Source organism: Sphaeramia orbicularis, chromosome 7 (assembly GCF_902148855.1).
Source record: "Sphaeramia orbicularis chromosome 7, fSphaOr1.1, whole genome shotgun sequence".
In the NCBI taxonomy this organism is placed as follows: Eukaryota; Metazoa; Chordata; class Actinopteri; order Kurtiformes; family Apogonidae; genus Sphaeramia; species Sphaeramia orbicularis.
Genome location: NC_043963.1, coordinates 6,989,052 through 7,244,051, shown reverse-complemented (window position 1 = coordinate 7,244,051; position 255,000 = coordinate 6,989,052). Strand labels below are relative to the sequence as shown.

The window sequence follows — 255,000 nt, the reverse complement described above, 5'->3', positions numbered from 1 at the left end:
TGTTTTTATTTTATTTTATTTTTTGTAGGTGCGGGGGGGTAGCAGTTATATACGTGTGTATACAAATCACAATACTAGGATCATGATACGATATATCACAATATATCATGATACTGTAAAAAAAAAAAGGCACATTTTTAATTGATTTTGTTTGTTTTTGTAAAAGATTATCTCCTGGAAGAATTGAATTACACTGAAAATCTGCACAAATACTAAACCCATTTTTATTTGATCACAACAGGATCTAATGTTGTATCACAAAATGTTCCTGTGTTCAAAATGAAATTACGTTTTACGGACATTACAGTTTAGGATCCAGCTCAAATGTTCATATTCTATTAGTTCAGAACTAACATCACAACATCAAATATAAACAAAATAGGAAAAGAAAAAACAAAAATGAACTCCCACAATATCTGCATTTGAATAAATACCTAAAAATATCCGTACAGTACTTTTTAATATCGATACAGTATTGTGAAATGAAATATCGCGATATGTTGCAGAACCCATATTTTCCAACAGCCCTATCCATAACTAACATAACTAATGCTGGCGTTGAAACAAAAGTGAAACTTTACATACTTTCAACAACGTCCGACTTCCAGGGGTTCTATTCCTCTATTATAAAGCGGATCTTACACGAAATTTTCACATCTTCTAAACTAAGTTATCCTACATGTCCCAACCCAATAGAAAAACACAGTAAAACTGCAGAAGGTTCTGTTGTTAATGTCGTATACATTAGTTGATTCAGTGATTGTCTTCATCCTCAGCGTCTGGTGGCCATGAACATGCCTCTGAACGCTGATGGGATGGTCACCTTCAACGCCACCCTCTTCGCTCTGGTCCGGACCGCCCTCAAGATCAAGACTGAAGGTATCTGACTGGTTCACACCGGAAGTGGAATGTAGCCACGTACTTTTTCAGTTGTACCTACTCATCGATGTAGAGCTGTGAACATTTCGTGCAGTTCTTTTTTCATTGGGGGGTTCGGCACGAAGGCCAAATACTGAGTCTGTCCTCCATCAACACATTAGTTTAAGGACTTTGAAGAGAGTCTGCACACGTTTGGGTTTGTTGTAAGAACCGAACTGATTTGTACCATATTTCCTCTTTTGTGGAAGAGAAACTGATGAAGTGTTCAGCTGTAGGACTACCAGTGGAAACACCAGAGAAGTAAACACGGAGGGTTTGTGTTTCTGAACGAACTGTGGGGATTCTACTGGGAGTTCTGGAGTCCAGTCCAACAGAAGGGAGAGCTGCTGCTTCGCTTGTTGCCTTCGCTGTAAAACTGGAAACTGTTGAATTTTCAAAATATACGAATAAAATATACTTTATTCTCGTTAAATAATGAGTTTTTTAAAACTACGACTTTATTCTCGTTAAATAATGAGTTTATTCTCATTAATTAACGACTTTATTCTCATTAAGTAACAACTTTATTCTCATTAAATAATGGGTTTTTTAAAACTACGACTTTATTTTCGTTAAATAATGAGTTTATGAGAATATACATAAGAATATACATAAAATATACATAAAAGTATGACTTTATTCATGTTAATTAACGACTTTATTCTCGTTAATTAGCGACTTTATTCTCGTTAAATAATGAGTTTTTTAAAACTACGACTTTATTTTCGTTAAATAATGAGTTTATGAGAATATACATAAGAATATACATAAAATATACATAAAAGTATGACTTTATTCATGTTAATTAACGACTTTATTCTCGTTAATTAGCGACTTTATTCTCGTTAAATAATGAGTTTTTTAAAACTACGACTTTATTCTTGTTACCTCCGCCAAGGAGGTTATGTTTTTGCCAGGGTTTGTCTGTCTGTCTGTTAGTCTGTCCGTTAGTGTGCAACATAACTCAAAAAGTTATGGACAGATTTGGATGAAATTTTCAGGGTTTGTTGGAAATGGGATAAGGAAGAAATGATTAAATTTTGGTGGTGATCGGGGGTGGGGGGGGCCCACGGGGGGGCCACTGATCAGCCTTGGTGGAGGTCTGCGCTCTCCGAGTGCTTCTAGTTAAATAATGAGTTTATTCTCATTAATTAACGACTTTATTCTCGTTAATTAATGACTTTATTCTCGTTAAATAATGAGTTTTTTTAAAACTACAACTTTATTCTCGTTAAATGACTGTATTCTCATTAATTAACGACTTTATTCTCGTTAAATAATGACTTTATTCTCATTAATTAACAACTCTATTCTTGTTAAATAATGAGTTTTTTAAAACTACGACTTTATTCTTGTTAAATAACGACTTTATTCTCATTAAATAACGACTTTATTCTTGTAGTGACAAGTGTTTTTTTTTCTTATGTGGCCCTAATACGCTGTCGTATTTTCCTACCCTAACCTTCCATAAGTGGGTCAAAAGCACCAGCATTCATTTTTAAAAGAATTGAATCTCAACCCAACAGTGAGCTAACATTGTTGACATGTTCTATTGTTGTTATATACTATATGTTATATATATACTACATACTTTGCTATTAAAATGTTCAGAATATTTAAAAATAAATGAATAAATAAAATTGATAAAAATGTAAAAAAAAAAAAAAAAAAAAAAAAAAAAAAAAAGTCACAAATATTTTAAACATTAAATAATTTTTATAGACCAAAATATAATTCAAATTATTTTTTTAACATGACAAAATGACAAAAATGGCAGAAAAACAGGAAACAGAAGCGTTTAGGGTCCAGACACTCGTGTATCGAAGGGTTAAACGTGTCCAGCAGTAGAATACGACATACATATGAATTCAGCTGTTCAGGGCAGTGGGTTTTGATGTCTCCACCCACTGTATCCTGTTGCTAGGTAACCCCGAGCAGGAGAACGAGGAGCTGAGGGTGATCATCAAAAAGATCTGGAAGAGAATGAAACCCAAACTGTTGGATGAGGTCATACCGCCGCACGAAGGTAAAGGTACGGCACGTTTAATTACAATACTACAAATACTACAAATGTGAGTAGAGGGAGGGCTGGATGGTTCAGAGAATACACACTGTGTATTTAGTATCACAGACATGAAGTACAGATGACATCACAGTTTAATCAGGAAAAATATTTGAGTATTTGTACAGAGAAGTTCAGTGATAGTTAATGTCAGCCTCTAGTGGACGTCAGTGGTATTACTGTTTAGACTAAATACAGCAGGTGTTGTTCTCTGCCCCCCCCCCCCCCGTATTACCAATATTATGACATAGAATATAGACACTGAAAATACTACTACAAGTACTGTAACTACTCCAAATACTCATGGTTTTAGGAAGAATACTAGTCTCTTCTTGCATCCTCATTTCCTCTCCTCTCGTCTCTTTTTCTTCTCCCCTCCTTTTCTCTTGTTTATCTTTTCTCCTCATTTCCTACGTCTTCTCATCTTGTCTCCTCTTTTCATCACCTTGTCTTCTCTCCTTGTTTCCTCACCTCTTGTCTCCTCATCTTCTCTCATCATTTCCTCTCTTCTTGTCTCCTCATCTTCTCTCCTTGTTTCCTTTCCTCCTCTCTTCATCTCCTTGTCTTCTCTCCTCATTTCCTTGCCTCTTGTCTTCTCATCCTTTCTCTTCATCTCCTTATCTCCTTCTCTTGTGTCCTCTCTTCACCTCCTCACTTTCTCTCCTTGTTTCCTCTCTTCATCTCCTCGTTTCCTCTCTATGTTTCCTCTCTTCATCTCCTCATCTCCTCTCCTTGTTTCCTCTCTTCATCTCCTCATTTCCTCTCTTTGTTTCCTCTCTTCATGTCCTCATCTCCTCATCTCTCTCCTTGTTTCTTCTCTTCATCTACTCATTTCCTCTCCTTGTTTCCTCTCTTCATGTCCTCATCTCCTCATCTCTCTCCTCATTTCCTCTCTTCTTGTCTCCTCATCTTCTCTCGTTTCCTTTCTTCATCTCCTCATCTCCTTGTCTTCTCTCCTCATTTCCTCTCTTCTTGTCTTCTCATCCTTTCTCTTCATTTCCTCATCTCCTCATCTCTTTCCTCATTTCCTCACTTCTCTTGTCTCCTCATTCTTTCTCTTCATCTCCTTGTCTTCTCTCCTCATTTCCTCTCTTCTTGTCTGCTCATCTTCTGTTCTTGTTTCCTTTCTTCCTCTCCTCATCTCCTCTCCTTGTTTCCTTTCTTCCTCTCCTCATCTCCTCTCCTCTCCGTCTTTCTACAGAGGAGGAGGTGACGGTCGGGAAGTTTTACGCCACTTTCCTGATCCAGGATTACTTCAGGAAATTCAGGAAAAGGAAGGAGAAAGGAGGTCTGAGCGTGGAGGCCGACAACACCAACCCATCTGCGGTTCAGGTCAGAGTGGGTTCATCTGTGTTCACGTATTTGTGTGTCTGTTTGTGTGTCTTTTTATAATAATAATAATAATAATAATAATAATAATAATAATAATAATATAACAAAATAATAATAATAATAATAATATAACATAATAATAATAATAATAATAATAATAATAATAATAATATAACAAAATAATAATAATAATAATAATAATAATAATAATAATAATATAACAAATAATAATAATAATAATAATAATAATAATAATAATAATAATAATAATAATAATAATAATAATAATAATATAACAAAATAATAATAATAATAATAATAATAATAATAATAATAATAATAATAATAATAATAATATAACAAAATAATAATAATAATAATATAACAAAATAATAATAATAATAATAATAATAATAATAATAATAATAATAATAACAGTAATAATAATAATAGCTTTATTTATTTAGCACCTTTAAAAACAAAGTTTACAAAGTGCTTTGACAGACAAAGCAGAAGGCACAACAGCAGGATACAAGATGCAAGTAAAGACACTAAAACAGAAGCAACACAATAAAAGACATGGACAGCAAATACAAAAACATGACACTTTGAATAAATTAAGTGAATCGGAGTAAAGAGGGCAGGGAGAACATGATGCTCTCAAATCAATGTAAAAATGAAGGAGTGAGATAAAACAGCATCATGTATGAGAATAGAAATTAATAAATGAACAGGATAAAATTCAAATTTAAACAATTAAAATTAAAAAAGGGACAGACATCACATAAAGGCAAGTCTAAAAAAATGTGTTTAAAGAAGCGATTCAATTTAAAAAACGTCCCAGTCTGACTGCTGGGACTTTTTTTTTTTCTCCTTATGCAAGAGGTCCAGAATGTTGGTGATATGACCAAAATGATCAACATAAATTGGTTTGAGTCTTTGTTTTTTTTTTTGGGGGGGTTTTGTTTGTCTGTGCGTAAATATGGATGTATTTGTGGGGATGCCACCTGGATGGGGGGGGGGCAAGTTTAAGAATTGCATAAGATATGCCTTAAAGATGTAATTGTAATAGAAAAATGATAAATAAAGGTGTTAAAAAAAAAAAAAAAAAGAAGCGATTTAAAAGACGTTACTAATTCCGCAAGCCTTTTTGTGTGTCTTTGATCACTGTTGTGTGTGTGTGTTTGCAGCTGTGTAAAGCCGGTCTGAAGACTCTGCAGGATCTGGGTCCAGAGATGCGTTTGGCTCTGAATGAGGATCTGGAGGAGGAGGAGGAGGCCATGATGGAGGAGGAGGAGCTGGAGGACAACGCCCAGTACAAGGTCACACACACACACACACACACACACACACACACACACACACTAAAAACACTTAAATAGGCTTTTAAGGTGGTCAGACTCAGAATACTTTATTAACCCTCCGGTATCCAGGTGCACCTTTTAGGCACACTTTGCACTTCATGTTAAAAAAACATCATATTATTTTTCACAATTTAAATAAGGTTAGAATTTAAAAGTTGTTCATTTTTGCATGGTCTTTAAAATTCTTTCCACCAGCTAAAATTTGCACATTGTAAACAAAAGAAAATTACCAGACTAGCATCTGTCTGCCAAGTGTGCCTAAAACGCACTATTTCTTCCATTTGATCTGTATGATTAAGGCTGACCTGGATTTACAAAAATAAAATCAAATTAGAGCAGAAAAATAAATCAATATATAATATTTAATAGTTTGATTTATAGGTGTGCATTTTTGGCACACTTGGTGACAGATGCTAGTATTTTTGAACATTTGACCTAGCACCAAAAATAATAATGCAAATTAACCGATGTTGGAGTCAATCATTGACATATGCCAGGAGGAAAAAATCAAATAATATGTGATCCACTTTTTATGTAGTATACTGAAAAAAAATTTTTTTGTTTGTTTTTTGCATCCAAAAAAACGGTTTGTTTACATTACAAACACGGCATTTAAAGGGTTAAAAAATGTGACAGTTATTGAGTATTTGGTATTTTTATTTACGGCTCAAGTTGATGAAATAGAAAAAAGTATAAAAGAATTAAAAACAAACTGTATAAAATGTTTTTGACATTATTCCACAAGTGTGCCAAAAAGGCACACTTGGTGCTTAGTAAGGGCCTTGCTGGACGGGATACCGGAGGGTTAATCTTAGGGGTTAAATGACTGATAATTATTGTGCTGTTAATAAGGTCAAAGGTCAGTGTATTGTGATGTTTTGACAGTTTTTATGTTTTTTGTTGCAGAACGAAGACCGACGAGGCTCCATGTTGGGAACCCCCACAGGTAAACACACACCTGTCCGACATCAGGGATGGGAGCAAATAATGGTTTTAGTGTGAGAAGATTCAAGAAGTGTTGAAGTCACAGCTCTGATAAAAGATGGTTAAGAGGGAAAAATGAGCTCAAATTATTGTTTGACTTCTTTTTCTTATAACTGTTCACATCATCCATTTGTTTTGCTGTTTTTGTCGTCTTATATAAGGGACAGGATCTTTTTTTCATCATGAAATGTACAAAAAATGTCATATTTTGACTGATTTACTTTATTTTCTTGTTAGATTTGTTTATTACAATGAGTAGAACAAATAAAATAATATGATTATTAGATTGTGTTTCATTCAGAATTATCGTCCAGGTGGAGTGTGTGATTTAAGCCCCTCCCCCTCTGCCTGCAGGTCCTGGCGGTGTCGTGGGCGATGGCGGTGTGTCTAACGGCGGCCTGATCCATCGCGTCGGTTCTCTCACTAAGATGCCGAACGGCAGCGAACACGACGACTTGCGCCGCGGATCTGTCGGTCATCAAAACCACCGCCGGCCGTCGGTGAGGAACGGCCTGTTAGACCACGGACACAAGAGGCCGTCCTACTACAAATATGGACGGTAAGAGAACGCCGTCCTCCAGATGACCCTTTAACCCCTGAGACATTATTTCTGCTGTGAATCTGCATCTGCCTCAGGTTCAGAAAAGCTGCTGTGAGTCTGTGCTGGTGTTCCTTTCCTTTAGTGGTTTGGTTTTACTGTGTGCCGCCAAATGCGGCCCGCCAAAGGTTCCAATCCGGCCTGAGGGATGTTTTTGCCAAGTGCAAAAATTCCACAGTCTTGAACTGAATTAAGCAAAAAATAATTTAGCTTGAATTAAGGAAAAAAATGTTAAATTAAGCCAAAAAAAAAAAAATCTTCAATTAAGGAAAAAAATCTTGAATTAAGCCAAAAAAAAAAAAATCTTCAATTAAGTAAAAAAAAAACTTGAATTAAGCCAAAAATAAAAAATCTCAAATTTAGCAAAAAATCTTGAATGAAGCCCAAAAAAAATCTTCAATTAAGTAAAAAAAATCTTAAATTAAGCCAAAAATTTTTTCAATTAAGTAAAAAAAATATTGAATTAAGCCAAAAAAAATTTTCAATGAAGTGAAAAAAATCTGGAATTAAGCAAAAATAAATCTTCAATTAAGTAAAAAAAAATCTGGAATTAAGACAAAAAAAAAATCTGAAATTTAGCAAAAAATCTTGAATTAAGCCAAAAAAAATCTTCAATAAAGTAAAAAAATTTTAAATTAAGCAAAAAAAAAATTTCAATTAAGTAAAAAAAATCTTGAATTAAGCCAAACAAATCTTCAATTAAGTAAAAAAAATCTTGAATTAAGCCAAAAGAAATCTCAAGTTTAGCAAAAAATCTTGAATTAAGACAAAAAAAAAAAAAAATCTTCAATTAAGTAAAAAAAATCTTCAATTAAGCAAAAATAAATAAATCTTCAATTAAGTATAAGAAATCTTCAATTAAGCCAAAAAAAAAAAAATTTCAACAAGGTAAAAAAAAAAAAATCTTGAATTACGCCCCAAAAAATCTAGAATTAACAACTTCAATTTTTTTTCCTCTGTTTTAGTGCAAAAAATAAGATTAAATTATGAAAATATTTACATTTACAAACTATCCTGTATCACTAAAATGTGAATAACCTGAACAAAAATGAACAACCTGAAATATCTAAAGAAAATTAAGCAACATTTAACAATTTTCTGCCTGTTCCTCAGTGTTTAGTGTCTTTGTAGATCTGATCCATAATGCACATGTAGAAATGATAAGTTGTGGCGTAATATTGTTAAAGTTGCACTAAATTTTCTTATGTTTTTTTAATTTAAATTTCAGTTTTTTCATTTTTTTTTTCATTTTTTTTCGATAGTTTAAAAAAGTAAGTATTTTCATCATTTAATGGGGTTTTTTTAACACTAAAATAAAGACAAAAATTTGGAGCTGTCATTATTTATAGGTTATTATGTTATTATTTTACTGCAGATCATATTGGGGTGGATGTGGCCCCTGAACTAAAATGACTTTGACACCCCTGGGTTAGAGGGTTAGAGATCTGGGGAGCTGGATTTGATTGACAGGTGTCTGAGCCAATCACACTGTCCTGTTGTTGTTCAGGCGGGACTCGAGGGACAGATACTGGAGGAACGGCGACATGGAGGTGTATGGAGAGCAGGGATACTACAGCAGAGAAGAAGACAACGAGAGCATCGCCTCCAGAGACAGGTAACCACGGAAACGGAGAGGACGCCAGATAAAACTCTGTAAATCCTCATGTTGTTTTATTCATTTCTGTTTCCGTGCGTTTTCAGACATTACCCCGACGAGCCTCCAATGTACAGAGACCACTATGATGGCCACGCCCCCTACAACGCTAACTACGGCAACGGCTACAGTGATGGCAGGAGGACGACCCGCAGACGCCTCCTTCCTGCCACGCCCACAGGTGAGGAAGTGTCCGAGGATGTTTCAGGGCGGTCTTCATCTCCGACCGCTGACGTTTGTTTGGTCTTCGTGTTTCAGGTCGAAAGCCGTCGTTTAACATCCAGTGTCTGCGGCGTCAGGGCAGCAGCGACGACCTGCCCATCCCCGGAACGTACCACCCCACGTCCCCCCCACGCCGCGCCCACGGAGAGGTATCACACACAACGACACGCTAACACTCCACCAACCACAGCCCCCTGCCCGTCATCAGTTTAACCCCTCCTCTTCCTCCTCTTCCTCTTCCTGGTCTTCCAGCAGCAGACGTACGGGGGTTACGAGTCTCACCACGCCTCCGGACACTCGTCGATGGCGTCCTCAGCGTCGTGGGCTAACCCGTGTCCTCGCCGCGGTCGCCTCCTTTACGCTCCTCTGATCCTGGTGGAGGAGGAGGGCAGTCCACCGTGGGGAGGGGGAGGAGTCGACGGCAAGAAGGGAGGAGCAGGAAGAGGTGAGGAGACTGCTAGAGTGGTAACAAACAAACAAACAAACAAACAAACAAACAAATGGAACCAAAAACACTACCCCTTGCCTCCCCTTGGAGGGGGCAGGGTAATTACTTATCATTACTACTTTTACTGTTTATTACTACTTGTATTTTTAATGTGCATTTACCATTGTTTACCACTGTTTTAACTGTTATTATTATTTTCTTTTTTTTATCTTCTAATTCTTATGTGTATACATGCAATATTGTGCTGCGACTAGAACCTTAATTCTACCCAAGAGATCAATAAAATACTATCAGATCAATCAATTAGATTTGATCTAATCTAATTTAATATAATGTAAGGTAATATAATCTAATCTAATCCAGTCTAATCTAATCGAATCCAGTCTAGTGTAATCTAATCTAATTTAAACTAATTTAACCTAATCTAAGGTAATCTAATAAATCCAGTCTAGTGTAATTTAATCTAATCTAACCTAATCTAATCTAATTTAATCTAATCTAAAGTAATCTAATCTAATCCAGTCTAGTGTAATCTAATCTAATCTAATTTAATCTAATCTAAAGTAATCTAATCCAGTTTAGTGTAATCTAATCCAGTCTAGTCTAATCTAATCTAATCTAATCTAATCAAGTCCAATCTAATCTAATCTAATCCAGTCTAATCTAATCTAATCCAGTCTAATATAATCTAATCTAATCCAGTCTAATCTAATCTAATCTAATCTAATTGAATCTAGTATAATCTAATTTATTCTATTATAATCTACTGTAATCTAATCTAATGTAACATTGACATAATCTGTTTGCTAATCAAAAAAAGCTAAATCTAGTCTAAATTTGTTTAGATTATCCATTAGAATCTAAAATGACCCTGAAACATAAACGTGTGTTTAAACGTCTTAATAAACACCACTGACTCACCTCGTCGTCGTTTCAGGTGTGAGTGTGACGGGCGCCGCCCCCAGACCGGCCTGGTACGGCGGCCCTGGAGGGACAGCAGGTAGGAAACTCAACAACATCCTCTGACACACTTTAAATTCAATTCAATTCAATTCAATGAACCTGAGTAGAACATGACGGCGTCAGTGTGTGTGATACATGTGACTTGTGTGTCGTAGCTCCGCCCCCCTACAGAGCGTACACCACCCTCAGAGTCCCGTCGCAGCTCGGCGCTCAGTTCACAGAGAAGAGAGGTTCGGCCGACAGTCTGGTGGAGGCGGTGAGTGTATGCACCACTGGCAACCTGTAAACTCACTTTGGTTAAATTCAACCAACAGTTTTGCTGCTAAAATGTTAACAAACAAACAAACAAACAAACAAACTGAACCAAAAAAAATATCACTTACTTCCCTTGGGGGGGGGGATAGATAAATAAATAAATAAATAACTGACATCGACTTTTTTTTCTTCTGCAGGTTCTCATCTCTGAAGGTCTCGGCCTTTACGCTCGGGATCCGAAGTTCGTGGCGTTCGCAAAGCGTGAGATCGCAGATGCGTGTCACATGACGGTGGACGAGATGGAGTCGGCGGCCAGCGACCTGCTCGGAACAGGAAGCCACGCTTTCCTCAGCAACGCCTCGGACCCGGCGGCGCTCTACAGCGACGAGGAGCCGATCAGGACGGGACGCGACGAAGACGAACTGGCCGACGAGATGACCTGTGTGACGTCATTCTGACCGACACTAGGGACCAATCAGAGACTGTGGAGGCGGGACATCAGTGTTTGACCGACAGGGTGTTTGACCAATCGGAGTGTGGTCGAACAAATGACATGATTTTAGAAAGAAGACACACAGATGATGAACTTTTAAAAAGCAGACAAAGAAAATGATGAATGATGAAACTAAAGATGTCCGCCCTCAGACTGTGACTGTGTCGTCATGGTGACACATCTCATTAACAAGATGGATGCTGGGATTTTTATTTTGGACGCTGTTGACCTGAGTCAGTGCGAGGTCTGATTTGAAACTGAACTGATGGATCCATCACAGACCGAGGAGAACACATCAGCTCTTTAAAGAACTGTCCAACATTTAGTCTGATCTAAATGTTTAGCTGGAACCGGGGATATGCGGGAAATATTTGCTTTAACTTAATCACTTAATTAATTGATTATCAGATTAGTTTTTTTTGTCTCTGCTGTTTTTTTATTGAACACAGGAAACCGTGTGTCTGTGCAGATTTTCTTTTATAAGTGTTTGATATTTTTTATTTGTGCACATGAGGATGACGCATCGGTTTGTCCACTTCTCTGTTGGTGTTTTCGTCTCATCACATTTCTGTATTTCTGTCTTCTGTTTGTGTCCCAGCAGATAATGTTAAGGGCTTATTTTCAACTTCATGCCTGGATTCCCCCAGAATCCTCCTCAGACGTTTCATCTGCAGCGTTCAGCTGAGAAACAGCTCTGAACCCTCGTTTACCTCCAATAAAGACTGAAAACCTGCCCATGTTGAACACTGTCTTTAAATCCATGTTAACACTATGTAACACGATGTCGTGAATACTAGAAAAAAAACACAATATACCAGCGTGTTGAATCACATGTCATACTATAGACTTCTGACAATTCCATTTAGAGCCACTGAGCGGCCATCTAAAAAAGATATTAAAACAACCTGAAAAACCTCAGGGAACACTCATTATGAACTTAGGAAGGTCCGAAGTCACGTTTTACGTACCTTTGAAAAATATGTTCAAAATGACCATTTTTGGACGTCATACTATAACCTTACGAAAATTCCATTTTCAGCCTCTCGGTGACCATCTGAAAAAGGCATTGAAAAAACCTGAAAAATTTAAGGGAGTGTTTATTATGAACTTAGGAAGGCCCTAAGTCAATTTTTAAGTACTTTTGAAAATATCTCTGAAATGACCATATTTGGACGTCATACTAAAGCCTCATTAAAATTCCATTTTCAGCCTCTCGGTGACCATCTGAAAAAGGCATTGAAAAAACCTGAAACATCTCCGGGAGTGTTCATTGATGTCTTAGAAACGCCCTAAAACACTTTTTGCGCCTTTATGAAAATATGTTCGAAATGACCATTTTTGGACGTCATACTATAGCCTTATAAACATTACAATTTTGAGCCTCTTGGTGACCATCTGGAAAAAGTGTTGAAACAACCTGAAAAACCTCAGGGCGTGTTTATTGATCCTTAGGAATGCCCTAAAACACTTTTTGAGCATTTATGAAAATATGTTTGACATGACCATTTTTGGACGTCCTACTATACCCTTATGAAATTCCAATTTTGAGCGTCTTGGTGACCATCTGGAAAAAGTGTTGCAACAACCTGAAACATGTCCGGGAGTGTTTATTGATGTCTTAGAAACGGCCTAAAAAACTTTGTGAGCCTTTATGAAAATGTGTTTGAAATGACCATTTTTGGACATCATACTATAGTCTTATGAAAATTCCATTTTCAGCCTCTCGATGACCATCTAAAAAAGGCGTTGAAACAACCTGAAAAATTTCAGGGAGTGTTTATTATGAACTTAGGAAGGCCCAAAGTCAATTTTTAAGTACCTTTGAAAATATCTCCAAAATGACCATTTTTGGACATCATACTATAGCCTTATGAAAATTAAAATTTTGAGCCTCTTGGTGACCATCTGAAAAAACTGTTGAAACAACCTGAAACACCTCATTGCGTATTTATTGATACCTTAGGAATGCCCTTAAACACTTTTTGAGCATTTATGAAAATATGATCGAAATGACCATTTTTGGAAATCATACTATAACCTTATGAAAATTCCCATTGAAAAAACCTGAAACACCATTTGGCGACCATCTGAAAAAAAGTGTTTACACAACCTGAAACATCTCAGGGAGTGTTCATTGACACCTTAGGAATGCCCTAAAAAACTTTTTGAGCCTTTATGAAAATAAGTTCGAAATGACCATTTTTGGCCTTATGAAAATTACAGTTTTGAGCCTTTTGGTGACCATCTGAAAAAAGTGTTGAAACAACGTGAAACATCTCCGGGAGTGTTTATTGATGTCTTAGAAACGCCCTAAAACACTTTTTAAGCATTTATGAAAATATGTTCGAAATTACCATTTTTGGACGTCATACTATAGCTTTATGAAAATTACAATTTTGAGCCTTTTTGTGACCATCTGAAAAAAGTGTTGAAACAACATGAAACATCTCCGGGAGTGTTTATTGATGTCTTAGAAACACCCTAAAACACATTTTGAGCTTTTATTAAAATATGTTCGAAATGACCATTTTTGGACGTCATACTATAACCTTATGAAAATCTCATTTTCAGTCTCTCGGTGACCATCTGAAAAAGGTTTTTAAAACACCTAAAACATTTCAGGGAGTGTTTATTATGAGCTTAGGAAGGCCCTAAAACACTTTTTGAGCATTTTGAAAATATGTTTGAAATGACCATTTTTGGACGTCATACTATAGCCTTATGAAAATTAAAATTTTGAGCCTTTTGGTGACCATCTGAAAAAAGTGTTGAAACAACGTGAAACATCTCCGGGAGTGTTTATTGATGTCTTAGAAACGCCCTAAAACACTTTTTGAGCATTTATGAAAATATGTTCGAAATGACCATTTTTGGACGTCATACTATAGCCTTATGAAAATTCCATTTTCAGCCTCTCGATGACCATCTGAAAAAGGCGTTGAAACAACCTGAAACATTTGAGGGAGGGTTTATTATGAACTTAGGAAGGCCCGAAAACAATTTTTAAGTACCTTATAAAATATCTCCAAAATGACCATTTTTGGACGTCATACTATAGCCTTATGAAAATTTAAATTTTGAGCCTTTTGGTGACCATCTGAAAAAAGTGTTGAAACAACATGAAACATCTCCGGGAGTGTTTATTGATGTCTTAGAAACGCCCTAAAACACTTTTTGAGCATTTATGAAAATATGTTCGAAATGACCATTTTTGGACGTCATACTATAGCCTTATGAAAATTCCATTTTCAGCCTCTCGGTGAGCATCTGACAAAGGCGTTGAAACAACCTGAAACATTTCAGGGAGTGTTTATTATGAGCTTAGGAAGGCCCTAAGTCAATTTTTAAGTACCTTTGAATATATCTCCAAAATGACCATTTTTGGACGTCATACTATAGCCTTATGAAAATTGCAAAATTGAGCCTTTTTGTGACCATCTAAAAAAAGTGTTGAAACAACATGAAACATCTCCGGGAGTGTTTATTGATGTCTTAGAAATGCCCTAAAACACTTTTTGAGCATTTATGAAAATATGTTCGAAATGACCATTTTTGGACGTCATACTATAGCCTTATGAAAATTCCATTTTCAACCTCTCGGTGACCATCTGAAAAAGGTGTTGAAACAACCTGAAACATTTCAGGGAGTGTATATTATGAGCTTAGGAAGGCCCAAAGTCAATTTTTAAGTACCTTATAAAATATCTCCAAAATGACCATTTTTGGACGTCATACTAAAGCCTTATGAAAATTGCAATTTTGAGCTTCTTGGTGACCATCTGGAAAAAGTGTTGAAACAACCTGAAACATCTCAGAGCGTGTTTATTGATTCCTTAGGAATGCCCTAAAACACTTTTTGAGCATTTATGAAAATATGTTCGAAATGACCATTTTTGGACGTCATACTATAGCCTTATGAAAATTACAATTTTGAGCCTTTTGGTGACCATCTGAAAAAAGTGTTGAAACAACACGAAACATCTCCGGGAATGTTTATTGATGTCTTAGAAACGCCCTAAAACACTTTTTGAGCCTTTATGAAAATATGTTTGAAATGACCATTTTTGGACGTCATACTATAGCCTTATGAAAATTCCATTTTCAGCCTCTCGATGACCATCTGAAAAAGGTGTTGAAACAACCTGAAACATTTCAGAGACTGTTTTTTATGAGCTTAGGAAGGCCCAAAGTCAATTTTTAAGTACCTTATAAAATTCCTCCAAAATGACCATTTTTGGATGTCATACTATAGCCTTATGACAATAGCAATTTTGAGCCTCTTGGTGACCATCTGGAAAAAGTGTTGAAAAAACCTGAAACACCTCACGGCGTGTTTCTTGATTCCTTAGGAATGCCCTAAAACACTTTTTGAGCCTTTATGAAAATATGTTCGAAATGACCATTTTTGGACGTCATACTATAGCCTTTTGAAAATTACAATTTTGAGCCTTTTTGTGACCATCTGGAAAAAGTGTTGAAACAACATTAAACATCTCCGGGAGTGTTTATTGATGTCTTAGAAACGCCCTAAAACACTTTTTGAGCATTAATGAAAATATGTTCGAAATGACCATTTTTGGACATCATACTATAGCCTTATGAAAATTCTATGTTCAGTCTCTCAGTGACCATCTGAAAAAGGCATTGAAACAACCTGAAACATTTCAGAGAGTGTTTATCATGAGCTTAGGAAGGCCCAAAGTCAATTTTTAAGTACCTTATAAAATATCTCCAAAATGACCATTTTTGGACGTCATACTATAGCCTTATGAAAATTGAAATTTTGAGCCTCTTGGTGACCATCTGGAAAAAGTGTTGAAACAACCTGAAACACCTCAGGGCGTGTTTATTGATTCCTTAGGAATGCCCTAAAACAATTTTTGAGCATTTATGAAAATATGTTCGAAATGACCCTTTTTGGACGTCATACTATAGCCTTATGAAAATTACAATTTTGAGCCTTTTGGTGACCATCTGAAAAAAGTATTGAAACAACATGAAACATCTCCGGCAGTGTATATTGATGTCTTAGAAACACCATAAAACACTTTTTGAGCCTTTATGAAAATATGTTCGAAATGACCATTTTTGGACGTCATGCGATAGCCTTATGAAAATTCCATTTCCAGCCTCTCGATGACCATCTGAAAAAGGTGTTGAAACAACCTGAATAATTTCAGAGAGTGTTTATAATGAGCTTAGGAAGGCCAAAAGTCAATTTTTAAGTACCTTATAAAATATCTCCAAAATGACCATTTTTGGACGTCAAACTAAACATCTCCAGGAGTGTTTATTGATGTCTTAGAAACACCCTAAAACACTTTTTGAGCCTTTATGAAAATATGTTCGAAATTACCATTTTTGGACGTCATACTATAGCCTTATGAAAATTACAATTTTGATCCTTTTGGTGACCATCTGAAAAAAGTGTTGAAACAACCTGAAACATTTCAGGGAGTGTTTATTATGAACTTAGGAAGCCCCTAAGTCAATTTTAAAGTACCTTATAAAATATCTCCAAAATGACCATTTTTGGACGTCATACTATATAGCCTTATGAAAATTGTAATTTTGAGCCTCTTGGTGACCATCTGGAAAAAGTGTTGAAACAACCTGAAACACCTCAGGGTGTGTTTATTGATTCCTTAGGATTGCCCTAAAACACTTTTTGAGCATTTATTAAAATATGTTCGAAATGACCATTTTGGACGTCATACTATAGCCTTATGAAAATTCCATTTTCAGTCTCTCGGTGACCATCTGAAAAAGGTGTTGAAACAACCTGAAACATTTCAGGGAGTGTTTATTATGAGCTTAGGAAGGCCCTAAGTCAATTTTTTAAGTATCTTTCAAAATATCTCTAAAATGACCATTTTTGGACGTCATACTATAGCCTTATGAAAATTGCAATTTTGAGCCTCTTGGTGACCATGTGGAAAAAGTGTTGAAACAACCTGAAACACCTCAGGGCGTGTATATTGATTCCTTAGAAACACCCTAAAACACTTTTTGAGCATTTATGAAAATATGTTCGAAATGACCATTTTTGGACATCATACTATAGCCTTATGAAAATTGCAATTTTGAGCCTCTTGGTGACCATCTGGAAAAAGTGTTGAAACAACCTGAAACACCTCAGGGAGTGTTCATTGACACCTTAGGAATGCCCTAAAACACTTTTTGAGCCTTTATGAAAATATGTTCGAAATGACCATTTTTGGACGTCATTCTATAGCCTTATAAAATTGCAAAATTGAGCCTTTTTGTGTCCATCTGAAAAAAGTGTTGAAACAACATGAAACATCTCCGGGAGTGTTTATTGATGTCTTAGAAACGCCTTAAAAGAAGTTTTGAGCATTTATGAAAAATATGTTCGAAATGACCATTTTTGGACGTCATACTATAGCCTTATGAAAATTCCATTTTCAGCCTCTTAGTGATCATCTGAAAAAGGCGTTGAAACAACCTGAAACATTTCAGAGAGTGTTCATTATGAGCTTAGGAAGGCCAAAAGTCAATTTTTAAGTACCTTATAAAATATCTCCAAAATGACCATTTTTGGACGTCATACTATAGCCTTATAGAAATTGCAATTTTGAGCCTCTTGGTGACCATCTGGAAAAAGTGTTGAAACAACATGAAACACCTCAGGGCGTGTTCATTGACACCTTAGGAATGCCGTAAAACACTTTTTGAGCCTATGTGAAAATATGTTCGAAATGACCATTTTTGACATCATACTATAGCCTTATGAAAATTCCATTTTCAGTCTCTCAGTGACCATCTGAAAAAGGTGTTGAAACAACCTGAAACATTTCAGGGAGTGTTTATTATGAACTTAGGAAGGCCCAAAGTCAATTTTTAAGTATCTTTGAAAATATCTCTAAAATGACCATTTTTGGACGTCATACTATAGCCTTATGAAAATTGCTAAATTGAGCCTTTTTTTGACCATCTGAAAAAAGTGTTGAAACAACATGAAACATCTCCGGGAGTGTTTATTGATGTCTTAGAAATGCCCTAAAACACTTTTTGAGCATTTATGAAAATATGTTCGAAATGACCATGTTTTAACGTCATACTATAGCCTTATGAAAATTCAATTTTCAGCCTCTTAGTGATCATCTGAAAAAGGTGTTGAAACAACCTGAAACATTTCAGAGAGTGTTTATTATGAGCTTAGGAAGGCCCAAAGTCAATTTTTAAGTACCTTATAAAATATCTCCAAAATGACCATTTTTGGACGTCATACTATAGCCTTATGAAAATTGCAATTTTGAGCCTCTTGGTGACCATCTGGAAAAAGTGTTGAAACAACCTGAAACACCTCAGGGTGTGTTTATTGATTCCTTAGGATTGCCCTAAAACACTTTTTGAGAATTTATTAAAATATGTTCGAAATGACCATTTTTGGACGTCATACTATAGCCTTATGAAAATTCCATTTTCAGTCTCTCGGTGACCATCTGAAAAAGGTGTTGAAACAACCTGAAACATTTCAGGGAGTGTTTATTATGAACTTAGGAAGGCCCTAAGTCAATTTTTTAAGTATCTTTCAAAATATCTCTAAAATGACCATTTTTGGACGTCATACTCTAGCCTTATGAAAATTGCAATTTTGAGCTTCTTGGCGACCATCTGGAAAAAGTGTTGAAACAACCTGAAACACCTCAGGGAGTGTTCATTGACACCTTAGGAATGCCCTAAAACACTTTTTGAGCCTTTATGAAAATATGGTCGAAATGACCATTTTTGGACGTCATTCTATAGCCTTATGAAAATTGCAAAATTGAGCCTTTTTGTGTCCATCTGAAAAAAGTTTTCAAACGACATGAAACATCTCCGGGAGTGTTTATTGATGTCTTAGAAACGCCCTAAAAGACTTTTTGAGCATTTATGAAAATATGTTCGAAATGACCATTTTTGGACGTCATACTATAGCCTTATGAAAATTCCATTTTCAGCCTCTTAGTGATCATCTGAAAAAGGTGTTGAAACAACCTGAAACATTTCAGGGAGTGTTTATTATGAACTTAGGAAGGCCCTAAGTCAATTTTTTAAGTATCTTTCAAAATATCTCTAAAATGACCATTTTTGGACGTCATACTCTAACCTTATGAAAATTGCAATCTTGAGCCTCTTGGCGACCATCTGAAAAAAGTGTTGAGACAACCTGAAACACCTCAGGGAGTGTTCATTGACACCTTAGGAATGCCCTAAAAAACTTTTTGAGCCTTTATGAAAATATGTTCAAAATGACCATTTTTGGACGTCATTCTATAGCCTTATTGATAAAGCACTTTGTGACTCTGTCTGTGAAAAGTGCTCTATAAATAAAATTTACTTTACTTTACTTTACTTTATGAAAATATCAACATTGAGCCTTTTTGTGTCCATCTGAAAAAAGTGTTGAAACAACATGAAACATCTCCGGGAGTGTTTATTGATGTCTTAGAAACGCCCTAAAAGACTTTTTGAGCATTTATGAAAATATGTTCGAAATGACCATTTTTGGACGTCATACTATAGCCTAATGAAAATTCCATTTTCAGCCTCTTAGTAATCATCTGAAAAAGGCGTTGAAACAACCTGAAACATTTCAGAGAGTGTTCATTATGAGCTTAGGAAGGCCCAAAGTCAATTTTTAAGTACCTTATAAAACATCTCCAAAATGACCATTTTTGGACGTCATACTATAGCCTTATAAAAATTGCAATTTTGAGCCTCTTGGTGACCATCTGGAAAAAGTGTTGAAACAACCTGAAACACCTCAGGGCGTGTTCATTGACACCTTAGGAATGCCCTAAAACACTTTTTGAGCCTTTGTGAAAATATGTTCGAAAAGACCATTTTTGGACATCATACTATAGCCTTATGACAATTCCATTTTCAGTCTCTCAGTGACCATCTGAAAAAGGTGTTGAAACAACCTGAAACATTTCAGGGAGTGTTTATTATGATCTTAGGAAGGCCCTAAGTCAATTTTTAAGTATCTTTGAAAATATCTCTAAAATGACCATTTTTGGACGTCATACTATAGCCTTATGAAAATTGCAAAATTGAGCCTTTTTGTGACCATCTGAAAAAAGTGTTGAAACAACATGAAATATCTCCGGGAGTGTTTATTGATGTCTTAGAAACGCCCTAAATCACTTTTTGAGCATTTATGAAAATATGTTCGAAATTACCATTTTTGGACGTCATACTATAGCCTTTTGACAATTCCATTTTCAGCCTCTCGGTGACCATCTGAAAAAGGTGTTGAACAACCTGAAACATTTCAGAGAGTGTTTATTATGAGCTGAGGAAGGCACAAAGTCAATTTTTAAGTACCTTATAAAATATCTCCAAAATGACCATTTTTGGACGTCATACTATAGCCTTATGAAAATTCCATTTTCAGCCTCTCGATGACCATTTGAAAAAGGCGTTGAAATGACCTGAAACATTTCAGACAGTGTTTATTATGAGCTTAGGAAGGCCCAAAGTCAATTTTTCAGTACCTTATAAAATATCTCCAAAATGACCATTTTTGGACATCAAACTAAACGTCTCTGGGAGTGTTTTTTGATGTCTTAGAAACACCCTAAAACACTTTTTGAGCCTTTATGAAAATATGTTCGAAATTACCATTTTTGGACGTCATACTATAGCCTTATGACAATTCCATTTTCAGCCTCTCGGTGACCATCTGAAAAAGGTGTTGAAACAACCTGAAACATTTCAGGGAGTGTTTATTATGAGTTTAGGAACACCCAAAGTCAATTTTTAAGTACCTTCTAAAATATATCCAAAATGACCATTTTTGGACGTCATACTAATGCCTTATGAAAATTGCAATTTTGAGCCTCTTGGCGACCATCTGGAAAAAGCGTTGAAACAACCTGAAACACCTCAGGGAGTGTTCATTGACACCTTAGGAATGCCCTAAAACACTTTTTGAGCCTTTATGAAAATATGTTCGAAATTACCATTTTTGGACATCATACTATAGCCTTATGAAAATTCCATTTTCAGCCTCTCGATGACCATCTGAAAAAGGCATTGAAACAACCTGAAACATTTCAGGGAGTGTTTATTATGAACTTAGGAAGGCCCTAAGTCAATTTTTAAGTACCTTTGAAAATATCTCTAAAATGACCATTTTTGGACATCATACTCTAGCCTTATGAAAATTGCAATTTTGAGCCTCTTGGCGACCATCTGAAAAAAGCGTTGAAACAACCTGAAACACCTCAGGGAGTGTTCATTGACACCTTAGGAATGCCCTAAAACACTTTTTGAGCCTTTATGAAAATATGTTCGAAATGACCATTTTTGGACGTCATACTAAAGCCTTATGAAAATTGCAATTTTGAGCCTCTTGGTGACCATCTGGAAAAAGTGTTGAAACAACATGAAACACCTCAGGGCGTGTTCAATGACACCTTAGGAATGCCCTAAAACACTTTTTGAGCCTTTGTGAAAATATTTTCGAAATGACCATTTTTGGACGTCATACTATAGCCTTATGAAAATATCAAAATGTAGCCTTTTTGTGACCATCTGAAAAAAGTGTTGAAACAACATGAAACACCTCAGGGCGTGTTCATTGACACCTTAGGAATGCCCTAAAACACTTTTTGAGCCTTTGTGAAAATATGTTCGAAATGACCATTTTTGGACGTCATACTATAGCCTTATGAAAATATCAAAATGTAGCCTTTTTGTGTCCATCTGAAAAAAGTGTTGAAACAACATGAAACATCTCCGGGAGTGTTTATTGATGTCTTAGAAACGCCCTAAAACACTTTTTGAGCATTTATGAAAATATGTTCGAAATGACCATTTTTGGACGCCATACTTTAGCCTTATGAAAATTCCATTTTCAGCCTCTCGGTGACCATCTGAAAAAGGTGTTGAAACAACCTGAAACTTTTCAGGGAGTGTTTATTATGAGCTTAGGAACGCCCTAAGTCAATTTTTAAGTACCTTATAAAATATCTCCAAAATGACCATTTTTGGACGTCATACTATAGCCTTATGAAATTGCAATTTTGAGCCTCTTGGCGACCATCTGGAAAAAGTGTTGAAACAACCTGAAACACATCAGGGAGTGTTCATTGACACCTTAGGAATGCCCTAAAACACTTTTTGAGCCTTTGTGAAAATATGTTCGAAATGACCATTTTTGGACATCATACTATAGCCTTATGAAAATTCCATTTTCAGCCTCTCGGTGACCATCTGAAAAAGGTGTTGAAACAACCTGAAACATTTCAGGGAGTGTTTATTATGAGCTTAGGAAGGCCCAAAGTCAATTTTTAAGTAACTTTGAAAATATCTCCAAAATGACCATTTTTGGACGTCATACTAATGCCTTATGATAATTGCAATTTTACGCCTCCTGGTGACCATCTGACAAAAGATTTGAAACAACCTGAACCACGTCAGGGAGTGTTTATTCTGAACTTCGAAGGTCCTATATCCTCTTTCAGATCCTCTGCTCCAGCTCTACTCTTCCTTCTCCACAGACTGAAGTGGAAACACCTGCAGGTGAATCTGACTCAGTTTTCCATGTTCCACTCTTTCTTCTGTTTCCAGTTCTTCAGTGTACAGTCCAGTCCTCTTCTTTTTCTGTCGTCCATCAGTCTATGACATCAGTCTGTTTTCTGACACATCATCCAAAACCCTGACACATGGCCTGAACCATGACACTGTGTATGTCCGTATATGTGTCCTACAGCCCAGTGAACCAGACTGGACCCAGTTTAATGAGACTCCACACCAGTCTGTTCTACCAGCTGTGACACTGGAAAATGGACCAGAACCTTTTCTAGTCCCAGGACTGAAACACGTACTTTAGTTCCAATCTAATATGAAATCCCATTAATATACACACCACCTTTAATTACATGTTATCTGAAAGTATTATAAGCTTTACACATGCAGGGTTAGGGTTATCAACATGGTAAGTGTTAATAACATGTTTATTACACGTTTATTATGTGTTACTATCAGTCAGTTTGAAGCCTTTCATGCACAGTGGTCCCTCCAGTGGACAGTTCTTCTGCAGCTGTTCTCTCTTACATTCATGAGGTTTTTTTTTTTGGTTTATTTGTGTTTCAGCCGACACAGTGGACGCTCATGCATCCTCCTGTACACAAACATTCAGACCAGTACTGGAACTGTGCTGTTCTAGATAAACCTGATCTGCACTAGCATGTTTTGTTTTGTTTTTTTCTTACTATAAATCAATTGCTAATTGTTATTCGATTATAACAGGTTTTTTTTGCATATTATCTCCATGAAATGAATAATAACGAGTGTTAGAGTGTGTTCAATCGTGAGAAAACATCTGATTAGCAGCATTACAAATGTTTTTATTGCATAGTTTTCCATATCACTTTCTGATATTAGATTTCAGATCCATGTTTCTTTGCTTCAAAAAGTAAATACATGGAGTGGCCATTTTTCTAACTTAAAAAAAAAAAAAAAAAAAACTTGATTGCATTGTTTTTTCACACCTGAAAAGGAATAAAAACACTTGTGAAAACTATATTGGCTGAGGACGTCATACTTCATGCATGAAAGGGTTAAAACCCCTCGTGCTGCTTAAACAGGCCTGTTGACAGAATATTGAGTGGATGAAAACAGATGAAAAGTGAGAAACTCCTTCTTCTGCCGTTGACCCTGTTGTCCTGCTCTGAAATGGAACACAGCAGACGTTTCATCCAAACACACACGTGTGCATTCGGTCCAGTCAGACGGTGGATGGACGCGTCGTTCTGAAGCTGATTCACCGTTGGTCATCGTCCTGGAGTCCACTCATCATCCCAGCTCTGACTCTGGTCCACATGTGGAGCCTCAGACCCACATGGACTTGGGTTTCTGGGCTCACATCGCCCTCTGCTGTCTGTAGACCGCCCCTGCATCTGCTCAGGTTCCAGCAATTAGACCTGACTCATTTTAACATCTTATTTATCATTTTGTCAGTGTTTTATTCATTTTTATTCATTTTATTCATTACATTGGCTGTTTCTGATCATTTCGTTTCTTTTTCAGTCTTTTTTTTTTTTTTTTACTTCATTTTAGTCAATTATTTGCTTATTTTTTTCCATATTATTCATTATTTTGTAAGTGTTTTATTCATTTTATTTATTACATTGGCTGTTTCTGATCATTTTATTGCTTATTTATGTCTTTTTTTATTTTTTAGACTTCATTTTAGTCAATTATTTGCTCATTTTTCCATATTATTTATCATTTTGTCAATGTTTTATTCATTTTTCTTCAGTTTATTTAATACATTGGCTGTTTCTGATCATTCTGGTGCTTATTTTACGTTTTTCTTTTTTAACTTAATTTTAGTCAATTATTTGCTTATTTTTTCCATATTATTCATTATTTTGAAAGTGTTTTATTCATTTTATTTATTACATTGGCTGTTTCTGATCATTTCATTGCTTATTTAAGTCCTTTTTTTTATTTCTTAGACTTCATTTTAGTCAATTATTTGCTCATTTTTCCATATGATTTATCATTTTTTCAGTTTTATTCATTTTATTTATTACATTGGCTGTTTCTGATCATTTCATTGCCTATTTCAGTCTCTTTTTTTTTTTACTTCATTTTAGTCAATTATTTGCTATTTTTTCCATATCATTTATTATTTTGTAAGTGTTTTATTCATTTTTATTCATTTTATTTGTTACATTGGCTGTTTCTAATCATTTCGTTGCTTATTTATGTCTTTTTTTTTTTTTTTACTTCATTTTAGTCAATTATTTGCTAATTTTTCCATATTATTTATCATTTTGTCAATGTTTTATTCATTTTATTTATTACATTGGCTGTTTCTGATCATTTTGTTGCTTATTTTGGTCTTTTTTTTCTTTTTTTTTTTAACTTCATTTTAGTTAATTATTTGCTTTTTTCCATATTATTCATTATTTTGTAAGTGTTTTATTCATTTTTATTCATTTTTATTCATTTTATTTGTTTCATTGGCTGTTTCTAATCATTTTGTTGCTTATTTCAGTCTTTTTTTCTTTTTTTTTTACTTCATTTTAGTCAATTATTTGCTAATTTTTCCATATTATTTATCAGTTTGTCAAAGTTTTATTCATTTTATTTATTACTTGGCTGTTTCTGATCATTCTGGTGCTTATTTTAGTTTTTTAGTTTTTTTTTTAACTTAATTTTAGTCAATTATTTGCTTATTTTTTCCATATTATTCATTATTTTGAAAGTGTTTTATTCAATTTATTTATTACATTGGCTGTTTCTGATCATTTTATTGCTTATTTATGTCTTTTTTTATTTTTTAGACTTCATTTTAGTCAATTATTTGCTCATTTTTCCATATTATTTATCATTTTGTCAATGTTTTATTCATTTTTCTTCAGTTTATTTAATACATTGGCTGTTTCTGATCATTCTGGTGCTTATTTTAGTTTTTTCTTTTTTAACTTAATTTTAGTCAATTATTTGCTTATTTTTTCCATATTATTCATTATTTTGAAAGTGTTTTATTCATTTTATTTATTACATTGGCTGTTTCTGATCATTTCATTGCTTATTTAAGTCCTTTTTTTTATTTCTTAGACTTCATTTTAGTCAATTATTTGCTCATTTTTCCATATGATTTATCATTTTTTCAGTTTTATTCATTTTATTTATTACATTGGCTGTTTCTGATCATTTCATTGCCTATTTCAGTCTCTTTTTTTTTTTTTTACTTCATTTTAGTCAATTATTTGCTATTTTTTCCATATCATTTATTATTTTGTAAGTGTTTTATTCATTTTATTCATTTTATTTGTTACATTGGCTGTTTCTGATCATTTCGTTGCTTATTTATGTCTTTTTTTATTTTTTAGACTTCATTTTAGTCAATTATTTGCTAATTTTTCCATATTATTTATCATTTTGTCAATGTTTTATTCATTTTATTTATTACATTGGCTGTTTCTGATCATTTTGTTGCTTATTTTGGTCTTTTTTTCTTTTTTTTAAACTTCATTTTAGTTAATTATTTGCTTTTTTTTCCATATTATTCATTATTTTGTAAGTGTTTTATTCATTTTTATTCATTTTTATTCTTTTTGTTTGTTTCATTGGCTGTTTCTAATCATTTCGTTGCTTATTTCAGTCTTTTTTTTTTTTTTTTTTTACTTCATTTTAGTCAATTATTTGCTAATTTTTCCATATTATTTATCAGTTTGTCAAAGTTTTATTCATTTTATTTATTACTTGGCTGTTTCTGATCATTCTGGTGCTTATTTTAGTTTTTTAGTTTTTTTTTTAACTTAATTTTAGTCAATTGTTTGCTTATTTTTTCCATATTATTCATTATTTTGAAAGTGTTTTATTCATTTTATTTATTACATTGGCTGTTTCTGATCATTTTATTGCTTATTTATGTCTTTTTTTATTTTTTAGACTTCATTTTAGTCAATTATTTGCTCATTTTTCCATATTATTTATCATTTTGTCAATGTTTTATTCATTTTTCTTCAGTTTATTTAATACATTGGCTGTTTCTGATCATTCTGGTGCTTATTTTAGTTTTTTTCTTTTTTAACTTAATTTTAGTCAATTATTTGCTTATTTTTTCCATATTATTCATTATTTTGAAAGTGTTTTATTCATTTTATTTATTACATTGGCTGTTTCTGATCATTTCATTGCTTATTTAAGTCCTTTTTTTTATTTCTTAGACTTCATTTTAGTCAATTATTTGCTCATTTTTCCATATGATTTATCATTTTTTCAGTTTTATTCATTTTATTTATTACATTGGCTGTTTCTGATCATTTCATTGCCTATTTCAGTCTCTTTTTTTTTTTTTTTACTTCATTTTAGTCAATTATTTGCTATTTTTTCCATATCATTTATTATTTTGTAAGTGTTTTATTCATTTTTATTCATTTTATTTGTTACATTGGCTGTTTCTGATCATTTCGTTGCTTATTTATGTCTTTTTTTATTTTTTAGACTTCATTTTAGTCAATTATTTGCTCATTTTTCCATATTATTTATCATTTTGTCAATGTTTTATTCATTTTATTTATTACATTGGCTGTTTCTGATCATTTTGTTGCTTATTTTGGTCTTTTTTTCTTTTTTTTAAAACTTCATTTTAGTTAATTATTTGCTTTTTTTTCCATATTATTCATTATTTTGTAAGTGTTTTATTCATTTTTATTCATTTTTATTCATTTTATTTGTTTCATTGGCTGTTTCTAATCATTTCGTTGCTTATTTCAGTCTTTTTTTTTTTTTTTTTTTTCTTCATTTTAGTCAATTATTTGCTAATTTTTCCATATTATTTATCAGTTTGTCAAAGTTTTATTCATTTTATTTATTACTTGGCTGTTTCTGATCATTCTGGTGCTTATTTTAGTTTTTTAGTTTTTTTTTTAACTTAATTTTAGTCAATTGTTTGCTTATTTTTTCCATATTATTCATTATTTTGAAAGTGTTTTATTCATTTTATTTATTACATTGGCTGTTTCTGATCATTTTATTGCTTATTTATGTCTTTTTTTATTTTTTAGACTTCATTTTAGTCAATTATTTGCTCATTTTTCCATATTATTTATCATTTTGTCAATGTTTTATTCATTTTATTTATTACATTGGCTGTTTCTGATCATTTTGTTGCTTATTTTGGTCTTTTTTTCTTTTTTTTTTAACTTCATTTTAGTTAATTATTTGCTTTTTTTTCCATATTATTCATTATTTTGTAAGTGTTTTATTCATTTTTATTCATTTTATTTGTTTCATTGGCTGTTTCTAATCATTTCGTTGCTTATTTCAGTCTTTTTTTTTTTTTTTTTTTTTACTTCATTTTAGTCAATTATTTGCTAATTTTTCCATATTATTTATCAGTTTGTCAAAGTTTTATTCATTTTATTTATTACTTGGCTGTTTCTGATCATTCTGGTGCTTATTTTAGTTTTTTAGTTTTTTTTTTAACTTAATTTTAGTCAATTATTTGCTTATTTTTTCCATATTATTCATTATTTTGAAAGTGTTTTATTCATTTTATTTATTACATTGGCTGTTTCTGATCATTTTATTGCTTATTTATGTCTTTTTTTATTTTTTAGACTTCATTTTAGTCAATTATTTGCTCATTTTTCCATATTATTTATCATTTTGTCAATGTTTTATTCATTTTATTTATTACATTGGCTGTTTCTGATCATTTTGTTGCTTATTTTGGTCTTTTTTTCTTTTTTTTTTAACTTCATTTTAGTTAATTATTTGCTTTTTTTCCATATTATTCATTATTTTGTAAGTGTTTTATTCATTTTTATTCATTTTTATTCATTTTATTTGTTTCATTGGCTGTTTCTAATCATTTCGTTGCTTATTTCAGTCTTTTTTTTTTTTTTTTTTTACTTCATTTTAGTCAATTATTTGCTAATTTTTCCATATTATTTATCAGTTTGTCAAAGTTTTATTCATTTTATTTATTACTTGGCTGTTTCTGATCATTTTGTTGCTTATTTTGGTCTTTTTTTCTTTTTTTTTTAACTTCATTTTAGTTAATTATTTCCTTTTTTCCATATTATTCATTATTTTGTAAGTGTTTTATTCATTTTTGTTGATTTTATTCATTATCATATCTAAAGACAAGTGTCACAGAAGATGTCGGCGTTTCCACGGTAACCAGGAAGCTTCTGAATGCCATATCTGACGTTCCAGTGTTCCATTAATTAGACCTCCAACATCTGGATGAAGTGTTCACATCTGGACATCCGCCTGCAGCCACAACCCTGCGTCATGTGACCGTGACTGTAATTCAGTTTCTAAACGCAGAATAAATGTGATGTGTCAGCTCCGATCGCACGCAGTGAATCATTTCTGCTGGTGATTCATTTATTTATGATCTGATTTCATTATTACATAAAAACCCAAAGACCAAAAGCATCTACTGAGTTAAAATGTTGATCTTCTGAACCATTAATTCTATCAACACATGTAAATAATTAGTGTAAAATACAGTTGGTCGTCTTTTCATGGTCATCAGATATGACATTCAGAGGCTTTCTGGTTACCGTGGAAACACCGACATCTTCTGTGACACTTGTGTTTAGATATGATAATTAACAAAATGAACAAAAATGAATAAAACACAAAATAATGAATAATATGGAAGAAATAAGCAAATAATTGATTAAAATACAGTAAAAAATAAAAATAATAATAATAAAGACTAAAATAAGCAACAAAATGATCAGAAACAGCCAATGTAAAAAATGAAATTAATAAAAATGAATAAAACACCTTTTAAATCAGGATTTCAAGTTGTTATCTAAAATACTGGCACTACGGTTGGAGAAGGTTTTGCCGTACATCATTAAAGAAGACCAAACAGGATTTATAAAAGGCCGAAATTCCAGTCACAATGTTAGAAGGCTTCTGAATATTATCAATCTCTGCCATACACAAAATATTGATAGTATTGTTATTTCATTAGACGCGGAGAAGGCCTTTGACCGTGTTGAGTGGCCATATATGTTTTATGTTTTGCGTAAATTTGGTCTGGGAGACAACTTTATTAAATGGGTCAAACTCTTATACACCAACCCTTCAGCATCTGTCATTACTAATGGCTTAAGATCAAGCACCTTTCAACTCCACCGCTCAACACGGCAAGGCTGCCCCTTAAGTCCCTCTCTTTTCGCTCTCGTCGTGGAACCCTTAGCAGAAACCATTAGACAGGACCTAGCAATTAAGGGTATTGTTATAGGGGAAGTGCAACATAAAATTTCCCTTTATGCTGATGATATTTTATTATATATATCAGAACCTCTCATCTCTGTTCCACATATTGTTAATGTAATAACCCACTTTGGAACTTTCTCAGGTTATAAAATTAATTTCTCTAAATCTTTAGCTATGCCTCTGGGAAGCCTCAGAGACAATATCAGCTCCCTAACGCCTTTCCCATTCCGTTGGTCGTTATCAGGTTTTGTATATTTGGGTATTCATATCACCCCAATGTTTCATCAAATGTTCAAAGCGAACTTTAACCCTCTCCTAGAAACTATTAAGAAAGACCTAGAAAGATGGGCTTCACTTCCCCTCTCTTTGCTTGGGAGAATTTCTATAATTAAGATGAGTGTTATGTCAAAATTGCTATACCCCCTGCAAATGATTCCTTTGCTTATATCAAATAAGGTGCAAAAATTACTCAATAGCTGGTTAAGTGATTTTATATGGAACAAAAGAAAACCAAGGTTAAAAATATCAAAATTGCAACTCTCTAGTTCAGATGGAGGTTTGGATGTTCCTAATATTAAATGGTATCAACTGGCAGCCCAATTAAGATTTGTATCAGAATGGATCAAGGATGACCCTACCTCTGTATGGTTGAGTCTGGAGAAGTCTGAAACAACTGGCTCCTTATTGGGTCTTCTGTCTTGTAAGGATTTAAAATCAGCCAGGAGTCTTTGTAACAATAACCCTATAATCTGTAATACATTAAAGGCATGGTTCATGACACGAAAATATGAGGGAAGATCCAATTTAACCTCTATGCTAATCCCGATTCAAGGTAACCCTTATTTTCCTCCAGGATTATCAGATGAAGGATACAATGTTTGGACACTTAAGGGGATAAAGAAAATGCATGATTTATATGAAGGTTCTAACTTGCTATCCTTTGAACAAATACAAAAGAAATACAATCTTCCTAAACATCACTTTTTCAGATATCTTCAGATTCGTGACTTCATAACTAAAAAAACTACTTTCAATACTAACAGCACAATATCATCAGTGGAGCAGTTACTTCTCCAGGGCCCAGTCAAGAAAACCATATCCCGTTTCTATAATGTGTTGAATCAGACCGATGGGTTGAACATAAACACTCATAGTGTAGCACAGGTGTGGCAAAATGAACTTGGTGTAGACATCAGTAAAGAGGAATGGGATACAATCTGGAACCATACAAAAAAAATATCGGTATGTAACCGTGCAAGGCTGTTGCAATTCAAAATTCTGCACCGTGTGCAAATTTCTCCTAATAAAAGACACCAGATGAATCACCAACTTTCACCTCTGTGTTTGAAGTGCAGGTCTACTGTAGGAACCTATATACACTGTGTCTGGTCATGTCTAAAAATTCAATCCTACTGGGTAGATATTTTACAAGATATGGAAAAGATCCTCGGAGTGTCTTTGAAACTGGACCCTTTATCTCTACTCTTGGGACATCCAAGTGGGGACATTATGGACATCAGCTTGAAAAGACTGTATGATATCCTCGCATATGCTGCAAGGAAAAATATCTTCATGTCTTGGATAAATGACAAACCTCCCACTAAAACGACTTGGCATAAAATCCTTATGGAATGCATTCCTATGGACTATTTGACCTGTTTACTTCATTCTTCAAAGGGACAATTTATGAAAATTTGGACTCCATACCTCCGTTTCACAAACTCATCAGTCACTTCTCTGCTTTCAGACCTCATCAATGACTGAAAATCTTTGGTGCCTGTTTACAATTAGATCACTACTGATCTCACCTGTCACTGCTTGATTGTCTGATCTTTGTTTTATCTTCACTATAACTCCAGACTGTGGACTAATTGCTTTATCTTGGTTTAGTGTACTTTTTTTTTTTTTTTTAATTTTCTTATAGACCGGGTGTTGTACTGAGCCATTTGTTGCAAAAAAAATTTAATAAAATCTAATAAAGATAATTGAAAAAAAAAAAAAAATGAATAAAACACGAACAAAATAATGAATAATATGGAAAAAATAAGCAAATAATTGACTAAAATACAGTAAAAAATAAAAATAAAAATAAAAAAGACTAAAATAAGCAACAAAATGATCAGAAACAGCCAATGTAAAAAATGAAATTAATAAAAATGAATAAAACACGAACAAAATAATGAATAATATGGAAAAAAAAAAAAAAGCAAATAATTGACTAAAACAAAGTTTAAAAAATAAATAAATAAATAAAAAAGACTAAAATAAACAACAAAATGATCAGAAACAGCTATTGTAATAAATAACACGAATAAAAATGAGTAAAACACTTAGAAAATAATGAATAATATGGGAAAAAAAGTAAATAATTGACTAAAACAAAGTAAAAATAAATAAATAAATAAATAAATAAATAAATAAATAAATATGAGATTAAAATAAGCAACAAAATGATCAGAAACAGCCAATGTAATAAATCAAATGAAAAAAATGTGAAATAAATCAATTAAATAATGAGTATCCTGAACAAAATAAGGTGGAATCTAAAGGAAATTGAAGAAAAAAATGTCAAAAAAGGGCAACTAAATGAATACAAACAAGTAAAAATATAAATGAAATGAACAAAAGCGAATAAGAAAATTTACAAAATAATAAATCATGTGGAAAACTGAACAAATAATTGACTAAACTGAAGTAAAAAAAAAAGACTGAAATAAGTAACGAAATTATCAGAACCAGCCAATGTAATAAATAAAATGAATAAACATGCAAAATAAATTAAGTAAATAATGCGTATCCTGAACAAAATGAGCCGGAATCTGAAGGAAACTGAAGAAAACAAGAAAAGCACTCGGAGAGCGCAGACCTCCGCCAAGACACATCTGTGCCCCCCCCCCCCCCCATCACCACCAAAATTTCATCATTTCTTCCTTGTGCCAGTATCGACATTTCCTGAAAATTTCCTGAAAATCCATCCACAACTTTTTGAGTTATCCTGCTAACAAACAAACACACAAATAAACAAACAAACACACAAACAAACACACAAATAAACAAACAAACACACAAATAAACAAACAAACACACAAAGCAAAGCGATCCCAGTAGCTCCTGGCAGAGGTCAAAATAATCAGTATGAACACTTCTCTTGTCAGTGGTGTGAATGTTATAGCTGTTCGATGCATAATAACTATATACAAAACTAAAACTGGGAAGTGCACTAACTAAGTGTACTATAAAAAAGGATTAGCTCGTTATTAATACTAATATCTGGGACTGAAGTTAGTAAATGCATCGTTCCTGTTTTTAACTTCATTTCCCATCATGCAGCAGGGTACTGCGCTTCTGGTCTACTGACATGAGCAACACAACATGATTGTAAGGTTATTTTAATCCCAAATTACTGTTTCACAAAACACTGTTCCTATTAAGTTACTGAGATATTTAACCCTGTACAGCCTGAACCAGTAAATGAGTGACAGAAAATTCTACTTCTTTGAAACTGGAGCCTTTGTTGGTCCTTCTGAACAACCAAAGAAAAGTTTTTTCAAATATCAGTTTCCATGTATGAGTTTCAATTCTGTATAATTTTTTATACATCGGGTCTCAATGTTCAAATATCATTATTTTTGAACAAACAAAAACATAATATAACACTAAAAGCACTCGTAGAGTGCAGACCTCCGTCAAGGCAGATCAGTGCCCCCATCCCCCCACCCCCACCCCTGATCACCACCAAAATTTGTTCCTTGTGTCAGTATCAACATTTCCTGAAATTTTTATCCAAATCCATCCATAACTTTTGGAGTTATCGTGCACACAAACAGACAAACAGACAAACCAATGCCGACAAAAACATAACCTCCTTGGCGGAGGTAATAAATTAAAAAAATAATCCTTTAAGACCTCAAACTGTTTTCATTGCAAGACGATTACGGCCACTGAGAAAAAGAAAAAAAAAAAAAAAAAATATATATATATATATATATATATATATATATATATATATATATATATATATATATATATATATATATATATGTATATATATACACACGCCCACACGCATACATACATACATATACATTTATTTATTTATTTATTTATTATGAGAAAAAAGTCTGAATTCTGACTTTTTTGGAATAATAATAAAAAAAAATATCAGACCTTGATTATAATTTTTTCCCCACTGGTCCTAATCCTCTTCCGTAGTTTTCTGTGGTGACTTCCTAATCAGTTTTTCTCTACATTTAGTGATTTATCAACATTTATTATGTTATACTTTGCATTTTTCAGACATTTTCCTATTTTTAATTTACTGATCATGTAGAACGTCAAAGTAAATCCATAGGTTATTTTATCAAAACATAAAAACACTGAGGCAAAATTGATTTTTTTTTTTCTGCAAAATATATCATTAACTGAACATAAAAATAAGCATGTAGAACCACTGTCATTCATTTAATCCTTTAAAACCTGGTACCATGTAATGACTTCTGTGAATTCCAAACTAATCTGTTCTCTACATGGATCCTTTCCAAAGTCATTTTTGTCTAAATTTATCTGTCAATCACATCAAACATCAGAGCTTCTATTTGTCCTAAAGTCTTATTAACAAAGGAGTAATTAACAGAAGGATCCCACTGTTATTAGAGTTTACAAATAAAGAGAATGAGCCCATTCATAGATTTACTATTTGAAACAACGCAATACAACTTTATTTATATAACACCTTTCATACACAAGATAATTCACAGTGTTTTACAAAGACATAAAATTCCACTAACACATAAAGACCCACTGGTACTTTTGTAGCAGTTCCCAAATACATTTTTCTCTAATTTTAATCTTTCATAAAGGATTTATCTCCATTTATTTTAATTTTGTGCTCTATATTTTGCATTTTTGTGTGAAAATGTAGTAGTTTTGTATATTTAATTCACTGATCATGTAGATGTTCATAAAAGCTCAGATTACAGTTGAGGGTTATTATGTTAAAAAACAAAGAAAACTGGAGAAAAAGCGAATTTTCAGTCAAATCCATCAAAAAATGGATAGATATCAGCTCTGAAATCAAACTCTTATGAGTTATTTTTGTTGTTATCATCATATTTGTCCAAACAAATAAAAGCACAGTTTTTGTCAGTACAATGTCATCGCTATTGGTATAAGAACTTAACCCATAAAGACCCAGTGCGAATTTGCAACACTTCCCAAATTAATTTTTCTCTCTATTTAACTTTTCTCAAGTGATTTATCACCATTTATTATAATATTATCCACTGTATTTTGCATTTCTTCAATAAAAATCAGGTATTTTCCCATGTTTCATTTACTGATTGAGTAGATGTTCATAAAAGCTCAGATTAAAGTTAACTGTCGTAATATCAGAAACAGAGAAAAATTCAGAAAACTTAATAAATAACACAATGAACAAAAATTAAGAAACAATCAACATGGAAAAAAATTTGCAAAAAAAAAGGAAAAAAATAAATAAATAAACAAATGAATAAATAAATAACTGACAATAATGAACCAAAAATGGGTAAAATAACCAACAAAATGAACAAAAATATAGAAACAATCGACAACATGGACAAAAATTAATTAAAGGATCAATTAAATGAATAAAATATTCAACCTAAAGGACAAGGATGAGGAAATTGATCCAAAAAATTTAACAAAATTAGCAAAAATAATTAGGAAAAAGAACAAATATAAAGAAAATAATCAACAAAATGGACAAAAATCAACAAAATTATTGATAAACTGAATAAAAATTGTAGGTTAATATAATCTGTAGTATACGTTGTGGACCCAGTTGTTGGTTTGGAGGTCCACCTCTGTACTTCCAGGACTTCATGGACCTGCTGGAAGGTCTTGGTCCAGATACCACACACACCTGCAGTGGTCTGGTGGAGTCCAGGCCTCAGATCAGAGCTGTTTTAGTGGAAAAAGAACGACAGTGGCCGACCAGTCAGAGGCTCAGAGCCACAGCTTTTACTGTGATACTACAAAGAGCCACATTATGCACATGGGCACACATGACCCGGCCCAGACCCTTCCCCTCACTCTCACTCTCTCTTACACACAGACCTCTGCTCTGCCAGATTTACTGTAAATGTCACACATCAACATGATTACACTGGTCTACAATGTTTTAGAAATGACTTGCTTCAGAGATTAAATGTGCTAAATGTTACGTATTTTAATAAGGTTAATTGGAAAATAAATGACAAAAGTGCCAGTTTGCTGATGTTTTCAAGGTATATGATTAAGTGTTATTACACATATATATTGGTTTATGTACATTTATATAATAGTTTTATAAATCTTTCACTAAATAGAACCTGTAAAGTGAATGTATTCTAATGTGCAGACAGTGTTTTGAAGTAGATCTTGTAGCTCTGAGACAAATATTCTTTTTTTTTTATATATATATTTTTATTTCACACAAGAGAATCCTCCAGATACAGTATAAACATAGTCATACTGGGTCTCACTTTTTACAATTTTCCTTTGTGCATTCTTCCCACCTCCCATCCCTAAAGAAATAAATCAACTAAACACACACAAAAGTGACAGGCCAAAAATATACATGTCTAAAGAAAAAAACAAAACAAAACATTATAATAAAATAAAAATAATAATAATAAAAAAAAAAAAAAAAAAAAATCATCATCATCATCATTCTCACAATAACATTAATAAGGGTAACAACATAAGCATGAGCATAATTATGCATGCTGTAACATAAATAGCAATAATAGGGCAATATTCATGATCTACAAACTCAAACTTTCTCCATACCCGAAAGTAAAGGCAACCAAAATTCATTAAAGAGATGGCCCCGATTGTATTTATCCAAAGTATTTATCCAAAGTACAAATATTCCTTTGGAGTCAAACCCATTCTCTCGTTAATTCCTGAATTTCACATTTTGACCCAAGGCTGTATCTTGGAAAGTTCAGCCAACCAGCATTTTTGACTTGATTTTTCTTTATCAGTGACTCTCATGTGGTAAAATGTCATTACTTTTATTCTGGAAGCATTTTCCTTGTAGACCAGTGTAATGACAAAAACTGATTCCCACAGAACTAAGAGCACAGGCCAGTCATTTTCAACAATCAACACTTTGTGCACTGTCTCACAAACAAACTCTCAGTTCGATGTTCAGCTCATCTCTACAGACAAAAATGTAATAATTTACAATAGCGTTTTTCTTCTTACCATGCATGTTGCTCAGTGGGACTTCTGCCAGTCCTTGCCCTCAACAATCCTTTTCAAATCTGGTTTATAGTCAGTTGTTGCCACTCGAAGCAATTCCCTCACACGTGTGTCTGTCAGAACAGATCAATGCTTTGATTCCACATGTTTCAGGGTAGAAAACAGACTCTCGCAGATGTATGTTGACCCAAACACTGACAGTATCTTCAGCACAGCCCGTTTGGCATTTGGGTACTTTTCCATTGGCACACTTTTCCAGAATTCAACAGTCCCTTCTCTCAAAGCAGGTTTCAGTTGGTCCTCTTCACAAAGATCTAACATCTCCAACTCAGCCGCAGCCTCATCTGTGACCAGTGGGGGTTGCAAACAGCCCGTCTCCGCATTAAACGGGTTGACAAGGAACGTAATCTGTGGCCTTTTCAGTTGAAGATCACAGAACCGGGTCACAAAGCTTTCGTGCAGGTTTTCAACCATTGTTGCATATCTGGCTGTTTGTTTATTTGTTTATTCAGGACGGTGCCGGTGACGTGCCCGCTGGCTTTTAGCAGAGTGGGAAAATGTGTTAAATCTCTCTTCTGAATATGCATCTTGAACAGTTTCAATTTGTTGGCAAACGCAAACACACTTTGCACCAGGTCCGGCAGTATTTTAGACTTACTCTGCAGGGTCAGGTTCGGTCTGTCCAAGTGGCACAGCATGTCGACCAAAAAAGCCAGATCCATAATCCACTTGAGGTCTGAGAGTTCGGGATAGTGCTTGTCCTTCTCTTCCGTGAACAGTTTCACAGCATCCAAAAGCTCAAAGAGGCGACAAAGTACCTTTCCTTTAGACAGCCACCTCACAGTGCAGCGGCAGCTCACCTGGAAGGGACTGGTCCAGCTCAGCCATGAGATTTTTTAAAGTGCATGTGTGCGGATGTAGTTGACAACTTCCATCACAGGTGTTAGAAAAATGTAGTATTAGACTATTAGACTATATCCTGTAAATACCAGGTGTCCACAGCACGAGTCACAGATGGGTTACGATGACATATTTTGCAGGAATGCCCGGACGTACCCACTCAGGATATGTCGACCATTTCTTTGCTATCTACTTGTTGTCCATCCAGTTTGGGACCAGAGCGAGCTGCTGCTTTTGAGGAGATCAGGCCATAGTGTTATAGTGTAGGTGGGAGAAGAGTCCAAACGCGGTCACTGAGCCCATGCATCACCGTGTTTTGAATACCTAAGCCAATGGTGAACTAGATCGTCATAATATACTGAACAACAAAAGAAACGCAAGTTTTGGTCGTTAATTTAGGCAAGAGTTCAGCTGTCCTGTTGAGTTGTCAACTGAGATACACATTACAATAAGTGAGTTGTAACCATTGGAGCGTGTGTTTGCAGGCAAACACGACCACGCGTGGTGTTGAGCACGTGTACAAAGTATCGGAGGTGCGGTACGTTTTGAGTGATATGGTAGTGGGAGCAACAAGTGGGAGTGGCAATTCCCTTTGTTTATCCGGGGGCTGTAAAAAGAAATGGTACAATTCAAAAGTTACTGCATTACCACGATGCCTCGCCTTAGCGATAATCTGAGAGAACGCGCCATTGGTATGCTTGATGCTGGTTTAACGGTTCGCAACGTTGCCAGACGTCTGCAAGTGCACGAGTCCACCATCAGTAGGCTGAGGACATGATTCTGTGACACAGGGACCACTCGGGACAGACCAAGATCCGGAAGACCATGTGTGACCACCCGTAATCAGGGTCGCCATATTCGCTTGGCCCATCTCCGTGACCGTCAACTCAGTGCAACAAGGACAGCAAGAGAGTCCCACTGGAAATTTCACAGCTGGATATAAATATCTCATATGAAACCAACAGTCATAATAAAACTCCCATATAAACCAATACCGAAACATACTTGCATTTCTTTTGTTCAGTATATTTGTACACTTGGTCCAGTGGTTGTAATACTCATGTTCTTTCATAAGATCTTAAACTTCCTGTTGTTAGTCAGTCAGCTGCTGCATCTCACTTTATGTACTTGACTCCTTGCAAGTAAAATGTTCTGATTCCAGAATCCAGTGACTCTGTCTTTTGTCTCAGCGTGTATTACAGAATTTTTCTATCAACAGGCTTCATGACGTTGTCTAAATTCAATGATTTAGACACGAGTTGCTCCATGTGGATGATGCAGTGGAAATTCCAAAACTCTGGAAAAGTTGGGTCAGCTTTGGCACAGCCCCACAAGCCCGTTCACAGATCCGATCATGGCTGGCGCTCCATCCGTGGTTATCGCAGTTAGTTTCGATATGGGCAGATTTGCTTTTACAAATGCAGCCATCATTGGTTCTTTCACATCTGTGCCACGGGTTCTGTCATTTAATGGCACAATATCAACGAGTTCTTCTTTGATCGCACAATCTTTCGACACAGACTGTGCAAATATTGCCAGCTGAGGCTTGTCTTGTATGTCACAACACTCATCCAATGCGACACTAAAATACTCACAGGCTTGAAGGTCGGAGTGCATCTGTGATTCAATAGCCATGTTAATGTCCGATATTCTATGTTCAACGGTGTGGTGGGACGGTTGGATGTCTGAGACCATTTGTTTTAGTTTGTCGTTTTCAGGAGACAAGATTTCAACAATGTCACTGAGGCGTGTTTTAACGAACTCCCCTTCATTGTATCCCAGATAGCAAGTATTTTGGAGTATTATGGCATACATTTGGCATTTTTGGCTTTCTTTTGGCATGATGAAAACCTTTAGGCTTAACTGTGGTACGATTAAGGTTATCCATAATAGATATGGAGGAACCAGCAATATATGGCTGAGTTCTGGCATATGTCTGGTTAACCAAAGAGCAGGATCAAGTATAGGGATGGTATGGCATGTTTATGGCAAGCCAGAAGATTGACTAAAGAGCAGCAACATTTTATTCCATATATGGATGTTTTTTGGTTGTGTTTTGGCATATTTCAGTAAAGCCAAAACACTGCACCAAGAGTGGGAATTTCTACCCAGAAGAAAACCCACTTCATTTTAAAAACATGATCAACACAAATTTTGGGTGAATTTTGGCCTCTTTTTGGACTTTCTTTGGGTCAGTTTTGGCTACTTTTTGGCTGGATTAAGGGGATTTGGGGCTTTTCTGGGACAATTATGGCTATATTTTGGAAGTCCGCAATTAGTTTTGGGTGAATTTGGCTTCCTTCTGGTTTGATTTTGGCTTTCCTATTTTGGGCCATTTAGGGCCCATACATCCGCCCAGAACTTTGCCAAAATGGCATGCCAGTTTTGGGCCAGATTTAAGCCATAATCATTTTGCTATCTGGGATGGCTTTTTAGCCCATGCAATGTTCCAAGCAAGTTTATATGATGTGAGCGTTATGGTGTCTGAGTGATTCATACATTTTTGGAACAGCTGTATCTGCTTTTCTGCCTCATCTTTCAAAGTGATCAACTTGTGCTTGTGAAGTTCAGTCCCCTTTGGAAATTCCTGGTCGACGTCAGGATGGAGTGAACTGAAGTGCCGCTGAAGATTTGAAGCCTTGAAATGCACTAATGATACCTGACATATAAGGCAGAATGGCTTACCATTGCGTTCCACACAAAAAAAAAAAACTCTCCCACTCTGTTAAAAACGTCCTGTGTTCCTCTTCATATTTTCGTTTTGCGGTGCCTTTTTTCCCTGCCATTGTAAGAGTGAACTTGGTAGGCCTACACTACTCAACGATTTTCCCTCCAAGTCATTTGCGTCAACGCTCATGTGCGTGATATGCACGTACTGTAAAAAACACACAAACACAAAATTCGACATGAACGTAAGAGTCGCATGAAACAGGGCAAAGAGCCACATGTGGCTCGAGCGCCGCGGGTTGGCCAGGCCTGACCTACACAGTATTAGGCAGATGGAATACTGTTCTGCTCCTGTAGGTGCGGACTGGTTGAGATCCACTTGTTGTTCTTTAGATACTTTTGGTCAGTTCTAAATACTTTAGGAACCACTTTAGGATTGAACAACAAGATGTGGAAATGTTCTGACCCACTGATCTCATCACAGTCGATCTGTTTGTCAAAGCTGATCAGATCCTACTATTGAACAATTTGTTGTTTTTAACACATCATCGTCCAGGTTTACATGTTTACATACTGTCTAATAATGTCCACCCACTGACATGAAGGAAATAATCAATATTAGGTTAATTTATTATTATTATTATTATTATTATTATTATTATTATTATTATTATTATTATTATTATTATTTTCTATTTTATTCATTGTGTGGACTATTAGCTATTCTTTATTTGTTATATTTATATTTATTTGTTGGTTAGTTTTACAGTTTTTGCTTATTTTTGGTCCCTTTTTTTTTTTTTAACACTTTTTTTATTATTCTTATTTTTCTGTGAATTTTCTTGTACATTTTGTTCATTGTTTGTCCATTTTGTTGACTATCATCATCTTTTGCATTCATTTTAGAACATATCCACTGGCAGGTCCCATTGGAATGAAATAATCAACATTAATACCACTTCATCTGTCAGTGTCATAATGTTATATCTGACTGGAACATTTCCACATAAGAAATGCTTCATAATTTACCTTTTTAAGTTTGGTTATTGATCTTTCTAGTGTGTAAGCCATTGACAAAACCTGTATTTAATTATTATTAGCCTACTACTACTACTACTACTGCTACTACTATTATATTTAAAAAAATAAAAATCTCATTCTCAAAAAATAAATGAATAAAAATACCCAGAATCTCATTAAAATAACATATTAAAATAACCTTAATAATAGTAGTAGGAAAAGTATTACTGTTATTTTTACACTTTATTATTATTTTAATGAGTAAGTTAAAGCCTTGAAAGCACATATTCCACTCATTTTCTACAACCCCTAAAATAAATAAATCCACCTGTATGTATTATTTTACAGTAGATTTTTTAAGGCATCATCATCATCACCTACGTCATCGTATGTCAACGCCTCCTACAGCCGTGATGACGCAAGCACGTCCACCCACTTTATAATATTTTCTGAAATGACAGGGAAAAAAAAGTTTTAGTCTCATATTTATAGGAGTTTTAGTTTTTCTGTATTATCACAAATCATTTTATTTTCACTTTATTTACAACAATAGCTACATATTATTATTTATTATTAGGCCTATGATTATAATTATTACTACTACTACTACTACTATTATTATTATTATTATTATTATTATTATTATTATTATTATTGTCTATTTGATTCATTGTGTGGACTATTAGCTATTCTTTATTTGTTATATTTGTTATATTTAGATTTATTTGTTAATTAGTTTTAGAGTTTTTGCTTATTTTTTGTCACTTTTGGTTTTATTTTTTATTTTTACACATTTTTCTATTAATTATTATTAGCCTACTACTACTTTCACTACAAAAAAAAAAAAAAAAAAAATCTCAATCTCAAAAAATTAATAAATTAAAATACCCCCAATCTCATTAAAATAATAACATATTAAAATAACCTTAATAATAGTAGTTGTATAAGTATTGCTGTTATTTTAACACAGACAGTTAAAACCTTGAAAGCATATATTCCACTCATCTCCTACAAACCCTAAAAAAAAAAAATCCGCCTGTATGTATTATTTTACAGTAGATATTTTTAAGTCACCACAATCATCACCTACGTCATCGTACGTCAACGCCTCCTACCGTGCTGACGCAAGCACGTCCACCCACTTTATGTTATTTTCTGAAATGATAGGAAAAAAAAAAAACTTTTAGTCTGATATTTTATTTTATTTTATATCACAAATCATTTTATTTTCGCTTCATTCACATCAATAATATTATTTATTATTAGACCTATTATTATATATATTATTATTACTATTATTATTATTATTATTATTAATAATAATAATAATAATAATAATAATAATAATAATAATAATAATAATAACAACAACAACTCATTTTCCTCTTTTTTTCTGCGTCTTTCTTGTCTAATCAGCTACAACCGTCGCGTGAGGCTGTGAATATAAATGACTATAATAAATAATAAATAAATGACGTGTTCTGTGAGGCAGCCTCCTCTTCCTCCTCCTCTTCCTCCTCCTCCTCCCTCCATCTCCTCTCTCTCCTCTCGACAGGCGGCAGGATGGACGTCGTAAATCAGGTACAAACCCCAAACATTCATTTATTCCTTTTATTTAATTCCTCTTCATTTTGCATCTTTTCGGCCTCTTTGTGCGCATGTCGGGGGTGCGTTTGGTGTGTTTCCCCGGGACGCACCGCTGGCTGTTGTGTTGTTTTTCTGCCATCTGTGTTATTTGTGTGTGTCCTGGTGCTGCTGTGGTGTTGGTGGAGGCATCTGTGGGTCGGGCCGCAGCATCACAGCACGGAGGATGCGAGAAAACAGCACGAATAAGAACAGAAATAAAGATAGAAGGAAAAAAAAAGGATGCAGAAATGAGCCTGGGATGGTCCGGGTTATTCTGGACTGGTTCTAGGGCCGCTGCGTCCAGGATGAATCCGCCTTTTCCTGCGACAAAAACAGCCCTGAATACATCAACAGGATGGGTTTCATGTCTTTTCTCGGGTTCAAGTGCAGATCTGTGCGCGTTTTTGTGCGTGTGTGGCGCACAAAGCCTGGGTGTGCGCCTGTGGGGGTTTATGCCCCCATCTGTGTCTGCAAGGAGAGACTGGAAGAAAAGACTGTTTTGAGGCGGTGGGTCTGTGTTCACATGAGGAAAGGATGCTCTGTGTGCTGCTGCTGGTGGTGGTGGTAGGATAAAATGGCAGCCAGTGGAGGAGGAGGTGATGGAGGAGGAGGGGGTTTCCTCTCCTCCTCCTCATCTTCTTCCTCCTCTTCCTCCTCCGTCGGGATGCTGATGTTGTTGCGGGTCTAACCGGCTCTGGTGTCTGTGTTCCCACCGCCTCCCGGGTCAATCTACACTGTAAAAAAAAATCCTGTTTTTACAGAAAAAAAACTGGCAGCTGTGGTTTCCAGAACAATACTGTAAAAAACACATCCAACTGTAAACATATTTACGGAGTACCATGTAGATTTAACATTTTAAACATGTAGATTTAACATTGGATTTAAATGGAAAATGCACTGTAAAAAATGACTGTAGAATTAACACAAAAAAAACTGTAAGTGACAATACAATGCAAAGTTGTTAATTTGAAAAGATTTTTGGGTTAACGATTCAATCAAATATAGGTGTAGTTTTTACAGGAAGAGTATGTGAACAAAACCAGATTTGTATGTAGAAATGATGGATTTCTATTGTTTTTAGAAAATAAAACTGGAAATTGAAAAACAATGTGGTGCCGTTTAAATTGCAAAGACCATGATGTTGAAATAACAGCATATTTGCTTTATATATATATATATATATATATATATATATATATATATATATATATATATATATATATATATGTATATAAAGTTATATAAAAAGTAAACGTTTAACAATGTAACATTTTTAATTTGTAAATTAACACCATGAAGGTGGATAAAATGTGCTAAATAAGTGTAGTCCACACTGTAAAAAAAAAAAAAAATCCTGTTGTTTTTACAGAAAAAAACTGGCAGCTGTGGTTTCCAGAACAACACTGTAAAAAAACACATCCAACTGTGAACATGAAAGTAACATGTAGATTTAACATTTTAAACATGTAGATTTTACATTTTAAAAATCTAGATTCAACATTTTAAACATGTAGATTTAACATTGGATTTAAATGGTAAATGGTCTGCACTTATTCAGCACATTTTCTCCACCTTCGTGGTGTCCACAGCTCTTTCCAAATCCAGCAGGTCCAACTGGGACCAGTTTAGGGTTCAGTGTCTTCCATGGACACTTTGACATGGACAGTTGGAGCCAGGATTTGAACCACCAACCCTTTGGTTATTGGACGAGCCGCTCTACCAACTCTACCAACCCATTCATTTACAAATTAAAATGTTACATTGTTAGATGTTTACTTTTTAAATAACTTATATATGTATATATGTATATATATATATATATATATATATATATATATATATATACATATATATACATATATACATATATATATATATATATATATATATATATATATATATATATATATATATAAAAAACAGATATGCTGTTATTTCAACATCATGGTCTTTGCAATTTAAACGGCACCACATTGTTTTTCAATTTCCAGTTTTATTTTCTAAAAACAATAGAAATCCATCATTTCTACATACAAATCTGGTTTTGTTCACATACTCTTCCTGTAAAAACTACACCTATATTTGATTTAATCATTAACACAAAAATCTTTTCAAATTAACATCTATGCGTTGTATTGTCACTCATGTTTTTTTATGTTGCAATTTTACAACTTTTTGGCGTTAATTCTACAGTCATTTTTTACAGTGTAACCCGGGTACATCCGCTCCTCCTCCCCCTCCTCCTCCCCCTCCTCCTCCACCCGGATGCAAATTATTTCACATTTTTCCATCTTCATCCTTCATTTAATCATCATCATCATCATCAAACATCTTCCACACTTAAAGCCATGTACAAATGGAATCACACTTTTAAATAGACCTGTGTTATTTTCAGCACTGATTCATCTATTTGTTTTTGTTTTTGTCCATAAAATGTCAGAAAATGGTGATAAATGTCAGTCAGGGTCTTTAAAAACCCAAACATGTCGACCTTAAATGACTTATTTGACCTAAAACCCAAAGATATTCAGTTTAGTGAAGGAGAGAAACAAGATTTATGATTGTGGAATCAGAGAATATTGTTTTTTTCTTCAAATATTACTCAAAAGAAGCAGTAATAGCCAATATGTACACTGTAATAAATAGGATATATGAGTCATTCCACTAAATTAGATGTTTAAGTATTAAATTAACAATAAAATGCATCTTATTATAAGTGTTCTGCTCATTGACCAAAGTACAAAATTAAGATAAATGATTTAAAACATGAATAAAAACTACCCAGAATGCTTAAAAATAGCATATGTGGTTATCCCCACTTTCCAAAGCTATACCATAAAATATAATAATGATTAAAATCCCACAGAAATCTTCTTTTTAGTGTTGTGTGACTATATCCCTATTATACACACCTAATATTTTAATTAAAATACATATTTTAATGATGTCCTGAGGTTTTTGCTCAGTCCTTCAACCTGAATTACGTCTTAAATCAAAGTAGTTTATCTTAAAAATGCTATATTTTTTTGTAAATCATTAAAATATTTGCTATTTGTATAAATGCAATGTGTGTATATTTCATGTATTTACTAATTTTGTGCTAAAAACTGCGTCCTGTTACTTATAAAAGGTAACAGAAGTATATACAGTAGCTTCATGTACTTTATTTATTTATTTATTAGAGTTAGAATTTATGATACTATTGTGCTTTTGCCTGAGGTTTTTTTTTTAAATTATTATTCCAGTTGGACTTACTTACATTGACAATTACTATTAGTTAATATCAATAATGTGAAAATATGTGATGTTTTTTTAGCTGTGACGTAGACGCACTGTCTTGTCACATGAATTATCTCTTAAGTTAACATGTTTACTTTTATTAATACACTTTTATTTGTAAATTACCAAAAAAGTTCACCATTAGCATGAATGTCACGTGCATATTTAACATATTTGCTAATTTTATGCTAAAAAAAATCAGCCCAAAAAGTAAGAGGACTGAGTAACAGAAGTGAAAAGCTTCATGTAGTTTATTGGTTTATTAGAATTTATTAGAATTTGAAGTATTTCAGTTGATATTAGTTAAGTGGGTAATTAATATCAGTTTAACAATATGAATATTATTATGATTATATTTATATTGTACCGCCATCACTAATATAAGTGTCTGCATAAGCAACTATTACAACTATTTCATAAGTATTTCTAATTAGGGATGTAACGATTACCGGTATAATGATAAACCGCGATAAAATTCCTGATGGTTAGTATTACCGTTTAAATTCTAATTATCATGATAACCGTGTTTGATTACTGCACTTTGAAAGAGAGAGAGAGACCTGGTCCAAGCGCACAAAGAGAGAGAGAGAGAGAGAGAGACTATCTATCTATGAAAAAGAAATGAAAACAACTCAAACTTAATATGGAAAATGGTCAAACAATGGCCATAAGGTGCCATCTTTAGTGCAAATTTGTATGTTTGATGTTTACATGTTAATATTTGAATGTTTCTGCCAACAGAAAGTGCAGTGTGCCGATTTTATTATTACTATTATTTTTTTTTTTTTTTTTTTTTTTTTTTTTCAAAATACAACGTGGTTAAATATTTCAGTGTGTGTATAAGTACTTTTTTAACGTTTTGAGCACATTTCAACAAAACCACGTGTTGTGACTTTATTTGGGGAAAGAGTAAAAGTGAAAAGTACAAGTAATTTGTGTTTGGATTTATTATAATTTCACGATACATATGCAATTTCATGTTAATTTATTTCAGAGTGAAAATACGCAGTATATTTCATTTGTGATTTATGTTACAAGTTGAGCTGAAATAAGCCACAGTGAATGCTAAGATTAAGATAACTACATTTCCCATGAGGCTTAGCATTACCCAAGAAGCATAGGAAATTTTCACGGAAGTAGAACTATGTATGCCACGAGTTGTGAAAAGTTGTGTTTTCAAGTTGCCGCACGCAGTAAAATGAATGCGTATTTTTAAGCCGAGAGTCTCGCTTTGTTATTTTTGGATGTAATTTGGATAATTACAACACTGCGAAAATAGTGATAACTGTGATAATTTTAGTCACAATAACCGTGATATGAAATGTGCATATCGTTACATCCCTATTTCTAATAAAGGAACTTGTTGACATGCTGTTAATTATACTTTTTAAATGACACATGAGTTATAGTAACAGGACTGACAGTTGAGGAAAAAATTATTAGACCATCCAAAGTCATCAAAAACAATGGTTATGCAATCCAGTCCTAACTCCTGTGTGTGTCATGTGACTAAAACAGACAGAAAAGAAAACATGGAGTGTCTAAAAGCACTGTTTTTGTCAGTACAATGACATAGATACTGATGGAAGAACTGAAGTGATTTTGGTTTTTATTAAGAAAACATGTTAAATGGATAGATATCAGCTCTGAAATTAAACTATGAGCTGTTTTTGTTGTTATTGTTATATTTGTCCAAACAAATGGACCTTTAAAATGAACAAGAAATGGAAGAAAACAATAATTTAGAACGATAGATAGATAGATAGATAGATAGATAGATAGATAGATAGATAGATAGATAGATAGATAGATAGATAGATAGATAGATAGATAGATAGATAGATAGATAGATAGATAGATAAATTTTTGCTTAATTCAAGATTTTTTTTGTTGAATTCAAGATTTCTTTTTGCTTAATTCAAGATATTTTTGCTAATTCAAGATTTTTTTTTTTTACTTAATTCAAGATTTTTTTGCTTAATTCAAGATATTTTGCATAATTAAAACATTTTTCTTGCTCAGTTCAAGAGTTTGTTTTGTTTTGTTTTTTTGCTAAATTTCTGCTTAAGTCAAGATTTTTTTTTTTTTTTTTGCTGGTCAAGATTTTTTTTTTTTTGCTTAATTCAAGATTGTTTTTTTACTCAATTCAAGATTTTTTTTTGCTTGATTCAAGATTTTTTTTTTTTTCTTAATTCAAGATTTTTTTTGCTTAACTCAAGATTTTTTTTCTTAATTCAATCCAAAAAATTCGATTTTTTTCCAGTGTAGATCACAGGTGTCAGGTGGCAGACTGGTTTGGACCCAGGGGCTGTATGTTTGACACCCCTCATCTACATCATCAGTGAATAAAATACAGGAGAATACATGATTTTCACTAACATGTAAAATGTAGAGGATGTTATTGATAGATAGATAGATAGATAGATAGATAGATAGATAGATAGATAGATAGATAGATAGATAGATAGATAGATAGATAGATAGATAGAATCGTGGAAAAAATTATTAGCTCATCAAAAGTCATCAAAAACAATGGTTATGTAATCCAGTACTAACTCCTGTGTGGATCATGTGACTAAAATTTGAGTAATATTTGCCAAATTTCACATAGTTACATGATTACGTGATTAATTGTCCACAGATTTGTTTTTAGGGACCAAACAATACCTCTGTTCTCATGATAAAATGGTTATATTGTTACAATCATGGAGCCGACACGATGGACCGAACTCATATGAGTCATCTGGAGTCAGAAAGTTCCAGCCTGCACTGAAAAACAAAGTCACGACTGAAAATGACAAACACATGATTAGTTTACAGGATGAACAGTAAAGTAAGCCTAAAACCCATTGTTATTATTATTATTATTATTATTATTATTATTATTATTATTATTATTATTATTATTATAATAATTATTATTATTATTATATTTTCTTCTTTTATTTAATAGCCGTTAACCCTATAACACCAAATGTATCATATTTGATCCATGACTTTTGAAGTCCTCTACATGATCAGCGTGATATTTTTTTTCTTGATAAACCTGATGTATACAATTAGATACATGCAATACACAGATAATCCACCAGGGGGAGGAATTCATTCACCAGAGGCCTTTCCAGTGGCACTACAAGACTGTCATTAATAGATAGATAGATAGATAGATAGATAGATAGATAGATAGATAGATAGATAGATAGATAGATAGATACTTTATTAATCCTGAGGGAAATTGAAGTATTCAGCAGCTTTGCATACAGCACAAGAAGACAAAAACAAAACAAAACAAAACAGTGGGTTAGTAACCAGGATGACATTAAGGTTAGTGTATCTACTCTAAAAGACACTAGCTAAAGAAATTCCTCTAAAAGATTTTGTGATTTAAGTGTAAGAGTGATTTAAGTGTTACAGTGATTTAAGTGTAAGAGTGATTTAAGTGTTACAGTGATTTAAGTGTAAGAGTGATATAAGTGTTACAGTGATTTAAGTGTCAGAGTAATTTAAGTGTAAAAGTGATTTAAGTGAAACAGTGATTTAAATGTAGGAGTGATTTAAGTGTTACAGTGATTTAAGAATAGAGAGTGATTTAAGTGTAAGAGTGATTTAAGTGAAACAGTGATTTAAATGTAAGAGTGATTTAAGTGTAAGAGTGATTTAAGTGTTACAGTGATTTAAGTGTAAGTGATTTAAGTGGTACAGTGATTTAAATGTAAGAGTGATTTAAGTGTAACAGTGATTTAAGTGAAACAGTGATTTAAGTGTAAGAGTGATTTAAGTGTAACAGTGATTTAAGTGTAACAGTGATTTAAGAATAGAGAGTGATTTAAGTGTAACAGTGATTCAAGTGTAACAGTGATGTAAGAATAGAGAGTGATTTAAGTGTAACAGTGATGTAAGAATAGAGAGTGATTTAAGTGTAACAGTGATTTAAGAATAGAGAGTGATTTAAGTGCAACAGTGATTTAAGAATAGAGAGTGATTTAGGTGTTACACTGATTTAAGTGTAAGTTATTTAAATGTAAGAGTGATTTAGGTGTAACAGTGATTTAAGTGAAACAGTGATTTAAGTGTAAGAGTGATTTAAGTGTAAGAGTGATTTAAGTGTAACAGTGATTTAAGAATAGAGAGTGATTTAAGTGTAAGGGTGATTTAAGAATAGAGAGTGATTTAAGTGTAAGAGTGATTTAAGTGTAACAGTGATGTAAGAATAGAGAGTGATTTAAGTGTAAGAGTGATTTAAGTGTAACAGTGATGTAAGAACAGAGAGTGATTTAAGTGTAAGAGTGATTTAAGTGTAAGTGATTTAAGAATAGAGAGTGATTTAAGTGTAACAGTGATTTAAGTGTAAGAGTGATTTAAGTGTAAGTGATTTAAGAATAGAGAGTGATTTAAGTGTAACAGTGATTTAAGTGTAAGAGTGATTTAAGTGTAAGAGTGGTTAAAACACATAAAACACTCAGTTTTAATGTGTGTGCTGTGGTGTTCAGACGCTGCAGTTACTCATCTGTAACCTGAATATTAAATACGATGTATCAGCGACAACACTCTGAAATCTGAGGACTAAATCGATGTGTTTGTCGGAGCAGAGGACGTCTGTTTTATCTGTAACACTGGTTTTATTTTGAGGACGCGACCTTTTGTTTTTATTTCACCAGCTCACACACAGATCACACTACGCTGCTTTGTTTTCCTTCGACTTCAACTGAAAAAATAAGTGATTTTGTAGTTTTGTTTTGTTTTTTTATACATGTATTTATAGAGATTTTTTTCTTTTAACCACTAAAACAAGGCACATAGAGAGTATATACAAAATTATTAGACCACCCCTTGTTTTCTTCAATTTCTTGTTCATTTTAAAACCTGGTACAACTAAAGGTATTTTAATTTAGATAGTAAAGTTGTAAGATGAATTGTTTTATTATTTAGTAGTTATTGTTTTAACACAGAGCTGCTTTGTTTTCCTTCTACTTCAAGTCAAAAACAAGTGATTTTGTAGTTTTATTTTTTTAAAACATGTGTTTGTTGAGATTTTTTTCTTTTAACCAATACAAGAAGTTACAAACAAACAACAAGGCACATGGAGAGTATATACAGTAACGGAAAAAATTATTAGACCACCCTTGTTTTCTTCGATTTCTTGTTCATTATTTTAATTTAGATATTAAAGTTTTCGGATGAATTATTTTTTTATGTAGTAGTTATTGTTTTAACACAGAGCTGCTTTGTTTTCCTTCTACTTCAAGTGAAAAAACAAGCGATTTGTAGTTTGTTTTTTTAACCTCCTAAGACTCAGCTATGGGTTTCACAACTTGGGTTTCACAAAAACAAGAGTTTCACAACTTTATACAAAAAAAAGAAAACTGTCCACCACAAAGGACATTCCATAAAAATTTTCAAAACTGCATCTGAAAAAACTGTTGCATCATGATGTTTCCAATATAGACACTTATTTAATAAAAAAACAAAAAAAAGCTTGTACTTTGCTGACATTTCCTGGGTCTTAGGAGGTTAAACATGTATTTATTGAGATTTTTTCTTTTAACAAATACAAGTTAATAACAAACAAGGCACATGGAGAGTATAAACAAAATTATTAGACCACCCCTTGTTTTCTTCAATTTCTTGTTCATTTTAAAGCCTGGTCCAACTAAAGATATTTTAGTTTAGATATTAAAGTTTTAGGATGAATTGTTTTATTATTTAGTAGTTCTTGTTTTAACATAGGATTCATTTGTTTAATCTGTTTTATTTTAATAATGTTAATAGTGAGTTCTTTGTGACCAGGATTGATGTAGTACTCTGTTAGTTTAAATATTTTGTCTGTATGTTAAGCTTGTTACCTCCACCAGGAGGTATTATGATCACTTTGCTTTGTGTGTTTGTTTGTTTGTTTGCGTGTTTGTTTGTTAGCAACTTTAACTATTCCAACCAGCTTTACCAAATCTTCCCCACAGATAGGCCTAGGCCCTGGGACCAACCCATTAAATTTTGGGCCTAGTAGGCCAAAGTTCAAGGTTACAACAAGGTCACAAAATCTACAACTTTCCTATCTGTCATCATTGAGCAATTTTTGAAAATTCATTAAAAAAATTCAAAACGACTCCAAATAGCCCCCAATTTGATCCACCTGTAGCTTAGAACATTATCTTGTATCTGGCACAAAATTGTCCACATCCACTGTGGAATGTGGACTCTGTGGACATTTACATTTAACATTGAAAATCCTATTTATGACACATTTTTCATTCTAACTCAACAAATATTGATTGGAATTGAATCTAATTTGGCATACACATGACTGGTACCAAGCTTCAACTTTTTCTGCTGTATGGAACAACCTGGAAACTGTTGAATTTAAAAAGAAATAGTCGATCCACACATGCACACTGTTCGGGATGCTTGGCGGAGGTTTGCGTTCTCTGAACACTTGTTAAAATAGGAAACATCTGTCTGCGCAAGATTTAAGTATGTTTGTTCTGTTCTTCCTCTAGATACACATCTAAACACACACATATTCACATACATAGGGTTGTCAAACACAGGTGATGAGAAGTAAACTTATTGTTGGCATAAGTTTACTTAGAGTTGAGGCCTCACATCTGTTTGACCTTTGTTAGATAACGCTCAGTTAAAGACCAACCCATGTGTACGGCTGAGTCTGCCCATAGAATAATAAATAAATGTACAGTTCATCTGGTGTTAGGGGCTCATTGTTGTTTGAGTCCTCAGCGCTGAGTATCCATCTTATTTGTGATCGGAATAAATTTTGTCAACGTTGAGACCAATCTGAATCCAGACTCATCCCTGGAGCTTTCAATAAAAGTACATGTTAACAGTACATTTGTTTGGACAAATATAATTATAACTACAAAAATAGCTCATAGTAGTTTAATTTCAGAGCTGATATCTATCCATTTAACATGTTTTCTAAAATCACTTCAGTTCTTACATCAATATCTATGGCATTGTACTGACAAAAACAGTGCTTTTAGACATTCCATGTTTTCTTTTCTGTCTGGTTTAGTCACATGATCCACACAGGAGTTAGGACTGGATTACATAACCATTGTTTCTGATAACGTTTGATGGTCTAACCCAGTGGTTCCCAACCTTTTTTGGCTCATGACCCCATTTTAACGTCACAAATTTCTGGCGACCCCAGACATTCAAACCAGAGACTTTTTTTTTTGGCTAAAATTAATTTGTTAATAAATGTTAATTTTAGAGGACATTTAGTCTATATAATGTATATTATTCTGGACGGAGGCAGTAAATCCAGGTGTAGATTACTGCACAAAGGGAGAATTGGATTTTCCTTGGTCAGGATATGTACAGTCAGTCCAGTTTGGATTTACAAGGCTGACAATTAATACTGAACAAACAAGAACTCAAACTATGAATTATGAAAGAGCTGCAGCATCTGAAACTGACCACAGTGAACATTTGACAGATAAACAGAACCACAGTGCTGCAGTTTCACACTCACAGTGTGTCATGTCTTTCATGTATTGTGATTGTCTCTCTCAACTCACCATATATTTTTATTAGCAAGTTTTAATTTTTATTTTTATCAATTACTATAAATTTCAGATGACTCCATTTGCGTTCCTGGCGACCCCACATGGGGTCCCGACCCCAAGGTTGAAAAACAGTGGTCTAATATTTTTTTTTACACGACTGTATATATATTTAATTTATTTAACTTAACTTTTATATATTTTATGTAATTGTAGTCTTTGTATTACTTCCATATTTGGGTCAAAATGACCCACTTTTATTTACAATGGAATTAGATCTGAACCTTTAAATTCATTCAACAGTAAAACCAAAGGACTCACTCACTAAATGGATGTTGACATTGTTCTATTGCTGTTATAAACTGTATATTATATACTTTTATAATCAGTAACCTGTGTTTAGGTGATTGTGTGTGAGTAACTCCATGTTGTGTCCTGTGTTTACAGCTGGTGGCCCAGGGTCAGTTCAGGATTCTGAAGGTTCCTCTGGGCTTCATTAAGGTCTTACAATGGGTGAGTTCACCAGACACGACCAAAACATCCCCCGTTTGTTTTCTACAGATCATATGTTCACTTAAGAAAAGGGAAGTGGACTCTATGTGTGTGTCTCAGGTATCACACTAAATCTGTACACAGCTGACTGCTGCAGTTTGTCATACTTATGTAGTTTACATCAAGGAACAGACTAGTAAAAACAGCAAGTTGACAGGACCAATATTTTGGGAGATATTAGTAATTTTGGAATACAATAGCCTTATAATTATGTTGCTATGCCCAGAATCATAGAATCATCATTGAAGGGGGTTACCTAGCAACAGATAGACAACAGGGCCACGTTGCCATGGTGTCAGATTTCATGTGCAGAAACAGACATGTCAGCTGAGAGGTTATTCAACTGAAAACACCAGTGGAATTTACCGAGAAATTAAAGAAAGTAAAGGAATGAACTGGATCAGAGGATCTAGAACCCGTGGGTCCCCAACAGGTCAGCACACTAGTTTAATAGAAAAATCAGCGCCAAATATTCTAACATGAAAATAAAGACTTGCTCCTCCTCCGTCAGTAATGATAATGTTTAGGTTGTTAAATAAACTGTTTCCGATCAGTCAGTTTCATGTAGGTAGGAGGGGTTAAATGTGTGATTGACAGTTGTATTTACCAATAGCTGTTCAGATGACGTGTATGTAGCTCCAGATTTACACCAAATGGACAAAAGTATGTGGACATTTTGAATTCGGGTGTTTGTGGTCTAATGCCGCGTTTCCACTATGTGGTATCGGCTCGACTTGACTCGACTCAACTTGACTCAACTCGGCCTTTTTGCGTTTCCATTACTAAAAAGGGCCTGGAATCTGGTACCCAGTACTAGTTTTTTGGTATCACCTCCGCTGAGGTTCCAGGACTGGGGACCAGATACTAAAATGTGATGTGTACACACTGCAGACCACTGATTGGTCAGACAGTCATCTCTGTGACCTGCCGTTTTACAAAAACAGATGCAGAAGTTGACAGTAAATACAGCGGTAGGTTCATCCACATGATGACAGCCTGGAAAACTACACCATGGTTTGTCGAGGAGGTTCAGACGTAAAAATTCAGTATGAGCTTGACGAGACAACACGCAACGAGCGAGTTTATCAGCAACTCTGAGCAGACGACATGGAAGTAACGCGCTGCATCGCTATGACGACCAGGTACTGTAAAGTCTGTAGTATCCTGTAATGGAAACGGTCTCCACGAATAGGACCTGGTACCAGAGTCGAGTCGAGCCGAGCCGAGTCGAGTCGAGCCAGTTCCACGTAGTGGAAATGCGGCATAACAGGAGTCTGGGATACAAAACAATGACTAATGTCATATATAGTGTTATATTGGGATAAATATCATTGCATTGCTTAGTTCGGTTTAAATTGTTATCTTTGTTTCCAAAATGCCTTTACTCTATTTACTACGCAATTATTTATTACATATCGTCGGCTTCCTGATAAAACCTGTTATGTGACTTTTGGCAAATTTTACAGGAGAAACAAAAAACTGTTTATATAACAGGAAACTGTGAAATATGACAATAAAATATCTGTTCCTTTAATGTTAGTACTTATGATGGAATGCAAACAACTTTCACAGGAGACTGAAATTTGAAGCTATAATAGTGGAGATAGCAGGTTTTTATTCCCAACCAAAAATGTCACTTAGCAGGTTTTATCAGGAAGCCGACGATATCATATAGTTATCTATTATACATAACTCATACACTATTATACAGGGTGGGGAAGCAAAATTTACAATGAACATTTAGTTGTTTTTTCTCAGCAGGCACTGCGTCAATTGTTTTGAAACCAAACATATATTGATGTCATAATCATACCTAACACTATTATCCATACCTTTTCAGAAACTTTTGCCCATATGAGTAATCAGGAAAGCAAACGTCAAAGAGTGTGTGATTTGCTGAATGCACTCGTCACACCAAAGGAGATTTCAAAAATAGTTGGAGTGTCCATAAAGACTGTTTATAATGGAAAGAAGAGAATGACTATGAGCAAAACTATTACGAGAAAGTCTGGAAGATACTATTAAAGAAGAATGGGAGAAGTTGTCACCCCAATATTTGAGGAACACTTGCGCAAGTTTCAGGAAGCGTGTGAAGGCAGTTATTGAGAAAGAAGGAGGACACATAGAATAAAAACATTTTCTATTATGTACATTTTCTTGTGGCAAATAAATTCTCATGACTTTCAATAAACTAATTGGTCATACACTGTCTTTCAATCCCTGCCTCAAAATATTGTACATTTTGCTTCCCCACCCTGCATAGTACATGGAATATGTGTAACACACTTCAACACAATCCCATCCTCCCAACAACACCTTTAAGTTTGCAGTCTGATTTTATAGATTATATGACCTGCCAAAATACTTTTGTTTGAGCATTTGTGGCCGTTTTTATATTGGTGGTCATGTCGACAGAATTAAAAACAAAAACCGGAGGAGGTAAAAATCCATGTGAGTGTGGACAGGATCAGAAATGAGGACAGTCCTCATTCTAAACAAACAGCCCTTTGTATAAAATAAACTGCATTTCCATCATATTCAACGTAACATTTCGCTCTGATTCCATGCGGCTTATATCATCAGAACGACGGCTGAGATGTGATGTTCATTTCACTTGACAAGTCACCTCTAATAATTTTGTTCTTTCTGTCGTCTACAGCACAGTGAATGGTTTCTATGGCAACAGCATGTTAATGTGTGTCTGTGTGTGTGTGTTTGTGTCGTTGCAGACATAATCTGTGGCTCATATGTGTAAATCTGACCATAATAGGAGTGTAACGGTTCTGTTTGGGAGCGGGATTTTGGTGTGTTTTTGCTTCAGCAGAAAAAGAAAGAACATTTAAAACCGTAGTCATGGATTTAAAAAAAAAAATCTATGTTCAAATAAATTAAGTCAGAACCATCTCTGAGGCATTTTGGAAGCAAAGATAACAATTTAAACCAAACTAACCAATGCAATGATATTCATCACAATATAAAACTATATTATGACCTTTGTCCCAATACTTTTGTCCATATAACGTATATGTTAATTCTTCTGTCAGAAGTCGCTTTTGTTGCTTATATTCAACATTTTTATTAAGTTTGTTTACATCTATCTATCTATCTATCTATCTATCTATCTATCTATCGTTCTATCGTTCTATCGTTCTATCGTTCTATCTATCTGTCTGTCTGTCTATCTATCTATCTATCTATCTATCTATCTATCTATCGTTCTATCGTTCTATCTGTCTATCTATCTATCTATCTATCTATCTATCTATCTATCTATCGTTCTATCGTTCTATCTATCGTTCTATCTGTCTGTCTGTCTGTCTGTCTGTCTATCTATCTATCTATCTATCTATCGTTCTATCTATCTGTCTGTCTGTCTGTCTATCGTTCTATCGTTCTATCTATCTATCAATCGTTCTATCGTTCTATCGTTCTATCTATCGTTCTATCTATCTATCATTCTACCTATGTTTATGGAGTGCCTTCTTGTGTCATGTTACGATAATAAATAAATCATCGCATTTGTGATTCAATGGACAAATCAACATTACGCGCTTCTGTTTTTTCGACATATAGTAAATTTCGGTAAAGTTTTACGCAGATGTCCAATGGAGAAGCGACTACCGTTGGAGAACACCAATGGCAGCTCACTGATAGTGAAGCGCTAAATGCTAATTCTTGTGCTAATGCTAAGTGCTGTACCTTTTAGAATGGGTAAATAAAATACAGAAACTCCAACTTCCTACAGGGATAATAAAATGGGTTGACCTTTAACCTTTCAACCATGATGAGGTCCGATAGGAAGGTCTTAGCTGAGCAGATGTTAGTGATGTGGTGAAAATACAACATCCTGAAAATGGATTACACCAAAGCTATAAACAATGAAAAACAAGGATTAATTTCCATGGTTGGATTAGAAATAAATAGTGGAGTATAAGATACAGTCATTCAGCCTCCACAGACATGAGTGAATGTGAATCAGTATCAGTCTATGACAGTGAGTATATATATGTATGTATTATGAACTACAGACAGACTACTAATGTACATATAATCACTGTTAAAAACATCATCTGCCTGCATTTATAATAAGATTTTAACTTATAAATCTACTCATTCTCAGACACTGATTTAGTTGAGTTTAATAGTTTCTGGAGAGAAAATCTAGCCCACGATTGGTTGTTACAGCTGTCAATCACCTGTTTTTATAATGTTATATAACTTTTTAATTGCAAAATAAATCTACCTTGAGAGATTGAAATCACCCATGGGAAAAATGTACTTTACATGTACAGGGTGGGGAAGCAAAATTTACAATATTTTGAGGCAGGGATTGAAAGACAGTGTATGACCAATTAGTTTATTGAAAGTCATGAGAATTTATTTGCCACAAGAAAATGTACATAATAGAAAATGTTTTTATTCTGTGTCCTCCTTCTTTCTCAATAACTGCCTTCACACGCTTCCTGAAACTTGTGCAAGTGTTCCTCAAATATTCAGGTGACAACTTCTCCCATTCTTCTTTAATAGTATCTTCCAGACTTTCTGGTAATAGTTTTGCTCATAGTCATTCTCTTCTTTCCATTATAAACAGTCTTTATGGACACTCCAGCTATTTTTGAAATCTCCTTTGGTGTGACGAGTGCATTCAGCAAATCACACACTCTTTGACGTTTGCTTTCCTGATTACTCATATGGGCAAAAGTTTCTGAAAAGGTATGGATAATAGTGTTAGGTATGATTATGACATCAATATATGTTTGGTTTCAAAACAACTGACGTAGTGCCTGCTGAGAAAAAACAACTAAATGTTCATTGTAAATTTTGCTTCCCCACCCTGTACTGAGTTTTTATTTTTATTGAATAAGAAGGATAGATTGGATTTATGAGTGATACTGCAGACGGCCACTAGGGGGAGATCAATACAATTCACTTTTGCTTTTGGGGAGCCTTCTGTGTGTCCATCTTCAGACAGTTTTAGTAGATTTCCAGTAGCGTTACTGAAAGCTGGCATCTGGAACAAAAGTTGTTGCTATGGAAACCATCTCCTTTGCTCTGATTGGTGTGAATTGGCAGGTTTTGGGTGTGTTTTAGGCCAGCGCTTTGCAAATACTTACAAGTTTTTAACACAATTTAGGGTTTTAAAAAGAGTCGGTGTCACATCTTTAGGTTTTGGACCATCGATTGGTGTGACAATGCCACTTTGGGACTTTTTTTCTTTTTTTTTTTTTTTACTTTATTTATAGAACTTCTCAACATTTAAAGAACTTTTCAACATTTAATAAATATAACACTTAAGCCAGCGCTTTGCAAATACTTACAAGTTTTTAACACGACTTGAGGCTTTAAAAAGAGTCAGTGTAACATCTTTAGGTTTTGGACCGTCGATTGGTGTGAAAATGTTGCTTTGGGACTATTCTTTTTACTTTATTTATAGAGCTTTTCAACATTGAACAAATATAAGTTTATATTTTTAAGTAATGTGTTCATGATACAAAAGTAGACCCTGGACATGATAACATGGATAGATTTATGGATTCATGAGCGATACTGCAGACAGCCACTAGGGGGAGATCAATACAATTCACTTTTGCTTTTGGGGAGCCATCTGTGTGTCCGTCTTCATACAGTTTTAGTAGCTTTCCATTAGTGTTACTGAAAGCCGGCATCTGGAACAAAAGTTGTTGCTATGGAAACCGTCTCCTTTACTCTGATTGGTGTGAACTGGCAGGTTTTGGGTGTGTTTTAGGCCAGTGCTTTGCAAATACTTGGAAGTTTTCAGCACGATTTAGGGTTTTTAAAAGAGTCAGTGTAACATCTTTAGGTTTTGGACCGTGGATTGGTGTGAAAATGTCGCTTTGGGACTTTTTATCTTATTTATTTTTTACTTATTTATAGAGCTTTTCAATATTTGAAGAATTTTCAACATTAAACAAATATAACACTTACAATTTTAAGTAATGTGTTCATGATACAAAGGTAGACTCGGTGCAACATCTTTAGGTTTAGGACCGTCGATTGGTGTGAAAATGTCACTTTGGGACTTTGTTTTGTTTTTACTTTATAGAGCATTTCAACATTTAACAAATATAACACTTATAATTTCAAGTAATGTGTTCATGATACAAAGATTGACCCCGGTCATGATAAACAAACAGCTCCCTTAGGGGGGGGGGAAGGCAATACAAATAAAACAGATAATATACTTTGTATTGCACAGATCACTGTTGTTTATTTATTTATTAAGTGGGGACTGCAAAATGAAAATGAGCACTGATGCTAACTCTGGCATATTTACATGTTTATACTGAAATGGAATGTATAAATGTGTTTAGTAATGTGCACTGTCCCACCTAAATAAAGATATAATAATAATAATAATAATAATAATAATAATAATAATAATAACAAGACAGTCAAGACATTGCATTCTGGTATATTTAAGGAAATAAAATAAATCAGTCAATAAATAAACAAACAGGTCAATCACAAGATAAACTAGAAGCACTCGGAGAGCGCAGACCTCCGCCAAGGCTGATCAGTGCCCCCCCCCGTGGGCCCCCCCACCCCCGATCACCACCAAAATTTAATCATTTCTTCCTTATCCCATTTCCAACAAACCCTGAAAATTTCATCCAAATCTGTCCATAACTTTTTGAGTTATGTTGCACACTAACGGACAGACAAACAAACGGACAAACAGACAGACAGACAGACAAACCCTGGCAAAAACATAACCTCCTTGGCGGAGGTAACATTTAAAATGCCACCTCTGGGCCCCACAGACTGAGGACGCTTTCAAAAACGGTCCGAAAACCTTTTTTATTCAGGAAAGCATATCCATAATCTCCCCATGTCTGTGCATGCTTCACCTGTTTTAACATTTTTTTTTTTTACAGTTTTTATCTCTTATTTGGTTTCTATTTTTATTTTCTGACTTCCCTTTTAATTGTATTTATTTTACCCTGCCTGTAGCACTTTGACGTTTTTAGATAAAAATGTAAAGTGCATTACAAATAAAATGTATTACTATTATCATTATTATTGTTATTATTATTATTATTATTATTAGGGATGTCTGATAATATCGGCCCACCGATATTATCGGCCCGATATTGGCATAAAAATGTAATATCAGTGAATATCGTCATCGTTTTTTTTTGCCTATCATTAAAACCGATAAAATAATGCCTTGATTTCACCAGCATTTACCGACACATAAATGAAGCATTGTTTGTAGCTGAAAGAGATGTGCAGTTTTCAAAACTGTACAGTAGAGTTGCCACACTGTAATAGACTCATGGAGGGAGGGAGAGAAAATACATAAATATGGCATTTTTTCCACAACTTAAGTTGAAGTATGTATTCTTTGTACAGACAGTGTTTACATTTTGAAAGCCTTGTTGCATTTGAGAATGCATCCAATGGGGCATCACAATAAAATTAGGCATGATGTGTTAATTCCATGACAGGAGATATGTGATGTTACCTAAAATTAGTTTAATATCCCACATATATCGGCAGCAGTATTGGTAGATATTGGAATCGGAAATTAAGCGTTGGATAATATCAGCATATTGGTTTTTGGCAAAAAAGCCAATATCGGACATCCCTAATTATTATTATTATTATTGTTATTATTATTATTATTATTATTATTATTTTTTTTTTTTTTTTATTAAATGTATTCACAGTTCAAGGCCAGGTAACATTCACATAGTGTAAAACAGGCGCTCATATTTGGTTAAATTTGTTGACAGTTATTTAGGGTGCATCTAATTTTTTCCAACTTTATATTAAACATGATGTTTCTGATCCTTTTTTAGGCTTTTTCAGTGTTTTATCTTAAATATAAGCAACCTTTAATTAATAAAGAGAATAGTGGTTCTTTGCAGGCCTTTATCTCACCCAGCGAGCAGATGGCCACCGTTAGTCTGCATCCAGCCCAGTTTCAGAGTGTGTGGGTTTGTGCTTGTGCCAGCTGCTCCGTGATGATGATGATGATGATGGTGATGATGATGATGATGATGGTGATGATGGTGATGATGGTGGTGGTGGTTATAATAGCCTGTACCCCTGTCAGGTTGCTGGTTTGATTCTCGTACTCTCCGTGACTCATTGCGTCTATAAACAGAGTGATGAGTCATCGTCCTGCAGGAGGTTTGTTCTTCATCCTCACAGCTCGAAGGAAGACAAAAAAAAATACCACTAACACGTCCTCCACAGAGCTGCAGTTAAAAAAAAAACGGGTGGAAACGTGCATTCGCTGCAGTGACCGGGATCCGAAAACAAAAATACCGAACCGCACTCAGCTTCTCATTAGTGATAATATATTGAATATCTGTGCATGTTGGACAGAAATACAACCAAAGATGGTGGTTTAGACTAAGATTACAATCACTTTTGAACTTAAAATAATCAATATTTGTCAGATTTTATACAAAAAATCTGTGATGAGCTCAAAAAACATAATATATTCTTAAATGTCCTGGAACACTCTGTAAAGGCTACTGACATGGAGTATTTTTACCATCACAGTGTTTCTTTTAGTGTTAGTATCTGTTATTAGTATTTATATTATGTACATTGCATTTGGACTTTTAGTTTTTTTATGGGTTTGTACTGATACTTTTACTGTAACTGTGTATTTTTACTGCAGAGTATTGTTACTACTTCTGTTATAACTTTGTATTGTATTTTATATTATCATATGTATGTACATATATTATAGTCTAGTATTAGTACTTTTACTTAACAGTGTTTTTATATGACCATCATAAGCATCACAGAGTATTTTAACAGTGTATTTGTACTTTTAGGATTTTTATGGGTTTGCATTGGTACTTTTACTGTAATCATGTATTTTTATAGCAGAGTATTGGTACTTTTATGGAACAGAAACAGTATTTTCATTTGAAGTTCTTTAGCATTTAGTATTTTAAAAGTGTATTTGGACTTTTAGGAGGTTATACTGGTACTTTTACTGTAACCATGGTTTTTTATAGTCTTGTATTGGTACTTTTATGGAACAGAAACAGTATTTTCATGACTGTCTTCAGTATCACACAAGTATTTTAACAAAGCTCCATTTCATTTATCGTTCATATCTACTAATATTTTTTAAGTTTTTATGATGTACAACGGATTTGGACTCTGAGTATTTCTATTGGTCAATATTGTACTTTCATAGCACAGTACTGTTGGTACTTTTTCCATAATAGTACATTTATTACCTCCGCCATAAGGTATTGTGATCACTTGCTTTGTGTGTTTGTGTGCGTGCATGCGTGTGTGTTTGTTAGCAAGATAACTCAAAAAGTTATGGACGGATTTTCATGAAATTCTCAGGAAATGTTGATACTGGCACAAGGAAGAAATGATTAAATGTTGGTGGTGATCGGGGGGTGGGGGCGGGGCTCTGTCTTGGTGGAAGTCTGTGCTCTCAGAGTGCTTTTCTTGTTACCTCTGCCAGGAGGTATTGTGATCACTTTGCTTTGTGTGTGTGTGTGTTTGTTTGTTTGTTTGTTAGCAAGATAACTCAAAAGTTATGGACAGATTTTCATTAATTTTCAGGAAATGTTGATACTGGCACAAGGAGCAAATGATTAAATGTTGGTGGTGATCGAGGGTGGGGGGGGTGGCGGGGAGGGCTTGTTTCCTGAAAATTTCATGAAAATCCATCCATAACTTTTTGAATTATATTGCTAACAAACAAACAAACAAACACACACACACGGGAGGCAGATCTGTCTTGGCGGAGGTCTGCGCTCTCCGAGTGCTTCTAGTTTATCTATGTATTTAGTGTTTCTATTACAACTAGTATTATTGCATTGTCATTATTACTCATTTCTTTTTACTCTTTATGTGATTGAAATAAATGATATTTATAGATATATAACCAGCATTTCCAGATAAGCGGAAGATAATGGATGGATGGATGGATGACCGGCATTTCTTTTACTTTTATGTCATTTTTATTTATCCCTCTACTTCAAATACACAACTGACATTCTTTTATTTTGTTTAAAGTACAGTTAAGTCAAGGTGAGGTGATTCTGTAAGCCTTTTGGGTTTCCGACCTCACCTGCACATTTCTCTCCCTTCTCTCTATCAAGAGATATTTACATGCATTTGTCTTATTTTATCCTGTATGTGCAAATAAATAAATAAAATAACTGAGTACGCAATGTAGTATTTGCACTTTTCTGGTGCAGTATTTCTGGTATGCTTAGTGCAACAGTGTATTTGTACTCTTACTTTTCCTCAAACAGAGTACTGTCAGTGTATTTGTACTCTTACTTTTCCTCAAACAGAGTACTGTCAGTGTATTTGTACTCTTACTTTTCCTCAAACAGAGTACTGTCAGTGTATTTGTACTCTTAAATGAACAGTACTTCCTCCACCCCTGCTGCTGATGTTTGGTGGAGGTGGAAACGCTTCCTCACTCTTTTATTTTTCCTTGACTGCTGCCTCATTCACAGCTCCATGTGGGAGTTTCTATTTTGGTTTCCATTCTATATTTTACTCATGATCATCTGTTGGTGTAAGTCTTTGTCTTATTACTCACCGTTTCCTCGGTGTCTCCTCCTCCTCCTCCTCCTCCTCCTCCTCCTCAGTTCTTCGCCATCTTTGCCTTCTCCACCTGTGGCAGTTATTCGGGGATGTTCCGGATGTCGGTGGAGTGTAAGAACCGGACGGAGAGCAACCTGGCCATAGAGGTGGACTTTGAGTATCCCTTCAGGTCAGTTCAAAACACTCTGATCCTGACGTAAACCTGGACAGGAGCCGGTTTCATGAAGGTCTTTAGAGTCCGTAGTGTCCAGTCTCAGATCTGGTCTTAGAATATGTTCACACTGGAGCCAAAAGTTGCTCAAATCTCGTCTTTTCACTCATTTACACTGTAAAAAAAAAAAAAAAAGAAAAAGAAAAAAAAAAACAACAGTATTTTTCCAGCAGCAGGGGTGCCGAAAAAATACTGTAAAATAATAGAAAATAACCATCTCATAAAAATACGATAGTGCTTAGTGTATATATTGGCTATTACAGCTTCTTTTGAGTAATATTTTAAGAAAAAACAACAATATTCTTTGATTTCACAATCATAAATCTTGTTTTTCTTCTCACTAAACTGAATATCTTTGGGTTTTAGATCAAATAAGTCATTTAAGGTCGACATGTTGGGTTTTTTAAAGACCCTGACTGCACTGTAAAAAAAAAATAAAATTAAAAAAAAAAAGTAAAAAAACAGTAATATTCCGGCAGCCGGGGTGCCAAAAAAATACTGGAAAATAATGGAAAATAACCATCTCATAAAAATATGGTAATCTTCCATAATTAAAATACAGTTTTTTGCCCTAACTTTGCATGAGATTTTGCTCTTTTTTTTTTTGACTTTTTAATATTTAATAAAGAATATTTACATGTATTAAAACAATCAAATTACCTATAAATAGAGACTAAGTTGTGCAATCCTCTGATAAAAACTGTATTTTGACAGTTTATCAGTGCTTATACATGTTATACATTCACAAAAATACATTTATTCAACATTTTTGTTGTGAAACCTCCTGTAATTGCACAAGATATTTGTCAATTAACAAACAAGTCTTGTTAAACTTACAGAACAAATACTTCTTTAATGGTTAATTGTCAGTAATTTTATCTGTTTTTTTTTTACAGTATTAAACTTTAAATTTACAGTTTAATCTCATAAATAGAAAAGAAATATTTGTGAAATTATGATACATTTGCAAATGTATTTTAACTGTATTTTTCTGTGAAAAAGGACAAAATTACTTTTAACAAATTTAAATTTTATAGTTATTCACAGTTACAGTTTTTTCATGTTATTTTACATTTGACGTGTAAAATCACAGTCTGTTTTTGTCATTTCATTGGTATTTTCCTGTATCTTAAAAATACTGGAAAAATCTGCAAAATAAACAGTGAAAATTCTATTAAATTACAGATTTTTTTTACAGTGTACAGTCGTGTAGTTGTGCTGAAATCCGTAGAACAAAAAGAAGATACTTTGACAACACAATCCAACACCTTTAACTTGGCTGTCTGATTTTACAGATATTAATCAAACAGTTTTTCTGAGCATTTGTGGTTGTTTTTGTATTGGGTCAGGCTGACAGAAGGTAAATGTTCATGTTAATGTGGACAGGACGAGAAATGAAGAGAGAAACCTGCTGGAAAATAACAGGAATGAGGAGATTTAAGTGTTTATTACAAGCACTACACTTGGGTTTTTTAAGGCAAATATATTCTTTTATTTTCCTGACAGTAAAGGTTTTCTATTAAGAGTTGTGTTTATTAGTTTTAGGATTTATGCAGAATTCAAAACCAACTAATCCTGTTTAACTCCACATTAAATATAATATCTTACATTTTCATTCACATCAGAACGTCTGTAAGTAGCTTTAATGTTAAGTAAGTAAAAAGGATGAGAACCGGAGACTAAATTAAGTGGACTGTAAATAGAATAAATGACGGACTTCCCTGTATTTGAACAAAACTGGATAAATCTGAAGTAATTAAAGTACAGTAACATACAAATCATAGGCCTAAATATTAGTAATATAGTTTACCCACCATAAGTTTTACCCTCCATTTTGCCTCCTCATTTCTATGTATTGCAATTTCTCTTTGATCTATTTGTTTACGTCTTTGTATTTTATGCATTGTCTGTTTTATCCTCTGCTGTACAGTGTCCTTGGGTGTCCTGAAAGGCGCCTATAAATAAAATGTATTATTATTATTATTATCATTATTATTATTGTTGTTGTTGTTGTTGTTGTTGTTGTTGTTGTTGTTGTTGTTGTTGTTGTTGTTGTTGTTGTTGTTGTTGTTGTTGTTGTTGGTGGTGGTGGTGGTGGTGGTGGTGGTGGTGGTGGTGGTGGTGGTGGTGGTATTATTATTATTATTATTATTATGCCACAAATTTAATGCCCATGTCCAAAAAAATCTTGAATTAAGCAAAAAAAATCTTGAATTAAGCAAAAAAATCTTGAATTAAGGCAAAAAAAAAATCTTGAATTATGCAAAAAAATCTTGAATTAAGGCAAAAAAAATTCTTGAATTAAGCAAAAAAAAATGTTAAGCAAAAAATCTTGAATTAAGGAAAAAAAAATCTTGAATTGGGCAAAAAAATATCTTGAATTAAAGCAAAAAAAATCTTGAATTAAGACAAAAAAAATTCTTGAATTAAGGCAAAAAAAAAATCTTGAATTACCCCCCCAAAATTTTGAATTAAGCAAAAAATATCTTGAATTAAGCAAAAAAAAAATCTTGAATTAAGGGGGAAAAATTCTTGAATTAAGGCAAAAAAATGTCTTGAATTACCCCCCAAAAATCTTGAATTAAGCAAAAAAATATCTTGAATTAAGCAAAAAAATCTTAAATGAAGGCAAAAAAAAAATTCTTGAATTAAGGCACAAAAAAGCTTGAATTACCCCCCAAAAATTCTGAATTAAGCAAAAAAAATCTTGAATTATGATGATGACTATTATTATTATTATTATTATTATTATTATATAAAAAGTACATTCTGTGCATTGAAAATCAGTGTGGACTTTGGTGTCACTGTAGGAACAAAAAACAGGATTTTAAAATTAGAAAAAAATAGGTTCATCCTTGCAAAAATTATATGTTCAGAGTCCTACCATTGGAAAAAACCAACAGGGTCTTTTAAAGGCGGTAAAAATATGAGTGTAATCCAAAAACATCTGAATAAAACAAGACGTGAGCGGAGCCAACAACACTAACTGAAGGAGACAAAAGGAGGACACATGTACCGACTGATCCAACCAGTGAAGACAAATGGGGGGGGGTAGACCACTGACAGTCACTACAAGTCAATGTAAACAAACCCAGACCCCCCACCACCACCACCACCGCCATAAAGAAGGAAGTGGACCGGTCCCTGTCCCAGTTCCAAGTCTGTCTACAGGTTCTGGTCCATGTTTGACCTCATCAGGGTGAACATCCACAGAACTGAAAGACAAACAAATGAATGAATGAACGGGAAGGAATTAAAGCAAAAGGTTCAGAAAATGAAAGTATGAATATAAATAAAACTGTTATGTAAGGATTAAGTGACCTTTGACCTTTAGCTGCAGTTGTTTTTGTCAACACTTACAGATCTAGGACTGTTCAGGGGGTGGCGTCCAAATGATTTTCCCCCTGCGTCTATACCAGGGTTTCTGCAGGAATCAGCAAAGCTAATGTAATGCCCTTTTTTAAAAATGTACTTTTTATTTTTGTTGTTGAGAAAAACGTAACACAAATACTTAGAATAACCGAACAAACAGACAGCAGGGGGAGAGTGCAACATTAAAGCAGCATCTCGTCCACACATACGTCACTATACTCGTATATCCATAGTAGTTTTTTCCTTTACAGTAAAGTTTGAGGGTCCATTGAAATCATACAAAGTTCGGCCTCACAGTTAACACAGAAGTGAGCCACTTTGACCCATTTTCAGTAAAAATGTCAGGTTTACATCTCAGTTTAAATGTGATTCTCTCCATAACATGTACACTGTACACTACATCAGTCCAGTCATTTATAGCAGGTATGTCTCTTTTCAGTCATTTTCTGGTCAGGTTTTAATGCCCCTTTTAATGCCACTTTAAACATATTTAACCCTTTCATGCACGAATTATGAGAAACTTCCTCAAATTTTTTTTCCTGAGTGTTTTTATTCCTCTTTAGGCATGAAAAAAACAATGCAATTGAAAATTTTCTTCTGAAAAAATAAATAAATAAATAAATAAAAGTAATAAAATAAAAACAATTTAAAAAAATACATAAAAAATAATAATGAAAAAAAGAAATTCTTATGAACCTATTTTTCATGAAGTTGCAAGAATGTCCACTCAGCTGGACACCACACGTTTAATTTTTGACACACAGAAACATGTATTTACTGATTAATTGTGTGAAAACTATGGAGAGGGCTTGTGATTCTGAGGGTTTATGCTCAGGAGGGATCTACATAATGTTACCTATTCATGTCAGAAAAGATATGTAGTGTCTTAAAACTTTAATAAAGATACGTATTAAAAAAAAACAAAAACAACGAAAAGAACAACAAAATCCATGAATATACAAGAGAACAGCTGTAGAATAGCTGTCCACTGTAGTGACCAGTGTGCATGAAAGGGTTAATGTCCATGTCCAAAAAATCTTGAATTGAGCCAAAAATCTTGAATTAAACAAAAATATCTTGAATTACACAAAAAATTCTTGAATTAATAAAAAAAAAAAGTATCTTGAATCAAGCAAAAAAATATCTTGAATTAAGCAAAAAAAATCTTGAATTAAGCAAAAAAAAAAAAAAATCTTGAATTAAGCCAAAAAAAATTAACTTAGCAAAAAATCTTGAATTAAGCAAAAAAAAAATTGAATCAAGGAAAAAAATCTTGAATTAAGCCAAAAAAAAAATTTAATTTAGCAAAAAATCTTGAATCAAGCAAAAAAATATCTCGAATTAAGCAAAAAAAAAAACAAACAAAAAAACAAACAAACTTGAATTAAGCAAAAAAAATCTGCCAGTGGAACAAGTGAAAATTATCGTGGTAAGATTTCTTGAATCAGATTTTTCGGATCTATTGTCTGTAAATCAGTTCTTATATCTCACTGAAAAGTTCCTCTTTTGGTGATTATGTCTGTGTGTGATGAGATATTTGGACTAGAAATGAGAAAAATACACTTGGTAATATTTAAATTTTTTCCAGTGTATGTGTTTTATTGCTACTGTAGAAGTTCAATATAACTTTATCAGCACAACGACAGTGACATTTTTTGTTCCTATGTGTAACACCTGTACCTTATCGTAAAGTTCCTGACCTTCAGAGCCGTGGGTGGTCCTGTGTGTCCAGTGGTTGATGTTCCACCTGTGTGTGCTCTGCCTCAGACTCCACCAGGTGTACTTCGACGCCCCCACCTGTAAGGACAGGAGCACGGACCGCTACTTCCTGGTTGGAGATTACTCCTCCTCCGCCGAGTTCTTCGTCACCATCGGTGTCTTCGCCTTCCTCTACTCCACGGCCGCTCTCAGCATCTACATCTTCTTCTTCGAGAAGTACAAGGAGAACAACAAGGGCCCGCTGGTCGTAAGTACACACAGCTGACTGAGGGGCTGACAGGTGCATTCTGGGATATGAAGTCCAGAGAAGGGCTGTTATACTGGAGCTGTGGAAATATAATAGTTTTTATTTTTTTATTTAGACTTTTAGTTTTTGATTTCGGGTTATTTCCATCAAGACATAACTGTTTAGACAGGCTTTTTATGGCCCACCATGACGCCTTGTTTTATTTGCTTTGTTTTTTACTCTTAATATAGAATTTCTTTTTTTTTATTGGACTATCTTCTCTCTCTGTAGCACTTTGAGATTCCACCGAATGAAAAGTGCTTTATAAATGCAATTTTTTTACTATTATTATTATTATTATTATTATTATTATTATTATTATTATTATTAGGTATTTTACTTCAAAAAATATTTCTGGGACTAATAAAGTATGTAGATTCTGATTTTATTCTGTTTTATGTTTTTTTTTTTAATTTTATTTCATTCATTTATTGTTAAGATTTATTTTTGGCAATTTTTTTCCTTTATTTATTTTCATTTTCCTTATTTTAAACTAGAATTTTAGCTTTTGATTTCAGGTTGATTCTAATTATTCATGTATTATTTGTAAGACTTATTTTGGGCAGTTTTTTCCTTTATTTTATTTTGTTTATTTTATTTCAGTAATTTATTCTTAAGATTTATGTTTGCCTTTTTTTTTTAAAAATTTATTCCTTTTTTTATTTTTATTTTTTTAGTAAGACTTCGGTTTTTCTTTTCTGGTTAGTTCTATTTATTTATGTATTTGTGTATGTATGCATGCTTGCATTTATTTATTTATTTATTATAAGAATTATTTTTGGCCTCTTCTTTTCCTTTACTTATTCTGATTTTTATTTAGACTTTTAGCTTTTGATTTCAGGTTAACTTTATACATGTATGTATGTATTCATTTATTATAAGACTTATTTTTGGCCATTTTTTTCATTTGTTGTATTTTCTTTAATCACTTCTTTTTTTTCAAAGAGTTTTCCTCATCATGAACCATCAGCGTTCAAGGACAAAGAACAACATTTTCCTGTTTTCTTTCCATTTGTGTTGCTTTGTTTAATAGCTGTTTTTAATTTTCATGTTTTTGTAAAATGTTGGTGTAACGTTGCTGTTTTCAGGACCTGGGTGTGACTGGAGTGTTCGCCTTCATGTGGTTGGTAAGTTCGGCGGCCTGGGCCAAAGGTCTGTCTGACGTGAAGGCGGCGACCGACCCCGACAACGTCATCACGATGATTGACGCCTGCGACGTCGAAGGGAATCGCTGCCGTGAGGTTCACGACGCCGTCATGTCTGGACTCAACACTTCTGTGGTACGACTCCACCAATCCCAACGACTAAGAAAGATAAATGTTTAACTCACAAAGGGACGATCAATGAGCCCGTTTACATTCATACCAATACTCCGATCATTATCTGATTACACTGGTCTACAAGGAAAATGCTTCCAGAATAAAAGTAATGAAATTTTACCACATGAGAGTCACTGATAAAGACAAATCAAGTCAAAAATGCTGGTTGGCTGAACTTTCCAAGATACAGCCTTGGGTCAAAATGTGAAATTCAAGAATTAACGAGAGAATGGGTTTGACTCAAAAGGAATATTTGTCTCAGAGCTACAAGATCTACTTCAAAACACTGTCTGCACATTAGAATACATTCACTTTACAGGTTCTATTTAGTGGAAGATTTATAAAACTATTATATAAATGTACATAAACCAATAAATATGTGTAATAACACTTAATCATATACCTTGAAAACATCAGCAAACCGGCACTTTTGTCATTTATTTTCCAATTAATCTACGTAACATTTAGCACATTTAATCCTGAAGCAAATCATTTCTAAAAAATTGTAGACCAGTGTTATTATTGACCATATAAACCAGTGTTTTTCAACCTTGGGGTCGGGACCCCACGTGAGGTCACCTGGAATTCAAATGGGGTCACCTGAAATTTCTAGTAAATGATAAAAATAAAAAATATATGGTGAGTTGACAGAGACAATCCCAACACATAAGACATGACAAACTGAGTCTGAAACTGCAGCGCTGTGGTTCTGTTTATCTGTCAAATGTTCATTGTGGTCAGTTTCAGATGCTGCAGCTCTTTCATAATTCATAGTTTGAGTTCTTGTTTGTTCAGTATTAATTGTCAGCCTTGTAAATCCAAGCTGAACTGACTGTACATATCCTGACCAAGGAAAATCAAATTCTCCCTTTGTGCAGTAATCTACACCTGGATTTACTGCCTCCGTCTATAATAATATACATTATATAGACTAAATGTCATCTAACATTAACGTTTATTATAACATAATATACATACTAACCCTTACATGATCAAAAACAAATGAATTTTAGCAAAAAAAATTGTCTCTGTTTTTGAATGTCTGGGGTCGCCAGAAATTTGTGACGCTAAGATGGGATCGGGGTAAAAAAAGGTTGGGAACCACTGATATAAACAGTATATAATCTGATCTGATTCATCAGAAAACAGCAGTAATCTGATTATAGGAAATCAGATTAAAACACCTGGATTTCTCCCCAATGCTCCAGTGTCTTTGTACATGTATATGCATTATCAATCAATCAGTCAAATTTGATTTATATTGCGCCAAATCATAACAAAAGTTCTCTCATGACACTTTACATATAGAGTTGGTCAAAACCAGACTCTAAGCCAATTTACAGAAACCCAACAGAATCGTCCAGGAGCAAACACTTGTGACTGGTGACAGTGGAAGGAAAAACTTCCCTTTAACAGCAGAAACCTGGAGCAGACCCAGACTCCTGGAGGATGGACGTCTGCCTAGACCAGCTGGGGTTAAAGAGAGAGAGTAAAGGAAGAGAAAAGAGAGAGCGATAGAGATAGAGAGAGATTGGGGGAGAGGGGGAGAAGGAAATATTGATGTTTTTATCTCTAATCATCATGAACAGGACATCTTACAACTGTAGATATGATGTGTCCCAATTCTTTTGTCCATATAGTTTATAAACATCAATATTTCCTTAAAGTTTAATGGTAGATTTTTTATTCTAAGTGAAATATGAAGAAAATAACTGGTTAGTTGTGGTAGAAAATGATTATTTACAGTCAGAGTATGAATAGGAGTCTGTTACTGTGGTTCAGAGCCAGAACCTGATCCAAACCAGCTCCAACAATCATTATTATGACCAACAGGACCAACTAAACCTGGATACCAGTGTAGAGCAGACATGTGCAGACTACTATGGAAAACTCCTTCGAAAATATTTTTCATGTGCTGGCTGTAAATAATAATTTTATCTTCTGTTAAACTTTAAGAAAATATTGATGTTTTTATCTCAAATCATCATGAACAGGACATCTTACAGCTGTAGACATGATGTGTCCCAATATTTTTGTCCATATAGTTTATAAACATCAATATTTCCTTTAAGTTTAATGGTAGATTTTTCTTCCTCAGTGTGATGTGAAGAAAGTAGATGGTTAGTTGTGGTAGAAAATTATTATTTACAGTCAGAGCAGGAAAAATATTTTGGAAATTTAGAGTTAGAACATTTAAAATCATAGTGATGGATATAAAAAAAAAATCAATGTTGAGAGAAATATAGTTTATAGACATCAATATTTTCTTAAAGTTTAATGGGATATTTTTTTTTCTAAGTGAAACATGAAGAAAGTAGATGGTTAGTTGTGGTAGAAAATTTTACGAAGTTTTTCGTAATCTGTTTGTAAATATTATTTTTTGCCAACTATTCATCGTTAAATGTGTCTGTTATTTGTGTTTTAATGGTGTAATCTTGTAACTGTGTTTTGTTTTTGCATGAACAGGACATCTTACAGCTGTAGACATGATGTGTCCCAATACTTTTGTCCATATAGTTTAGAAACATCAATATTTCCTTAAAGCTTACTAGGATATTTTTTTTTTTCTAAGTGAAATATGAAGAAAGTAGATGGTTAGTTGTGGTAGAAAATTATTACGTACAATCAAAGCATGAAAAATATTTTAGAAATTTAGAGGAAGAACATTTAAAATCATTGTCATGGATTAAAAAAAATCAATATTGAGAGAAATATAGTTTATAAACATCAATATTCTCTTAAAGTTTAATGGGAGATGTTTTTTTTCCTCTAAGTGAAATATGAAGAAAGTAGATGGTTAGTTGTGGTAGAAAATTTTATGAAGTTTTTCGTAATCTGTAAATATTATTTTTTGCCAACTATTCATCGTTAAATGTGTCTGTTATTTGTGTTTTAATGGTGTAATCTTGTAACTGTGTTTTGTTTTTGCATGAACAGGACATCTTACAGCTGTAGACATGATGTGTTCCAATACTTTTGTCCATATAGTTTAGAAACATCAATATTTCCTTAAAGCTTACTAGGATATTTTTTTTTCTAAGTGAAATATGAAGAAAGTAGATGGTTAGTTGTGGTAGAAAATTATTACGTACAATCAAAGCATGAAAAATATTTTAGAAATTTAGAGGAAGAACATTTAAAATCATTGTCATGGATTAAAAAAAATCAATATTGAGAGAAATATAGTTTATAAACGTCAATATTTTCTTAAAGTTTAATAGGAGATTTTTTTTCTAAGTGAAATATGAAGAAAGTAGATGGTTAGTTGAGGTAGAAAATTATTATGTACAATCAAAGCATGAAAAATATTTTAGTAATTTAGAAGAAGAACATTTAAAATCATTGTCATGGATAAAAAAAAAATCAATATTGAGAGAAATATAGTTCATAAGTATCAATATTTTCTTAAAATTTAATGGGATATTTTCCTTTTTCTTCAGACCTCTGTTAGAGAAGAAACACCTGAATTCAACGTGTCCCAATACTTTTGTCCATATAGTGTCTGTTGGAAAAGGCTTCAGTTCTGGGAAACACTAGACCTGAACCTGAACTCTGTTTGTCAAACTACTGACTCCTTCGTCGTCTCCTTTTCCAGGCGTTTGGTTTCATAAACTTGGTCCTGTGGGTGGGAAACCTGTGGTTCGTCTTTAAGGAGACCGGCATCATCGCCCCCTTCATGCGAGCTCCGCCTCCTCAGGGGAAACCGGCTGCGCCCGACGCCTACGGCCAGCAGGGGGGGTACGAACAGGACCCGTACGCCAGCAACCAGGGGGGATACCAACCCGACTACAGCCAGCAGGGATACAACCAGGTGACCCACACACACCTGCACCAGGACAGGGGCTCTGATTGGCCGGCTGGGACGTCAGTTATTAAAGGGGCAGTCTGATAAAAATACTACAAAGACCCGACCAGGAAGTAAACAGGGTTGGACAGTTTGTAGTTCTGTCCTGTGTGTCAATACATAATTTCCGGAGGGTTCTACTCAAAGGATTAATAAAGTTCTAGCTAATCTATATCTAAACTATGAATAGTGACTCTAAATTTTCTTCTTGGTTTAATTTTTTTTTTTTCAATTATGTTAAATTATGCCTCTAAATAATGACAACTCCAGGTTTTTCTCTTTCTTTAAATGCAAAAAAAAAAAAGAAAAAGAAAATATCTACATTTACAAACTATCCATTAACAAAAAATATGAATAACCTGAACAAATATGAACAACCTGAAATGAATAAAGAAAATTAAGAGCAATTTTAACTATATTCTGTCTGTTACTAAATGGTTTGTGCCTTTGTAGATCTGATCTGTAATACACATGTATAAATGATAAGTTGAGGCAGAATATTGTGAATTTTCTTAAATTTAAGTTTTTTTCAGGTTATTCACTTCTTTTTTTGTTTGGATAGTTTGAAATTTTTATTTTATTTTTAAATTTTATTCTTAAAGGAGAGTTTGTCAATGTAAATATTTTCATAATTTAATATAATTTCAGTGGTTATTTTTTGCACTCAAACAACAAGAAAAGTTTGGAGTTGTCATTATTTATGAGTTATTATTTTACTGGTCTGACCCACTTGAAATCAAATGGCCTGAATGTGGAACCTGAACTAAAATGTGTTTGACGCCCCTGCTCTACATTGAACATTATTAGTATATTAAATGTAAAATCTGCAGCGTTTTGTTCTGTATATAATAGGGGTGGGCAATTCATTTTCTTATGGGGCCACATGAGAAACTTTGACAGTTGTTAAAGGTCGGATCAATTCACCTGCAGCTTTGCTCTCTCTCTCTCTCTCTCTCTCTCTCTCTCTCTGTATATATATATATATATATACAGTACAGGCCAAAAGTTTGGACACACCTTCTCATTCTTCGCATTTTCTTTATTTTCATGACTATTTACATTGTAGATTCTCACTGAAGGCATCAAAACTATGAATGAACACATGTGGAATTATGTACTTAACAAAAAAGTGTGAAATAACTGAAAACATCTCTTATATTCTAGTTTCTTCAAAGTAGCCACCCTTAGCTCTGATGGCTGCCTTGCACACCCTTGGCATTTTCTTGATGAGCATCAAGAGGTAGTCACCTGAAATGGTTTCCACTTCATAGCTGTGCCTTGTCAGGGTTACTTAGTGGAATTTCTTGCCTTATTGATGGGGTTGGGACCATCAGTTGTGTTGTGCAGAAGTCAGGTTGATGCACAGCTGACAGCCCTATTGGACAACTGTTAGAATGCATATTATGGCGAGAACCAATCAGTTAAGTAAAGACAAACGAGTGGCCATCATTACTTTAAGAAATGAAGGTCAGTCAGTCTAGAAAATTTCAAAAACTTTGAATGTGTCCCCAAGTGCAGTCGCAAAAAACCATCAAGCGCTCCAACGAAACTGGCTCACATGAGGACCACCCCAGGAAAGGAAGACCAAGAGTCACCTCTGATGCTGAAGATAAGTTCATCTGAGTCACCAGCCTCAGAAATCGCAAATTAACAGCAGCTCAGATTAGAGACCAGATGAATACCACACAGAGCTCTAGCAGCAGACACATCTCTACAACAACTGTTAAGAGGAGACTGCGTGAATCAGGCCTTCATGGTCAAATAGCTGCTAGGAAACCACTGCTCAGGAGAGGCAACAAACAGAAGAGATTTATTTGGGCCAAGAAACCCAAGGAATGGACATTAGACCAGTGGAAATCTGTGCTTTGGTCTGATGAGTCCAAATTTGAGATCTTTGGATCCAACCGCCGTGTCTTTGTGCGACGCAGAAAAGGTGAACGGATGGATGCTACATGCCTGGTTCCCACCGTGAAGCATGGAGGGGGAGGTGTGATGGTGTGGGGGTGCTTTGCTGGTGACACTGTTGGGGATTTATTCAAGATTGAAGGCAACCTGAATCAGCATGGCTACCACAGCATCCTGAAGTGACATGCCATTCCATCCGGTCTGCATTTAGTTGGACCATCATTTATGTTTCAACAGGACAATGACCCCAAACACACCTCCAGGCTGTGTGAGGGATATTTGACCAAGAAGGAGAGTGATGGAGTGCTGCACCAGATGACCTGGCCTCCACAGTCACCGGACCTGAACCCAATCGAGATGGTTTGGGGTGAGCTGGACCGCAGAGTGAAGGCAAAAGGGCCAACAAGTGCTAAGCATCTGTGGGAACTTCTTCAAGACTGTTAGGAAACCATTTCAGGTGACGACCTCTGGAAGCTCATCAAGAGAATGCCAAGAGTGTGCAAAACAGTCATCAGAGCTAAGGGTGGCTACTTTGAAGAAACTAGAATATAAGAGATGTTTTCAGTTATTTCACACTTTTTTGTTAAGTACATAATTCCACATGTGTTCATTCATAGTTTTGATGCCTTCAGTGAGAATCTACAATGTAAATAGTCATGAAAATAAAGAAAATGCAAAGAATGAGAAGGTGTGTCCAAACTTTTGGCCTGTACTGTATATATATATATATATATATGTATATATATATATGTATGTATATATACAGTAAATGAAACAATACAATGATACAATTAAAATGTGGTGCATTGAATACAACTATTTACTGAATAGTCACAAAACATTTTTGAAAATGTGCAAAAAACTATCCCCAGATTAACTTTACATGAATAACAATAAATGCATCCAGCTTTGTTTGTTTGCATATCTCAGTTCTTTTTTTTTCATTGCCTCTGACTTCAGTGAACAAATACTTAGAAGTCCATGTCTCGTTAAAAACTCTGCATTCTGAATCAGTCTTTTTTTTGGGTGTTAACTGACATCTTCATGGGCTGAAACTGACCAACAAACCAAACCATCAGTACATAAGCCTTATGCTAAGTGCAGGAAGTATGTGCAAAAAACATTAATTTACCAGATCCTTCAAAATAAAAGCAGGGCTATTATATTAGTTGCATCTATTATGATGATATATATATTTGCATTGACTTTTATTTTGCCAATGGCCTTATGCGGGCCAGTCAGGGTCAGCTATCGGCTCGCATGTGTGCCCTCGGTCTGGTCTAAGGTTTTGTCTCTTTCTCTGTGGTGTTTCCTGCAGGATGCCGATTACGGTCAGGGCTACAGCCAGCAGGGGGCGCCCACCTCCTTCTCCAATCAGATGTAAACTGAGGTTTAAAGACGCAGGTGAGAAACAGGAAACACATGGAGATCTGGATGATGTTAAGTGTAAACACAGATCTGAGGTTAAACAAAGGTGTTTAGTTTTAATACTTCATTTCTCTTAATATGTCTGACAGAAGGATTATTTGTCTGATCTAAGTGACCATAATGTATTTGTAAATTTAAAAAAAAAGGATCAAACCTGATTTCAATGCAAATATGGCTGGTGATTGATTATAAAACTAACGAATTTAACAGAAATTAGCTGTGCTTTTATTATTATTATTATTATTATAGAAATAATAGTTGACAACTAATTGATTAATTCCAATATTGAACTTATATATATCTGAAATATTAAGGTTTTTATTGTGAAAGTGTGAACAAGAAGTGCTAGTTATAACACATGTACTTTCTTTTCTGTTTCCGTTACAGAAAGCGTCGGAGTGAACCTACAGTGGGTCGCCTGCAACCTACCCACAATGCAACACTCCTGTTTGTCTGCGAGGTTACCGGGTGGGGTGGGTGGGAGGATGGGGGAGGGAGGGGGAGGGGGAGGGAGAAAGAGAGAGAGGGAAAGGTTTAGATGTTCACTATTATAATGAATTGATGTGTAAATGACAAAGTTATAAATGACAAATCCACAACTTGAACCAAACACCAAAACAACAACAACAACAAACAACAACCAACAACAATAACAATAACAGCTGATGACTAGCGAACCAGTGATGATGTTGATAATAATACATAATCTGTGGAGAGAATGTATGTTTGTGTTGTATAGATATCACTTTGAACAGATATATAATATAGACTGAACTGTTTATTCATGTTTCCTATTGAACCTGATGATATGCCCCGCCCTCATGGTCTGCCCTGCCCCCCGCCCCTCCCCCTCCTGAACAGCAGACCGGATTCACACCGGTCAGCCATGAAGCGGTCCACACTGGGTTCACACCAGACCTGAAGCAAACCAGATCCAAACTGACCCCCCCCCCCCCCCCCCCAACCCCTCCCACCTGCGTCCGCCAACTAAACATGACTTCCCGGCTGTTCGCTGTTTGTCTTGCTGCATGTAAATATCCAAAACAGGAAGTGATGTCATTCCAGAGACGCAGCGAACCCGGTCTGGACTGGAGCTTCATGGTGGCGCCGGGGTGGAAACTGGATCCAAAATGGCTCCCGGTCTTACGGTTTTGCACTGTCTGTGTTTCAGTGATAAGCTCAGCTGTCTGTTACATTCCTGCTGGTCCAATCAGAGGACGGCGTGCTGCACACATGTCCGTCTGAACGTTGCATCAGCTGTTCGCGTAACAATATATGCAATTTCTTCTAAGGTTTATCTAAGATCTCAAACAGAATTAACGAGAATCAAAGCGAAACTACGAGGTTCTGCTTCAGTCGTAAGGTTTGTTTTTGCGCAAATTGAAAATCCAGCTCCCCCTACTGGTAATGTGAGGAACTTATTAATATATTATTAATATTAATGTTTTGGAGATCGAAAACAGAACTAGATGTCCCAAGGTTAATAAATTACACATTTGTTCTCACAATCATAAACATATTTCAACAATATTCTGACTTTCTCTGATATCTAGTGTTTCATACGGTAGCCCAGAGGTGCAACAGCCCAAAAAATTATCCACTATAAGAAAAAAAAAGAGAACAGCCCAAAAAAGTATCCACTATAAGAAAAAAAGAGAAGAGCCCAAAAAATTTTCCACTATAAGAAAAAAAGAGAAGAGCCCAAAAAATTTTCCACTCTAAGAAAAAAAAGAGAACAGCCCAAAAAATTTTCCACTATAAGAAAAAAAAGAGAACAGCCCTAAAAATTGCCATTATAAGAAAAAAAGAGAACAGCCCAAAAAAGTATCCACTATAAGAAAAAAAAAACCCAAAACATCATCCACCTTTTCAATTAAGGGGGCAATGTTTACCCGAAAGGTCTCTTGCTTTAAAATTAAGGCCACCAGAAAAAATAAAAGCATAGGCTGAAAATTTTTAAGGCCTTCAGCTAATGTGGCTAATGCTAACAAAGTAACCCACTGGAAGGGAGGTCAGTGTGCTAAAAATAAAGTTATTTTAAAAATATATAGTGGATAATTTTTTGGACTGTTCTCTTTTTTTTCTTATAGTGGATAATTTTTTGGGCTGTCCTCTTTTTTTCTTATAGTGGATAATTTTTTAGGCTGTTCTTTTTTTTCTTATAGTGGATAATTTTTGGGGCTGTTGTCTTTTGTTTCTTATAGTGGATAATATTTTGAGCTGTTCTCTTATTTCTTTTCGTGAATAATTTTTTTGGGCTGTTCTCTTTTTTTCTTATATTGGATAATTTTTTGGGCTGTTGCACCTCTGGGCCACCGTAGTTTCGGCATAAAAAAGCAACGACTTTAATGTTAAGGGGTTTAATGTTAATACTCCAGCTACTGCAGATATTGTAGAACAGAAGTGAAGCTAGAAGTCTATGTTCCAACAGGTAAAAAACATTACACTTAGAGTAAAAATTACAGCTTAGTTTCAAAACCCAATTCAACCAAATGACAACTGTGCTGGACTACAATTCCCAAGATGCACTGCAGCAGCAACAAACATCTAATAAGAGCTTTACATTCTGTTGTTTCTGCTCACTTTATGTATAAACCTTACTGCATTAGAAACAGTTGTAGTTGTAGTTCTGTGTAGCACTGACCGCTAAGGCTCATGGGTAATGTGAGGAACTTATTAATATTTATTAATATTAATGTTTTAGAGATTGAAAACAGAACTAGATGCCCAAAGATTAATAAATTACGCATTTGTTCTCACATTTTTAGTAGAAAAAAAAAATTATTGTGTAATTTTATTGAGCAAATCGTAAAAATATTTCAACAATATTCTGACTCTTTCTCCGATATCTAGTGTTTCGGCATAAAACACAACAACTTTAATGTTAAGGAGTTTAATGTTAATACCTTAGCTACTGCAGATATTGTAGAACAGAAGTGAAAGTAGAAGTGTATGTTCCAACAGGTAAAAAACATTACACTTAGAGTAAAAATTACAGCTTAGTTTCAAAACCCAATTCAACCAAATGACAACTGGGCTGGACTACAATTCCCAAGATGCACTGCAGCAGCAACAAACATCTATTAAGAGCTTTACATTCTGTTGTTTCTACTCATGTTATGTACAAAACTTACTGCATTAGAAATAGTTGTAGTTCTCTGTAGCAGTGACCGCTAAGGCTCATGGGTAATGTAGTATCTAGAGTCTATTCATGAACCAGACATTTTTAACGGTTTTGCATAATTTTATTGTTTCTTTTCATTTTTTTTTTCCGCAAACCTAAAAGAAACAGTGAGACGTTCCCGCCCCTTCTGGTCACGTGACAAATTTACGACAAATTCCAGAACATTCAACGCAAGAAGCGAAAATACCAGCAGCCTGAACAGTCGATCAAAACGTTCAGACGGATATTTCTGTCAGTGAAACTAAAGAGTGTTGCTGTTTTATGTTTTTTTATTTTAATTTTTTTTATTTTTTTATTTTTTTATTTTGTTAGTCGTCTCCTCAGCTCGCAGCCGATAAACAACAGGGTTTTTTTCCTCTTCTGGGTCTGATTAAAAAAGTAAAAAAAAAAAAAAAAAAAAAAACAAATAGATGCTTCTTCTTCTTCGGTTGTTTTTTTGGAAAGTGAAAGCTGTTTTTAGCGTCGGTATCTTCCTTCGCATGGTGACGTGTTTCTGCTCGTGTTGTACAGTAAATGATGATCAGTGTGATTCTACTTCCTGTTCTCCTGTACAGACTGAGTGTATGTGTGAGTGTGTGATCATTACCTGTCCATATGTTAGTACTTATTCACTACTTTGTCCTTTTTAACTTGTTTTGTCCATGTTTGTTTTTTTTTTTTTTTTTTCATTTTGTTGGTGTTAGATTGGATCAGCCGGAGGGATGCTCTGCTGTGATTGGCTGTTAAATCGGACTTTTTCCACAGACACTATTTCAATAATCATGTAAAGCAGCCTGAATATGTTGCTATAGTGTTTGTATATACAGCTAATAATGCTAACTGTAGCTAACCTCAGTTTAAATAGAATACAATCATTATATTGGGCTTCTTATTAGCAAAAAAAAGTGAAAAAACCTTAAATAGGCAGCGGAGGCCTTTAGCCGCATGGTTTCTTGATGACTTCTTCGAACAAGTGATCATATTTGGACGAAATATTGGAGCAGGGGGAATACGAGGAATGATGGGTGAGCTAATGCTCAATGCTAACTCAGGCTGCATAATTAATCACAATGGCAACATCAGCCTGTGTTATTATACAATCACAAAAGGTAGCAATTTAAATTTACGGGGATTTAGCATGATCTATTTGCAGAAATCGGAAGAAAAATAAATATAACCTGTGTGGATTCATGGATAGGGGTGTGTATTGGCAAGAATCTGGTGATACGATACAAATCACAATATTAGGATCATGATACGATATATCATGATACGGTTAAAAAGGCAATTTTTTTGTTTATTTTTTTTAATGATTATTTCCTTGATGAATACAATTATATCAGAAATACGCACAAATACTAAACACATTTTTATTTGATCAGAACAGGATCTAATGCTATATCACAACATTTTTCTGTGTTAAAACTTTAATTATGTTTTACAGACATTACAGTTTAAGATCCTGTTCAAATGTTCATATTCTAAAAGTTCATAACTAACGTCATAACATTATTTTTGTGCAATCCAAACAAAGGAACTAACATTATTTTTAAAAAGTAAATAAGTAGTAAGTAAATAATAATAAATAAAATGTAAACAAAAAAGAACCTCCACAATCTCTGCATTTGAATAAATACCTAAAAATATCGATACAGTACTTTTTAATATCGATACAGTATTGTGAAATGAAAAATCGCGATATATTGCTGAACTAATATTTTCTTACACCCCTATTTATGGAGCAAGGAAAGACACTTTTTTATGCTAGTTTATGTTTGAGTTGAAGAAAAAAAAATACTGAGTGATCTATATTTTTCTGGATAACCAAGAGAAATGGATTTTTAATCATAAAATTGCTCACAATATTTGTTTTTTTTTAAACAAATCATACATTCCTTATACTAACACAGTAAACTGATAAACTCGATCAATCATTTCCATAATAAAATCATTTGATAGTCTTCATAGTGGATTTTCTTAACTATAGTTGAGTTAACTGTGCGAAAAAATGTTTTATTCAATAAACAGAAGCTCTAAAAGTCAGATCCAGCAGATATTAAAGCGATCAAATTGTAATCAGTGGAGGAGTAATTTAAATATGGACCGGAACTTTTTTATTAAATAAAACAAACGACGCCAGAGTGACTCCTGCAAAACCATTAACTGACCTAAAATTGGACAAAAAGATGATGAAAAGAAGTTCAGTGTAAGTCTATGGGAGCTTTTTGGAGCGGCATCTAGTGGCTGTTACTGGTATTACACTTTAACAAACATAGGCACTAGCTATCATCTGAAGTTACAGCTGAATCGACCAATCAGAGCAGAGTATTGTTCGACTGATCCGATCTATCGCCAAACGTTTCCTTCCTCTTTTTTTTTATTTTTAAATCTTCCTTCTCGTTCTTCTCGTCGTTCTTCTTGTGACTCGCCTCCGGCTCTGTGATGTAACTTCCTGTGTAAGAATATCCTACTCAGCATCAGTAACCATGGCGACGGTGTTGACAGTGATATGATGACAATGACGATGATGATGTGCGTGTGTGAATTGTTGCTATGGAGACACCCCCCTCCCCCTCCCTGCTGTGTTTATTCAGTGGAAAGTTTCAATAAACAACAAAGTCGTCTGATTCGGTCTCAGTGTGTGTTTATGACGGAATGAAGGGGTGAATGAGTGAATGAACGTGTGAATGAACTGAATATGATGATCAAATCACAGTAAAGTGATGAATGAATAAATAAAATGAATGAATGAGGGAATAAGATAAATCTATAAATAAACAGTGAATAAATTAATAAAAAAAAGTGATTAAAAGATGAATGAATCTGAACAAATTGATAAATGTGCAAGTAAATGAATGAATGAACAGTAGTGAAAAATGAATGGATGAATTAAGGAATGAATTCCATAGATAGATGGTTTCAAGAATTAACAGAGAAGTGATAAATTGATGAAAGAATGACCAAAATCTAACAAGTAAATGAGTAAATGAATCAATCTACGAATGACCGAATGAATGATCTAAATATGCAACTAATGAAGTTATGAATTAATTAAATCTATGAATAAGCAAATGAATGAGTGAATGAATTTATCTATGTAGAAATTAAAGAATATAATGAACAACAAAATGGATGAGAAAAATAAGAGAACAAATTAGTGAATGAACAAATGAGTACATAAAGGAAATCTATGAATGAATGAAATAATTTCCATTGATGGGAAAACTAAAGAGCGAATAAATTCTATGGACAAATGAATGAGTGATTGGATGGATTAGTTGGAAAGCGATGAATGGATGAATCATTGAACAAAAATGTGACAAATGAGTGAAAGCGCAAATTGCAGAACACAGTGTATAAATGAATAATACGAATAAATAATATTCAATAACATGAATAAATGAATATTTATGAAGAGAGTGAATGAATGAATTCTATGAACAAATAAGTGAATGACTGGATGGATTAGTAGAAAAGTGATGAATGGATGAATCACTGAACAAAATCCTATGAACAAATGATATAAATGAGTGAATGAGCCAGTAACAGAACAAAATTAATAAATGAATGAATGAATAGAACTATCCATGAACAGAACAGTGATGGATGAACTGATGAACAAACAAATTCTCTGGATAAATGAGTGAGTGATTGGATGGATTGGTAGAAAAGTAATGAATGGATGAATCACTGAACAAAAAACTATGAACAAATTATGTGAATGAGTCAGTTAAGAATAAGATGAATGAATGAATGAATGCAATGAATGAACAAATTAATAAACAGACAAATTCTCTAGATAAAAGAGTGAGTGATGGAGTGGTTGAAAAGTAATGAGTGGATGAATCACTGAATAAAAACCTATGAACAAATGATATGAATGAGTCAGTTATAAAGCAAACTGAATGACTGAATGAATGAATGAATGAATGAACAGACAAATTCTATGGACAAATGAATGAGTGATGGATTGGTAGAAAAGTGAATGAATGAAGTAGATGAATTGCTGAACAAAAACCTATGAACAAATGAAGTGAATGGGTCAGTTATAGAGCAAAATGAATGAATGAATTAATTAATGAACAGACAAATTCTCGAGATAAAAGAGTGAGTGATGGATGGAGTGGTTGAAAAGTAGTCAATGGATGAATCGCTGAAGAAAAACCTATGAACAAATGATATGAATGAGTCAGTTATAAAGCAAAATGAATAAATGAATGAATGCAGTAAACTATCTATGAATAGATGAATGAATACAGAACAGTGATAGACAAGCTGATGAACAAACACATTTTAGGGACAAATTAATGAATGAACAGGTGAATGGATGAAACCCCTGAATAAATGTATGAACACATGAATGAGCAAATATAAACACTAAGTAATAGAAAGATGATAAAAGAATCAATGAACAGAACGATAAATGAATAGAATGTAAACAAATGAATGAGCAAATACAGGTGTATGTTCTATATGTGAACAAAATCTGTGAATGGATGAACGCTCTCCTCTGTTCTTCATCTTTTCTCCTTCTTCTGACTCCTCCTCTTCCTCCTCCTCCTCCTTCCTCATCTCTTTCCTCCTTCCTTTCCTGTTCCCTTCTATTCCTCCTCTATCCCTCCCTCCCTCGTCTGTTTGTTTCCTCCTCCTATTCCTCCTCCTTCCTCATCTCTTTCCTCCTTCCTTCCCTGTTTCCTTCTATTCTTCCTCTATCCCTCCCTCCCTCATCTGTCTGCGCTTCCTCCTCTTCTTCCTCCTCCTGACTCCTCCCCTCGCTCCTCCTCTTCCTCCTCCTCCTCCTGCCCTGTTATCTGATCGGTCGATGCAGATCTAGAGTCAGTGTGTGTTTGTCAGCAGAATGGCATCTCTCAGCCTCCTGCTGCTCAGCGCCGCTCTGATTCACATCGCACAGGTAAGAACACACACACACAAACACACACACAAACACACACACAAACACACACTTCACATGCGTGCTAATTTATCGCCTGGATGCTGTATCGTCATGGTAACCCAATAAGAACACATGTCGGTGCTGTTTATCTGCCTGTTACATCACACATATACAGTAAAAGGCTGTGACTGTGTGAATATATTTTTATACTAATTAATTATATATTGATTAATCGATGTGGTTAACAGATACATCCAGACAGTATTTGTGTGTGTGTGCACGTGTGTGTGTGTGTGTGTGTGTGTGTGTGTGTGTGTGTGCGGGCAGTCTAGAGCTACAACAGGGGGAGCAATTAGTTTCAGCTCCTGTCACCATAGAGACAGGAGACGGTAACCCACGGCAACAGAGCCATTATGTGTTACACAGATTAGAGCAGGTCCCCTGACATCTGACTCTTGTTTTCAGCGTGCGTTTGTTCTGTTTTTGTGATGAGTATCTGAGAGTTTTAGACGATCAGAGCGGGGACATGTTGGTCATTTCTTCAAAGGGCACAACGATGATTCATTTCTGCGGTGGTGGAAGGAGTATTCACATCTTTTAGTTCAGTAAAAGTACTCAAATTCTGCACTACAAGTAAAAGTTCTGCACTGAAGCCTTATTTTAGTAAAAGTAGTTCAAGTATAATCTGTATGAAACACCAGCGGTGTATTAACTCTTTCATGAATGAATTATTAGAACTGTACCCAAGATTTTTTTTCCTGAATATTTTTATTCCACTTTAGGCATGAAAAAAACCCAATGCAATTGATTTTTTTTTTCATTAAGCGATTTTTCATGAAGTTACAAAAATGTCCACTCAGCTGGACACCATGCTTTTAATTTTAGAAGCAAAGAAATATGCATTACTGATATTCTGTGTGAAAACTATGAAATAAAAACATTTTAACGCTGCTAATCTGATGTTTTCCCACATTTTAACATACTCTAATACTAGTAATTACTCATCTCATGGAGATAATTTGCAAAAAACAACAACTTTCTGTTTAGAAAACCAAAAAAACCTGTTAATAACTACAGTCTAATAACAATTAGCAACTTTTTTACACTCAAACATGTTACTGCAGATCAGGTTTATTTAGAACAGCAAAGTTACAGTAATGGTACGAATTGCAGTGTATGGGATGATGCATAAACATCCACTGTGTTGGCTGATACAATAATAATAATAATAATAATAATGATAATAATAATAATAATAATAATAATAATAATAATAATACATCCGTTTTATATAGCCTTTTTTTTTAAGTACTCAAGGATGCTTTACAATAAGCAGCCAAGGGACGAACACACAACAAACGGGTAAAACAGATACAGAGTTGATACTAAAGGGCAAACAAAGAACAAATACTCAAGCAAAAAGGTAGAGAAAGATACGGAAAGAAAACACATGAGAGAAGGTAGATGAGGGTGGTCAGTTTTTGTATGATGATCTGAAGCCTGAACTAAAACAACAAACTCCATGAATACATAAGAGAAGACCTCTGAACAGCTGTCCACTATAATGACCACTATGCATGAAAGAGTTAAAACAGTCCCTGCCAGTGTTTTACTATTATATATTATGACTATTTTTGACAAATTTTACTGCTGCATATGTTTAAGGTTGATCTACTTCATAAACTGTTGGTAGTTTAAACTTAGTAATAGATCATATTCTTTAACCCTTAAAGACCTAGATCTATTTTGAAGCGACTTCAAATTTAACCATTCTTAAGTGATTTATCACCATTTATTATAATATTATCATCTACATTTTGCCTTTTACAGTGTAAGTCATGTAGCTGTTTACAAAAGCTCAGAGTACATACAAAGGTCATTACATCAGAACAGAGAAAACTGAAGAAAAAGTGAGTTATTCAGCAAAATATTCAATTAACTAAACATAAAAATAAGTGTGTCCATCCACTGTTATTAATCAAACTCCATGGGTTTTACTGGTGAATCAATGTTGTAGAAGATGATGGTGTTTCCATGGTAACTACGGAGCCTCTGAACGTCCAAATGGGTCATATCTGATGACCATGAAAAGATGACAAACTGCATTTTACACCAATTATTTACATGTACTGACAGGATTAGTGGATCAACAGGTATTAAATATTTTAGATCTGTAGATGTTTTTGGTTGATAGTGGATGTTTGGGTCTTTGAGGGTTCACATCATTAAATGTTTGTTCTATCGCTATCCTGTTAGAACCATATAATCTATAAAAGTCAACTTTTTATGAGCTCAGAAGAACAGGCTTGTTTTCAGCTTTGTGATGATGCATTTTCAGGCTAATTACCTCTGTCAAGGAAGGGCAGAGGTTAAGTTTTCATCGGGGTTTGTCTGTCTGTTAGCACGATAACTCCAAAAGTTATGGATGGATCTGGATGAAATTTTCAGGAAATGTTGATACTGGCACAAGGAACAAATGATTAAATTTTGGTTTTCTAGTTGTTGTTTTTTTACTTTTTAACTTTTACTTAACCAGGAAAGCCTCATTAAGATTAAAAATCCCTTTTGCAAAACTTCAGCTGCAGCGTAAATTACATGTCAGTTACAATCAGTCTCAAACCAAACATACAATCAATACAGATCAAGTCAAAAATGTAAAATATACACTGTCGATGTTCAGTTTACAAATAACTTACATAAAATAACTATGCATCAGAACAAGCAAAAAATATGATTAACCCTTTCATGCATAGTGGTCACCACAGTGGACAGTTATTCTACAGCTGTTCTCTTATATATTCATGGGTTTTGTTGGTTTAGTTCCATACCAGCCAAAACAGTGGACGCTCATGCATCATCCCATACACTGACATTCATACCATTACTGTAACTTTGCTGTTCTGGATAAACCTGATCTGCAGTAACATGTTTGAGTGTAAATAAATTGCTATAAAAATTGGAAATATGATAAAATGTGAGAAAACATCAGATTCACTGCATTGAAAATGTTTTTATTTCATAGTTTTCACACAGTATATCACCTTCTGATCTTGCGTTTTAAATACATGTTTCTTTGCTTCAAAAATTAAACATATGGTGTCCAGCTGAGAGGACATTTTTGGAACACCATGAAAAATAGGTTCATAAAAAAATTCAACTGCATTGTTATTTCATGCCTAAAAAGGAATAAAAACACTCAGGAAAAAAATCTTGACTAAGTTTCTCATAATTTATGCATGAAACGGTTAAATAAAGGAATGCTTCATCCTTCACATGGTTCATATTATTACATGAAATAACTGAGAAACTACCATTTAAAAAAGTAATTAAAGCTGTCAGACAATAGAATAGCTATAATACTCGAAATTAAGTGAACGTGGACCAATGTGAGTGGGTGTGGTGGGGTGGACTACTTTGACCCTTTTTTTTTTTTAGTTTAAGTTTTTGTTTGTCGTTAGTTGGTTTTCGGAAAACTGGACATGCTTATACCTGTGCTGAGAGGATATATATACTGAAAATGTGTCCTAATACAAAGCTTATTAAAAAATAATAATAATAACAATAAAAAGCTGTCAGACAAATGTAGTGGAATAAAGTTGGTGAGAATAATAGTGGAGTAGAAGGATATTGCTGCAGAAAATAAAAAACACAAGTAGCCTATAAATTAGAGTATATAAATTAGCACTGCAGTAAAAGTATCCTATACTGCAGTAAAAGTACTCTATATTTTTGATGACGATAAAGTTACAAACTGCAGGAGTCACTTTGTATTAAATATTTTTCAGTAGTCTGTACATGTCTGCTCTACACTGGTATCCAGTTTTAGTTGTTCCTGTTGGTCATAATAATGATTGAAGCTGTTCTTGGAGATGTGTGGAGCTGGACTGGATCAGGTTCTGGCTCTGAACCAGAGTAACAGACTCCTATTCATCCTCTGACTGGAAATAATTTTGTACTCTACAACCAACCATCTACTTTCTTCACATCTCACTGAGGAAGAAAAATCTCCCATTAAACTTGAAGGAAATATTGATGTTTATAAACTATATGGACAAAAAATATTAGGACACATCATGTCTACAGCTGTAAGATGTCCTGTTCATGATGATTTGTGATAAAAACATCAGTATTTCCTTAAAGTTTAATGGGAGATTTTTCTTCCTAAGTGAGATGTGAAGAAAGGAAATCCTTAGCGGTGGTAGAAATTTATTATTTACAGTCAAAATATTTTTGGAAATTTAGAAGTAGAACCATAGTCATGGATAAGAGAAAAATCTCATATTGTCTGAATTAAAGGGTTAAAGACATTCTAGGTGCACTAAATATGTCCACTTTGGTTATAGAAGCTGTTTTTAACCTGAAACTTTAGTTTGTGCATAAGAAATCAATATAAGTGAATCCCCAACGGAACTTTGTGTTGGTAAATGCAAGTTCTGCAAATGTACAGGATTTCAGTTCAGTTCAACATGTTGATGCTCATATGAACTATGTTTTCAGCTCAAAAATGTCCAATTTCATCACAATTAATGCTATATTTTCATGTCACAAATGGCCAAGTTCTATTTGAACTGAATTTACCTGAAAAACAAATATTCTGTTCTTTTAGATTCCCCAGTTTTTCTTACCAGATTCTCTCCTACATATCACATGTTTTATTTTTACAGGTTCAATCTTGAGTATGGTGCTGATCCATCCTGCTTATGTTCCACCAATACATACATGAAGAATGTCACACGTCACTTTTTAAATCAACGGTTTTCTAATAAAAAGCATTTTTATAAAGAAAGAACAATTCTATATTGTTATTTCCTCTTTAGTATGATAATAAACTATACAATAAAAAATTCTGATCCTAGTTTTTGCACAGGGATCATTAGTGTAAATGGTGACACGGCTGCAGAGCATCAGTCTGATGGGATCCACAACAACCATGTCACATCCGTCCACTGACACATTTTGTGTTTTTGTGTCAGCTGTTATTGTTTTAGATCCACAATACTAACATTTATGAAGAAGAGGAGAATTAGCAATTGTAAGTCTATAAGTTTATTGCTAATAAAGTACTGGTACTGACCAGAGCATCATGGGTAATGTCACGTCCGTCCATTAGCAAAAGTTTTCACATACACGTGCTATTCAAAATCCAATATTTCTGAAAATAGAGCTTCCACTGACAAATAATATCAGTAGTCTGTGCACAAATGCATTAGCATTATTTCAACACAGTTCTATGCATTTCTTACAACTTTTTTCTTTGACAGAAATGGCCACTCATTTGACCCCCTAAGGAAATTTTAGCCGAAATAAGAATAATAGAAAAGAAAGACTTGAATTCAACGTGTCCACATACTTTTGTCCGTATAGTGTAGATTAGTTCTGTGGATATAAAATGGTCTGATGTGGACTACGAGACTCATGTTCACAGTATCTGAAACAAAAGTGAAATCTGAAATGTGTCATCACCTGTGAACTCCATAATCCCTCCCTCTTCAGTCAGAAACACCTCAAACCAAAGTGCAGCTTCATTTCTGCAGATTAACCCTGAATCATGGAGGAGACAGAGTGATGCTCCTCAGAGGACTCATTACCTCCTCCTGCTCCTCCTCCTCCTCTTCATCACCTCGGGCTGCCTCTGCCTGGTTATAATCACACAGACTCACGGTACAAACGTCTGCTTCATAAATCTGACCTGCAGTCTGAGAGATATTACCGACATAAATCAGAGTGTGTGTGCGGCTTCAGGCTGACAAACACAAACAATCCATCAGGAAATTAAAGCAGCTTGGTTTTCCGCCTCAGTGAGTCTGAAGGTAATATGTGACATGGAAGGACGACGGAGCGGCTCTGGTTAATAATTAACACTTACTGAGGAGCGCCGTCGTCATTAGAGTTATTAAATTCTGCTTTCCATTTGATTGTGTTCAATGTTTTCTTTCATTTCTCTGTCATATGCTCGGACTCTGAGTTTTGGCCTCTGCAGATTTGATCAAAAATCTAATATGGCCTCTTTGCTGACTCACAGATTGCGTTGGCCTGTTTTTCATAATGCTTACTCACAGTTCAACCTGATGAGTCACTGTGCAGACAGGAGAGCTCCAGGCGTCACAACGCTCCATTTGTTCATGCGACATGTTGGAAGAAAAGCAAAACAACAAGATAAATGCAGCTAGTCTGGATTTCAGGTCATTAAGAACACAAAGCACACTTTAATCTAAGAGACACTTGAGGCTATTCTGCAAAATTTAGCTTTGAAAACCAAGACTGAACAAAAAGTACTGGTCCAACATTCTGTTTGTTGGTTTAGTAAAGTTCTAACGTCCATGTATATGTCTGTATTTAGATCCAATCTGGTATATGTGAAGTATGAACAGCAGGAAAAACTACAGTTTCAGGATAAAAACAGCTTCTATAAATAAACCAAAGTGATATAATGTCAGTTTTCAAAGTTATCACAAAGTTAAGCTAATGTTAGCTCATTTAGCACGCAGATGTTAGCAAACAGAGATAGTTAAAGATGTTTTTAGGGATAGGGGTTAATTTATCCATGTTTTCTTTAAAACAGTTGTGTATGATTCAAGGCTGAATAAATACTGTAACTATGCAAAGGAAACACAACTAAGACTGATTAAAGAAAAATTGTTTTGAGTTTGCTGACAACAGCGTGCTAAACTAGCTAATGTTAGCTAATATCGGACCTTAAAACAAATAAAGGAGGTTTATTCATATTCATAAAGGTCAGATTATTAAAGTAGCTCTACGTACATACTGTGGTCCTTACCTTGATGATATTTCTTACTATTATTAAATAAATTTAACATTAATTCCTTGTGAATACCTGACCTACAGTTCTGTGTAAAAGTCTTAGTCCAACATTCTGTTTGTTGGTTTATTACAGTTCTAATCTCCACACATATGCATTTGTCTGAGTATTTAGATCCAAGCTGATATATGTGAAGTATGAACAGCAGGAAAAAACTACAGTTTCAGGGTAAAAACAGCTTCTATAAACCAAAATGGCATTATGGTGTTTTTAACTGTTATCACACAGTTAAGCTAACGTTAGCTCATTTAGCACGCAAATGTTAGGAAAGACAGTTTAACATGTTTTTAGGGATAGGAGTTAATTTATTCATGTTTCTTTTAAAACAGGTTGTGTATGATTCAAAGCTGAATAAATACTGTAACTAACTAAAGGAAACACAATTAAGACGGTTTCAGACATATTTTTCATAGTTTGCTGACAAGAGTGTGCTACCCTAGCTAATGTTAGCTAATATCAGACTCTAGAACAAATTGAGTTTTTATTTATTAATATTCATTAATGTCAGATTATTAAAGTAGCTCTAAATACATACTGTGATCCTTACCTTAATGATATTTCTTACAATTATTACATAAATTTAATGTTAATTCCTTGTAAATACCTGATCTACAGTTCTGTGTAAAAGTCTTAGTCCAACATTCTGTTTGTTGGTTTATTACAGTTCTAATCTCCACACATATGCATTTGTCTGTGTATTTAGATCCAATCTCATATATATGAAGTATGAACAGCAGGAAAAAACTACAGTTTCAGGGAAAAAACGGCGTCTATACAGCAAAGTGATATGATGGTGTTTTTAAATGTTATCACAAAGGTAAGCTAATGTTAGCTCCTTTAGCGTGCAGATGTTAGCAAAGATAGTTCGTGTTTTTAGGGATAGGAGTTAATTTATTTTTTTGTTCCCTTTGAAACAGGTTGTGTATGATTCAAGGCAGAATAAATACTGTAACTACATAAAGGAACTAAAACTGGTTTCAGACATATTTTTCATAGTTTGCTGACAACAGTGTGCTATGCTAGCTCATGCTAGCTAATGCTGGGCTTTAGAACAAATGGAGTTCTTATTAATTAATATTCATTATGGTCATATTATTAAAGTAGCTCTAAATACATACTATGGTCCTTACCTTAATGATATGTGAAACTACTATTACATAAATTTCATATTAATTCCTTGTATACACCTGATCTACAGTTCTGTGTAAAAGTCTTAGACCAACATTCTGTTTGTTGATTTAGTAAAGTTCTAACGTCCACACATATGCATTTGTCTGTGTATTTAGATGTAATAAAACCAAGATAAATGCAGCTAGTCTGGATTTCAGGTCATTAATAACACAAAGCACACTTTAATCTAAGAGACACTTGAGGCTATTCTGCAAAATTTAGCTTTGAAAACCAGGACTGAATAAAAAGTACTGGTCCAACATTCTGTTTGTTGGTTTATTACAGTTCTAATGTCCACACATATGCATTTGTCTGTGTATTTAGATCCAATCTGATATATGTGAAATATGAACAGCAGGAAAAACTACAGTTTAAGGATAAAAACAGCTTCAATAAACTAAAGTGGTCGTATTTAGTGTGACCCTTTGTATTTAAAATGTCTTTAACCCTTTTGTTCAGACAATATGAGATTTATGGCTTTAACTTTCTTATGTTTTGTACCAGGTTTCATTCAACACATGTCAGATGTTTCTAATTGTTTGTGCTGTTTTTTGTCATGGGGTCAGAGGTCAAACTAAATAGGTCTAAATAGATCAATACTAAACAGTTTTGTGTGTGTTTTAAAGCTGTGCACATGTTTTCTTGTATCTGAAGAAAATACAATGACCAATAAATAAGTATAATCATTTTAACCCTGATAAAATAACAAAAATAAAGATGGAATAAGAGTTTTGCACAGTACTGTTCCCTCAGTAAAATAACCTCTAGTCATATCAATATGGTTTTTTTTTTAAGTTTTATGTGGACATGCAGAGGCTCTGCAACACATATGTTTGTCTGTTTGCATTAGTTTAACTGATAATATATATTTAAAATTATTCAACCACCCCTTGTTTTTTTCAATTTCTTGTTCATTTTAATGCCTGGTCCAACTAAAGGTACATTTGTTTGAATAAATATAATTCTAACAACAAAAAAAACTCAGTAGTTTAATTTCAGAGCTGATATCTATCCTTTTTCCATGTATTTTTGATAATAACCAAAATCACTTCAGTTCTTCCATCAATATCTATGGCATTGTACTGACAAAAACAGTGCTTTTAGACATTCCATGTTTTCTTTTCTGTTTGTTTTAGTCACATGACACACACAGGAGTTAGGACTGGATTGCATAACCATTGTTTTTGATGACTTTTGATGGTCTAATAATTTTTTCTGCAACTGTATAAGGGTCTTACATGAAGGGCCTTAAGAAAAGATAAGATAAGATAAGATAAGATACACTTTATTGTCCCTGTAGGGAATTTTTTCCTGGACTCCTTTCAGCTGCAGTTTGCAGGTGGACAGAATAAAAAAGAGCCAACAGAATGAAAAAGAGAATAAAGAAGAACCAAATAAATATGTACATTTTCACCTAATATATATATATACATGTAAATAAAGAAGTTATTGCACAGATATGTATTGCTTGCACAGTAAAGGTTAGATGCTTCATCTATAAGCTGAAAACTGACTTTCTTCGGCTTTAACTGTAAAATCATAGTTTATAGCTATAATTTCAGTAAAGTGATCCATTCTCAGACAAAAAAAATTATAAAATCTGGACTTTAAAAGGACCAGATGAAACTTTGGCTTTGTCTAAATTAAAGAAAACTGATGCAGACCGATTGAATAATAATAGAAAAACAGAATAAATACAGGAGGCAGAGGTCTGGAACTGTGCTCTAGTCCTTTGAGGGTGAAACATCAGTAATCCTTAAAAGCCTTAAGGTGTAGTATTAAGTATTAAAGTATTAGATTGAAACTGAAACCTCAGGAGGATCCTTCATTTACAGCCAAGACCTGAGTAGAACATATGTAATGTAACTACATATTTATGACTTTATCACATTCGTACAGTGGCAATAATCACACCACGTAGACACAGAATCTGCAAAACTAGTTAAAAACAGATGCAACTTTTCAAGCCTGTTCATGTATTATCACCTTGATACTACTTTCAGACATGTGTGGGCAGACTTTCCCTGCTCCAAACCAAAATTATTACATCAGCCTTTTCAAATCCACGGTAGACTGGACCTGTTCAAACTAAATCTAATGAGGATGAACAGATGCATCTGAACTCCTCCTCTGCAGACTCTGAGTCTAACTCCAGCCGTTGTAGATTCAGAACAAGTGCGGCAACGTCACGAAGCATCACAGAGGAGGTGATGAAGGGTGTGAACGTCCGGTGTGGATGTGAGATACGAGTAGTTCAGGGACATCAGGGAAATCCACGAAAACGACCGAACGCAGAACATGTGAGGCTCTAAAAGGCTTCGATTTTCTACTGTTTTACTTGTTTACCTACGAAAAAAAAACCACTGCAAAAAGAAATCAATATCACCTCAAATGTTTGTGCTATATTTAGAATACACCGTATGGACAAAAGTATTGGGACACGTTGAATTCAGAAGTTTCTTTTCTAACAGAGGCCTGGGATACAAAACAATAATGACAAATGCCATAATATAGTTTTATATTGGGATAAATAACATTGCATTGGTTATTACCTCCACCAAGGAGGTTATGCTTTTGCCACCGTTGGTTTGTCTGTCTGTCTGTCTGTGTGAAAGATAACTCAAAAAGTTGTGGATGGATTTGGATGAAAATTTCAGGAAATGTTGACACTGGCTCTGCCTTGGTGGAGGTCTGTGCTCTCTGAGTACTTTTCTAGTTTTTGTTGAAATTTTTATTGTTTCTTCCAAAATGTCTCAGAAGTGGTTTTTACTTTATTCCTCTCAACACTGATTTTTTAAATTTTATCCATGACTATGATTTTAAATGTCCTACCTCTAAATTTATCTACCTTTAAAGGGGTCATATTTTGCTAAACCCACTTTATTAGTCTTTGGTTTGGTTATTTGTGTATTCAGACCTTAATTGTGAGACTGATCTCATGAAATCTCGTTGTATGTGACGCCAGTTTATTGCATTTGGCGTGCTATACATACGCATTTTCATCCTTTTGCATCTTATTTAACGCCATTTGATGCCATGTCAATACGCGAGCCACTAATCCCACTAATCGCTAACCCTAACCACTAATCGTGCTAGCTGCTAATCGCTAACCCTAACTGCTAATTGCATTAATGGCATGCTATTTTAGGTGATGTAAATACACACGCTGAAAGCTTATAATGCGTACAGATAACACGCCAATTAAAAGTGGCGTGTTATCTGTACGCAATTCATGATATCACGTGGCTAATAGTTCATACAGTTTGAATTTGAACCCTCCAGCTGCTGCAAAACTATCTTTATATTCATTTTGACAAAAATCCAGTGGATTTCTACAACCTGTTTTAATTCCTGCTTAATTTGTTACATTTTTTAACTAGTTCTGTCACAACATTTGCACATATAAGGTCAAGACTTCCTACGAACATTTCTCCATGACATAATTGTTTGTCAGCAGCAGTGGTTGTAGTCCAGACTGAAAATATGTCCAAACTTTGAGCCCATTACCTAAAATGTTCAGTTGTTGGTTGAACGGGACAGAGCAGCACAGCCAACAACCTGGAAGGGGTGGGGTCTAAAGTGGCTCATTTGCATTTAAAGGGCCAACGCTCCAAACCACCTTTCTGGTGTCATTACTGAGAAATAGGGTTGAAGATGGGACCTGTAGAGTTGAATGAATGAAGAATTCAGACCCAAGCAGAGCATTTACAGTTTATGGAGACCACAGGGAAATGTTGGAAAATGAAGAATTCCCATTTAAAAAGGAAAATATCACTCCTTTAAATAAACATGATAATTAGAGAAATCTATATAAAGGAATGAGCTAAAATTGTTTCATTGAAATTTTGTGGTTACATATGAATATGTAATATATATTATATGTGAATAAGCTAAACAACCACTAATAGCCTGAAATTTCTTTTAAAAAATTAAGTGGAATTTTGACAATATTCCGCCTGTTCCTAAATGTTTTGTATATTTGTAAATCCCCTGTGATCTACAGTCGCAGAAAAAAATTGTTAGACCACCCCTTGTTTTCCTCAATTTCTTGTTCATTTTAATGCCTGGTCCAACTAAAGGTACATTTGTTTGAACAAATATAATGAGAACAACAAAAATAGCTCATAGTAGTTTAATTTCAGAGCTGATATCTATCCATTTAACATGTTTTCTTGATAATAACCAAAATCACTTCAGTTCTTACATCAATATCTATAACATTGTACTGACAAAAACAGTTCTTTAGACATTCCATATTTTTTTTCTGTCTGTTTTTGTCACATGATTTTTTTTTTTTTTTTTTTTTTTTAAATCGAGCAATGAACAATTGAACAGTATATATGCATAATAGTATACATCAAAATAGGATAAAAAAATTCACATTTCACAATATATTTTACATTTCCAATAATATAGACACAAATGTAAGTAAAAATAAAATAAAATAAAAATAAATTTTAAAAAAAGATCAAGGTATAAAATAGAAATTACATAAATTAAATAAGATTATATATTTGACATAGTTTTTTTTTTTTTTTTTTTTTTTTTTTTTAACCTCAAATAAAGATTATATTTAACATATATCCTTAGTGTCCAGCCAAGGTCAAAGTGCAATATATATTTTCTATACTGTTTCTTGGTTGGTGACATGCTTGCTTTTATTCTGTATATATGTTTACACTTTTCTTTTCTTTCTTTTAACTGTTTTACACTACGCACCCACTAGAGAATTGTCTCTTATTCGTTGTACATATGTATAATGACAATAAAGGCATTCTATTCTATTCTATTCTATTCTATTCTATTCTATTCTATTCTATTTTATTCTATTCTATTTATTTTATTTGCTTTAGAGCTTTTAATGTTCTTTAAATTGTCTAAATAACTGGAAAAAAGGGCCTTAAAAACAATGATGTTTTGAAGCTGGTGTGCAAATTTGGTGCAATGAATGTGAAATTTGGCAAATATTACTAAAATTTTAGTCACATGATACACACAGGAGTTAGTACTTGATTGCATAACCATTGTTTTTGATGACTTTCGATGGTCTAATAACACTGGGTTACAAAAAAGTGTTTTTTGGAAGTTGTCTAGGTTTTTTCAACTGAATTAGGACCATTTTGCACCGCTAAATCCAAAAATGACATCCGTTTTTCTCAATCAGGTCAGGTTTTTTTGCTAATTTGATTTTGAAAAATTTGATCTTCTCACAAAATTGATTACATTTTTGTGACTTTATCAGTTGATCTTTTATATAGTTCTCACCCAAAATAGGTTTTAAGAGAAAAAAAAATCATTTGATCACTTGATTCCTGTTAGGTACAATGGTGTATTCAGCGCAGATGTAGCAGAATACGTCAGGCTTATTTTTGCAAGATCTTCTTGTCGAAGCCATTTCATTCACCTGTAATATTAAAAAAAACATTAATCATAAATTGGCAAAAGTAAAATCTTCAGAACTCATTTATTGCAAGAAATATGAAAGAATTTTGTATCATATGATGTGAAAATGCCCATAAATGTAAGCAAAAATGTTTAAAAAAAAACCCCAATATGTAGCATAGTTCAGAAAGTTGACCTGATTGAGCAAAATTAACGTGGATTTTTGGATTCAGCACACCAAAATTATCCTAAATCAGCTCAAAAAACTTAAACAATAAATTGTTGTTGACCAGTGTAATTTTTTCCATGACTGTATAAGTTATAATGCACAAGTGATAAACTGAGGCATAATATGTTTAAAATTGCACTTTTTGTTTTTTTGCATGAAATCAAAGGGACATTTTGGAGTTATTATTTATAGTTTATGATGCTATTATGTACATGTGACCCCTGAACTGTAATGAGTTTGACACCCTCAGTCTAAACCTTCAAAAACAATAGAAAACATGCTCCATTTACAAGACCTGAGAAGAAACGTGACTCAGATCATGATTGTACCTCTAAAGGTCATTGTGTGATCTTTTGTTCGGATCGCCCAGCCCTGCGGTGTTTTCTAAAATTAACCGCTGATGTTAATCCAGAAGGTCGGCTCACACAGTCGCCGCTGCCTCTGAACCACATTTCCAGGGATCCTCGAAGATGCTGCTGAGCTTTGAGTCGCATCAAAATCTAACCTCAGCTCTGTGGCGCGAACGTACGGCTGCGAACACACGCTTCTCTGAACATGTCAGAGGCAGCGTAACATCTGTCCACCATGTTGGAGAGCAGCAGGATGACAGCCAGTGGTGTTGTAGGTACCAGATGTGTTCATGGTCCTGTGTGGAGAACATCTGGGCCTGAACACTACTGTGTATCAGGTGTATCTATTTACTCACCGGTGTCTCTGTTTATTCTGTCAATACTCTGGGATTGATTACAGATGGGATTCACCCTGGTGTGACTTACAGCTGAGGGACATTTCATACACTACATGGACAAAAGTATGTGGACGTGTTGAATTCAGGTGTTTCTTCTCTAACAGGGAAATCACTCACTACTACAGTGGTTTCCAACCTTTTCTGTCTCGTGACTCCATTTTAACCCTTTCATGCATGAATTATGTGAACCTCAGTCAAAAAAATTTTTTGAGTGTTTTTATTCCTCCTGAAAAAAAAAAGACAATGCGATTGACGTTTTTTTTTATAGTTTTATATTGGGATAAATATCATTGCATTGGTTAGTTTGGTTTAAATTGTTATCTTTGCTTCCAAAGTAAATCAGAAATGGTTTTTACTTCATTTATTTCAACATTGATTTTGTTTTTTATTATCCATGACTATAATTTAAATGTTCTACCTCTAAATTCTATAATATTTTCATGTTCTGACTGTAAATAATAATTTTCTACCACAACTAACCATCTACTTGCTTTACCTCTCACTTAAAAAGAAAAATCTCCCATTAAACTTAAAGGAAATAATGATGTTTATAAACTATGTGGACAAAAGTATTGGGACACATCATGTCTACAGCTGTAAGATGTCCTCTTCATGATGATTTGAGATAAAAACATCAATATTTTCTCAACCCATAAAGACCCAGTGCTACTTTTGTGTCAGTTCCCAACCTTTCCTAAGTGATTTATAACCATTTATTCTTATACTGTCCTCTATATTTTGCATTTTTCCAATGTAAATCATGTATTTTCCTATAATCAATTTACTGGTTATGTAGATGTTCATAAAAGTTCAGATTAAAGTGAAGGGTTATTATATAACAAACAGTGAAAACTGAAGAAAAAGTGACTATTTGGTAAAATCTCTCATTAACTGAACATAAACCCAGTGTGTCCATCCACTGTCATTGATCCAACTCCATGGGTTTTACTGGTGAATTAATGTTGTAGAAGATGACAGTGTTTCCACAGTAACTATGGAGCCTCTGAACGTCCAAATAGGTCATATCTCATGACCATGAAAAGATGACAAACTGTATTTTACACCAATTGTTTACCGTGTATTGATAGGATTAATGGATCAACAGGTATTAAACAGTTTATATCAGAAGGCGGTTTCGGTCGCTAGTGGCTGTTTTGTATGTGCGATGTGAAGACAGTAGATGGTTAGCTGTGGTAGAAATTACTATTTACAGTCAGAGCATGAAAAATATTTTAGAAATTTAGAGGTAGAACATTTAAAATCATAGTTATGGATTTCAAAAAAAAAAATCAGTGTTGAGAGAAATTAAGTCAAAACCATGTCTGAGTCGTTTTGGGAAACAAAGATAACAATTTAAACCAAACTAACCCTGCAATGGTATATATCCTAATATAAAACAATATTCTGACATTAGTCATTATTGTTTGTATCCCAGACCCCTGTTAGAAAAGAAACACCTGAATCCAACGTATCCACATACTTTTGTCCACATAGTGTCTGACAAGAATACAACAGAGGCATAAAATACTTAAGTTAAATGTTTTAAATCTCTTTTTTTTTTCAGGTAGTTTTTCCACCTAAAATCAGATTGTTTGTTGCCTAGTCAGTAAATATAAGCATATTTTAATGGTGTGTGTGTGTGTGTGTGTGTGTGTGTGTGTGTGTGTGTGTGTGAAAAACATGTCACATGTTGTGTATTTTGTGTGTTTTACTGCAGACAAACAGTGTTGTTCTGTTGCATTTAGAAAAACACAACAAAAACGATACATCTATTGTCTGTTGTGTAATGCACTGACATGTGACATTTTAATATTTGGATTTATATGAAGGTTAAAAAATATAACACTAATCATATCTAGTATTTATCCCATAGTATAAAACTATATTCTGACATTAGTCATTATTGTTTTGTATTCCAGACCCTTGTTAGAAAAGAAACACCTGAATCCAACGTGTCCACATACTTTTGTCCACATAGTGTATTTACTCACTAGTGTCTCTGTTTATTCTGTAAATACTCCAGGACTGATTACATACTGGATTCACCCTGGTGTTTCTTACAGCTGAGGGACATTCAATCGCTGGTCCTAAAGATCAGCTGTTTGTTTGTGTATACGAGGGCAGACGGAGGCTCTGACGACTGAAAAAGCTTCCTGATAAGATCGATAAACCTGATCAACCCCGAGCTTTATTCGGACCAGATCAATAACTCTGTTCGTTCTTATCGGATCCTTTCTCTCCTTCACACAGACTCCTTTATCTACTGTTTATTTACACACACACATACACACACAGACGACCAATCGCATTAGCGGAGGCAGGGACAGAACGGCCCTCACGCTGCCATGGCAACAGCACGGCTCCATGGAGACAAATAGCATTCTCACGACACAAACATTAACGTGATGATGATTTAGCTGCTTCATGTTTTCTGCTCGGGGCTGCATACAGATCTGTTGCTAAGGTTCATGGGAGTTGTAGTTGCTAATGTGATTTGTAGATTCTTGAATTTTCCAGAGCAGTTTTCATTATATTTCTGATTGATTATCTGTCAGGGGCCATTTTTATCAACATGAGGATGTAACTGCAGGACTCCAAGAACAGACGAGGAAATGTTAAAACACTAACATGGTTTTTAGGGATTCTGTTCAAAACCAACCAAACTCAACCAAAACAATCACAAAAAACATTAATTCCTGCACATTACAGACTTTCAGCATCTGTTATTATCTTTTACATTAAAAGCTCTAAACATCCAGCATCTAAATAATTACTGAACAATTTTCAGTCACATTGTGGATCATGACTCATAATATGATCTTTTGGCCATCCCTAACTGCACTGGTAACAGGTTAATTAGTAACACCTAACATTGGATATTACATTTCAAAGGTTAGCAGCACAGTACTGAAGTAAAATCACTCCAAAAATAAATAAATAAATAAAATTAAATAAATAGGAGCAGTGTCCCTGTATCTCACCATCATGTTCTATCAAGAATCAATCCCCAGTTGAATGTGTGAGGTTGTCAGGTTCTGTTCTGTTAGAGTCCTGTGGTCTGGACGCAGGAGATCAATCATCCCAATAGAAGTGGGCGGGACTTTCACTGGTGGAGAACTCAACTAATTAAATGAAAGTCCGTAAATGACTTCTATCAGTGATCAATAGGAACTATATTCATATCGTAACCATTTCCATGTTATAAACTATCAAAATATGGACCATCATAAGGAAAGGCAATTTTTTTATATTTCAAAAATACGTCAAAAATTTAAAAATCTACATTTCGCAAAACTGAACAGACTTTGTAGACATGGTTCCAAGGAAGATACATAAAAATTTGAAATATATCTGACGAGTAGTTTTGGAGAAGATTGTTGAAATCTAGACATTGGTGACCTTGAGTTTGACCCTTCAAGGTCACTAAAGGTCAAAGATCATGGACCCACATGAAAGTCCATATATGACTTCCTATCAGTGATCAATAGTAACTATATTAATATCTGTAATAATTTACATTTTATAAACCATCAAAATATAGATGAGTAAGTAAGCAAAGGCAAATTTTTTTTATATTTCAAAAATTCATCAAAAAAAAAAACAAAAACATACATATATATATATATATATATATATATATATGTATATATATATGTATATATATATGTGTATATATATATATATATGTGTGTGTGTGTGTGTGTATATACATATATATATATACGAGGGCTGTTCAATAAGTTCATGGCCTCACCCAGAACAGAACAACACAGACTGATAATTTATATTTTATTTTTCAACATAATCTCCATTTACAGCAATGCACTTGGTCCATCGATGTTCAAGCATCACTATCCCATCACGAAAGAATGTAACATCCTGTATTATAACAACCAGTATTTCTGGGTGAGGCCATGAACTTATTGATGGCCCTCATATACATATATATATATATATATAAATTTTGCAAAACTGAACAGACTTTGTAGACATAGTCTCAAGGGAGCTACATAAAAATTTGAAATGAATCTGACTGTTTGTTTTGGAGAAGACTGTTGAAATCTAGACATTGGTGACCTTGAGTTTGACCCTTCAAGGTCACTAAAGGTCAAAGGTCATGGACTCAAATTAAAGTCCATACATGACTTCCTATCAGTGCTCAATAGTAACTATATTAACTTTAACCATTTCCACGTTATAAACCATCAAAATATGGACCATTAGAAGTAAAGGCAGTTTTTTATATTTAAAAAAATTCCTCAAATAATTCAAAAATCTAAATTTCTCAAAACTTTGTTCAAAGGAAGTTACATAAAAAATTTGAAATGAATCTGATCAATAGTTTGGACAGAGAAGATGTTTGAAGAAATTGCTAACGAAGATGACACCTTCACAATCCAATCCATTTTTATTTATCAAGCACAAATTTAAACAAACACAAAGGTTTCCAAAGAGCTGTGCAGTAAAATAAATGCAATAAAAACACAATAAAAAGATTAAATCCTAAGATAAAAACACAATGAAACATAATAAATAAATAAATAAATAAATAAACTGTCCACCCCAGAAAAAAATATCCGTGCGCATAAAATCAACATCCTACGTGGTGTGAAAAGCCAAAGAAAAGAGGTGGGTTTTAAGAAGAGTTTTACAATTAGACAGCAAGGAGGCCAGTCTAATGTGCAATAGCTCATGTCTATCAGCAGATGACCTAAACAGTGCAAAAAAAAAAAAAAAAAGTCACAACAGCAAAAAAATATATACCATTAAAAAACAAAACAGTGCTCATTTGTTCACTGGTCTGGTTTTGTATCTCATGTCCATCAGTCACCAACAAGAATTCATATTTAGTTACTGCACTGAGCACAGTAGACGGAAATAATCAATAGTCATTCAATCAATATTTTGTCGTCAATATTGTGTATAGATTTTAAGGGGTGAATAAAACGACATAAATTCAGATTCAGTCCAAACCCTGGGTGAACCCGTTAACCTATAGACGACGCAGATCAATGCTGTGTTGGCAGTAAATTTCCACAGGAGAGTGTGTGATCGATTAAAACTGTCTGGCCACAATGAAAACCGATACCATGGCTCAGCAAAAACCAGACTCCATAAATACTGAACTAATGGACTGAAGGAGGAGACGCTGGAGGTGGACACACTTATCTACAGTAGACAGACCACAGTCCCACTAAACGTCACCACAGCTGAGAAACACTGCAACAAACTGAGGGAAGGAACACAGTCCATCACTGAGTCCAACGACAAAACCATCCATCTACAACACAGGTGTCAAACATGTGGCCCGTGGGCCAAATCCGGCCCGCCAAAGGGTCCAGTCCGGCCCTTGGGATGAATTTGTGAAATGCAAAAACTACACTAAGATATTAACAATCCTTTTAGTTCAGGTTCCACATTCAGACCAATTCAATCTGAAGTGGACAAGATTCAATAAAATATGATCATAATATATAAATAATGACAACTCCAAATTTTTCTCTTTGTGAATGTAAATATTTTCATGTACAGGGTGGGGAAGCAAAATTTATAATGAACATTTAGTTGTTTTTTCTCAGCAGGCACTACGTCAATTGTTTTGAAACCAAACATATATTGATGTCATAATCATACCTAACACTATTATCCATACCTTTTCAGAAACTTTTGCCCATATGAGTAATCAGGAAAGCAAACGTCAAAGAGTGTGTGATTTGCTGAATGCACTCGTCACACCAAAGGAGATTTCAAAAATAGTTGGAGTGTCCATAAAGACTGTTTATAATGGAAAGAAGAGAATGACTATAAGCAAAACTATTACCAGAAAGTCTGGAAGATACTATTAAAGAAGAATGAGAGAAGTTGTCACCTGAATATTTGAGGAACACTTGCGCAAGTTTCAGGAAGCGTGTGAAGGCAGTTATTGAGAAGAAGGAGGACACATAGAATAAAAACATTTTCTATTATGTACATTTTCTTGTGGCAAATAAATTCTCATGACTTTCAATAAACTAATTGGTCATACACTGTCTTTCAATCCCTGCCTCAAAATATTGTAAATTTTGCTTCCCCACCCTGTAGCTATGCTAAAACAAAGCAACATTTTGCAAAAAAAAAAAAAAAGTGAATCACCTGAACAAATATGAACCACCTTTAATGTCTTAAGAGAAATAAATACAATTTTAACAAGATTCTATCTATAACTAAATGTTTTGTGTATTTGTAGACCCACTGTGATCTGTAAGTTACAATGTACATGTGTAAATGATAAAATGAGGCAGAATATAGTTAAAATTACACTTATTTTTTCAGTTTGTTCATGTTATTCACATCTTTTGAAAGGATAGTTTGTAGATGTAAACCTTTTCATAATGTAAATTTACTTTTTTCATTCTAAAACATAGAGAAAAGTTTGGAGTTGACATTATTTCTATATTATTATGTTATTATTTTACTGGTTCGGCCCACTGCAGATCAAATTTAGCTGAATGTGGCCCCTGAACAAAAAGGAGTTTGACACCCCTGATCTACAAGGTTTATTTTAAAGTGAAAATCCAGGATCTGGACACTGGTGTAAAGGTCAGACATCTCATAAGGTGTCCAGATATGTCTTCGCATTTTTACAACTGAGGGTCCGGAGCCAAAACAGGAAGAAATGATATGATACGTAAATTAGTTTTCCTAATTACAGCAGAAGAGTGTTCTCTAATAGAGTTTATTAAGGTTAATCTCCCCAAAGGTAGAGGTGAAGACTCAATCACAAACAGGAAACAAGATGAAACGATATAAAGATGCAATAAGATGAAAACCAGAAGATTTAAAATGTGTAGAAGACGCAACAACAAAATATGACAAAACTTAAATGATGAAAATATTTAAAACTTAAGTAAAATGATGTAACTAGAGGAATATGACATAAAAGATGTAATGAAATAATGGTATAATAATAAATAAGAGATGCAACCAGATTTTCTTTTCTCTTCTAGCGCCATCTTGTGGTTCACAGGCTGCTAAATAACACAAAGCACCACTCCAACGCAGACATCGTATAGAATTTAGGTGAAAATATATAAGTAATTTCATTTATGCTCTGGAGACAAATTATGGTGGCCATACTGAATACTAGAAGGATGTTTCTGGAATAATTCACTGTCATCAATATCATATATTGCATTTGGCCATATGTGAATAAAATATTATCCATCCATCCATTCTCTTCCGCTTATCCGGGGCCGGGTCGCGGGGGTAACAGTCTAAGCAGGGATGCCCAGACTTCCCTCTCCCCAGACTCCTCCTCCAGCTCTTCCGGGGGATCCCGAGGCGTTCCCAGGCCAGCCGAGAGACATAGTCTCTCCAACGTGTCCTGGGTCTTCCCCGAGGTCTCCTCCCGGTGGGACATGCCCGGAACACCTCCCCAGGGAGGCGTCCAGGAGGCATCCGAAACAGATGCCCGAGCCACCTCAGCTGGCCCCTCTCGACGCGGAGGAGCAGCGGCTCTACTCCGAGCTCCTCCCTGGTGACTGAGCTCCTCACCCTATCCCTAAGGGTGCGCCCAGCCACCCTGCGGAGGAAACTCATTTCGACCGCTTGTATCCGGGATCTGGTCCTTTCGGTCATGACCCAAAGCTCATGACCATAGGTGAGGGTAGGAACGTAGATTGACCGGTAAATTGAGAGCTTCGCCTCTCGGCTCAGCTCCTTCTTTACCACAACCGACCGGTACAGCGACTGCATCACTGCAGACGCTGCACCGATCCGTCTGTCAATCTCACGCTCCATCCTTCCCTCACTCGTGAACAAGACCCCGAGATACTTAAACTCCTCCACTTGGGGCAAAGACTCCCCACCGACCCGGAGAGGGCAAACCACCTTTTTCCGGTCGAGAACCATGGCCTCGGATTTGGAGGTGCTGATCCTCATCCCGCTCGCTTCACACTCGGCTGCAAACCACCCCAGTGCACGCTGAAGGTCCAGGTTCGATGAGGCCAACAGGACAACATCATCTGCAAAAAGCAGAGATGAAATCCTTTGGTCCCCAAACCGGACCCCCTTCGGCCCTTGGCTGCGCCTAGAAATTCTGTCCATAAAAATTATGAACAGAACCGGTGACAAAGGGCAGCCCTGCCGGAGACCAACATGCACCTGGAACAGGTCTGACTTACTGCCGGCAATGCGAACCAGGCTCCTGCTTCGGTCATACAAGGACCGGACTGCCCTGAGCAAAGGGCCCCGGACCCCATACTCCCGAAGCACCTCCCACAAGATACCACGAGGGACACGGTCGAACGCCTTCTCCAGATCCACAAAACACATGTGGACTGGTTGGGCGAACTCCCATGAACCCTCGAGCACCCGATGGAGAGTATAGAGCTGGTCCAGCGTTCCACGACCAGGACGAAAACCGCATTGTTCCTCCTGGATCCGAGGTTCGACTATCGGTCGGATCCTCCTCTCCAGTACCCTGGAATAGACTTTCCCCGGGAGGCTGAGGAGTGTGATCCCCCTATAGTTGAGCACATCCTCCGGTCCCCTTTCTTAAAAAGGGGAACCACCACCCCGGTCTGCCAATCCAGAGGTACTGTCCCCGACCGCCACGCGATGTTACAGAGACGTGTCAACCAAGACAGTCCCTGCACATCCAGAGACTTAAGGTACTCAGGGCGAATCTCATCCACCCCCGGTGCCCTGCCACCGAGGAGCTTGCCAACCACCTCGGTGACTTCAGCTTGGGTGATGGACGAGTCCACCTCTGAGACCTCAGCCTCTGCTTCTTCTATGGAAGACGTGGCAGTGGGATTGAGGAGATCCTCGAAGTATTCCTTCCACCGCCCGACAACATCCCCATCCCCATAAAATATTATCTAAGGATGAATTTTCACCATTTTTAACATGTTTAAATGGATGGTCAGATGGACATTAAAACAAGACAACAGTTTGACTATAAACTCATTCATTCAGTATTTCTGCTGTTTAGTGGACATTTATAATAATTTTAAAAAAACAACAACTTTTGTCTGTTAAAAAATAAACATCGATTCATATGCCTCAGATTATATCCACCACATTATGTTGTGAATTCAGTAAAAAAAAAAAAAAAGTGTCAGCCTAACCAAACTGCTGTGTTTAACTAAAATAATTGTAAAATAATGTAGAAAACCTTTTAAATCATTATCACTCAGTGCTAAATTTCAGTGGGATATCCGACCATATTTCAAAGTAAAAGAACGTATTACAAACCGTTGGACAACCGCTAACGTTAGCTTTGTGCTACTTCCTGGCTAATGTCACCATGCAAAAACAGTACAAAAGGTGTAAAATAATTCTGAAATATCTGACTATACTGATGTTTTACCACCCAATGTTTGAATTTTTTTGTTGTTGTTGTTGGATGTATCTGTATGAACAGGACACAGAAATATTTGCTGCAGTTAGCATAATATGACATAAGATAACCGTTAACATTTCTGTACACCAGTGCTTTCCTAAGTGGAATTAAAATATTGTACATTCACAGATTAATTACAAAATGGTGTGTTGTACTACCACATTTAAGGAGTATGTTGATATTTCAGAATTAAATTACTCTTTCGTATCGGGTCACAGTATGAGATTACAGTAAACTAAGAAATGGCTAAATGCTAATGCTAGCTATTGTACAGTAGTAACAAAACATGCTTTATTTTGAAAAATGGTCCAATAATCATTTGGATTCTCACTATCCATTGTCCTATCAGTTTGTAATCCACAAGGAAATGGTGACTTAATGACAGTTCGTTGATTTTCCATGTTTTTATGGCATGAAAAACACTTTATGCTGTTATTTTTTGCTAACAGTGTTTAAGCCTTTACATTATTTAAGTTGTTTGAGTGTGATGTTCGAGTAAATGGCCGTTGTGTGAATACATTCTGTTTTTTTCGAAGTTACTCAAGGTGGATTGGATGTGGCGTCACCTTACTCACCTCCATCTTCATTTCAGTCTCTTCCTGCTGGTCGTGGGAGGGGGCGTGGCCTGGATGTCTCAGTGGGCGGAGCCACACGTCAGCGCAGAGATGTTCACAACATGCTGCCATATGAGGACCACATGATGTCATACCGGGCCACACAGGAGGGAGGCGGAGCTAACGACCTGTACTACCAGACCAACGACTGGAGGGGGCGGGGCTTGGACCAGGCCCTGCAGCGATTGGTGGAGAGGGACCAGAGGCGGGAACAGGAAGAGGAGCAGCGAGCAGGTGGGAAATACACTTTAGAGGCGTGGACCAGTTCTGTTTGAAAAAGGCATCAACCAATCACATGTCTCCACAGCGTACCTGGCCGCTTTGCTCCGCCTACTGACTGAGGCCGAGCGCGTGGGATTGGTCGGTCCTGAGGATGTGGAGGTGGTGGAGGAGGAGGATGAAGAGGAGGACGATCAGGGGCCTCAGAGGGACTTCCAGGGACCAGCTCCTCCAGATTATGACGAGACGGGGCGGGGCCTCAGCATGGGGAGGCCCCGGGCCGCCTGGTGGGGCCTCATGGAGCCCCAGCTGGCTCAGGCCCTGCTGGACAGGTGAGGATGACCACTTCCTGTTTCAATATGTGTGGTCTTAAAGTGGCTAAAGCTGACTGTGACCTTTGACCTCTGGGGGCAGAATGGAGCCGCAGCTCGCCCAGGTGCTGGTGGAGAGAGCGAGGCAGGAGAGACTTCAGCAGACGGGACGGGTTCCACCAGGACTGAACCGAGACGGAGACCAGGACACCCTGAGGTGGAAACAGAATGAATGAGTGAATGAGTGAGTGAGTGAGTGAATGGACGAGTGAGTGAGTGAATGAACAAGTGAGTGAGTGAATGAATGAGTGAGTGAGTGAATGAATGAATGAATGAGTGTGTGAATGAATGAATGAGTGAATGAGAGAGTGAGTGAATGAATGACAGAACAAGTGAATGAATGAGTGAGTGAGTGAGTGAATGAATGAGTGAGTGAGTGAATGAATGAATGAATGAATGAGTGTGTGAATGAATGAATGAGTGAATGAGAGAGTGAGTGAATGAATGACAGAACAAGTGAGTGAGTGAGTGAGTGAGTGAGTGAATGAATGAATGAATGAATGAATGAGTGTGTGAATGAATGAATGAATGAATGAATGAATGAATGAATGAATGAATGAATGAGTGTGTGAATGAGTGAGTGAATGAATGAATGAATGAGGGAGTGAGTGAATGAATGAATGAGTGATTGAGGGAGTGAGTGAATGAATGAACGAGGGAGTGAGTGAGTGAGTGAATGAATGAACGAGTGAGTGAACGAGTGAGTGAATGGGTGAGTGAGTGAGTGAGTGAATGTACGAGTGAGTGAGTGAGTGAATAAATGAATGAATGAGGGAGTGAGTGAATGAATGAATGAGTGAATGAGGGAGTGAGTGAATGAGGGAGTGAGTGAGTGAATGAATGACTGAATGAGTGAATGAGTGAATGAGTGAATGAGTGAATGAATGAGTGAGTGAGTGAGTGAATGAGTGAGTGAATGAATGAGTGAATGAATGATAATACATAATAATAAACAAAGATAAAGACAAGATTAAAATATTAAAAAGCCAAATAAATAGTGAAAATATATGATATAAATAAGATTAAATTTACATATAAAATAAAAGTGTTTAAAAGGTATAAAGATACAATTATTTTGGCAAATATGACAGGAAAAAAAATCAGGAAAAAATCATTCTAAAGACTTGCTTGGAAAAATTGATTTGCAATTTAATCAAAAACTAGGTAAAAATTTACCAAAAATATTTTTCATTTCAGAAGAACTTATGTAATAATTCAAGAAAGCTGTAAGAATCTCAAGAGGAACTCACATTGGATTTAGAAAGACAGTTAAAACAACACCACCATCTATCAAAAAAGAAGATTTTTCAGCATTTAGAAATAATTTTAAAAGTTTTAAATCTTTTTTTTTACTCAGTATATTTATTCTGTATGTTCTGACTTGTTTGTCTTTTATCAAAGTCAGGAACGGGAATAGGAAGACAAGTTCATCATCTCAAGAAAATGAAATAATCATTTTTGTGGGAAAAGAAATGGATAAAATACTTACGAAGAGTAAAGTTAAATACATAAATTAACCTACAATGACAGTGAGTTTTGCTATTGAGATCAAATAATTATAATGAGAAAACAAGACAAAGAATCTGTTATAATGTGAAAATGAGAAACTGAGGAAAAAGAAAAGAAAAAAGAAAATTAGACAAATAAACTCCTTACAATAATAAAACATAATTTATCTTGGGGTAGTCCACTTCTGTATAGTTTCTATTAATATGATTTATGAGTGTTATGATGTTGTTTTGGAGTCTATATTTTGGGGAAGATGGGAAATGTAGTTATGAACACTTACTCTTTACCCTTCCATCCTCAGACGTCTGGTTGCTAGGATACTGTCGAGCATCGGCCCTAACAACGCCGCGGTGATGACGTCTGGTCGCAGAATGAGGAGGGACCTGTCCGTTGCCGCACCTGAACCTGCGAGCTCCGCCCACAGGAGAACCCGCCGTTCCCTTGACGACCTGGCTCCGCCTTCACCTAGCAACGACCCCCCTCTGCTTAGGGTGAAGAGGCTTGAGGATGAGGAGGAGGCGGAGTTAGAGGAGGAGAAGCTCCACCCACAGGTGGGGCTGCAGAGGATGAAACGAATCGATACGGAAGAGGAACTGAATCATGGGAGTCGTAGGCGCAGGAGGAGAGCTGCCCTGAACTACGACCCCCAAGTACTCATAGATCAGATGTTAGAGTACATGAGGGAGTAAGGAGAGAGGAGAGGAGGCAAGGGGAGGAGTCAAGGGGAGGAGACAAGGGGAGGAGACAAGGGAGGAGTCAAGGAGAGCAGAAGTGTATCTGTTGTGTCTTTTCAGGGTTTCTTTCTGTTTTTGCTGCTTTTTGGTGAAAATGTACCAGATCAGTCATTTGTTGTTAAAAAGAAGTGATGGAGGAGACGTGAGCGGACCAGAAACACTTTCATTTAAATTCCTCAGAAGATCTTTAGTAGTTTTAATTTTGGAAAGTATGAAAGTAAAAAAGCTGCATTTCCATCCCAAGTACAAACATTTAGTCTCAGAAATCCAGTACTATAAACTAAAAGGTTCTTTAAGGTTCTTTTTAGGGATCTTTGGTCCAGACTTTACAGGTTGTTCCAAACCAACAGCCAGTCTTTGGTCTAGTCTGGATCAAACTGAATCATCATTTACACCAGTGGTTTCCAACCTTTTTTTTTTTTTTTTTATCCGTGACCTCATTTTAACATCATAAATTTCTGGCAACCCCAAACATTCAAAACAGAGACTTTTTTTTTGTTTTTGTTAAAATTAATTTGTTTTTGATCATGTAATAGTTTGCTATACTATGTTGCAAATAAACATTAATTTTAGAGGACATTTAGTCTACATAATGTATATTATTGTGACCCCATTTTAACATCAGTGATGTTAGTGATGGAGGAGACGTGAGCGGACCAGAAACACTTTCATTTAAATTCCTCAGAAGATCTTTAGTAGTTTTAATTTTGGAATGTATGAAAGTAAAAAAGCTGCATTCCCATCCCAAGTACAAACATTTAGTCTCAGAAATCCAGTCCTATGAATTAAAAGGTTGTTTAAGGTTCTTTTTAGGGATCTTTGGTCCAGACTTAAACCATCAGACAGTCTTTGGTTTAGTCTGGATCAAACTGAACCATGGTTGAGTTCAGGTACACCAGTGGTTCCCAACCTGTTTTGTCTCCTGATCCCATTTTAACGCCATAAATTTCTGGCGACCCTAGACATTCAAAACAGAGGCCTTTTTTTTATTGCTAATATTAATTTGTTTTTGATCATGTAATAGTTTGCTATACTATGTTGCAAATAAATGTTAATTTTAGACAACATTTAGTCTATATAATGTATATTATTATGGAGGGAGGCAGTAAATCCAGGTGTAGATTACTGCACAAAGTGAGAATTTGACTTTCCTTGGTCAGGATATGTACAGTCAGTCCAGCTGTGATTTACAAGGCTGCAAATTAAAATTGAAAAAACCATAACTCAAACTCTGAATTATGAAAGAGCTGCAGCATCTGAAACTGACCACAATGAACATTTGACAGATAAACAGAACCACAGTGCTGCAGTTTCAGACTCAGTTTGTCATGTCTGTTATGGATTGGGATTGTCTCTGTCAACTCACCATAGATTTTCTATTTCTAAGTTTTATTTTTAGCAATTACTAGAAATTTCAGGTGACCCCACATTTGAAAAACACCGGTTTACAGTGTTATGGTTCAAACCATTTATGGAAAACCATTGTTAATAAGCAATGAAAGAAAATTAAAAATGAGTTGAATTAACATAATGAGGATTCCTGTTTATACACCAGCGAACATTAAATAAAGGCAGATGCAGCTCATGTAGATGATGACGAAAACAACTAAAACAGTTATGTTGGTTTGGGTGTTCTGGAAAAGCTGCAAAAGATTAAACCAAGTGAAAGCAGAAAAGGGTGCAAAGAGAAATATGTGAAAATCAAGTGAAAAAGGAACAGCGGTCATTAAATATTATTAAATATCATTTCTGAGTTCATAGATTTCAACACTGCTCCATCTTCAGGGACTTTCTGGTGTTGAACTAAACCCTAGACCTGGTACCTGCACTGGGGTCAGTTCTTGTGGTGGAAATGTGGCTTAACATTTCATGCTGAGTTCGTTTACTCCTGTTTAATTTCATTCGTGGTGTAATCTCTAGTTCTCTGTTGTATTGTTATGGAAAATCTGTTCAGCTCCAAACTGGATCAAAATTAAAACACTCACACTCTGATCCTAAAATCTCATTCTAAGCTCAAATCTCACTGTAAAAGATCAATATCTACGCTCATAGTTCAGCACAAACGTGGTCAGTTTTATCAACATGGGAAACAGAACTAAGTAACATGTTCACCAAGATATGATTGAAATAGGAACTACTTTTCCTTCCGCCTGTGTAGTCATAACACAATGTGTGGCTCTATAAACTGTCTTCACTTTGTGTTTATACAAGAAAATAATAAATAAATAATGAAATAATAGTTCTGTAAAGATCAGATCAGTTTGAAGTAAGATTTTGGTCTCATTTCGATCAAATATTTCAATTTTTTTTTTAATTTTTTTTTCAAGCTTCTGAACCTGAACTGTTTCTTTTATTCTCTCGTTATTGCCAACACTCTGTATATTTCAATAACACTTATATATTGATGAACTTCTACCAGTACTACCAGCATGGATTTGACTTAATATCAGATTTTGAAGGAGTCGTATCACACATTTTTAACAACAGGTCGCAGATATAAAGTCTCATTTGAAGTGTTCCTGTTTGTCTCAAACAAAAAAGTAAGAAAAATGTGTTTGGGACTATTTTCAGTGGCGGATGAATCCACGTCTGATGCTGTTTAAGGTGAACATTGGAGCTCAAATCAGTAACTGAATCAACTCTTAGAAATTTGTATAAAGCTCCATCTATAAAAAAAAAAAAAATCCAATAATTTTATAAATCTAAATCAAGATAGTATAACAGGTAATTTTGGAAAAAGATTGGAACAACAGCTGACAGATGTAAAGTCTCATTTGAAGTGTTCCTATTTGTCTCAAACAAAAAAGTAAGAAAAATGTGTTTGGGACTATTTTCAGTGGCGGATGGATACAAGTCTGTTGCTGTTTCAGGTGAATGTTGGAGCTCAAATCACTAAACTTTAATAAACTGTTAGAAATCTGTATAAAGCTCCATCTGTGAACAAAAACATCCACTAATTTCGATCAATTTAAACCAAGATAATATAACAGGTAATTTTGAGAAAAATATTTAAATGTATCTGAAGGAAAATACAAAAATTTCAAACATAAGTCCATCTGAGAATTAATTCAAAACTGATAAATATTTACTTGAGGTGACAGTTTAATAAAATCATCAATACCTTAAGCTTTAAAACTGTCAGACATCTTTGTTTATACGATTACAACCAAATATTATTAGTTCTTTGCAGAAAACCTTCAGATATATATCGCACATTTACTCGGTTTTGTCTGTGTAGTGGCTTCAAATACTACATTACCCATGAGCCTCAGCAGCTGTTGCTATGGAGAAGAACTGTAGCACATTCTCCATTTCACAGCTGCTGAACTGATCCCAAATCAACATAAAACCCCAAAAAGTGAACATGTTTAAATCAGTAATTACCTGCTGACAGCGTACGGAGCTCTCTGATTGGCCGGTGACAGCATACGGAACTCTCTGATTGGCTGATTCTGGTGTTTTTGGAACTCGCTCTACTTCTCCATCTCGACACTTAAAGCTTTACTGTAAAAAAACAGAAACTTCTTCACACTGACTCTAGATTCCTCCATCAGTGTGGATCTGTTAAAACACACAGTGGGATGATGGGCGTGGAAGGGGGGTAACCGTGGCGACGGCTCATCTGCTCTGTGACTGGTTAATTCCTGCTGTGTTCATGTGTTTTCAGCTTGTGTGCAGCAGCTGTGTCGGTGTGATCACCTTTCTGTCCGTCTGTCTGTCTGCGGTGAAATAAACTGTGGTTTTCTTTCATCACGGAAATAAAGTCAGTATACCACCACGTCTAGTCACCGCTTCTTCTTCTTCTTCTCTGCTGCAAAAAAAACAGTACAACTCATGAGAGGATCAAAACATAATTAGTCCATTATCAGTGTCTGAAGTTAATACACTGGAAAAAATGAAAATCTTACAAAGTGAATTTTTCTCATTTCTTGGCCAAATATCTCATCACACTTTAAAATAAGACATAATCAGCTAAAGAGGAACTTTTCAGTGAGATATAAGAACATTTTTTTTTACAATAAATCTGGAAAATCTTATTTCAAGAAATCTTACCGAGATAATTTTCACTTGTTCCATTGGCAGATTTTTTTTTTGCTTAATTCAAGATATTTTTTGCTCAATTCAAGATTTTTTTTTTTGCTTAATTTAAGATTTTTTGCTTAATTCAAGATATTTTTTGCTCAATTCAAGATTTTTTTTTTTTTGCTTAATTTAAGATTTTTTGCTTAATTCAAGATATTTTTTTTCCTTAATTCAAGATATTTTTTGCTCAATTCAAGATTTTTTTTTTTTGCTTAATTTAAGATTTTTTGCTTAATTCAAGATATTTTTTGCTCAATTCAAGATTTTTTTTTTTTGCTTAATTTAAGATTTTTTGCTTAATTCAAGATATTTTTTGCTTAATTCAAGATATTTTTTGCTCAGTTCAAGATTTTTTTTTTTTTTGCTTAATTTAAGATTTTTTGCTTAATTCAAGATATTTTTTGCTTAATTCAAGATATTTTTTGCTCAATTCAAGATATTTTTTTTTTGCTTAATTTAAGATTTTTTGCTTAATTCAAGATATTTTTGCTTAATTCAAGAAATTTTTTTGCTCGATTCAAGATTTTTTTTTTTTTTTTTTCTTAATTCAAGATATTTTTTGCTCGATTCCAGATTTATTTGGCTTAATTTAAGATTTTTTGCTTAATTCAAGATATTTTTGCTTAATTCAAGACTTTTTTGCGCGATTCAAGATTTTTTGTTTTTGCTAAATTTAAGATTTTTTCTTATATTGTTCTGGAAAAATCTTATTTCAAGAAATCTTACCAAGATCATTTTCAGTTGTTCCATTGGCAGATTTTTTTGCGTAATTCAAGATTTTTTTCTGTCTTTCTTTTTTTTTTTTTTTTTGCTTAATTAAACATATTTTTTGCTCAATTCAAGATTTTTTTTTTTATTTTGCTTAATTGAAGATTTTTTGCTTAATTGAAGATATTTTTTGCTTAATTGAAGATATTTTTTGCTAAGTTCAAGATTTCTTTGCTCGATTCAAGATTTTTTTTTTTTTTAATTTATTTTTATTTATTTATTTATTGCTTAATTTAAGATCTTTTGCTTATGTAGTTCTGGAAAAATCTTATTTGAAGAAATCTTACCAAGATCATTTTCAGTTGTTCCACTGGCAGATTTATTTATTTTATTTTATTTATTTATTTATTTATTTAAATTATAATTTTTTTTTTTTTTTTTTTTTTTTTTTTTTTTTTTTGGCGTTATTCAAGCAAAAAATATCTTGTGATAATTTTTTTTTTAAACTTGTTTTCTTTTTCCAGTGTATCCTAACAAGTTTGATGTTTACCAACCAAACTGGCTCCATATTGGTTTTAGTTTAGTAATTAGTTAAAATCGGCAACAAATCTGCATGAGGATCTAAAGATTTTTAACAGAAAATCTCTCGTAGAAATTAATAGGATGTTTGTTTTGTTTTGTTTTAGCCTCTACTGAGTCAAAAAAAATTGTACACAACAAAATCAGCCTACTAGAATTAACACTGACAGAGTTCATTTCAACACTTTTAACCCATAAAGGCCCAAACAGCCACCAGTGACCAAAACCATCCACTGATTTAAACTATTTAATACCTGTTGATCCACTAATCCTATCAATACATGTAAATAATTGGTGCAAAATAAAGTTTATCATCTTTTTGTGGTCATCAGATATGACCCATTTGGGTGTTCAGAGGCTCCGTAGTTACCATGGAAACACTGTCATCTTCTACAACGTTGATTCACCAGTAAAACCCATGGAGTTGGATCAATGACAGTGGATGGACACACTGGGTTTATGTTCAGTTAATTCTATATTTTGTTGAAAAAGTCATGTTTTCTTCAGTTTTTGATATAATAATCCTCAACTTTAATCTGAGTTTTTATGAACATCTGCATGATCAGTGAATTAAATATAAGAAAATACATGATTTTTGTTGGAAAAAATGCAAAATACAGAAGATATATGATAAATGGTGATAAATACCTTAACCCTAAACAACAAACGTATCAAATTTGATACATGAGTTTTGAAGCCCTCTACATGATCAGTGTGATATTTATTTTTTTCTTGAAAAACCGGATGTATACAATTAGATACATGCAATACACAGATAATCCACCAGGGGGAGGAGTTCATTCACCAGAGGCCTTTCCAGTAACACTACAAGACTGTCATTAATGAGGAAGGAGGAAGAACTGTGATAATTTAGAAAAGGAATTAACAGTTTGTTCGACATGTTTCTGTTATATTATGTTTTTGTTTGTTCAAAAATAATATTTGAGCACTGAGACCCGATGTATCAAATATGATACAAAATTGAACTCATACATGGAAACTGATATTTGAAATAAAAATTTTTTGGTTGTACAGAAGGACCAAAAAAGGCTCCAGTTTCAAAGAACTGGAATTTTCTGTCAATGATTTAATGGTTCAGGCTTTACAGGGTTAAGAAAGGTTAAATATAGAGAGAAAAAAAAATGTATCTGGGAACTGACACAAAAGTACCACTGGGACTTTGAGGGTTAAAGTGTCTATATAGTCCATGCCATAAAGTGCTGATTACACACTTTAAAACAGAGTAAACATTGACCTCAATACAGGAGGTCCTCGGGTTACGAACGAGTTCCGTTCCTACACTGGCGACGTAACCCGAATTTCCGTGTAAGTTGGAATTAACCCTTTAATACCCCCTGTCCTTAATAGTGGTCGCCACGGTCGACCGACTGAAGCCTAAGGCTTTACCGATGTTCGTCGGCGTCTCGCCTTTCTCCGACCTTTTGATGATATCCAGCTTCGTTTCCATCGTAATGGCTTTCCTCTTGGCTGGACCAGCATCGCTAGAAGATCCTGCTTTGTTTTTTGGGGCCATGATGTGAAAAAGGAGGGTGAAAAAGGTGAGGATACCGAGAAAATTACGGAGCACAAACACAGACATTCTACACTATGGGGCTGGAGACAAAACGGCGGACGAGACGCAGGAGTCTTAAAGTCGAAACAGCGTAGGTCGAGTACCACGTAACCCGAGGACCTCCTGTATATGATACAAGTGTGGACACAAAACTTTTAGAATCCGCAAAAGAAAAATACCACAAGCATTGTCGTCTGGACGTATCCTAAATGTGTGGCTTAAGACACATTTGTTTGAAGCAGCTAATATTTAACACTCCTCAAGGCTAACCAGTGAGAACAGTGTCTTATTTTTTTTTGTTTGTTTTGTTTTTGGTTTTTTTGTTTTTTTGTTTTGTTTTTTTTTTTAGGGGGGGAGGGGTCTTATCATATTTTTACTCAGAAATTTCAGATTTTAATCTAGAACAAAAAATGTGGTTCAACAAAACTCCAAACAAAGACAGTAGAATATCAAGGAGAGCCTCATATTCTTTATGAAGTTTCCCTTAGCAAAGCAAATTTGTTCAGCACCAAAAGGAGCCAGACTACCATTCTGCTGTAGGATGCTGGACTATGGAAGTAAATCTGTCTCATCAGAGTTTGCATTATAAAAGCTATTGAATTTCTAGCACTGAATTTTTTTGCATTGAAATTAAGAATCTGATTTTTTTTTTTTTTTTTTGCACTGGCATTAAGTATCTGAATTTTTTGTCTCTCAATTCAACTATGTTCATAAATTCAGAATTTAAAAAATTCAGATGTAAAAAATTCAGATCACACATTCGCACGGACCATCTTCCTGCATCGGTGTCACATGACCAACCTAAAGTAACTCATTTGGCTGGTTTATCCTTGGTGTCCCGGATGTGTGATCTGAATTTTTTGCTTCTGAATTTTTTTATTCTAAATTTATGACAATAGTAAAATTGAGAGACAAAAAATCCAGACACTTTATTTCAGTGCAAAAAAAATTCAGATATTTAATTTCAGTGAAAAAAATTTCAGATACTTAACTTCAGTGCAAAAAATATTCAGATACTTAATTTAAGTGAAAAAAAAAATTCACATACTTAATTTCAGTGCAAAAAAAAAAAAATCCAGATACTTAATTTCAGTGCAAAAAAAATCCAGATACTTAATTTCAGTGCAAAAAAATTCAGATACTTAATTTAAGAGCAAAAAAAAAAAAAAAATTTAAAAAATCCAGATACTTAATTTCAGTGCAAAAAAAATTCAGATACTTAATTTCAGTGCAAAAAAAAATCCAGATACTTAATTTCAGTGCAAAAAAATTCAGATACTTAATTTCAGTGCAAAGAAAAAAATCCAGATCCTTAATTTAAGTGCAAAAAAAATTCAGTGCTAGAAATTCAGTGACTTTTATAATTTAAAATCTGATGAGACAGATTTACTTCCGTACTGGACAAGTTAAAAAAAAAAAAATCTAGAATGATTTCCAAAATACCACCAAATATGGAAGTATTTCCCCCTTATTTGAACCGACGACCCTATAGTGATATTGTGTGTATGTGATGTTTAAAATCTATGCTATGTTTGCCTCTTTTCACAAATGACCAGAAAATGTGTTTAGATCAGTAGAACTAGTTTAGTTTAACAGTTTAATGTCATTACACAGTCATCAGGTAAGATCATTGGAGGAGCTGTTCTTCCTTCTCTGTCTCTGATTGGCTGATAACAGATGACATCATAAGTCTGTATCATTCTGCTAAAATCTGTTATTTATTGACACATGCTAAAAAACACACACAAAAATACAGAATACTGTTAATGTTTAGTTTGATAGACACCAGATCGATACGTACTCTGCTATCAGACATGCACAGTACATTTTGTAAATACAAACAACAAATAAACATTTACTACAGAATGAGCTGATCTGATGAAATATCCTTCTACGGAGAGACATTAGGGACAATTTTAACCCACTGAGTTTTACTTCAGATTACGTCTTTCTACTACATTGCTTTTCTAGAAGACGAGGTCACAGTTTAACATATTTATATCCCGGTCACAAATAAACATGAAGCACATTTTTATTGACGTTTATGATGTAGACTCATATTTGGCACTTAATAAATGAAACCCAGCTCAGTCGAACTGTTACTTATTCAGCCAAGAACGAAAACTATGAATTGGTTTTATTATAAATTCCACCGGCTTGTTTTCATTTCCTAGCGATACATTTACTTTCATCTTACGAACTTGATAATGTAGATCACAGGTGTCAAACATGCGGCCCGGGGGCCAAAACCGGCTCGCCAAAAGTTCCAGTCCGGCCCGCGGGATGACTTTGCAAAGCACAAAAATTACACTTGAGATATTAACAATCAAGGATGTCGAAGTCGTTTTAGTTCAGGTTCCACATACAGACCAATGTGATCTCAACTAAAATAATAGTAATAACCTATAAATAATGACTCCAGATGTTCTTAGTTTAACCCTTTCATGCATGAATTACCAGAACCTTAGTAAAGATTTTTTTCTTGAGTGTTTTTTTCCCTCCTTACACATGAGAAAAAAAAACAATGCGATCATTTTTTTTTTCATGGAGTTACAAAAATGTCCATGCATTTAATTTTTGAAGTAAAGAAATGTGTGTTTAAAACCCAATATCAGAAAGTACGGAAGAGGATTAGGGCCACTGGAAAAAAAATACAATAAACTAAGGTCCAATATGTATTTCTTCTTATTATTATTATTATTACGAGAAAAAAAAAGTCAGAATTTAGAGAAAAAAGTCAGAATTTGGAGAGAAAAGTTAGAATTCTGAGATTAATGTCAAAATTCTGAGTTTAAAGTCAGAATTCTGAGGGAAAAAAACAGAATTCTGAGTTTAAAGTTAGAATTCTGAGTTTAAAGTCAGAATTATGAGGGGAAAAAAAGCAGAATTCTGAGTTTAAATTTAGAATTCTGAGTTTAAAATCAGAATTCTGAGGACAAAAAGTCAGAATTCTGAGTTGAAAGTCAGAATTCTGAGGGAAAAAAAAGTCAGAATTCTAAGGGGGAAAAAAAGCAGAATTCTGAGATTAAAGTCCAGTGGCCCTAATCCTGTTCTGTAAGAAAGTAATATGAAAACAATGAAATAAAAACATTTTTAATGCTGCAAATCTGATGTTTTCTCACATTTTAACATATTCTAGTCCTAGTTATTACGTCATGAAAGAGCATGCAAAAAAAAAAAAAACCTTTGTGTCTAACAAATAACAGGTGATTTACACTCAAACATGTTAGTGCAGATCAGGTTTATGAAGAACAGCAAAGTGACAGGAATGGTCTGAATATCAGTGAATGGGATGGTGGGTAAACAACCACTGTGTTGGCTGATATGGAACTAAACCAACAAAACCCATGAATATACAAGAGAACAGCTGGAGAATAACTGTCCACTGGAGTGACCACTATGCATGAAAGGGTTAATGTGAAAACATAGTATTACATTACATCTATAAATAAATAATGACAACTCCAAATTTTTCTCTTTGTTTTAGTGTAAAAACTTACAGTAAATGATGAAAATATTAACATTTACAAACTATCCTTTAACAATAAAATGTGGAAAAACCTGAAATTTTGAAAGTGAAATTTTAACATTATTCTTCCTGTTATTAAATATTTTGTGCTTTTGTGGATCCAATCTGTAATATGCGTGTGTAAATGATAAGTTGAGGTGTAATATTGTTAAAATTGCACTTATTTTTCTCAAGAAATTTCAATTTTTTTCAGGTTATTCACATCATTTTTGTTTGGATAGTTTGCAAATTGACATATTTTTATAATTTAATTTTGATTGCACTTAAACAAAGAGAAAAATTTGGAGTTGTCATTATTTACAGGTTATTATGTTATTATTTTACTGGTCCAGTATGGAATTAAATCTGTCTCATCAGATTTTGAATTATAAAAGCCACTGAATTTCTAGCACTGATGTTTTTTGCACTCAAATTAAGTATCTGAAATTTTTTTTTTTTTTTTTGCACTGAAATTAAGTATCTGGATTTTTTTTTTTTGCACTTAAATTAAGTATTGAGATTTTTTTGCACTGAAATTAAGTATCTGGATTTTTTTTTTGCACTTAAATTAAGATTCTGAATTTTTTTTTTGCACTTAAATTAAGATTCTGAATTTTTTTTTTGCACTTAAATTAAGTATCTGAATTTTTTTTGCACTGAAATTAAGTATTGGGATTTTTTTTGCACTGAAATTAAGTGTCTGGATTTTTTGTCTCTCAATTTTACTATGTTCATAAATTTAGAATAAAAAAATTCAGATGCAAAAAATTCAGATCATACATCCGGGACACCAAGGATAAGCCAGCCAAATGAGTTACTTTAGGTTGGTCATGTAACACAGATGCAGGAAGACAGTCAGCGCAGATGTGTGATCTGAATTTTTTGCATCTGAATTTTTTAAACTCTGAATTTATGAACATAGTTGAATTGAGAGACAAAAAATTCAGATTCTTCATTTCAATGCAAAAAAATTCAGTGCTAGAAATTCAATGGCTTTTATAATTCAAAATCTGATGAGACAGATTTACTTCCATAGTCCGGCCCACTGGAAATCAATTTGGGTTTAATATGGTCCCTGAACTAAAATGAGTTTGACACCCCTGATGTAGATAAAGTACATATGTTTACATGCACTAATATTCCCATAGTATTCTGAATATGTTCATTTATTGTGGGTCACATAAACAGCTTACACTGAATAGGTTTTATGTAGAAAACATGTTTGATATTCTGATAATATTCTGGTTTTCATATTATTTTAACACACGTACAGTGCTAGAACTGGAATATTTTATGCATGTGAACATTAACACTCTTACAGCTTAATCTGCCCTCCAAGTTTTACTTTTTTTTTTTTTACAAAAGTATGAAATGTACAGATTGTAAAATGCTATGTTTGGATAAAATCACATCTCTATACAGAAATAAATGTTTCTATACATGCTCTGGGAATAAAAGTTGGAATATTTCTAACAGATGAACTCGGAAGGAAAAGTCACAATTCAAGGCAATGTCGTCTAAAACACAACAGACAGATAAAGTGTTCAGCCTGGAAGACAAACTGCAGGGAAAACTGCATTTAATACGGATTTGAATGTGCTTCAAAAGGTCAAAGGTCATGCTTAGAAGTATAACTGTTAAGAGACCCTTTTCACAGCAAACATTTTGGCTAAAACAAGCAGATAAAACACAAACGTTACGGAAAACATAATGACTGAATAAATAGTTTTCATCCATTTCCTACAATAATGCAAAAGTGAATCCAAACGCTCAGCCCTACCACAGGGTGTGTTGGACAAATTGTCACTTTGCAATTGAAGTAAACACATTTAGACCTGGATCAAAGTCCCAAACAAAGCGAAAAATTATCACTTTGTAAAATATTCCTATCAAAGTGCAGAGGGTTCGACAAATCTAAATAAGATCCATCCATTTTAATGATATCTGTGTCTTTGTAAAGTCATGAGTCAAAATGTCTGCTATGAAAAACATCTATTATAGTCTTTTGTTCAGGAGTTTTAGATACAAATCAGGTCCATCTGTGATTGTCCAGGACTGGCTTAGCCTTACGTGGAATCAGGAGGAAACTACTAGCTTAGCTCAACCAAAAAAAAAAAAATTAAAATGAAAAAATCCATCTTTAAAGTGTTCATTGCTCTAATGTTGTGTGATACCAGCTCAACATTCAAAACTATTAGGACTTTGACCAATTTTCTGTCCACACTTTGGCGATTTTGCTTTAAAAGTTTCTTCTGACAGTGGCTGTTAAGCTAATTCCTAGCTAACAGATACTAAGCTAATATTAAGCTAACTAAACCTAAAAACTGACTCCAAGTGTAATGAAAACTACAGCTAATGTAGCGTTAAGCTAGCTGTTCCTTCAGGCTATGTATATAAACTAAACTTAACATTGTGTGATACCAGCTCAACATTCAAAACTATTAGAACTTTGACCAATTTTCTGTCCGCACTTTGTCTATTTCGCTTTTTAAGTTTCTACTGACAGTGGCTGTTAAGCTAATTCCTAGCTAACAGATACTAAGCTAATATTAAACTAACTAAACCTAAAAACTGACTCCAAGTGTAATGAAAACTACAGCTAATGTAGCACTGTTCTTTTAGGCTATGTATATAAACTAAACTTAACGTTGTGTGATACCAGCTCAACATTCAAAATTATTAGAACTTTGACCAATTTTCTGTCCGCACTTTGTCTATTTCGCTTTTAAAGTTTCTTCTGACAGTGGCTGTTAAGCTAATTCCTAGCTAACACATACTAAGCTAATATCAAGCTAACTAAACCTAAAAACTGACTCCAAGTGTAATGAAAACTACAGCTAATGTAGAATTAAGCTAGCTGTTCCTTTAGGCTATGTATATCAACTAAACATTGTGTGATACCAGCTCAACATTCAAAACTATTAGAACTTTGACCAATTTTCTGTCCGTACTTTGTCTATTTCGCTTTTAAAGTTTCTACTGACAGTGGCTGTTAAACTAATCCCTAGCTAACAGATACTAAGCTAATATTAAACTAACTAAACCTAAAAACTGACTCCCCAGTGTAATGACAACTACAACTAATGTAGCACTGTTCTTTTAGGCTATGTATATAAACTAAACTTAACGTTGTGTGATACCAGCTCAACATTCAAAATTATTAGAACTTTGACCAATTTTCTGTCCGCACTTTGTCTATTTCGCTTTTAAAGTTTCTTCTGACAGTGGCTGTTAAGCTAATTCCTAGCTAACAGATACTAAGCTAATATTAAGCTAACTAAACCTAAAAACTGACTCCCCAGTGTAATGAAAACTACAGCTAATGTAGCATTAAGCTAGCTGTTCCTTTAGGTTATGTATAAACTAAACTATCTGCATGCTAACTTTAAAGAAAATAAACTTACATAAAAAATAATAATAATAATTACATATTGGCTTTCAATACGCTTAGTTGTAACGGTACTGCTAACAGTTTTTAATGGAAAGTAACTCAAGCACCAAAAAGCTGCTAAATGCCACCAGATAACTACTTTAAGTGTGTATAGTGTCACTACAGCTAAATCTATGCTAACTCTAAAATAACTAACTAGTTACTTTCCAGTCTATATACTAGCTATGATAAGTTAGCTAGAAATTGACGCAACACAAGAGATCAAGCTTAACATCAGGTAAAAACATCTATAATGTAGACGCAATAACCTCAGCTATCGGAACAGTTGTAAAGGTAGGTGTAAGTAGCTATGATAACAAACTACACTGACTGATGTGATAAATAATAAACATTACAGAGAAATTAAGCCAACAGTGAAGACAAATATATATTTCAGAGTTGACAGTGACGTGTTTTACGTCATAAAGTTGAAGAAAAAAACAAACATGTTGTGCTTCTGTTTTAAAATCACCAACGTGTGACTTGGATTTCTAACGTTATCCTTTGAGGCTGAGGAAGGATGGAGAAATCAGAAGGAGGAGAAATAGAGATTGAGTTCCCTGGAGAGGAAGAGAAAGAGTTATAGGTGTGTTAAAAGTTAAAAGAGAAGGAACAGCAGTAGAAGAAGAACAATAACAAGACGACAACACCAACAAAGAACGAGAAAAACAAGAAGATGACGACAAAGAAGATGACAGAGGAAGAAGAAGACAAGGAAGAGGAAGAACAACAACATGAAGAAGAAGAAAAAGAAGAACAACAAGAAAAACAAGAAGGTGATGACAAAGAAGGTAACAAAGAGGAAGAAGAAAAGGAAGAGGAGGAAGAACAACAACAACATGAAGAAGAAGAAAAAGAAGACGATGAAGAAGAGGAAGAAGAAAAAGGACAACAAGAAAAACAACAAGATGACAACGACGATGAAGAACAAAAAAACAAGAAGATAACGACAAAGAAGGTAACAAAGAAGAAGAACAACAACAACATGAAGAAGAAGACGAAAAAAACGACGAGGAAGAAGAAGAGGAAGAAGAACAAGAACATGAAGAAGACGAAGATGATGAGGAGAAAGACGAAGAGGAAGAAGAGGAAGAAGAACAACAACATGAAGAAGACAGACGATGATGACGAGAAAGACGAAGAAAAGGAAGAAGAGGAAGAAGAAAATGAAGAAGAAGGAGAAGAGGAAGAAGAAGAACAACATGAAGAAGAAGAAGACGATGACAAAGATGAGACAGAAGAAGAAAAGGAAGAAGAAAACGAAGAGGATGAAGAACAACATGAAGAAGAAGACCATGACAATGACGATGACGAGAAAGAAGAGGATGAAGAAGAAAAAGAACAAAAAAACAAGAAGAAAAAGAAGACAATGATGATGACAAGGAAGAACAAGAACAAGATGTAGAGGACTCACCTGGTGACTCTACGCTGACATCAGTAAACCTGTAGTAACTGATAAAACACACTTTCATTAGTAAACAGTCGGATTGCAGGGGTTTTCTGTGTGGTTCATGTCCAGCCCCCTCCTCACCGTCCTTGGCGTCCGGCGGCAGCAGAGCATCCTGTCTGTTGGCGAGGACGAAGGCCAGCGTGGCCAAGATGGCGGCATCCAGGACTCCCAGTATGGCCAGGATGTACGCCCAGTGGACCGAGCAGTTACCTGGAGAGAAGCTGCCCACCTGAGGACCGACGCAGAACCAGACAGAACAATACAGAACCAGACAGAACAATACAGAACCAGACAGAACAATACAGAACCAGACAGAACAATACAGAACCAGACAGAACAATACAAGCTCAATAAGACCAGTCAGATTCAGATGGACGGACATAAAAAGAATGAAGAAGGAAGTTTAGACTAAACCACACAGAGACAAAAACAGAAAAGACCCACTGATGTAACAAGACAAAAGATTAAAAAGATGAAAATGACTCAAAGAAGAAACTTTCAGACACTGTTTTAGTAGAATGATAGAATAGAATAGAATAGAATAGAATAGAATAGAATAGAATAGAATAGAATAGAATAGAATAGAATAGAATACAGGGGTTGGACAAAATAATGGAAACACCTTCACCTCAAGATGATAATGCCCCAATCCATACAGCTAGAATTGTTAAAGAATGGCATGAGGAACATTCTAATGAAGTTGAACATCTCGTATGGCCGGCACAGTCCCCAGACCTCAACATTATTGAGCATTTATGGTCAGTTTTAGAGATTCAAGTAAGACGTCGATTTCCACCGCCATCGTCTCTAAAAGAGTTGGAGGGTATTCTAACTGAAGAATGGCTTAAAATTCCTTTGGAAACAATTCACAAGTTGTATGAATCAATACCTCGGAGAATTGAGGCTGTAATTGCCGCAAAAGGCGAACCTACACCATATTAAATTATATTTTGTTGATTTTTTAAGGTGTTTCCATTATTTTGTCCAACCCGTGTAGAATAGAATAGAATAGAATAGATGTAATATTGAATTTGTTTGTTTATTTTTGCAAACTGAAATTTAAAGTCAATAAAAACAGCTGGAAAAAAAATGATCAGTGCAAAAACAGAATGTATGCTGGAGTGGGAGTGATGGGTTTCTGCTTTTTTTTTTTTTTTTTTTACCTACGCAAAAACTATTTAGGTTTAGGTTTTATATATGATGTACCTATTGGATGGCACCTTTAATTTTGTCGTACTTGTTACAATGACAATAAATATGGAAGCAAATGTGTGCCATCAGATATGGAATATTTGTATTTCGCAAGAATTTTTTTATAATAAAGATATTGTATTGTATCGTATCTTATCGTATCATACTGTATTGTATTGTATTGTATTGTATTCATTGAACTCACCGAGTCTCCACACAGAGCTCTCATCTCTGGACTCTCCCATGAGTCTGGAAACAGAAGACAGGCCAAAGCCAGACAGAAACCTGACAGACAGACAGACAGACAGAAGGACAGACAGACAGACGGAAGGACAGACAGAAGGACAGACAGAAGGATAGACAGACAGACAGACGGAAGGACAGACAGAAGGACAGACAGAAGGATAGACAGACAGACAGACGGAAGGATAGACAGACAGACAGACGGAAGAACAGACAGACAGACACACAGACAGACAGACAGAAGGATAGACAGACAGACAGACAGACGGAAGGATAGACAGACAGACAGACAGACAGAAGGACAGACAGACAGACAGACAGAAGGATAGACAGACAGACAGACGGAAGGATAGACAGACAGACAGACAGAAGGACAGACAGACAGACAGACAGAAGGACAGACAGACAGACGGAAGAACAGACAGACAGACAGACGGAAGAACAGACAGAAGGACAGACAGAAGGATAGACAGACAGACAGACGGAAGGATTGACAGACAGACAGACGGAAGAACAGACAGACAGACACACAGACAGAAGGACAGACAGACAGAAGGATAGACAGACAGACAGACAGACAGACGGAAGGATAGACAGACAGACAGACGGAAGAACAGACAGACAGACACACAGACAGAGGGACAGACAGACAGACAGACAGAAGGATAGACAGACAGACAGACAGACAGACAGACGGAAGGATAGACAGACAGACAGAAGGACAGACAGACAGACAGAAGAACAGACAGACAGACAGACGGAAGAACAGACAGACAGACAGACAGAAGGACAGACAGACAGATAGACAGACAGACAGAAGGACAGACAGACAAACAGACAGACAGACAGAAGGACAGACAGACACACAGACAGAAGGACAGACAGACAGAAGGACAGACAGACAGACACAGACAGACAGACAGACACACAGACAGACAGACAGACAGAAGGACAGACGGAAGGACAGACAGACAGACAGACAGAAGGACAGACAGACAGACAGAAGGACAGACAGACAGACAGACAGACAGAGATGACATCATTAAAAGCCCTTGGCTCAAACAGTTGTGTCTGTCGTGTCGGTTGCGTCCTGTGTGTCCTACCTGCCGTCAGCTGCAGCCAGGCGCAGATCTTGTAGACGGTGGCGGCGCTGCAGAACCTGAACAGGCAGAGACACAGGACGCTGGTCCACACCGCCCACAGGGACACGCCCACCAGGACCGCCACCGACTGGAAGGACGGCAGAGGAGACAGACTGGACAGACTGCCACGGCAGTCCGGGACCGGCCAGTCCGACTCCACACACACCTGACACAGGGAGGACAGAGGTTAAAGGTCAACCAACTGAAATGACCTGTGGACATGAACAGGTAGGACAGAGGAACATCTATGTTCAAGTTAAAAGCCAGAAAGTTGAGTTCCTTTAAATTTGGTCCACTTTAACATATTATATTTTTATTTATGTGGGTTTAATGTTTATTGAGGTGTCACATTTTCCCCATTTCTTAACTAAATAAATAATGTTTTAACATAGCCACAGCTGAATGAGAATATTTTATAACCTCCACCCTTTTTTGAGTCCCCAAATAAATCTAAATTATTTTTTTTTAAATGTTCTATTAGTTTTATTTATTAGTAAATCATTTAAACTGGAAAATTTTGCCAAACTAGATAAAGTGTTTTACTGAAACTTCACAGTTTAAAGTTTAACTTTTTGTGGCAATTTTAAAAAGATTTTTTTTCTCTCATTCTCATTTAACCTTTCCAAAGTGACTTAACACCAGTTACTTTAGTGTTATCCTCAGCATTTTGCATTTTTCAGTGAGCATAATGTGTTTTTCTGTATTTAATTTATTGATGGTGTGGATTTTCAAATAAATTCAGAGTAAATTCTAAGGTTATTACATCACAACTGTTGAAAAAAATGATGTTTTCAGCTATACATGTCATTAACTGAACATAAAAACTGGATTAATAATTACAAGTTTTTACACTTACCATTCATTTTCACAGAAAACATTTCCTAACTTATCCGTGACAGAAACCTAGTACATACATATGTACATACAACACCAAATAAATGAACAATAATGGATTTGAATCCAAACTAAAGAACAACCTTGCTCACTCTGTAATTATGTGTCATTTACTCTACAAATACTCAAAAACTATTAGGCTGTTAGCTCAATAGCCGATCAATAAAATGAGCAAAAAATTAAGAAAATAAAACAGTCAAAATTAAAATTAGTCAAATAAACAAAATAATCAATAAAAAACACATTTTTTTACATAGCCAATGGAATAATATCTGCATTAGTTTGAACAATGAAAGAAAATAAAAAATAAAAAGCCATATTTAACTCTGCATCTGTCTTTTTTTCTGTCTCTGTCTCTCTTTTGTCATCTGTCTGTCGTTTTTCTATCTGTCTTTTTTCTGTCTGTCTTTTTTTTCCGTCTCTTTTTTTCCGTCTGTCTTTTTTCTGTCTGTCTTTTTTCTGTCTGTCTTTTTTCTGTCTGTCTGTCTTTTTTCTGTCTGTCTGTCTTTTTTTCCATCTGTCTTTTTTCTGTCTGTGTCTTTTTTTCTGTCTGTCCTTTTTTCTCTCTGTCTCTTTTTTTCTGTCCGTCTGTCTGTCTGCCTGTCTGTCTTTTTTTTCTGTCTGTCTGTCTTTTTTTCCGTCTGTCTGTCTGCCTGTCTGTCTTTTTTTCTGTCTGTCTGTCTTTTTTCTGTCTGTCTGTCTTTTTTTCTGTCTGTCTGTCTTTTTTCTGTCTGTCTGTCTTTTTTCTGTCTGTCTGTCTTTTTTTCTGTCTGTCTGTCTTTTTTCTGTCTGTCTGTCTTTTTTCTGTCTGTCTGTCTTTTTTTCCATCTGTCTTTTTTCTGTCTGTGTCTTTTTTCTGTCTGTCCTTTTTTCTCTCTGTCTCTTTTTTTCTGTCCGTCTGTCTGTCTGCCTGTCTGTCTTTTTTTTCTGTCTGTCTGTCTTTTTTTCCGTCTGTCTGTCTGCCTGTCTGTCTTTTTTTCTGTCTGTCTGTCTTTTTTCTGTCTGTCTGTCTTTTTTTCTGTCTGTCTGTCTTTTTTCTGTCTGTCTGTCTTTTTTCTGTCTGTCTGTCTTTTTTTCTGTCTGTCTGTCTTTTTTCTGTCTGTCTGGCTTTTTTTCTGTCTGTCTGGCTTTTTTTCTGTCTGTCTGGCTTTTTTCTGTCTGTCTGTCTTTTTTTCTGTCTGTCTGTCTTTTTTTCCTGTCTGTCTGTCTTTTTTCTGACTGTCTGTCTTTTTTTCTGTCTGTCTGGCTTTTTTCTGTCTGTCTGGCTTTTTTTCTGTCTGTCTTTTTTCTGTCTGTCTTTTTTTCTGTCCGTCTGTCTGTCTGCCTGTCTGTCTTTTTTTCTGTCTGTCTGTCTTTTTTCTGTCTGTCTGTCTTTTTTCTGTCTGTCTTTTTTCTGTCTGTCTGTCTTTTTTTCTGTCTGTCTGGCTTTTTTTTTTCTGTCTGTCTGGCTTTTTTCTGTCTGTCTGGCTTTTTTTCTGTCTGTCTGGCTTTTTTCTGTCTGTCTGTCTTTTTTTCTGTCTGTCTGTCTTTTTTCTGTCTGTCTGGCTTTTTTCTGTCCATCTGGCTTTTTTTCCGTCCGTCTTTTTTCTGTCTGTCTCTTTTTTCTGTCCGTCTGTCTGTCTGCCTGTCTGTCTTTTTTCTGTCTGTCTGTCTGCCTGTCTGTCTTTTTTTCTGTCTGTCTGTCTTTTTTCTGTCTGTCTGTCTGCCTGTCTGTCTTTTTTCTGTCTGTCTGTCTTTTTTTCCGTCTGTCTGTCTGCCTGTCTGTCTTTTTTTCTGTCTGTCTGTCTTTTTTCTGTCTGTCTGTCTGTCTGCCTGTCTGTCTTTTTTCTGTCTGTCTGTCTGCCTGTCTGTCTTTTTTCTGTCTGTCTGTCTTTTTTTCTGTCTGTCTGTCTTTTTTTCTGTCTGTCTGTCTTTTTTCTGTCCGTCTGTCTGTCTGTCTGTCTGTCTGTCTGTCTGTCTGTCTCACCTCAAACAGTCCAAGGGTGCCGCTGGGCGGGGCCGGCCCCACCCCCTGGTGGTGGCTGCCGGCGGTACCGATCCAGGAGGGCTGCACCAGAACCACCACCTGGATGATGGCGAAGCAGAGCGTACAGACGGCCCAGAGGACGCCGACCGCACGAGCACTACGGACAAACTCTGTCTGATAGAGACGAGACAGATCTGAGAGAGGAGGAGACGCAGACATGACTGAGATGGAGAGAGGGGGGGGGGGAGAGGGGAGAGACAGAGAGAGAGAGGGAGAGAGACAGAGAGGGGGGGAGAGAGAGAGAGAAGGGAAGAGAGAGAGAGACAGAGAGAGAGAGGGAGAGAGAGAGAGAGGGAGAAGGGGAGAGAGAGAGAGAGAGAGGGGATGGAGAGGGGGTGGAGAGAGAGAGAGAGGGAGGGAGAGAGAGAGAAGGGGAGGGAGAGAGAGAGAGGGAGAGAGAGGGAGAGAGAGGGAGAGAGGGGAGAAGGGGAGAGAGAGAGAGAGAAAGAGAGAGAGGGAGAAGGGGAGAGAGAGAGAAAAAGAGAGGGGGGAGAGGGGGTGGAGAGAGAGAGAGAGAGAGAGAGAGAGGGGAGGGAGAGAGGAGGAGAGAGAGAAGGGGGAGGGAGAGAGAGAGAGGGAGAGGAGAGGGGGAGAGAGGGAGAGAGGGAGAGAGAGAGAGGAGAGAAAGAGAGAGAGGGAGAAGGGGAGAGAGAGAGAAAAAGAGAGGATGGAGAGGGGGTGGAGAGAGAGAGAGAGAGGGAGGGAGAGAGAGAGAGAGAAGGGGAGGGAGAGAGGGAGAGGGAGAAGGAGGAGAGAGAGAGAGTGAGAGAGAGAGAGAAGGGGAGAGAGAGAGAGAGAAGGGGAGAGAGAGAGAGAGAGAAGGGGATGGAGAGAGAGAGAGAGAGGGAGGGAGAGAGAGAGAGAGAGAAGGGGAGGGAGAGAGGGAGAGGGGGGAGGGAGAGAGGAAGAAGGAGAGAGACAGAGTGAGAGAGAGAGAGAAGGGGAGAGAGAGAGAGAGAGAGAAGGGGATGGAGAGAGAGAGGGAGAGACAGACAGAAGGGGATGAGAGAGAGAGAGAAAGAGAGAGAGGCAGGGAGAAGGGGAGGGGGGGGTGGGGATGAGAGAGAGAGAGACAGGGATGGGAAGAGAGAGACAGGGATAGAGAGAGAGAGAGAGAGACAGATGGAAACAGACAGGAACAGAAACAGTTTGATTTGATTGTGATTTGGTCAAAAACTCAGATAAATATTAAGTCAAACATAAATAAAACCACATTCAAACATAAACTCAGACTTTTACTGTTTTACTGTGAATCTGTGTCTAAACCTAAAATATGATCACTTATCCTCAAAGGTGATATTTGTTTATTTTTTCACCTAAATCTGCTCCTTTAAATGTGTCTGATCCTCCGTCTGCTCAGGCTGACGGTGACCAGGACCAGACTCATGTCACTGCAGAACAACAAGCTCTTCTAGAACTACAGAAAACCCCTCACATCCCCCAGAGCCAACACTTGGCAAAACAAGACCTTTAACGGAAGAAAAACGTCCGGCAGAAGTGACTCAGGGTGGGCGACCATCTGCCTCCACCAGGACCAGTGGACGAGTGGACGAGTGGACGAGTGGACGAGTGGACGGAGGAGAGACAAGTAAAAACACAACCACACTGAACCCTGAGGACGATTATTATTATTATTATTATTATTATTATTATTATTATTATTATTATTACTATTATTATTATTATTATTACTATTATTATTACTATTATTATTATTACTATTACTATTATTACTATTATTATTATTATTATTATTATTACTATTATTATTATTATTATTATTACTATTATTATTATTATTATTACTATTACTATTATTATTACTATTACTATTACTATTATTATTATTATTACTATTACTATTATTATTATTATTATTATTATTATTATTATTATTATTATTATTACTATTATTATTATTACTATTATTATTATTATGATGTTCTGTTTCATTGATGTCACTGTTTAAATGTGTTCATAGTCAGTGTTTGTTTCATCTGGATTCCCTTGTTTTTACAGAAAACATTTACAGACTTTTTTCAGTATGTCATTTTCATCATTGTTCTCAACCTAGTATATACACATTTCCATATATATACATTATAATTCAATGCATTAAAACTAAAGAGTAAAATTTGTCAGTCTCTAATTGTGCTATTTTCACCTTTACTTCAAATACTCTGGAAAACTATAAAGCAAAAATGAAGAAAATAATCAATAAAATGAGGAAAAATAAAGAATATAATCAAAACAAATGAGCAAAAATAAAGAATATGAGCGACAATTTGAGTAAAAATGAAAAAAATAAGTCACAACATAAACAAAAAGCTTCATAAAAATGGAGAAAAATAAACGATTTTGAACTGAATTCACAAAATCAGCAACAAAATAAACTAAAATATTGGCGTGTTTCAATGAAGACTGAATGTTTTTTCCCCCCACTACTGGTTTATAGTAAATTTACCAATAATTAACAAAATTATGAACAAAACAACCAAAAAATTAAGAAAAATATAGAGTATAATCAACACAATGAGCAAGAGTAAAGAATACGATCAACAATTTGAGCTAAAAGAACCAAAATAATCAACAAAAAGAGCAAAAATTAACAAAATAAGTCACAAAATAAACAAAAACCTTCATAAAAATGTAGAAACATGAACAATTTTAATAAACAATAAATTCAAAAAAACTAAAATATTGGCGTGTTTCACATAAGACTGAATGGGTTTTTTTCTCCCACTACTGATTTATTGTAAATTTACCAATAATGAACAAAATGATAAACAAAACCAGCAGAAAAGGCCAAAAATAAGCAAAATAATAAACAAAATAAGCAGCAAAATCAACAAAACAGACAAAAATAAACTAATTAATCTCCTTTTAGATCAGCATCTCGAGTTTTACGTTTATTATCAAATAAAAATATACAATTGTTTTGCTGTTTTTCCTCAAAATTCAGTTCAAATTTGACAGACGTGGATGGAAATCTGATAATTTTTTTTTTCTCTGAATAAATTGAGGACAATAAAGTACATTTTTGCCTCTTTTCTTGCAGTTTTGGTGCATTTTCTAAGGTCTATTTGCACATTTCCACGTTCATTTGTCATTTATTTACATTTTGCTGATCCACATGTTTATTATTAGATCAGAAACTGGAGTTTTATGTTTATTATCCTCTTAAATACTTCAGACACAAACAAAAATATACGATTGTTTTGCTGTTTTTCCTCAAAATTCAGTTCAAATTTGACAGACGTGGATGGAAATCTGATAAAAAAAAATTTCTCTGAATAAATTAAGGACAATAAAGTACATTTTTCATCTTTTCTTGCAGTTTTTGTTCATTTTCTAAGGTCTACTTGCAGATTTCCATGTTCACTTGTCATTTATTTACATTTTGCTGATCCACATGTTTATTATTAGATCGGCAACTGGAGTTTTATGTTTATTATCCTCTTAAATACTTCAGACACAAACAAAAACATACTATTGTTTTGCTGTTTTTCCACAAAATTCAGTTATAATTTGACAGACGTGGATGGAAATCTGATTTTAACCTGATAACTTCTTCTTTCTTTGAATAAATTATGAACAATAAAGTACATTTTTGCAAATTTTCTTGCAGTTTTGGTGCATTTTCTAAGGCCTAGTTGCACATTACCACGTTCATTTGTCATTTATTTACATTTTGCTGGTGCATATGTTTATTATTAGATCAGCAACTGGAGTTTTATGTTATTATCCTCTTAAATACTTCAGACACAAACAAAAATATACAATTGTTTTGCTGTTTTTCCTCAAAATTCAGTTCAAATTTGACAGACGTGGATGGAAATCTGATAAAAAAAAATTTCTCTAAATAAATTAAGGACAATAAAGTACATTTTTGCCTCTTTTCTTGCAGTTTTGGTGCATTTTCTAAGGTCTATTTGCACATTTCCACGTTCTCTTGTCATTTATTTACATTTTGCTGGTGCATATGTTTATTATTAGATCAGAAACTGGAGTTTTATGTTTATTATCCTCTTAAATACTTCAGACACAAACAAAAATATACGATTGTTTTGCTGTTTTTCCTCAAAATTCAGTTCAAATTTGACAGACGTGGATGTAAATCTGATCATTTTTTTTTTCTCTGAATAAATTGAGGACAATAAAGTACATTTTTCATCTTTTCTTGCAGTTTTGGTGCATTTTCTAAGGTCTATTTGCACATTTCCACGTTCATTTGTCATTTATTTACATTTTCCTGATCCACATGTTTATTATTAGATCAGCAACTGGAGTTTTATGCTTGTTATCCTCTTAAATACTTCAGACACAAATAAAAATATACAATTGTTGTGCTGTTTTTCCTCAAAATTCAGTTCAAATTTGACAGACGTGGATGGAAATCTGATTTTAACCTGATAATTTGTTTTTTCTTTGAATAAATTAAGACAATAAAGTACATTTTTGCTTCTTTTCTTGCAGTTATTGTGCATTTTCTAAGGTCTACTTGCAGATTTCCATGTTCAAGTATCATTTATTTACATTTTGCTGGTGCATATGTTTATTATTAGATCAGAAACTGGAGTTTTATGTTTATTATCCTCTTAAATACTTCAGACACAAACAAAAACATACTATTGTTTTGCTGTTTTTCCACAAAATTCAGTTATAATTTGACAGACGTGGATGGAAATCTGATAAAAAAAAAAAAAAAAAAATTCTCTAAATAAATTAAGGACAATAAAGTACATTTTTCATCTTTTCTTGCAGTTTTTGTTCATTTTCTAAGGTCTACTTGCAGATTTCCATGTTCACTTGTCATTTATTTACATTTTGCTGGTGCATCTGTTTATTATTAGATCAGCAACTGGAGTTTTATGTTATTATCCTCTTAAATACTTCAGACACAAACAAAAACATACTATTGTTTTGCTGTTTTTCCACAAAATTCAGTTATAATTTGACAGACGTGGATGGAAATCTGATTTTAACCTGATAACTTCTTCTTTCTTTGAATAAATTATGAACAATAAACTACATTTTTGCCTCTTTTCTTGCAGTTTTGGTGCATTTTCTAAGGTCTACTTGCAGATTTCCATGTTCAAGTATCATTTATTTACATTTTGCTGGTGCATATGTTTATTATTAGATCAGCAACTGGAGTTTTATGTTATTATCCTCTTAAATACTTCAGACACAAATAAAAATATACAATCGTTTTGCTGTTTTTCCTCAAAATTCAGTTCAAATTTGACAGACGTGGATGGAAATCTGATAATTTTTTTTTCCTCTAAATTAAGGACAATAAAGTACATTTTTCATCTTTTCTTGCAGTTTTGGTGCATTTTCTAAGGTCTACTTGCAGATTTCCATGTTCACTTGTCATTTATTTACATTTTCCTGATCCATATGTTTATTATTAGATCAGCAACTGGAGTTTTATGTTTATTATCCTCTTAAATACTTCAGACACAAACAAAAATATACAATCGTTGTGCTGTTTTTCCTCAAAATTCAGTTCAAATTTGACAGACGTGGATGGAAATCTGATAGTTTTTTTTTTTTCTCTGAATAAATTAAGGACAATAAAGTACATTTTTCATCTTTTCTTGCAGTTTTGGTGCATTTTCTAAGGTCTACTTGCAGATTTCCATGTTCACTTGTCATTTATTTACATTTTCCTGATCCATATGTTTATTATTAGATCAGCAACTGGAGTTTTATGCTTGTTATCCTCTTAAATACTTCAGACACAAACAAAAATATACAATCGTTGTGCTGTTTTTCCTCAAAATTCAGTTCAAATTTGACAGACGTGGATGTAAATCTGATAGTTTTTTTTTTTTCTCTGAATAAATTAAGGACAATAAAGTACATTTTTCATCTTTTCTTGCAGTTTTGGTGCATTTTCTAAGGTCTACTTGCAGATTTCCAGGTTCACTTGTCATTTATTTACATTTTGCTGGTGCATCTGTTTATTATTTCACATATTTCCTTCAGATTATTGTTGTTGTGAGCTGCAGATGCAGGTCCAGGTCCGGATCACATCACACACAAACAGAACTTTGTCCAAATTCCTGTCAAACGTCCTGTGTTCAGCTCAGATTAACGCAAAAACAAACACGCAGAAGTTTGAGGAAAACGCACAGAGCGGTTACATCACCTTCATCCTCCATCCTCCTCATCACCCATCACCCCGCGGTCCGGATCCACCAGGACCCGGACCAGAACCACGACCAGAACCGGAGACACGTACCTGCGGCTGGCGGAGCTCCACCGGTCCGTGTCCGTCCTCCGGTCTGTCTGTGCAGGATGAGAACCGGACCGACGGGGCCGACGGGAGGCCGGGGACGGTGGGTCGGATGCGGGAGGATGCAGCCGCAGGCCCGGATGTAGAGCTGCGCCGATGACGACCACGCATGCGCAGATAAGAACATAGGGACGGAGAGGACTACAAATATGGCGGTGAATTGTAGTCCGTGAGAGTGAGAAGAAAGGATGTAAATAAAGGATTAAATAGAAGCAGAGGAGCAGACTGGTGAAATAAAACTGTTCTGAAGGCTGGAAAACATCTGTGTCCTTCATCCACAGATGAGAAAACATCAGATGCATCATCCAAAGTTTAGAAAATCTGACAAAATGTGTGGGAAATGATCAACTAATGAACAATAAGATGAAGAGAATGAATGAAATAAGCAAAAAGAAACAGAAACTAAAGAAAACAAAAAAAAGAAAAAGAAAATGAACAAACTAAGCAACAATATCAACAACATAATTAGAAAATGAGCAAAATTCAAACAAAAAAACAGAAAATAAACAAAATGAATTTAAAAAAAGAAAAAAAAAAAGAAAATGAGCACACAAAAGGAACAGAATGAGCAAAAAATAATTACGTAAATTAACAAAAAGTGAAGAAAACAGAAAAAAATGAACACACTAAGCAACAAAATTGTTAAAATAAAAAAACAAAATGAAAAAAAAAAAATTAAATAAACAAGATCAACTACACTCAAGCAAAACTATCAAAAAAAGGTAATAAAATAATCAACAATATAATTGATGTGAAGAAAAATGAACAAACTGCGCAACAATATCAAAATAATTGAGAAAATGACCAAAACTCAACCCAAAAAAAACAGAAAATAAACAAAATGAATAAAAAATAATAATAATAGAATCAAGAAAATGAACACACAAAAGGAACAGAATGAGCAAAATGAACAAAATTACATAAATTAACAAAAACTGAAGAAAACAGAAAAAAAGGAACACACAAAGCAACAAAATTGTGAAAAGGAAAAAAAAAAAAAAAAATCAACAAGATCAACTACACCAAAGCAAAATTATTAAGAAAACTGACAACAGATAACAAAATAATCAACAATATAATAATTGATGTGAAGAAAAATGAACAAACTAAGCAACAATATGAGAATGCCCAAAACTCAACCCAAAAAAACCCCTAAAAAATAAACAAAATGAATAAAAAAGAACAATAGAATTAAGAAAATTAACACAATAATAAACAAAAGGAACAGAATAATGAGCAAAATGAACAAAACAATTACGTAAATTAACAAAAACTAAAGAAAACAAATAAATGAACAAACTAAACAAAAAAATTGTGAAAATAAACAAAAAATAAAATGGAAAAAAAATTAACAAGATGAACAAAAACAAAGGACTATCAAGAAAATTAACAACAGGTAACAAAATAATCAACAATATAATAATTGATGTGAAGAAAAATTAACAAACTAAGCAACAATATCAAAATAATTGAGAAAATCACCAAAATTTGACCAAAGAAACAGAAAATGAACAAAAAGAATAAAAAAAACAATAGAATTAAGAAAAAGAACAAACCAATAAATGACAGGAACAGAATAAAGAGTAAAATTAACAAAATAATTATGTAAATTAACAAAAACTGAATTTAAAAAAAAAAAAAAAAAAAAAAAGAACAAACTAAGAAACACAATTGTGAAAATAAACCAAAAATAAAATGGGAAAAATAAATAAATAAATAAAATCAACAAGATCAACTAAACCCAAACAAAACTATCAACAAAATTAACAGGTAACAAAATAATCACTATAATAATTGACATGAAGAAAAATGAACAAATTAAGCAACAACATAAAAAGATCAACAAAACAAAAATGAACAAAATAAGTAAATAAAAATAAACAGGAAACTGACAATATGATTAACAATATAAAAAAATAACCAACAAAACACAAAATAATTAAGAATATGAACAAAATTACCAAAAAAAGAACAAAAACTCAAGAAAATACGCAACAAAATAATCAGTGAAACAAACCAAAAAATTGAGACTTTTTTTTTCCAAATATTTTAGTTAAATATGTGATTCTGTATTTGAATGTAAACCTGACTTTAATCCGTTCTGCTTATCGTCTTCTCTTCAGACCCAGATGTTGGACATTGTCTCAACATGTGGACGAAGGAGTAAACGGACGTAGATGAAGTGATGTCGTGAACAAACCTGGTTAAATCTGGTCAAAAAACAAACAGGTTTAGTTCGATGAGTGAAGATAAAGAAACTGAGCTGCAACAAAAAACTCAGACCAGGGTTTTTTTTTACAGACTTTAATCACTGTAAAACTGTAAATAAAAGTTACAGAAGAGAAAATACAACCAGAGGAAAAACAACTGAATATTGCACAACATAAAAAAAAAAGGCCTCAACTCAAAAACGCTACATTCACTGCTCTCACACAAAGTCTGTAAATTTACAGAAAAGGATTAGGGCCACTGGAAAAAAACACACAAACATTAAGGTCCTGTATATATATATATATATATATATATATATATATATATATATATATATATATATATATATATATATATATATATATATATATACACACACACACATATATATATATATATACATATATATATTTCTTTATTCTTATTATTCTGAGAAAAAGTCAGAATTCTGAGATTAAATCCAGAGTTCTGAGTTTTAATCCAGAATTCTGAGTTTAAAGTCAGAGTTCTGAGTTTAAAGTCGGAATTCTGAGATTAAATCCAGAATTCTGAGTTTAACGTCAGAATTCTGAGAAAAAAAAAAAGTCCGAATTCTGAGTTTAAAGTCACAATTCTGAGGAAAAAAAGTCAGAATTCTGAGTTTAAAGTCAGAATTCTGAGAAAAAAAAAAAAAAAGTCAGAATTCTGAGATTAAAGTCAGAATTCTGAGGAAAAAAAAGTCAGAATTCTGAGTTTAAAGTTGGAATTCTGAGAAAAAAAAGTCAGAATTCTGAATTTGGACTTTAAAATGAGAATTCGGACTTTTTCTCAGAAAGATAATTTAAAAAATATATTGGATCTTAATTTTTTTTTTCCCCCGTTGGCCCTAATCCTCTTCCGTAGTAAATAACATGTACTGCACAGAAGTGGAAAATAACAGTTTGGTTAAAATGTGTCCAGAAAAAGAAAGTGGTTTTGTTAAATATCAAACAGTTTAACAGCTCAAAATGTGTTTAACTCTCGAGGTAAAGCTTCTATTTGGAGATTTTTTTGATTCTTTGAGGTTGAACATGATGTCAATTTAGAGCCAAAAACTAAAAAAACAACAACTCCTTTTAATAATCAGAAAGTAAATAACGCATAATAACACAGTCTAATACAACAGGCCTGAACGATCGTAGTTTCAGAATCAGAAAAAAAACAGATAAAATTAGAAATTATGTTGATAATTTCCTGCCTTTAATGAAGTTTTTCTGATTCTGAAGTTTGTTTAAGATCTACTGTTAACTGTTATTTTTAATATGTCTCCATGCAATTTAATCAATTAAGCAGCAAAATATTAGAAAACTTAATTAAAAAGAATAAATAAAGATTTTTTTTTTTTTTTAATAAAAGACACAAAACCCAAAGAAATCGAGACATATGAACAAAAGTAAAAATAAAAATAAAGTATATGAAGTGAAGATGAAAACAGCAAAGTTTTAGTTTTATTTATACATATCTTTTTATTTAATTGCCTTCAGATTATAAATGAATAGTTTTGTTGAACAGAGAATTTATCACAAGAAAATAGGGAATTATTCCTAACTCTTTTAGAATTTTAATGGTTTCATCAGATATTTTAATCTTACAAAGGAGGATTAGGGCATCACTGATGATAAAAAATATATATATTTAGAGAAAAAAATTTCATAATATTACAAGAATAAAGTTGTAATGATATAAAGGAAAAAAAAAAAAAAAAAAAAGAATGTAAAGTCCTGAAATTTCATGACAAAAAAAAGACAGAATTTTATGAGAAACTCAAAGAAAATTAAACATCGGTCGTTTTTGTCAAATTCAGCATCTGTTCAGATTAAACTTCAGTAAAGTTTCAGAAATAATAAAATACTGAGTCTTTTGGATTTCACTGAAGTTGTAAAAGTATTCACATATTCATACCTCGATGGTTCAGGTGATAATTTTCAATGTGGTGGTTTTTCTTCTCATAAAAATACAGCTTTTTACCCATGGAGTTACACATTTCTTCTCATTAAATGATATATTTTTCTTAATCTTACAACTTTTTCCTTTTTTAATCTTCAGTGTGAACATAATATTCTGTGATAAATACTAGTGGAAGAATCAGCTGTGGTTAAACCGAGGATTTTAGGGCATCTCATTATATTATAGCTTTAATAAATAACTAAATACTCAGTTTTTGGGGTTCAGGTGAAGTTGTGAAGATATTAACAGATGATCATTTTAACGATTTCATTTTATTCCTCACACAAATACAACTTTATTCTTTTTTTTTTCTCAAAACATTTTGACTTTATTCTCATATTAGTTATGTTTTTTCTTTATTCTCATAATATCATATTTCTTTTAACCTCAGTGTGATCCTAACACACCTTTGCATCATTTACATGGGATTTTTGTTGCTGTCATTCATTTAAATACAGTTTTTCTTCATTAAACCTGTCAAACAAACATGTTTTGGGTTTTTGGTCAGATTTGTGACTGACATTTGTGGAAGAAAATCTTGATATCTTGATAAAATCAGAATTCTGAGATTAATTCCAGAATTCTGAGCTTAAAGTCAGAATTCTGAGGAAAAAAAAAAAAGAGTAAGAATTCTGATTTTAAACTGAGAATTCTAACTTTTTTTCTCAGAATGATAATTTAAAAAATACACTGAATCTTAATTTTTTTTCCCCCCCATTGGCCCTAATCCTCGTCCGTAGTAAATGACATGCACTGCACAGAAGTGGAAAATAACAGTTTGATTAAAACGTGTCCAGAAAAACAAAGTGGTTTTGTTAAATATCGAACAGTTCAACAGCTATTCTTATCCAGTAGCATTACTTTTTTTCTCAAAACATTATGACTACATTCTCATATTCTGACTTTTTTCTTTATTCCTTTGCATCATTTACATGAGGTTTTTGTTGTTGTCATTCATTTAAATACAGTTTTTCTTCATTAAACCTGTCAAACAAACATGCTTTGGGTTTTTGGTCAGATTTGTGACTGACATTTGCAGAAGAAAATCTTGATATCTGCATATATTAAAAATCAGTGTGTTGGGCAACGAGCAAAGCTGTGCTGATTATCAGTATATTGTTCTGTTACCTTATCACAGGTATTACCATATTAGCATATTGATGGAGGGTGGGGGTGGGTGGGGGGGCTCATGATGCCATTGAGCTATGTGTGTCGCTTTTATGCTCGCTGGAATATTACACATCCCGTTTTTTTTGTTTTGTTTTGTTTTTTACACACCCTGTTCCTCCATTTCTGCCTAATACACTGTTAATAATTACTAATAATTAGCCCATTTCCAAATTACTTTCCTGAAAGTACTGTCTGAGGGGAAATACAAGCTCATACAATTCAAACCGAATGCAGAATGTCATTAACGATCTTTATTTGCTACTGCTCATTTATCTTTTATTAAAATTTTGCCTTTTTTATTTTATTTTCACTTCATGGAGCCACTAAAGTAACAAAAGTAGATTTTTTTGTTGTTTTTTTTTTAAACCGTATTAGAATGACTTCTCAGGATCTTGAAAGTGATCACTGATATGTATCTTATTCTGTGTGATGTAAATATTTCAATATCTGATATTACAGATAGTTTATTTCCAAAAGTCAGTTTTCTAGTTTTTTGTTTTTTGTTTTTTTTTAATTTTATACAGTGCTGCACAAAAGTCTTAGACCATGGCTAGCTTCGTTCTTTGCTGGGTTTTAGTGAATTTACATAATTATTTCTCAGTTTCTTTATTAAATGAAATGTGTGCACAGTATTTAAAACACACACAAAAACATCAGAGCTAAATGGTTTCTACAGGCAAAGGTCAGTACAGAGTGACTTCTATTTATTACATCTTGTATTTTCTTGGCCTGACTGACTGGAAATTTTATTAAATAATGTTGTATATTATACCAAGTTTCCTTCAGAACATCCCAGAATCTGACGTGGACTTTTTGGACTTTGTTTACCACAGCACAGCTTCTATAATATACACGTTTTTAACTTTCATTTTTAATGTGTAATACTGTTTATATATTTCCTGTATATTCTTGTATAGATGTCGATTCAGGAATTGAGAAATGCCTGTGTATGTAACTTTACTTAAAAAAACATATTTAATGGTGGTTTAAGACTTGTGTACAGTACTGTAGATCTAAAATTGTGTTCTTATATCAGCGTTTAAAACTCTACTCAACACGGTTACCTCTTTTTACAGCCGTAAAATCACAAGTTTTACAAATGAGATGGATTCTACTTCTGTTCCAACTGTTTCCAACACTAAAAAAATGAAAGTGAAAGAAAAAAATTTATCAATAACAGCTGCAATTTCCGCCAAAATTAGTCCAAGCATTGCCTGTGAAAAAGGTCGATAAACTGAAGAGCTGAGTTCAGGCCTGTTCGATCAGACTGTGTTTGTCTAAAATAGTGACGAAATGAATATTAACACTGTAAATAAGAGGGAAAAAAAATCCCCTCTGTTCTAAACATCAAACTTCATCCAAAAAACTTCAGTTTCTACTTAAAAGCATCACTTTAACCGTCGTCCTCCTGCTGGTAAAACATCACATTTCCAGGGATTTGAACCGACAACTTGCTGATGATGATGATGGTCAGCACCAAATGAGAAAGATTACTATTAATACTATTTTATTTCTTCTTTTTTTTTGGCAGTTGTGGGACAATGAAGGCATATTCGACTACATTTCCCACAAAGCACCACTGCTGACACCTGCGGTATCCACGGCAACACACTTAAAAGTGTGACTTCAACTTATTGAAAGAGTGAAAACAGAAAAAATAGGGGTTTCCATACTGTCTGTCTGCTCTTGGCTCCTCCCCTCATCAGCCTAGCTCCGCCTCATATTACTCCTAGCCCCTCCTGTCCTCCTTTAAGCCCCGCCTCCTTCTCCTCTCAGGTCCATGGAGGGATCTCCTCTCCAAACTTCGCACAGTGAGCAGCATTTTTGGCTTCAAACAGAACCTAAACAGAGCATTAAGACACATTTTAGGATGTTTCAAGAACATTTCAATGACTTTAGTCTCTTCAGCAGTTTTTAATTTATTTATTTTTATTAATTTCCTGTTAATTTGCTTAAGAAAGAAGACATTTTTATCAAACTATTTCTACTAAACTGAACTGGACAGTATCATCATGAAACACTCAATTTCTAGTTAAGCTTTTTGTATTTCCTGAAGAATCTGAAAAAAAAAAGACTTAGGTAATTATTATAGAAAGTTGACAATACTGAATCATTCTGCATCAGATCACAGTAAATTGCATCTCATAATACAGTACATTTAATTTACTGCTGAATACATTTACATTAAAGTCACTTCAGAATATTTACTAGAAGAAGTAGAAGGACAAAACAAATCTATCTATTTTGTCTCATTCATAAAGCAATAAATATAAAGTATATTTCACTAATGTTTGAATGAAATGAAATGAAATGTAGCAAAAAAAAAAGGATTTACCATGTATATATCTTAATTACAGGCATAAAATAAAGTTATTTACACATCTCTTTGAAAAGAATGAATTACCCGTTTCCGATAATACTGAAAATAATATTAGTTAAAATGGTCATTGAACTAGAATTCACTGCTCACAGGACAAAAACAAGTGTAAAAGTAAAAGACAAAACAAGATAAAAACTACGTAAATGATAAAGATTAAAACGTAGCCATGAAAGTTAAAAAAAAATGTCAGAAAAGGAAAAGGCAAAGTATCCAGACATGAACGTCATCAACATCACAGATGAAGATGATGTTCTACCGCTGTCATTTCTCACCTGGTTGTGAACGTAGGCCTCACACAGGTAACACCACACCGACAGGTCGGCAAAGCTCAGGACCACTGGGTGCTCCGCCGTCACGCCGTGAATCACCATGTGTTCATTAATGTAACGGCCACAGAACACCTGATTCCACAGTAAATACAGGTGAAAAAGATTAAGTATAATCAATATATAATATATAAATAATGGATTAAAATGGATTTAATACAATGACGTCAATACAAAACTGAAGAAAAAGAAATGCTAAAAGTAGATGTATTAAAGGGGCAGTGTGTGTATCTCTACATTTAAATAGTAAAAAAAAAAAACTGTGAAATTCTCCGAAAGATGCAAATTTATTGGATTATAGAGAGCTGAACTGGATTTATTTCCAGTGATGGGCTGTGGGATTTATATGACCACTAGAGGGAGTAGTGAGACACTCGATCTAATAATGGTGAGGAAAACTAACACCACGGGGCCTTTGACCAAAGCATCAGAAAGTGACCAGAGGGGATGAGAACCATTAAGAAACGACTTTTAAAGTCAAAGAAAGTGACAGTGATAAAAGCTGGAATCACTGTTATTTTCTCCGTTGGACTCAGCTGTAAATGTAAAGAATGGAGTTGGATGGTTAAATGTCAGTGTTTCTTCTGCACAGGTGAGTTTGATTATGAGGCTTATGAAGGTATAGTTATTATGGGATGTTATAATCCATGCTAAGTTGCCGTTTGTTGATCCGGGGTTCAGACTAAACTGTGACAGTTCGGACCTTGTTTGTTGGATTCAAACTTTAGTTCAGATACTGACAATACAAACTGGACAGAAAACAGAGGGTATTAGGGGTTTTACTGTGGCTGTTTTCAGTCTAAAAACAGAACTAAGCTAACAGAGCTAAGCTAACAGCGGTAATGTAAACTATTGGCTGATGCAGCACATGAAGATTTTAAGACACTAAACTGTGACAGTTCGGACCTTGTTTGTTGGATTCAAACTTTAGTTCAGATACTGACAATACAAACTGGACAGAAAACAGAGGGTATTAGTGGTTTTACTGTGGCTGTTTTCAGTCTAAAAACAGAACTAAGCTAACAGAGCTAAGCTAACAGCGGTAATGTAAACTATTGGCTGATGCAGCACGTGAAGATTTTAAGACACAGTGTTATTTTGACCGACTGTTAAAATAAGTTTTTGAGTTTTAGTCTGAGGAAGAAAACTTGATTCCATAATATAAATGTGGAAACACTGAGTTTATACTTCAGTGACTGATAAAGTCTGTGAATACATAGGGGTGATGAGTTGGTGGTTTTGCCTTTAGTGTTCTGGTACCAGATTGACCCCTGCTGGTCACAGTTTGGAACATCAAAACTACATAGAACCACTTTCAGTTGGTTAATTCAGATTACGTTACCTGGTAACAGGTGAGACAGATCCAGTTCTCTGCCTCAGAGCCACAGTCCTGACACGGCAGGAAGATGTCGATACCAGACGAAGGGAGGGGCTTCACCGAGTCCAGATGAGGACACCAGGGCAGAGGGTCAACCACATACATGGTGTCCTAGAAGCACAGACAGACAGACAGAGACAGGTCAGACTCTGCATTATTTTAAAACCACTAAACTGATGAATAAATTAATGTCTTCTGACTCCGCCCATCTCGACTCCACACGTCAGCTCCAGAGACATCTTAGGCTTTGACCAACCACACGCTCCCTCTGCTTCTGCCTCCGCCCCTGCTTCAGCTGGAGCTTCGTTGCCAGTAGCAACCACCTCTGATGCTGTTGTGGGAACAGCCTGGGAATGACAAAAAAGTAAAATACGGAACATTAATAATCAGTCATGAAACAGTCACAGAAGTTTTGTTTTGGCATTAGTAGAACTCAGATTTTTTTGGTGCATTTATATTGACATGAATGGACCTCTGACAGTAAATGTTTATGCTCACTCAGTGTAAATCTAACTGTATTGTGATGCACTAACTCACTTCTCCTACACTCTTTAAATGCACAATCCAACAAGCAAAGAACATGTACAAAATTGGGTCAAATGTAATCTACCTTCATCTCCCCTTTTCTCACCTGAGGCTGTGACTTAGTACTATCCTCTGATTGGCTCGGCACAAGTGACTCTTCATTTGACTCCCCCTTTATTTCTATATCGGAGGAGACCGGCTCTGTGCTGAGGCGGACCTTTGGTCTGGCTCCACCCACTGGAGTGGACGTAACAGGAGTGGTCTGACTGATGTCCAAACTGGCCAATCCCTGAGTGAGCTGGTCCAGACTGCGATCCGCCTCCTGTCCTGTAGGGGGCAGCAGAGCTTTGTCTGAGCTGCCCTGCTCCGACCTCCTGCCTTTTCCTTTGGAACCACGTTTCCCACGATGCTTTAGGGAGGGCAGGGAGGCCCGAACAGAGTCTGGGACTGAATTAAAGAATAACAAAAGTGATTAAACCAGAATTAAACACGAGGAAACTGCATAAAGCGAGTGAGACTGCACTGACTGTGTATCCTCAGTGAGCTCCAGTAGGGGGAGAGGTGTCGGATGACTTCATTGATCGTTGCCACGGCGCAGTGGTGAGGAGGAGGGAGAGGAGTCACCAGGGAGGGAGGAGGGTCTCCTAGCAACACGCTGGTGCACATCGCCATGGAGTCTGAGATGGACGACAGGTTGTAACCCCCCTGAAAGAACGAGTCAATGCAGGTCATTTCACTTTTTATCACTTTTATAAATGTAATGACTCTGGACGATATTTATCACTCAGTTGTTGGATTTATTCCAGGATAGATCTACAATAATCGACACTTGGGTGACCTTTTAGTTCTGTACCATGTGATAAACGGTGGATGTTATTTATTTATTTAGTGTAGACACCAGCTTCCATGACTGTAATGTCTATTCTGTGTGTGTTTTGTGTGTGTTTTTGTACCTCCAGTATTAGCAGGACACGCCCTCCAGCCAGTGACATCAGCAGGTGTGTGAGGTGGGCGTATCCCTCGGGTGTCACATGATATCCACCCAATGGGTCTCCACGAGCTGCGTCAAATCCAGCTGACACCAGAACCAGCTTGGGGTTAAACTGCACAGAGGATCGACCAATCAGAGCGCTCCATCACAGTGTGTTTATGTGTGCATGTGTTTGTTTGTGTGCGTCTGTGTGTGTTACCTCGGTGGCGATTGGCATGATAATGTGATGAAACGCAGCGAGGTAGTCAGAGTCGCCCATTCGTCCACCGCTCCACGCCACGTTAACGTTAAACCCCGCCCCCTGTGCCAAGCCCACGCGGTCAGGTGCAGCGTCTTCTGAAGATGGAAAGAAGGCCCCGTTGTCATAGCGATGGAGTGAGACGTAAAGGACGCTGTAGACAGAGAAAAGAGAATCCACAGTTCAGATCAGTGTCAGTTTACAGATATAAAAATCAGACTTTGTATCTGAAGCATCACTTTGGAAGAAAAAAATATTCCAGTCACAGGGTACATTTACGACCGGACTTTGGTATCCATCCCTAGTCAGAAATGAATTGGACCCAAAATGCTCACAATTATCCTCTAATGAGGGGCGGATTTAAGGCCAAACACAAAATGTTATATGAGCATTTCAATTACAAAAACATGAAGTCTTTCTGATAGTTTATGTCTTTATTTTACTCATATCATAATTTTTTTTTGTTATAATGAGCCTACACATGAACACTATTGTCACTGTAATTAGTCAAACAGTAGCTTTAATTATCTGTATATTGTTTCTGACCACTTTCAGCAGTTCTAATTTCAGACATGTTTTCAGTACTCTTCATCACTGCTCCTCCTCCTCACCTGTCATCATCCTCAAATATGTGCTGCGTCCCGTTGCCGTGGTGAACATCCCAATCCAAGATGAGGACGCGCAGTTTTGGATCTTGGGAGATTTTCTGGGCGTGACGTGCAGCGAGCGCAGCCGTGTTGAAGAAACAGAAGCCACAGGGCGAGTCTTTCTCCGCGTGATGACCAGGAGGACGAACGATGGCCACGCCATTATTCACCTGAACACACGGACAGACGGTCACTTTCCACAAGAGTTCAAGACTCTAAAGAATCAGTATTAAAGGACTGATACTGAAAAAATGGAATTCGTCATTTTCCAACATGTCCCTGTGGTCTACATAAATGGTAAATGGGGCGGCCATGGCTCAGATGGTAGAGCACATCGTCCAATAACCGAAGGGTTGGCAGTTCAAATCCTGCTCTGTCCTAGTCATGTGCAGTTGTGTCCTTAAGCAAGACACTTCGCCCTCCTTGCCTCCAGTGCTGCTACTCACACTCCCATTCATACACCAATGCGTGGTGATGGTCGGAGGGGCCATGAGTGCGAACTGGCAGCCACGCTTCCGTCAGGCTACAAATGTAGTTTACCACCACCAAAGTGAGAATGTGAGAGCGAATCCACTTTGAGTATGCGTTCATAGAAAAGCGCTATATAAATCTAATCCATTATTAAATGCTCTGCTTGGGTCTGAATTCTTCATCAATTCAACTCCACAGGTCCATCTTCAACCCTATTTCTCAGTAATGACACCAGAAAGGTGGTTTGGAGCGCTGGCCCTTTAAATGCACATGAGCCACTTCAGGCCCCGCCCCCTCCAGGTTGTTGGCTGTGCTGCTCTGTCCCGTTCAACCAACAACTGAACATTTTAGGTAATGGGCTCCAAGTTTGGACATATTTTCAGTGTGGACTACAACCGCTGCTGCTGACAAACAATTATGTCGTACTCGGAGAAACGCTCATCTGAAGTCTGGACCTTATATGTGCAAATGTCGTGACATAACTAGCTATAAAACTTAACAAATTAAGCAGGAATTAAAACAGGTTGTTGGAATCCACTCGATTTTTGCCCAAATGAATATAAAGATAGGTTTGCAGCACCTGGAGGGTTCACATTCAAACTGTATGAACTATTAGGGTCCAAATGCACAAATAAATGAACCACAGACTAAGAAAAGTGGGCTTGGATAAATATGAGCCCTTTAACAAACTTGAACCACTAAGAACAAATGCAATATACACTATATGGACAAAAGTATGTGGACACGTTGAATTCAGGTGTTTCTTTTCTAACGGGTCTGGGATACAAAACAATATATGAATAATTATTAAATTATTCATGACATAGGCTGATCTCAGACTGTTAGACTGGTTTACATATTTGTCCATTTAAGCACTTGTTTGAGTTATGTTTTGTTTTCCGAATATTGGCTTTGTTGAGGTTTTAGATAACATTCTCCTGGTTACAAGTATAGAATATGTATATTCCTACAAGCGACACAGCATTACCATGGCAACACAGATGAACCTGTGGCTACGACCATTCAATATTTTCATATATGTGTGTTACCTCCCCCTTCATGATCATCTCCACAGCGCTGAAGCAGCTCCCAGCAGCCAGCAGGGCACACTGGTAGCTCTGGTTGTTGATGTAGATGGAGTTAAACTCTTCTCCCAGTTTGTACAAATCTCTGGGCTTCATCGCTGCAGTGGCTTTCATCTGCTCAATGTGCGGCACGCTGCAAACGCAAATTATACAGTTTTAGGTGCATTTGTTTGATTTGCATGTGTACAGGTATGTACATGGTGTCCATAAAGTCTCTGTCTTTGTAAATTACAACAGATATGTTAATCACAGGGTTTGTACAGATTTTTCAAGGTCAAATTCAAGCACTTTTCAAGCACTTTTCAGGGTCATTTTCAAATTTTTCCAGCACCTTATCACTGGGATAAAATCCATATCTACAGGAATACATGTAGTCATGATTATTTTTTCACTTTTTTATCATAATGATGTACATAGTATTTATACAGAAGAGGATTAGGACCACTAGAGAAAAAAAATAAAGTCCAATGTAGTTTTTTTGTTATTATTCTGAGTTTGAAGGCAGAATTCTGAGAAAAAAGTCAGACTTTTTGCTCAGAATTCTGACTTTTTTCTCATAATAATAATAAAAAATATAGACTGGACCTTAATTTAAAAAATGTTTTTTTCCAGTGGACCTAATCCTCTTCCATAGGATTATACTATAAACATCTAAAATTATGTTTTATAATGGCAAAAAGTTTAGAAATTAAAGAACACAAAATTTTATCTAAAAAAAGGGAAGCCACTTGGCGTTTTTCAGACACACTCACACCGAGACAAAGATTAAAATAAAAATGTACCTGGAGTCGGGTTTCTATCTATGGGGTTATGTTAAAGATATCGTGTATCGAACAAAGATACGGGACCTCAATGACCTGAAGGAAAAGATTACTGATGCCATTGATGAGGCTATGATACAGTAAACATGGTAACTAATCCAGTACAGTCTGGATCTGCTTCATGCAACTAATGGTCCCATATAGAGGTGAATTAAATGAGGCAAAAAAACTTCAATATCTACTTTTCATTTTGTAATAATTTCCACAGATTTGCCTCTTCATTTGCTTTTGTAATAAACCTGTTAAATTGTAAAAAGACTTCATGAACACCCTGTATTATGTAGAATAAAACAGGGACGTTTGCTTTTGCTGTTCCATTTTAGACACAGTATGTATTTCATTGTATTCACTGACCTATGACACATGGCCAGCTCCTCCTCGGTTGCTGAGCGAACCGATATCCGTTGGCAACGGTCAACCAGCCCTAGCTGCTGATGTTTCGCAAAGATTTTGGAAATCCTCTGAGGCTGTTCAGGGTGATGTCTGCAGCACAACAGACGACAGGGTTTATTTACTGCTTTCATGATCTAAGTGTGTATTTACAGGGAGGGAGACACACCTGTCCCACAGGTTGAGATGCTCCATCATCTTCTCATCGTATACCAGACCTGTTGTCGTGGTAACTGAGTGGGCAGGGCTGGTGTTCTTTGTGCTTTCCTGATTGGCTGTAGCTCTGATGACGCTGCTTTCGGTCAATGAGCTGCCTTCTACGTGAAAACAGAATCGATAGGCATTAAGTAAAGTAACAGCACATATAAATACATCATAATTCTGTGTGTGTCTGTGTGTCGTACCCAGAACCTGTAGCGACGCCCAGTAAGGATACAGAGCAGATACTGTCTGAGAGATGGACTCCAAAGCGCTGGAAGAGACAGAAACAGGTTCAACTGGTGTCATCCCAGTACGACTGTCATCCCAGGTCTGTTGTATTCAGATTCTGTTGTTTAGTGCAGGGCTGTCAACCTCATTTCAGTTCAGGGGCCACATACAGCCCAATATAATCTCAAGTAGGCCAGACCATAATAACAGTGAAAAAAGTTAAATTACATTATGAGAATGTTTACATTTACAAAGTAGCCTTTAAAAAATGTGAATAACCTAAACAACCACGAATTACCTGAAATTTTTTAAGAAAAGTGCAATTTTAACAATATTAATGCTCTGCTTATTTACACATGTGCATGTCAACTTACAGATGAAAATGAATCTGTAAATATACAAAACATTTAGTAACAGGCAGAATATTGTTAAAATTGTACGTACTTCTCTTAAGGCATTATTCGCATTATTTGTTTATGTTTATGCATTTGGCAGACGCTTTTTCCCAAAGCAACTTACAGGGGAAAACCAATTACATCACTCAATCAATCAAATTTTATTTATATAGTGCCAGATCGTGACAAAAAAGTTATCTCATGACACTTTATATATAGAGTTGGTCAAAAACCAGACTCCAAGCCAATTTACAGAAACCTAACAGAATCCTCTATTATTATCCTCTACTATTTGTGATAGGATTGTTTTGTAAATGCCCATGTTTTCACGCAATTTAACTTTTTTTTTTTTTTTTTTACACAAAAACAATGAGAAAATTTTGGAGTTGTCATTATTTACAGGTTATTATGATAATATCTTACTGGTCCAACCTACTTCTGACCAAAATAGGGCTGTATGCTCTATGTTTTAGTGATTAATAACCAGCTTTAAGGAGAATTAAGGCCTTAATTTCGGACGATCATATTTATGACTTTTTATGGATTTAGTGTAGAACAGAATTTGTGTCATGTTTGTGTAAATACCTGTGTGAAGGTGAAGTGGGTGGAGTCAGAAGAGGGCAGGCCCCTCCCAGCAGAGCTCTGACACAAGCTGCAGCACCCTCTGCTGTCGACTTCAGGTTATACCCTCCCTGAACACACACACACACACACACACACACACACATGAATAAACCATAGAAAACAGTCCTATTCACTGTGATGAGTCAAATGTCCTGATATTCAATGTGTCCCTGAACGCCTCCTGAGTGCTTTTACCTCGAGAGCCAGAATGAGTCGGCCTTCAGCCAGACTCATCAACATGTGAGTGAGGACGTGGAAACACTGGGGGCTCACACACATCTCCCCCTGAACAAACAAACAAGAACAAAATTAATTAGAAAACATGTTCACAGGCTCATCTCATTTTGATAAAGGGTTCCTTTTTTATCTTTTTTTTTCCACCTTTGGATCTCCAACTGCTGCATCAAACCCAGCACAGACCAGAACCAGCTGAGGCTGAAACTGAAAACACACACACACACCATCAGTTCAACAGCATCACCAGTGTGTATTATATGTGTGTGTGTGTGTGTGTGTGTCAGTCAGTGTGTGTTTTACCTCGTAGGCGACAGGTAGCAGCAGTTGTTGGAAAGCAGTGATATAATCTGAGTCCGTCATCCCCGTCTGAACACCAACAGAAAACAGAAGACGTTAAACAGAGGAAAGCTCAGAGGTCATGTTTCTATTTTACTGTATCAATATCACACGGAGCCACAAGATCAGAAGAAAACCTCCGATGGCCTTCAGCTTTATCTACTTATCTCAGTGTTGGGTATTATTTTCTCTCCATGAAGTGAGTCTCATCTTATTTCAGGACAAATACAAGAACAATGGAGACAATTTAATAACTGTATGTTGATTTAAATTCTGTTCAGTGGTTCCTCATTCTTCTGGCAAAGCATACAAATTTAGCTGGTTGCACTGAGGACTAACTTCTATTTTTTTTTCTCATACTTATATTACTTGTTTATTACCTACTCATATTATTATTATTGATTGTTTTGGTCTTGAATTGTTGGTAAAATAAGATTAGTCCTTCAAATATTAGTTGAGTGAATTATAAGATGATTTTTTTTAGGTATATTCTAGAACATCAAGTGATAAAAAAATCACAGTAGCACCAGGACAATAAATTAAGCTTAAACATTAACTTAAGAACATGACTAAACACACTAAATAATAACTGTGTAGAACAATTCAACAGGAACTAAACTGGAACAGAATTGCAGGTAAAATTGGCTATTTTTTCATTAGTTTTCATGGTTTCAGATTTTATAAACATTTCACATCATGCATTCTAACATTCTACCCTTTTCAGCTTCTATTAATCAAAGTTATTTTGAAAAACTCAACAGATAAACCCAAACTAACGCTAAAATTATTATTATTATTATTATTATTATTATTATTATTATTATTAATAATAATAATAATAATAATAATAATTTTTTTTTTTAAAAAACAACAAAATTTACTCAATTTTTTAAACAAAGAAAATATTTATGCACTCGTTGAACAAAATAAATCCATAGTGAAAAGAAAAACCAAACTGAATTAAATGTATAACCTGAAGTAAAAGTCTATCGGTAAAAACTCCTCACCTTATTCCAGGGCAGGTTGATGTTCCGTCCTTCAGCTCGACCACTGCCGATAAACGTAGCACCCGACTCAGGGAGGTGAGGCCAGAAGGACTCGTTCTCAAACCTGTGGACGCTGAAGTACAGGACGCTGAAACACAAACAGACACAGATTAGTTTTTATAGTTTCTGTTCAGGGTTTCAGAGTCTGTGGAAGTGGATTTTACCTGGGGTCGTCCTGGAACAGATACTGGACTCCTTGACCATGGTGAACATCCCAGTCCACAATCAGTACCCTGACGCACAAAACAGACGCACGATAAATCCACAGGTCATTAACAAAAATAATGTACGTGGACTTAAGTGTTCAGGACAAAATAGAACAAAAGGGACAGAAGAGATGGTTTTTCTGCTGACAGTTCCATATTAAAATTCATATTAAAAGTCATTTATCACTGTCTTAAACTGCATTTCCACAGACAGTGTTGAAAGTTTCAAAAATGAACAGAAATTAAAGACACTGAAGTGGTTTTAGTTCAGGTTTCACAAACAGACCAATGTGATCTCAAGTAAAAAAAAAAAAATTTGGTTTAATGTGAAGAAAATAATATTACATTACACCTATAAATAATGACAAATTCAAATTTTTTCTGTTGTAGTGCAAAAAAATAAAATAAAATTATGAAAATATTTACAAACTATCATTTAACAATAAAATGTAAATAGTCTGAACTTCTTCAGGTTATTCACATCTTTTTAGTTTGGATAGATTGTAAATGTAAATATTATCATAATTTAATGTTATTTTTTGCGCTAAAACAAAGGGAAAAATTTGAATTTGTCATTATTTATGGGTTATTATGCTATTATTTTACTGGTTCGACCCACTGTAGATCAAACTGGGATAAATGTGGAACCTGAAAGAAAATGAGTTTGACACCCCTGGTCTACGGGTTTTATTTATCCTGCTGTCCCTGAACACACCGTCTCTTAACACACACTGACCTGCTGACTGAATGTCTGGTCTGAGCGTAGCGAGCAGCGATCGCCACGTTGTTAAATATGCTGAAACCATTCGCCTGATTGGCCTGAGCGTGATGACCTGGAGGTCTGGAAGACAGAAAGACAGACACACAGAGACAGAAAGACACACAGAGACAGACAGAAGAACAGACAGACAGAAACAGATAGGCATGTTATTAATGTATTAATTCACCTGTTTCAGTTAAAAACTTCTGTTGTTTTATGGTGACCTATTAAAGTCAAGCCACAAGACAATTGTTTTACAGGTGAAAAAAAGGTCAATCATTGGAAAAATTGATGAACTTATGGATTCACAGACTTTTTTAAACTGCAAAATGAATCCACGTGTCAACACATTTTATGATGCATTACATGTAAAAGACGTATAGAATTTTTTTGATTATTTTGATCACAGTGTCTTTCACAACATTAAATAAAAATGAACAAAATAAGCATTTACTCAACAAAATAAACTTTAAAAAATGAACAGAAAAATGAATGAAATAATCCACTGAAATTGAGTAGTGAACCAAACATGAACAACATAAGTTAGAGAGTTCAAACTAAATGAGGAAAATAATCAAGAAAATATATAAAGACACATGAACATGAACAAAAATGAACAAATATCTACATAAAATCAAGAAAATAAACAACATAATTTCCAAAATAATCAAGAAAATCAACAAAAATTGAGTAAAAGTTTTAACTAAACAATATGTACTAAAATGAACAAAAAAAAAAAGACCAAAAATAATTTAGAAAATGGAACAAAGAAGAACAAAACCAAGGAAAGGAACAATGTGATAAAAAAAAAAAAAAACAAACACAAAAAGAGTGAGCATAAAATGAATAATGTTAACAATAAATTTCTCAAACTAATCTAGAAATTGAACAAAACAAAAAATAACCATTAACTAAACAGTATGAACTAAAATGAATAAAATAACATAAAATCGAGGGAAAATGAACAATATAGCCAAGACAATGAGCAAATTCATCCAAACATGAAGAAAAATAAACATAAAATGAAGAAAATAGTCAATAAAGTACTCGTTTTTGTCACAGTCTGCTCGTTACCTGACGACGGCGAATCCGTTCCTCATCTCAAACGTCATGACTTTGTCGACGAGCTGCAGAAGCGAACCCACGGCCAACAGCGCCACCTGGAAAGACTCCTGGAACACGAGAACGCGGTAGAACGTCACACCTGAGGATCCTCAGACGGAACGTTTCACACATTCTACTGTGTGTGTGTGTGTGTGTGTGTGAGTCTTACAGGATGAATGTAAACAGAGTCGTACATATCCGACAGAGACTGAAGTTCACTCTCCGACATCGTCTGAGTCGACTTCATTAAATCCACGTATTGTTTCCTGAAAAAACATTAAAAAACACACACACTCTCCTGTTAGAGTAGAATGAAGAGGGAAGGTTTCAAAGAAGAGGTAAGAGTGCGACAATAAATAAATACAATTCTATGATTTAAACTCAGATGCAGTGATGTTGAAGACAGATTCTGCTATAGTTTATACACTTCTGTTAGTATTTCATGTTCCCAAATGGTTTTGTGCTTCAAAACTAAACAGTGAAGAACACATGTAAGTACACGAAGGTTATTTCCTGCTGTAAAAATCCCACTTCTTGTTGAAAGAAGCAGAGCAATAGAAGATTGGGGGTCAGTGCACAAAAATACACCATCACTGCACCAGCATACATCTCTCCAATCTAAAAGTCCAATAAAAGTTAAGTTTCATTCATTAATTAATTCATAAAGACGCGATGCTAATTTTGTGGCAGTTTCCAAATGAATTTTTCTCTCTATTTAACCTTTCTTAAGTAATTTATCACAATTTATTATAATATTATCTGCTGTATTTTGCATTTTTCACTGTAAATCATGTATTTAATTTCCTACATTTGAGTGAATTCAAAGGTTATTATACAAAAACAAAGAAAACTGAAGAAAAAGTGAATTTTTCAGCAAAGATATCAACAACTGAAAGTGAAAACAAGCATCTCCATCTACTGTCATTGATCCAACTCCATGGGTTTTACTGGTGAATCAATGTTGTAGAAGATGACGGCGTTTCCATGGTAACTACGGAGCCTCTGAACGTCCAAATGGGTCATATCTGATGACCATAAAAAGACAACAAACTGTATTTTACACCAATTATTGACATGTATTGATAGAATTAGCGGATCAACAGGTATTAAACAGTTTAGATCAGTAGATGGTTTTGGTCACTGGTGGCTGTTTGGGTCTGTATGGGTTAAGTTTGAACTCACTTGTGGGTCAGAAGCAGCTCTTCTTCTGTAGCTTCTCTGGGCTGGAACATAAAAATACATAAAACATGTTCAGTTACGGTGTTTGATGTAAACAAACCAACAGGTGAGTAAACACACAAACAGATCAACTATCGCTGTTTCCACTGGTTGCATCAGCTCAACTCACCTCGACCTCACTTGGGTTTGGTACGGTACTTCCTCGGTGTGGCTCGTTGCCATAGCGATGACTCGTAAACCTACTGTGATGCCATATTCAGCGCTAATACAGCTACAAAGCAAGGATGGAGGAAACCGCAACTTCTGATTTTTATGAACGTAGATAGTTTTAAGGTTCTCCTGTAGAGTTTAGACCAGGGGTGTCAAACATGTGGCCCGCGGACCAAAACCGGCCCGCCAAAGGGTCCAATCTGGCCCACAGGATGAATTGGCAAAGTCTAAAACATACACTTAAGATATTAACAGTCAAGGATGACGAACGAGTTTTAGTTCAGGTTCCACATACAGACCAGTGTGATTTCAAGTAAAATAATAACCTATATGTAATGACTCCAAATTTTCTGCTTGGTTTAATTCAGTGTTTTTCAACCTTGGGGTCGGGACCCCACATGGGGTCACCTGGAATTCAAATAGGGTCGCCTGAAATTTGTAGTATTTGATTAAAAAACAAACAAACAACAACTTAGTAATAAAAAATATATAGTGAGTTGACAGACAATCCCAATCCATAAAAGACATGACAAACTGTGAGTCTGAAACTGCAGCACTGTGTTTCTGTTTATCTGTCAAATGTTCATTGTGGTCGGTTTCAGATGCTGCAGCTCTTTCATAATTCATAGTTTGAGTTCTTGTTTGTTCAGTATTAATTGTCAGCCTTGTAAATCCAAGCTGGACTGACTGTACATATTCCGAACAAGGAAAATAAAATTCTCACTTTGTGCAGTAATCGACACCTGGCTTTTATGCCTTTGTCCATAATAATATACATTTTATAGAATAAATGTTGTCTAAAATTAACGTTTACTTTCAACATAGTATAGTGAACTATTACATGATCAAAAACAAATTAATTTTAGCTGAAAAAAAAAGTCTCAGTTTCGAATGTTGAAGGTTGCCAGAAATTTGTGATGTTAAAATGGGCTCATGAGCCAAAAAATGTAAGGAACCACTGGTTTAATGTGAAAAAAAAAATTACACTATGCCAATAAATAATGACACCTATCCTTTAACAATAAAATGTGAATATATGAACCTGAAATGTCTAAAAAAAAAAAAAAAGTGCAATTTTAACAATATTCTGCCTGTTACTAAATGTTTTGTGTCTTTGTAGATCTGATCCATAATGCACATGTATAAATGGTAAGTTGAGGCAAAATATTGTTAAAACTGCACTTGTTTTTCTTAAGAAATTACATTTTTTTCATGTATCCACATCTTTTTTGTTTGGGTAGTGTGTAAATGTAAATATTTTCTTATTCATTCATTTTCTGAACCCGCTTTATCCTCACTAGGGTCACAGGGGTCGCTTGAAACCTATTCCAGCTACATAGGGGCGAAGGCGGGGTACACCCTGGACAAGTCACCAGTTCATCGCAGGGCTGAACATATAGAGACAAACAATCACTCTCACATTCACACCTATGGGCAATTTAGATTAACCAATTAACCTATCAGTGCATGTGTTTGGATGGTGGGAGGAAGCCGGAGTACCCGGAGAGAACCCACGCAGACACGGGGAGAACATGCAAACTCCACACAGAAAGGTCCCACCCCCCGTTGACTGGTGTTGGAATTGAACCCAGGACCTTCTTGCTGTGAGGCTCCAGTGCTAACCACTGCACCACCGTGTCGCTCAAATATTTTCTTAATTTAATGTTATTTTTTTCCACTAAAACAAAGACAAACATTTGGAGTTGGCATTATTTATAGGTTATTACCTCCGCCAAGGAGGTTATGTTTTTGCCAGGGTTTGTTTGTTTGTTTGTCTGTTTGTTTGTCTGTCCGTTAGTGTGCAACATAACTCAAAAAGTTATGGACAGATTTGGATGAAATTTTCAGGGTTTGTTGGAAATGGGATAAGGAAGAAATGATTAAATTTTGGTGGTGATCGGGGGGGGGGGGGGGGGGGCACGGGGGGCGCCACTGATCAGCCTTGGCGGAGGTCTGCGCTCTCCGAGTGCTTCTAGTTATGTTAGTATTTGACTGGTCTGATTCACTGGAGATCAAATTGGGCTGAAAGTGGAACCTGAAAGAAGATGTAGTATCTGACATCCCTGGTTTAGACTGACATCTGTGGTTGATTCATCAAGATGAAACCAACGTTTAAAATTTTTACCTCCGCCAAGGAGGTTATGTTTTTGCCAGGGTTTGTTTGTTTGTCTGTCTGTCTGTCTGTCTGTCTGTCTGTCTGTCCGTTAGTGTGCAACATAACTCAAAAAGTTATGGACAGATTTTGATGAAATTTTCAGGGTTTGTTGGAAATGGGATAAGGAAGAAATGATTAAATTTTGGTGGTGATCGGGGGTGGGGGGGCCCATGGGGGGGGGCGCAGACCAGAAAATTTCATCAAAATCTGTCCATAACTTTTTGAGTTATGTTGCACACTAACGGACAGACAAACAGACAGACAGACAAACAAACAAACAAACCCTGGCAAAAACATAACCTCCTTGGCGTGGGGGGGCCCACGGGGGGGGCCACTGATCAGCCTTGGCGGAGGTCTGCGCTCTCTGAGTGCTTCTAGTCTGCAATGTGACTGGAGATTTCCTGCTGTCTTAGTTTGATTGTTGCATGTGATGACACAAATATACACTGATGCAGCGACAGTCTGTGATCTGCAGTTTCATGTCATACTTAGTATCAGGTGATTCTAGAAACAGTCGTGAAAACACAAAAAAAGGCTGGGCTGAGCTGAGGGAAGTTGAGCTGATTCTGTCAGTGGAAAAGCCATAAAACAGACAAACAGATGGGTAGAAGACAGACAGGTGTTCTGACCTCCACTCTGATGCAGTGAGACATCAGTCCTTGTTTTTCCAGTTCTGTCATGATCATCGTCACTCTGTCTGGACACTCTGGATGACTGAAACAAACAATATTTATTACTATTTATGTGTCATTTTCAGCAATTATATTTAAGAGGAAGCAACAGGAAGCAATTTTACCCTTTGGTACCTATTTAAACTTAGTATTCTCTATTGTTTTTAATTTCATAATTATAGTTTTTCTTGGTTCTTAAATGATCAATGATTCAAGATTCACTTTATTGTCTGGCAATGTGGATAAAATTGCCTTTAGCCACAAAAAGCCTGATTAAAAGACATTCATCAGACAAATGATGATATAAATAAATAGAAAGATGAGCTGTTTAATCCAGGACGGCAATGTCAGTGTTTAAAGAAAGAAATATGCTATTCTGTTCTTTATCTGAACAAATGAATTTGAGTTGTGTTCAATGGGGAGTACTGTAATGTAAGTACTGTGAATATTACTGTGAATAGAAAAAAAAAACATGAACATTAACTGAAAGAGTTCATTTACCAAAAAAAAAAAAAAAATGCACTGAAATTAAGTCATTTAACATCATTATGTGGCTGCAATTTGCTAATTTTATCATAAGGTTATACATAAAACAAAGTGTGAATAGATGTTAGTTTTACCGAGTTAAGAATGATTTCAGTTGTTACATAAATACATCAGGTTGTAGTATCAGTGAAGTCCCGATTTCTGATTAGAATGGGTACAGAAGACAAGTCAGAACAAAGCTCTTTTAACACTGCAGTCACACTATATTATTCAGCTACAGTCCAATAATTCCCATGAATCAGAGAAAACAATGAACAGCTCTGAATCCCTTCTTTTATAATCCTGCAGCTCAGTTCAGAACAAGGCAAACACATGTTCCAGATTCAGGATCAGTGTCTGTGTTGAGTGAATCTGATGGTACCTGGGTTCCCACAGGTTCTTATGGTGAGTGAAGGTCTCAGTATAAACCAGACCAGTTCCACAGGCTGATTCTCTGCTAGACAGATCCTGAAAAACAATACGGTGAACTTAAGACTCAACTTAAGAGTGCATTAGCATTATGGGGAAATTAAACACTTTTAGGCTCAAATGATATGACTTTTAAGACTTCTGAACACCTTGAAAAGGAAATAATAACCATTACTGTGGCTGTGGGTTATTAATCTGTTGATTATTTTCTCAAGTTGGGTCCAAAAACTGCTATAAAATGGCAAAAAAAAAGTGTTTCTAGATACTCACTTCAGCAATCAAATGGGAAATTCCAGAAAGTGTGGGGTCTCCTCCTAAAAACATTCCAGACCCTGTAAATTTGTGATGTTTAGGTACAGTTTAACAACGCTGCACACTTTGTACTTACTCCTAGTGCAGGTTTCTGTTGTGATAATGATCCTTTACTACGTCTAGTGCACTGGCAATGACTGAGGAAGGATTATTTTATGTATAGTCTGTTGTTTGTTCTGTTTTGTTCTGTTTTGTTTTTTCTATGGAGCTAGGTGCGATTGATATACACCCATGCTTACTTCAGATTTCTGTAAGGACCATTCAGCACTGCACTTGTATTATACTGAGAAAACTTAAAAAAAAGAACTTGATGAAAAAAAAGTGTATCTAAAAGCCCAAATTCATCTTTTTCCAAACATCTTATTTAGTCACAAACCTAAACATATTCAGTTTAGTGTCATAAAAGAGGGAAAAAACAAACAGGAATGTCACATTTAAGACGCTGGAATCAGAGATTTTTTTTTTTTCCTCAACAAATGACTCAAACTGATTAAACTAGGTGTTTATTTATTAGTTTAGTGGCAACTTTTCAATTATTTTTTGCAGTTTTACTATGAATTCAAGTGTAATACATGCCCTTTTCTAATTTTTTGCCATTGTTTACAATGTTTTGCATCAAACTACATTACCTGTATTGCTTATTTGCAGTGTTCAGTCCTTGTACTACTACTACTATTACCGCTACTAGTAAAAATAACAGCTATGATAGAATGTTCTTTTATATTAAAATGCAGCTACATAAAGCCTATTACTTCCAAAGATTGTATGCTGCCTATAAAACACACCAAAAATAAGTATTTGATGTTGCAGAAATGGTCAAAGCAAAAGTCAACCAAAGTAAAAAAAAAAAAAAAAGAAAAAGTATAATAAACATATATTTCGTGTTTTCTATTCAACCTTTCCAGACTTTGAGCTGAATGTAAAACATATTTGGACGACATCCCTGCTTTGTCATGCTGTGTGTCTGTCTTTTCTCACCAGCTGCTGCAGTTTGTCATTCAGCTCATCTTCTTTCTCCTCTCTGCTCCTCTCCATCCTTCCTCTCCTCTTCGCCTCCTGCAGACTGCTGCCTCCTTTCCTTCCCTCGTTCCCTTTAGAGTTGCTGCCGCTGACCTGAAAACGCAAATAACACTTTTACCTCACGGAAACCGTCTCTTCTCTGCAAAATCACTGTCAGTCTCGATTGACGTCCGACTGTCAGCGTCTGTGGACATGAGGTCAAACTCCAGCTCCAGTAGATGATTGACAGCTGAAGTAATCTTTAACGGGTTTATAGGTGATCGATAATCAAGCACGCAGACCTGGGGAGACAGGCGAGGGGATCTCCTGACGGACTTCAGCCCAGATCCTGGAGGATCTGAACCAGACGACATGACTGGTTGATGAAGATCGTCCTGGAATAAAAACAACAGGAGGCAATGATGAATAAAATGATCAGTGGGGTCAACTCTGGTTCAGATTAACACAAATACTACAGGTCAATGATACTAGATTTTTATAGGTTGATAAAATGATGATTTGGAGCAGGAAAAAATGTCTGACTTCAATAGATACTAAACAACTGTTGAACTGAGCTGATATTTTTTCTAGTTTTTTTTTGTTATTTTGTCCATCAAAGTCAGTTATTCCACTTCAGAAGCATTTATAATATGTTCAATATTGATCATATTAACACTAGAGAAGATAATATTGTCTGATACCATCCATTTGCAAACTGTCCATCAGAACCAAGTTGTGTAACGTCGATAATTTAGAAAATATCCTATTGACTCAGATTCAGTTTTATCTCAGAAAAAAACATACTGTAAATCAGTGGTTTCCAACCTTTTTTGGCTCGTGACCCCATTTTAACATCACAAATTTCTGGTGACCCCAGACATTCAAAACGAAGACATTTTTTTATTGCTAAAATTTATTTGTTTTTGATCATGTAATAGTTTGCTATACTATGTTGCAAATAAATGTTAATTTTAGAGGACATTTAGTCTATATAATGTATATTATTATGGATGGAGGCAGAAAAGCCAGGTGTAGATTACTGCACAAAGTGAGAATTTAATTTTCCTTGGTCAGCATATGTACAGTCAGTCCAGCTTGGATTTCCAAGGCTGACAATTAATTCTGAACAAACAAGAACTCAAACTATGAATTACGAAAGAGCTGCAGCATCTGAAACTGACCACAAAGAACATTTGACAGATAAACAGTAGCACAGTGCTTCAGTTTCAGCTTCACAGTTTGTCATGTCTTTTATGTATTGTGATTGTCTCTGTCAACTCACCATATATTTTTTATTAGTAAGGTTTATTGTTTTTTATCAATTACTAGAAATTTCAGGTGACCTCATTTGAATTCCAGGCGACCCCATGTGGGGTCCCGATCCCAAGGCTGAAAAACACTGCTGTAAATCCTACATAAGTGTTGTTTAAATAATAGACTGACAGAAGATGAACAGAGCTTGCACCGCACATATTAAAAACACCACTGATGTGACTCTGCAGCAAAACATATCAGCCAAACATAACAACAAACACTACACCTCAGGACATTTCTCCTGATGACTGACCGTGTTAACATGTGATAAATATCTTTGTCAATCCTGCTGAAGTTTGTACTTAACTGGACATTGAGTAACATATGACATAGTAAAGGTATCATGGGTTACATTTGACTGAAGTGCAAAGTGTTTTGTTTGTTAAAGGTAAACGGTGAAGTGTTGAGGAGCTCAAATAATAACGAAAATAACAAAATGAACAGCAATTAATAAAAATAACATTGAATCAGTAATATTTTTCTTATAAAGTCTGTAAAGGCATCTAATATTATTATATTTATTCTTCTGTATAGCACTTTTTTTGTTTTTGTACAGTTTGTGTCTTTAAATCTACTCTGTATTGTATACTTCTATTTTGGTTTTAATTTTTCTTCTGTACAGCACTTTGGTCCACTGCAGTTGTTTCAAAGTGCTTTATAAATAAAATTGGATTGGAATATTACTGTATTTTGTTGGTTTCAGATGATGGGTTTTAGGTTATTTCAGCTTCACAGTCTGCTTTCAAACATTAGAAAATTAATCATTAAGTAAAGAAATACAGTAAGTAACAATATGTTGATGTAGATATTAAAATACTCATTAATTTTCACATTTCAAGAAAAACCTGGAATTGTTTATAAATTCACTTTCTCTGTTTGCAGATATTCTGGAAATTCAGATAAAATATGCCTGTTTTAATCTGATTTTCCCTCTCAGTCCATTTCATATAAAAATGTGAGATAATGATGAGATAATGTCCCTAAAAACCTGTCATTCCAAATTAATCCCTGCTTTCTTCAATCTGAGATAATCTGCCACGTTTTCAGATCATTAAAGTCATGTATTGTGCTTTCTGAACCCGGTTAATGCGTTGTGACCTGAATCTAATTAAACTTCACCTTGTTTTGATGTTTTCTCTGCAGATCAAACCTGAATAAACATCCAACTGGGACCAGTTTCACCTCTGACAGAAACCAAAACCTGAGGCTGAGCTAGCCGTTAGCTCAACTGTTAGCTTCTACTGTATTAAACCTGTCAGACCCTGAACTGTCACATTAAACACGTTCACGCCGAAACACGCTCATTTATTCCCACTCACCGCAGATTTCACTTGCTTTTATTTCCAGATATCCACTTTTTTCCGGAGCAATGAGCGCCAACTGAGCCGAAAACAGGCGCATATATATGACGTCACCCATGCGCGGAATGGTGATGGATGTGTCTGTGTCGCCGCCATATTGGACCGGGATCCTGTTCAGATGAAGTTTGTTTCCTTTCCACTTACACACATATATTTTGGATTGATTTAAATAATTTTATAAACACAAAAATGGACTCTTCGTGTAAATTGAACTTTCAACACATTTTATTTGGCCTATCACACGTTGATAAAATAACTCCAGAAAAAAGATATATTATCGACCTTTTGATTATTTTTGCCAAATTTCACATTCATTGCGCCAAATTTGTACATCAACGTCCAAACATCACTGTTTTCAAAGTCCTTTTTTTCCAATTACGTAGACAATTTGAGAAATAGTATAAATTCTAAAGCAAATAAAACAAAAAATATATGTCAAATGTATGATCTTATTCAATTTGGATAATTTCTATTTATTCCTCGAGCAATTTTTTTTTATTTTTATTACATATTTTTATTTATTTTTATTTATTTATTTTATTTTATTTTATTTTTTTTTTTTTTCTTTCCTAATGTTTTTACTTACATGTATTTTTCTATATAATGTAAAAGAGTTTGTGAATTATGGAACTTTCTACCCTTTTTGTTGTATACTATTATGTATATTTACTGTTCAATGCTAATTGTTCAAATAAATAAATAATTTTTTTTTTAAAAACAACTTTGTTTCCTTTCCTTTGCTTTGCTTTATTTTTTTTTTATGTTGTTCTGTTTTTTATTTATATTTCCATCAATAACAATATTTTTAGTACAAGCCACTTGAGTTTTAACTTACTCTTTTTTTTTTTTTTTTTGTAATTTATTGTATTTTTTCTGTATAAAATAATTTTTTTAATATTGTCCAAAAAATTAGGATAATGTATGCAAATGGTATTAATCCTTTCATGCATAGCGGTCACTACAGTGGACAGCTATTCTACAATGTCATTTAACTTGAAGTTCTATAACAGTACCTGCACAATATCTGCATGAGTGAAAATAAAGGCTAGGAAATAAAATGTTATGAATATTTAACCCATAAAGACCCAGTGCTTCTTTGATGGCAGTTCCCAAATGATTTTTTCTCTCGATTTAACCTTTCTTAAGTATTTATCACCATTTATTATTATATTATCCTCTGCATTTAGCATTTTTTTTTAGTGTAGAGTAGGTATTTTCCTATATTTAATCTGTTGATCATGTTGATGTTCGTTGAAGCTCAGAGTAAATTCTAAGGTTATTAAATCAGAAACAGGAAAAACAGGAAAAAAGTGACTTTTTCAGGAAATTTATCATTAATCATGTGTCTCCATCCACTGTCATTGATCCAACTCCATGGGTTTTACTGGTGAAGCAATGTTGTAGAAGATGACGGTGTTTCCATGGTAACTATGGAGCCTCTGAACGTCCAAATGGGTCATATCTGATGACCATGAAAAGATGAACTGTATTTTACACCAATTATTTACATTTTCATGTAGTTAAAAATGTCCAACTGAGTGGACATTTTTTTTTTAACTCCATGAAAAATAGGTTCATCAAAAAATTTCAATTGCACTGTTTTTTTCATGCCTGAAGAGGAATAAAGTCACTTAAGAAAAAAACAAGACAAATGTTCTCATAATTCATGCAAGAAAAAGGGTTAAATATATGTTTCTTTGCTTCAAAAATTAAACGCATGGTGTCCAGCTGAGTGGACATTTTTGTTACGCCATGAAAAATAGATTCCTAAAAAAAAATTTCAGTTGCATTGTTTTTTTTTTTTCATGCCTAAAGAGAAATAAAATCACTCAAGAAAAAAATATTGACTAAGGTTGTCATAATTCATGCATGAAAGGGTTAATATGCCAGAGCTATTACTTTGGCCTCTATCCTTAAATATTCTATTATAATATATTTTCCTATCTTTACTATCCCAAAAATGTTATGTAAATACATTTTGAAATATAGATTTAATGTAATAAATATAAAAGTTGTGACTTTTGTACATAGCCTTCTCTCAATTATTTCAAAATTTATTACAAAAAAAAAAAAAAAATCAGAAAGGACTACAATAGTATTCATTGTATCACAGATTAGAACACAGGTCAGCCATGACATTCTGACAACTAACAAGCAAAGTGGTATTAATATTGATTATCTTGAAAATTTAATTTTACCCTTTCTTTGGTTATTCATTTATATTGACATCCATCATGTTGTCTTACTCCATTCTTTCATTTTTATATTTATTTGACAGCATCATGGTATCTCTCTGTAACCTCTGCCCTCTCTACTTCAATATATTTAAATTTATTCAGAGGGTCATGTTTTTCTAGTTTGCTGTTCTTATCTCTTTTACTGTGTTGTGTTGTTTTTTTGTATGTTTTAATGTCTTTGCTGCGTCTCATTTATTTCAGTTGTATCCTGCTGGTGTGCCCTTCTGCTTTGTCTGCTTTAGCACTTTGTAAACTCAGTTTTTAAAGGTGCTGTATTAATAAAGTTATTATTATATTATTATTATCTTATTCCAGTGGGACCTGTCAGTTGCTGGATATATTAAGCAGCAAGAGAATATATAGAAGTCTAAGTCAAAGTGTTGGAAACAAATAAAAATAGGACCAATGGCCCTGTAGCTTACCGGCCAAATTGAAAGCTTTGGGAAATGTATCCAGATGCCATTTATTACCACCCAGTTCTGTGTATTTATGATATTACAGAAATAGCCCATGTTTCGGTCATATTCCAATCAGATCTGTAAAAAATTCAAATTCCAACTCGATATCATTGATACTGATTTATTGTATCAATCCCCTTCCTATCTGTTATAATGGGAAATTTTTTCAAAGTTGCACCAAATCCAGAATCAGAACCAGATCGAAATAATTTCAGTACCTTGTGTTGACATCATACAGAAGCTGTATACCAAGTTTGAAGTCAATCAGAACTGAAAGTTTCAGAGAAGAAGACGATTGAAATTTTTTCCCCATAAGAGCCCAAGTTAAATTTTCCATAAGTTCCCAGATCCAGAAGAAGATCCTGATCAGCATGTGGACATTATGTTCTGGTCATCTCCCCATCAGGGCTGTACTGTAGAAATTTACACTGGATATCATTTATATTTACTGAGTTATTGCATCCATCCACTTCCTATCTCTTATAATGGGGAAATTTTTCAAAGTGGCACCAAATCCAGAATCAGATCCAGATCCAAATAATTTCACTAACTTTTGTTGACATCATCATAAAGAAGCTGTATACCAAGTTTGAAGTCAATCGGAATTGTAGTTTCGGAGAAGAAGACGATTGAAATTTTTGTAACAGACGACAGACGCCGCATAACAACAATAGCTTACGACCTGTCGGCTGGTAAACTAATAAAAATGAGCAAGAGGACGGATCTGAACAACTCTGACAATGGAAAAATTGTGATGTCCAAATCACTGTCAGAGCATCTCCAACACATCTGCTTCAAAGGTTAAATGTTCACTTGCTGTCGAATATATCCAACCCAGTGAAAGGAACCATTTTAATAAATAATATTACCATTTCTCCTGTCAGGGGTCACAGTGTTATGTATGTGTTAAGTGTCAAAGTTTAGCAAATCTAACACATACAAGAACATTTTGTGGTGTCAAAAAATCTGTATTTTGATCAAAAGTATTCAATTTGTATTCAAAAGTATTTAACCTGTGTTCAAAAAGTTTTCAACCTATATTCATTTGCATGCCAGAAGTTATTCTTAGTGTAATGTGCGGATTGTACCAGAGTAGCTGACTTTTTGCCTGGGAGACCTTCGAAAAAACGAACACGTGAAGCCATCGAAAGAACACATGAAGTTGTGGAAAGTTACAAAATGGGGCGGGAAGAAAGAGCATGTGAGCTCATGGAAAGTTTCGGCAAACGTGGTGTACAAGAGAAGCACACGTGAGGGAAAATTTTGGACATTCTGGGAAATAATTTACATTTTCTGGGAAAAAGTTTGATATTAATATATGATAAATTAATTCTAGGAATTAACTGCATATGTATATTCTCTGACCAATCCTGATAGACACCATGAAAACCGTACCCTGTCGGAGACAAGCAAAAAAAAAGGGGTTTCCGACGTGACTAGATTAATGTTCAAAATGTGATAAAAAATGGGTATGGTTTGTAGCTAAACCCAACCTACTTCTGATAACATAAAAATGGTCTACTGGGGTGAAAAAGTCAGTTGCTTCTGTGGATGTCAACTCAGGGCCGGATCTACTAAGATCCCAATTTGCTTGTAGTAATTTGCTTGCGCAATCTAGAATTTTGCGTGTGGGGTGTGACCACAGTTTGCGGGTGATTTACCAAGATTGCTTGCGCAAATTACAACAGGTGCAAAGTCTTGCAGACCGCCCTATGTAAATGAGGGTTTTGCGTGCCCTACTGGAGACAATCCACTGGAAAAACTGCAGTGGGATAAAGCAGCACTAATGGGAACGGTGCACTGAATGATCCAGAGGAACGGAAATGTAACGTTGGAGGAGTTTTGTCACAGAAGGTATTGCATGACTCATTCATTCATTTATTTTTCATTTTAAAAGTGTGTGTGTGCGTGCCTGCGCGCGGGGTGGGTGGGGGGTTGTATTTGGATAGAAGGACTGTCAGGCGCACATAATTTTGTCACACTGTAGCCCAGGGGTCTCAAACTGGCGGCCGCAGTATGTGAATTTGTGGCCCCCCACTTGATACCAAAGGTTAATGTTAGTGCAGCCCACAAGTTTTTTCTCACAGGATCTATTTTTTGTGGGGGAATGTATTTAAAAAAGTAATTATTTATAGCTACTTGTTGCGTTCCCTTTCATTAATGTTGATGTTCTGAATTCCGACGCCCGTGAACGCACCTCGCATATGCGCGATTAGTGAAGGAGGACGCGACAAGTAAGTGACATGAACATGTGTCCTGTCCCAGTCATGGCTTTTTCAAAACCTACCGTGGAGAGAAAGATTAGCGACAAGCACGGACAATTCCAGGAGAAGTGGGAGATGGAATATTTATTTGTTGAGCACAGGAGGACCCCGACGGGTCTGATATACACAGAAAAAGTTGCAGTGCACAAAGAATACAACAGCAAAGGTCATTATTGAACTGGACATGATGAGCATCTGCAACACATACTGAGGGTCTCAGCTGCTTTCTCCCTGAAGCCAAATGTGGCTCATGTGTGCAGGAGGACGCACTGCCAGACGTCTGGGAGCAACAAGTAACCAATGGAAGCCTGTTCTGAAGAAACGTTCATGTTTGACGAAATGTTCATGTTCAGAAGAAGCGTTTGTGTTCAGAGGAAGTGTTCTTGTTGTGGAGTACTTGATGCGGCCCAGCCTCACCCAGACTCTACCTCCAGCAGCCCCCAGGTAAATTGAGTTTGAGACCCCTGCTGTAGCTATATGTCTGTGCGTATTTTTATTCACAATCATCAGGAGTGGAAAAGCGTCCTGTAAAGTATGTGTGTGTGTGGGGGGGGCGCATATGTCTCAGTTATTTTTTCTTCCATCACTCCAAAAATGTTCACATGAGGGTGAAAAATATGTTCTCTGCATCTGGTTTCATCATTTCTGTGTCTCCTAACGCAGCCATGTGTGCGCACTTACGCATCCAAACCGTTTGCACCACCTTATGAGACGTGGTAAATATAGACGCAGTTTCTATCAGCAAAATTGCTTTTGGGTTTGATAAATCACTTTGCGAGTGCTAAATTAATATATTTACATTTTCTCCTCCCACAACACGCACAACTGCGTGTAAACGCCCCATATTGCATATTCATTGAGGCAAACGTACTGACTGGATGCAGATGCTATTTTGCACCTTTGAAAGACGCAACCCTTATTGCGCACTGTTAGTAAATCAGTTTGTACATTTTTTTGCGCGTGCAATGAGTTTGCACACGTTTTAATACGCGCAAACCTTTGATAGATCCGGCCCTCAGTGTTTATTTTATGCATGAATAAACACTTTATGCGGCTCCAATTCTGCTCGATCTCTGACTTTGACTTGACTCTGTGCATTTACTTGACGAAGCTCCACTACGTAGATGAGAGTACAGAGACGTAAATTCAACATGCCAGAGTACAGTGAGGAAGAGCGTCAAAGGGACCAAAGATGTCTCCCACCTGCCGCCGTAAATTTTTCACGACAATTTTATATTTCATTTTGGACACTAACTTAACTTTAAATGCTATTTTCTTTGAACACATAAGTTTGTTTCGTCCTTAATACTATATTATTATATCATGCAAAAGGAAAATCTAAATAAATTTGCAGTAATAAAGTATAAAAAAAAATACCCTTTAACTGTAGAATATAATGTTTTTAAATCTAATGTTGTATCATTGAGAGAGTTTTCAATGTAAAAAGAAAAGAAAATGCCCAAAAGTTATAAAATGTCTTCATCTTTTAATGAAACATCAGTTTTAATACAACATCAATAAACAGTAGAAAAGAACAGGATGAAATAATACAAAAATACAAAAACAATAAAGTATAACACTGATAAGAAAACAAGAACATGAGGATAAAATCTAAGTGCAATAAAAATAAAACATATTAAAGTTTTAGCTGCGTTTGTATAATGTTCTTATAATGTTGTGCGTCTGTGGATTTACATCACCATAGCAACGATAACCTCAGTGCCAGCGGAATTGTGGGTAGTGGGTACTCGTGGAGTGTCATTTATTTTAGTGTCATTTCTCCACACTCTGCCACTGAGATTATCTGCTGATGTAACTGATTGATTATTGATACGTATCGGCTGTAAACAGTTGTGAGGAGTTCAGGGACCTCAGGTTTATCTGAACGCTGGCAGAAACACAAAAACAGCACCTGGAGGTTTAATGACCCTGATCTGATCCAGATTCACTCACGATGAGGATAAAAACACTCTGGTGTGACAACAATACATTCAACCAAAAAGAAAATATTACATTATCACGTTTTATAATCAATAATTGTGACTTATTATCTGATTTATTCTTTATTCTGTAGATATTTTGATCTCACAATCACAATTATATGATGCATGAATAAATAAATGATGCAATAAAATATGTATTCAATGAAGAAATACAGAAATAAAAGTCTCAGTTATATATTTTTAGAATGAATATGGACAGAAATGAAAAAATAAATTCCTGTATTTTAATTTAAGATTATCTCTGAAATTATACTTGTGTGTTTACATGTGTTTGTTTTTAATTTATTTTTTCTATTCATTAATAAGTTGTTTATTCATTCATCTACAAATATGTTAATAAGGGGAGGACTTGATTCAGGACCAACGGCTGCTAAATGACATGTTAAGCCCCGCCCACTCATTACCATATTCGTAAATAAATACAAGCAGAGATAAATATATAGAGAAATTATTAAAACAGAAATAATGTAAACAGTTTACAAGTGAGTGTAAATCTGGAAATAATGAGATAAAAAATAATTTAGATATTTTTATTCATCTATTTTTTGGTTTCTGTTCATATTCATAATTATTTTCAAAATAAACCTGAATATTTACAGGACAATGAAAACTTTTATCTCTAAATTTTGTTCTTTATTGAGGGATTATTTTATAGCATCATTTATTTATTTACCATAAACGTAGCGTTGCTTCTCCACAGTCGCCTGTGATTCATCAGGTTCAGTACTGGTTTTTGATTGTTCATTGAAGCCCATCAGTCCGACCGTAAAGGGAAGCCCCTGAACGCAACATGACCTGCTCTGTTACCACTGACCCAGTACGAGAGGGTTTTACATGTTAATCAGGTCTTAATTGATTAACTGTAATGAATTATCTGGGGACGGTTGGTTTCAGATAAATTAGAACCATTCATTTATAAATTGTCATAAATATGTTCCAATTATTTTGCTGCTTTTACTGATAATGATTATGATGTCATTTTTCTTTGTTTTTTCTGAGTTAATTTATTCACCCTGGTTCTAAAATGCCATTTTGGCATGTTGACGATATACTTTACATATTTAAAACCATAAATCACTTTTTTTCATCTCACTGAATAAAGACGCGGACTGCACTTACTGTCTTTATTTTACTTTAATGTTAATAATTTCTTTAGTGTTTTCTTGATACGTCTTGTTCTGTGCTTCTGTTCATTTAATTTTTTGTCATTTTCATCTTGTTGCGTCAGTTTCATCTTGTTTCATCCTGTTGTGTCATTTATGAATAATTTAAAACCACAAATAACCAACGAGTTTCTTTAGCTTTCACACAGAGTGATAAAATTTGCCTTTAAATGACAAAAAAAGATTTTACATTTACTGAGATAATTATTAATAATAACTGAAGAGCGTTTTAGGCCTAATTTCAGAGTTCACAAGATTCATATACTGTGAGATATTAATATAATAACCATGTGATACAACTTCTATAGATGTGTTTTTTATTTCTTGTAATAAACCTCAGGTATGTGAATATTTAAAGAGAAAAACCATAAGTTCAGTGTTCTTGCATCATTGAAATCTTCAGTTACCACTGAAGATGTGTTTGTTTTTTCAGTTTTTTTTTAGGCCACAGTGACTTTGACCTTTGTTCGTCAAACTCTTTTCAGTTAATCTTCAAGTCCAAGTTACTGTTTCTGTCAAATTCCAGGACGTTCTGTAAAACTTTGACTGAACCCTTGAGGCTTAAACATGAGGAAACAAAAACTACCCCTTCGTTATGAGCTCTTATTCCTTTTTCTTTTCTTTTTTTTTCATTCCAACATTGAGATAAATGTTCAAATCCTAATGTTTTCTTTCATCATTATCAGATAGTAAGTCATAATTATCAAGTACAAGGTTTCATACATTTGTTTTCATTGTTAAAAGCAGATTTACAAAAAAAAAAAAAAAAAAAAAAAACCCACATCTTGACCGCCTGTCTTCACCTGTCTACGTTTAGACCTTCTACTTTTCTGTCTGTCTGTCTACCTGTCTTTGGTGGAGCGCAGGTCGGTGGTGATGGGGTCGTGTTGGATGGTCTGGTGAAGCATCAGGGCCAATAGTCCTGCTCTGTTGGTCATGGCCGTCCTCAGGTTCCTCTCCTGCTCGAACAGCTCGTCCAGTTTGTACCACTGAGACACACAGACACGGATTCCATCAGGCTCAGATTAACGGAAACACGCGGTTACTCAGACAACCGCCGTGTTCATGTGCAAAGTCTTGTTGCCATAGTTACCACTCGGACTCTCTCGAGGTCGACCTCAGCTCGCCGTAGTTTCTCCCAGCAGTAATGCTTGTTGCATTTCCTCTTTGACACTCGGCAGAACTCGCCGGTCGGCTCGAAGACGTCTTTGACCAGAGGACAGCCGCAAACCTCGTCTGCAGGGATCTGAGGGACGAGACAAGACCAGGTTAGAATGTTAACGGTCGGTCCTACGGTGCACGGATACATTCACAAACATGTACTCCTGCACTGGAAAAAATCTAAATCTTACCAAGTGTATTTTTCTCATCTCTAATCAAAATATCTCATCACACTTAAAATAAAACATCACCTAAAGAGTAATCACCTAAAGAGTAACTTTTTATTTATTTATTTATTTATTTTATTTATTTTTTTATTTTTTCCCCCAATTTTTACTTCTCAATTTTTAACCGTACAATACAATCTCTTCAGGTTGAGGAGCAGGAAAAGAGCAAAAGAACAGAAAAAAACAGATGAAAAGAACAGCCTGTGTTGGTGTCAGAATATTAAGGACCCTTAATAGATACATTTGTCTCTGAACGTCAGCCATTTTCCCCAGTTTTTCATAAAGAGATTTTCTTGTAACTTCAGTTTATATGTCAGATGTTCCATGACAAGTATATCATCTATGATTGAAATCCATTGTTTATGAGACGGATAAAGAGTAACTTTTTAGTGAGATATAAGAACTTATTTTTAGACAACAGATAATTTTCACTTGTTCCATTGGCTGATTTTTTTGCTTAATTCAAGCAAAAAATTCAAGCATTCAAGCAAAAAAAAAAAATCTGCCAATGAAACAAGTGAAAATTATCTATTGTCTAAAAATCAGTTCTTATATCTCACTGAAAAGTTACTCTTTAGGTGATTACCTCCGCCAAGGAGGTTATGTTTTTGCCAGGGTTTGTTTGTTTGTTTGTTTGTCTGTTTGTCTGTCTGTTTGTCTGTCCGTTAGTGTGCAACATAACTCAAAAAGTTATGGACAGATTTTGATGAAATTTTCAGGGTTTGTTGGAAATGGGATAAGGAAGAAATGATTAAATTTTGGTGGTGATCAGGGGTGGGGGGGCCCACGGGGGGGCCCATTTCCAACAAACCCTGAAAATTTCATCAAAATCTGTCTATAACTTTTTGAGTTATGTTGCACACTAACGGACAGACAAACAGACAGACAAACAAACAAACAAACAAACAAACAAACCCTGGCAAAAACATAACCTCCTTGGCGTGGGGGGGGCCCACAGGGGGGGCCACTGATCAGCCTTGGCGGAGGTCTGCGCTCTCCGAGTGCTTCTAGTTATGTTTTGTTTTAAGTGTAATGAGATCTTTTGATTAGAAATGAGGAAAAATATACTTGGTAAGATTTTTGCCCCATTTCCACTGCGTGGTATCGGCTTGACTCAACTCAACTCGGCTCGGCCTTTTTGCGTTTCCATTACAAAAAAGGACCTGTAATCTGGTACCCGGTACTACTTTTTTGGTATCACCTCCGCCGAGGCTCCAGGACCGGGGACCAGATACTAAAAAGTGACGTGTAAACACTGCAGACCACTGATTGGTCAGAGAGTTTTCTCTGTGACCCGCCATTTTACAAAAAACAGATGCAGAAGTGGACAGTAAATATAGCGGTACATTAATTCACATGATAACAGCCCAAAACTACACCATGGTCGGTCGAGGAAGTTCAGTCTTTGGTGACCGACATAAAAATTCAGACGAGACAACAGGCAACGAGCGAGTTTATCAGCAACTCTCTGAACAGACGACACGGAAATAACACGCCACATCGCTATGACGACCAGGTACTGTAAAGTTAGTAGTATCTTGTAATGGAAACGGTCTCCAGGAATACTGAACCGAGCCAAGCCAAGTAGAGATGGTTTCACGTAGTGGAAACGTGGCATTTGATGTTTTCCAGTGTGTAATAATATGTTGGGACAAATGGACACATTGAAAAAAAAAAAATTAGAAAAAGATATAAGAACTTATTTTTAGACAATAGATAATTTTCACTTGTTCCATTGCTTGAATTCAGAAAAAAAAAAAAAAAAGAAGAAAATCTGCTAATGGAACAAGTAAAAATTATCTTGGTAAGATTTCTTGAAATAAGATTTTCCAGATCTATTGTCTAAAATAAGTTCTTATATCTCACTGAAAAGTTACTCTTCAGGTGATTATGTCTTATTTTTAGTGTGATGAGATATTTGGACCAGAAATGAGAAAAATACACTTGGTAAGATTTCGATTTTTCCAGTGTTGATATCGCTAACCATTTCATGTTATAAACCATCAAAACATGGACCATTATAAGGAAAGGACAATTTTTAACACTTGAAAAAACTTTGCAAAAATTCAAAAATGAAAATTTCTGAAAACTGTGTGTGACTTTTGTAGACATTGTTCAAAAGAAGACACATATAAAATTTGAAATTAATCCAACCTGTAGTTTTCTACAGAGAAGATGTTTGAAGACATTGCTGACAAATGCCGGACACAACACCTTCACAATCGCTCACAGCTTATAATAAAAATTAAAAGTACTGTTCAATGACTTTACTGTAGCAACAATGAACCACATTCTAGGCTGTTATTGACATGTAGTACAAGATAATTAATTTAGTCATTACTTAAGTAATAAGACATAGCCCTATTGGCCCACCCGTGTGCCTAAAAAATTATATTAATATTCATCTACTATAAAAATATAATAAATCAGGACAATGAAGGTTTTTTTCAACTTTTGCTCAAAGTTTAGACCCTAATGTTAATAAAAGTACATCAAAAGTGTATTTTAGTGCAAACTTTAATGTTCAAACATGATTTTTAATCTTTGTGGGGTGAAATACACCCTATTAAAAATCTCCAACACGAACAATTAATTTTTGCATATCATTGTCAATCCAGCCGGAAAAAAACAGGTGAGGATAAAAAATTCTAATTTCTCTTTTAGTTTGTTACAGTTTACTCAGGCATAGTAATAGATACAATATTTTAGACAATGGGAATAGATTCTGTGAGGTCTCTAAATGTCTATAGACACCAAGAACATCCATAGGAGCCTTATTATTGTGAAGTAATTTTTCATTTACTTTGGGTATGTCTTTTAAGGCGTTTTTCCCCTGAAAATACTGTCAGGGTTAAACAGGTTAAATATAGACAGACCTTTGGATCTCTGGAGTGTTCCGGACATAGAACCTGCAGCCTCTTGCAGTACGTCTTACTCTGAGGGTTATAGACGTCACAGAACAACCTGGTAGCTCTGGAGAGGAAGGAAGAAAACACTGCAAAAAGGTCTGATGGGAAATGCACTCTACTGTAAAAAATAAATAAACCGCTGTAAAAAATAAAACACTAAAGAGCAGATGGATTCTGGACACTGATCACTGTGTTTTTAACTTGGTCATAAAAACCAAATTTAATATAAATATAAATATAAATACACTAGGACTATGTGCTGTTGTTAAGATCGTCTAATATTTTGTTGAATAATGTGTGTATATGATTGAGCCAGGGTATGGGTATGATGGGTGGGGCGGGGGCAGGGTTTTTTTTTTCCTCTTTTTATCTCTCTTTCTTTTCCTCCATCTGTTTGTTTCTTAATGCTCTAAATTTAAAAATTAATAAAGATATCTGGAAAAAAAAATATAACTACACTTCACCTGTGTAAGTGCTGCTGATAGGATGGATAAGTAAGGCTTTCTACCAGCTGCTCTGAACCCACTGGGTCCAGAACGGTACCATATGTGTGCATGACAGTGACTGGTGACACGGTCAGATCCTGGTGTCTTTAAGTTTGTCAATAAAAGCTTCAGTCAAAGGTTTTCTCCAGCAGACCCATGGGTTCTGATCATTTTTATTACATCCCATGACAATAAATATATTTGTCTAAGTGTTTCATATGAGTATTTTAGACTAAAAACATTACATAGAACAGACAGAAGGTGGACTTACCCCTCTATACGTGTTGGGTACATAGAACCAAAGGACGTCTGACTCTCATACTGTGGGACAGACAAACAGAGTTACAGGTAAAGATTTATAAATATTCCCTAAAGTTCAGACCACACAGAACATCTGCTCTGACACAGCCCGAACACTGAGTTTACATGACCATAAAAGTCTGATATATGGGAGTAATCGCACAAATGTAATAATCAGATCTAACGCATTTACATGAACTTAACCCTATAACACCAAACGTATATTCGATACATAAGTGATGTACATGATCATTGTGATATTCTTTTTCTGTATACAGTTGGATACATGAAATACACAGATAATCCACCGGGGGGGGGGGGTCCATTCACCAGAGGCCTTTCCAGTGACACTACAAGACTGTCATTAATGAGGAAGGAGGAAGAACTTTGACAATTTTGAAAAGGAATTACCAATTTGTTAGACATGTTTGTGTTATATTATGTTTTTGTTTGTTCAAAAATAATAATATTTGAGTATTGAGACCCAATGTATCCAATATGATACAAAATTGAAACTCACACATGGAAATTGATGTTTGAAAAAAAAAATGTGGTTGTTCAGAAGGACCAATAAAGGCTCCGGTTTCAAAGAACTGGAATTTTCTGTCAATAATTTAATGGTTCAGGCTTTACAGAGTTGAGAAATGTGATAATCGAAAAACCCTGATATAGACGCTCCAGCCCATTATCGGTACGTACGTAGTGGTGGTAGACTTAAACTTCCTGTTGTCTTCCACTCAGGTTTGACTACATAACTTCCATTGTCTACTGTTTTTCATTGTGTTTACACATGCGTAGATGTAAAAGAACCCAATAAGTCCAATTAACCTGTATACATGCATGAAGACATCGGAGTATTGGGGAGAAATCCAGGTGTGTTAATCCGATTTCTCATAATCAGATTACTGCTGTTATCAAATAAAGACAATCAGATTATCCAGTTTACATGATCACTGGAATAATCTGAAAACTCCAGAAATTGGATCATGACTGGAGCATAAGTGTGCATGTAAACAGGCTCAATAACACCTTTGTCTTGTCAACACGTACTGTACATCAGTTAAAACATGAACGAACACGTCTGACTGTACAACTCTGTGTCCAAAACCATCCAATCAGGAACACCTCCAGCAGGAATAACCCAGTAAGCATTAAACTAACAACAGTTTACAAACTAACTTCCTCCAGGACCAATAAACATTAAACTCACCTTCGCGTAGCATCTCTCCATGTGTCGCAGCGCCACCTTTGGGTTGATGGGATGGCTGCAGGAAACGCAGAAGATCTGGAGGTCAGTGTCGTCACCCTCGCCTTCAGTCACCTGGAGACAGACAGACAGACAGACAGGTCACACAGCTGCTATACATCCTCTAATACAGTAACACAGCGATGTCAAACATATGGTCCGTGGTCCAAAACCAGGCCACCAAAGGTTTCAGTCCGGTCCATGGGATGAATTTGTGAAATGCAAAAATAACTCTGAAAATATTAATAATCAAGGATGATGAAGTTAAGTTCAGGAGTCATATACAGACCAATACGATGTCAAGTAGGTCAGACCTGTAAAATAATAACATAATAATCTATAAATAATTCAAATTTTACTGAAAATATTAAAAATCAACCATTTAGGTTCAGGGCCACATACATCCCTACTTTGGTGTCAAGTAGTGTTAGAGCCATAATGCAAATAAGTGGAAAATAATTTAAATTTGTAGAGTACAATGTTTAATTTGAAGAAAGAAGTAACTGTTTCCTAATATAATGTTGTTTAATATTTCTTAATTATCTGTATTGCATTATTCTGTTAAAACAGTAAGCTGCGTCAGCCAGTAGGGGGTCAGAGCGCAACAGTCTTTGTGACTGTGACTGGATGGCCCTCATTGATCTCCTGTAATGGATTAAAGATTGTTTATTTTTTGTAATGCTATTACCTTCGCCAAGTGTAACGGCGGAGGTCATGTTTTCATCGAGGTTTGTCTGTCTGTCTGTTAGCAAGATAACTCAAAAAGTTATGGACGGATTTTCAGGAAATGTTGATACTGGCACAAGGAACAAATGATTAAATTTTGGTGGTGATCGGGGGTGGGGGGGGCTGATCTGCCTTGACGGAGGTCTGCGCTCTCAGAGTGCTTTTCTAATTCTTGTAATGTGAATCATTTTCTTTAGTAAACAGTTCAGACTTTCAAAGATGTCTCGCGTCAATGACTTTAGTTAGCTCAAGAACGGGACACAAACAGAATTTTAAGAAACTGTAGGTTGTTCTAATAAAATACAATCATAATAACCTATATAATAACCTATACATAATAACCTATAAATAATGGCAACTCCAAATTTTTTTCTCTGTTTTAGTGTAAAATAATAAAATTACATGAAAATATTTACATTTACAAACTATCCTAAAGTATCCTATCCAAAAGTGAATAATCTGAATAAATATGAACAACCTGAAATGTGAAAAGAGAAGTGTAATTTTACCAATATTCTGCCTGTTATTAAATATTTTGTATATTTGTAGATCCACTGTGATCTGTAAGTTGTAATGCACATGTGTAAATGATAAACTGAGGCAAAATACTGTTTAAATTGCACTTATTTTTCTTAAGAAATTTCAGTTTGTTCATGTTATTCACATTTTTTATAGAATAGTTTGTAGATATAAACATTTTCCTCAATATAATTTGACTTTTTTCACTCTAAAACATAGATAAAAGTTTGGAGTCGACATTATTTATAGATTATTATGTTATTATTTTACTGGTCCGGCCCACTTCAGATCATATTGGGCTGAATGTGGAACCTGAACTAACATGAGTCGTCTCGTACCTCCTCGTCCTGCTGGACCTGCTGCAGTTTGGCGTTGGCGATGATGCCCTCCAGCTCGTGGAATCGTTTCTCCATCAGAGTGAGGCGGAGCCTAGCCGCCTGCTGCTCCTTCCTGATTCGCTCCAGCTGTCTCCGCCCCATCTCCTCGGCAACACACGGACTCTGCTGCCACTGCTGGATCCTCTGAGGGAGGATCTCATAGATGCGACTGAGACGAACACGAAACAAGACACATTTAAGTGAGTTAGCGGCTCCGGGGCTGAACCTTAGGGTTACACTAATGAGGAAATGATCAGAAAATTAGAACTTACTGAATGTTCTACTTTAACATTTAATGCAAAAACTCAGTTTTACTTTCCACATTTCAGTTTGTTGTTGCATGTTACTGTTTGATTGTCCAGATTTGTACCAACTCTGTATACTTCTAATATATTATGTATAGTGTGTTTGATCTTGTATTGTATTTTTATTCTTATATACCATGGAGAGGGAGAAAGAAAGAAAGAAAGAAAGAAACGGACACAGAAAAAAACAAATTAAGAAAGAAACAAACAAACAGTAAGAAAGAAAGAGAGAAAGAAACAAACAAACAAACAAATTAAGAAAGAAATAAAACAAACACAGAAAGAAACCAATTAAGAAACACACAAACACAGTGAGAGAAAGAAAGAAAGAAAGAAACAAACAAACACAGAAAGAAACAAATTAAGAAAGAAAAAAACAAACACAGTAAAAAAGAATGAAAGAAAAAGAAAGAAACAGACAGAAAGAAACAAATTAAGAAACAAACAAACAAACACAGTAAGAAAGAAAGAAAGAAAGAAAGAGACACAAAGAAAAAAATTAAGAAACAAACAAACACAGACAGACAGACAGCTCTGTCTCCCCCTGGTGTAAAACTTGTTCAGACTAGATCCTTTCCTTGTTTTTACAGAGTCTAAATCAGTTCCAGTCTGACTCACTTGGCGGCCAGCTTCATGCCACAGTCCTCGGAACAGTATTTGGAGTTCGCCCTCGCCGGTTCGACGCAGCCCGGACCCAGACACTGTCTCATAGCCCCGCCCACATCCTTAGCCCCGCCCTCTCCTCCTCGCTCGCTGTGCCGCACACGCTCCCTGTGGCGCTGCTTGGCCTTGTGTCGGCGGAGTTTCACCTCCTCTTTGGGTGCAGAGACCGACTTCTGACAGAGGAGACAGGAAGTGACATCAGCAGTGACATCATCAGTCTGCACACTCACAGTACTGTACACTCTGCCTGCAGTGCCTGATGACTTTTTTGGCCTTACTAAGCACAAAATGTCACCATAACCTTTCAACACATTTGAACTCAGGTGTTCTGAGAAGAAACAAGAAACCGATCAACGTCTGTGGACACACTTTATCTACTCACAGGTGTTTTCAGGCAGGTAGGGGTTAAATATGTATGTCATATTTGTTTCTATACATCTCACCTTCTTCTCTGTCTTCTTCTCTCGTCTCTTCACGTGTTTCACCTTCACAGCCTTCTTCCTCAGAGAGTCCGACTGACAGTCCTCTTCCTCGCTGTGATGCCACACCTGCAACAGGAAGACGCATCACACACAGGAAGTCCCTCCCCCTCTGACAGCTGATTGGTCCACTCACTGACCAGGTCTCTGTATCCAGCGGCTCGGTACTGCTCATACAGCTCCAGCTCGCTCTCGCTGAAACCCTCCTCTTCCTCCTCCTCTTCCTCTGTCTGATGCCCCGCCCCTTTCCTGGGCAGGCTCCGCCCCCTGCCTGCACTGCGGCCTATCTCCTCATCGCGGACTCGCAGCATCTTCTGCTCAAGAAGATGAAACACATGAGGTGAATGTAAGGAACTGGAATTATGGAAGAGTTCAGACACGTGGATGAAGGTAAACTCACCCGGGCTCGGACCTCACACTGCCTCAGACGACACTTCTGACGGATTTTGTTGGGACCGCCGAACTTTTTCATGTCTTTACAGAAGTCGCACTGAGCGCAGTCCTCTGTTCGTAGACAGGCGTCGCATTCACCGCACATCCGAGCAGAACGCTTTATCTGAAAGAAAGAAAGATAGATAGATAGAACGACAGAACAATAGATAGAACGATAGAACGATAGAATGATAGATAGATAGATAGATAGATAGATAGAACTTTAAATCATACAACCAAACCATTTAAAGGGTTCATATTTCTCTAAACCCACTTTTCTTAGTCTGTGGTTCATTTCTTTGTGTATTTGGACTCTGATAGTTCATACAGTTTGAATTTGAACCCTCCAGCTGCTGCAAAACTATATTTCTATTCATTTTGGCTAAAATTGAGTGGATTTCTACAACCCATTTCATTTCCTGCTTAATGTGTTACATCTATAACTACAGTCTACTCTCGTTAAACCGCCCGCCGTTATACCGCCATTTCCGCTTATCGCCATCCGCCAGCCCAGTTCCATGCACAAACAACACTTATACCATTGATTTCCCAACCGTTATACCGCCAGTGGCGCGGCACCTCCGAGGTGCGCCGCCGTGGCACCTCCGAGGTGCGGCTCCCAGTGTTGTCTTTTCCGTGGAAACCGGGTCGAAATGGCTCTTTGAGTGTTAAAGGTTGCCGATCCCTGCCTTACAACATAACAGAATCAAGATTTATTTAGAAACGCAATTAGAACGGGTTAACGGAGGCAGCATAGACATCATATAGTAAAGACATGCACATTATGGACGCAACCCGTTGTAACGCCATTTTCGCTATACCGCCAATTTGGCCGTGAACGGAAGTTGGCGGTATAACGAGAGTGGACTGTAGTTACATCCTGACATTTGCACATATAAGGTCCAGACTTCACACGAATATTTCTCCGAGTACGACACAATTGTTTGTCAGTAGCAGCGGTTGTTGTAAAAACTGAAAATATGTTGTTGGTTGAACGGGACAGAGCAGCACAGTCCACAACCTGGAGGGGGCGGGGCATGAAGGGGCTCATTTGCATTTAAAGGGCCATCGCTCCAAACCACCTTTCTGGTGTCATTACTCAGAAATAGGGTTGAAGATGGACCTGTGGAGTTGAATGAATGAAGAATTCAGACCCAAGCAGAGCATTTACAGTTGATGGAGACCACAGGGAAATGTTGGAAAAGGAAGAATTCAATAAAAGAAAAATAGCAAAATATCACTCCTTTAAGTTGTATTAAGTTGTATGTATTTTTTTCCCAATTTTCAGCTTTCAGTTCTCCTAAGGTTGCCTTGAAGCAGACGTGTCAAACACATGTCTAAGAAGCAGCTGAAACCCAGACATGTAACAGTTATAACGTAAACTACTGAATGTACAGCTGAAAAGTACAGCTGGTTGCCTGGTTACCTGCGAGCCCCGCCTCCTGTCAATCTTGGGCTGTGGGGTGGAGCCTCCGTCCCCTTCATGCTTCTCCTCCCTCTCTGGCTCCGCCTCCTTCTCCTTGGTCTTTTTGGGACGGTATTTGATTTCCAGGGACGGATCTTTGTCTGTGGAGGAGACGGAACAGCTGAAACGCTACAGATGTGATGAAAACGTGGACTCAGTTACAAGAAGGTGTGAGGTTAGTTGGTTTTAGCTAAACTTTGAGTTTCTACCCACAGACAGTCAAATGTGTGGATCCTCCAAGATAAGGGGGGAATACTCAGGCCCCACGCACTTTACCTCATGTACATTTTAGACAGTATTTACTATTGTGTAATGTATTTATTTTGTATTTATTGCATATACATTACATTTTATTGGATCACGTCTTTTATTGGACTTATATATTTTTTTATTGCAACAGAAAAGATGAGAGAGATGCTGCTAAATTACTTTTTAATACAGCATAACGATCACAATAAAGACCTATTCTGTTCTATTCTGTATAATTTAAAGTGTCACACAGATTGTAGCATAATTTTATGATACATTCCAAATGGCTGTTAAGTAGATGTACAGTAGGTTGTTGATAGTTTTTGTTTGATGGTTTATTTTAATCATCATTGGACAAACAGTATATATCTATTTATTTATTTATATAGTTATGTACATAGTCATTAGAGTTTTATTGCTATTGTTATTACTTTAAATTGTTTGTCTTTTGCACAGCCTTTACGCATGAACATTTTTTCTTGCAATTTATTCTGTTGCTGCCTTGATCATTGAATTTCCACGTTGTGGCATCAATCTAATCTAATCTAATCCAGTCTAATTCAATCTAATCTAATCCAATCCAATCTAATCTAATCCAATTTGATCTAATATAATCCACTCTAATCTAATCTAATCCACTCTAATCTAATCTAATCCAATCTAATCCAATTTGATCTAATCTAATCTAATCCACTCTAATCTAATCCAGTCTAATCTAATCTAATCTAAAATAGTCTAATCTAATGTAATCCAGTCTAATTTAATCTAATCCAATCCAATCTAATCCACTCTAATCTAATCTAATCTAATCTAATCTAATCCACTATAACCTAATCCACTCTAATCTAATCTAATCAAATCTAATCTAATCTAATCTAATAAATTCCATACTTTTCTTTCAGAACATTAGACTTCTGCATAAACTCTTTGTAGATTTTACTTTTCAGGCTGAAGAAAACAAAGACTTTATCCAATCACAGGTTTTTTCAGATGGGTAGGAGGGTTCAATTTGTGACTGACAGCTGCATTTACCAATCTCTGATCAGATTCCCTCAGATCTGACCTGGACGTGGCTCCACTGTTCTACTCAACAGGGAACCTTTGAAAAGTGTCTTCATTTTTCCATAAACAGCACGAAACAACGTCAGGTTCGTCTCACATGTATTCTTCCAATTTGGACTGAGATCAGAGAGCCACAGAGGGACGGTACGTATTCTAAAGTTCTGGCGTTTTCCTCTGTTTCATTCCTGCTGCTTTAATCCACGACCACAGACAGAACTGTGTTTTGTCATGTTTTGCCAAATTTCAGTAAATGTCTGCGTGGGTTCTCTCTGAGGACTCCAAAGTCCTTCCACTGTCCAAACACATCAGACAACTGGTCAAACTAAATCACATGTAGGTGGGAGTGTGACAGCATCGTTAATTAATTAATCATTTGTATGTTTCTGTAATGGTTAATACAAAAGTGTACAGAAGCCTTTTAACTGAAATTATATTTTTAATGCTAAAATATAACTATTATTGTTATCTACGAATTTTCATATTTACTGTTTTACAAAAAAAGCACATTATTATTAATTCTTGATTAAAATATTATAGTTATTTATTTGCAGTCTTGAACAGAAACATGGTTGAATGTTATGCATGATTTAATTCTGATTCATGATTTGGCTCAAATTTGAGAATAAAAAGGTGAATTCAGGTTGAAATTTGTCATTCTTGTTGAAAATGATAAAATATCAGTTCAGTGAAAATGAAACCGTCACATTGAACACAAACAGGGAAAGGCGGTTTCATAAATGTGTTCATGTCTGTACTGATCATGTCTGTACTGTTGATGTAAGTGAGACACTGACCTCTGCAGGACGGACAGTACCACACTCTGATGGCTTTAGCTGCTTTCTCTGACACGCCGATGCAGTCGCCGTGAAACCACTCAGTGCAGCTGTCGCACCCTCTGACAGACACACAGACAGACAGACAGACAGACGGGTTACTGTTACTGATAAACAGACAGACAGACAGGTTAGTGTTACTAATAAAAAGACAGACAGACAGGTTAGTGTTACTAATAAAAAGACAGACGGGTTAGTTTTACTGACAGACGGACAGATAGACGGGTTAGTGTTACTGATAAAAAGACAGACAGAGACAGACAGGTCTGTGTTACAGACAGACAGACAGACAGGTCTGTGTTACAGACAGACAGACAGAAACAGACAGACAGGTCTGTGTTACAGACAGACAGACAGGTTAGTGTTACAGACAGACAGGTCTGTGTTACAGACAGACAGACAGACAGGTCTGTGTTACAGACAGACAGACAAACAGGTCTGTGTTACAGACAGACAGACAGAGACAGACAGACAGGTTAGTGTTACAGACAGACAGGTCTGTGTTACAGACAGACAGACAGACAGGTCTGTGTTACAGACAGACAGACAGAGACAGACAGGTTAGTGTTACAGACAGACAGGTCTGTGTTACAGACAGACAGACAGGTTAGTGTTATGGACAGACAGGTCTGTGTTACAGACAGACAGGTCTGTGTTACAGACAGACAGGTTAGTGTTATGGACAGACAGACAGACAGACAGGTACAGGACGTCCTGTCTTACATCATGAAACAGTTGATGTCTGGTTTCCGGCAGACGCAGTAGACAGGAGCGTTGGGCGTTTCCACGGCGACCTCTCCTCCTCCTTCCTCTCCTCCACCTCCTCTCCCTCCTTCTCCCTCCTCTTCCTCCTCTGGTCCTCGTTCTGCTCCTGCAGCTTCTTCAGCCTGAAAAACAAAACACAAATACATCAGGACATGAGACATTTGGTTTAATTTGACATAAAATACTTTTTTTTTTAAATACAATTTCTCAAAAATCTATTAAAAATTATTTTAAATTTCTGCTTGACACTGACCTACAAAAACATTCTGATTATACTGTTAAATTTGTTGCATATTTGGTTGATTTTCTTCACTATTTTTTCATGTTGTGGGTTCTTTTCAGTTGTTGCCTAATGTGTTTATTCAGTTGAGACTTTTTCATGTATTTAATTCAAGCAAAAACTCTATTTTTCAAAGTTTAAAATGATTTTTTTTTAAGAATTGTTACCCTTTGTTTCAAATATACTGACTTCAGATTTGGTTCTTCCATTATTTATTTTATTTATCAGGATCAACAAACAGATTTATAACTTAACTGAATATTTGACAAGATCTGCAAACTCTGTCTAGTTTTGCTTTAGCAAGAGACGTATGAAGTTTTATTGACAGTTCTGCAAAAAAAACCCATTGTATAGTATCATAGACCTCTCTGTTCTTAATGAATTAATGCTTAATTAAGGTTTTTGTACATGTGAACACTAGAAAAAATATCAATTGTTTCCTCCATCCTGAATCATAAATACTAATTATAGGAATTATAGGAACATAACAGTAGCAAATATAAAGGAGTCTGTGTATGCCATGTAATAAAAAATAACTTAAAATTATTTACTTTTACATAAAATTATGATTAAATACATCCAACAAACAACACCTGACTGATTCATAAAGAATATTACGGCTAAAATTTCCTTAGGGGGTCAAATGAGTGGCCATTTTTGTCAAAAAAAAAGTTGTCATAAATGCATAGAACTGTGTGTAAATAATGCTAATGCATTTGTGCACAGACTACTGATATTATTTGACAGTGGAAGCTCTATTTTCAGAAATATTGGATTTGGAATAGCACGTGTCTGTGAAAACTTTTGCTGGTGGACGGACGTGACATTACCCATGATGCTCTGGTCAGTACCAGTACTTTATTAGTAATAAACTTATAGACTTACTATTGCTAATTCTCCTCTTATTCATAAATGTTAGTATTGTGGATCTAAAACAATAACAGCTGACACAAAAACACTAAATGTGTCAGTGGACGGATGTGACATGGTTGTTGTGGATCCCATCATACTGATGCTCTGCAGCCATGTCACCGTTTACACTAATGATCCCTGTGTAAAAAACAGGATCAGAATTATTTATTGTATAGTTTATCATCAGACTAAAGAGTAAATAACAATATAGAATTGTTATTTCTTTATAAAAATGCTTATTATTATATGAATATTTCGATATTTGGCAATGTATTTATAGATGTAGTATAAAATTTGTAACAATAATAATACTATGTCGTGTAATTTTTTTTTTTTTTATTTATGTCTTGTCTCAGATGTTTTGTTTTGTTCTGTTTTATATTGTGCAAAAATCTAAATAAAAAGTAAAAAAAAAAAAAAAAAAAAAAGCTTATTATTAGAAAACTGTTGATTTCAAAAGTGACATGTGACATTCTTAATGTACAGGGTGGGGAAGCAAAATGTACAATATTTTGAGGCAGGGATTGAAAGACAGTGTATGACCAATTAGTTTATTGAAAGTCATGAGAATTTATTTGCCACAAGAAAATGTACATAATAGAAAATGTTTTTATTCTATGTGTCCTCCTTCTTTCTCAATAACTGCCTTCACACGCTTCCTGAAACTTGTGCAAGTGTTCCTCAAATATTGGGGTGACAACTTCTCCCATTCTTCTTTAATAGTATCTTCCAGACTTTCTGGTAATAGTTTTGCTCATAGTCATTCTCTTCTTTCCATTATAAACAGTCTTTATGGACACTCCAACTATTTTTGAAATCTCCTTTGGTGTGACGAGTGCATTCAGCAAATCACACACTCTTTGACGTTTGCTTTCCTGATTACTCATATGGGCAAAAGTTTCTGAAAAGGTATGGATAATAGTGTTAGGTATGATTATGACATCAGTATATGTTTGGTTTCAAAACAACTGACGTAGTGTCTGCTGAGAAAAAACAACTAAATGTTCATTGTAAATTTTGCTTCCCCACCCTGTATGTATTGGCGTAACATAAGCAGGATGGATCAGCACCATACTCCAGATTGAACCTGTAAAAATAAAACATGTGATATGTAGGAGAGAATCTGGTAAGAAAAACTGGGGAATCTAAAAGAAAAGAATATTTGTTTTTCAGGTAAATTCAGTTCAAATATAACTTGTGACATGAAAATATAACATTAATTGTGATGAAATTGGACATTTTTTACCTGAAAACATAGTTCATATGAGCATCAACATGTTGAACAGAACTGAAATCCTGTACATTTGCAGAACTTGCATTTACCAACACAAAGTTCCTTTGGCGATTCACTCATATTGGTTTCTTAAGCACAAAGACAGAAATAAAACCTCTAAGCAAATTTTAGTCAATTATAATGAACTAACAGTGATTATGGCAGGTTTCACTATTTTCCAAAGTAATAACTAAGTAACAGAAGTAATTTATTACTCAGCCTTAATAGTAGATTTTAATGTACTATTAACACTCAGTTGATTTAAATCCAGGTTCCAGACCCACCTGTTCTCAGCTGCATTTGAAGAGTTTTTATTCATCAGTTCAGATCTGTACTATTCCTTTTAAGCTAAAAGTTTTTATCTGTTTTATCTGTTTTACCTATTTATCTGATTTTTGTTTGTTTGTTTGTTTGTTTGTTTTTCTCATGCCTTCTGCTGTAATGCTTTTAATGTTTTATGTAAAGCACTGTGAATTGTCTTGTACATGAAATGTGTTATAGAAATAAAGCTGCCTTGCCTTAATAATATGTGTATTTGTACTAAAGATACATGTTGAATTCATCACATTTTCCTTGTAGTAAAGTATTTGTACTTTCAGTTAAATTCCTGATCTGTTGTTTTCACCTATTTTATTAGTAATAAAAACTGACATTTACACTTTCTTTTTCTAGGATTATTTACAGCACTTTAAGGAGAAAAATCAGGGAATATTAGGTCCATTAATTTCCATTCTTATTCTTAATAAATACTATAGAATACAGATGTGACTGACTATGTAAAGATAATTAATACAATAATAATCAAATGAATGCAGAAACTGAAAAAGTCCTTCCACTTTCCTCATGCATGTCTGTTTTTCCTGCAGGTTTGTTCCTTTTGCTGGTTTTCCTGCTGCTGCTGTGGAAGATGCTGCAGGTTTTTCTGCTGAATTCTTCTCAAACCCACTCGTGTCTGAACAGAAGGAGCCGCAGACTCACCATCATGAAGCTGTCCGTGTCTTCACAACCTTCTCCTTAAACCTACATCACACACCGGGTTTCATTTCACTGCTTTTTCGGTTTTTTAGCCCCAAAAAATCTGCACAAATCTCTTTGTTTCCGTTTCGTCTTCTTCTTCTTCGCTGAAGGAAATAAAGCGGCGGCAGATGGAGCAGAGCGGCGACACCTGGTGGACGAACGGTGGTACTGCAGGTCAACATGAACAGGTTATCACAATGAACAAAATGAAGTAATATTCTAGTGTTTTCACCCATTTAAAAGTTAGAAATATTTTTGTGGCGAGATTTAAACAAAATTTTTACTACAAATAAACCATTACAAGTGATTTATCAGTATTTCTTATAATATTATCGTCACTTTTTTTTTACTTTTTAATGATCATGCATTTTTATTTTATTTATTTATTTTTTTTACTTGTCTTATCCAGCATCCTAACAGTAGAATGGTAGTCTGGCTCCTTTTGGTGCTGAACAAATTTGCTTTGCCAAAGGAAACTCCATAAAGTATATGAGACTCCCCTTGATATTCTACTGTCTTTATGAACCACATTTTTACTTGACATGGAGGAACGGGTGGGGTGTGTGTGTGTGTGTGTGTGTGTTTTTGTTTGTTTGTTCTTGTTGTTTGGGGGTGGGGTAGAACAAGGAAGAAGAAGATGGCAAAGACGCTCACAAGAAAATATCAAAAATACAAACAATAACATGTGTTCAGAGAACGTAAACCTCCGCCAAGCACCCTGAACAGTGTGCATGTGTGGATCGACTGTTTCTGTTTAAATTCAACAGTTTCCAGGTTGTTCCATACAGCAGAAACAGCTGAAGCTTGGTACCACTCATGTGTTTGTCAAATTATATTAAATTCCAATCAATATTTGTTGAGTTCTAATGAAAAATGTGTCACAAATGGGATTTTCAGTGTTAAATGTAAATGTCCACAGAGTCCACATTCCACAGTGGATGTGGACAATTTTGTGCCAGATACAAGATATTGTTCTAAGCTACGGGTGGATCAAATTGGAGGCTAATCGGAGTCGTTTTGAATTTTTTAATGAATTTTGGAAAATTGCTCAACGATGAGAGATAGGAAAATTGTAGATTTTGTGACCTGCTGTGACCTTGAACTTTGGCCTACTAGGCCCAAAATTTAACACGTTGGTCCCAGGGCCTAGGCCTATCTGTGGGGACAATTTGGAAAAGATGGTTGGAATAGTTTTCCTGTAAAGTTGCTAATAAACAAACACGCAAACAAACAAACACACAAACACACAAAGCAAAGTGATCACAATACCTCCTGGGTTGAGGTAACAACCATAGTGACAATTATAATGGTAACAATATTAAAATAGAATCAAATATTTTCCTATATTTAATTTACTGATCATGCAGATGTCAACAACAGGAAGAATATTGGTAAAATTACACTTGTTTTTCGTAAATGCAGAGTAAATTCAAAGATTTTTACATAAGAGCAAAGAAAATTGACTTTTTCAGCAAAATATATCATTCACTGAATGTAAAACAAGTACCCCCATCCACTGTCATTGATCCAACCCCATGGGTTTTACTGGTGAAATAATGTTATAGAAGATGACAGTGTTTCCACGGTAACTACAGAGCCTCTGAATGTCCAAATGGATCATATCTGATGACCATGAAAAGATGAGTAACTGTATTTTTCATCAATAATTTACATGTATTAATAGGATTAGTGGTTGAAAAGTTAATAAACATTTTGTATCAGTTGATGTTTTTGGTCACCGGTGGCTGTTTAGGTCTTTGAGGGTTATGAGATACTTACAAAAACTTTTCCTCATGGTTGCAAATACAAAAAAAAATCATAAAAGAAAGCAGAAGTTTCATGGTTGTCATGCTTTTGTGTAATAATGTCACCAAAACCACCTAAAGAAGAAGAATGAACTAAATACACATCAATGGTTTTATAGGTTTTTCACATATCGAACATATTATGGTATGGTGACACCACACCTGTTTTTTTTTTCATCAGTAACTCTATGATAGCTGTCATTTTTGAGGTGATTAAAGTTCTAAAGTTGGAAGGTGTAAATTTAACCCAAACATCCATTGGTGACCAAAACCATCTACTGATCGAAACTGTTTAATACCTGTTGATCCACTAATCCTATCAAGACATGTCAGTAATTGTTGTAAAATACAGTTTATCATCTTTTCATAGTCATCAGATATGACCCATTTGGATGTTCAGAGGCTTCGTAGTTACCATGGAAACACTGTCATCTTCTACAACATTAATTCACCAGTAAAACCCATGGAGTTGGATCAATGACAGTGGATGGACACACTAGTTTTTATATTCAGTTAATGATCAATTTTACTGAAATAGTCACTTTTCCCTCAATTTTCTCTGTTTTTGATAGAAGGACATTCAGCTTTAAAGTGAGCTTTTATGGACATCAGTCATAATCTGTAAATTAAGTTTAGGAAAATACCAGATTTTCATTCAAGAATGCAAAATACTGAGCATAATATAAGGATAAACAGTCATAAATCACTTAAGAAAAGTTAAAAATGGAGTAGAAACTCATTTGGGAACTGCCACAAAAGGTCATGGGTTAAACTGACTCAAGAGTTAGCAAATAATTTCACACCTTAAATAAATCAGAGAATTCACAGGTAATTTAGTGATATCCCTAAAATTTTAGTCTTGACTGTTCATAGAATAAAATCCTGAGTTCTTTTAGTCTAAGACAGATTAAAAAGATGCTCAAAAACATTAATATTGACAACTATGAGCCTGGATAAACAGTTAATTCAGTTGTTTTTATGTGAGTTTTCAGCTGGTGCAAGAGCAAGAACAGTGGAAATGCAATGTTCACTTCCAAATTAATATAAGGGTCAAGGAATCCAAATGCTGTGCAGTTGGGATAAAGTTGTGGAAAAAATTATTAGACCATCCAAAGTCATCAAAAACAATGGTTATGCAATCCAGTCCTAACTCCTGTGTGTATCATGTGACTAAAACAGACAGAAAAGAAAACATGGAATGTCTAAAAGCACTGTTTTTGTCAGTCCAATGACATAGATATTGATGGAAGAACTGAAGTGATTTTGGTTATTATCAAGAAAACATGTTAAATGGATAGATATCAGCTCTGAAATTAAACTACTATGAGCTATTTTTGCTGGTATCATTATATTTGTCCAAACACATGTACCTTTAGTTGGACCAGGCATTAAAATGAACAAGAAATTGAAGAAAACAAGGGTTTCCGCGACTGTACACAATCACCATCTGAATAATTTTTGTGTGATACATGCATGTTCCTGTTCTTTAAATGCAACAAACTATGACATTTATTGACAAGAAGACTCGATTTGAGCGAACAAATATGCAAATGTACAAATGCTGGCACAAAAAGTTCAATTTTCATCACTTCTGTTTCTTTTTTGTTGTTTTCATGCACTAATATCTACAGGGTATTTCACATACATGTACAGTTTACGGTGAGTTAGCATGTTCTCCAGACCTGTTGTATTTAATCTGAAATGTATTGTTTTATTATTTAAGATATTTTTGGTTGAACTTAGACAAGACTATGCATTTCCAAACATTTGAAAAGGAATATTGCATGAATTTTTTTTTTTTAAAGATTCACCTTCTCGTTCTAATGAGTACTAGAGTGTTTATTTAATTATTTCAGTTTGTGTATTTTGTGTGGATTTGGATTTTATTAAAGATGAGGTGATTCTCTGAACATCCAGCAGGAGGCAGCACTGAATCAATAAAACTCCATCATCTGTCATTGTTAACTTTTATTATTATGGCGATTTATAAAATTAGAAAACATAAGAATAGCTTTTTTTTTTTTTTTTTTTTTTTTTTTTTTTACCACTTTTATCAGATAGAAACTAAATTCTGAGTTTGGTTTTATTAAGTTAAAACCATGTTAGTTTGAGTAGAATCGTTTGGGAAACTTATAAAAACACAGAAATATTATCTAAACATTAGTCAGGCGCATGTTTGTGCTATTTATAAGTGATAACGTGTCTTAAAGTGGACATGTTGTGTGTTTTGTGTGTCTGTGTTGGTCTGTGAAAGTGTTTCTGTGTGAAGGAAGGGCAGGGGAAGGCGTGACGCGCATGCGCACTGAGCAGGCGGTCCAGCGAACTTATTTAGAAACGACAACAGTAAAAGACAAAAAATCATCTGAAGGAGAGAGAAAAGGATAATACTGTCCAAGCAGGTAAGAAAACACATATTTTCATGTTTTATCCTGGTTACAGACTGTGTTTACAGTGTTTATTTCTGTTCCACAGCCTGATTTTATTGTGTAATAATTCCAAAACTGAGACAATGTAATAATGTAACTGGCACAAGTATCAGCTGCTGTAAACTGGCATTATAATACTGTGGTTTAGTATAAAGGTACAGGATTGATTTTTTTCTTTTCTTTTTTTTTCTTTTCTTTTTTTAATCTAATTTCTTATTATGAGAATTGAATATTTTATTTTCTAAAAGTACAAATAAGAAATCATGTGTAAGTATTTCTACTCATTCCAGACTAATGAGAAAACGTCTTCTATCACCTGTTCCTGTCAGATTATTATTCAAATCAAACCAAAAACACCCTCTGATCATAAATATTAAAATGTTCATAGTGTTCAATGCTTTTTATTTACATATATTGTTAAATATGATAATATTTAAGTAAGGTTTTATGGAATTGTCCAGAATATTCCAGTTTTACTCCCTGTTGGGACTGAATGATAAGGAAATTTTTATTTTTTATTTTTTGCTTTAGTTTTTATTATTTATGTATCTATTAAATTCATTTATTTATTTATTTATTTGCTTGTTTGGTTTTTTGAGTGTTTAATGTTTTCATAAGTTGAAGACACAAAATATTGTTCTTTATCATAACTATACATTATAAATGCACAGCGTCAATAACAACAGAAAGTCTAGGGAAGGTAACAGAAGTGTATTTGTCAAAAATCAAATTGTATAAAATAAAATTAAACACTAATACCAGGCTGGAGAAACTCACAGTGAATGTAGTGTCATATTATTTTAATAAAGAGGTGACTGAGTTTGTGATTTTTCTTAAACAAAATCTTTCAGTTTTGATCTAATTGCTTTTATTCACGTACTAAAATACACATATACCACATGTATGATGCATCCATGTTATGCTGTTTAAAATCCATAACTAAAATTATAAAAATGAAATACACATGTACTTTCATATATGGGCATTATTTACTTAAAAGGTAAATTTCCGTTGATGATCATCATCATTTCATTTGAATATTTGGACCATCTGCAGAGTTTTAGTCTGTTTATGGATAGAGGTAGACTGATATATTGATTAGCCTAAATTTGTTTTTGAAAGTCGATATTTGATCAGTAGTAAAAATGTTATAAGATATTTGATCAGTCATTGTGTGGGCAGCACTTGAACTTCAGTAAATGTCAAACGTATACTATGTGTATGTGTATTAATGATTTCATTTATATTGCTGCGTAAAAATCTTAATTATCTGAGTGTTTCATTTGTATTTTATGGTCAATGTGCTTTAAAAGAAAAAAAAAATCAAATATCGGCTGTAGATATCGGCCATCAGCTGACCAATTTTTTAAAAATCAGCTTCAGCCGTGGAAAAACACATATCGGTCGACCTCTATTCATGGACTAGCAGCTGACTAGTCATGGTTTTAAATCATATAAATCATTATTATTGTTATTATTAGGATGGATGTGACGCCACACAACTCTACCATCAATCAAGGCGGAGCCAACAAGAGCCAAAACCAATCAGAATGCATCTCGAGTCAGCCGACAGCCAATGGCATCCTCCCGCATCACAACACAGGTAAGACGAATCATCATCTACTCCTTAAAAGAAAAACAAAACAAAACAAAAAAAAACAGATGTTGATGCATCTGACTGGTCGATCACATCTGGATCCGCATCTGGATCCGCATCCGGCCGCATAAAGCCACTTCCTGTCTCAGGACGTCAGTTGAGGGTCACAGGCAGGATGTCCTCCAGCTTTAACACGACGGGACACGACAGGACGCAGGATCAGAAAGCAGAAGAAGACGTTACACCATGTGATTTGGGTTTTGAAGCATCTACGACTTCATTCATCTGAACTTCAACCTGTTGAGCTCATCAGTCGAAAAATCAGGATGTGGTTGGATCCATCTACAGCTGAATCTGAGAGAAAAGTGGACACAGTGTTTCAGATTTGGTTCATCCTCAGTAACATCTGTATTAAGCTTTGGCGAACAAATGTAAGAGCTTTTAGGAACAGTTTCAAAATCAGATGCTGTTAATGAGGAGGTCTGATGACACAAAGAAATACTTCAAATCCCAGCATGCACCAGAGGACTAGGATACTGAATGAATGAATGAATGAATGAAATCTTTAGTTCGAACATGTAGACAGTGAAATAAAAACAAAAATCAACCAGCAAAATGTAAGTGCTGGTACAAAAATGATTGATAAGCAAACAAACCACAATAAATAAATAAATAAATAAATAAAAATAGTAATAATAAATAATGAATAATAGTAATAATAAGAAGATAAATAAAACAAATGAAATGGAATTATACATGTTCGAAAAGGAGTAGGAAGAAGTAAAAACTTATGTACTCCTACCCCCAATTTCTATTCCTTATAATTACTGTACAGCAATTATTATTTTGTATGAATATCAATATAATAATGATAATAATAATAATAATAATAATAATAATAATAATAATAACAATTGTCCAACAATATCACACATCCTCTTTTCTATATACACTAATATGATAATACCCATTTAATACTTATCCTACCAGATATTAATACCAGATATTAATAAAAACAAAAAAAAAAACCCAGAAAAACAAAACAAATAAAAACACATATACATATATAATATAAATACATCTGATATTCTGAGGAAGCCAGAGTGCATTGTGGGAGATGTAATGTGGCATGTGCTTGTACATAGTTATTCTGAGTCTGGTCTGATAGTGAAAGGGTCAGAAATAACTCCTAAGCCCCGCCCCCTCCATGATAATCAATGAGACTCTGGTCCAAATAAAATCTGAGAGTACACGTCAAATACGTTTTTCTCATGAGTGATGGTGTTTTAGGTGGATTTAATTTGTGTTGAAATCGTCATCAGTCATTAAAGGTTATTTATTGGTGGCGTTATTAATAACAGGTGATTGACAGCAAGGTTAGTATCATTAATTAAAATTAACAAAATGACAAAAACTGGAATTAACTGAAATAAATAAAACTAAAATTAAAAGAAAAAATTATAACTAACTGAAACTGTATGGTGTGCTTACAAAACTAACTAAAATGTATAAAAATTATGGATAAAATTCCCTTTGTTTTCGTCTTTGTTGATGTCGGATTGATATGAAATCGATTTATTTTGACTGAGCAGTTTTAGCTGGTGCCACCGTACGACACTTCACTTTCCGTCACTTGTCGTTTCGAGTCGGCTTTCTGTCCCCACTATACCGGGCAACATGGTACAAAAAAATGGCAGAAAGCAGCAGAGTCCTGTATGGGATTTCTTTGAATATAACGGCAAGGAAGGTAAAAAAATATGACAAAACTAAAACTAAACTAAAACTTAACATTTAGAAAAAAACGAAAACTAGAAAAAACTAGCAAACCTGCACCAAAAACTAATTAAAACTAACTGAATCAGAGAAAAAAAGGCAAAAGTAAATAAAATTAAACTATAATGAAAAATCCAAAACTATTAGAACCTCAACAGCTGTTCTGACCAGTCACTCCAGCTGTTGAGTTTCCATGACGACCTCTGTGAGAGCTCAGGTTACATGTGTTCACCTGGACCAGCAGCAGTTTTCTGAGGTTTCTACTCATGTCATCCCGTAGCAGAGGCCCCTCCCCTTCTCTCTGATAGGACGGAGGATGGTGACATCGGCAGTGATGACTCTGTGACTGACAGCTCCTCCACCAACGATGTCTGTTTGCTCCAGCCCGCCCACTCTGCCTCAGCACCGCCTCAGAGGAAGCAGACAGGTGAGAGTCCACCTGAGCCCACCTGAGTCCACTTTAGTCCACCTGAGTCCACTTTAGTCCACCTGAGTCCACTTTAGTCCACATGAGTCCACATGAGTCCACCTGAGTCTACCTGAGTCCACCTGAGCCCACCTTAGTCCACCTGAGTCCACTTTAGTCCACCTGAGTCCACTTTAGTCCACCTGAGTCCACTTTAGTCCACATGAGTCCACATGAGTCCACCTGAGTCTACCTGAGTCCACACGAGTCCACCTGAGTCCACTTTAGTCCACCTGAGTCCACTTTAGTCCACCTGAGTCCACTTTAGTCCACATGAGTCCACATGAGTCCACCTGAGTCTACCTGAGTCCACATGAGTCCACCTGAGCCCACCTTAGTCCACTTTAGTCCACATGAGTCCACCTGAGCCCACCTGAGTCCACATGAGTCCACCTGAGTCCACTTTAGTCCACCTGAGTCCACATGAGTCCACCTGAGTCCACTTTAGTCCACCTGAGTCCACATGAGTCCACCTGAGTCCACTTTAGTCCACTATAGTCCACATGAGTCCACTTTAGTCCACTTTAGTCCACTTTAGTCCACATGAGTCCACATGAGTCCACCTGAGTCCACATGAGTCCACTTTAGTCCACCTGAGTCGACATGAGTCCACCTGAGTCCACTTTAGTCCACTTTAGTCCACATGAGTCCACTTTAGTCCACTTTAGTCCACATGAGTCCACCTGAGTCCACCTGAGTCCACATGAGTCCACTTTAGTCCACCTGAGTCCACCTGAGTCGACATGAGTCCACCTGAGTCCACTTTAGTCTACATGAGTCTACCTGAGTCCACATGAGTCCACCTGAGTCCACTTTAGTCCACATGAGTCTACCTGAGTACACCTGAGTCCACATGAGTCCACTTTAGTCCACATGAGTCTACCTGAGTCCAACTGAGTCCACTTTAGTCCACATGAGTCCACCTGAGTCCACCTTAGTTTACCTTAGTCCACATGAGTCTACCTGAGTCCACTTTAATCCACGAGTCTACCTGAGTCCACCTGAGTCCATTTTAGTCCACCTTGGTCTACTTGAGTCCACCTTAGTTTCCCTGTGTCCACATGAGTCCACCTTAATCTACCTGAGTCCATCTTAGTCCACCTTTGTCCACCTTAGTCCACATGAGTCCAGTTTAATCTGCCTGAGTCCAGCTTAGTCCACCTAAGTCCACCTGAGTCCACCTTAGTCCACATGATTCCACTTTAGTCCACTTCAGTCCACCTGAGTCCACCTTAGTCCACCCTAGTCCACATGAGTCTACCTGAGTTGACCTTAGTCCACCTTAGTCCACCTGAGTCCACCTGAGTCCACCTTAGTCCATCCTAGTCCACATGAGTCTACCTGAGTTGACCTTAGTCCACCTTAGTCCACCTATGTCCGCCTTAGTCCACCCTAGTCCACATGAGTCTACCTGAGTCAACTTTAGTCCACCCTAGTCCACATGCATCTACCCAAGTCCACCCGAGTCCACCTTAGTCCACCTGAGTCCACCTTAGTCCACCCTAGTCCACATGAATCTACCTGAGTCCACCTGAGTCCACCCTAGTCCACATGAGTCTACCTGAGTCAACTTTAGTCCACCCTAGTCCACATGAATCTACCTGAGTCCACCCTAGTCCCCCTGAGTCCACCTGAGTCCATCTTAGACCACCTCAGTCCACCCTAGTCCACATGAATCCACCTGAGTCCACATGAGTCCACCCTAGTCCCCCTGAGTCCACCTGAGTCCATCTTAGACCACCTCAGTCCACCCTAGTCCACATGAATCCACCTGAGCCCACATGAGTCCACCCTAGTCCACCTGAGTCCACCTTAGTCCACCCTAGTCCACATGAATCTACCTGAGTCCACCTGAGTCCACCCTAGTCCACATGAGTCTACCTGAGTCAACTTTAGTCCACCCTAGTCCACATGAATCTACCTGAGTCCACCCTAGTCCCCCTGAGTCCACCTGAGTCCATCTTAGACCACCTCAGTCCACCCTAGTCCACATGAATCCACCTGAGTCCACATGAGTCCACCCTAGTCCCCCTGAGTCCACCTGAGTCCCCCTGAGTCCACATGAGTCCACCTGAGTCCATCTTAGACCACCTCAGTCCACCCTAGTCCACATGAATCCACCTGAGCCCACATGAGTCCACCCTAGTCCACCCTAGTCCCCCTGAGTCCACCTGAGTCCCCCTGAGTCCACATGAGTCCACCTGAGTCCATCTTAGACCACCTCAGTCCACCCTAGTCCACATGAATCTACCTGAGTCCACCCTAGTCCCCCTGAGTCCACCTGAGTCCATCTTAGACCACCTCAGTCCACCCTAGTCCACATGAATCCACCTGAGTCCACATGAGTCCACCCTAGTCCCCCTGAGTCCACCTGAGTCCCCCTGAGTCCACATGAGTCCACCTGAGTCCATCTTAGACCACCTCAGTCCACCCTAGTCCACATGAATCCACCTGAGCCCACATGAGTCCACCCTAGTCCACCCTAGTCCCCCTGAGTCCACCTGAGTCCCCCTGAGTCCACATGAGTCCACCTGAGTCCATCTTAGACCACCTCAGTCCACCCTAGTCCACATGAATCCACCCTAGTCCACCCTAGTCCCCCTGAGTCCCCCTGTTGAACCCGACCCTGTCCCTCTACCTCCCCTGTGTGTCTCAGGTGTGGACAGTTTGTCGGCGTCTCCTCCTCCTGTCTGTGCTCCTCCTTCATCGTCCTCCTCTCCTCCTCCTCCTCCTCCTCCTCCTCCTCTTCGGTCGTCCACCTGTAAAAGACAGAGCTGCAGCCTTCCTCACCATCATCATCACCATCATCATCATCACCATCATCATCATCACAGCACCAATCAGAACCGTCTCTCCTCCACCAAAAGCCACACCTCCTTCAAGACGGACGCCGCCCACATTAGGGAGGTGGCCAGAGATGGTGAGCCAATCAGATCCTTTTACACCACAGTGAATAGAGTCTGACATAAGCAGTGTTTTTTTTCACATGTTTAAGAGTTTTAAATGTTTTTTAATTTAGTGTTAGTTTTTTGTTTTATTTTTTTGCATTTTAATTTAATCCTTAAAGACCTCAACAGCTTCCAACGACCCAAACCATGTACTGATCTAATCTGTTTAATACCTGCTGATCCACTAATCCTAACAATACATGTCAATAATTGGAGTAAAATACAGTTCTTCATCTTTTCATGGTCATCAGATATGACCCATTTGGACGTTCAGAGGCTCCGTAGTTACCGTGGAAACACTGTCATCTTCTACAACATTGATTCCACAGATTCATTATAATGTCTTCACTTGAGTCAATAAATAAAAGGTCAGACTTAGATAAAAATGGATTTAATATAAATATATGCTAAAGGTTAGATAAGAAAATCACAAACTTCATAAAGTTTCTGTTCAGTCATACAACAAACACTAGTTTTTCATAGCATTTTTTTCTTAATTTCTGATTAATTCAACCAAACTTAGACAATGTAAATGCAAATCTGTGACTTTAAATGAATCAGAATTAAATGATGCTGAAAAATTAAATGAACTCGGTCACTGTGAGATAAAAACCTGGTTAGAAAGGAGTATAAATTTAAATATTTGTGCTAAAATGCAGTGGGTGAAATAAGCTGCTATAGCACAGATAGTCTAAACCAGGGCTGTCAAACTCATTTTAGTTCAGGGGCCATATTCAGCTCAATTTGATCTGCAGTGGGCCGGACCAGAAAAATAATAACATAATTACCTATACATAATGACAACTCCAAACTTTTGTCTTTGTTTTAGTGTTAAAAAACCCTTTAAATTATGAAAATACTTACTTTTATAAACTATCAAAAAAAAAAACCAACCCAAAAAACCTGAAAAAACATAAATTTAAATTAAAAAACGTAAGAAAATTTAGTGCAATTTTAACAATATTATTCCTCAACTTCTCATTTGTCCATGTGCATTATGGATCAGATCTACAAAGACACTAAACACTGAGGAACAGGCAGAAAAACTGTTAAAAATGTGCATAATTTTCTTTAGACATTTCAGGTTGTTCATATTCAGGTTATTCACATTTTATTGGTACAGGATAGTTTGGAAATGTAAATATTTTCATAATTTAATGTTATTATTTGCACTAAAACAAAGGAAAAAAATTAAGTTGTTAATTCTAGATTTTTTTTTTTTTTTTTGCTTAATTGAAGATTTTTTTTTTTTTTTTTACTTAATTGAAGATGTTTTTGTCTTAATTCAAGATTTTTTTAAAAAAACTTAATTGGAGATTTTTTTGGCTTAATTCAAGATTTTTTTTGGCTTAATTGTAGATTTTTTTTTTTTAACTTAATTGAAGATTTTTTTTTTGCTTAATTGAAGATTTTTTTTTAACTTAAGTGAAGATTTTTTTTTTTGGCTTAATTCAAGATTTTTTTTTAACTTAATTGAAGAATTTTTTTTTACTTAATTCAAGATTTTTTGCTAAATTTGAGATTTTTTTTGGCTTAATTGAAGATATTTTTTACATAATTGAAGACTTTTTTTGCTAAATTGAAGATTTTTTTTACTTAACTGATATTTTTTTTTTGGCTTAATTCAAGATTTTTTTTTAACTTAACTGAAGATTTTTTTTTGCTTAATTCAACATTTTTTTTTTAACTTAACTGAAGATTTTTTTGGCTTAATTCAAGATTTTTTGCTAAATTTGAGATTTTTTTTGGCTTAATTCAAGATATTTTTTTTTACTTAATTGAAGGTTGTTGTTTTTTTTTTTTTTTTTGCTTAATTCAAGATTTTTTTTTTTTTTTTTTTTACCTTAATTGAAGATTTTTTTGGCTTAATTCAAGATTTTTTTGCTAAATTTGACATTTTTTTGGCTTAATTCAAGATTTTTTTTAAACTTAATTGAAGATTTTTTTGGCTTAATTCAACATTTTTTTTTTAAACTTAATTGAAGATTTTTTTTGGCTTAATTCAAGATTTTTTGCTAAATTCAAGCTAAATTTTTTTTTTGCTTAATTCAATTCAAGACTGTGGAATTTTTGCACTTGGCAAAAACATCCCAGGGGCTGAACTGGACCCTTTGGTGGGCCACAGGTTTGACACCCCTGCTCTAAAATCTGCCTAACTATCCGTCCACCTTTACTGTTCTATTCTTTTCCATCACAGCCGTAGTTTCTGTCAAACAGACGGTGAACACACAGTTTTCCTCTGACGGTTGAACACAGCTCTCCTCTGTTTATCAGTCCAACACCTCCAACGTGGACGTCTGCTTATCTGCCTCACACACCCAGCGATAACCCCTCCCACTATCAGCCCGTCTGGTTTCCACCAAAAACACCTCCACCCTCCACATCCCAGCAGGATCCCAGCAGCCATGTTAGTTCAGGTGTCACCAGGAGAGCACATATTTATAGTCACAGCAGCTTCGACAGGAAAAGTTTATTATTTGACTACAGCCCGGTGGCCTAGTGACGCTAAAACAAGTTCATTCTTCCTGTTCTACCTGTCATTATGGGATGTAATGAACTGTGATAGATGCTTTTCTTCTGTGAAATGGGTGCTTCTATGAAACTGGACATGGGGGCTAAAAAAATTCAAACCAGATGTAGACTAATGTTATGAAGCAAGTTTGGAAGCACTTTGGCTCTATTTTAAAGATGAATACTTACTGAAATAAAAGAGAATCTATTTTCAGATCAAACACATTTTTATATTATTTTACATTATATTTAATACAAAAATCTGCAGGCAACACAGTCAAAAGGACACGAAAATTTCGCACTACTATTTTTTTTTTTTTAAATATCTCTTTATTCTCTCACAGGTACATTTTGGGAGTTGAACTAATTATTCAAGGCAGAGTGTTTGACAAAAATGACCACTGTTGCAAATCCTTCGCGATTTATATGCGCTTAAATGGGCAGGTTCTGTATGTAACACAAGTGGACACGATGGGTTACATGCAAAACCTGGAATGAGACTGAGATTCATGAAAAACCCACATGTGTGGATTAGATAAAACACTAGGATCGACACATTTAACACAGTGTCTTTATTTAGAGTCTATAGAAGACCATTTACACAAATGTTTTGACACCTCGGGAGCTTTTCCTTTCCCAATTTTGGTCCCATTTTTGGCCCCAATATTTGATCAAAAATTCATTAATTATGGGATGGCTCAGAGCAAAAGTATAATTTTTTTCTGCATTCATATGAGGTCATCATTAGGTCCAACCTGGGGGGAAATATGTCTAAATTACTTCTATTTTTTTTTTTTTTTTGTCGGGGGGGCGGGGGGGGGGGTCTAAAAAAGATGGAAAAGTGCCAGATACCAAAATGTACCCAGTTTCATAGAAGCACCCAGGTGTAAAGCAGTACTAAAATACCTTAGTCAATGGATAGATTTGTGTTAAAATCATCTGATCGGGTTGCTTTTAATAGTTAACAGTTAATCCAGGGGCTCCCGAACTATTCCACTTCAAAACACAAATTTGACATTTCCCCCTAAATTTGACTAAAATACACCATGTCTGCATTTTGACTGACTCTTTATTAGCTTTTTATTAGATATTATTAGCGTGTCACTTTGGTGGCAGGTAATCCTTTTAAACACTAAACATTAAACTTTAAACTCTTCCACTGTCAAAACGCTGATCCACTTTTACATAATCTCATCCTGATTCATCCTAGTCTTGTCATCTTGGAATATGTCTGCGTCATCAGCAAAGAAAACATTTGCACATTTTCATGGTTAATACTACAAGGTAAATTCTCTGACGAATCTTTAAAATACGATAGTCTCTGAACGTTCAAATGGGTCATATCTGATGACCATGAAAAGATGACAAACTTCCTTTAGCCTTCCAGCAACGCTAACTCATCAAGGTTATTATCATTAACGAAAACTAACGAAATGACGAACTGAAATAAATAAAAACTATAGTTAAAAGAAAAAAACGATAACTAACTGAAACTGTATTGTGTGTTTACAAAACTAACTAAAATGTATAAAATTATGGATAAAACTCCCTTTGTTGTCGTCTTTGTTAATGTCGGACTGATACAAAAGTGATTTATTTCGCTCTAGCAATTTTAGCTAGCGGCACTATACGGTACTTCACAGTTCGTCACTTGTCGTTACTTGTGGTTTCCAGTCGTCTTCTGGTCCCCACTCTACCTGGAAACATGGAGACTAAAGTTGGGAGAAAACAGCAGAGTCCTGTCTGGGGTTTATTTGAATACGACGGAGAAGAAGAAAAAAGATATAAAAAAACTAAAATTAAACTAAAACTAAGCATTTAGAAAAAAATGAATACTAATAAAAACTAGCAAACCTGCTCTAAAAACAAATTAAAACTAACTGAATTAAAGAAAAAAAAAGTCAAAACTAAATAAAACTAAACTATAATGAAAAATCCAAAACTATTATAACCTTGTAACTCATCAGACATAACATATTGGTTTCTGATTGATTGACTGATTGATTGATTGCAGACTGTTGCGCTCACTGTGTCCTGGCCTGTCTCTTCTGCGAGCTCCTGTCCATGTGTTCGGCTTTGGGGGAGTGTCTGGCCTGCGGAGTGGGCGGGGCCGGCTGCTGCGACTCCATGGGCTGCTGCTGCTGCTGCATGGAGGCGGCGGGGGAGGCGGCCTGCACCGAGGAGGCGTGTCAGGCCGTGTTGGATTGTGGGATACTGGAGGACTGCTGCGGCTCGTCCGACTGTCTGGAGGTGTGTCTGGAATGCTGCTCCATCTGCTTCCCCTCGTAGAAACCGGCCAATCAGAGGAGAGGACAGGTGACGAGGAATAGAAATGAAGACAGACGTCGGACAGCGCGACAAACCGATTATCTTCAGTTAAAAACTAGTTGCTTCTGCTTCCTAAAGACGAAACGTAGACGCCAGGATCAGTGATGTGATTTTAATCAGCGTTTCTTTACCGAAGAATCAGTTGAATCATGTTACCGATGCACAGACGATATTGTTTGTAGCATGAACTCAGGTCTGTACAGAAGATCTGATGGTGATAACTACGATAAGTACTGATGGTTATCGGTCCGTGGTGATTTGTACACTAGAGACTAAAAAAAGAACTCTAATCAGCTGATCTCCATCATATGTGGTTACCTGGAGCGTCGTAAAAAGGGGGTAAACGTGACAAATTCATGGGGCCCAGCATTTCTAGGGGGCCCATAGAGCAGTGGAGGGGGGTCCAGTGGATACAGGTTAGAAGTAGAAAAATTCGTGTAAGAGCCACAAAGGCATAGAAGCCGGGAGTTGGATGTTGAAAGTATGTAAAGTTTCAGTTTTGCTTCACTCCAGTGTTACTTATGGACTACTAATTAACACCCCCACCCCACCCCCCACTCCGACAAATCAACAAGATACTGAATTTTACACAATGTTTAGCTTTCATGGGGCTCACAATTGCTAGCAGTGCCCCAGGTGGTTACCATGGTGACGCTCTGGCGACTGACTCCTTGGTCTTTACTGAGGTTTTAACGGTGCCTTAGAACTTGAAGGACGTACTTTGTATAGAATGAACTGGCACCAAATCCAGCAGGGGTGATCAGTATTATAAAAGGTTGGGGGTGGTGGTGGGGGTGGGGGTGTGTTCTGAAATAAAATAAAGACTAAAATCTGCAGTTTGATAATTCACGTGAGCCTCTATGACAGCCGAAAAGCACAAGAAAAAGACAGATTTTCAATGTTTTCACTGGTGGTAATGTAGTGGAGATCGGTCTTTCCAGTTTTTAATGGTTTTCGTCTTTGTCTTGTCTCATACAAAGAGGATTCTGGGTTTCATTTCATCGCCAGTCAAGATCTAATCTGGCTTTCCGGAAAGACTCTATTGGAATAATCCCTCAATCTACCATCTTGTGCGTTGTTGCTTTGAGAGTCTGTCTCCCTACGTAGAAGAACGACAAACTCCGACCTGTAAATACTGTACACCCTGAAAACAGCAAGACTCAGTTTTATACTTAGCGCCATTAAAAACGCACGGGTCAGAATAATATGTATATTTGGCTGGGGCACCAATAAGGGGGGGCATGAACATGACAGATTTATGGAGCCCAGCATTTGTGGGGGGCCCATAGAACAGAGGAGGGGGTCCAGTGGATACAGGCTAGAAGTATGAAAATGTATACTCAGTGCCAATGAAAACACAACACTTGAAGATTCTTATAATTTTTTTAAATCGATGAGGATTTTTATTCCATACGCTCTTTGGAATTAATCATAGGCCATTTCTATACAGTAAAAATAAAAAATCACATCCAAATTTGTTGACAAAAAATAAGGACAAAGACAGAAACTCCAGGACCCCCAAAACCAAAAGTCACAAAGCGGTCCCGGAGGTGCTGCAGCTCAATGTAGCGGTCCTGCTGTGGCGTGGTCACATGTCCTCATCCAGGGCGAGGTCTGTCTGCAGTTGAGCCACTTTCTTCATGCCTCTGTTGCATCCTGACTATGGTGGACACATTGCATCCAAAACGGCGCGCCACCTGCCGAGCAGAGATTCCGGCCTCCAGGAGCCCCAGAGCATGGCACCTGTGGTCACATGTCAGTCTGGGCATCGCTGAGGTATTACCTCCGCCAAGGAGGTTATGTTTTTGCCAGGGTTTGTTTGTTTGTCTGTCCATTAGTGTGCAACATAACTCAAAAAGTTATGGACAGATTTGGATGAAATTTTCAGGGTTTGTTGGAAATGGGATAAGGAAGAACTGATTAAGTTTTGGGGGTGATCCGGAAGAAATCCTGGGTTCTGGATCACTTTGAAATTTTCGTTAACATTGTGGTAAATGGGGCCAAAATTTTCGTTTCCCAATATCTCGCTTAATTATTGACCAAAACTCATGAAATTTAACTCAGGAATTGACAATGGGGTCCTCTATCACATTTCAAAGGCTGATCCGGATCTGATCCAGAAGGCGGATTTTATCTCAATTTATATAAACTTATATACTTTTTGGCCTACTGTGCCTTTAATATTAAAGGTAGAAATTTCTGACAAGCGCCATCGTGTAGCTCAGTCAGTTCCGCATCGGGAGTATGCCACCGGATTTCATGTAGCTTTAATACTTAAGGAGCTAGATCCAGAAGAAAACCGCCATTACGAGAAATGTGATTTTCGTGAATAACTACTGAACTAATAAGGACATAATTATGAATCCAGTTGCTAATGGTATGTTTTCATGGTCAAGGAATCTTAAAATATAGGTCAAATAAATATGGGACTAATATTTATGGTGGAAATCACAATATGGGGGAATTGTGCAAATCTCATGCAATTTGACTCAGGGATTTACAATGGGGTGTTCTATCAAATGGCAAAGACTGATCTGGATCTTTCAAAAAGTTATGGACAGATTTGGATGAAAATTTCAGGAAATATTGATACTGGCACAAGGAACAAATGATTAAATTTTGGTGGTGATCGGGGGGGGGGGGGGGGGGGGGCACTGATCTGCCTTGGCGGAGGTCTGCGCTCTCAGAGTGCTTTACTAGTTGCAAATGATTTTGGTGCTTTTCAGTTTGTCTTTACACAGTATACAGAACATGACCACTCCTGAACTGACCACAGTTCCTTAACCTGAGCAGTTCATAGCTGAGCAATGAGAAAAACAAGTCTTATGAATGCAGACAAGTTCATTCAAGTGTGACAATAGCTCAACCCGTCTCAGGTTGTTAAGAAGTTGTCTGGGATTATCTTAGACAGGTGAAACTGAAACATACTGATGCAGCTCAGGAACAATAAAACACATTCAAGTGTTGCGTTTTCATTGGCACTGAGTATATGTACAGGGTGGGGAAGCGAAATGTACAATATTTTGAGGCAGGTATTGAAAGACAGTGTATGACCAATTAGTTTATTGAAAGTCATGAGAATTTATTTGCCACAAGAAAATGTCCATAATAGAAAATGTTTTTATTCTATGTGTCCTCCTTCTTTCTCAATAACTGCCTTCACACGCTTCCTGAAACTTGCGCAAGTGTTCCTCAAATATTGGGGTGACAACTTCTCCCATTCTTCTTTAATAGTATCTTCCAGACTTTCTGGTAATAGTTTTGCTTATAGTCATTCTCTTCTTTCCATTATAAACAGTCTTTATGGACACTCCAACTATTTTTGAAATCTCCTTTGGTGTGACGAGTGCATTCAGCAAATCACACACTCTTTGACGTTTGCTTTCCTGATTACTCATATGGGCAAAAGTTTCTGAAAAGGTATGGATAATAGTGTTAGGTATGATTATGACATCAGTATATGTTTGGTTTCAAAACAATTGACGTAGTGCCTGCTGAGAAAAAACAACTAAACGTTCATTGTACATTTTGCTTCCCCACCCTGTATGTATGAAAAAGTATAGTTTTGAAGGGATTTCACTGTTTCCCTGTTGAAGGACCTTTAGGAACATCGTTACCGTTACTCTTTCCTCTTTTAGGCGTAAGACTTTTTGCCAGTTCTTGATTCTTCTTCTTCAGAAACATCACTGCTGTAATGCCTGACGTGGTCTCAGCTTAGGAGGCCGTGACTACGACTCTAGTTTTCACTGAGCAGTTTTATCTGACGTATCTCCTACAACAACTTCTGGGAGGTTGAGCTCCTGCATCCAGACCACAGGACTCCAACAAGAACAGAACCTCGCAAATTCAACTGGGAATTGACTCTGGATAGAACATGATTGGAACTATTTTTGATGTTGCAAAACATTGAAAGTTAAGATAGAGGCTTTGTTTATTACATGTCAAACACTACTTGTTGCACTTTTGTAAAAGTGTTTTGCATCATCAGTCGAGTTGCATTGCCACGTCTCCGCATAAGCTTGGACTTTCTCTTCTTATTTTTTGCATTTTATATCAGTCGACGTCCAGTGTTAAGGTACTTTGTTGTTGCCTACTTTGTTTGGGTCATTACACCTTTAACTAAAAAGCTCAGAATGGACAAAACTAACACCAGCTCCACATAGAGGGATTTTCATTTTCAGGTGTTTTTTTATGATCGCTGTAGGGATGAGGATGTTTCATCTGGTTGTGATTTGTTATCTTACTGATAGATGCTACTAGAGATTACACAGCGAAACACAATAAGTCATTGGAAAAAGAAGTTAAAAAGCTAAATTTAAGAATGTTAGATTTTTTTTGTTTTGTTTTTTGTGGGGGTTGTTTTGGAGGAGGGGGTTGTATGTTTGGTTTTGTTTTTTTGTTTTATTTAATTTTTTCTTCCCCTCTTTAGCTTTGGCTTGTGCAATTCATTTTCTTCCTTTTCTACTTGGAAATGAACTGGTACGGTAGCTAACAATGTTAAATGAGCTTTGTTGTCAAGGAGTGTTCGGGATTGTATGTGACCAGTGTTTGACCTTGGTGAATAAAATTTGTAAAAAAAAAAAAAAAAAAAAAAAAAAAAGAATGTAAGAAATTTTTTTTTGCAGTTTCCATTAATCTTTTCTATGCAATACCGTCATTATTCCACTCATTTTTATCGTAACATGTGACATAAATTACTGATTACTAATGATAAGACACCTGTTTAACCCTCTGGTATCCGGATGCACATTTTATGCACACTTTGCACTTTGTTTTAAAAAACTTAATATTATTTTTCACAATTTAAATAAGGTTAGAATTCAAGAGTTGTTAATTTTTGCATGATCTTTTAAATTCTTTCCACCAACTAAAATGTGCACATTGTAAACAAAAGAAAATTACCAGACTAGCATCTGTCTGCCAAGTGTGCCTAAAACGCACTGTTTCTTCCATTTGATCTGTATGATTAGGGCTGACCTGGATTTACAGAAATAAAATCAAATTAGAGCAGAAAAATAAATCAATATATAATATTTAATAGTTTGTTTTATAGGTGTGCATTTTACGCACACTTGGTGACAGATGTTAGTATTTTTGAACATTTGACCTAGCGCCAAAAATAATAATGGAAATTAACCAATGTCACTGTTAATCTTTGACATATGCCAGGATGAAAAAATCAAATAATATGTGATCCACTTTTTCTGTAGTGTCTTGAAAAAAAATATTTTTTTTGTTTTTTTGCATCCAAAAAAATGGTTTGTTTGCTTTACAAACACAGCATTTAAAGGGTTAAAAAATGTGACAATTATTGAGTATTTGGTATTTTTATTTACGGCTCAAGCTGGTGAAATAGAAAAAAGTGTAAAAGAATTAAAAACAAACTGTATGAAATTTTTTTTGATATTATTCCACAAGTGTGCCAAAAACACACACTTGGTGCTTAGTAAGGGCCTTGCTGGACGGGATACCACAGGGTTAAGGTCGTCATTAATGAACTGTACATTGAGATGTTTTAATGGTGTTTCATGTGAGAATTATTGGGGTCAAACAAACTGTGCTCCGACCCAGAAAACAGCCTGATGATGTCACTGCGTGTGATTGACAGTTTGTGTGGGGGTGGGGGCGGGGACGGGCGGGACAGGAACTGGGTCCTGCTGGGACAGGAAGTGTGTGTTTGTAAAAACGACAGGCCAGGACGTCCAAACAGGAAACAGGAAAGCGCTGAAATGACAGCGCGCTGACCTCTGACCCCCGAGGACGGCCCCACATCAAAGAGAGACAGACAGAGACAAAAACAGAGGCTTTGACTTTTCCATCTGAGATTTGGTCGAAAAGATTCACAGTAATGGTTCAAAAGCTGAGGCTCAGGGCCCTGCGACAGGTCACACACTGAACCTGATGGGTCCAGATCAATAAGAGAAAAATAAATACGATTAACAATGACAACATGTAATAATCAGTTATAAACATACGAATAATGTGGATGTAAAATGATTTAAATATTTGTTATTAGTTGTGTTGTGTTCAGCCAGGGTCAAAGTGCAATATATACTTATCTCTACTGTTTCTTGGTTGGTGACATGCCTGTTTTTATTCTGTATGTATACTTACTCTTTTCTTTCTTCTTCTTTAAACTGTTTGCACTACGCACCACTAGAGAGCTGTCTCTTACAATTTTGTTGTACGTATGTATAATGACAATAAAGGCATTCTATTCTATTCTATTCTATTCTATTCTATTCTATTCAGTGGTGTTTGAGGAATAACAATGACAAACACATGCTTACTCTGTTCACATAATGTTTTAAATCACAGGTGTCAAACACATGGCTCGGGGGCCAAAACGGGCCCGTCAGAGGGTCCAATCCGGTCCGTGGGATGAATTTGTGAAATGCAAAAATTACACAGAAGTTATTAAATATCAAGTTAAAATCATTTTAGACCATTATGATCTCAGGTGGGTCATACCAGTAAAATACTAATATAATTATCTATAAATAATGACAATTCCATTTTTTTCTCTTTGTTTTAGTGTAAAAAAAAAAAAAAAAAGTAAAATAACATCCACTGTAACAAACAAAAAATGTGAATAACCTGAATAAAAATGAACCTGAAATGTACAATTGTATCAATATTCAGTGTGTTACTAAATGTTTTGTGTATTTGTAGATTCACTGTGATCTGTAAGTTGAAATGCACATGTGGAAATGCGGCATAATATTGTTAAAATTGCAGTTATTTTTCTTAAGACATTTCAGGTTGTTCACGTTATTCAGATTTTAAGGAAACTTTGTAAATGTAAACACTTTCATTTTGTAATTTCATTTTGTAATTTCATTTTTTTACCCTTTATCACTGTTTTTTACTGGTTCAGCCCATTAGAGATCATATTGGGTCAAATATGGCTCCTAAACTAAAATGAGTTTGACTTCCCTGCTTTAAATGATCTTATGTTTACTTTCAGCTGCAGTATTTTGTGTTATTAACTATTTATTATATGTTTTTATACTGATTATAAATTATGAATATAGAAGGTTAAAGAAAAATGTTATCATTTCCTTCACTATTAATCCATGTAAGTTAAAAACACATAAATCAGACTGAAAACTAAAACTGCAGAAGTGATAAAATTTAATGTTAATGAGGAACAGCTTTGTCAGTTGCAAAATAAAGCTGCTTCTTTTCTTCCAAAATGTATTTAGTCCCTTTTTACTCATCCATCATAATTTGTTGTAACGACTGATCTTTTTTCCAACAGAACATTTCTTGTAGTATCCAATCATATACTATAAAAATATGCTCTGAAAATAGAAATCAGAGAACAGAAAAGAGGTGTGCAGCATTCTTGGACAGTGTTGTTGCTTTCTAATCATAAATTACACATGAATTGTTTGGAAAGAAACAAAGAGCTGCCACAAGTTGATATATTTGTCATGAAAAATATGGATGTAAAAGTTCATGCATTCTTTCCTCCAGTAGAAATCCAGATACATGTGAACTTTTACTGCAGTGAATTTAAAATATACAGCTGTTAAGACTGAAGCGTACTCAGAGAATAAAAGTAAAAACAGGCATTTAAAGGACATTTCCATCAGATTCTGTAGGAATCATCATTCTGTCTGAAATCTTTGTTTCTATCAGACCTTCAGCTGAGGTCAGGTTTTATTGTGTTATTACACTGCCCCCTGGTGGAGAGGAACACTAACTGAACTCATCTTAATCACATTAGTTTCTTTATAAAAAAAAAAACAAAAAAAAAACACATCTCATCATATTCCAAGGGCCTAATTTAACCCTTTCATGCATGAATTGTGAGAATTTAAGTCAAGATTTATTTTTTGAGTGTTTTTATTCCTCCTTAGCCATGAAAAAAACAATGTGTCGAGTCTTTTTTTTTTTCTATGGAGTTCCAAAAATGTCCCTGCATTTAATTTTTGAAGTAAAGAAACGTGTTTAAAACCCAATATCAGAAAGTGATACGAAAACAATGAAATAAAAACATTTTTAATGCTGCTAATCTGATGTCTTCTCACATTTTAACATATTCTAATACTAGTAATTACTCACTTCATGGAGATAATATGCAAAAAAAAAAACTTTTTGTCTAACAAATAATTGATTTACATTCAAACATGTTACTGCAGATCGGGTTTATCTAGAACAGCACAGTTAAAGTAATAGTATGAATGTCAGTGTATGGGATGATGCATAAGTGTCCACTGTGTTGGCTCATATGGAACTAAAACAACTAAACCCATGAATATACAAGAGAACAGCTGGAGAAGAACTGGAGTGACCACTGTGCATGAAAGGGTTAATAAATGCAAACACATTTTACACTCGAGCTAGTAATGATCAACTGGTTTTAAGGTGAAAATGTTTATCAAAGTAATCAATAAATATGAATATAATAAAAATAATAATGCATACGTATGTTTAAAAAAAAAGGAATAACAGTAGATGATTCTCTATTATTTATTCCTTATTTCCTGTTCACTCTTGAAGGTTTCTGCCTGTCTTTTCACACTTTATTCTTTGTATTTTTGTTGCTGTTAACGCTGCAATTTCCCCACAATGGGACCAGTAAAGTCTAATCTTATCTTAAACCTATTCCTACCAAATCCAATATGATATGATGTAATAAATGTAAACACCTACGACCTTAACAAGATGCAGAGAGAAAAAATAATAAATATTTGAATATTTGTGCTGTGTAACCCACTCAAAATCAGACTGTACAACTGTTCTGACTATTGTATTTATATTTATTGTATCTATTTGTAGTTCTTTTTATGATTATCCTCCAACTATACATTTTATTTAGCTTTATTCTGTTTGAGCCAGAGGAATCAATTTTCTTTAACAGATCAATAAAATTTGTCATCTCATCAGCACATATCTAACACTTTATTGCTTTATTTTGATTAATTTAAGGGCACAAAACAATAAAAAAAAATGCATACACTGTATAGTGCATATGTTTTTTCTGAAGGTATGATCTTCAAATTGAAGCGTGTTGTTAAAGATTGGGATATACAACAGAGAGAAGATTTTCTTTGAAACAGAAAATAATCTTTAAGGGTTAGGCTTTTGATAAAAAAAAACAAAACAAAACTGGAATGTGATTTATGTTCATTTCCAAAGAAATTTTAAATGTATGATGTTAAATTAATTTAATCTTATTTTATTGGTGGATTCCTGTGTGGCAACAGTGGAGTGGAGGCTTTTTTTGTTTTACTGCGCCATACAGAAAAAATATGTTTTCATTATTAAAAAAAGAGAAAAAAAAAAATAAAGATTTTATTTTATAAGATTTTATTTTATACAAAAGTTTAATCTGGACCATAAATGATCTGTAAAAGAATGAAAAATACTCAGATCATGAACAGACTACGTAAGCTATACGTAAACAATAACATACACATAGATGCAATACTTATCACAATAAATGATAAAAATAAATCCCTTTAATGAAGAGTTTCAGCAATGACTGACAGCTGTTGTTGCTATAGTAACAGGTTTGGCTGATGTTTATACTGACACATGTTGGTTGCTCTGATAACATTTTAGCTAAATCTTTATTTTCTTCTGTGAAAAACTGATGAAACAAACTGCTTGTTATTTTTTCACGTAGACAGCAGAAAATTTTACCTGGAATATAACAACAGTTAAAGATGATAGCAAACTTAACTGACTCTAAACTACACTTTCAGTTAGCTAATCTAGCTAAGCTCTTTGTTAGCTGATTTAGTTTATATGAAAGTTGTTCATACAGTTCAGCAGTTAGTTAACAGTAGCTAAACACACTGTAACAAACAGCTAGCGGACTTAGCTGTAACCAATATGCCCACAGTTAATTACCTTTTTTTTAAGATAACGATGAAATCTGTAGAAACCAGTGAGCTAAACTGCTGCTAGCTAACACTGTTAGCTATGAACTACATAGATAAGACCCAGCTCACACTTAGCTTAGCATGTGGTGCTAACATAACCAATGTATAACAGTTAGTTGTAGGTGAAAGCAGCTACAGCTAACATAGCTAAGGGCTACAGTGAGAGAAGAGAAGTCAGACATGTAAAAACACATTGTTTTTTTCCCTTTTTCAATTACTAGATGTCAGAGCTTTTTTATTTTTTCAATATTTTTCTCTCTTTTTCTTTTTTTTTTTTTTTTTTTACGTAATTTGAAGCTAACAGCTAGTTGACTCAGCTGTAGCTTATCTGGGTAGTACATAAACTTTTTCTCAGTGTTTTTCTGATTAGGTTACAGTCACCTTTAGTCCTAGTATTCTGTTGAAGCCATTAAGATGTATAAATTACTGCTAGCAGGTAGCTAACACAGTTGTTTGCTATGAACTAAACCTATGGTGCTACACTGCTCAGTAAAACCAGTTTAGATATAGCTAACAACAGCTACAGCTAACTGCTACAGCTAACACAGAGGCTGGTTACACATAGAGAAAACATGTATATTAAAAACCGCACAGTTTTTGTGTTTTTCCCATTATGATTACCGATACAACATGAGAATTGTTTTTTTAACTAAGCAAATTACACAGTTTTTATCGTCCTCTTATACTAACTGTATGACATCTGCAGAAACCAGTGAGCTAGAGCGCAGCTAGCTCACACGTTACTTTATAAACAGTTAGCAGTTATAGCTAACAAGTTAAACATGGAGTTTTCTTCCAGTTAAAAATGTTCATCAAATGTGAGTTTTTATAAAAGCATCTGCCGTCAACTGAACCCCGTCACAATGACACAGTGATAAAGGTTTTCCAAAGTGATGTTAAAGAACAGCATCATGTCCCTTTAAATGTGAGTCTAGATTTCCACGACCAGGTTTCCCTTCTGATCCTCTAACTACGACAAAAGAACAAACATAAAAATAAAGGATGCAATAATAAAATCTGAGCATGATCATGACTTTGCTCGTCAGATCAATAAGCAGCTACAGTTTGATCTTTTCACACAGTGATTATAGCTTTTTGCTTGTATTTATAGAATTCATATTTACAAGACTGAAATGACTCAAAGCTTCCGATTGTTGTAAACTCCACTTTCATTATTAACGATTTTTTTTTTTTTTTTTTGCTGCTTAAATGCCGTTTCTCACCAGTGCAAAGCCAAAATACTGAATTTCACCACATGACGACGAGGCACTGTGAATCATACAAAAACTAGATGATTAGTTGGGCTTAATTTGTTTAGAGCCTCTGGAAATTTATTTTGAAAAACACGTAAGTGTTGTCTGTTTTGTTCAGGATCCCAAAAATCTGAGTGTATGTAAATAAACCTTGACAGCTACTAGAAAACCTGATCAAAAACCCCACATTCTGTTGTTTAGACCAGGGGTGTCAAACTTATTTTAGTTCAGTTCCACATTCAGCCTAATGTGATCTAAAGTGGGCCGAACCAGAAAAATAATATAAATAATAGGTTAACAACTTATAAATAATGTCAACACCAAAGTTTTCTCTATGTTTTTGAGTGAAAAAAGCAAAATTCCTTAATGAAAATGTTTACATCTATGAACTGTTCTTGAACATAACATGAACAAATATGAATAACCTAAAAATTCTTAAGAAAAATAAGTGCAATTTTAACAATATTACGCCTTAGTTTATCATTTATACATGTCACATCACAACTTATATATATATTGGTAAAATTCTGTATACGTCTCGTAAGACATTTCATATTGTTCATATTTGTTCAGGTTATTTCACATTTTTTGTAAAAGTACAGTCTGTAAATATAAACATTTTTGTGTAATTTTACTTTTTTTTTTTTTTTTTACACTAAAACAAAGACAAAAATTTGCGTTTTTCATTATTTACAGGTTGTTATGATTGTATTTTCCTGGTCTGACCCACTTCAGATTGAATTGGCCTAAAATAATTTTCACATCTTTGACTGTTAATATCTTCATTATAATATTTGCATTTCACAAATTCATCCGAGGGGCCGGATTGAATCCTTTGGCGGGCCAGTTTTGGCCCCTGGGCCGCATGTTTGACACCTGTGGTTTAGACCATCTCTCAGACTGTTAAACTGTTTTGGATCCCATTTGTTTGATGTCATGTTAGCCAGTGGCATTAGCTACAATTTTAATGAGTCAAAATGCAAATGTTACATATCCTTAAATATAGTAATAATGATAACAGTAACGACAGTAATAGACTAATGAGTTAATTATATGTACATTTTAACTATGTGTATAGATTGCAGGGTTGTGATACATGGAAAGATGAAGAAATTAAGCTATTTGTCACCAAACCCCCCTTTAGTTGCAGAACTAAATCTGGGGGACATTATGTTTTTTAATGCTACAGATGACCCCTGCTCATTTCCAGTCGGTGCATGAAGAAGAAAACAACAGTGGTCAATGGAGCCGCATCGACAATAAAGCAGTGAATCAGAATAATAAAACATGATCAACCATGCATTTGTACCCAGAACCAGCTTAAAAAACAGACACGATGGGGTACAGACAGTATCGATGGGTAGATAAACTGACTGGCAGAACGTAAATACCAGCAGACAGTGAATTAATTTGGAAAACTAATTGGGGTGTTTTTAGAAGACGTGTTTGTGGGATTAGCTGTATAAAAAATCTGCAGTAAAACCACCGCAAATGTATAAAAATCTTACAAAACTTAAATGACAATGAAATAAATTTGGAATTTGGACTGCAACTGGTTTCTAATACTGTTGTCTATTATGCACATGAGACTGCTGTTGTGTATTTAGGTTTTCAGAGGCTTTAAACCAGGGCTGTCAAACTCATTTGGGTTCAGGGGCCACATTTGGCCCAATTTGATTTCAAGTGGGCCAGACCAGTAAAATAATGACTTAATAACCAATAAATAATGACAAATCCGAGTTTTTCTTTTCGTTTTAGTACAAAAAACCCCCCAATTAAATTATGAAAATATTTACATTTTACAATAAAGATGTGAATAACCTGAAAAAACTGAAATTTCATTTGAAAAATTGGTGCAATTTTAACAATATTATGCCTCGACTTCTTATTTATACATGTACATGACACACAATGTTCCATAAACATTTGGTAACAGGCAGAATATTGTTAAAATTTTGGAGTTTGGAAATAAAATTTGAACAATTTCTACAATATTCCATCTATTATTAACACAACTACAGATCACAGTGGATCCATAAATGCACAAAACATTTAGGAACAGGCAGAATATTGTTCAAATTGCACATTTCGGGTTGTTCATCTTTGTTTTTATTTTTGTATTTATTTGCATTTTATTGTGAAAGAATAGTTTTGTAAATGTAAATATTTTCACAGAGTAATGATAATTTTTTCACTTAAATTTTTTCCATGTAATTTTTCACAAAGAAAATTTTGTAGTTGTCATTATTTATGGGTTATTGTGTTGTTATTTTTACTGTAGATCACATTGGTCTGTATGTGGAACCTGAACCGAAAGGATTTTCATAACCTGGACTGTTCAGGTTCATTTTTGCATTTTCATCCTGCAGGGCCGGAATGGAACCTTTGGCGGGCCAGATTTGGCCCCCGGGCCGCAGGTTTGACACCTGTGCTTTAAACTGTCGGTTGTGAACTAAAATGATGAGTCATGGTCGAAGGCACTCGTAATAGAAGTGTTGGTACATGTAACTAATGATAAATATTCTACCATCAGTTTACTGATTGTGTTTCTGCAGGTGAAACTGAGGTCCATCCGAATATTTTCTCCACAGAAATATTCCACAGGGTGTGACAGCATTGATAAGAACCCACAGAATCAGTTTCAGAGGATTCTGTGTGAACATTTCCAGCAAAAATCAGCGCTTGGTGCGAAACGGCTTTAAGATGAACAGAGGTCAAAGGTCAGAGGTCAGAGATGACATGACCTGTATTTGGAGCCAAACATTTTAAAGGAAAATTAAGACCTAAAAATTCAAGGTCTGCTTTCCTTTTAGGGTTATTGGTCGCCGGAAGCTCAGACCAGCTGACTTTAACCAACCAATCAGCTGCTTGTTTGCTCGTACTGGAAGTGGACAGTGATCGGGAAGCACCAGTTGCCACGGTAACAATGCGACATCGAAGTTGTGCGCTGAATTACAGCAGTTCTCAGCAGATTTCACCTCCAGCGCCGTGCCGATCGCGCTCCGTCATCAGAGGTCCTCGTCCATGCTGAAGCTGCTCCTCCTGCTGCTCGTCTTGGAGGCGCCGCAGGACAGGAGCGGGTCGCCGCCGCTTACGGGCGACAGCGGGTCGCCGGCGTCCTCCATCAGGATGTCGCCGAGGCCGTCGAGCGCCGCCAGCCCGACGTCGGCCATCAGGTCCGGGGAGAAGACGGCGGAGGCCCCCTGGGGGTCGTCCAGCTCCACAAAGCTGAGGGCGTCCAGGCCGAGGGGCGGAGTCACCAGGGACGGGGAGGAGCTGGAGGAGAAGGGGTGGGGCAACGGGGCGGAGAGGAGGGCCTGGGGGTTGGCCACGGTGGGGTTCAGAGAGGAGGAGGAAGAGGAGGAGGAGGGGGGAGGAGGCGAGGCAGAGGAGGAGGAAGAGAGGCCGTGGAGGCGAGCCTGTACCTCCAACTCCTAAACAACAAACAAACAAACAAAAATAGTCAAATCATCAGCTCCTAAAACAAACAAACAAACAAACAAAAACAAAGAGAGTCACATCATTGGCTCCTAAACAAACAAACAAATAAAGAGTCAAGTCACCAGCGACTCAACAAACCAACCAACAGAGTCAAAACATCGGTTCCTAAACAAACAAACAAAGAAAGAGTTAAATCATCAGCTCCTAAAACAAACAGAGTCAAATCATCAGCGCCTAAAACAAACAAACAGAGTCAAATCATCAGCGCCTAAAACAAACAGAGTCAAATCATCAGCGCCTAAAACAAACAAAAAAACAAAGAGTCAAATCATCAGCTCCTAAAACAGAGTCAAATCATCAGCTCCTAAAACAAACAAAAAAACAAATAGAGTCAAATCATCGGCTCTTAAACAAACCAACCAACAAATAATGAGTCAAATCATCAGCTCCTAAAACAAACAAACAAACAAACAAACAAACAGAGTCACATCATTAGTTCCTAAAACAAACAAAGAAAGAGTCAAATCATCAGCTCCTAAATAAACAAAAAAACAAATAGAGTCAAATCATCGGCTCTTAAACAAACCAACAAATGAGTCAAATCATCAGCTCCTAAACAAACAAACAAACAAACAAACAAACAAACAAAGAGAGTCACATCATTTGCTCCTAAAACAAACAAAGAAAGAGTCAAATCATCAGCTCCTAAACAAACAAACAAATAAAGAGTCAAATCATCGGCTCATAAAAAAAAGACAATTAAATAAACAAACAAACAAAGATTCAAATCATCAGCTCCTAAAAAAAAACCAAATAAATAAACAAACAAAGAGTCAAATCATCAGCTCCTAAACAAACAAACAAAGAGTTCAGAGTGTCAGCTTTAACATTCATTTCTACATGGTTCACTGGTTTGTGCACATTCTGCTCAAAAGTGTGTACGAGGGACTGAACCAATAAAAATAAAAAACAGAAAAAATGAGGATGAAAATACAGTTGAATTGAACCTCAAATGTCTTTAGAGAAGGAAGTGAACTTTTTTTTACAATATTCTGTCTGTTACTATATGTTTGGTGTATTTGTAGATCCACTGTGAACTCTAAGTTGTAATGTACCCGTACAAATGATAAACTGAAGCAGAATATTGTTAAAATTGCACTTATATTTCTGAAGACATTTCAGGTTGTTCATGTTATTCACTTTTTATTTTTATTTTAACGGTGGGGCTTATTGCATCACTTGAGAATCATTTGAGAGTATGTACAGATTAATTGTAGCACTGATTTTCTTCACTGAATGTCTAAGGTGTCTTTTTTTTTTTCTTTTTTTGTTATTCACATTTTTAACTTCATTTTATAAACATTTTCATAATGTAATTGTACTTTTGTGGCCCTTGAACTAAAATTGGTTTGACACCCCTGTTATAGACAAATCAACGTTTATCCGACAGAATCCTCTGACTTTCTTGTCATTGCATCATATTAACCACAGCTACAGTCAACCTGGAAAAACATGTAAGTGATCCTTTTATTAGCCTTAAATCAGGGCGGGGCTGACGGTGTCGACGCTCTGCTCTGATTGGCTGACAGTCATGACTCACCTGTATCCGCAGCAGCAGTGATCGGTTGGTGTTCTCCAGCTTCCTCTGTCTCTCCTCCATCTCTCTGGTTCTCTGCTGTTCTTTCTGTAGTTTACGGATGTAGTCAACCGACGCCTTCAGGATCGTCCCTTTGTTCCAACGCATCTCCCTGCTCGACCAATCACAGGCCACGCCTCGTTAATACACAAACACGTGTCTACACAACAAAAAACTGCTGAATTTTATTATTAATTACTGTTAATAACTGTCTGTTTGTATTTGTGCAAACAGAATATTCAGGTACAGTGTGGTCATGTGATCACAGTTCTGTGCTGAGTTCAGGTGTATGTGTGGATGATGCGTTTACTGACGGGTCGCTGGCTTTGGGAACGAGCACTCCAAGCTCTTTGATCCGGTCATTAATGTTGAACCTCCTCCTCCTCTCAACTGCAGAAAAAAAAAAAAAAACATTCACGTTAATTCTACCAAAAATTAAAAGACAATTAAAACCTAAAGAGACTAAAGATTAACAACAGTAGACAGGTCCTCAGCGGTGCTAACGACTTTATAAACTATAACAGCAGATTTATTACACTGCAAAAATCTAAATCTTACCAAGTGTATTTTTCTCATTTCTTGTCAAAATATCTCATCGCACTTAAAATAAGACATAATCACCTAAAGAGGAACTTTTCAGTGAGATATAAGAATCAATTTTTAGACAATAGATGTGGAAAATCTTATTTCAAGAAATGTTACCAAGATAATTTTCACTTGTTCCACTGGCAGATTTTCTTTTTTTTTTTTTTGCTTGAATTAAACAAAAAAATCTTGAATTAAGCAAAAAAAAAAAAAAAAATCTGCCAGTGGAACAAGTGAAAATTATCTTGGTAAGATTTCTTGAAATAAGATTTTCCACATCTATTGTCTAAAAATCGATTCTTATATAGATTAATGTGTCTGACACGTCCAGTATTATCCACAGTGTCCACAGGTTGGACAACAACAATAGATATATTTATTAAAATTAAAGAAGGGAGTTAAGAAAAATATCCCTGTTACAGTGTACAGGGCACTTTAAAGAGAAGTTCAATGTAAGTCTATGGAAGACAGGGGTACATGGAGCAGCATCTAGTGGCCATCAGTGGTATTACACTTTTGGTTTCAGTGTCAGTGGTTTTTGCCACCTTGAATAAATAGTCCAGTGTGTACACTCGGATGTTTTCAGTCTGTTTACACACACCAGGAATCACACAGACTTACATTATATATATACATATATATATACATACATATATATATATATATATATATATATATATATATATATATACACACACACACACACACACACACACAAATAACAAAAATAATGATAATAGTAAAAAAGTAGAAAATTGTGTGCAGTGTTTCACATCTGGATAAACATCAGGTTTGTGTCTTTTTCGGTCTCATCTGGACTTTCTCTTCATGTTTGTTAGTGTAACTTCTGCATCACTGGTTCATGTATTAAAGTGCAGCTCAGTAACAGAACATGTGAAAGAGTCGAGCTTTTATTCACTGGTAACAGCAACAAGATAATAAATGACAAACAGACTTCAAGGTTTCATTAGTTTCCAGAAATAACAGCGTAGTTATGAAGATGAAAAACCCACTGGTTGTATTCTAAGTGTGAGATCTGGTTTTAGCTGCACAGCTGTGTATGCATGACGGTTTTAAGGAAGTCACTGCATCGATCTGTCAGAGGAAGATAATATGAAATACAGACTTTATCAGAGTTTTACTTATTATCTGTGTTTGGGCTTCTTGGTTTTCCTCATGTTTTTCATACAACACATGGTTATATCTTGCATAATTATGCTTGTGCAAGTTTCTTTTTAATGTTTAAATGTCATCTACCAGGGAGTGCAGATGAAAATGACTGTGTGGATCAATTAGGTTCAATTATTTGGATTTTTTCTTATTAAATCATCACAGAGGGTTTCCAGTTGAGTTTCTTTCTTTCTTTTTTTTTTTACTTCAGATCTAAAAATATACAGAACATGTTTTTTATTGATACATTTTTTAAAACTCAAAACTCACCTGTTCAAACTTGCATTTTCTTGAGCCCCTTTGTTCTTTTTGTTCTTTTTATTTTGTTTGTTTGTGAAGTGTCTTTGAGTGTCCAAAAAAGCGCTATATAAGTGTGATGTATTATTATTATTATTATTATTATTATTATTATTAAATGGTCCGATCATATCTTCCTCACATTCTGACATTTAAATCAGATTATAAGAACAAACTGAGGGAAATGACTCAAAGTTTCCTGTTGTTTTTTTTTGTTTTTTTTTTTTATAATGAACTTCAGAGACACATTACAGAGTAAATGCTGTACTAATACTGTAATACTCACTGAGGTTATGGTTGTCCTTCTTCTGCCTCTCTTTAATCAGAGCTTTGGCCTCCACATCTGCAACAGAATCATCATCATCATCATCATCATCTTCACAATCATCAAAAATATTCACATTTCAGTTCATACATTTACAAATATGTCTCAGCTGAAGAACTGTTGTACCATTATTTATTTCAAATATTAAAAAATGGTCGCGCTGCCGCTGTGAGGCGGCTGTGCGACCATATGGTATTATATGGATGAAACAAAACACGCGGAAACGCGCAAACGGCTGGAGGAATATGCATAGAAGGAAGGGAGTTCCTGCTGTTTCCTATCATGTCTGTAGCAGCTGCCGCTGCAGGTGGCTGCGCAAGCCTTCGCTTCCCATAATGCACATCGCGACAAAATTCAGAAGATGCCCGAGTTCCCTCCTGGCTCTGAATGTAAACACATGGTTTGTTTCTGGTGGATGGCACCAAGAAACTGTTCACCGTAATGCACAGACAGACTGACAGATTCATGATACTGAGGGTGTGACTGAGGTTTGACAGATTTGATGAAAAATTGGTCACGAAAGTCTCCAGCACCTTTAAACCCTGCAGAGCCTGAACCATTAAACCACTGACAGAAAATTCCAATTCTTTTAAACTGGAGCCTTTAAAACACTCAGTTGATTTAAATCCAGGTTAAAGACCCACCTGTTCTCAGCTGCATTTGAATAGAGTTTTTATTCATCAGTTCAGATTGGCACCATTTCTTTTAAGCTTAAAGTTTTTATCTGTTCTATCTATTTATCTGTTTTTTTATTCACATGTCTATACTTTTTTAATTGCTTCTGCTGTAATGCTTTTAATGTTTTATGTAAAGCACTTTGAATGGTCTTGTACATGAAATGTGCTATAGAATCAAACCTGCTTTGCCTTTATTGGTCCTTCTGAACAACCAAAAAAAAATGTTTTTTCAAATATCAGTTTCAATGTATGAGTTTCAATTTGTATCGTATTTGATACATCGGGTCTCAAAGCTCAAATATTATTATTTTTAAACAAACAAAAACATAATATAACACAAACATGTCTAACAAATTTTTAATTCCTTTCCTAAACTGTCAAAGTTCTTCCTCCTTCCTCATTAATGTCAGTCTTGCAGTGTCACTGGAAAGGCCTCTGGTGAATGAACTCCTCCCCCTGGTGGATTATCTGTGTATTGCATGGATCTAATTGTATACATCAGATTTTTCAAGGTAAAAAATATCACACTGATCATGTAGAGGGCTTCAAAACTCATGGATCAAATATGATACGTTAGGCATTATAGGGTTAATTATGTTTTATTACTCCTACCCTGTAATAATGGTTTAAATATTGCATCATGCTGTCCTTTTCACTGGCTGTAACATTACCGTCAGTACTTGTGAAATGACTTTTATTTCTACGGTCTTTGTTCTGTTGAAATTCCTGTTCAACCTGTTTTTGCACTGACTTGATTTTTTCCAGACCTGCTTCCCTGTTTCGACATTAATGTTGTATCGAATGCAATAAACAGACATATTATTTTGCAATTTCACACCACTTTCACATGGTTTGACTCATAACATTAGAAAGCAGTGAAAAACCCCAGCGTTGTATCCCATCTGACATGTATTAAACTGAACCGCGACCAGTGAAAAACAGCTCAACAGGTAAAAGTTCTGCACACATGAGGACCTGCTGATTGTTACAGAGGGTTATTTGGTAAAGGGAGGCAGAAACAGGAGAAATGTTGACTGAACAGGAAGTGGGAACTGATGATGTGGGAAAATGCGAGTGGCTGCTTAGTGTGTGTGTTCAGAGGAAGTAATGATGTTGACTCATCAAACTGAACCAAGAACAGATTTAACATGGACAGAAAGAAGAGAAACTCAGACATCAAACCCACATCAGCCCTGCAGACGATCAGGAACCGAGTTAAAATCCAGACCAAATAACATAAAACAACTCATAGAAAGACAATAAAACTAAAAACAGTATATCTTTACACATCAATTTAATAAAAAAAAAATCTTCTGTTTTAGATAAATGGGGCTGAATTTAACCAATTTTATTATCACTAAGGCTGTAACTAGCCATGAATGAGCTGTTTATTATTTTATCAATTAATAAAATTGTCTATAAAAAGCAATTAAAACAACAAGCAATTCCACTGTTGAGTTTTATTACTATTATTATTATTTTAAATTGTCTATCTTTTGCACTACCTGTATACATGCACATTTTTTCTTGCGCTTGTGGGATCACTAAAATGTAATGTAATGTAATGTAATCTAATTCTCAGATGAATATTGGATCAAACTGAGGTCAAGAATCTAAAGATATTCAGAAATTATTCCCATTTAAGAGGCTGGAATGAGATAATTTAGACTTGAAATAATTAAAACAAATCACTCAAACCAACTATTGATTACAATATTATATAATTAATCAATAATTAAATCGTTCAGTGTTGTTTGATTATCAGGAATATGGACATGCAGTTTCGGAAACAAGTATTAAACTTCCTGTGACCAGCTTTTCAACATGACCTTTTCACTTCCTGTTCTGAAAGCATTTCATTCAAAGCTTGTTTTTCAACATCAGATGTTCTTTGTGTAAATGTCACCAAAACTGGGGTTTTTTCTCATTCATGATTTTAATACAAGTTATTTCTTTATTGCATTTAAAATGGAAACTTCTATGTGTTGTTTTCCATTTTTTTTCTCTTCAAATTTGCACAACAAAAACCATGATGTGTTCACACGTCACATCAGTGAAAAATGTTATTTTTTTCACTATTTTGTCGATAATTATTTCCTATGCAGTGTTTTTCAGTCATGTTATTGCATTTGAAAACAGACAGGCTTACTCAGGTTCATTGTTTCACTTTTATCTGCTGCTGTTTTTATGTACCTATATGTTTTATATATGTATGTGTGTAATTTTAATTCTGTGTTATTTTAACAATTTTGTACGGTGACCTTGAGTGTCCTGAAAGGTGCCCATAAATAAAATGTATTAATATTAAATTTTTTTTTTTTTTTTAGATGTCTCTACCGATCTTTTAAAACATGATATTTCAGTCACAGGTGGATTAAGTGTCTTAAAGGTTGATAAAAAAGTTCATGTGGATTCAAGGATGATATGAAAGGATTCTGGTGGCCAAAGGTCAAAGGTTAAAGGTTAAAGGTCATTCATTGAAAAAAACTAGAAGTTGTTACAACTAATAGAAGGTTAGGAGTAAAAAAAACTTTCACAATCTGATGCAAGGACGAAGGATGGCATCACGACAAACATACTGTTTGTATATTTCATTTTTAGCACTGTTCGCATTTTTATGTCGTATTAAATATTAACCCTGTAGGTGCCTTTTTATGAATATTCAATTTTGATATCCCGATTTCAAAAAGCTGTATCTTGGAAGTGTTTAGAGTTTAGAGATAAAGTCATATAGTAAACGACAAAAATATCACATATGACCCAAAGTTTATGATGTGAGTAAATATATTCATTTAATTTGCATATTGTGACATCACAGGTTGGCGGCCATATTGGATTGAGTAACTTTTGGTGAAATTTAACTTTGAACATATTTATTTTCTTGGAATTAAGAGCGAGTAATTTGAATTTCAGAGATTCTGATATGTGTGAGTGGATTAGAGTGGGGGCAGATGTGAAGTCTACATGAATGGGGATTGTGGGTGTGAAAGTATGGAATGGACCTTATGATGCATTTAAGTTATTCACTCCTTTGGCGAAGTTTAAAAAAAAAAAGTACTTTAAGTTTAAATTATTGAGAAATATTGAATTGAGTTGGTAGATGTGTTTTTGTTGTTGATTTTTTGTTTTTTTTGTTATTATTATGGTGTAAATGCTCGATGCTATACACATTTAAGTTGACGTAAGCGGTGTATTAGTTGAAAAGGATAGGCAAAAAATAAGCTTTTGCTTCTAGCCTATTCCTTTTTTGTTTTTTATGTTTATTACAATTGATGTACGGAGTACAATGACTGATGTAAAACCAAAAATAAATTCATTCATTCATTCATATTTACGTGGAAGTTTTCTTTATGTTTTTTTTTTTTTTTATCATCTTATCCTTAAAATAAATGAACTTAAACATTAGTAGAAAGTAAAATGCAGTAAGTTTTAGGTGATTTTTAGCCAAACAGCAGAGTAGCCAAATCTGTCCTTATCTAGCCAAACTAAAACTAAATCAACTGGATTTTCTTCTTCACTTTTAATAGAAACATGCCTTGAAATGGTGTTAGGATTGAAGGGACACATGTCTGCCATCTATTGGTGGGAGGTGGTAACAAGATTTGGTAACTATCTGGAGTTATTATGGTCTGTTTCAGTCAGTTATGGCACTTAAAGGGTTAAAACATCACTGTGCCTTGACATTAGCAGCGTTTCCTTTTGCTTCCTACGTCTCTCAGTACAACAACAATGTTCAGTCATGTGCTGTAAAGGTTTTTAGACATCAGCGGTTACGGATACACACACACACAAATGTTCGTAGGATGAATCCACTGCTGTTGTTCGTCTGTACAGAAGGTTAATGGACAATAATCATAGAACAGGAGACAGGCTGATCCGTACAGGTGGTCACAGATCTGTCAGGATAAAGTCCGTCTGACTGTGTTTCTAACAGACGGACGGACGGACTCACCGCTCAGCTCCGTCTTGACGGCTCGCAGGTCGGCCGGGCAGCTGTTGCTAATGGTGATGGTGGGCGTGGCCATGCCTCCGCTACCGTAAACGTCCAGTGTGTTCCCCGACACCGGCATCTGGAAAGGACCAATCAGAGGCCGGGATTAGGATGACGAGCAGTTTGTGCATTTTAAACAAGAGACACTAGGAAGTTTTACAATTCGATTATCGTTGATGATTTAGTAACAGAATAGAACAGAATAGAACACAATAGAGCGGAATAGAATAGAATAAAATAGAATAGAATAGAACACAATAGAGCAGAACAGAATAGAATAGAACAGAACAGAATAGAACAGAGCAGAACAGAACAGAATAGAATACAATACAATACAATAGAACAGAATAGAACAGAATAGAATAGAACAGATATTCATTGTCACTGTTACAGGTACAATGAATCTGTTTAGCAGCAAACACTTTAAATGCAAAAAACTGTATAAAAATATCACAAAATACTGAAAAATACTGACAACATACAAAAACTACAAAGATAAAATATTAAATATACAATTACTACTAAAATATACAAAAGTTGCTTTGTACTACATATGAAAGAAATAATAATTTAACAGTTTCACCTTCTTAGCATCACTTTAACTAAAATAAATCCTGTAGTTCACGGTTCACTACAGTACAAGACACAAATCTATATTTTAACAGAATGAACTCCCATGAGGCTGTATCGACTTATTTCTCAAGTATAAATAAGGGATGGTATGGGGCTTGTGGGAAATAGAATTTGTTGATAGTTGACCACAGCACAAAATGAGTCATGTTCTACAGCTGAATATATATATATATTTTTCATCAACAAGATTGAACCAAAAATAAAAATGTAAAAGCGGTGGTTGTTACTCATATTTAATCAGTTTTGTTGACTTTGCCCATTCACAGCAGAAGAATCGAGTAGTTTACTGGGAAAATGTCCTGTTTTTTCTAGATCTGCTCCAAGGAATAGAATAGAATAGAATAGAATAGAATAGAATAGAATAGAATAGAATAGCCTTTATTGTCATTGTGTGTACAATGAAATTAGGAGTACTACTGTAGTATAATTAACAAAACACCAGTGTTACAAGAGTAAGAATAGAGTGAATAAAAAATATAAAAAAACTAAAATAAGATAGGAAAATAGAATATAAATTGTCCAATTTTACAAAGTAACAAAAGAATAGAGCTAAGTAGAATAAAAAATAAAACAGACAATATCAATAGAAGTGAATCTACAGCATGTGATAGTATGAATATCTATGAACACTGTGATGGGAAATGTCATGATGCAACACAGACAAAATAAAAAAAAACAAAAAAATTTCACAACAAAACTGATAACAAAACTGCAAAAAAATTATTAAATGTTTTTTCCAGGTATAACAAAATGACAGACAGATGCTACTGACCAATAAATTCCCACCCTTCTGTCCTGAGGTGATCATACGCATCAGTACTGTCATTAAATTAAAATTGTTAATGAAAAACCATTGCACAGTATTCTCACTCTGTTGTGTATTGATTCCTTTAACCCCTGAGACATGATTCCAGGTAAAGCTGCTACTGTGAACACTGCTTGTAGCTAAAATTTCACACTATGGTTGTCGTTCCAGGTAAAAAACAAGAGCTAGCACATGGTTCCTTTGACATATTTAGCAATTTTAAGAGAAAAACGTCACTGCAGATAAAGCATAGCTCGAGTAACAACGTGGAAAAAAAAAAACATTTCAATGTAAAGTTTGTGAGTTCATCGACATCATACATTTGTGTTTAGTCCCCTCCCCCCCGTCCTTTTTGTGGTTCATTGGTTACCAGATAGCTCCAACATATAACTGATAAACAGTCTGATGTTTAGAGTAGAACACTGAGCAGTTTTTTAGTTGAAATCGTCAAAAGAAAGAAGCATACAGTGGACCATGAACACAACACTGGACGATCTAGATTTTGCTGATGACGTCGGGCTACTATCATACAAAAGCAGAAAGACTGAACAAAATATCCAGCACCATCGGCCTCGAAATGAATGAGGAAAAAACCCAAACATTAAAGATAAAAACCTGGAATGACACCCCCATTAGAACAGGAGGAAAAGAATTCACCTGTGTTTGTAGCAAAATGACTGAGGACGGGGACTGGACACAGGATCACAGGATTAACTATTTATACAGTACTAACTATCATTTATACAGTATTTAGTATCATTTATACAGTATTTTGGCTCATTTATACATTATTTAGGACAATTTATCGGCTATTTGGTATTATTTATACTGTGTTTAATATTATTTACACAGTATCTACTAATATTTTATACAGTATTTAGGTCAATTTATACATTATTTGGGATCCTTTACACTGTATTTTGTATTATTTATACAGTATTTAGTATTATTTACGCAATATTTAGGCTAGAATCAGTAAAGCAAATCAAGCTTTTGTATCTCAGAGCAGTATGGAGAAGCACCAACAGACGCACCAGAACAAAAATCTGCATTTACAGAAGTAATGTATGCATGTATGGAGCAGAAGGCTGGAAGGAAACGGCCCACATTAAACACAAACTGAATGTTTCCCAAAACAAGTGTTTACGAATCCTGAAGATAATCTGGGCAACCATGATATCCAACAAAAATTTAAACCTTAAAGGAGCGATATTTTGCTTTTTACCTCACTTTGCTTTGTGTGTTTGTTTGTGTGCGTTTGTTTGTGTGTTTGTTTGTTAGCAACTTTACGGGAAAACTATTCCAACCATCTTTACCAAATTGTACCCACAGATAGGCCTAGGCCCTGGGATGAACCCATCAAATTTTGGGCCTAGTAGGCCAAAGTTCAAGGTCACAGCAAGGTCACAAAATCTACAATTTTCCTATCTGTCATCATTGAGCAATTTTTGAAAATTCATAAAAAAATTCAAAACGACTCCGATTAGCCTCCAATTTGATCCACCTGTAGCTTAGAACAATATCTTGTATCTGGCACAAAATTGTCTACATCCACTGTGGAATGTGGACTCTGTGGACATTTACATTTAACATTGAAAATCCCATTTACCACACATTTTTCATTATAACTCAACAAATATTGATTGGAATTGAATCTAATGTGACAGACACATGACTGGTACCAAGCTTCAACTTTTTCTGCTGTATGGAACAACCTGGAAACTGTTGAATCTAAAAAGAAATAGTCGAGCCACACATGCACACTGTTCGGGATGCTTGGTGGAGGTTTACGTTCTCTGAACACTTGTTTGAAATGGAATTATGCATTTTTTTTAACTTAGTTTTTATTAGATTTTCTTTTTTTTTTTAGTACAATACAATGTATACATTTAAATACAGTTCAATTAGTTTCCTCTCCTCTTTCACAGCTGCATGCACATTCCCACAAACCTCCACAGGAAACATAGGATGGAAATTAAAGGAAACAATAACAATCACAACAAACAAATGATGTCCACTTCCAAAAATAAGGCTGTAGATATTAGGGGTGTTAGAAAATATCGCCTCTGCAATATATTGTGATATTTCATTTCACAATACTGTATCGATATTAAAAAGTACTGTATCGATATTTTTAGGTATTTATTCAAATGCAGATATGGCAGAGGTTCATTTTTTTCCCTTTATTGTTTATATCTTATTTATTATTATTTAACACTGTTTTATTAAATAATGGTTATTTGAAGCATCCTAAAAGCACTTTTTACTGTCTGAGAGGCAGATGGTAGTTCCTTTGTTGGGATTGCACAAAAATACTGTTCTGATGTTTAGTTATAAACTCATAGAATATGAACATTTGAACAGGATCTTAATCTGTAATGTCTGTAAAACAGAATTTCAGTTTGAACGCAGGAACATTTTGTGATATAGCATTAGATCCTGTTATGATCAAATAAAAATATGTTTAGTATTTGCGCAGATTTCTGGTGTAATTCAATTTTCCCAGGAAATAGTCATTTTAAAAAAAGAAACAAAAAAATGTTTGCGTTTTTAGTAGTATCATGATATATCGTGATATACCATATCATGATCCTGGAATGGTCATTTGTATCATATTGCCAGATTCTTGCCAGTACACACCCCTGGTAGATATAAATGTTAGTCAGAGGCAGGATGACAACATCTTGAATGAACAACATGGAGTTTTGCATCATCAATAAATATTATTGCATCAATAAATGTATCATAGGTTCACATCTTTTAGTAAAGGTGGTTTTCTGAAGCCTTAGTAAGAATGTGATCTGCTCCATTTGGTAAACATCCCAAACTTTTAGAATCCATGTATTATATGAGGGAGGATCTGGTTTCATCCAGATGATGGTTACAGACTTTAAGGCAGCAGTGAATAATATATTCAAGAGGTATTTATCTGCCTTTTTATCCAGACCTTGGGTATTACGTCCAGTACTGTCACTGTGAAGCTTTGTGGGATGTTCATTTTAAAAACCTCCTTCACGGCGTTGAAAACCTCCCTCCAAAACACACTTAACTTAGGATGGAATCATGCATTTTAAAACATTTCCCTGTGGGTCAGAGTATCTTTTGGTACTTGGATTTTCTTTCCAGAAACAAAAGAAAAACTAGTGATTTTCGTTTTAAAATAGAGGAATTAAAATTGAATTTCAAGGCGTTTTTCTTTTTCAATGTCAAAACAGATAAACCAGATTTAAAAAACGGATTAATTTTGTTTTCTCTTTCTAATGACAGAAATGGAAAAATGGACCAAAAACACCTGTTTTTTTTCATTTTCTTAGATCAAATGTTGTCATTTTCAAGGAAAGAGCGCTAATGCCATCACGGTCACACAGACTCTTACAAACGATGGGTTTGTACGAATCTTCCAGTTCATATGAAATCTGATGTTCGTAGACATGCTCAGGATTAACTATTATTTATACAGGATTTAATGTTATTTACACAGGATTTACCATTGTTTATATAGCATTTACAATGATTTATACAGTATTTACTATTATTTATACAGTATTTTAGCTCCTTTATACATTATTTAGGATAATTTATCGACTATTTAGTATTATTTATCCTGTGTTTAATATATTTACATAGTATTTAGCATTATTTACACAGTATTTACTATCATTTATACAGTATTTCCTATAATTTATACAGTATTTAGGGTCATTTACACAGTATTTAACATTATTTATACAGTATTTAATATTATTTACACAATAATTACTATCATTTACACAGTATTTCAGTAGTACAGTATTTTACACAATATTTAGGATGATTTATACATTATTTTGGATCATTTACACAGTATTTAGTATCAATAAGACAAAGTAAAGCTCTGATTATATATTTGTCTCTGAGGTGCACCATGGGAGTTGTAGTGTGGGACAGTTTTGGTTGTTTTAAGTTCAGAAACACTGAGTAAGGTAACGTCCGAGGCTGTATTTTTACTGCGTTGACTGAAACGTGTCTGGAGTTTTCGACTGTGGTTTCACTTCAACTTTCGGTGCAAATGTTTTACAGGTCTGTACGTGTTAAAACTACCATACCCATGAGCCTCAGTGGGAGTTACCATGGAGATGAACACGAAAGGAAAACTGTACTTAGATCTTGACATCTTTTATAAGGCAGATTAAACTTTGTAGACAAACAGGTTTGGTTGGTTTGATATGAACTGTGACTCGACTGAAATGAAAAGGAGGAAGAGGAGGAAGAAATCAGCTGTTCAGTTGGACTGTTTACCATCTACACACCCTGTGTTATTATTGTTGTTGGTGTTTTTTGTTTAGTATTTTTCTGAGACCACAGGGCACTCATAGATTTCATCTTTTACTCTGAAGCTCAGCGAAAACTCAAGAAACAAGTCCTTAAAACTTATACGTCTTAGAGTAATCAATCAATAATCAAAAACTATCTCAATATCCACATATACATAAATAATTTCCATCAGTTTTTCTACTATTTTTTGTGCTCTAAGCTGCTTTGTGACAGAAAAAAATACAATAAACTAAAATCATCTGAGATAAAACAAAGTATAATAACAGCAATAATAACTAGGGGTGTAAGAAAATATTGGTTCTGCAATATATCACAATATTTCATTTCACGATACTGTACTGTATCGATATTTTTAGGTATTTATTCAAATGCAGATATTATGAAGGTTCATTTTTTTTGTTTTTATTTTTTGTTTATATTTTATTTATTATTATTTAACACTCTTTTACTAAATAATGTTAGTTCCTTTGTTGGTATCACACATGAATAATGTTGTGATGTTAATTCTGAACTAATAGAATATGAACATTTGAACAGGATCTTAAACTGTAATGTCTGTAAAACAGAATGTAAGTTTGAACACAGGAACATTTTGTGATATAACATTAGATCCTGTTGGGATCAAATAAAAGTGTGTTTAGTATTTGTGCATATTTCTGGTGTAATTCCATTCTTCCAGGAAATAATCTTTTAAAAAAGAAACAAAACCAATAAAGAATTGTCATTTTATCTTTTTGTACCGTGATATATTGTGATATATCGTATTGTGATCCTAGTGTTATGATTTTTATTGTATCGCCAGATTCTTGCCAATACACACTCCTAATAATAACTTAATTTTTTATACTATCTTTAAAAACAAGCAAATAAACCAAGTGAAAACTGAAAACCCCCAATGAAAAGTCAACAAAACCATCATAAAACACAAAATAACCAAACAAAGAAGATGTAAAATATGGAATAAAATGATATGACATTATGAAGGATGTTACATGAAGAAACGAACAAAAATATTACATAAATGGAATGTTAAAGATGCAACGTGACAAAAAGGCGTAACAAGATAAACATTAAGGAAACACTCCGACAAAAAAGTTACAAAAATGTAAAAAAAACAATTATATATAAATATATATATATATATATATATATATATATATATATATGTGTGTGTGTGTGTGTGTGTGTGTGTCAATAAAATGTCATAAAACAACCAAGACCAAACCAGAAGTCCAGAATCCAACAATATTCAAAAATATTCACATTTATGAAGCTGGAATCAGATCATTGAGTCTTAAAAATAATAAAATAAAGCATGTAAACCAACTACTGATTATACTGATCAGTATAGATTCATTTATTAATCAATATCTAATTGGTTCAGTGTTGCTGATTATAAAAACTACCTGTGCCCAGTTTTTCTCCGTGACATTTTGAGTTCCTGTTGTTGAATATTCATCATTTCAAGCTTGTTTATTTAGCATCAAAGGTGTTATTGCAGAGGAATTTCATTCATTTTAACACAACGCGTTTATTTAATTACAAAGCAAATATTTCATGTGTTGTTTTTCCACAATTTAAACAAAAACCAAGACATATTTACACGACACATTAACGAAAAACCTCTCACTAGTCGCATCGAAACAATAATAACAAGACGGAAACATAATAAAAGATGTGACGAAATGAAAATTATGGATGAGTCATGATGCAACAAAATGAAAGAAAAGATGTGACAGGATGAAAATGTGAAAGAAGACAAAAAAATGTGTAAAAAATGAAAACGAAAGATGAAAATAACCATAAATTTTATTCTCCATTTTATATCTTCATTTCTATATATCATAATTATTCTTTTATCTATTTGTTTATTTCTTTGTATTTTATGCATTGTCTGTTTTATCTTGTACAGTGTCCTTGGGTGTCTTGAAAGGCGCTTATAAATAAAATATATTATTATTATTATTATTAATAATAATAATAATAATAATAATAAATTATACAAGAGACACAAGATAAAACTCAGCATATTGAGGAAAATTTGAATTCTTATTCAACAAAATTAAAACTATGTAAAAGATGATTATTTGTGGTTTTTAATCTGGTCATTTACGTCCATGGAAAATTGTCAGTATAATAAAAAATAAAACAAAAAATAAAAAGTTAAATCCCAATACTTGTTACCCTCCAGCCTTAGTTGTAGTCTTTCCTGTTTCACTTCCTGTTCCTGTCTTGGGGTAAATGTGGTTTTCAGCTTCATTTACTGAAACTCTCAGATTCTTGGATGTTTTTGTTTTTCTGTCTGACTTCAGTGAAGGTGTGAATTGTTCTCTCTTGTTTTCCAGTTGGTGTGAATCTGTCCGACCCGGGACGACCTGAAGCGCTTTCACAGTTTTCCAGAAGCTCAGGAATCTGCTGATCGGACAGGAAATCATCTGGAAGGATAAGAAACGTCCTCCTACGGGTCAGATAAGTCCAACTGTGACACTGAGCAGATCCGACCCCCAAAGAACCCTGGACCACAACCACAGAACCAGGACATTTACTGGACCACAACCACAGAACCAGAACATTTACTGGACCACAACCACAGAACCAGGACCAGAACATTTACTGGGCCACAACCACGGAACCAGAATATTTACTGGACCACAACCACGGAACCAGAATATTTACTGGACCACAACCACGGAACCAGAACATTTACTGGACCACAACCCCAGAACCAGAACATTTACTGGGCCACAACCACGGAACCAGAACATTTACTGGGCCACAACCCCAGAACCAGAACATTTACTGGACCACAACCCCAGAACCAGAACATTTACTGGGCCACAACCCCAGAACCAGAACATTTACTGGACCACAACCCCAGAACCAGAACATTTACTGGGCCACAACCACGGAACCAGAACATTTACTGGGCCACAACCACGGAACCAGAACATTTACTGGACCACAACCCCAGAACCAGAATATTTACTGGACCACAACCACAGAACCAGAACATTTACTGGGCCACAACCACGGAACCAGAACATTTACTGGGCCACAACCCCAGAACCAGAACATTTACTGGACCACAACCACAGAACCAGGAGCAGAACCTTTACTGGCACTTACTGTATACAGGATTTACTGTCATTTCCACTGTATTTAACATCGTTTATACAGGTTTTACTGTCATTACCTCTGCCAGGACATATTGTGATCACTTTGCTTTGTGTGTTTGTTTGTTTGTTTGTTTGTTTGTTTGTTTGTTTGTTTGTTAGCAACTTTATGGGAAAACAATTCCAACCATTTTTCCTAAATCTTCCCCACAGATAGGCCTAGGCCCTGGGACCAACCCATGACATTTTGGGCCTAGTAGGCCAAAGTTCAAGGTCACAGCAAGGTCACAAAATCTACAATTTTCCTATCTGTCATCATTGAGCAATTTTCGAAAATTCATAAAAAAATTCAAAACGACTCCGATTAGCCTCCAATTTGATCCACCTGTAGCTTAGAACAATATCTTGTATCTGGCACAAAATTGTCCACATCCACTGTGGAATGTGGACTCTGTGGACATTTACATTTAACACTGAAAATCCCATTTATGACACATTTTTCATTAGAACTCAACAAATATTGATTGGAATTGAATATAATTTGACAAACACATGAGTGGTACCAAGCTTCAACTTTTTCTGCTGTATGGAACAACCTGGAAACTGTTGAATTTAAAAAGAAACAGTCGATCCACACATGCACACTGTTCAGGGTGCCTGGCGGAGGTTTACGTTCTCTGAACACATGTTTATACAGGATTTACTACCAGTAACACAAGATTTACTATTATTTACACTGGGATTAGGGTTATTTAGACAGTATTTATGATCATTTACACAGGACTTACTATCATTTATACACAAGTTACTATCATTTAGACTAACTTTTGTGTTATTTATACAGGATTTACTATCATTTATACAAGATTTACTATCATTTACACTCTATTTAGCAAAATTTATACAGTATTTACTATCATTCATACAGGATTTACTGTCATTTATACAGGATTTACTATCACTGACACAAGATTTACTATTATTTACACAGGGATTAGGATTATTTATACAGTATTTACTATCATTTATACAGGATTTACTATCATTTATACACAAGTTACTATCATTTAGACTGACTTGTGTTATTTATACAGGATTTACTATCATTTATACAAGATTTACTATCATTTACACTCTATTCAGCATAATTTATACAGTATTTACTATCATTCATACAGGATTTACTATACTTTGTACATGAGTTACTATCATTTAGACTGAATTTTGTGTTCTTTATACAGTATTTACTATTATTTATACAGGATTTACTATCATTTACATAGGATTTACTTTACTATAATTTACACAGGGATTAGAGTTCTTTATACAGTCTTTACTATAATTTGTATATTATTTATTATTATTTATAGAGTATGTACTATCACTAATACAGTATTTAGGATCATTTACACAGTATCTAATATAATTTACAAACTGTTTTGTATCATACAATGTTCAGTATTATTTACACAGTACTTAGTATAATTTATACAGTATTTAGTATTCTTTATACCGTATTTAGGATCATTTTGATCATCAGGGTTTTTTTTGTTTTTTTTTTTAAATCATGCACTTTTAAAAGAAAGAAAGAAAGAGTCCTGCACTTCAATGACATTATTCTAAGGCTTCAAAAAAGATTTTCATAGATTTCTTGACCAGTTGATGGATTCTTCATATTGTTCAATTGTTATAAAGCTCTTTTTCCTCTAGAAATCATCACACTTTCATCTTTTTCCTCCCACAGTCTGAACTAATGTGGAGTAAGTTCTACCGACAAAAAGTGAAACTTAATTTTGGTTCACTGCTTATATCTGTGTTTATCAGCAGAAACACAACGCCGCCATTTTGGACTAAAAACAGCCATCAAAAACCGTCACCTCTTTGCATTTACACAGTGATTGGACCTCTCAGAACACATGCTGCTCTATTTTATTCTTCTTTGCTTGTGTTATTTCATGTTTTAACATATTCGCTCAGATCCAAAAACTCCTGAGTTGTGACATAAAACTTCTGCTTTTGTCAAAGGAGTCTGGTGGTTTTTGAGAGACGAGGTGCATCTGCAGGTTTTAGCTCCAATTTATGACTTTTTCAGATGTTTTTCAAATTTCATTCTTTCCATTGACATAAATATCACTCCAACAGGTCTAATGGTTATTGTGTTGAACTAGTCTGAACCATGTTTCAATCCAGTTAACATTCCATTTCCATTTGTCCATGACTAAAATACCTGCTACTGACGTTGACGCTGCTAAAGCTCATACCTGAACCTCTTCACCCATGAATGACTGGAGTTATTACACACTAACACACACTAGAAAAACATCCAGAAATACACTGCAAACACTCAAAAAGGCACTAAAATATGTTAAAATACACAAAGAAATACACTAAAATATGCCAAAATACACCAAAAACACAGGAAAAAGCATGAATATACACAAAAATATGCTGACATACACAGAAAATATTCTAAAATACACAAAAATATGCCAAAATACACTAAAAACACACAAAAAAGCACTAAAATACACCTAAATATGCTAAAATACGCACAAAATATGCAATAGGCTAATACACAAAAAATATGCCAAAATACACCAAAAACACAAAAAAAACACTAATATACACTAAAATGTGCTAAAATACACAGAAAATATTCTAAAATACACAAAAAATACAACAAAATATGCCGAAATACAGTAAAAACACAAAAGCACTAAAATATACTAAAATACACATAGAACATGCTATAATAACAAAAACATACCTCAAAATACACCAAAATATGCCAAAATACACTAAAAACCACAAAAAAGCACTAATATACTCTAAAATGTGTTAAAATACAAAGAAAAAAATGTTAAAATACACAAAAAATAGACCAAAATGTGCCAACATACACTACAAACACAAAAAAGCACTAAAATATGCTAAAATACACACAAAATATGTTATAATAACAAAAACATATACCAAAATACGCCAAAATATGCTAAAATATACTAAAAAATACACGAAAATACACTAAAAACCACAAAAAAGCACTAATATACTCTAAAATGTGCTAAAATACAAAGAAGATATGCTAAAATACACAAAAAATACACCAAAACATGCGAAGTACACTAAAAACACAAAAAAAGCACTAAAGTATGCTAAAATACACATAGAATATGCTATAATAACAAAAACATACACAAAACATGCCAAAATATGCTAAAATATACAAAACATACACCAAAATATGCCAAAATACATTAAAAACCACAAAAAAGCACTAACACACTCTAAAATGTGCTAAAATAAAAAGAAAATATGCTAAAATACACAAAAAAAAGGACCAAAATATGCCAAAATACACTAAAAACACAAAAAAAGTACTAAAATATGCTAAAATACACACAAAACATGCTATAATAACAAACAAACAAAAACATACACCAAAATCTGCTAAAATAGACAAAAAAATACACTAAAATGACTGTTGGAGACTCCATTCATTCCCATCTCAATTTGGATAAAATGATCAACACTAATTACACATTGGACTAATTCTGTACAAAGATGTACAAAAAAATATAGAAATATCAAATAAAGTCAACAAAAAAAAAGCATTTTACACCACTTATTTACATGGATTGATAGGTTTAGTGGATCAAATATCCTTAAACACCTCACATTTACTGTTTGGGTCTTTATGGGTTAAATCTGCAGAGGAATGTTTAACCCTTAAAGACCCAAACATCCACCAGTGACCAAAACCATCTACTGATCTAAACCGTTTAATACCTGTTGATCCACTAATTCTATCAATACATGTAAATAATTGGTGTAAAATACAGTTTTTCATCTTTTCATGGTCATCAGATATGACCCATTTGGACGTTCAGAGGCTCTGTAGTTTCCGTGGAAACACCGTCATCTTCTACAACATTGATTCACCAGTAAAACCCATGGATTTGATCAATGACAGTGGATGGACACACTGTGTTTATGTTAAATAATCAATAAAATATACAAAAATGAATTAAAAATGTCCAAATTAATAAATAAAATGAAAAAAATAAGCAAATATTTGACTAAAATTAAGTAAAAAAAGAGTAAAATAAGCAAGAAAATGAACCAAAACAGGCAAAGTAATCCATAAATTGAACAAAATGGATTTGAAAAAATAACAAAAACAATAAGCAACAGCAACTTGTTGGATCAGTTGGATCAATGACAGTGGATAGACACACTTGGTTTTACATTCAGTTAATGATAGATTTTACTAAAAAAGTCATTTCTTTCCAGTTTAGTCATTTTTTGATACAATAACCCTGAACTTTAATCTGAGCTTTAATGAACATCAGCATGATCAGTGAATTAAATATAGGAGAATACATGATTTTCACTGGAAAAATGCAAAATACGGAGGATAATCTTATAATAAATGGTGTTAAATCACTTAGAAAAGGTTAAATAGAGAAGAAAAATCACATGTGAACTGACACAAGCATAGCACTGGGTCTTTACGGGTTAATCTGAGCAGAACCGATGATGTTCTGCATGAGAAGCAGGTTTACTTCTGCAGATAATACGTCCAGATTTTAACTTCTGTATAAAGTAATTTGTTTCTTTTAACGACAGGAAAAAGGCAGTGAGTCCCAGATCTGCAGCTTTAGACCCTAGAGAGCAAAGGTCACAACTCCAACATTCCAAAATCAAACAAACCTGAAACAACAAGAAACAGTTTTACCTCTGATTTAATCCTCCTCTTCTCATGGTCGGGCAGTAAAACTAAAATCCTCATCTTTGTGTGTTTTTTGCTGCTGTTACAAACCACACAAACACACACATGCAGACACACACAGGCAGCCTCTCTTCCTCTTTCAGTTCGGACGACTGTTGAAAAATGGGGAAACGTCTCTTTAAGAAAGAAACAAAAAAAAAAAAAAAACCCTCCCATTGAGCTGCTATCTGCGCCACACACACCCTCTCCACCCTCAGCTGCACAAACGAGGAAGTCTGGATGTGGGCCGGTTTGGTCTGATCTGACGGCCTTTCATGAATCTGCTGCAGTCGATGCAAAACCAGACTGTCGGCGTCAGCCGTGAAAGGGATGTGGAAACACCACGGCTGAATCTGTGATCATTTTTTAATCACACCTCAGTAGAAATGATCTGCATGTGCAACAAACTGAAAGTGCAGCTTAACATCCAGTAGAACAGGTTCAGTCCAGGTTCCACATTCAGCCCAGTTTGAGCTCAAATGGATCAGACCAGTAAAATTAAAATAATAACATAATAACCCAGAAATAATGACAACTCCAAGTTTTTATTTGTTTTAGTGCAAAAAAATAGGCAATGGCTACTGCCACAGTACTGTGGCACAAAATATGGGTTTGTCTATCGCCACAGACCAATCAAATGTTAGCATTTGTACTAGAGCCAATCAGGGATAATGTTACATGAACTCATTAGCCTCTATTTTATTTTTTTTTAACCATTATCCTCTTGTTGCCACAGTACTGTAGTCATACAATAAGGCGCATACTTCAGTTCATTCTTTTGTGCATTTTTCTACCACAGTTCTGTGGCAACTGATGGAAGAAACGACAAATTAGTGATAATATACAATATAGAACAGGAGTTACTGATGTAAATACTCTGTATGTTGTTTTATGGTGTTCTTTACTCTGGAGGCTGGAGAAGGTGGGCGGAGCTACAGGTTAGATAGATGCAGTTGTGCAGGGGTCACCAATCCTGGTCCTCAAGGGCCGGTATCCTGCTTGTTTTAGATGTATCCCTCTTCCAACACACCTGATTCAAACCATAAGCCTATCATCAAGCTCTGCAGAAGCCTGATCACGACTGTCAGGTGTACGGGAAGAGGGAAATATCTAAAACATGAAGGATACCGGCCCTCGAGGACCAGGATTGGTGACCCCTGCAGTAGTGTGACGTGTGACTTCAGTTCTGTGTCAGGTCAGTGCTGTGGTCCTGTGGAATTGTGTACAATGAACGTTGTCCCAGTGGCTGATTTCTATCAATGTCAGATTTACTTACCCCTCCCCACCACCACCACCAGCCGTTTGAAAATCTTTAGGAAAAAAAAAAAATCTGCTCCAATTGGGAATTGAACTCAAGTCTTCCACGGCCTATTCTCTATCTGATTTCCTTGGTACTTTTTTGGAATATAAGTTACCAGTCTAGACATGATACAATGAGGGCGCTGACGGACTCTGTGGTCATAGACAAACCAACACTTCGAGTCAGTAGCCACTTAAAAAAAATAACATTAAATTATGAAAAGATTTACCTTTGGCTGCTTCTATGAAACTGGGTTCATGTTGGTACCTGGCACTTTTCCAGCTTTGTAGACCCAATAACAAAAGGTAAATTTAGACATATTTCCCCCAGAATGGACCTAATGATGACCTCTGATAAATGCATATAAAATTATCCTCTTGCTCTGAGCCATCCTATAATTAATGAATTTTTAATTAAATATTGGGTCCAAAAATAGGACCCAAATATGGACATTAAAGCTCCCTAAGGTGTCAGTGCATTAGATGTGAAAACGTGTGTAAATGCTCTTCTATAGACTCTAAATACTAACACTGTGTTAAACGTGTCCATCCTAGTGGTTTTTCTAATCCACACATGTGGGTTTTTCAGCAATCTCAGTCTCATTCCAGGTTTGGTGTGGAACCCATCGTGTCCACTGGTGTTACATGCAGAATCTGAGCATTTAAATGCATATAAATCGCGAACTATTTTGCAACAGCGGTCAATTTTGTGAAACACTCTGCCTTGCATAATTAGTTCAATTTCCAAAATGTACCTGTGAGAGAATAAAGAGATATTCAAAAAAATAGTAGCATGTAATTTTCGTGTTCTTTAGACCATGTTACATTCAGTTTTAGTATAAAAAATAATGTAAAATAATATAAAAATGTGCTTTATCTGAAAAATACTTTCTCTTTTATCTCAGAAATTACTTATTTTTAGAATAGACCCAAAGTGCTGCCAAACTTACTCCATAACATTCGTCTAGATCTGGTTTGAATTTTTAACCCCATGTCCTGTTTTTAGGACCAGTTTCATAGAAACACCCATTTATTTTTTGCTCAAAGTGTTTTTTATGACACATCGAGTCATCCAGAAAAGCATAATACAGTCATCTTTTTTTTTTTTTTTTAATACCCAAACCCATGAACATTTCCATCCTGTTGCACCATAAAAATGATAATTAACAATAATAATAAATAAATAAATAAAGAATAAGGAATTCAGATATTAGTCACAGACTCATAACAATAAACACCGACTTAGAAACTATCCAAACAAAAAAGATATGAATAACCTAAAAAACCCTGAAATTTCTTAAGAAAAATAAGTGTAATTTTAACAATATTATGCTTCAACTTCAGATCTACAAAGGCACAAACATTTAATAACAGGCAGAATATTGTTAAAATTACACTTTCTTTAGATATTTCAGATTATTCACTCTTTATTGTTAATGGATAATTTGTTAATGCAAATGTTTTTATATTTTAATGTATTTTTTGGATTAAAACAAAGAGAAAAATTGGGGTTATCATTATTTATAAGCATGATAGAATTTTTTTTTCTACATTAAATTAAGAAGAAAATTCAAAGTTATTATTTACAGGTTATTATGTAATTATTTTACTGGAGATCCTAGTGGTCTGTATGTGGACCCTGAAATAAAACCAGTCCAACACCCTTGACTGTTCATATACATGACCCAGTGGGATGGTTTTCCTCCTATCCACCCCTCCACTGGGTCACACTGACCTTTGACCTTTGACCAAACACTCCTGATTTCATCCTTGAGTTTGCGTGAACATCAGCCCCATATCTGGACTCATCCCTGAAGGTGTTCCTGTGACACTGAGTTCATGACGATGGGGAAAGAAAAACACAAAAACAAACCCAAACATCAGCCGTACATACTGAGAATGATGGGAGTGTTGACGTTACCGTGGTAGCGAGCGGGAGTCCAGAGTCGATCAGCGTCAGGTATTCGTCGTTCAGGCTCGATTCCAGGCTGATAATGTCATCGATGACGGCGTCCTCGATCTGAATCGACCAATCAGAGCAGAGTGACATCGATCAGCATCAAATGAAGCAGATGTATTTGTCATTTATTTGTCATCTAGGTTTAAAGCAGCGGTTCTCAGTCTTTTTCTGACATTAAAAAGAAAAAAATAAACTTTGGCGTTGTCATTATTTATATATTAATATGTTATTATTATTTTACTGAAGATCATATTGGTGTGTATGTGGAACCTGAACTAAAATGATTTTCACATCCTTGATCGTTAACATCTTCAGTGTGATTTTTGCACTTTGCACATTCCTCCCGTGGGCCGGGTCGGACCCTTTGGCGGCCGGTTCTGGTCCACGGGCCGTATGTTTGACCCCCCACTGCTCTAAACTCATTGATCCATGTTTTTGACTGTGATCTGGAGCCGGTTTTAAGTGTGTTTTTGTTTCACCACAGAAACTTGATTCAGCTGAAGCGGAAACTCTGTGAGTGTTGTGTGTCGAGTGTGCGTTGCGAGCGTTGTGAATGTGTGTTGCGTTGCGTTGCGTGTCGTTGACTCAGATCCTCAGTGAGCGCCGACTCAGCAGACTGTGACTCGGACAGGAAGTACAACTGAAGCTGCTGACCAAGTTCACCCAGAACTGGTGAGTCGTCCCGTTTACGGCCTTCGGCGTTCAGCAGGAATCAGGAAACAGAGGCTTTAAGACGATCTGCGAAGGTCCTGCAGACGCCTACAGACGTTCTAAGGCAGGGGGGTCAAACTCAGCTTCTTTAAGGTTCCACAATCAGTCCCATTTGATCAGTAAAATAATAACATAATAACTTATAAATAATGACAACTCCAAACTCTTCTCTTTGTTTTAGTACAAAAAAAATAACATTAAATTATGAAAATATTTACATTTACAAACTATCCAAAGAAAAAGAGATGTGGAAAAAAAGTGAACAACCTGAAATTTCTTAAGAAAAATAAGTGCAATTTTAACAATATTATGCCTCAATTTATTATTTATGCATGTGTATTACAGATCAGATCTGCAAATGCACAAAATATTTAATAATAGGCAGAATATTGGCAAAATTGCACTTAATTTTCTTTAGACATTTTAGGTTGTTCATATTTCTTCAGCTTATTCATATTTTATTGTTAAAGGATAGTTTTGACATGTAAATATTTTCATAAATTCATGTTTATTTTGCACTAAAACAAAGAGAAAAATTTAGAGTTATGATTATTTATAGGTATAATGTAATTTTTTTTCACATTAAACCATGTAGACAATTCAGAGTCATTATTTCTAGGTTATTATGTTATTATTTTGTTTGAGATCATATAGGTCTGTATTTGGAACCTGAACTAAACAGTAACAAATTATCCTAATAAACAAAGATGTGACCGCTCTATCAGTCTGTCCCAGGGCAGCTGTGGCTACAAATGTAGTTTACCACCACCAGAGTGTGAATGTGAGAGCGAATGAATAATGGGTCAATAATGTGAAGCGCTTTGGGTGTCTAGAAAGGCGCTACATAAATCCAATCCATTATTATTATTATTATTATTATGAATAACCAGAAAAAATTGTAATTTCTTTAGAAAAATTAGAGCAATTTTAACAATATTCTGCCTCAGATTATCATTTATACATGTGCATTATGGTTCAGATCTACAAGTGCACAAAACATTCAGTAACAGGTAGAATATTGTTAAAATTGCACTATTTTTTTTGGATATTTCAGGTTCATATTTGTTCAGTTTATTCATATTGCATTGTTAAAGGATAGTTTGTTAATGCAAACATTTTCATAATTTAATGGGTTTTTTGGACTAAAACAGAGAAAAATTTGGAGTTCTCATTATTTATAGGTTATTATGTTATTATTTTGTTTTTACATGAGATCATATTGGTCTGTATGTGGAACCTGAACTAAAACCAGTTCGACCCTTTACTGTTAACATCATCAGTGTACTTTTTGCACTTTGCAAATTCATCGCGTGGGTCGGATTCAAACCTTTGACAGATCGGTTTTGGCCAACGGGCCGCATGTTCAGAATCTGCTACTGCATGTGTTTTTCACCCATTATTGAAACATGATCGCTAATTTCCTAATTTTTCCCTGCTGTGTTTGTGAGTTTGTAAATATGTGGGCGTGTACCTCCTCTCTAGGGCTGCTGGGGGCGGGGCCTGACTGGTGGGAGGGGCTTGGCGATGCTCCGGCGGCCTTCTGAATGGCCGTCTTGGTGGCCTGCGTGGTGGACAGGTACTGCTTCACCTGCTGCCTCTGGGCCTGTTGGATGTGGTACCTGGTGGGGTTCTCCAGGTGAGTCTGCACCTGAAGGACAAACGGACGGACAGATGGACGGATGAGGACGCAGCGTTACATCCGTCAGGTCTGACTCAACGGTCTGTTTCAGAGTCTCCTTGTAC

At 35.2% G+C, this 255,000-nt stretch overlaps 8 protein-coding genes and 3 long non-coding RNA genes across 16 annotated transcripts in view; 5 read left to right on the top strand and 6 right to left on the bottom strand.

The window, feature by feature from the left end:
- cacna1fb (calcium channel, voltage-dependent, L type, alpha 1F subunit) overlaps window positions 1-12,026 on the top strand; it is a 117,680-nt gene extending 105,654 nt beyond the window's left edge. Inside the window, exons 39-51 of one of the 3 annotated variants that reach the window (XM_030138858.1) lie at window positions 777-879; window positions 2,843-2,944; window positions 4,182-4,312; window positions 5,503-5,634; window positions 6,583-6,622; window positions 7,015-7,219; window positions 8,766-8,873; window positions 8,960-9,093; window positions 9,171-9,283; window positions 9,387-9,579; window positions 10,520-10,582; window positions 10,701-10,801; window positions 10,998-12,026. In XM_030138858.1, the coding sequence (XP_029994718.1) occupies window positions 777-879; window positions 2,843-2,944; window positions 4,182-4,312; window positions 5,503-5,634; window positions 6,583-6,622; window positions 7,015-7,219; window positions 8,766-8,873; window positions 8,960-9,093; window positions 9,171-9,283; window positions 9,387-9,579; window positions 10,520-10,582; window positions 10,701-10,801; window positions 10,998-11,258 (1,686 nt within the window). In that variant the 3' untranslated portion in view covers window positions 11,259-12,026. Of the gene's footprint in view, window positions 1-776; window positions 880-2,842; window positions 2,951-4,181; window positions 4,313-5,502; window positions 5,635-6,582; window positions 6,623-7,014; window positions 7,220-8,765; window positions 8,874-8,959; window positions 9,094-9,170; window positions 9,284-9,386; window positions 9,580-10,519; window positions 10,583-10,700; window positions 10,802-10,997 lie in introns of all 3 variants that reach the window. The other 2 variants (XM_030138857.1, XM_030138856.1) reach the window with 2 other exon arrangements.
- Window positions 12,027-43,324: 31,298 nt separating this feature from the next.
- On the top strand, window positions 43,325-79,935 carry sypa (synaptophysin a). Of its 2 annotated transcripts, none has more exons than XM_030139004.1 (8): window positions 43,325-43,408; window positions 54,700-54,765; window positions 65,418-65,542; window positions 70,724-70,922; window positions 72,050-72,241; window positions 75,876-76,091; window positions 79,348-79,433; window positions 79,845-79,935. In XM_030139004.1, the coding sequence occupies exons 1-7, from the start codon at window positions 43,391-43,393 to the stop codon at window positions 79,411-79,413; spliced, it is 882 nt and encodes a 293-aa protein (XP_029994864.1). In that variant the 5' UTR covers window positions 43,325-43,390; the 3' UTR covers window positions 79,414-79,433; window positions 79,845-79,935. The 2 variants fall into 2 exon arrangements, with proteins under 2 accessions (XP_029994864.1, XP_029994863.1); XM_030139003.1 differs by having other exon boundaries at window positions 79,345-79,433.
- Window positions 62,626-65,499, bottom strand: LOC115422605 (uncharacterized). Its single transcript, XR_003935861.1, has 2 exons — window positions 65,369-65,499; window positions 62,626-63,029 (listed from the first exon to the last, which is right to left on the bottom strand). It is a non-coding gene; the product is annotated as an uncharacterized LOC115422605 (long non-coding RNA).
- A 1,825-nt stretch (window positions 79,936-81,760) lies between the features above and the next one.
- On the top strand, window positions 81,761-83,120 carry LOC115422604 (uncharacterized). Its single transcript, XR_003935860.1, has 2 exons — window positions 81,761-82,077; window positions 82,600-83,120. It is a non-coding gene; the product is annotated as an uncharacterized LOC115422604 (long non-coding RNA).
- Window positions 83,121-87,412: 4,292 nt separating this feature from the next.
- Window positions 87,413-114,912, top strand: pcsk1nl (proprotein convertase subtilisin/kexin type 1 inhibitor, like). The gene is made up of 5 exons (XM_030138390.1): window positions 87,413-87,532; window positions 111,841-112,096; window positions 112,170-112,413; window positions 112,496-112,609; window positions 114,263-114,912. The coding sequence occupies exons 1-5, from the start codon at window positions 87,479-87,481 to the stop codon at window positions 114,648-114,650; spliced, it is 1,056 nt and encodes a 351-aa protein (XP_029994250.1). The 5' UTR covers window positions 87,413-87,478; the 3' UTR covers window positions 114,651-114,912.
- A 12,235-nt stretch (window positions 114,913-127,147) lies between these two features.
- lhfpl4b (LHFPL tetraspan subfamily member 4b) lies at window positions 127,148-141,911 on the bottom strand. Its single transcript, XM_030138392.1, has 9 exons — window positions 141,773-141,911; window positions 135,463-135,683; window positions 132,564-132,768; window positions 131,423-131,502; window positions 130,108-130,255; window positions 129,991-130,028; window positions 128,442-129,136; window positions 127,586-127,721; window positions 127,148-127,337 (listed from the first exon to the last, which is right to left on the bottom strand). The coding sequence occupies exons 2-6, from the start codon at window positions 135,679-135,681 to the stop codon at window positions 130,000-130,002; spliced, it is 681 nt and encodes a 226-aa protein (XP_029994252.1). The 5' UTR covers window positions 135,682-135,683; window positions 141,773-141,911; the 3' UTR covers window positions 127,148-127,337; window positions 127,586-127,721; window positions 128,442-129,136; window positions 129,991-129,999.
- A 5,693-nt stretch (window positions 141,912-147,604) lies between these two features.
- On the bottom strand, window positions 147,605-170,787 carry hdac6 (histone deacetylase 6). Of its 2 annotated transcripts, none has more exons than XM_030139241.1 (28): window positions 170,675-170,787; window positions 168,344-168,436; window positions 168,021-168,155; window positions 166,684-166,769; window positions 165,735-165,819; window positions 162,744-162,784; window positions 161,731-161,827; window positions 161,532-161,629; window positions 160,434-160,538; window positions 159,656-159,724; window positions 159,453-159,579; window positions 158,410-158,475; window positions 158,254-158,313; window positions 158,068-158,157; window positions 157,834-157,940; window positions 156,829-156,896; window positions 156,594-156,741; window positions 156,389-156,517; window positions 155,178-155,346; window positions 153,622-153,827; window positions 152,972-153,164; window positions 152,735-152,884; window positions 152,309-152,486; window positions 151,888-152,228; window positions 151,457-151,603; window positions 151,221-151,367; window positions 149,825-149,953; window positions 147,605-149,013 (listed from the first exon to the last, which is right to left on the bottom strand). In XM_030139241.1, exons 2-28 carry the CDS (start codon window positions 168,413-168,415, stop codon window positions 148,945-148,947), a joined length of 3,312 nt encoding a protein of 1,103 aa, XP_029995101.1. In that variant the 5' UTR covers window positions 168,416-168,436; window positions 170,675-170,787; the 3' UTR covers window positions 147,605-148,944. The 2 variants fall into 2 exon arrangements, with proteins under 2 accessions (XP_029995101.1, XP_029995102.1); XM_030139242.1 differs by lacking the exon at window positions 170,675-170,787 and adding an exon at window positions 170,475-170,650.
- On the bottom strand, window positions 165,118-196,610 carry LOC115422737 (CXXC-type zinc finger protein 1-like). 2 transcript variants are annotated; one of them, XM_030139245.1, is made up of 15 exons: window positions 196,488-196,610; window positions 193,003-193,166; window positions 192,241-192,341; window positions 190,097-190,236; window positions 188,639-188,794; window positions 188,379-188,552; window positions 188,203-188,307; window positions 187,715-187,932; window positions 186,753-186,960; window positions 185,134-185,244; window positions 183,895-183,944; window positions 183,106-183,202; window positions 179,935-180,087; window positions 179,668-179,830; window positions 165,118-165,147 (listed from the first exon to the last, which is right to left on the bottom strand). In XM_030139245.1, the coding sequence occupies exons 1-14, from the start codon at window positions 196,491-196,493 to the stop codon at window positions 179,684-179,686; spliced, it is 1,830 nt and encodes a 609-aa protein (XP_029995105.1). In that variant the 5' UTR covers window positions 196,494-196,610; the 3' UTR covers window positions 165,118-165,147; window positions 179,668-179,683. The 2 variants fall into 2 exon arrangements, with proteins under 2 accessions (XP_029995105.1, XP_029995103.1); XM_030139243.1 differs by lacking the exon at window positions 165,118-165,147 and having other exon boundaries at window positions 177,351-179,830.
- Window positions 196,611-200,659: 4,049 nt separating this feature from the next.
- Window positions 200,660-212,373, top strand: LOC115421913 (dual specificity protein kinase pyk3-like). Its single transcript, XM_030137919.1, has 5 exons — window positions 200,660-200,730; window positions 202,239-202,360; window positions 204,408-204,554; window positions 207,250-207,513; window positions 212,067-212,373. Exons 2-5 carry the CDS (start codon window positions 202,240-202,242, stop codon window positions 212,339-212,341), a joined length of 807 nt encoding a protein of 268 aa, XP_029993779.1. The 5' UTR covers window positions 200,660-200,730; window position 202,239; the 3' UTR covers window positions 212,342-212,373.
- Window positions 212,374-222,493: 10,120 nt separating this feature from the next.
- On the bottom strand, window positions 222,494-225,243 carry LOC115422650 (uncharacterized). The gene is made up of 2 exons (XR_003935863.1): window positions 224,406-225,243; window positions 222,494-223,719 (listed from the first exon to the last, which is right to left on the bottom strand). It is a non-coding gene; the product is annotated as an uncharacterized LOC115422650 (long non-coding RNA).
- Window positions 225,244-225,843: 600 nt separating this feature from the next.
- The window catches only part of LOC115422649 (transcription factor E3-like), a 42,546-nt gene continuing 13,389 nt past the window's right edge, over window positions 225,844-255,000 (bottom strand). Inside the window, exons 5-11 of the mRNA XM_030139091.1 lie at window positions 254,729-254,905; window positions 252,508-252,606; window positions 235,613-235,730; window positions 230,945-231,001; window positions 228,921-228,996; window positions 228,571-228,718; window positions 225,844-226,963 (exon numbers count right to left, since the gene is read on the bottom strand). Of these exons, the coding sequence (XP_029994951.1) occupies window positions 226,538-226,963; window positions 228,571-228,718; window positions 228,921-228,996; window positions 230,945-231,001; window positions 235,613-235,730; window positions 252,508-252,606; window positions 254,729-254,905 (1,101 nt within the window). The 3' untranslated portion in view covers window positions 225,844-226,537. The remainder of the gene's footprint in view (window positions 226,964-228,570; window positions 228,719-228,920; window positions 228,997-230,944; window positions 231,002-235,612; window positions 235,731-252,507; window positions 252,607-254,728; window positions 254,906-255,000) is intronic.

Excerpts from the sequence above, each read along its gene's own strand:
- sypa (XM_030139003.1), top strand. Across the intron at positions 54,766-65,417 it reads TCATTAAGGTCTTACAATGG|TTCTTCGCCATCTTTGCCTT; the intron begins GTGAGTTCACCA and ends CCTCCTCCTCAG. Across the intron at positions 72,242-75,875 it reads CTGGACTCAACACTTCTGTG|GCGTTTGGTTTCATAAACTT; the intron begins GTACGACTCCAC and ends CTCCTTTTCCAG.
- pcsk1nl (XM_030138390.1), top strand. The coding sequence starts at position 87,479 with ATGGCATCTCTCAGCCTCCTGCTGCTCAGCGCCGCTCTGATTCACATC. Across the intron at positions 112,414-112,495 it reads GCTCAGGCCCTGCTGGACAG|AATGGAGCCGCAGCTCGCCC; the intron begins GTGAGGATGACC and ends CTCTGGGGGCAG. Across the intron at positions 112,610-114,262 it reads GGAGACCAGGACACCCTGAG|ACGTCTGGTTGCTAGGATAC; the intron begins GTGGAAACAGAA and ends TTCCATCCTCAG.
- lhfpl4b (XM_030138392.1), bottom strand. The coding sequence starts at position 135,681 with ATGTCTGCGTCTCCTCCTCTCTCAGATCTGTCTCGTCTCTATCAGACA. Across the intron at positions 131,503-132,563 it reads CTGGCTGCAGCTGACGGCAG|GTTTCTGTCTGGCTTTGGCC; the intron begins GTAGGACACACA and ends TCTGTCTGTCAG. Across the intron at positions 130,256-131,422 it reads GAGCTCTGTGTGGAGACTCG|GTGGGCAGCTTCTCTCCAGG; the intron begins GTGAGTTCAATG and ends GTCGGTCCTCAG.
- hdac6 (XM_030139241.1), bottom strand. The coding sequence starts at position 168,415 with ATGTCGTCTGGTTCAGATCCTCCAGGATCTGGGCTGAAGTCCGTCAGG. Across the intron at positions 160,539-161,531 it reads AACGGATTCGCCGTCGTCAG|ACCTCCAGGTCATCACGCTC; the intron begins GTAACGAGCAGA and ends TCTGTCTTCCAG. Across the intron at positions 158,476-159,452 it reads TCAACCTGCCCTGGAATAAG|ACGGGGATGACGGACTCAGA; the intron begins GTGAGGAGTTTT and ends GTTGGTGTTCAG.
- LOC115422737 (XM_030139245.1), bottom strand. Across the intron at positions 190,237-192,240 it reads GTACTGTCCGTCCTGCAGAG|ACAAAGATCCGTCCCTGGAA; the intron begins GTCAGTGTCTCA and ends TCTCCTCCACAG. Across the intron at positions 183,203-183,894 it reads TACCCAACACGTATAGAGGG|AGCTACCAGGTTGTTCTGTG; the intron begins GTAAGTCCACCT and ends CTTCCTCTCCAG.
- LOC115421913 (XM_030137919.1), top strand. The coding sequence starts at position 202,240 with ATGGATGTGACGCCACACAACTCTACCATCAATCAAGGCGGAGCCAAC. Across the intron at positions 202,361-204,407 it reads CCTCCCGCATCACAACACAG|CAGAGGCCCCTCCCCTTCTC; the intron begins GTAAGACGAATC and ends GTCATCCCGTAG. Across the intron at positions 207,514-212,066 it reads TAGGGAGGTGGCCAGAGATG|ACTGTTGCGCTCACTGTGTC; the intron begins GTGAGCCAATCA and ends GATTGATTGCAG.